The following is a 261,191-nucleotide window of genomic DNA, read 5'->3' on the forward strand; positions in this document are numbered from 1 at the left end:
CAGTTACTGATGAAGGTAACTTTTATAGATGGTGTCGCCTTTTCTAAATAGGCTATTAGGATTATTTCATTAATAGCCTGGCTATGAGAAACAAAATACCATCTAAAGGTCCCTCATAAAGGGTCAAAATTAAATTAATTAATATGAATTAATCAATAGTAAATTTAATATTCTTCTTAGTCCTCTGTATAAAGAGTGAGGCACTCCATTCAGGCACTTTGCATTCAGTTTTAACAAAGTTGAAGTTTGCCATGAATGTTGGAACAGCTGAGAACTGCACAGGTTCTTCCTGATTTCCTGGACATAGTTGTCAAAAGTAATGTTACGTAGAAAGTAAAGATAAAAATAGGTTATCATTCACCGCTGTGAACGATTGCCATAGTGATCCACTTCCAGGACTATGCCGGATTTGTTTAACGCCTCCAGTCGTCTTTTCAACACCTTCCCACTTTTGTCTCCTCTTTCTTCCCGTCACACATTCTGTTTCTGTATCTGCAGAGGAAATAACTCAAATGGAAGAATGGACCTGCCAGCTGACTTGCTCATCATTCATCACAGTCTGTTTGTGGCCACTTGTACGCAGTGGGTGAGTCAGCAGCAGCAACCTGCGTATAAGGGTGAGACTGCACCACGACTCTGAGGATGACTGAGGGGGCTTCTGCGGTCTTTGGCAAAGTGGACAGCTGTGCTGCTTTTGGCATGCTGTCAGACATCCTGCCTGCCTGCCTGCCAGCCTGCCACCTCTGACCCAGCCTGGTGTGGCTGGAATGCTAATGAGCGCCGTATACGAGCATTGTCATTGGAGTATACGCTCTGAAATGTCATTAGTGCCGAGGGCCGACCCATGCTAATCGCTAACATCTTGAAAAGGCTGCTTCTGACATTGGTGCAGGGCCTGAATGAGTTGTGATAGCTGATGATTGTTATCTGCTCACAGTGGAGACGCACCACCACCGTCACTGTGCTGCTGCACCTGTCAATTCACCGTGACAGAAAGCCCAATCTCACATCCCGCCTAAGAGGATTGATAATGCAGCCAAGGGTGAAAAAACATTGGTGGCAAGTTGGTATTTTCTCATTGAATGGTCATACAGAGTATCAGGCAAAGCCGTTTATGTGATGATTTGGTGAATAAGCGATTTGTCATAGAAAATCCTGCTGATCCAGGCAGGCTTATTCACTGAAGAGTTATATAACTTAGATAAACCCCCTTCCTGTATCTCACATTGAATTATGTTTGCAAATGCATTTTTATTCTAAACCAGACACCTGTGCAACAAACCAAATAACTTCCTGATGCTCATATTCATACACTCTCCATTTCCCCTCTCGCACTGACATACACATGCATATTGAGTAAATGTTTACCAATTAGCATTTCAAAACAAAAGCGAATATATTAGATGCTTATCCTGTGCGTGTGTCTCAGAATGGATTGTCATTTGGCTCATTCTGTTTCCAACAAACATACAGTGTACACACTGACGCGAAGCTGTTTAATTTCAGCACGGCGTAGTGTTGCGGTTACTAAATGTTTCCATCTCTGTCTCAGTGAAGCAAGGGGTTCAGTTAACTTCTCATGAGCCACCCACCAGCTTACCTACGACTGTGTACCTGGTATAATACATGAGTTTCAGTAGTTAAACCTAAACAAAACTTTTTTCTCAATGTCATAAGGTGCTTTCTGAGAGTGAGCAGTAACTGCTGCATCTGCCATCTGTTCCTTAGTTTCTTTTTCATTTTGAAACAATTAAAAGATATTTCTAAATAAAAAAGGAGAAAACAAACATCAACAAAGCATGAGAACAAAGCGGGGAACACATCTGCTGTCTTTATGTACATATTGACCTCAGCTTTAGATATAATATATCCTCATTGTTTGCAGTAAAGATCATCCATCTCTCACATTTTCGGGGAGCGGTCTCCTCCATATTCCTCAGAGAAAACATCGGTTCTTCCAGTATAAATTGAGGTGTTATGTAGCTACTAGGTCCATCTAATCTGATCTGATCTAACAGTTGCTGCATCCTCCTACTCGTCATCACGTAGCCAGATAGTGGGCTGTAGTTTAAAATAGAGGAAATGGTAAGCAATCTGACACAATTAATATTCATAGCGACAGCAAGCGCTTGCTGACCTAAAGTATCTTTACTGTGAGTTGTACAAAAACATGTTTTTCTACTAAAACTTTTTTGCATTTGACAAAAGACTAGATAGGTCAGAACGTTATTAATCCAGAAGGAAATTCTTGTGCCAGAGACTGCTCCAAAAACTTACAGTAAAAACAATAGAGACAAGAGCGTATAAACTATTACTGAAATATACAAAATATAAAGTGCTTAAGGAGTCAATGCAAAAACCAGTGCCTAACAGAATAACAATAGAAGTAAGAGAAGCTAAGTACATGAGTAAAATAAAATGAACTAATTTATAAAAAAGAAAAGTAGTTTTATCGATGACATTGAAAGTAAAATTGTCAGTGATGCTGAAAGGTAGTAAAAAATAAAAAAAGAGTATTAGTAGTTTTGGCACTGTGGGCAGGGGCCAAGTCCTGCTGGAAAAGGAAAGTAACTGTTAGTAACTGGTTTGCTGACCGTGGTATTACTCTGCTTGACTGACCAGCCAACTCCCCTGACCTGAACCCCCATAAGAATCTGTGGGGTACTGTCAAGCAGAAGATGAGAGACACAAGACCCAACAATACAGTCGAGCTGAAGGCTGCTGGGCCATGGGCTTCCATAACACCTCAGCTTGAAATGTTTCACTTTATGTGTAATGAAAATAGTAATGAGTATCTGTAATGAAAGTTTCACTTTTTTAATTAAGTTACGGAAAAAAAGTGAACTTTTCCATTATATTCTCATTTTTTTTAGATCCACCTCTGTGTACAGACACCCTGAAAACATAATAAAAATACAGGAATTTTTGCCAGATAACTTGGTTTGCTCTGTAGAGAGCTGAAGTCAAGGCCCTTCCGATGGACCATCCAGGGACTTTATTTGAGAAAAAAATATCTATGGTAGTGAGTGGAGAAAGACGAATAAGTCTTTTATCCCAATTGAATTGTGCTATGAATAACACACAATGTCAATTTAACATATTTTTTTTTCAACTTGAGAAGGCTGCAGTTTATCATAAAACTGTTACACGTGCAAAAACAGGATCCAAAGGTTGGCAAATGAAGGTGAATTCAGGCAACAGTAAAACAACAACAGAGAACAAACCATAAATCCAAGGTGAACACGGGGAGCACATGAGGTCCGGGGAAAAGACAAGGGAACGCAGTATAACAGGAGTTATGTGCGGGTGAGAACTGAACAGACGGACCAACAAAGAGTGAGGGAACAACACAGGCTTTAATACAAACAAAACCTAATGAGGGGATGAGGTGCAGGTGGAGTGAGGCCAAGAAACACAGGTGAGGGAAATGAACGGAAAAACATTAGAAACAGGGAGAAGGGGCTGATAGGCTGGAAAAGCTGGAAAACACTGGAAGGAGAAAGGCTAATGAGGGGGATGCAGTGCAGGTGTGGAAGGGAAGCAGACTGGGGAAGAACTTAGGTAACAGGGCTGAGCTAATAATCAGATTGAGGGAAAATCAGGCACAACATACACACAATGAAACCAAAATGACAGGACCATGACAAAAACATGAATTATAAGACTGTAAAAATACACAATTATAAAGACTACACAGCCAACAGTCACGTTAGAGACGTCATCTTGTTGAACTATCACCAAAACCTGTAACTTTAACATTGTAGAGCTGGTCCTGTATATTAGCAGCTCACACAACTGAAACATTACCCTTTCACATAACTGCAGTTGTCAGTATGGCCTGTTTTATTGTGATTTTTACATTTGTTAATCCTTTTTTATCGTGCCGAGTTGGCGGCCATGTTGGTGTTGGTGACGTATATGGAGCAAGACGATGTAGCTCACTGAGCAGTTTCACACGAAACTAGATGATATTTCTATCTTTACGACAGACAGCGACTTTATTGACTTGAAAAATTATCTTTTTAATTCACAAACATCACATGTCTAAATCATGGCACAAGTCAGGCAGGATCAAAAATATATTTGTCTCTCCCCACTGACTACTGAACAGATAGTAATCCTAAATAAGTTCCCATGAGGTCTATCAGAGAGAGTTTCAATCTGAGTGGCAGAAAGAGTGTCATCATTATTAACATTTATCAAGTACTGCAATCTTAACGTTCAGCTTGAATGTCCCAGAAACACAAAAAACACATCTAAAATGTGAAAGAGCTGAGTAAATTTGCCTCACTTGACATACTATAATGTGAGATATCAATGTTCATGCTGAAACTATATATTGTGCGACCCTAACATCACCTTAACCACATTTATTCGCCATAACCCCAATATTTCCCTAACCTTAACCATACCATAGTTCCCATGCCCAGATAATACGTAAAGAGATGTTTGTTGGATATAGACATTCCCTCCCACTCACTCTTGTTCAGTAACAGTGTCGGCCACGTGTGCATTTCAGTCAGTAGCAAAGCAGTACTGTGGGTGAATTCCCAGCCCTCCCTTGCAACTTTGAAAATAGTTTTAAAAGTTAAAAATTAGGGCAATCAATTCAGGAAACGATGGTGTTTGTATTCTTTAATATGCAAATGAGGAGCCGGCTGCAGCGCAGATGTAGGAGAAGTACACATGATACACTTAAACAACTCACTAGTGAAGGTCAAAGTCATTACTGTAGCTAACAATTAATGCTAAGGTGAAGAAGAGGATACTGGCAGCCCCATATCTTATTTTATGCATACCAATCAGATAGTAATGGAGGGCCTGCGGTGCCCTTTCACTCAAGCAGAACATTACTTGCGGTATTAAATTATTTCTTATACTGGTTGTGTTGATGCTCATATAAATTGACTATTTGGCTCTTTAATTGAGACAAGCAGTGCCTGCTATTTTTCTCCTGATTAGACGGGGTCTAAAAACAGTGACCTGTCCTAATGAACCCCAAAACACACAAGCATCAAACACAGCACCTTGAAACGCAGTCGCCACGATGTTCTGTCCTTATTAAATGAACTTAACCTCAGCTCCTCCTCTCGTTGACGCGACAAGTGGAATAAACCAGAATAATTAATAGGAATAAAAACACATAAAGAAATATTTTTATTGCCAGTAATGGAATATGAACTTACTTTGTTGTTGTGTAATTTCTGCCAGACAGCTACAATTACCAACATCCTCATTTACATTGATGGCCCATTATACTGCAATTACCACTACAGCATCATGCCATAACTTAAAGTAATGATCTAAATCTGGCCAGCTGCACTTACAGCTTCTTCTCTATGACTCACTGTATTCGTGACCAGATTTTAATGCTCGAACCAGACGATAAATACTGACATGTTTATATAAAACGCACTCAAAACAGGTTCCACCGATCCTCCGCTTTCTCACTGTCGTCTGTATAATCGTGCTTGCATATGACCCGGCACTCTCGGAGAAAACCACTCTCCATCTGCTGCTTTAGGAAACGAACACAAGCTGTTTTCAGCTCAGCACATCTAACTCACACACCTGTTACTGGTCGACAGACTTGCAGCTCGCAAAATATTATAAATTAGCTTCCCTCTGCCTCTTCTAAATGTAATGGGCTATATCAAGTTTACCAAGGAAAATTGCTCTACTCCTTCATGCTGCTGTGATTTTGGGTGATTGTGACCTTTACAGAAAATAACTTGTCATTTAGATTTTGTTAGCAAACTTTCTCCCATTTTCTCCTGTTGTGTTCCCGCGGACGCAAAATAAAGTGTATGGGTCTACTATCAGCATGCCAGTGAGAAGTGAGTGAACCACATGAGGACATTTTGACATTATTACCATGTACGAAAGCTATTTACACCCCCGAATCACTTTGACCTCAAATGACACTGCAGACATCAAAAAATGTGAGGCTATACACACCTCGATCAGCTTTACGTTTCTGTGGAAAATAGCCATATTGTGGCAACAGCTCTTTGAGTTCATCCCAGCTTCTGTATCACATCATTGCGAATCACATCATGTCAACAGTCAGTTTATCAACCCTCACTCAGGCTTAAAGAAGGAGGTTGCTTTGCAGTCAGATGCTGTTTAAAGGATTCAGAAAACATGATGGCTGAACACGATCTCCTCTCTATCAAGGTTCTGCCCAAAGTATTTTCCTGAATATTAAAAAAGATATTCGTGAAACTGTAGACATGACATCCCTAGTGGTAAACAAACCCAATTATTTATGTTCGTATGATAGTTTTTTTAAACTATGGTGAATATGAGTGCTTACCATCAGGACGGAGGTACAGGGGAAACAAATCCTTGTGATTTTCTGCACAGATCATTTCAAAAACCAAAGCAGGGATCTGGGGGTCCTCTTCCCCCCCAAATTGTATCCAGTTCAGACATCAATAGTAGATTGTGGAGAGATATGCTGTATATATCCACATTGTGCATGCATCAACTGTATCTTTTCAGTGATACTATGGTTTTGGATTCTGTAGGATACTAATCAACCTTAATACTGCACCCACAACAAACTTAGTTACGACATGTGTATGTTAATCAAGGTCAAGGTGTAGATGCAAACAGAAAGCATTGAGATCAGAATGTGATTGGAATCAGACCACATCAGGTTTGTATTGGGATCAGATCTCAACAAGGTGTAAATGCAAACTGTACAGTCTGATCACTTTATTAAGAATAAATCTGCCAAGCAAGATGAAAGGCCTGCACCTGATGGCTGGGTTGACTTCCCCAGTGATCCGGTTCAGGCAAACTCCAGTCAGCAAATAGGACTAGCTGCGAAGTTAGCTAGAAAGAGTACAGTGAGCAGCAGTTGTCGATATTCTGGTGATATGCCTCCCCTTATGTTTTTGTTGCTTCCTTCGGATTGTGGCCATATCTTACATGTTGCCCTTCTAAAGAGAAATAAGATTACTCAGGATTTGTTGTTCTGATTTTTTAATGGATTCCAAAAGGCGAAGTGTCTATTCAAAGGTTCTGTAAGGTCCAAACGAACATTAAATTATCAAAGTAGTAACAAATGCTTCCATGTTTGATTGCGGCAGTGGTCCCAAATGTTGTTTCATGCCCCTCTTTGGAAGTTCAATGGATGAGTTAATTGATTGAATTTTTAACAACCGCGGTCGTCTCACGTTACATTTTGTCTTAATCAGCTTCTTCATAGCCTAGATTAGATTATTTTTTGCTTATTCTATGTCCTTTTTTATTGTCTCAAGGGCAGGCTCTAGGAGACACGTTAAGCACCAACCAACTTTTGTATTATTATTATATTCTATATTGTGACAGTATTTTGAGTGATGTCTGCAATGCGACCTGATTGGTCCAGATGGGTCTACTAATTTATTTAAGCTGGTCTCCCCCATTGTTTTGTAAGATAACCTGATGAAGGTCTGAGTACCGGAACGTTGTTATTAAAATTCATTGCAAGTGAGGTGAACACTGCGTGGGAGTTTTTTTTCTCCTGATTTTAATAACCAACAACAAAAAAATATGGGGAAACTAGTAACAAGAGGAGTGCAGTGACATCTCTCATTAGTTTCTGTTGTGCAAATGAAAAATGTAAGTTAAATCTGCAAAACCCGATTTGGCGCAGCAGGAATGAAATGTGGATATGTATATGTATGTACTTACGTACTGTGCTGATCATGTTAAAGTGCAACATTAGCATTCATCTGGAGTCATAATTCTGCTCACCTGGCGAATCTAAGTCCAATATTCACTTTCTTTCAGCTCTGTTGTTGATGCTGAGCAGGTATTTTTAAGAGGGTTTATCAAAGTAGAAACAGCTGCCAGCTGTGGACAAAGACACTATGAGAGTGATGAGCATGAACCAAGCAAAACTGATAAAAGACACAAGGTCAAGAGAAAGGTAGGCTTCTTTGTGGAATGGTTAGCTTGATCAATGTCATCGCTTTTCATTTTGTTCCCTGTCAAAAGTCCGTCTTGTTATTTACATGTCATTTTGCTTTCCGAATAAATCTTGCTATAACCTGAATCTTGATAGCCCTTCTAGCATCGAGCAGCAATCTAACAGCCCCATAAATAACATTTATATAACCACAAAAAAAGCTGCTATAGTGAATTACTTAAAGCGTTATGAAATAGAAGGTGTTATGTATCTGCATTTGCTCAGTGCTCCATCAAGTCGATTTAATAATAAAAAGCGTATTTAAACCGCTGAATCACTTCAAAAAAATTCAAATTGAGGATTTTGTTCAAGGATGTTTGTTTTTTGGGTGATGACGTCATTACCTTTAATGACATACAGAGGAAGCTTGCTTCGAAAACCTTAACAGATGGTTCAAATGTGAAGAAAAAAAATGGAGCAGTTGCGATATAGTGTGTTAGACTGGAGATACAGACGGCAAGCCCTGTAGCAATGATTTAATATGTAACTGACAAAATTACAGAGAAAATGTGTCTTTTACTCAAGGATGCAGAGAAAACATGAAGACGGTGCTGACAGAGCTAATTAAGCAGTGGGTGTTGAGAGGTGCTAAATGAGGTGGCTACAGGGTCTAAATATAGGGCTGCTGTTATCTTTCTGTGTTGCCTCATACAGAACACTATGTTATTATATTTGAAGCAAACCAACAAATCAAAGTGTTTGTGTCTGTCATTTCAAGAAAGGGACAGCTCGGGGTATCATAAAGGGCAGCACACAGGACCACAGCGGGGCCTCTGGTAATTTACTCGTGACTGGCGTCCATCTCAGGTGATTTCCGTTATGTCCTGTTGGGGAAATTGGTGCCAATTAGGGGAGGTCTTTTTCAGTCAGAAGACAGATCCAAGTAACATGAGAGGAAAAAATATGTTCTGATTTGCCATTCTGAAACTTTTGCAAAGATGAAAATCATGGACGGCCATGGAAACTTTTAACTTAAAGGCAATATTGTGTGCACTTAAAATGAAAGATGTATTGACCTTGCTGAAGTCGCTGTACCCTTCAGACCGCAGAAACTGAAGGAGCACAGTTAAAGGAATAGTTTGAGAAGAGAAGTTTTTGCTGAGAAGCAAGCAGCTGGTTAGCCTAGCTTAGCGTAGATACTAGAAAATTAGGGAAACAGCACGTTCTGTCCAAGGAGAGCAAAAAACAATTATTAAAAAAAAAAAAAAAACATGCTTGAAACTACTTCTCCCTCTATACATACCTGGCTCATGAAATAGATGTGTGAAGTATTTATCTGTTTTGAACAAAAAACACCTACCAGCACCTCTTAAGCTCACTAACACATTTCTCATTTATTTAATCTATACAAAACAAAAGTGTAAAAATCACACTTCAGTGGCTGGGGGCTGTGTGCTGGACTTTTTGGCCTTGGCAACTGGTCCTAGCCAAGAAAAAGTTAGCAGCGGCCAAACTTTGAAGCTATTCTTTTAACAACAGACGCAGATAAATGACTGGACAAATTACCATATAAGGCTTGCCATGGTAGACAAACAATGGACGCTACTATTATAAACCGTAGTGTCTGCTGTAGGAATTGAACATTTTATCAAATAAATAAATAAAATTGTGAGGAAGCCTGTCAGAGAACTGTTAACTCTCAAATTTCAGTAAAGGTAACTTCCCTCACACTGCTCCGATTTAAATGCTTATAAGGATGAGGGAAAAGGAGTTGGTTACCTTGCAGAGAAGTTTAAGGTGTGCATCCTGTCCCCTGTAGCACTTCATGTCCTTTTTATTTAATTACTCTCTGCTATATGTCAAACTGATCCACTGTCATTTATTAACCAGTGTTTTTTTTTTTTTACTTACTGTGGCATCCCTATGATAAAGTCCAGACAGTTATATCATCTATATGCGGAAATTACATAACATAATACATAACATTCAGTTAAGAAAACTTTTATTGAGCTGCAGCTTCTCTTTCATTATTAAAAGGGTTCAAAGTGCCAGGTTAAAGGAAGAAAACACTGGTAAACTATCACCAAAGAGATCAGTCTGTAACGATTTTATGTGTTGATGTTGTTATCAAGTTTGACAATAACTGTGCTGCATCTCTTCAAATGTGAGGGTCTAGGCATATATAAATATCTGGCAGTGTCAACCTTAAATTTAATCTTTTCGTAATGTCATCTGGCAAACAGCACGAGAAAATAACAGCCAAATGCTTACAATGTTTATACTTATTGGCGTTGTGCCATAGGTCAAGTTTTGCAAAACTTTTGTGAAGGGATCCAACTTTTCTTACTGTCCAAAGCCTTTTGAGCAGATTCTAATATTTGTTATATTCAGCTCGCAAACCTTCACCTCATCTCTGTTGTTGTCTCATTGATGTTTAATAATCATGATTAGTTTTCCAGAGAGACACTTATCTTTTTAAAAGTCAATAGAATAAGTTTCTTTGGAGAAACCTTTTATCATCAGGCCAATTCCTCAGCTTTGATGTGAGATAAAGCAATTGAGAATCACATTAATACCAAAACATGGTTGGATAGATTTATCTCAACCAGCTAATGAGCCTGGGAATGTTTCCAGTGTGCATAATCAAATGCAGAGGAAACTACAATGCATTATTAGCATATAACAAATAAATACTAAAACAAATCTGCCACCGCAGGTACAAAGGGACAGGTAGACTGTGACAGAACTGGAAAGATTATAGAGGATTTACCTGAGCACATAAACACACGGTACACATGTGTATTTCACATCGGTATTTATCATCATTTTCTTGATAAAAGCAGAAGAAAAGAGCTTATACAGTAAGAATGGCTTGCCATTGACTTCAGTGGATACTTGTTTACAAATGTTATTTTACATAGCCCAGTTGACACGGTTCACAGGAGAAGCAAATGAGAAATCAAATGAGTCGATTTTGTCACAGCTTGGGTCTTATTTTCGTGTCTGTGGACATCATTTATATTATTTCTTCTAACAAGTTATAATAACAGTGTGCTCAATAACTTAACCGCACTTTGCTTGTTTTGCTAAAAATAAGTTAAATGGGGTAAGAAACACAGGCAGGGATGGTCAGTGGGATTGTGATGAAGTTTTAACTGTTGCATAAAAAAGTCCATTACGCAGCTATTCAGACCTGCAGAGAGGCTACTGCTACTGCTCAAGGCAATGTAAATTTTTGCCATTGCCCAAACTAGCGACACATCGATCCAACTTTCCTTTTCGCTGACATCAACTTATAACGAGTGCTGATCTGACGCTAGCGCGCTTTTTTATGTTAAATCTCATAACCTCTGTGTCAAACTGATTAAGATATGCGCAAAATAATATGAGCCTGCAACTACAGATTACCTCATAGTGTCACAATGGCAAAATGGTGAGGACCCCAATGCAGACACACACAGAGGCAGGCAGGTGGAAAACAAAAAATGAGCTTTAATGCTGATAACCGAAATCCCAAAATGCAAACAATAAAATGGCAGGCAACAAAAATGGGCCACAAAAGACAGGCAAAGTGAAATACCAGAGTAATATAAAAACTGAGAACAAAGCGGAAAACCACAAGGAACAAATCGGGAGCACACAAGGACCGAGGAACAGGCACAGGAGCACAGGAGACACAAAAGATGGAAGACTGACCTGAGGACCACCAAAGAGTGAGGGAGCAACACAGGCTTAAATACAAACTAGACCAACAAGGGGATGAGGTGCAGGTGCAGGGAGAAGGGCAGTGCTAATGAGGCTGATGTGAGACAGGTGGGGGGGGGGGGGGGGGGGGGGGGAATTCAGGCCTGGGAGGAGCACAGGAACACAGGACGGACACAGAACACTGGGAGCACAGGTGAGCAGGAAATAGAAAGTAACCACAAAATAGACACAGAAAATAACTAACCAAAACTATAACACTTAGGGCCTGTGTGCACATGTCGTATTTTCTTTTTTAAATTGTTTCCAATGAGGAGAGGGCATCTGCGGCAGCACGTGGCCTCTCGAGAAACGCTGCTCCGGGCGCTTCTTGTTGGAAATCTCTGAACTTTTCAGGAAGGCACTGAGGTCGTCATTGTTGCAACCAATCATATATGAGGTTGGGCAGGATTTGTCACCTGTCATTTTGGTAACCATGGAAATGGGGGAGAAGCTTGCTCTGGCTGTGTCTGTCTATCCTGAGCTTTGTCAGACAGAAACTATGATAACAAAAACAGTAAAGCCCATTAATGGGAGCAGAGCTTCTGTACACTGGATGTGTCTGGTGGATGTTGTGCTTTTATAACCCTAAGCATTGTAAGCTTGTTATTAGCTGTCTAGTCAGCCCTCTGTTACCAAAGCATTAGCTAATGTCAATCAATACCAACACACTTTTTACTCTCACCGCACAAGTGCTTCAACTTCCCTAGCGCACTGCCAGCACTCTTCTGCAAGAGAGAAATGTTATGTGGACACTGTCCTGTAACTTTTAGCGGAGGCATGCAACATGCTTTTTTTGGTCTGTGAAATTGACTTTACATTGTTCAAAAAGCTTTTGAAATGGTGTTAGTTAACCCTGTAGAAAAACTGGCGCTGTGAGCAGACACAGACTGTACCACATACAGAGCTGTGATCAGGGTGGAGCTGCAGTCTGTCTCCTGTGTATCCACGTGGTGAAAGCTTCTCTCACTCTGATTACATTTTTTATTTTACATATTCATCAAACCGCTTCACCAGTTCTTCACCTTCACCTTCTTCAAAATGGTGTCAGTCTGCTAAACAATGGAGCTACTCCAACTTTTTTTTTTTTTCACTTGTTAAAAGTTTGTTGTTAGTGACGTGAGTCCTCGTTTTCTGGAGAAAAAAGTTGATTGTTAAGAGCCTGCCTGCCCTCCTCACTCTCAACGTCCCTGCTTGTTTTTTGCAAATGAATTACCTTTGAACTGATTTTCTGCATTCTGCGTCCAACAGAAACCCGAACCGTAACAGTTTGCTGAAGTTAGATAGGTGCTGTGTCACTGAAATTGTGTCTATTGTGAAGCACATGCAAGCATGGTGAGGTATCGGCAGTAGCTTTATAACAGTTAGCCACTGATGATAACAGAAAACTGAATTCAATGTGGACTTCTGACATTTGGCTTCATTTTCTCTTTTTGACTAACCTGGAGGTTTGTTTAAGACCTGTATGACTGTCTGATCACTTGTGTTCCTTGACACGTACTTCTTAGAGATTACCAATTAGCTTGGTAGTGCAATAAACTGGGAGATATCCACCGAAAAGGAACCAGTACGCCCTCCATGATGAGTCTTGATTTGAGTCTCTAAGATACAAAGAGATCAATATGTTGATTACCAAAACAAGGAGACACATTAAACACGTGGCTCTAAAAGTATTTCCATGGGATTATGATAAATGAAAGAAATCCTGTGACCTTGCCCATTTATCATCGCCGCAATTAGTGCCTCACATGTGTCACGCAGTTAGTGTTTTGCAGTCACAGCATAGGCTTTAATGTGGGCCGTCAGATCACAGCTAACTGCCCGCTAAAGTGAGAAAACACTCCCAAGATATAGGAATGATTAGATGGGTAGCTGACTAAATTACAGAGAAAATGTGTCTTTCAGCAAAGCATCAAAAAAGCAGCTGTGAAAACATTCAGAATTGCAGATGATACTGACAGAGCTAATTAAGTGGTGGGTGTTGTGCGGTGCTAAATGAGCTGGCTAAAGGGTCTAAATGTAAGGCTGCTGTTATGTTACTGTCATCTTTGCACACTGTGATTATTTAAAGCCGAGTGTCGTTTGAGCCAACCTGCCACAGAATTTCACTACATAGTTCATCTTCAGCGGGAGCATGAAACCAGGATGAGTCTATTGTTAATTTCTCTCTTTTCTCTTGTTGATTAAAAAATTGGATGTGATTAATCTAAAATATTCATCCTGTGATTTATATCTCCTTGCTGCTCCACATTATTGATGCATGATTTGTATATGAAACGAGAGCAAGATTACCGATCCTTGACGGTGAAATATTAAATGATCCAGATGCAAATACACTGTATGGCTGTGGCTGCTTTTTATAATTCAATTCAAGGGCAGAAATTAGACTTGCAAAACTTCCAATACACAGGGAAATTACACCGAGATGTAGCCTTGCTGTTACTGGCAAACAACAGGGAAATGAAACATGCACCAAAAAGAAGGGACCATCAATCTAATGGGATTCTATTGCAAATTCTCTGCATTTCAGTGTTGCCAACTCTCACTGGGGGATAGTCACCAGTGGAATAGCTTTCAGACACTTTAGCTCACTCGCAGGAGGAATGCAGCTCTCTAGATCTCATGCAACAAGCATTGTTGCTCGCAAAACTGTACAATTATCTATAGAACGAATTACAGCTTGAAATAGAATATAATGGTACCCAGTAAAAAAAACAAATCAGCTTCATTAGACACGGTAATAGCCTCAGTCACAATGTCTGTAGTGAGCATTAACTCTGCTCATTAAGGAGATTTGAGCCTTGCTTTGATCAACACATGCACATTTCTATACGACACAGTAATTATTTTTTTATTCTTGACCTTAATATAGTCACGCGTCATGATGTGGCGCATCCATTTCGCTCGGGTTTGTTCCAGGGAACTAACAGTGTCACCGCAGTGAAAAAATGGAGCTTGAGAATCAAGAGCAGATTCCTGTGGGTGCATTTATTTGTGCCGGGAAAGAAAGAAAAGTGGTGGGTTGGATGACAAATTTGGAGGAGGGAACGTGATTACCGAGACACAGGCAGCATCGGTTGTCACTTCTGCAAAGCTTCAAAATGCAGACATCCTTTTCCAACCTCCCAACTTCTTACAACTAGTGCCAGAAAGAGGAGAATGAGTTAGAGCTGCTCACACATTATGACTGATAGTAATGTATGAACCATTTGACCTTCTTACCACTTCAGTAGGTGGCTCGGTGCAGTCATGTCACGTCACGCAAGATGAAAGTCCAATAGCCTTTGCATCATTCTTGCTCTCAGCTACAGAGAGACATCCTGGGAATGAGGTACCTGGGGGAAAGTGTGGACCGATGAGTGAGAAAATTCCTCCGCAACTTGTACAACAGAAACAGCTGCTGGACTTTAGGAGGCTGCAGGGCTGAATGTTTCATGCTACCAAGAGTCCAAAGTCCACTCTTAATTAATTGTTACTTGCAGGAAGTTCAGTTAACTAGTAAGCTCATATTGTAAGTGTCCATGCATAGCAACATTGCCAGAGTAAGTTGTCTTAGTTTAACTTCTGTTGGACTGAGAGCGGGCCTATGCCTGTTTGCCTACTTGTCTTTTGCTGAAGATTGTTAAGTGCACTAATTCCAGATTAAGGCTGTCCTTCATAAAAGAACCCCAAAATTCTGTTGCCTTTTAGCAGTCGTAGTATCTATTAGGGAAGTAAAAGAGAAAGTAAGGTGGGGTTTTGTCGAGGAAGATGGATGGGTAATCAAAACATTTGACTTTAACCTGGTTGGTTTCCCATATCCAATCATGAGTCATTTTTGATTTTGTTTTTTTCAAAGCAAAGCCACAATTATTCCATAACCTTAACCATGCTTAGACTGACAATGATGACAAGGTTTCCCTTACACCTTAACGTAGTTGTTGTTTGTTAACCCAAACCACGATATTTCCCCAGACCTAACCAAACTTATGTCAGAGCGTTCCGGCATGATAAAACAGATTTATTGATGAGCTCATCATGCCAATGGGGATGTCAGATCAGAAAATGCTTCTGTAACATGGACGGCATGGACACGTTACCCCATTAGCACACATACGTCTTGAAGACATTGGTGCGAGTTACATTGGAAAGACATAAATTGGGAAGATGTTGGCGTGATGTCGACCGAACATCTTCCCAGTTATTATTTCAAGACGAGTGTGCTATCTAGATATGTACGTTGTTTGAATTTGTTTCGTTTTCGGACCGACCACACACACAACACAACTCAAAGAACGTCTTTGATGAATCATCATTTGAGTCGGCCACTGTTTGGTCATCTGCATGAGCTAGTCGCTAATTCTGTCCTGAGGTAATCCCGAATAACACACTGCCAGCCAGCCATCGGTTTCTTTCCTTTCTTTCACACAAGAACACAGTACATGAAAATGAATAAAGTGCTGATTCCCAGAGATTCTCGTAACCTTGATGGAGGGTCCTCCCGGATTTGCTTTCCCAGAATGCTAACAGCTTTATTGTTGGGTTTTTTGTTCTGTTTTAGTGTAGCTGGAGAACTACTGACACACAGGCATCTCTTACAGAGATACTTGCAGAATCATTTCAGGGGAATATTATTCTAAAAGGTTTTTTTTTTATGTCCACCGTTTTGAAGGTTTTGCTGCTGCCTGTGGTCTTTTGTTGAGTTTCTGTAATGTATTTGTTCACATTTTTAGGTAAGTTGACCTTTGGTGGTGACTTTGTGTTTATTGTTAGCTAGTCTGACTTACTGGATGTAAAATGTTAGTATAAAGTATGTAATTAGGCGCCTGTTCCAGCACTTTCTTTTGCTATCTATGTGTACTGTTTTCAAAACCCCCATCGCTACATTAAACAACAACCTCCAAGTTTGCTGACAGCACATTCATAAACAAGCTAGCGTTTTTACCCCCTACACCAGAACAACAATTGGTGCAGCCAGGCCTCTCTCCAGTGCTGACACAGTGCTGTGGAGATAGCTGTGGCTATGTGAGACTAACCGTTGCTAGTAAGGATGGAATCTTTTCATATTAATGTGAAGGTAAAGTTGTCAAAATATCGAGGATTTAGATAAACTAAAGAAAGACCCGTTGCTCAGTGACTCACTACTGTGAAGACATCTGCAGCTGATAGAAGAAGCCTACAAGATCCAGTGTTGGAGCAACAAGAACAATAAAGAAGGAAAGTGATTCTGCGAGAATAATAATATGAGCCTAACACTTAGCATCCATATGCATAGACATAATGGCCATTCCAAGTCCAAGATTCTCGTATTTACTTTTGGTCAGACTCACAGATAAGTGTTTGAAATGATTCATGTAAGCCATCTTTATTTGGAAAGCTGTAGGAGGCTCGTCCTCATTTCCCCGAATCTCTGCAACGGAGGTGGCAAGTGCAAAGTTACAACGACCCATAGAGTCACAATAGCTGCATTTATGAGAAATATGGGCGAAATAAAACAGCATTTTCTTTTATAATCCTCTGTGACACAGGTGCAGTAATCTGCCAGACAACCATTTAGCTGCATTTAAAGAGGAGACTGAAACCTTCTTGTTTCATTCCTGCTTCAGGCAAATGTAGTGATTGTTTCAAGCTCCATTTATGTCAACCCCCGAGGCCGGATCATCACTAAAATAGGGCGTCAGTGTTATTTAACAATGCATATCATAATGCCTGAATGTAAGTGTTATTGCCATGACGATTCTGAGCAGACTGCCGATCTGACATGTGAAATGAATAATGAACCAGCACCACCAGCTCTAACTTTGTTAAGGTGTTTTGCCATTATTTTAATCAAACCCATCTAACAGTTATTCTCATTACTGTTTGGGCAGTTAGTCCCTTTCAGTTTTGGCTCCAGTGCTATGACTTTCTGTCAGCGTCTGAGTCCAGCTTTGAATTCACTGAAAACTGTTGAAATAATGTCACCTCCCACAGTCTCGCAGAATTAATTTGACAGCGCTGAATGGAGGGAACATAAGCTCGACTGTGGTGAAAACATTTATCGTCAGCATTCAAAACTAATGAGAAGATGTTTGGAAATAGAACAGAAGTTACTGTAAATATACCCTGTCCATCACTGTTAAGGTGCTGTTTTTTTCTTTATTTGATGGATTTGATGACTCGGGTTAAAAAAATTGAGATTTTATTTCATGTGCACAAAGTTTAACTCCATTGAACAGACGATCAAACTACTTTGCATCATGTGGGTTGGAACAAATTTTTGCCAGGTGTTATTCCAAAAGTGCTAAAGTCTGAATCGTAAGTAATTTAGTCTCGTTGCAGACAATAAAGCTTATTAGTGGAACATATCTGTTTGTTCTTTGTGCCATTTTAAAGGGTCAATAACTTGAAACAAGCAAGAATAATAAGAGAAATTTGCACTTGATTAAAATAAATAAAACGAGATGAACTGAACTGAAAACAAGTACAGCTTTTCACTTATCTGAACAAAAATGGCATTTTAAGTCTAAGCTCTAGATGGACTAACAAATTACAGTCTATCTTTTATGTCATTATAAACTTATGGAAGCAGTTGCAGCTTTACAAAACGTTAAATAAAAAAGGAGCAATAAGAGAAACAAATGAGGCAATAATCATTACAGACTGTTGCATTTACAAACAATTTGCAACTCCCAGTTTAGTATGAGGTGCTAATTGTTCTTACATGTGCATTGGAGAGGTATAATCAGTCACAAGGGATGCCATCCATAATTCATTACTTTATTTACAAATTTAGATCACAAAGAGAAAATAAATACCTTAATGAACACGGTACAATAACAGCTTGTGCATTATGCATTGTGCAAACGGAGTGTCAGTAACAAAAAGGAATACCTAAAAGATAGTTAATTGATTTGAGGGTAGTCATTTTCACAGTTTCTGATAAATATTCATTATGTTGTACATATTTGTCTATAGTGAAGCTAAGAGGACTGGTAAATCTGTTTAATTAAACTGACTTTGTGTTGTGCTTTGTTGCCTGCCTCTGAGTAAGTATGTTCTGTAACACTTCAATAATTGTTCTTCATTCTGGAAAATGACTCTAGCTTTCTGTGATACTGTATCAAGCCATATGAGGTAGTGGGTTGGAATGGCTATTTCACAAACCCTATTTGACAACACTTTATTTTAACCCAGCGTTTATAAGCAGCACATGATATTATAATGAGTTGTATATGGACATCTTGTGTTTCTTAATTGATGTGCCTATAACTTTATCTCCTCCTTAAAAATATCCATAACCTAATTTGTAAAACATAGCCAGAATTCAAAGGTAGGTCCAAAAACATTGGGAGCATAACTGACAACTGCTGCTTTTTGCTCGCTACTTTTGGCTTTACTAGCTACCCTTAGCTTATTAGCTCATGGCTCAGTTAGCCATTGAGCCAATCTTGCCAGACTAGGCCTTGGATCATGTGGGGAGTCAAGACATCCAACGCTCAACCGCGTTTAGCAACCTGAAAGTGAACACAGCTGGACTGCGAACTGGGACTGAACACAGCCTCCAATATAGAGGATACAGTATGGAGGTGATTTACAGCAACTCAGGCAAAGACGTAAGAGAGGGAATCAGTAATGGGTGAAAACGGCGTGTGGAGCCAATGCATTTTCTCATTTTACTCTGTGAAAAGAGGATTTATTTCGACCAAACCAGTGGTGATTGTGAAAAAAGTTTTATTAGATTTGTCTAGTTTAAATTTTGTTTTGCAATGAGTAAACAAGGCAATTATACTCATCTTATTTTGTTAAAGGAACTTGAATTCAGAGGCTGTAGGGTTCCATTTTTCTGTTTGGTAATGAAAATAGATGCAAAAGTTGCTTTCTTGGCATTTTGTGAGTTTATTTTGTTCATTTATTTTACTGAAAGCTAAATCAAGAATAATAAGAGAAATTTGCACTTGATTAAAATCAATAAAACTGGTCTGAAAACAAGTACAGCTTTTCACTTATCTGAACAAAAATGGCATTTTAAGTCACAAAGAGGAACAGTTTCAGTTGCACAAAGAGCAACTGAAACTCACCTCTTGAGATACACAGTATTACTAAAGCACCTGTTGATCAAGGCCACAAGGTGTAGTCAAAAACCCCAGAAGTGATTTAGTATTGGACCCTGAGAGTTGTGTGTGAATGATTTGTGTCTTTATCTTAACAATAAATATGCTTAAAACACACTAAGGATTTGTTATGTGTGTATCATATATCATTAAACATCATTACAGCGATGTGATACTGTGTAATCAATCATTTGTTAAGTGTTTATACACGCTTATGGAAGCTTAATGGGGGAAGTTATAAATGTTGGCAAGTACATCAATAAACACTAAAAAATGACAACATGATTGTGTATCATAAACAATGTATTAAGTGTCCATGGACACAATATATGTTAAATAGAGAGTGTCAAGTCTTATTCAGAATGTAATGGATACTGGAACTGTGATCGTTCTCACAGGGTGGATGGACTGTTGTTGGCAACATCACCTGAAAATATACAATCCCTGCCACCTGAGGCCGATCCCTCTGTTCATTTGTCAATATCACTTGCCACTTTTGCTTTCAAGGGCACATAAACGAAAGGTTGAGCGCAGACGTTGAACCTAATTATGCTGATGGTTGTGGGAATCTAAAAGCCGTGGGTCATTAGCTCTCATAAAGGTCTACATGCCGTCCCCTGAGTGACGTTCTGCTGAGGACGGGGAGATGCATCTGATGCATTTTTATTATAGACTCCACAGTGACTGCGGAGGGAGGTTGGTCGATAAAACAAAGGCTTGGGGAGTGTCAAGAGTGTATTGTTTTTTCAACTGTCAGGCCTGCCATCACACATTTGTATTGAATCTATGCTCTGTATGCAGGCCGGGATCATATATCTGCAGAGTAAGCCAATGTTGTTGCAGCAGTGCGGCGAAGAAATTCGATGCATGATTTCTGATACGACTAAAAAAAGCTAGATAACATTTATTTTTGTCTGCTTTCCTTGTCAGAAATATATTTCTAGTTTAGCTGAGGATTTTTCCTGAGAGTTGCTCATGTGGACAACATAGTTTAGAGAAACATGCTTCATTTATTGCTATTGAAACTGCAGCACTTTGACGTCCTTCATTTAAAATTCTTGTGCATGTTTTGAGCTGGCTGTTCTCCCACGGGACATGTATCCATCTCCTGCACACAATAAAGCTTGATTTATTTTCAGTCCTCTCTGTGCATTCGATAACGTTGTTTAATCTAATTCAAGGCAGAATCCTGGCATCCAGGTAGGGGAACGCTTCTATTTGTCTACTCTTGGATTTGGATCCATCTTTTTCTCTGGGACCTAAAACAAAGCATGTGCTGGATGTGAGCCACTACACAGACGAGTAGCTCAGAAAATGATCTTCAGCATGCATCAATCCAGCCATGATTCAGGTGGGGGAGACTGAATGGAACTCGCCTGCAAAGCTCTCATTGCAGAGCACACAAATGAAGGTGTCTGGATAGTTGCTCTACGCATAGCATTGGAAAGATACCAGCTCATAGAAGAATGGTTATAATTAAATGTACACTCTGTTTACGTATGTTGCCACTTCAGAAGTAAATAATGTTTGCATTAAGCTCCCAAATATAGATTTTAATTAGATTTCATTATTATAACCAGCCCGCCACAGAAAAACAACAGTATAAGATCTTTTAATGGCACACAAAGAAGACTCGCAAGGGTGTACTGACGGTGAAATTGATTTTTTTCCTTCCGTCTCCATGTGATATCACATCTCCTATATAAAGCAATACCAGTGTCAGTAATCTCACACTTGACTGCACGGTTTCATCATGTTATCCTTCGCCTATGTACAGTAAAACGCCTGCAGGATGCCTTGAATCCAGCTGACATATTGCACCGAAAGCATGTAAAGATTGCTTCACAGGTAACCATGTGTTTGGAGAAAAAAAGAAAGTATATTAACCCACAAGGTCCAGGCTTAAATGTCACATCCAAATAAAATCTTTGGAGACATTATAAACATCTCCATGGGAGTCAACTCAACTGTGCAAGCTGAACTGTGATTTGTTTCTGTTATTTCATTCATACTTTTTGTCATTCCAATGATATATACATCTGTGTACTTTGTATTGTCAAATCAGTTTTATTAATAAAGCCCAAATCACAATGACATTGCCTCAGTGGGATTTACAGTCTGTACAGTGAAGGACATTCTCCGTCCTAAGGACCTCGATTTGAGTAAAAGCTCCCCAGAAAAAGAAAAAAAAAGAAAAAAGAGGACTCCCGTGGAGGAGGAGGAGACCCCTCTCCCAGAACAGACAGTCATGCAATAGATTTTGCGTCTATGGCACAAACCAATTAAGTCACAGAGTATACAGATTGAGTGGTGCCCGAGCCATACAACCCTCCCTCCACTGGTGACCTCGAAGAGGACAGGCCACACATGATAATTAACAAGGAAATGTCAGAATGAATACAGATTTTGATTTAAAACAAAAAGTGCAGATATAAGAAGATTGTAAAACAGAAGACTGGCCATCAAAGCACCCCCCACTCACATATAGGGTAAAGAAAAGCAATATCAACATTAGCAGCAATACATTTAGCCTTTTTTCTAAACGGGTGAAAGCTGTCTTGAGCAGATCTCCTTTAGAAATAGATCATTATTCTCAACCGATTTGATTTGGGTAACAGGCAGTAAACTAACACCATAACAGAATGTAGTCTGTTGCATTGGAAGCTGTTTGGAAAAGGGCAAGAACTTTCAAAAAATACTTGTTTAGATGAACCATCTGTCTATCACTGGCTTATTTCAGCCAATCAGATGAACAGTAGAAGAGTGATACCAGCAGCAGAGCCAGTTGGTAAATCAAACTCTTCTGTCTTGATTCCACGGGGCACGGCTCTGAAACCTCTCGTGTGCAACGCTGTTTTGCTTCGTCCTCCACCCGGCTTTATATCCCACTGGGAGCGTTTCAGAAGCGGAGCATCTACTAATGTTGTTGACGTGCGCACATTATGTGTATTTCTTAATTTTTTCCTTGATTTTTGTGCTTCTAACATGGGTGAGCAAGCTACATAGTTATAGTGTAGATCCTGAGTCTGCACTAAGTGTTTTATTTTGACAATTGACCAGATGCACAATGCCGTTCCGCCATTCAGTTTGCAGCCTTGACGATGTAGATGTGCCCAGTGGAATCTTGGGGTCACCAAATATAGTCGTGAGAGAACAAAAAAAACACAAATCTATTGAGAAAAAGCCTTGAGTGCCATTCTTTGCTGTTCCATTAGTGAAGTTGAAGCTCTGATATAACTGATGCTACGGCAGCTTCGCTATAGCCGCCATTGTTGTTGTCAAACAGTCACTTCTCTCGCTGGTCGTCACACCTAAACCACTGCCAGTATTTGCTCAAAGAACGATGACTGGTTCAATATCTGTGTTCACCCACAAGCACATTACTTAAAGCCTGGCAAGGTAAGTTGTAATCCTACAACAAGCAATAAAATATGGAATTTACTTCATGATGCTCATGAATTGAGCTTATAATGTCCTCTGAGTAGACATTAGCCACATTTTGAATTGTCGAAACATGTTGGCTTTTTTAATGACTTGCCTTTTTAATGATTCAGCCACTATAATAATTGGATTGCCTCTGTTTCTTTTAAGTCTAAATTGTTATTGTCTGTTCACAAACAAAATTCATATGCGTGAGCCAACTGAGCTAAAGTTCAAACTTACTTCTGCAGAGTCTGTGACATTAGATCCTCAGTGTTTGTCCTACCTGTGGGTTAAATGCCCAAATCAAAGTGAATGCAGACCATAAAAAAGCGTTCAGACATTTAACAGTTTACTTTCATTTAAAACATCAGGGGCAGAAAAAGATAGATCGTTCCATTATAAGGGTAAAGAAACCTAATTCAGTCTAATAAAGTGCTGTAAGCAGTCTGACCTTGCCGCTGGGTTGTTTGTAGTGCTAAGCACTGCCAAGCATGGCTACTGCCCGGAATCCATTTTTCGTTTCTTTTAACTTGATTGGGTCAATGAAACCATGGACACAAAAGATATATTCCACTCAAGTCTGTTCCATACAAATACATAGCTTTAGTCTGTTCTGTTATATTTCTCTCTTTTTTGTCTAACTGTGCATGACAAGAATAGAGGACAGTGACACATTTCCCAACAGCAATCCTTTTGTTCATCTGCATAACTCCAATTTTCATAATTGCATTGCTCAAATGGAACTCCAGGCACCTGCCCAGCAGCACTATTTGGCACTCTCCCATATGCTGCATTCAGTCTGGCTAGTGATTTTTCACACTTGCATTGGAGATAGAGAGAGAGAAAAAAAAAAGCCAGCTAGTAAAATATTTATCCCTCAGTTTCGCATAAATTACATCTCTCATTATCAGTTATGCATACAGTTGCATACTTACACAGATATTAATGTTATAGCACTTTCATCTGTGACTGTGTAATTGACTTCAAATTCCGCACCGTAGCTTGTCTCCTGGGTGAGTTTGTGACTTTATGAAACGCCATGTCTTATTTTCTGGGAAGAACATGTAACTTGACATATTGTGTGAGTACATACCCTCAGCTAAAAATGTATGTCCTTCATCTGGTATTGATCCAGTGTCCCCATCAATTAGAATAGATTCCCATCATAAGAAGAATGATAAAGAACGTCCCATAATCTTACACGAGCACTCCACCGATTTATCGTGGTGGAATGTAACTAAGTACATTAACTCAAGTGCTGAACATAAGTACCGTTTTGAGGTAATTTAGTTGATATTTTCCATTTCATGCTACGTTACATTTCTACTCCACATTTTGGTGAAATACGGAAATACGGTGAAAATAAAGGGGATACTCCTCTTTTCACTCAATAACTGGAACATATCTGAAGAACTAAAACAAGATGATGTGTTTATTGGCTTCAAATAGGAATATAAATGAGGTATAGGCCTACATGTGTTATGGGAGGAGTAGCCTTCCAGATAAAGTAGGTTAATTAGTAAATGTAATGTGATTCATTCTCAGAGTAAGACGAGGGGTAGGATTATTTATCCCAGCAGCACTTATTTGGCAGTAAAACCGTAGCATATTTACGTCAGTAAGTACAATAGTCCTTGTACTACAGGGCATGTCTATTGAGTACATTTACATACAGCAGCAACAGAGACATACTGTACAATATTAAGTTCCACAAAGTTCAATGTACCAAAACCCCACATCTAACCTTCTACTCTGGTTATTTAATAAGCTTTAAATAAGGCTTAGTGTTCAAATAATTTCTCTTGACCTTAATACTAAGTACTCAAACCTTCCTCCAGCTTGCTACAATAGACAGCAGCCACATTAACCGCAGAACATGCTCACGCTGAGTTAAATAGGAAGAATAACAGTAACCTAGAACAGCTGCAAACCGCACAGGTTCCAGGGTCTGTAACGCTCCATCCATCTATGTCCATCCATGTCCATGGTCGAAGTAGACAAAGATGTTTGTACTGGTCCTCGCAGACAATAATGAACTTTAGTTCTGCGAGTACATGTTTTGCCATTTGACATTAAATTAATGTACACATTAATGAATCGCTAATTATAATCCAATAATGTAACATATATGATTCTGAAATGAGCCATTCTGCTTAACGAGTATTTTTACTTTTGGTATTTTAAGTATATTTACATAAATTTGTACTTTCTCCTAAGGAATGCAGGACTTTTCCTTATAACAGTGTATTTTTACACTGCAGTACTGCTGGTTTTACTTTAGTAAGAGATCTGAATACTTCTTCCACTATTAGGCTACTGTCAGTTTAGGAATGCAGACTCATTAAAATTTGCTGGGCAGTTTCAAAAGAGAGGGCACAACTCTTGTATATATATCATCATCTTTATTCTACACATTCTTCTTCCTTGTCAAATCCTGGCGGCTACTGTAGCCTCGAGCCTCTCGCCTCAAGCAGAGACGAGGTGCGGGCTACAGAGGTCTGGTTAGCTCACTACTTTCTAACTCCACACCCACAGATTTATTTTATTTTCAAACCCTCTGGAACCAGACAAGGCTTTGCACAACTTTTTTCCACATATGTATTAGTGGTCCTCAATGCCTGTAAACAGACTTTGAAAATGAGTTCCCTTGCTATGATCTTTTCTTTTAGTAGGTATGTTCTAGAAAATGTGAAGCTTTAAAAAAATTAGTTAAACTTACTACAAGGAACTTTTAACTGGTGATGAAACAGTTTCAATCTATATGACCTACATACTGTGAGCAAACAAGACCATCAGGGAGAAGACTGACTACCGGGAAACATTCAGACTTGTTGGATAAATTCAGACAGGAGGCAGTGGGGGGTCACACCGTTTTTGTCCACAGGGGCACCAGAATCAATCCAAAAGAAGCTCCTCGTAGCTTCTTTCTAAGTTGTAATTGAGCATTCAGCCGCTAATTGTGGCATTACATCATGCCCGTGCCATCGCATTCACATTACAGCACCGCTGTTGTTTGAGCCCTCTGCCCCCACAAATGGTTGCCAGTTTGTTGTAGCTAATTTTGCTAATGCTGTCTAATGTTGACGTCACTGACGGTAGCTAGCTGATGTAAGGGCAGTACGGTATGCTGGGCACATACTGTAGAAATGTATATGTCATGGTTATAAAGTTGTGCATGATAAAAAGACCAAGCTTATGGCTAAAAACTAATTCATGGCAAGATTTGATTAAAACAATATAATTCATGTTGTTCAAAGTGTAACATGATTATTAGGAATAGTGATTAAAAATGGAATAATTCATTGTTCATGTATTCTGAGCTAAAAGGGTTAAACCGTTGTTAAAAAGTAATAATAATTCATTGTTTACATGTATCCTGAGCTAAAAAGGTTAAAGTGATGATTGATCATTTGTTCTGTGTTCAACTGCTTTTGCCTCGCAGGTCCAGAAAGGACAACAGAGACAGTAACAACAGTAATAGATAAGATAGTTTATTTTATCTCAGTTTTGTTTACAATCTTTTACTTACCTTTTATGAGAATGTATTTGCATAAGTTATGTTTAAAAACTCAATTGTATTTTCTATTTTCTTCGTCAAGTCTGTGACGGATGTGCTGCACAGTGATCGATTGTTGATGCCTTGTTTTTGCGTGTTGAGAGAGAAGCATGGAGAGAAACGGGGCTGAAGATGATAATACACTGAATGGCGGCAAACGTGTGGTGTTCTTGTAGTTTTTCACCCTTTTTACTTTATCATTTTCCCCGGCAACGGGGCGTAACATTTGGAGGCACCGCTGGGATTGTGTGCAGCGTGGTTTAACATCGACAGAGGTGTCCCCAGCCGTCACACATCCTTCTTTTTTAAACAACCCGGACCATCGGAGCAAGTGAGGAGTCGGCTGCCGTGGGAACTCGACCGTCTTCGGCTACAAGTAATCTGAGGTATTGCTACATACCAGGAGAGCTAACTGCTAAGAAGATTAATCGGTACCACCTCGCCGTTAGCGCCCACATTCTGCAGGATGGCGTCGACAGAGATAGAGAAACTACAACTCGGAGTTATAAAAGAACTGTGTTTGCTGCCCAGAGAAGGTTTAGTGGAGCTGTGTGACTATTTAATCCTCGGAGGAGCGGAGTTCGAGCATGTTAGCGGCAAAGGACGCACGGCCCTCATCACGCTAATTTCAAGCTACATCCAGAGAGAAGAGCTAGAGGACCTTGAGGATCAAGGTATGGCTGACTTACTCCATCTTCAAGAAAAAATCTACGAGCTACAGGCTGTGTGCAATGCTAGTGTAACAAAACAAGCGGAGGAGCAGCAGAAAAAACAAGATGAAGAGGAGGAAAAATTATTAAAGGAAATTGAAGTGTTGCAGCTCCGGCTAGCAAGCACACAGAAAGAAAGAGACACCAAAAGCAACGGTTACAACAGACAAGTAACACAGAACACAGTCCATAACCCTCCACCTCATCACTGGCACAAAGACTTTAAAATTGCTGGACAAATTGGTGAGCCTGGTCAAAAAGACAAACTGACTTTTTCAAGTTTAGCAAGGCAAATTGAACATGGTCTAAGCAAGGGGTTTCCAGAGCTAGAGATTGTGGATTCAGTGATTAGAGCCATAGCGCCTGGTATGCAGCTTCGCAGCTATTTGGAGGGCAAAATGAACTTGACTTTACCAACATTGAGACGAATCCTCCGTTCACATTATCAAGAGAAAAGTGCAACCGATCTCTACACTCAGTTGACTTCTGAGGTGCAAGGATTTAAAGAAACCCCCCAGAACTTCCTCATCCGCACTCTCGACCTGAGACAAAAGATCTTGTTTGCCTCACAGGAATCTGAGTCGGGTCTTCAGTATGATCCTGGGCTAGTGCAAAGAATGTTTCTTCACACTGTGTTAACTGGACTTCAGAACGACAACATCAAGCGTGATCTTCAGCCTTATTTGGAGCAAGCTGACATCTCTGACGAACTGTTGCTTGAGAGAATGAACATTGCATGTGCCTATGAAACAGAGAGACAGATGAAAAAGAAAATGGCCGGGCAACAGAAACCTGTTTCTGTTCACTCAGCACAGTCAAGTGATGTTCCTGCTGAAAAGAATGAAAAACCAGCTACTCACCAAAATCCTAAAGTTTCCCCTGTCGTTCTCTCCCAGCTTGAGGAGATTAAATCGGAGATAGCTCTGTTGAAAGACCTGAAAGTGGAAGTGTCTCAAATCAGGGAGTCCATGCTACAGCCCCAGCACGCACCCAGACCACAACCACCAGCAGGGGGCGCGGATGGCACATCAGGACAGCAATTCTCAGGTGAGCAGATGCAGGATTGGTCACAGAACTACTGGTTCAATACAGGCCCCAGACACCGAGGTGGAACTGCCCAGTACCAGCAAAGATTTGCCCCACAACGCAGCTTCCCTCCACCAAATCGCGGACAAATGAGGAGATGTTTTGGCTGTCAACAGAGTGGAGCTGAGGACTATTGTACACACTGCTACAGGTGTGGCAGCAGCGAACATTTCCTTGCTGGATGTCGAGCAAGGGGACAGAGACAATTTGGAGGTGAGCCTTTAAACGGAGGAAGGTCACTCGCACGGGACAGGGAGTGACCAATCACACAGCGAGGTCCCAGCAATGTGCACACTGTGGACAGAAGGGAGAAGGGGTAATGCTGAAACAGTGTGCATCCTGTAAAAATGTGTTTTATTGTTCTAGGCCATGTCAAGTTGATAATTGGGCTGAACACAAAAAACATTGCAAACCTCTCTCATGTATGACTGCTAACGCTACCTCGAGAAGAGAAAAACAGGCTAAGAGAGCCCCATTAGTAGGAGAGAAACACATGGTCAGCTGCTTCATCCAAGGTCAAAGGGTCCAAGCTCTGTGGGACTCAGGCTCCCAAGTGACAATAATTGACGAGCTATGGAAAGAAGTGCACTTACCAGACACAAGACTGAGAGACATTTCTGACATTTTGGACGTGGCACCGGGCCTAGACATAAAAGCAGCAAATGGGGAAAGCATGCCATACACAGGTTGGGTTGAGATAGCTTTCAGGTTAGCTTCCGGGGCTGCATCCAAGACAGAAGTAATTGTTCCCACGCTTGTAATGAAGGGTGGAAAACTTGCTCAACCAATCATTGGCTCTAATGTAATTAAGATCATTATTGACAGTGAATTGAAACAATCAGACACTACTCACAGGGAACATCTGAGTAAAACAGTGAGGGCATCATTCCCAGGCTACACAGACACTTTTGTAAAACATGTAACTGCTGTTGTTGAGCAAGTCAGTGTCAAGCAAGCAAATGAGTATGTAGTCAAGACAAAAAGGGAGAGAATCAACATACCTAAACATCTGTCAGTCCAAGTTGAATGTCACGTCCACATGGACTCCCCACAGGAGGATGCAATACTCATCTTCGAGCCTGATGTGAATCCTCGCTGGACAGAGGGACTTGAACTGTGTGACATGGCAGTAGAGGTAACCAGAGGCACAAAAAAACCCTCTATTACTGTAAGTGTGCAGAACCCAACAGATCATGACATTGTGTTAGCAGGGAGAACTGTTATTGGGACTGTCCAGCATGTCCAGGCAGTCTACCCCACCTCTGTGCTGGAGAGATCTCGCCCACCACCGTCAGTCACAACAAATCACGTCACTGCTAAAGAGGGTCAAACAGATGATAATGTTTGGGACCCACCTGTAAATTTGAGTCATCTCAGCGAGCCAGAACAGGAGACAGTTCGCCAGATGTTAAGAGAGGAGTCTGCCTCCTTTTCAAGGACAGATGATGATATTGGCCGCATAGAAAGATTGCAACTTCACATATCACTGAAAGACACTGAGCCGGTAGCAAAAACATATCTCTCTGTACCTAAACCACTGTATCAGGAAATGAAGGACTACCTGAGTGACCTCATCGCTCAGGGCTGGGTAGAGAAATCTAACTCCCCTTATGCTTCACCAGTCGTGTGTGTCCGAAAAAAAGACGGCAGTCTACGACTGTGCATTGACTACCGTGAGGTGAACAGGAAGACGCTCCCTGACCGTCAGCCTATACCCAGAGTGCAAGACATAATGGATGGCCTAGGAGGCAACTCATGGTTCTCTCTCCTAGACCAAGGGAAGGCGTACCATCAGGGATTTATGACTAGGGAGAGCAGACCTCTGACCGCTTTTGTGACACCATGGGGTCTCTATGAGTGGATCAGGATTCCCTTCGGTCTTATGAATGCTCCAGCTGCCTTCCAGCGCTGCATGGAAAATTGTTTGGAAGGACTGAGAGATGACATCTGTATCCCTTATTTAGATGACACACTGGTTTTCAGCAGAACCTTTGAGGATCACGTCGAACATGTGAGGACAGTGCTACAGCGGCTACGTCAGCATGGCATAAAGTTGAAACCTAGGAAGTGTGAAGTGTTCAGACGTGAGGTCCGCTACTTGGGGCGCATCGTGTCTGCGGATGGCAGTAAAATGGACCCTGCTGATACTGTAGCAGTGAGAGCTTTAAAGGAGAAGAGGCCGCAGACTGTGGGAGAACTGAGAGCAGTCATGGGACTCCTGAGCTACTACCGGCAGTACATAAGAGACTTTTCCCGCGTCGCCGGCCCACTTTATGCTCTGACAGAATCAGATCCCAAATCCGACAAACACAAGGACAGTAACACGCGGACAAGAAAAGTGAAAGGAAAGTTTAAAGGGGCACCTTCACACAAGCCGATCACATGGACTGATGAACATCAACAAATACTGGAGAGACTGATTAACTGTTTGGTTGAGCCACCGATTCTTGGATTCCCAGACTTCAACAAATCATTCATCTTGCACACAGACGCGTCACACCAAGGGTTAGGTGCTGTGTTATATCAAGAACAGGAGAGTAAGCTACGTGTAATAGCCTACGCATCACGCACCTTGACCAAAGCAGAAAAGAACTATCATCTTCATTCAGGGAAACTTGAATTCTTAGCTTTGAAGTGGTCTGTTACCGAGCGATTCAGGGACTATTTAATTGGCTCCTCCTGTACTGTGTATACCGACAACAACCCACTGACCTATGTGTTGTCAACAGCCAAATTAAATGCAACAGGGCATAGGTGGGTTGCCGAATTAGCTGACTTTGACCTAATTATTAAGTATCGTCCAGGCAAAGAAAATTGTGATGCTGATGGTCTTTCAAGAATGCCCTGTGACATAGAGGCGATGATGCAGGAATGCACAGAGGAAATGTCATCCCCTTCAGTGCAAGCCACAGTACAAGCTGTTGAAAGTGATGTCTCACACACAGTGTGGTCCATGATGTTTTGTGAGTGTACAGAAATGGGTGGAGACACACCTACACCGTTTTCAAGAGCAGATATCTGTCAAGCTCAGAGAGATGATCCAACCATTGGTCCAGTCGTTGCCTGTAAACAATCAAAAGAAAAGCCGACAAGACAGCAGTTAAAGTCATTCAATGTACAGACCAAATGTTTGCTGCGTGACTGGGAGAAACTTACCTTTGATGGAGACGGGATACTTCAAAGAAAGACTGCAACCAGAACTCAGCTTGTTCTGCCTGAAAGATACAAAGGAACAGTGTTGAAACAGCTCCACAATGAGATGGGACATCAAGGCGTGGAACGCACAACATCGCTCATCAGGGATCGCTTCTTCTGGCCACACATGCAGCGAGAGATAGAGCACTACGTCACACAAAGTTGTACATGCCTGAAACAGAAAAAGCCCTGTAGAGAAGCCAGAGCTCCACTCGTACCGATTGTCACCACTCAGCCATTCGAGCTTGTATCCATTGACTTCCTACATCTGGATAAGTGCCGAGGTGGATATGAATACATATTGTTAATAGTAGATCATTACACGCGCTTTGCACAAGCCTACCCCACAACATCGAAATCTGCCAAGACTGTTGCTGATAAAATATTTAATGATTATGCACTGAAGTTTGGATTCCCTCTGAGAATTCACCACGACCAGGGAGGTGAATTCGAGAATCAATTGTTTGCACAGCTGAAGAAAAATTGTGGAGTGATGGGCTCTCGAACCACGCCGTATCACCCACAAGGCAACGGGCAAGTGGAACGGCTTAACAGAACACTGCTACAAATGCTAAGAACGCTCACAGAGAAACAAAAGTCAGATTGGAGAGAGTCATTGCCTAAGCTCATCTACGCATATAACAGTACCAGATGTGAAGTTACAGGTTTTTCCCCTTTTTACCTTCTGTTTGGCAGATCACCAAGGTTACCTGTTGACTTGTTATTTGGTTTGACCCCTGAGACTGGAACTGCTGATCATCGAGAGTACATGAAAAAGTGGAAACAACAGATGCAAGAGGCTTATGAGATCACAACAGCAAATGCAAAGAAATGTGCTGAAAGGAGCAAGAGGAATCATGATAACAAAGTCAGGAGTTCTGTATTGCATGAGGGCGACCGTGTTCTCATCAGGAATATGACACCTAGAGGAGGGACAGGAAAGCTCAGGAATCACTGGGAAGATTGCATCCACAAAGTAATTCGTCAGGTGGGAAAAGACATGCCCATATATGAAGTGATACCTGAGCAAGGCAAAGCGAGAGGACGTAGGATCCTGCACCGTAACCTCCTGTTGCCATGTGACCATTTACCACTAGAAATTCAGCTGAAACCAGCTAAAGTGAAAAGACAAATCACAGCTCAGACTCATCAAGGCAAAGATCAAACAGACCAAGAGACAAACGATGATGATACTGATGATGACGACTATGGGTACTATCTACTCAGACATCAGCCTGTGCCACAGCCCCAAGTCCACACAGACAGAGAGGATGCTGATGAAGGTGTCACACAGCTCGTGGAGGATGTTGAGCCTGAGCATCAGGACATGCCCCAGCTGGAGCAGGACACAAGAGATCCACTGTCAGAAGAGGACATGTCAGTTCAAGAGGAGATTTCACTGGAGGAGAGAATGCCAGCAGCAGAGTCACCTGTTCAAAGTGAAGATCACAGTGTGGATGAACAACAGTACCAGCGACCAGTAAGAGAGAGACGGCCTCCGAGAGTCTTCACATATGATCAGCTTGGCCATCCCAGTTGCTGTGGCACCGGACTCCCAGATTACATGATGCACTACTATCCTCCAGCATCCTATGGAGCCATGCAAGCAGCAAGTACATGGACAGCTCCAGTACAACACTGGAATTATCAGCCTGTTGCACCGGGCTACTGAAAGAAGAAGACTCACTTACACACACATCATACACATATCAGACACTCTTTGATGGACTGTTGGACACTGAGTGTTGATACACTTACACCTCTACATTATACGCTCTTTGATGGACTGTTGGACACTGAGTGTTGATACATTTACACCTCTACATTATACGCTCTTTGATGGACTGTTGGACACTGAGTGTTGATGCACATACACATATCATACATTCATGGATGGACTCTTTCACAAACTGAGTGTTGATGCACTTACATACACATATCATACATTCGTGGATGGACTCTTTTACAAACTGAGTGTTGATGCACTACATACACACACACTCATGGATGGACTGTTTCATGGACTGAGTGTTGACATACATGCACATATACATACCTTATACAGTCATAAATGGACTGATGGACAAGCAGAGTGCTGATACACGTGTAACACACTCCTGGTCTTTGAATAAGCCGAGTGATTGTATACAGACTGTAGAATGATTGGCCTGATGACATTATGACATAGGTAAATGCTTTAAACATTACTCACCTGTTGGTTGAGATGTCGTGGACGACATCTGTGTTGTAGGGGAGTGTGTCATGGTTATAAAGTTGTGCATGATAAAAAGACCAAGCTTATGGCTAAAAACTAATTCATGGCAAGATTTGATTAAAACAATATAATTCATGTTGTTCAAAGTGTAACATGATTATTAGGAATAGTGATTAAAAATGGAATAATTCATTGTTCATGTATTCTGAGCTAAAAGGGTTAAACCGTTGTTAAAAAGTAATAATAATTCATTGTTTACATGTATCCTGAGCTAAAAAGGTTAAAGTGATGATTGATCATTTGTTCTGTGTTCAACTGCTTTTGCCTCGCAGGTCCAGAAAGGACAACAGAGACAGTAACAACAGTAATAGATAAGATAGTTTATTTTATCTCAGTTTTGTTTACAATCTTTTACTTACCTTTTATGAGAATGTATTTGCATAAGTTATGTTTAAAAACTCAATTGTATTTTCTATTTTCTTCGTCAAGTCTGTGACGGATGTGCTGCACAGTGATCGATTGTTGATGCCTTGTTTTTGCGTGTTGAGAGAGAAGCATGGAGAGAAACGGGGCTGAAGATGATAATACACTGAATGGCGGCAAACGTGTGGTGTTCTTGTAGTTTTTCACCCTTTTTACTTTATCATTTTCCCCGGCAACGGGGCGTAACATATATACTGTAAACATATATATATATATATCTATATATATATATATATATATATATATATATATATATATATATATATATAATTTTATTTTATTAATTTTTTTTGACAAACGGGCAGCTACGAGACTCTTGATGTGGATTCACAGAGGTAAACAAAACAATCATTTTGGACCTGACGAACATTGTAAAATTATTCATTCACAATCATAATAATGTTTTTAAGCAAAAAAGATACTGTTATTCTGCACATTTCTACAAACTCTGTAGATTTATTATATTTTTTGAATGAGCTTTGAGTGGCCCTTAATGACAAAAGTTCGGATTTCTGTGTCGTTTTAAAAGACAGTCATGTCCAGGGTGACTTTGACCCAGCAAACATCAATAAGGGGTCCTATAAGTGAATACCACTCAACGAATAAAGGAAGTAAAAGGCAGACGTAATGACTTAGAACCTCTTGACATTATCAAACTTCTGACATTATCAGAGCACCTGTTTTGAGAATTTTAAAAATGAAATCCAATTGAGCTGGAAAGGGGCATAAAAAATGGAGAAAAAAAATGAATTACTTATAGCTATACAGCAATGCTTACTTGAAAGGTAGAAAGACATTTCTCCATCAGGCCGACTCTCTCCCCCTCATGGGTTTGATTTTGATTTGCCTCGGAATAATTTGTCTATAATTCACTGATGCGATCCAACATCAAGTTTGTACTTGGTGTTTTATCTTGGTAATTATGCAGGTGAGTGGAGACTCATTTAGATGATTAGTTGTGGCAAGAGGACCTTGGGATACCTGATGTTAGTGGGAGGCTGTGGTTGAACTGAAGTACATGATGCAAAGTTAAACAAGAAATCTCTGAGGATCATCACTCTTAATGTGCGCAGTTGTCAAGCAGAGCCATGAGCTTAAACACTTCTGTGGAATATCATGCTCAAATCATGTTACGGATGTGGTGTACTCCACAGAGGAGTTCTTTGCCCGTGATGCTGACAGGCTGATTTTCTTTATATCAGGACGCATTAGTCTGACAGCTTATTTTGTAGAGCACTGTGTGCCCATGTGTCCAAACATCTGCCAGCTCGAGCAGTCGCTCTGTGCCTAAAAAGATGCCAGCTAGTACCAGGAGGGAGATAAATGCGGCAACTTCTGAATTATTGAGGAAAATCGGAGGTATCTTAATTTTAATGACTGTGGACATGAGGGGAATTTGAGGATTGTCATTGCTCTTTTCAATCAGAGCAAGGACATAAAAGCATCCTCTAATTTAACAATGAGCCAACTTCTAATCTATTTTAGAAACAGTGGAGATCCCACAGCAACCGGAACCAGTTGCTTAATGGTCACACACATAACTGTGTGGTTCTGTTGGATGAGTAGCCAGAACACATTACTATTAGAAACATCATTTGGAAACAGTCAAGGTGAGAAATTACATCGTGTAAGGGCAAAATGGGACTGATCACCCAAAAAATCAAAAATATATTTTTTTCCTCTTTCCTACAGAGCTAGTTTTCCATCTAGATTGTTTTGGTGTGGGTTGCCAAGTTTGGAGATATCCACTGTAGAGATGTCCTCCTTTTCTTATACAGTAAGTCACCAAATACGTTGAATTGCTTCAGGGGAGGAAGCTGTTCAAAGACCTAGAAAACAACTGGAAAAACTGTTTTTTGCTGTCTGCACTTTACTCAACCTAGATACCTAGACTGAAAAAATGAAACTGACAGAATATCAGCAAAATATTGGACTATATCCAAAATATAAGTAACTCTGAAAAGGAGCATTAATAACAAACAGTAGACGGCAGTTATACACAGCTGCAGTGTGCCTGATCCAAAGAAGAAGAAGGAACACCTGTTGTTGTTGTTGTTGTTGTTGTCACTACGGCAGTGCTTTCATGCTGTAATATTTCCTGGTAAATGGTGCAAAATTCACATACTATTGGTTTCATCAGAGGTTTCAGACTTACTAAAAAACCTCGCATTCTGTTATAGCACGCTTAACAGCACGTGAGGCTAGGCTAGTATTAAAGCCCAGTTATCTCTAACAACAACTGATCCTGGTAGTCAATTAATTACAAAGAGATGTCTATGAAGTTGTTGGTGCCTCATTGTTCATCTAGGAGGGTTCAACTTTCCGTGAACGACCCCAGCGCTGGCTGCATGCGTGCTAAACTCTGCTGCAGCTGCCATAGGGGGCCTGGCTTTCAGGCTATCAAACACACTCTTCTGCTTTTAAATATATTTAATGTTTGACCAGGTTTTTCTTGGTCAAACATTGGTGATGTCCCTCCCTCTATCTATAACGTTACTCTCAAATTTGGCGCCAGTTGATTTAATGTGAATCCGTACTTGGTAGCACCGAGATCAGTCCCCTTGAAAGTACCGAGTTGAGTACCCAACCCTAACTAGATGGCACTTGTGGTGATCAAAATAATACATACATTTAAAACAGTGAACAGCGATGCATCTTTCCAGAAACCATGACCCAGTCACTCAAGATTCTCCACGGACAGTTGAGAGCAGTTTCACGTGGGAACTATTTTCATTCTGTATCACTGCGCACAAGGAGGCCTTTGTCTTCTAATGGACGAGAGACATGAATGGTACCCTCTTGAGCTAGGCTGTACTGTTAGCTAGCTTAGTTTGCTAGCCTCTCGTCCATGAGTAGATGCCTACTTCCTTCTGCATGCTTACTTCCCCCCGGTGCCCCCATGTTTGAAAAAATGCAGCGAAAGTGCCCTCTTGGATGCACCTATGGTAGATAAAGGTCACATTTGCACTGTCCTTTCAAGGTGGCAGTCTTGTGCTGATATTCCACCAACACATAAGAGACCTGGCTTTCAGCCTATCAAAAGTGTGAAAGTGTGAAACTTTCACACAGTACCGCCACAGCAAAGCTCAGGGATCACTTTTTATTTCACTACCAACAACTTGCTAATTTGCAAGTTGAGGATTGTTGAAAGTTATCGCTGTTTATTAAATGGTGCAAAATTGCTGGAGAAAAATTGAGAGGGAATAAGAGAATATTTTTTGAAATGCTTAAACACATGGAACATCTTCAGTTTAATAAATTCAAATGTTAATTAGGATGATGTACAGGAGTAAGGGTGATGGGCGAAAAACAATATGGTTCTAATTTAAATGGGCATTTCATCCCAAAAATCAAAAATACATGTTTCTCCTGTTACCTGTAGTTACAGAGGCGGAGAGAGGGGGGACAGTTTCGTTCTGCCTCTGATCCACCAGCGGAGGTAGAAGTGACAGAGGCGAGACAGCATCTGTGTGATGGAAAAGCCAGCAGCACGGGACAGGGGTCATATCCACACATCACATATTGTGTTGTTGTAGTTACTGTCTCTGGCAACTTGTATCGAAAAAAGACTTCAGAGAACTTTTCCTTGTGAAAAAACAGCATCCCTTCCTGTGAGTGAGAGCCACTCAACACATTAACAGCATCTATAAACAGTCTGTGGATACTTGTTTAAAATAACACGTGGAAAACATGTTAAAAAAAAAACACACCGATCCCAGCGTTATGATGTGTACCGTTATGCTTCTTTTAGTCCGCAACCTTGGCGTGCTGTATGAAATGACACACTGGAGTGGCTTTGTGCCGCCGCTGCTTGGTTTAGATAATGTGGAATCTCTGTGTGAAAAGGGCTACAGAGATGCCCCTCAAATATCCTGAGTCCACCATTGTCTTGGTGTCTCCTCTGTGTTGGTGGTACACTCGTTCGGGAGAAAGAAAATAGTTCCTGCTGTACATGAAACTGCTCACAATGAGGTCTGTGGATTCTCTTGAGTAACTGGGTCATTTTTTCTGGAAAGAGACATTGCTGTTGAGTTTTTTATTCTATTTATTCTTTTGTGGTGCTGTGAGTACCACAAGCTTAGTGCCATCCAGTTCCATTATATTGAGGGGAAGGCAGACACCTTAATGGCCGATATCTCCAAAACTCTGCGACTCATAACAATCTAGATGTATAAATAGCACTACAGGTAGCAGGAGAAATATGTATTTTTGATTTTTGGGATGAAATGCCCATTTAAATTAGAACCCTATTATTTTTCTCCCCTAACCCTAACTCTTATACATTTATACGGTATTCATCCTGGTTAGCATTTGAATTCAATGAACTGCAGATGATCCATGTGTTTAAGCTCTTCAAAAAATATTCTGTTATTCCCTCTCAATTTTTCTCCAACAATTTTGCACCATTTGATAAACAGCGATAACTTTCAACAATCCTCAACTTGCAAATTAGCAAGTTGTTGAAAGTGAAATGAAAATTGATCCCTGAGCTTTGCTGATAGCGGTACAAACTATGTGTGAAAGAAAGGAAGAAAAAAAAAACATTGATGTTTTACTTCACAAGGACACAAATGGGAGCTTTTTCCACAGATATATACTCTGGGATGATTTTTCTTCTACGTTGGAGGAAGACGGCAGTTGCCATGTGCAGAAGAGCGGTTGCTATGTGTTGAGAATACACACAAACAAACATAATAAACTCTTGTCTCCGGCCTCGATATTATAAATAAGTCACAATGGAAAAGTAGCATCATGTTTTTCTTATGTTTTGCTTGTTTTCACACAGAATACATAGTGGCCTTCTTCTCTGGAACCAGTGAAGGCAACTGCACAAACAAGGCCTCTACACACTGACATCAAGTAAATTAATGTGACTTCAATATACCATATTAAACACGCTGACACTCTGACTCTATATTCTGGATTTCCTGGCTATTAAATCATCCATCCAAGTTCTTTGCTGGGATTCGTTGCCCTTCTGTGACAAATGAATCTATTATATTCTTCGGGAGCGTCACTGATGGTCCTAGGTGGTTTGAGCAGCTGCAGTGATTAATGGCAACATGAATTTTGCAGACACCCTCTACTGGCTTCAAATAGTAACTACTACAGTCTCAAATCACTCAAGTCATAACTCTCTTTTTCTCACTTGGCTAAACTCATTTTTCCTCATGCTCACATCTCATTTATCCAGTAGTGACCACCCAAATCTAAAACTTTCCATGTTTCTCTCATTATCTCTGCATTATGATTCTCCATCCTCTAGAATTAGGTCAACTGCACCAACATATTACATCATGGTGAAGCCTCTCTGAATGTAAAAGCACGGCATTGCTTTGATGAATGAAGTAATTTGCACATATGAATCTACTGTATGATCTTGTAATGGTTTAAAAGCTGACTGTAAGAATGAGAAACAGAGTGGTTTAGGCAACACAAACAGTGCAAGAAGCACAGAATTTGGTGTTATTTGTTTTAACACTCACTGCCAGTGTAAGCTTTCACACAGGGAGGCAGATGACAAATAGAATATCATCAATAATCAAAAAATTGGATGGTAGTTGCCACTATTTCCACACTGCAGACGTTCTGATCTGCTCTTTCCTTGGTTTTGATGCACAATTGCAAAAGTTCAATTCAAACCCTAAATCCCTGAGAGAAGCCATGAGCACATTCAATATCCAAGACTTAGCTGGCTGCTGCAAAATTCACATTTTACTTTGCAATGTCTACCGATGGGCTTATCAACTGTCTTCACACCTTTCTATCAGCATGATGAATGCAATCCTGTTTGGCAACCGACTTCCCGCAGCACATGAATAGATCACACAGGCAGACTTTACAAATCAATCCATGCATTACAACACAAAGATAACATAAAACTGACAAAAAGAAAATCAGATGTAATGTTCTCTGTAATGGTTTCCTGTCATTTTATTTATAGCCAAAGAGGCATCAAAAACAGGTTAAAAAGGCTTGTCAGCCAGATCCTCAATACTTGTAATTACAGTAAATCGGCTAAGAGATACAAACAACGGTACCGTCCTTTAATCTATGTATCAAAACAAAGTCATTGCCATAGATTTGATTTTATCACGGCCAAAGTACCATTTCAGATTCTGAGCCTTTTATCGCTCCTAAAATTGGCTTCAAAAGCAACTCAGCCTCACAAAGGTTGAGTATTATTTTTACCAGCTGTGACAGGGGAGCTGGTATTGTTTGTGTGTGTGTGTGTGTGTGTGTGTGCGTGTGTAACCATGGCAAAAAATGGTCCCGGAGACACCTTTTGTAGCAGGGATGACCACAGAAGCGGCGTTGACTATTTTGCCAGGTCTTTATATGTCTGTCAGTCTGTGGACAATCATTGTCACCGTGATAGTGTCAGAACCGTGCAAAGGTGCAGTCACGAAACTTTAAAGGTGTGTAGTTGAGATCAAAATGAAGGTCGAGTTTGAAGATGGGCATGGTCAGAGCAAGGGGCCGGAAGTAGGGGGTTGCCCCCACCATGCAAAATGTCAAGAGAACGAAGACTGTGATTTAGTCTTTGTTCTCGTTTGTGATTTGTTGTTAGCTTTTAGGTTTTCAGCACCCACTGCATGGAACAATCTACAGACTGCTCTTAAACTTCAGAATATTGTACCACTGAACAATTTTAAAGCTACGGTGAAAAATAAATTGAGACCAGGTTGTCTGTGGGCAAATGTTTTCTTTATGTTTTTATTACTGTTGTGACTCCAGTCACCATATCTCCATTGTAACAGAGATCTGTGATCTCAATGGGACTAAAAAAAAAGGCGAAATAAAAATAAATAAATAAATAAATGAAAATGAGGGCATTGGAATTAGGGGGGTAGGATGTAGGGAAGGGGCCACTGGCCCTCCATTTAACACCCATGGCCCACATTCGTTTTAAGTCGTGGATCACTGTCACACAGTTTCAGTTGTTCCCTTTCGTTTTAAGACATCAAGTAAAACTAGAGACCGTCTTGTCTTGGGGTCACACCAGCCGTGACACTGAATCAATGTGAGTGGTGCAATGGAACAAATGATGAGAGAGGGTGAGTCTGGCGAAGCAGGTGAAATGTTGCATGTTAATGTTGTGTCAAACAGGGAAATATTTCAGCAAACACATCTATCAATACTTAGATTATAAATTGCGAGGGTGGTAAGGTTTGTTGAATAAATCTGTCACAGTTCACCTGTTTCACCATATTCACTCTCATGTCATCTGTTCCACCGCACCATACAAACCGATTTGGTGTCGCGGCTGGTGTGATCCCATCACAAGATCGTCTCCAGTTCCAAATGTAGTTCTCATGCAAATGTAACATAACCTGCATTATTCATATGAATTAAGTTGGCAAATGTTCATCATTAATCAAGACAGAAATACACCAGACAGGAAGATCACTGTAGTTACACCGGTCCAGTGAAATAGTGCACACATGTCACACAGATGTCTTTGAAAGTTTAATTTTGCTCTCTACCTCCCTGTTTCTTCAGTGTACACCCTGAAAACTACAACAAAACAGAAGACATGAAAATCTCACATCTCTCGCTCACTGTTAAAGTGTCCATTAATTAGCAGTCGGAAACAAGTTAGCGAAATAGAAATGAGCTGAAATAAAATAAAATGTATCACCAGTGTTAAGGGCACAGGAACAACATTGTACATGAATATGAAACAAATGAAAGACAATGACCATGTGTTCCTCTTGGACCACTTCGAGAATAATTTTATTCTGGAGTCATGTTCTTCCTCTGCAGAAACACTGTATCACAACATTTCCCACAATGCCCTAAGCTGAACCCTGGTATGGTCTGCATTAAAACAAAACCTTACATAAAAGGCAATAACATTTTTTAACCAATCATTTAAAGTACCTTTTCGCAATACACATCTCAATGAAACAGCCTCTGAGAATCACACCCACTTATTTGACATTAAAGTATTTTAAAGAGTATATTTTCAAAAGCTCTCCACAAGTTCCACAAGAACTGCTTTTTTGTTGCTAGAGGCTTATAATTGAAGCCATCCATGCAGTTTCTAGAGTGTTACCCTTTTTGAGGTTTTCCCTGTCCCTGCTGACAGAAACTTATGACACCGTCCTGAAGCATTAATGCAGAGTGGATTCAGTCCAGGAACATGACACGTTGATGTGGAGGAGTAGAGGATGGAGCAACAAAAGATAAAACTATTTGGAGAGAGTAATAATGGTAAAAATAGCTTTTGATTAAATAATGTAAGAGATTGAGAATCAAATAAATTATATATGGTCATAGCCTGAATTGCATTACATAATTGATGCACACGGTCGTACATAATGTACCAACTGTCAACATGTGAAATGTGTTTGAAAAAATAATACAAGTGTGATTCTCAAACCACTTAAGGGCAAAGAGGAGGGAGACGCCCATGGGACATGCTGGTGTCATGGCTGGACTCGGATGAATCATGCATATCTCAGTTTTTCTTTGCTTTTTCCCCCCACATTTTAACTGTCAGAGAAAGTATTAAGATGCCTTTAGGGTCTCAACTCCCAAAGGGTGAAGAAGATCAGAATGTCAGATGTCAAAGGACGCTTTACAAATGCCTCATGAAAGTACTAGAAAGTGCAAAGAAGTACTGCAGGGAGTGGAGGGGCTTTTTCAGGGCTTTTTCAAAGTCTTGGCAAGAAGCTCCGCATGATGTTTCTAAGACAGAAGAAAAATAATGGTCATGACTCAATTTACACCATGTTTCCGGTGATTGCTTTTATGTCGCTCTGCATAAAAAAGGCATGACTCTGACCAAATTAATTCAGTATCACCTGGGTGAATTTGTCAGGGCTGCATGAATGCAACTTATTGCTGTGTAATTAATTATGCTGTTCCCTTTATTTCACATGTTTTAGAGGAGCGCGCTGCACTGCATGCAGGGAGGCTAATAAGTGTTACTGTTCAGGGGAAAATTGAGATTCAACAGGGAATGAGATGCAACCACAAAATTAATCTACGACACTCATCGGATGTAGAACTCCTCATTTGCATCTTGTTTTTAATATTCTCAAGTTAAGATTCATCATGAGGAACATGTCACCCCTCTGTTTTGTTTTATTGTTTTTTGAGTGTTATTGGAATTAAAAAAAAAACACTGTGGAGTGCTTATACCCTGTTTCTATTAAGGCTTTAAGCCTGTATCATGTCACGGTTGATTTCAAAACAGCTGGGAGGCAATGTTTCACAAAACACACATAGTACGTGACAGCCTTGAGTTTGAGGAACCCTGTGGCTTATTGCTTAAATCACGGCCGCAAATGTTGCCATGGCCTTTTAATTAGAGACCGTCCATTACTCAAGTTTACAGATGGCTGTTTGTGTGTTATTTTTCAGACTTAATACATACTCTACTGTGTGGAGTCATTTGTTAAAAGAGTAGTGAAAGAGGACACTCTAAGGGGCATGCTGATGTTACTTTCATGGTTTATTAATCTCTTGCTTATTTTTCTTAATTAATCAAGCGATTGTTTGGTCTTTAAAATGCCAGAAAATAGGAAAAATGTTCATCTAGAGCCCGAGGTGAAGTCTTTAAATAGCTTGTTTTGTCCAAACAACAATCCCAAAACCAAAGATATTCAGTTTGATGTACGAAAAGCAGCAAATCCTCACAACTGAGAAGCTAGGGAATGCAGTTTCTCTTGAGAAATGACTTAAAGGAACAGTTCACTCAAAACTGAATTCAATCGTTATCTACTCCCCCATGTTACGTTGTCTACAAAACATGTCTGGATCTTCACAGTGAAACAGTTTTGCAGAATTCTCCTAAACAACTAAAGAAGGTGGGGACTTTCAAAATAAAATAAAAAAACTAAAATAACAACAAAAAACATAAAATGGCTCCACAGAGCTCATCCCACATAATCTAAGTGTCCAGAAACCCCATGATCCATATCTGATTGGAAAAAATGTTGTTTACATGCTTTTTAAGCTGAAATCTTAAAGGTAGCTGATAAAGCTAAAAGCATTAGTGTGCACACCGTGTAATGTGGGCCCGTGAGCTTAAACACACGTACATGCACCGCTAGACAAGATCAACGAGAACTTGCTATCTCTGCATACCTCTGAGTTTACCAGTTAAGCAGAAGCTGGCATCGAAAAACAAACAGAGTAAGCTCTGCTGACGTGACAGCAACAAGTGCCTCTGTCGAATCTAACATGACATTTTCGGTCTTTGATCTACGACCTAATCATAAGTCCTTTCAGTTGCGCTGATGTGTAGATGGATGGTTCAAGTGTGTTCTTTTCCTGGAAGCTTCAACGGAGAGAAGCGTGTGAGATGTGATGTGGATTCTTCATCACGGCACATATCAGTGACTTTCCGCAGTCTAACACCACATGACCTAGAAAGACTACAGCTTTGGCTAATGTCTCTGTGTCTGGATCTCAACTCCTCCGTTGAATCTCTCAGTGCAGTCAGGTTGTGCACTCAGTCCAGACAGGGTGTGTGCTATTACTTTGAGCTTAGCTGTGAAGATTTCAGCTTGAATAAGGGTATAAATAACGCCTTCACAAATCAATTTGGGATCTCTGGTCTCCCGGAGACTTGGATTACACCGGACGAGCTGTATGGAGCCATTTCATGTTTTTTATGATTTGTTTTTTATTTGTGTTTTAAAACAAGTCTCCATCTACTTCAGTTGTGTAGGAGAATGTTAACGATATTTTGCCGTGAAGCTCAAAAATGTTTTGTGGACCAAGACACTTTATCCATCTTTCTATCAGCATGGGAGTGAGTAGGCTAGAAAATGACTTAATTTTCATTTTGGGGTGAACTGGACCTTTAAAGACCCCTCCAAACATATACCAATAGTCTGCTTGAAACAATAACGTGTGTCTAATGTGTTTGTTTTTTGCATACAAAAAGTATAATTTCAAGAAGAACTAAAAGAAACTTCACCAGATAACTTGAAAAACTCTATTTGGAAAGAATAATCATTAAAGTGTCGGGGGTGACGTTGTTCGGGGAATGTATTTTATAAAACAACCCAGGTAGGAGCTGCTCTGTTTGATAAACTGATCAAGAATGATTGTGATTGGTGGTTCACTTCAAGTTTAGTCAGAGAGGTCTTACTAAATTAGTCTCTTGCAGATTAGTCATGGAAAATGAGAACCTCACAAGCTTTGCCTTTGTATCAAGCAGAAAAAAGGTTGTAGCATGTGCAGCCCTACTTTCCACAAAAGCATCCTGTCTCTTTTTTATGTTTTGAGTGTGTTGTTTTTCTTATTCTGCTTTTTAACCTGTAAAGTGTCTTTGTGTACCCTGAAAAGCACTATATAAAATAAATGTATTATTATTATTATTATTGTTCATTCTTTCTGCTTCATTGAAAGAAAGTCTTATATCAATATTAAATCTATTCTCAGCGTATGTGCAGCGGTGGATTAAAGTGTCTAACTCACACGTATGTATTAGTTGTAAATTGGACCAATTTTGAAATCAGATTTTCACACAGTGAGCACAGAAAATTTACACTTTCAGCAATTCATGTGAAAACAGCCTTCTAGTGTCAATCATTGCACATATGTCAATATGTACAGTGAAGATCAAACATTCGACTATATGAACAAGAAGAAAAAGACTAAAACAACGAAATGATCATCAAAATTGATTTAATGTTGATTGACAAATCAATTAATTGTGTCAGCTTTATATGATAGGTATTCAACAGAGCAACATCTACTCACTTACTGAATAAAAAACTAGTAAGTGAAGCTTGAGTTAAGATTATTATGTCAACATCAACTGGATCCTTACATTATATGATACTGATACATCGTTGATGTACTTTAGAACTAACATGACTCACATATTGTGATGTTTTATTGGTTTAGTACACATAAGGGTGATTGTGTTGGGTCTGCTGCAGGACAGATCTTTGGAGTGTGCACAATTCATGTAAAAGGGGCCAAGACAGAAAACAAATCTGGAAAGAGTTCAGAAACTTCTGTTCAGGTTAATTGCACTTGATCAGTCAGAAGACTGTCAGGTCTGGAGTATTGTCAGCCCACGGTAGTGTTTTGCAGCGTGTACGGAGGTAGTGCAGCCTGGAGGACCGCGCGAGGATGCCCACGAGGCTGTGGGGGCTTTGAAAAGGTAGGCATTTTGGAGAGGAAGCAGATGGCCCACATTAAAAGCAAAGGGCCCTTGTGACTATCTTCAATGGCCCTGCAGAGAACTGGGTAATTAAATGAGAAATTTAATCAGATTCCTCAAATTAAATGTCCAGCTGGATAGTTCGGCAAGAACACCACTGACTACACATTTACCTAGGGGAGTGTCACCGGTGGATGCATAATTCTCCGATCAGTACACACTCATACATGATGATATTCCTGGTGATGATTACTGCTAAAGTATTCCATTCACAGTTCTGCCAGCAGGAGGCAAAGGGACTTCACTGTGTGGCCACAGGAGGGTCATTTTAATAATGGGGCCTGGGAGGAAGCAACAAAACAGTGAGATGACAGGATGGGGCTGTGGAATCAGTGGATTTTTTTTTAGCAGGGAGACTGTTTCCTCCTCTTTGAACAAGGCTTCAATCCCACTGTGGACTCTGAAATGGCCTCAGCTAAGATGCTTTTCTAACGGCGTTTTTCATCATTTGATGCAACACGTTTGATGCAACATTTTAAAAAAAAAAAATTAAAAAAAGAAGGCAAAACGAGGCAGCAGGATCCAAGTCTGGACGTCGTGACGCGACAGTCTGACATGAGCCACTGATTTCTGGAGTCTTCCTCATGATAGCACGGTGGACGGAAAGCAAGCCTCTGGGTCCGTTCCGAGTCATTTTGCATTCAGCAAATCCAAGAACCGCCTCCCCTCTCCTCCCCCTCCCCTCCCCTCCGCTCCGCTGCTCCCGCCCCGCGCTGGCTCCCTCTCACACGCAGCCTGTCCGGTAGGATGGGACCAGCAAGCCAGATATCCATGCACGCCTGACCGCTAGTCTACTTCCTGGATGGGAGAATGGGACATTTTTTCCCAGCGCCACTTTTCTCCGCGTTGCGCGCTGCCCTTCGTCACGCTGACGCCGCGGACAATCACTTAATAACCACCACGTGTAATCAATGATATTCGACCACTTTTCCTTGTAGTTGAAGACAGCGATCGATCGCCGATTGACCTCCCCTCCACCACCTCCCCCTTCTTCTTCTTCTTCTTCTTCCACACTTCGGGAATGTCGCTGTCTGGAAGCCCCGCTACAGGCACCGCGGAGTCACAGAGATTTCCAACTGTTTTCTCACAGCTGTGGCGTGCGCAGCGTTTTATTCCTCGGAGCTGAAAGCAGCTTCCCCCCCTCCTACCACCACCACCACCACCACCACCCCCCAGCTCTGCTCGGACCGGAGGCGAGGAAATGTGTCTTTTTAAACGGCAGTGACTGTGTCGCCTGCACCGACCACCACCACCAGCAGCAGCAGCAGCAGCAGCAGCGGCGGCTGTACTTTGATGCTCTCCTGCCGTCGTGGCCGCCGTGCCAACTTCGCTCTCAGCTTCGGTCGTGTGTGTGCGATTTTCTAAAGAGGAGGAGAAACAAGAAGAAGAAGAAGGAAAGAGAAAAAAGACTGAGAAACTTTGTCACCCGTTGCCTTCTCGTTTAACTCTCGATGAGTGGTCTAACATGCGGAGAATACGGGGACCGAGTTGCTGGTGGATTTTATCCTTAATGTTTTTAACCTTGCCCAAACACAAAGACTGTCACCCCGGTGAGTACTGAACGCAACACGGGTTAGCTAAATGTGTAGCCCGCAACTCCAGAGCGTGCACGGTGTTGAATTGGTGTTTTATAACCGAGAGGGGGGAGAAAAGCGACTTTCTGCTGTCGATTTTTGTTTTTGTTTTTTTTCCTACACAGAGGCGACGTTTAGCCCGGGTTCGTCTAACGGTAACAGGGCCGAGCCGGGTTACGTTACCGCTCAGACGTTTAGCCTCCGTGATTTGTGTGCGTGTTATTGATTAGGCAGCGGGACTATGGCGCAAACTGCCCCCCCCCCCCCCCCCCCCCTCCCCTCCCCTCCCTGCTTCAACATTAGGCTGGACATTTATTTAGTCCTGCAACTCTTGTTTGACCCTGACGATGTGTAACACTCTGTAGGCTGTTCACACACACACACACACACACACAAACATACACGGTGTCTCAAAATCCATCGATCTCAGGAGATGTAGGCACCGCTCTCATATACGATCTGTGCTGTTGGTTGACTTAGTATTCACTTTGCCTCCTGAATTACCAGGGTTGTTCGTTAGACGTGTAGTTTTGCTGCTGTGCTCAGAAGTTTTAATTACAGCCTATGGGTGTGTAGTCCGGGTTTATGTGGAGGTATAATCTTTGTTTGCTTGCTGTCATGTGTGTAGGTAGAAACGAGAATGAGGGCGATAGTTAGCGCTGTTGGTCCGTGGATGGTTGTGCCTGTATGAGAGGCGTTTAATGCCACCGGTGCACAAATCCCCGATAATCGGCCACCCCGCTACCAGCGACATTTGTGACCCATGGGATTCTGCCTCCACTAGAGGTTTTTGAGGATTAAAGGAGATTGATGGGTTGATTTGGGTATTAACATGTGAAGTGTCGGTCAAGCGCAATCCAGACTGAATAGGGGTCGATCGATTTGGCTTTTTAGAGGGCCGATACTGATTTATTGGAAATGATGGGGACTGAAAACCGATATTCATTTGCAGCGAAGATGAAAATCTTTGTGTCAAAATTTCCAATCAAGCAGTGATGGAATAATCCTAAGTACAGTTTACTCAAGAACTGGTTTTAAGTACAATTTTCAGGTACTTTACTTGAGTATTTCCATTTTCTGCTACTTTACACGTCCTCTCCACTACATTTATTCGATATATTTGGTTACGTGTTACTTTGCAGATTCAGATCATTCAGGGTGGATAGGCTGTTAATAGTGACATATTACCAGGCATATATTGTTGTATTAGAACTAATGTAGCACATTTTTAAATTTGTTTATTTTACTGGCAATATGACAGATAAATCATCATCGATACCACTAATGGAAAATGCTGAATATTGGCCCCGATAATCGGACTAATGAATGTGTCATATGTGAGGGATCAGTGCAGAGATACAAGGCTCAAAATTAGCCCCAGCCCCAAATTAGCCAAATGCTGGTGACAAATGCAAAAAAGAAAAAGAAAAAACAAAGCATTACAGGCAAGGGTAAAAACATGTTTTTTTGACCTTGGGGTGAACCGTCCCCTCAACCCTAGAAATGACCTGAATATGTTATGTAGCGTTGGAGTCATTAGCTGGTCAAATTTGGCTGGTTAAAGAAAAAGCCATATGGCCCATGGACACAAAAGTTAATTTTGCATTCTGTATAAGAATATTGTCCGACGTGTCAATATCAGACTTATTTACTTCTCACAAAAAAATCCGGCATCAGTCTGCCTCTAAAATATTAGAAAAATAGATGAAATTTCAGTCAGGTTACAAAATATGGTGCCACACTGGTTTTGTGTCAAATCCTCCTGATTTTGGGTTAACATAACTGGATGGAGTAGGGGTTAAGGTTGGGTCAAGGTTAAGCATCACCAATATGACAGGTTGAGAAAGGTTTGAGGTTGGATTCAGCTCTAGGTAGGTTGGTACAAAACAATTCATTCAAACAATGGGGAAATACACTCTGGCACACTGTTGTGAAGAGTAAGGAAGTGACAAAAAGCAGGATACCGTATGTACAATAGCCTTAAGAAGGTCTAATGGCAATTAGTTTAGAGGATAAAAGGTAATGGAGAACAGGTGACTTTTTAACAGGAACTCAGAATAACGAAGTGCCTCTGTTACTGTATAGTCCAATAGTTCTCATATATTGTTTAGAAACGGCCAGCTTTTTCAGTCTTTCAGGATCTTGCATCCATCCCACGATGTATTCTTTGATGTTGACCAGATTTTTGTGTGGTATTCTGTTGAATCAATAAAATTTTCCCAGCAACTCCAAAGGTCCAGTTTTTATTGTTTTGATATACAGCCCAACCAGCACTTTGAAGTTTTTCTACCTTGAAAATTCGTATTACTTGTCAGACAACATACACGCTTAAAGATAAATCTGTGATTAATTAATATTGGCAGATAATAATTAAAGAATAATAAACAGTAGTTACATCAATGTTGTCTAATCAGCTATATGTTTAATTATGTTATGTGAGATTGTGGTGTTACATTTATAGTTTGTGTGCATCCCAAGTATGTTTTACGTTTTCACTCTGTGGCACCAGTCATCCCCCATAGTGAAGCAGCAGTGATGTAACACAGGAGAATGGTTCCTCTCTGAGTCACCCCCCTTCTGCCCCAAAAATCCCCCACTTCCATGCTCCACGTCCTTAGTTTTGCAGCTTTATTGACTAGTAGCCTTCCAAGCCCCTAACACAGCAGAGTTTTCTCACATGGCATGTCTCACCAGACCTCTGACACGCAGCGGAAAGGCAATACACTCTGACTGGTAGACCAGCAAGAAAGTGGTGAAGGACAAATCCAATTTAGCTGCTTGTACACTGTCACGTAACTGTATTAATCTACCGTTTTTTTCTGCATCATAGACAGCGTAACTTAACGGGTGCTTCAATTAATGTGAATATAAAAGATTTCAAAGGGAGGAGGATTATTTTCGGTCTGCAATCTATGCATACCAGATAAAAAGGCATAGCTGTCGATAAAATTGGTCTGATTTTCATGATAATTTAATATTTTGAAAAGCTTGCATGTTTTTTTCTCACTTGCGTAGATGTCTTTTCTGATGTTTTTCCTCAAAGTGGCACTCCCTACAATATATGGAGATAAAAAATTCTGTAAGAAGAATATCAGGAGTTGTGTTGAAAGCTGTAGTTTAGACAAATGTTTGCTTTAAACTTGTGTGGTTGGAACTGCAACTCTGAAGGCGCCGTTTGAAGCATAGCTTGTCATTAATAATAGAAATTCTCCTGATTGCATCACTTAAGTAATGAGGAAAAAATTGCACGTTGTGTGAATAGAGCTCTGGAAAAGAATAAAGGCATAAAATGTCGTGATTCAGCTGGGGAATAATTGGTAGCATTGGCAATAGGACGTCAATGATTTTGGGAAACTTGAAGAAAATTACTTTTTGACAAACATAATGGCCATTTTCGCTTGTGTGTGTTGTCCTTTTCAAATAACACCATCACTGTCCACTGCAACTAGAATATGAGTGTGCAAACATGTCATTAATGTTATTAATGAGGTCCTGATGTACTGCTGTGCCAGCAGGATGCCATCTGTCCGGACATCACTGATGTTGGCAACAGCATCATTATCATCAAGGGCCTCCTCTACCTTCTTGGGATAATTGGTTGAACATGCACACAGTACTGACAGAACATCTCAAAACTAACTTTCCCCAGGTTTTAAAAATAGCATCAGTAACATATGCTCGGTCTCGATCATGGTTGGGCTCGGCACACTGTTATCTGTTGTCTCTCCACCAGCTGCCTGTGCCACCCACTAAATGGTCCGAAGGGGAAACATTGCAACTGTAATCACTTTTCACTCGTGCAGATAATTCGCTGTTTATCCTTTTTGCTGGTGATGCTCATCCTTTTGCTTATTGCTTTCAAATCTAATGACTGGCTTATCTATTCGTCTAATTACACTGGATAAACTTTAAAACAACAATGCAATTTTGTTATCGATAAAACAGTTTGAGCTGCGATGACTGTAGGCTGGTTTATGAGAACAGTTGTTACTTAGTGTGTTGTTCATATTGCATTATGGTGGTTAAGCTGTGACCACTGTTGCTGTTTGGGAAAAGCACCCCAGCATGGGTTCTTCACACTGATCTGCTGTGTATATAATCTCTGAAAATAGGCTGTGAAATTGGCTACCTTGTTTTATTCTTTCACAGTTTCCTGCGAGACTACATTGAGGCAGTTTTCTTGATGAAAAGTAAAAAAAAAGATAATAATGATAAATGCAGGACAGTTACAGTGCGCTAAATGTTAATAGAAACAGATTTTTATTTTAAGACAGAGTGCAGTTTAGAAAAATCGACAAACTCTCACAAACACTTGAAAAATCATTTAAGTTTTGATAAGATTTCTTATAGTAGTGTGTGGATGATTTTTTCTTTTGGTTTACTATAACTGAATGTCTTTACTGATGGGAAATGCTGTTTGAGAAAATGTAAAATTTCCTTGGTGCAGCCAAGGCAAATGTAAATAAACATTTGCAACCTTGAGTTACTTTCTGAATTCACGATGCATCTAGTCACTTTTTCAAAATGCATTTTATGTCTGATTTTTGGCCCTGAAGCCATTCATGTGAAAATGTGTGGTCATGTGTTGAGCTTTTTAACAAGGGCATACTTGTTCTGGTTTTCCGCACTAGATGTAAATAGCTGTGTGCTCTGACACTGAAGAGTCATCATCAGCCCTCAGAAATCGATTTAAGAGATAGTGTATATTTTCATAATATGAAATAATGCTGGAAATGATGAAAGTGCACTGTTTTGGCAGCTACTGCATAAGAAATCAAAGTTATGAAAGAAAAGTGTCTGCCAGAGGATATGAATCAAACTCAGTTTGGATTTCAGCTACTGTCAAACTAGACAACTTCACATATCACAACAATGTTTTTTAGTGTATTGTCTTGTTTCTTTGTCTTTAGAGTAATAACACCACCTCCTCTTCTTCTGAATAACAATATGGGTCAGTAGTGCTAACCCAAACGGCATTATGAAAATCAAATGACCAGATACTGATTGTAACTGAAACTGATCTTTTATTAATATGTCTTAAGGTGTTTAAGAAATGAACAGAACTTGAAGGCAGCTCCAAAACTATAAGGGGCTGCATAACCGCCAATTGCTGTGCGCTATACTCTTTGCTGTAGCGATCTTTTGGCTGGAGCGACTAGCTGGTGTTAGCAAATAGATCAGTTAGCCGTGGAGCTATGTGGCCCTATTAGCTGAGTGGAGTCAGTCTGGACAGCGACCTCAGGCTCAGCCACCAAGTGAACACGGCTGGATAACAGAACGAGACCAAACACAGCCTCCAGAGACCAACTGGCTGCCAGTTTGAAGACATTTCAGCATCTCCGATCAGTACTATGACTGGGCGTAAGAAGACATGGCAGGTAGGGACAGTAGAGGCAGACCAAAAAAAAAAAAAAAAGGGATTGATATACACAAACAGTATGAATATAATCTTCCATCTTCCACCTACATCCTGTTTCTCCCTGCTCTTCAACTGTATTAAGTTACAAGAGAATCAATACCAATTATTTTGCTTTTTTTTAAAAGCTATAATCATCAGCCGAACAGATAAGTGACAAGGTTGACCCCTCATGTCCACTGGATGTGGCTGCATTGATTCGCAGTTGTGCCACAGCTCTGTCACGTCTCAGTCATGACTTAAATTGCATTTCAGAGGTGGTGCGTCTTAAAGCAATTTTTTCTTCAGAAACCATGCTCACTGGCACGTTTTGTTTCACAAACTTTTCAAATACATGGTAGCAGCTCATCCATGATTGATGTGATAACTTCCTTTATTTCCTGGACTACAGCATGCTGTCTTACTTTATTTCTTTGTCTTTATATCCTGAATTGTGTATAGTAGCATAAAGAAAACAATATCAGGTCTTGTTCTGCTTTACAGCTATGGGAGTCATAAAAAAGACAGGCTAGTTTTGTTGTGTGTTGGGCTGCAACTAATAATTATTTTCATTTTGATGAATCTGTCAATTGATTAGTTGTTTGGTTTATGAAATGGTAAAAAATCTCATTCGATATTTCCCAAAGCCCACAATGATATCCTCATATGTCTTATTTTGTCCACAACCCAAAGATATTCAGTTTACTGTCATATAAGAGTAAAGAAACCAGAAAATAATCACATTTAATCAGAGAATTTTGACTTTTTCTTAAAAAATGGCTCAAACTGTTTAATCAGTTATCAAAATAGTTGCTGTTTAATTTAATCCTAACTACTAATTGATTAATTGTTGCAGCTCTGTGCATAAAAATCCACTCAATAACAAACAGTTAATAAATCCTCAATAGATTTTAGATGTCATTGAGATGTACCGTTCACACATCTGGTGAACGTTGGCAGCAACCAATGTCCAGAAGCCGCAACTGAACCGGAACAACCAGTGGACATTACGGGTGAGGACGTCCAGTCTGGAGATGAGAGCATTAATATCCAAGTGTAACATTTCAGTTATGAGCTCAACATTATGAGAACAGTGCTTTATTTCATAAGATAATTATAGTAATTTGACATTAATTGTGATTAAACTGTTTATTTGTGTAACTTATGTTAATCAAGGCAATCAGTCATCACTTCATTACTCGGTGTGTATGGTTGAGTTCACTCGGTCTTTGAGCCAAGATACTCCGAGCTGGTCACAGTAGCATTTTAATCATTTAGAATGACACACAGCCACTTCACTCCAAATCATTTCATCTGTCCTAGCAACATCCAACCCAAATCACGCACACAACACACAACACACAACACACACGCACACACAAACTGGATTCGACCAGGCTAGTTGAAACAAGGGAGGAAAAACGCTGTTGGGGAAAAGAGTGCACTTATTTCCTGTGCTTCATGACAATAGTGATTAATGTCCAGGCAATAAGGCACTGTCACTGAAGGACATATACTGCTGCACTCAAGGACTTGGCCATATCAATAAATGTCCTATGTCCTTCAGTTGCTGCGTCCTCTTTCCCCTTAAACAATCTCGCCGCGATGTGATACTGTGTCAGCTGTACTTACAGCTGAATTGTCAGTCAACACAGTCCTGAGGAGGGTGGAGACAATGGAACCTTCAGGCTCCTTCTTCCTGCATTGTGTTATTGTGGGTCAACAGAGCATGTGTTTGCTTTGTGCTCATTGTTTTTTCGGTGGGCTACATTCAAGATTGTCTTTTTCCGAGGCGAGGAAAAAACAAATTCAAAAGTAGGCTATCCCATCCACGAGGCTCATTTACCCTGTCGTGAATTATGGCGACAATCACTGAAGATATAGGATTATAGGCTGTGCATGTTTTATCAAGCTCAAGGTGCTGCGCAGAATGCAAAATAAGCTTGTTGAAAAAGAGTCCGGTTGCATGTGATGAATTGAATTTTAACATTTGCATAAATTATATTCTTGTTATTTTGAGGAGCTGCCTGAGCTCCAGCATATGTAAGTGATATTGTTATTCTGTTACTATGCATTTAGGTCACTTTTAGTTCAGAATGCAGTCACCACAGTCTTTAAAAAATTGAGTCATTACCCAGCCCATCATCTACAGTGGTGTACACTGTGAATAGTAGTTCTCACTGTCAGGACAGACAACTGTTTTGTTCCAATGGAACAGCTACAGAATGCTTAAATGAAACTGAAACGATGCCAGGCAAACCTGACAGTCCTCAGATCTTTGGCATTGACTGGTTGTTTTTGCACACATTTTCCCAAAAAACACACACACAAAAAAAAAACACCCAAGGGTATTGTGTTATGCAACTGGGAGCTTTAACAGCATTGTTCCTTGTCAGTGGGCTGCTTTCAAACGTATTGATTATTCAAGCTTTGTCGTGTTATCTGACGGACATTGGATTTTTTGAGGGGGATATCAATATTTGACCTAAATATACCCACACATGAGATGATCTCATGCAAAGATTCGTACTGACTGGGGGCATTTTACAGTTTACAAAAAATACACTTGTACAAAGCCAAGCTGCTATTACATAGTGAGCTCTCACGTAACTGCAAACATGTCTCTGAATTTCCATTCTCCAATTTCTTTGTTCCCTAAGCTGACATATGTGCCAGCACCGATACATCTGTGATACGCTATTATCAGGCTTTAAGGGGAGTCCACACCAAGACCAATAACAATTCCAATAACTATAAAGATATTGGTTTATAGATCATTCTAACTGAAGTAGATGGTAGAGTCCTACTGCACAACTATAATACCAACGAAAGCGGCAAACAATATTGTTGGGATCACTTTCAGAGCGAGTTGTTGAATGATAGAAACACTGACAGCCAATCAAAATTACAGGGCTATCAATTAGCTTGATTTTGGGGACATTTTTCTCCAAGATAATGTTGTAGGAGTGCTTGAAACATTGGTGCCCAACTGTGGCCTACCTCCTTTGTATTATAAGCTAATAGATGGCATTTAGGAAAAAAATGTTTTAGATGGTCTACTATAATAACTCTTGGTTATCAAACAATTTGCTTATATGCTTATATAACATACAGTATATTAGGCTGCAAATTACACATAAAAAACATCAGTTTACCTGAGACATACTGCCTAAATGGTCTTTAGCGCTGATGGGGTCTCTGTAGTTTGTTTTGTCTTTACTAGCCAGGATAACTGGAAAGCATAGGAATGTATGAATTCAATTCAAAAGACATCAACTCTCGTAACAGAGTGTTGGATTACCTTACATCCTCTCATCTTTGAAGACGTTCGTAAAAAACAAATCCCTCTTTTTTTCCACGTTTCTCCGTGCAACATACATCAGTAACAGGTAATCAATATACATACAGCTCAAGCATGCAGTACATGATTGGCACGACCGTTAACAGAACTATATCTTTCATCAGTCTGATGCTCACATCGTTATCATCATTATAGTTAACTTTATAGTTTTCGTTCTTGGTGTGGATGGCCCTTTTAGTCTTAAAATATAAATTGGTATGAATCGAACAAATACAGAAAATATAGCAAATTCACCAACAATAGAAGACGGTTGCTGTGCTTTGAAATGCATAACTGTCCTCTTTTCATATACCATCCTGACCAAAAACATCAATGCTGTCAATTATTATTCAAAATCAGTATTCTTTATTTTTGTCAGTGTCCGTTTACGTCTGTCTGTCAGGAGAGTTGAATGCACATCAGATAAAAGTTTTTATAAGGTGCGATTTGAGCAGTCTACTTTAAAATAGTTATTCTTAAGTAAGCTGCCATTCTAATCAAAAGTGTCAGCCCTATGATTTCCAGTTTGGCTGTTTTCGATGGCTTACAGAACCAATTTAGCTCCCTTTTCAGATTAGACTGCTGAATAATCAACCTCTACCTTTTAAAAGTTTTGACTGGAGGAAGTCTGAAAGGGTCTTTTTGCTAAAGGGGAAGAAAACAGCTGTCACTACCGTTAGTCTAACACCCAAAAGATTTCTTAAAATGTTGCTGTCTTTCCAAATGGGTGTGAGACTTGGGGATAATTAAGAAGCTTCCAGTCAAATTAGAAAGACATGCACATAGTAGTAAGTAAGGTTGTTGAAGGTTGTCTGGAATGTGTATTATTGGGGAAATGTGATAAGCAGGTTGCTTTGACACATCTTATCATAGTTTGATGATGCACTGTTTATTTTGGGATATACACTTAAAAATATGACAGCCTAGAATTGTACAGTTAATAGTAAATATCAGACTTGCTAACAGCAGATCATTCATCATGAAAAGATGACATAAGTGGTAAATAAAGATTAGTCGTAATTTGACAGGCTGTGAGTTTAACACTGACTTGATATCCACTTTTCCACTCCAGTGCTAAACCCATTTCATTAATTCCTTGTCGAATGTGTTTTTTTCCCCTCCCTAAGTTAACACCCTGAGAGATCAGTCCTCAGGCTCTTTCCTTTGGGTTTAGAATGAGATTGATGTTCTGTTTGTTTCACTTCCACTGTCTCTCAGGGAGCGTTCAAGAAAAAGCTCTGAAACAACAGTGGAAATGGGGGGTCACTGCTATTTAACTAAAAAGACTGCAAAGCATTTCAGGTGGTGTTAGGCCTTTTCCAGGTGCTTAATATATTGTATCTGAAAGCCTGCTGTTGGATGTTTGAAAGGAAGCTGTGGTATTGAAAAAATGACAGAGGCAGCTAGTGTGAGAATTTGGTGTTAGTTAATTTCGGAGAATTCCAAGGGAGAAGATGTGCTGAGTTGGATAGTTTTTTTGGAGGCTGAACAGGAGTTTGGAGACTACCCTATCGATCCTGTTGACACGCTCCCCTTTGGGGAATGCAAATGTTTCTGTTCTTCAACACAAACATTCAAAACCTCCTGGTTGTGGAACCCTAATTAACAAGGGATTTGAATACCACGGCCTTTTCCTCGAGACATTTTCATATTTCAGGAAGACATTGTTTTACCCTTCCTCAAAACAGACAACTCTTGTGTTTATCAGACGGTGAAAAGAACAGTCAACAGTTGAATTTATCGAACGATTTAAGAACAAAAAAAACAACCTTCCAGTTGATTCAGGTCATTTTAAGCCTCGCTGCTGTACAGATTCCTGCTTATCTGTCTGGTGTGAGCTGAAGGTGTGACAGCTGCTGTGTGTTATTGTCGCTGCTAATCTAACCCTCACAACACAAGTGTTTACCACAGCAGAGGAGACCCATCCCCAGGTAACCAGAAATCACTCAGGGATTCCAGAGATCATCTGTCCCCACACTTAGCAGCCGGCGTGAGGCGGTGGGAGCTAGCAGCCACTCAGCAGCCTCACAGTTCTCAAGACAATCATCTGTGTTGCTGTAATGTTCAGAATTAAATGCTTTGAATGGGCTTAATGGTGCTAGTGACATTACAGAGTGCCATCTTGATAAAATGGAAGTTGTTGCTTTGAGATGGAAAAACACAGTTCATCTTGTGTTCAAGCCTATGAATATTATAATTGCCACGTCAATAGAGAGATGCAAGTATTTTATTTTTGATAAAGAGGATTCAGAGGGCAGCGATGAGGACATTCAGCTGAGCATTGGCAGGATTCACCACTTCACTCTGAACCATTATTCCTATTATGTTTAAAGATGACTGGTTGTATAACTGATTTGTGTAGTTTTTGTTTTTTTTTTAAACCAAAAAGGCAAATCCTGCTTGCAGCTTCTCAAATGTCAGGATTTGATATTTGCTCTTTGTCTTTAGGGCTGCAACTAACAGTTATTTTCATTGTTGATTTATTTGCCAATTATTTATTATTAATTGTTAAATCTATCGAAAAGAAGAAATCCAAAGACTCTTCATTTACTAGGATAAATTAGAAAGAAAATCCTTGCATCAAAGACGCTGAAACCAGCAAACGGTTGACATTTCTGATTGCAAAATGACTGAAACAATTGATAGATAAATAAGTTGGCAATTAAAGATGCGATATCTAAGAATTGGCCACCTATTAAACTCATACCCCCAACGAATAGGGGCAGTATATCACCAGAGTAGTAACCTGCTGCTAACTGTATTCTTATATTTTATATAGCGAGTCATCAGCTAATTTAAAAAAAAATATTTGCAGATGACTCTAGAATGAAAATCATTTAGTTGCAGCCCTGGACGTGGTTATAGGAAACTCTTGTCCTATTTTTAAAGGTCAGGATTTACAGACTTATTCCATCGTGTCTATCATTTGAAGAGTGTCATAATAGCCTCACAATTACTCTGTTATGATCAGTCAACTCAGTTAACCTGTAGTCAGGTCAGACCCCATGAACTGTAGTATGAAAAGAAAAAGGCACTTCACTCCTGACTGAAACCATGTAGGACTGGACACGTTTCTGTAAGTGTGTTAATGTAGGCTTTGTGTTTGATTATCTGTCTCATTTCACCAAAGTTGAAGTAATATAGGTCAAGAGATTACCTCAGGTAATTAGCACTATATTCCTTACTGTTATTGCTAATGGTAAAGCAATCTAGGCATATGCTGAAAATGTCCTTCTGATTTCAAGTAATTTGAGGGGGCAGAACGACTATCTCTCTAATCTTTGTAATATCTGATAAAACAACTCCTGTTACTAATGTTCTTTTCATACCGTGGGTTTAAATGTGAGTTCTCCTACGATAAAGAAGACACCTCTGGAATCTTACAGGCAGCTGAATATGTCTTGAATGCAGTGGATTTAAAAATAAAGGAATGCCTTGCTTTAGAGCCATAGACTGTAGAAAAACCCATGGCCATAGCATTTGTGTGTTGGTTTCTTAAGGAATAGTTGAAGACCTTGGTTTGGGGTCGGCAGAAAAGATAAAGAATTACATATGTTACAATTTTAAGTTTTTCAAATCTGTCCTGAGTTAACCCTCTTCCCAAACAAATAAATAAAGGGTCTTTAGAAAAAGAAAATAAACCCAACATCTTTCTTCTTGGAGTGACCTCTGATCGGTGTGAGTCAGTTGAGCATGCACGTAAATTAATTATCTTATAGGTCTGTCATGTAAAAAAAAATGTTCATTTCGGGCCAATGCCAAGGTTTGCTTATAAAGCACTTGAAGCCGCTTCCCAACAATGTGATGCGAAAATGCAGTGTAGACTATATTCCATCTTAGATTTTGATGTTGCCATTTCCCGGTGTTAAAGGCTGCATTGCAGTAAAATGATGTACTTTTCTGAACAAACCAGACTTTTGTACTTGTTTTAACACTTGTCAATACCAATCTACTCATTATATCTACATTACTAAACATTACTAGTTACCAGGGCCAGTAGTCATCCCTGCAATATATACGCAATATTGATATCAAGGTATTAAGTAAGAATTGTTGTAACATCTGATTTTCGTCACCCAGTCTAAGCATTCACAAAGTGCTTTTGAAGAGATTTCAAAGTATTGAGATGTACGTTGTGCATTGCAATGCCTCCTTAAATATAAAAATATTATTATAAGGCCACATCACCCATCCAAACTTCCAAAGACATCCATACGAACAACACATCATGACATTTGAATAGCATGGAATCAGATGCAATTTTGCTTGTTAAGTGTCTTAAACACTTAATTTTCCCTGTTAAATGTGGTACAAACACAGTGACGTATTTTCCAGCATGCATCGGGCCATAAGAAAACTGCAGCTAATTGCACTTGCAGGTTGCACTCAGCTGTGTTGTTGCTGCTTGATTAGAATCATTACCTTGAGTCGCAGCCAACCACTGCTCAATTGAATGCTGTTTTTTCAAGCTTTGTTTGCTCCTGCTCTTGTGTGTATTAGATCTCGTGTTTATTAGCCCTGGATTTGTTTTGCCTCACGTTTGAGGTGAATGTAGGTGAAGAAATCAGTGCACAAGGTGGCTTCAGTAAGTTTTGATGTGAAATTGTGCGGGCGTCTATTGATGGAGTTTGCTGTTTATCAACCACAAGTCAGTATGTATCTAAGCAAGGCGAAACAAGTGAGTGTGGAGGAGCTGTGGTCTGAGCAGATGTCCTCATTTGTCATGAGTTATATGTTGGCATAGATGATGGGTACTGTAATGGTCTTGTAATCCCTTTAGGCTAATTAGCGGCCATTTTACTGTGACATGCCAATAGATTTCTTGCATCACATTACCTCTAAAGTTAATCAGCGGGAGCATGGTCTTGGACTGCAGCGATGAAACTCTGTACCTATGCATCATTTTAAGTGTTACATCTCTTTCCCTCTGAGCTACTTTATATTCCGATTTGAACAGTACAAAGCCTGGATTTTTAACACTTTTTGAGGGAAAAAAATCTGAGACCCCAAAACCTAGCTTTTATTGGTAATAATAAGTTGTTTTTTTTCTTTTAACTCATCTTCGAAAATGTTTTATCATATTCACTTCAGAGCAAAATTAATCAGTTTGAACAGTCGGAAACAAATGCTGTGATTCTAGTTTAAAAAAAAACTAACAGTGGGGATGAGTGGAACGGCAGGAGACTGACAGTATCTTGGTGTGAGAGAAATTGTTTCATTTCCTTGAACTTTTGGGCCAATGTAATGACATTAAAAACAGGCAGTAGGTAATGAATTCATCATGAATACTAAGAATACTTACAGCTTCAGTGTGATTGCCCTCACGAGAAAAATATCAATTTACCGTGCATTTAAATTTAATTACAAAATAAAGGTTAGAAACAATCTGTAATTTGAGACTTCTCCAAGGGAAGCATGGAATCAGCATGCAGTAAACATACTGCTGATATCTGATTCATGCTGTAGCAGTCGCATGAAACAATGTCAGTTTTTCATTTATTGTTATTATAAGAAACTCAGCATATTTTTTTTTTTTGACCTGTTGTGTAAAATGTAAGTTGAAACGTCTAGCAGATCTGTTTAGTGTTATACTCTCTTATTACTTGAACAAAATTATATTTACATGTTGATTCTTGTTAAGTTCTTGAGAAATATTAGAGTCAACTGTATGGACACTAGTGAGGCTGCTTAAGAGGCTGTTACAGAGGTATCAAGTGCATAGCTCTCCACGGTTTTATTTATCGTTTCTAAATTCAGCCTTCAAGTATTGATTAGAGTCCAACATCAAAAAGCATTTAAAGAGGAAGGGAGGAGGGCTGAGTGTTTGTATGGCCCCGGGCAGGCATGAGGAGCTTGTTTGGGAGTGATGCATACTAAGTCCTACTGGTAGCAGTGGTATTATTTATGGATAACACTGAGTCATTTGGCCAGTGAGCTGCGGGTTAGGTATTTTTCATCAACCCCAGGCAGATGTTTTCCACAAAATCACATTTCCAAAGATATTTGACTCCACATTTTTTTTTTTTTTTTTTTTGAGTTTGCAGCTTTATTATAGTGGTATTTTACAGCTGCCATTTTGTGGATGTTTTTCTCTAAATCACCGTACTGAAGGTGCGACAATATTCATTTTCAGGCTGTTTGTCCCGAACTGCGATCAAAGCACTGGCCCGGCGGTATCAGTGTCACGCTCTACCTGTTGAGTTAGATGCACCCATTTACATTACCAGTAATCTACCATCACTATTCATGAACACCAGTAATGTGCGAGGAGTGTAATGTATCCACCAGAGGCAGTGAAATTTATTTCAGAATCAATAACTAGACAATTCATGCGTGGCTGCACACCGTGTCCTGAGGAATGACCTCATAAGCTCTTGGCACTTAAGCGATCCAATTGCCACATATTGAAAATTGAAAACCTCACTTTACACCGTAAATTTTCCTGACACTGTCAGAGCTCTTGTGTACAGTCCTGCCACTGTGTGTGGAGACACGTTTGACACAGGATTGTTTATTGTAGTCTGTGAAGGGAACAAGCTATAGCTGGTGTGGTAAGAGAGTTCACTTGCCCTGAATTTGTTTAATCTTGTTAATGGTTTTCATCAGAGCCCCTGATGCACTCAATCAGTGAGCGCGCCAGCTATTTAATGCACTTAATTCACTGTACCAGCATTACCTTAGAAGCACACTCGATAGCAGATTGACGCAATTTAGATTTACTGTATAATTTCATCATTTCTGAGGAGTAGGGTTGCAACAGTATACTGTGTTATGACAGTTGACTTTTAACATACCATGAACATCTACATCTATATCGTGATCCACAACATATATCTTGATATTTACAAATCTCCCACAAGCACTTCATAGATGCTAGAACTGGGTGACAAAATCAACTACAACTATATCTTTGACTGAAAGAGCTATTATCATTACTACGACAGTATTGTAGGATTGACTATTAGAACGTCTCAAAATATTAACACAATGAGATTTTTAATAAATAATCACCAGTAATGTGGATATAATGACTAAGTGGATAAAGGCAATAATTAGAACAAGCAGAACAGTCTGGTAATTTCAAAAAATGACATCACATTATTGTAACACAGTCTTTAGAACTGCAGCAAGACAACACCGGTGCCATATCATGATAGAATTCTATCCAAAATCTAAGATGGTATATAGTGGAATATCACAGTATCAATATAAAATGAATATGTTGCCCAGACTTCTTCTGTAGGTTCAGCCTGTATGTGAGAGGCTATGTTTATCATTGACTTCTCTACAGGAAGTCATGCCGTTTTAATTCATAAAAGAGTCAGTTTTGGTCAGACAATAGAACAATAGCTCTTTACTGGCTTCTTATGAATACAGAATAAATGCCAGGATGTGTATTTTTTCCCCTTTTCTTTATTCTTTCTATTCAAGGAAGACTGAACACACTGGAGACTTTCATCTAGACCTTTTCGCCCACATGCTCTATCAAAGTCTGACATTTGATGTACTGCGTTTCTCACTTATTCCTCGTAGTAAAAGGTTGAAGAACGGTGTAACACATGATGCATTGCACTGCTCAGGCCTCATCACCTCCCCTGACTTCTGTAATATTAGAGCACACATAATACAAATCTTCACAGAATGCCTTTTTGTGTAAGAGGCAGAAAAACTGCAGGGGTGTCTGCAGTAAGGGTGTGTTGAGAGTTGGTGACACATTTGGATTTGATTATAATGAGATGGCCGTATCCACTTTTCAGCAGATAAGTTTTGAGGAAAAAGACTGCAGAGCAAGAGTTGCATAATGAGAATGTTGAGTGTGCCTCCTTTGCCCTTCCTCCTATTCTGCGCGCTTTGTATCTCAAGTTCCCTAATGAAACACAAACAAACATGTTTTCTGTTTGGAAGGGAGGTCCAAGGCCGGATCGCACAATGCCTACAAGTGTGTGTGTGCGTGTCTGTTTGGAGTTTTGAACTTATTTAAAAGATTGAGTTTCTGTCACTTCACTTATTCTGCTTGTCTCTATAGCTCACTGTAAAGTTGTGTTTTAGGCTAGACTAAAACATTGCAACGGTGTTGAATGTGCAGTAGCACATCCTGTCAATTAACATGATGAGCACAAAGCCAGATGGGTCTTGACATGCACACAGACATGCTCATACATGCAGAAATGCCTCAAAAGGGAATTCAATTTTTATTTATTTTTTTATTTTAGTTATATAATTTTTCATTGAGTCAGTCAAGGACCAATGTTTATCTCTAGACTAATGGGCTTAATTTTGCTGTAATATGGCTACATTTCTTTGGCCGGAGGGTGCTGACGCCCTGTTTGCTGAAACAGCTTGTTTGCTTTTAGCTGTGTAGGCCTAAATATCTGCATTGGGATTTGAGTTGTTGTTTTATTATTTCTGAGCTTGATGTTTCAGGCCTGAGTCCCTCTGTGCCGAATCTTTGGCTGATCTTGGCAGTTCTCATGTTCCCAAGTCCCACGGTGTGACTTAAACACTTCCGGGGATATCTTAGCCACATCGCCCACTTCCCGAGGAATGAGAAACACATGCGCTCTCAGGATCAAGCCCCGCTTACCCACTTGCTTGTTTTACTCTTTGACTTGACCTGGAAATAAAACAAGCCCATTTGAAAGGTGTGTTTGTCATAATTACACGTGTTAGCAATTCACCATAACAGAAAGATAAGCAGATGTCCTTACGTTTGACAGTTGACTCCATGCATTGCAGATGAGATTTTCCAGACAACAGCTGTCTCGCTCAGTATACACATTTGTTGCTTGTATACATAGCAATTTTGCATCAAGAGTCTGCCCTTTTATACACTCATGATGCTGTGAAAAACGCAGCTCACTTCTGTTTAGTACGACGGGATAATGTAAGTTGTTTAGAGCGTAGTTTGTCTAATTAGTACATTTAATGATATGCCTTCGCTCTCCCTCTAATTAAAGGACAAGCTGGGAAAATGGGAGTGAATGAGTTGTGTTTCCCTCTCCTTCAATAGCTGCACATACATATAACTGTATGAACGCAAAGCAGGCAGATCCTGAAGGAGAATGTGAACGCTCACTGACTTGTTGGAAAAATATGTACTTTATTCAAACCCTAGTTTTGCCATGTTGCCTTCATTTCAGCCTTTGAAGGTAATGTGATGGAGCTTGTTAATTAAAATGCAGAATCTTAGTGTTGATGAGTTATTTTTCACTTTTTTTTTTTTTTTTTACCATCTGGTTGACTAGTGAATTAGTGTCAGGAGGAGACATAAAATATTGTTGCAAGTTTGCTAAGGTTACATTCTCTTGATGATTAAATAAACCAAACTTTTCTCAACGGTAATGCTTTTTGGCAAAAAAAAAGTAACACCAGTCCTGTTAGGCTAATTGGGATTTGAGCTGTTCTGCTTTCACAAATAGTTCCCAGTTAAATCAACATTATCAACCCCCCCCAACCCCCCCTCAGTTTCTGAGTGCAACACCACTGTCGTAAATGCAAATCCCAGGTCTGCAACAATTTGTCAGACATAATGTAGGTGCTAACTGCTCTCCCACACTAACTACACACAGAACTCATTACATCATAACAATGTTAAGTGTTGAAAACTTGAAGTAAACACATATGTAACACTGTGATCGTACCCTCTCACTGAAGTTACATAGTGCAGAAACAAGTGATGGGGGCTGGAGTGGCTGAGACAGAGACATCATTCACCCTATCACAAGACACTGTACCATGAAATTATTTTGAAGCTATTGTTTTAAGGTAGACTAGTTGCATAATGTTGCTTTAAATAGGATATAAAGGTGTGTATAAAAACACAGCAGAATACTATGAACATTCCTTTGCTCTTAAAGAATACATCTGTTGATAATCAATATTTTCCTGAGGGTCAACACATCCCATGACAACACCAAAACCAACAATGAATTGATCCACAGTCTGATATAGCTCATTCCTCTGTGCCATAAATCTCAATTTTTGTCCAAACACGTTTAAAAACAACACATCAATGAGCCACACTATTGTTCCTTTGTGACATTTCCCTTCATTACCATTAACACAGGCTTTGTAGTTTGTATTGAGTCGGTCCCACACACACACCATCCTGCTGGAGTAATTACACGCTAACGCTTGTGGCTGAAAATAGTCCAAAGCACTGTTTACTGCTGTTGTCGAGCAATGTTTGCTAAAAACAACAGTGCCCAGCTGTTTTTTTTGAAATGGAAGTGTACATTCGTGACCTGACTTTAAACATTTCTTTCTTTAGGAGTGAGAGTCTGAAAGCACTGAGAGACAGGCTAATGCGTTATTGGTTTGGTCTTTTCATGGGATTTGTTAATAACAAAATACAATATTGACATCGTTCTCCTTTCAAGCCAAATGTTGTCAGAAGATTGTTAAAGGTAATAGATTAATTGATGAGTCCTTGTTTTTGAGGGGAATTATTCTTAATTGAATTTTTTTTAGTAGTTATTGCATATAAGTGAACAAGAAACTGGGCATTATAACCATCTACTCTATTTAACCTTGAAAAAAAAAAACCCAGCTGTATTCATCTACTTTTATGTTTTATTTCTCTTGTTCTATTTTCCATTTTCAGTGTTTTATTAGACATTAGACACCTATCGGCATACAATACTTATTTTTCCTGTGCGGTGAGAGCTGTCACTTCAGTATGAATCGCATTTGTAAGTGGATTCAAATTGTTATCGCACCTGACTCTGTTTCTGTGTATTGATAATAGGCTAAGCACTGACACTATTTCAGTGTAAAGAATTTTCAGATGTTGATTTACATTGTAATGCCTGCATGGATTTTCTTTCAAAAAGTGGTACCACACAATTAAGAGAGCAATCTAAAAATATTTCTATTTATTTATTTGATATGATGTATTTTTGGTCTCATGTCATGCTTAATGAATCTGGAATCGGAGTGATTATGCAAACTGTAGAAAGATATCTCCTGTCCCTAGCAATTGTGAGCTCGAAAAACACCTTAACAACAGCACATCATGTATAATTTACATGTGTTATAGACAGGAAAATTCACCTCCTTGCACACTTCATCACTCTGCCACTCTTTGTTTACCCAAATTACATGGACAGTGCAACCCAGGATGCATGTGATAGCATAATCCATCCCTAAATAATCCTCCTTGTGACATGGATGTGCCAGGCCGGCCGTCCTTCACGTACCTGATGCTTCCACTGGCGGTGAGATTGATATTTCAACTGCGGCCCCCCGATGACTAACGCAAGTTAAACGCTCCTGTGGTTGTTGTTAGGCTGCTGTTTTTCAAGGGCTCTCAGGGGTTCTAGGCTTGTTGTTGAGTGTGATATTATGGAACAAATAGCAGGGCTTAATGGTGGTGTAGATGATTTAACTGCCCTCAGGGCAATGAAAAAAGGGAAAATGGTTTTGTATGCCCAGACATTGTACAAGGTGTTGTTCTTTCTCTAGGTGCTTTTTGAAGCCTTTTATTTCCTTTGAGCTCCCTGAAAACATACTCGGATGTGGAAAATGAGGCAACATTCCTCAATGCTTAAATGTAAAAATATATGTCTGCGTATAGAACATCTCATTCAGATAACCGGTTAACCCACATAAAGGCTATTCACTGGTGTTTTCTTGATTGAAGATTTATGAAGGTTGGAGTGTAGGCTCTCCTCAGCCTCCCCCTTCAGGCCCAGCACAGCCTGCGTTGTCTGCTCGGCTCTATCAGAGATGCTGTGGCTTTAATCCTTCTGCCCACAGGGGACGGCTGACATGGATGAGTGTAAACTGTTGACATGGTGCTGTCTCCTATGCTCTCTGATCAAAGACGGTGTAGCCCTCCTGTCTCACAACCTGCCTCCAAATATGCTCCAAGTCTCAGCCACAGAGACACCCTCTCTTTCTGTTTTCACGCTTTCTGTTAACCCGTGTTTCCCCGCAGTGAATTGATACACGTGACGATAACAGAGCAGCTATTTATTTCTGACTTCACCCGTGTAGACTCTGTGACCTCCCTCCTAGCAATGAATTTGATTTGGAAAACACTATAAGTGGCTCATACCATAGCGGAGATGAATTTTTGGAGACAGCAGTGCGCTGACTTTAAGTGCAATGAAAGACTTGGCTTGATGTAGTGCTTACTTTAATTAATCCCCGGTAATGATGCAACTATTAGTAAGAGCTGAGCTCGTCTTAAGTGGCTGGAGATGTGTGTGAGTACGTGCGTGTTTGTATTTGATGTGTGCAGATGCTGAACAAGCCGATACAACTCGCTATGTAAAGGTGGACGGCTTCAGTGAGTCCAGGGAGCTCTGCTGTTGTTACCTTTACCTCATTGGACAGCACTTGCCATGGTTGCTGTGTGTATATAATAACAGAATGTAGATTTTTAGACCTGTTAATCTTGTGGGAAAGTCCATAAACCAAACAAAATCTGTATCTATATTGGTAGATAATCCCATGTAGTAGGGCTGAGTGTGCGATTATTTTGACAGATAATGCGATTGCGGTATGAGTCATGATTTTAATGGGGATGATCATTTTTGCATTTAATTTTCACTGAAAAAAATGGAAAAATGTTGATGTGATTTTTTGCTGGGGTTTGTACCAGACAATGTTCCTTTATCGGCTGGAGTATCTGTAACAATGCTGCATTTATGAAGTATGTTGTGACACATTTGACCTTTTTGCTAGCACTAGTGTATATGAACATTATTTATTTTAAAAGAAATAAATGAGTACTACAGTTTTAACTCCCTCACACCTTCCACCTCACTTGCAATCAGAAAAACATGTCAACAACGTTTCGGTGCAAAAGACCTTCATCAGGTTATTTTAGTTTTATGTACTGCAGCCTGTAAGTGTTTTTAAGTGGTTGTGTTGTCGGTGTTCTTGTGCTAATATTGTGTCACAATGAACTCATGAACAGACTGTCCTGGTGTTTTTTTGTGCACTTTGGATGTGATAATAACTGTTTTACCAAGCTGCATGTTCTTAAGAGCAACCGTGTGAAAAGATTTAAAACGGTGAACACAGTATTAAGTACAATGTGTAACCAGTTGTACAAAAAAAACTCCAGTAAATCTAAATGGATTCAGAAACTGTATTGCAGCAAGGAGCGGTGCTTTCTGCCCTCATTCCGAGTCTGGCAGATTGTCATCTCTGCTTTTGTTTTAGTTTTTCCTGCCATTCCCTTTTACACAGAAACAATCTGCGTACCCAATTGTTTGCATCCTTCCAGCGACAGGGAACCAATATTAGCCAATACATCTCCTGGTTTTGAATGCCACAGTGGGTTTCGACTGCTTGCAGCAACACAAAACTCTCTTGTTTTTGCTCATGCACCTGATTGACAATGGCTTCAGCCAGACATTTTCTCCTCTACAGGCACAGTCTGCATCCATTATGAGGGCATATTTTCCCCAATGAGTTTGATTATTGCAAGGCTGGGACTACACATGCTTTACAGTGTGTGTGTGCTTAAGGACAATTTGTGCCTTTAGCGTTCGCTGTAATTCTGTTGACAATGTTTGATTTCTATCGGGCAATTTGCCCCAAGAAGCTAAAGAGACATTTGTGCCTAGAAGACATGGGGGCTGATTGTCTACACTCCTGCTAGGGAGACATAGGCTGTCTGCTTTTTACTAAATTAAGTTTTCACATAGGGGCTTAGCAGGAAAGCTGTTGTGGCATTGTTGTAAACACATTGACTGTCCACTCTATTTAGTTTTTTTCTTTCTCAGGCCAGCTGCTGCTGTAAAGAATTTGATTGATTGTAGCTGTGGGAGGCCTAGAAGCATCATACGGGCTGAAGGAAAAGCTCCTCTTGTTTTGAACAGATCCCTGATGGTGATGATCATTACCACCCATTAAGGCATTGTGTCAAATGATGGCACCCGGGCTGAAAGCAAGAAATTTTTTTGTTGGTACACACAGTCACCTCTGTTGCTCTGGCTTCTTTTTCCACTAAATCAGCTCAGCAAACCAAAATATTTGTCAGAATTGCCAGGATGGTAGAGATACTTGGAAAAGTTTTTCTTGTTATTTTTCAGACTTTGTCCACATGTAAACAGATATTTTAGATTGTTTTCCTCTGTGTTTGGCCTCTCCTTGACACGCAAAAGTGTTTGGGCACTCTCAAATTGCACTCTGAATTGCAGATTTTGCAAATCCCTCGATTATGTGTGGACATGAAAAACACATTTGGCAAACAATAACATCATCACCTCAATTCATGCATGCACTTTATTATTTTCTGTTATGAGCATACAGCTACGACAACAATGGCAGACTATTGGTTACATACATGGTTTGTTTATACTTTATTCACACTAATGTAAGTTCTTTGTTAGTACTGCTTGGTCTCATTACACGACAACAACTTAAATGAGTGGATTTCTGTGATTTTGGATCATTTTATTTAAATAAATAAATAAAAATTAAAGTATAAGCTCAGTTTGGTTATATTTGTCTCTGGTGTTTGAAGAATCCTTGACATGGACTTTATCGCCACTTACTGGCCTGGCATCCTTGTTTGAGCGTTTGGAAAAATGTTTGCGTTCTCATGTGTACAGACATGTTTTGCAAATGACAGTTTTGTGAATAGAATGGATGGGAAAAAGTAGGCATTTTGATAAATCTTTGTATATGTATGGGCAAGGCAATCAGTCCTCTGAGAGAGGAGCTTCAACAGCTGCAATTAGGGAAAAGATTTGAGGCAATTTGACTGAATGCTTCTATTGTAGGTACTTTAATACTTACACTATATCTGATATATATATATATATACATACACTGTGTATATTTTTTAATTATATTTATGTAAGTGTTGAATTTACAACCCATTTGCAAAACCGACTATACATCTTGAATGATTCTGAAAAAAACAGGATTCTGTTCCATGACTGTGTGTTTAAATTTTCAATGCGGTGCCTTGCTTTTATTGATTCGTGAATAATCTGCACATGACAACCATAGCAGTATTTTAACATAATCAATATACACAACAAGGCAAATTAATGTGAAAATTTTATATATATATATATATATATATATATATATATATATATATATATATATATATATATATATATATATATATATATATATATATACATATATATATATATATATACATATATATATATATATATTCACCTTTTATAAAGGAGCTCATTTTGGTAGCTGATAAAAATAATATTGAGATATTACCCAGCCTGAGGAGACATGAGATAATCCCCAGTCTGCAGAGTCAGAGTTGGACACATTAGACACCCATCCATCACTCCACTCCTTCATGCCTGACCTGCATGATGATACACTCCCTTCTTCATCTGCACTAAAAACTGTTGATAGACATGAATTCTACAAAACATAAGCTGAATCTCTAGATGACTGGACTTTGTATTTTTTAAACAAAACATTTAAAAAAAAAAAAAATCCTTTTATAAATCTCTCAGTATGTTGCCGAAATCTTGCGTACATTTTCTCAGACATTTTTAATAGACTGTTGAATAAGTTGCCATATTTGTTCATTTGTTCAGCATGTAAATGAAACTGTTCTTTCCCCCTGTGGATTTTCTCACCTCTGTCTCTGCCTCCCACAGTTGTATCGGGTGGCCAACCTCACCATGCGTTAGACGGGCACCATGGGAGCGCAGGCGTAATGAGGGAGAGGAGGGCAGCCGGTGACCCCTATTGGTCCTATTCAGGTGAGCTCTCATTTGTGCACCAGCCGGAGCTCTCAGTAGGAGGGGAAATGTATTTCTTTGACTCACTCACCCCTGCTACCTCTTGCCTATATCATTTTCCTCTTTCTGTCTACCATTTTCCCAGTAACCTCTATTCCCTCCTCACTGCAGTAGCCAGAAGGGCTGAATTAGTTTAATAGAAGAGTATACCTGCAGTGTACGTTTTCATTTTTCTTAATAACTGATGATCAGATTATGTTTTAGACAGCTGCGATTAACCACAAATGATAAGTCGACTCAATTAAAATTTATTTATTGTCAGGTTTGGTTCAGGCGTACATGCACAAGGATTGAAATTGCAAAAGCAGACTTCCATGGGTATTGAAATACACTATCAGAAATATAGTAGGCCTAGCTACTTCAGTTTTTCTGTAATTCCTGCCCCTGTTATTAATATGCATGCTTTTAATGTCAAATTAAGTGCTGCTGGGACTTCAGGCCTCTAATCTCTCAGCCATCTACCTTAACAAAACTGGAGAGATGGACGGATGTGGCAGCCCACAGTGAACTTTCAGACGCACGCTTTAATGGATGATTCATTATGTGCACTTTCATGCTTGTAAATATTCTCAGAGTAGTATGTGTTTGCATGTGTGTATTGGGACTGTACAGTCAGGGTGTGTTTTTCAAGTGAAAGTGGCAAATTGATGAGCAAACTCTGTTCACTGAAGTCGTGAAGGGGGCAGTAGCTGAGTTCTAAGCTTTTTAAAACTTGTTTTTTTGTGAAGTGTGCAAAAACAAATTTGGCAAGTCAGATTAATACATATGTCAACAGTTTGTTTTTTTTTAAACTGAGAGGCATCTTGTCTTTCGAGTTTGTACAGAAATGATAATTTTTAGATACACTTTAGTACTCTAACCAACATGTAATATTTTGCAGTATTCATGTAGTAAACTAGTTTCACTCATAAGTTAAATGTAAGAATTTAGTTTTAAACTCGTTATCAACAGAATATGAAGAAATAACGCATTTGACATTATGTCAAAGACATCTATGTACTACTATGTTTTAGAGATATCTTATGAAGTTAGCCTGTGAAACAGCTAGCCCCAGGCCCTCTTTCTCCTGGCGGCCCGAAGCTCCTGTGGTAGCAGCGTAAGCATCAAGACTCCCCTGGTAATTGGACTAGCTGCGCAACTAACTAAGCTAACAAGCTAATGGCAGCTCCAGCTAGCAGTTACTCTGGTCATATACTAGTTCCCCTACACCTTCTTACGTATTGCACCTTTAAATATTGATGATGAGAAAAACGCTCCTTCTGCGTTATTAATTCCTTTATGTTTGATACTGTGATGCTTTTTTTAAAAATGTTTGGGCAGGTGAGATGTATTATTTGGCTGAGTTCTGATAAGCACACATCAATGTTCTTTCACAGCACTGCTTCACATTCACCTATCTACACACATTCACACCCCAGTGCAAACATAGCCTTTGGTTTGCCATCGAGCAGCTCCGGTGGGAAATGGGGGTTATGTGCTCTGATGGAGGGCACCTCATTGGAAGAGCTGAGAGAGTGAGGACCAGTCAGTAAAATTATATTTACAGGTTCCAGGGTCCAAAAACATCACTGAGCAAATAACTAACGCCGCTCCTCTGCTTGGAGTAAATCGAAGCTCTGAGAATTATTTTACTGATGGAATATTTTGTCTTTGGCACTGCTGTTGTGAGAAAAAGATGTATGTATGCATATACATCAGGCTTGAATTCATTTTTTTTTTCTCACTTTCATTTTGCACAAATTTTTCAGAATGGCACATACTGTATGTCTTATTTGTGTGGGCAGGAATACTTAACAAGAGGCATGCTGCTAACTGGGAGAAGATAGGATCACTTACTGTTTAAAAAAAAAAAAAAAATTGTACAGGGCAAGTGGACAAAAAAATTAACAAACATCGGGTCAGTGAACTCGCTGATGGGTTGATTCTGGACATTGGTTTCAGTCTCATGCAGAGCACTAATTCCTACCAGTGAAGGCAGCTGGCTGATTGTACTGAGAAAAAGGGAAGCATTGAGGGAACACAGAAATGTCCATTGCTTTGGAAAGGTAATTAGTGGCTAAGGCTGTGAATGGGGGACAGACAAGCGTGCCTTAGCAGCTAAATGGTTATTAAGGGCATTTGCTCTGTGCAAGTGAGTGTAAAAGAAACGTACACAGTAGGGTTAGCCTGAAGCTAACAGGTACTGTTGAAAAATAGACTTCAGCTCCTTGAGCTAGACACATGTAGAGTACATAATATATAGGTGAGCACGTCATCCATTGTTTCACACATCCTTTCCATACTCCTCACTGTGTATCCTGCAGTCTGAAGAATGTGGAACACAGTGAGTCTGATGAAGTGGAGCAGAAGCCAATATAGTTGAGTAACAACCTCTTTAATCCTTAATTTTTTCAGTTGTAAAAGTTTAATTGTGCTGGATATGTTTTAATATCCACGGAAAAGTATAAACATTCGACACATTGATTTCTTAGTTTAGGTCATATAATAAGATTGTCACGTTACCAGAAGTGTAAACTTCGATAGAATACTGGCATTAAAAAGGATACTTGTGACCTCTTTCGATACTACAGCAGAAAGTAAAAGATTTACGAGGAACACAAAATTAGATTCTTTTTCTTTTTTAAATATTAACAACCTGCACACAGTGCTGAGACAGAAACAGTCACAGAACGCATACCAACATAACTGTAGGGCTGGGTATTGTGAAAAAATGTTTAAATTCAAGTACTGATACCTTGACTTCAATACCAGTTCCTGATGAATCAATCAAGCCTAATCCAATATCAAATAAAACATTTAAATCCACCAGATCTGGATTTTACTTAAATCCTCATAGGATTGTTCTCACTCATAGATACTAGCCACCTACATATGCCAGATTTTCCCCCTGCATTATTCCCTGAGAAATTAATACAAATAAATGAATATCAAAATTGACCAGGATTCTGTCAATATTGAATCCGCCCCTTTGTCTGGATCTGCACCAGAAGTTAATGGGGTCTTTTCTGCGCTAACACCCATCCTCCATCCAAATTTTGTGGAAATCCGTTCAGTGGTTTTTGTGTATTCCTGCTGACAAACCAACCAACCAACCAACAAACACATGCTAAAACATAACCTCCTTGGTGGAGGTAATAATGTTAATATTTGGGCAGCCTTGGGTTAAAAATCTGATTGTAGATCTGCTCTCTTTTTTTTAAATAGCTATCAAAAGCGGCTATTGTATTGTTTTAAACAGGTGTTAATGAAAAAGAATCATCAAGTACATATCAATGTCATCAGTATCAAAATATATTCCAAAGTTTTCATGATAAGAATAGTATTTTACACATTGGTCCAATGCATTGAGGAGCGAGGCACACAGTGTAATGAGAGCTCTTATCATCCCATGACACGTCACCTTCCTGTGTGCTTTGGATATGAACCTCGATGTAAGTAGCCTCGAAACCTACACCCTGAAATTTGATTAAAAGTTATTTAAGGCAAGCTCTGCGTGCGTGCATGTGTGTGTGCGTGTGTGTGTGGAGGCATTTTTCATAAGAGGGATGATATCATACTCCCTATAAGACTCCCACAGGAACAGGGCTATGCATCATTTCCCCCTTTTTATATCTCTGCAGGTTTTCACTTCTTCCCTGTTAGTTTCTCTGGTAGTTGTAATGTTTTTGGCCAATATAGGCGGTAGTTTGCTTTTGATTGCACTCTTGTTGATTTATTGTTCTAGTTTAATTACAGCACAACAGTTGGAGTACCTTAATGTGCATTTGCAGAGGCATTACGCTCGATCCCCTCGAACAGTGTGTAGATTGAGAAGAAAAAAAGAAGGAAAAACTGTGCAAAGAAATAATGGCATTAGATTTAGAGAAATATAGATTAACGCCCTCGAAGATAGTCCTCTACTCTACAGTTGATTTTTATTTTCAGAACATTATGTTTCATCAAGCCCCTGAGTTAAATCGCATGTCATTCCAGACTGACATGAAGCAATTAGGTCTAATGAAAGATTCATGTTCTTGCTGTGCTCACTGGGAGAATTTATGATTTGAGTTAGAAAAAAAGATAACTGTGCTTGGTCGGGGGAAGCTAAAAAAATGCAGTCAAGAGCACATGCTACTGTCGCCCAGATCGTTAAGAAGATGATGATGGTCTACCTCCACAAATGAATAATATAGCTATTAAGGCGCCACATCCCAGTGATTTTGCACATTTGTAACTTACTCCAAGCTCTGCACAGATCGAGCTCCTGCTGTCTGTTTTCATCCAGCAGTCATGGATGTCTGGATGGAAGCCACCCTGACGAGCTGTTGTAGCCACTGAAAGAGCCTGCGATTGTCTGATACGTGTGGATTATATTTCCCCTCAGCCTGACTGTTTTATTCCACATCGCCGGGGTTGCCGGTGATCATTAGCAATCTTTCCACTCATGTCTCACATAATGAAGTGAATGAAGTGTCATTTTCAATCAATTGCTATGTTGATCCAACTTAATTAGTACTTTAGAGGATACAAAACAAGATTAGGTAACTCACTCTTCTTGATTGCCAGGGCTGTTTGTTTTGGCTTTGAATTAACCCTGATTCTACTGCCACACACACTTGCTGTTACTTCCTCTTTTGTTTCTCCACTGCTTCAGATCTTTCACATTATTTTCTTAATTTCTGTTAAAAATAAAAAAATATGCAGCTAAGAGCAGCATTGATTATTTCCCAGCTTTTAAGATAAACACGTCAATCATGCACTCATCATGCAGTTGTTTGATTGACCGCATTAATAGAAATCTTTATTAAAGACAGGCAGTTGTTTGAGCAAATACACCACACGACGAGAGTTTTGACAACGAGAGCTTGATTTCAAAATGTGACCATGTCTCTCAGACTGGTTAGTTGGTTTTGACATGTTAAACTGTATGATTCATATAACCTGGTCGGACTACGTGCTTGTGAAGGCAGAGCACTTTGTCTCTTGCAGCTTGACACCCCCCTATAAAGGCTGGAGGTAAAAGAGCAATGCCATGTTGTCATGGTGCCCGACAGAAGGAGCTCTGCCTCCTGGAGGTAATGAATCGAGAGGAGGATTGCTCCCGGTAGACCATGTACGAGAAGCACTTGACTTTAAAGCAAAGCTCTCTGACTATAAGGCCTTACAGAGGGTATCTATGGAGGACAGAGTATGGAAAATTCTATACAGGGATCCAGGGACATTCTCCTCAGGGATGAAGATGAAAATATCAGCCCTAACGTATGTTTTCCTGGCGAGAAGGACTGAGGCAATTTTTCCAAGATGCTCCAGAGATCTCGCCAAGCTCCCACTGATGAAATCTGATTTATTGTAAATAATGATGTTTCTCCCCTGATTGTTTTGAGACAATCAAATAACAGATATTAAAGTCATTGTGGGATTTGTTTTGTATCATGAATCACGATACACAATTTTGGTTGTCCAAATGAACACTTGAAAGCAATTGTTAAAATCAAATTTCTGCCAGAATGAAATACTTGGAATGGCAGCTGGAAATCACAGTTGAATTTAATTTCCAATGATCATGCAGTTGAATGACATTACCATCATCTAAACAATATGTCCTGTTATTTTCCAAACAAAGTGACTGTAAATATTATGAATCTCAGAAGGTGGATGCAGTGTATTTCATTTAAAGTAATCTTCATATTCATTTAGGAGATCTATCATTTGATCACTGTGCACACCAACCACAATCCATTCATATAAAATCTCATCTTTTCAAGCGACCAAACCTTGCATTGATTCTTGCTTCACTACCTGATTCCAGTCCACTAGTTGGTAAAGGTCAGCCTCTGACCCCCCCCAACCTCCAAAATCTAGTAAAGCCTTTGAAGTAATATGTTGTCTCGTTCGCTAAAGGGAGTGTCACTCCAAATTACATCAATAGTCATTTTGTATAAAACAAATACATTTTTTATTAGTGGCTACAGAATGGTGTAGTGTTGCCAAAGTCGCCGCTTGGAAACAAATTACATAGGACTGCACTATTAATTGAAATATTGACAAAATCTCAGGAAGCTGCCATGGTTTGATAAAGGTAAAATGTGTGAACAGCATTATTATACATTACTGTAGTACTGCAGAGATGCCCTGGCCTGCAAATCTTGTTCTCCACATACTGGAAAACATGTATGTTTGGAAAGACTGGGGGTGTTGCAGTATACTATTACTGGCGATCATCATGGTATTTGAAAATGAAATATTGACGTGTCAATAATACTCATAAGATACTATTGAAACCTCAACATTTTGATGCATTGATAAAATGTTTTATAATGACATCGTAGCCCTCTGAATCAAAATCAAATTGCCTATCCCTAAACACAAGAGTTAATTCACAAAGCATTGCAAATACTACTTCATTAAATGTTTACTAAAGCTAAAAGAGTAGGCGGTGGCTCAGGAAGTAGAGTGGGCCATAATTTTCGTTTTAAAACCATTAAAATCACGATGAATGGACGTTTGTTGGGGTCTGTACCAAACAAACATTTGTAGGCCAGGGCACCACTGCAGCAATACATCACAACACCACTCCATTTCTTACCTCATGCGATTTTGATGATATTTCGATTAATTGTGCAGTCCTAGCCAGCACCTCGCATGGTAGCTTAGTGCCATCGGTGTGTGAACGGGTGAACGAGAGGCAAATTGGGTGACAGCGCTATATAAATGCAGCCATTTACCCTTGAGCCATTTTAAATCGACGAGTTAGAGCAACTCCTCTCCTGATTCCAGGTTTTGAAGGCAACACACAGAGAGGGAATGACAAGTGTTAAAACACCTGCATGCCTTGTTTTCCATGTAAGCCTGCATGCCGGCAGCATAGTAACAGATATCGTTGCCAGTTGACACATGGCAGCCGTCCAGAAAAGCAGCAATTTTATCATACTCAATGCCCCTGATTGGCCCAAGGCTACTGTACCCTGACTACTTCTGTCTGTATGGTGCATTAGTATGTGCCACAGGTGTCAGCTGACGCAACGCTACGTGACAGGACTTTGGTTTGTGTTGCATATGTAGGAATGTCCTCCTTTTTTCCTTCATTCTGAGAGTATGAGCAGTGTTATTTTACAGTAGAGTCCAACCCCTAGGATCTTCTGAACTTTGTTGTACTCATCCTGCAACATTCCTTTACCGCCTCCCGTTGCCACAGTGCTTTCTAGACTTGATTAATTTCCTCCTCCTGGGAGAACAGAGCGAGATTCATCTGTCTTACACTCTAGCATTTGTAGTCACAGCCATTCTCTGTGATGATGGAAGCTTAACACAACATCATCTATATTCCTCCAGTCTCGCTGATGTGTCGTATCAACCTGTAGTTGTACCTGCACTCATTTTCAGAGAAAATGAGAGGTGCAGGAACACTAATTATTAAAAATGAATTTTGCCGGGGCCCAAGCTGACTCATTATTCATCTTGGTTATTGCTAGCAGTTTGGATCAGCCTTCGTGTGCCAGAATTGGTCCATTTGTCTCTGTCAGGGGTGGGCCCTTGACAGATGTGCCAATATGGCTGCCGAAGTTCTGTGCTGGGGGAGAGGCATCTTAATTCTCCATGATGTATCACACTGGCAGCAACCAATTTAGCAGAATTGAGCTCCAAATCATCTTACTTCCCACTGCTTCTGACAATCTGTTTCCTTTCTCTAGACGAGGTAAATATATTAAGCATGGAAATAAATTAGGGATTCCCACGCCCTGGGCTAAATCAGTGAGTTTTTGTTGGAGTTGATTGTTAGTATTGTCACATTAGCATGCTCAGAGAACAGTATCCGGGCCTGTGCCGCCAGGATGCATAAAGGGAGGGCCCAGTGCACAACAACAATGATAAATACTGCCAAATTTTCTATTCCTCTGTTAAGGACAGATTGATGTATTAGACCGACAGGTTTGTTGTGCAAACCTAATTAATTTAATTTCAGGTGTCACATGGTGTTGGTGTGCCTTGTGGCAGCGTATTAGGCCTAGTTGGTGGCTCAGCTCCAACATAATGGATGTGGACATGCTCGGCCTGCTGGGATTGCAATATTGCGGAAGTGTGAGATTGCCAGCCCACAGGTTTTCTCTCTAATGTGGTTATGCTGATGAGCTGGAATGAGCTAGCTAGCAGCTCAGCAAATTTTTAAACACATAATCATGATGACTTACCTCGTAATGAGTACATATCCCCCCCAGAGGTGAGGAGCTAACTGTAGGGTGCAGGGCCGTAATAGTGGCATAATGGCAAAAATGTTGGAAGACGTGCAATGCCTCGCTTGAATTACAAAACAATGATTGATTGGCAGTTACATGTTGAAATGCCGCGAGGTACGTTCGCATAAGATTGCACTTAGAGCTGCGAGGCACGATTTATGGCTTTAAGCACTGCATCACTTCTAGATAACTGAAGTTCCCAGGCTTGTTATATTGTTTATCCCGTGCTGCTATCTCTAGTTTACTGAATTACACTGCTAACTATTGATTCCTGTCTAGATTCTAAATTATAAGAACACTGGCTGTGTAAACATGTAGCCATTGTTGTCCCTGCTTAGCTTGCAGAACAACGGCAACATATAAGAGTAATAGCTTCTGTGGGGGTGAGCTGAGCTCAGAGAGGGCAATAGCTCAGAGTGGTTCAAGCCTTTTTTTAATGTACTGTGTTATTCTCTGAGCTAATGGTGCCTGCGTGGGTGGGGGATATGGTTTGGTTTAAAACAATCTGTAATCAAAATATGCTGATTAGATTTTTCGTAATTGCATGAATATTCGGTCTATAAAATCCGGTTATTTGTCACACTTACTGCTGGATAGCTTAAAGTATGGTGAAAGTTAAAAACTCTTCACATCGCCCCCTCAATGCTGCCATAAAATCCGAAACAACCTGCACCATTATTTCTCTGCAAACCCAAAGACATTTATGTTAATTTAGGTTTTCATATTCTCAGAGTAGCAGGCAGAGGGAAGATCACTCAGCCCTGTCATTCTTTGTCTTGTTGAGTCTCATTACTCATTTAAGTGGGAGCTCATATACCTGCAAGGGGTAATAAATAATGTAGATGTATCATGAAATTATTGGGGTGGAAGCTGTTCCCTGCTTTATAAAATGCGTGATCGTCCAAACCTTTTGTGCACTAAGCAAATACCTTCTCTGATTTTCTGTCGGTATCTTCTGCTTTTAAAACTGAAAATGAGACTCTTCATTCAGCATCAGTAGGCAGGATTTATAAATGGACTGTGATTGAGTTGAGCAAATATAATCATCATGTTAGAACATTTGGTGAGTGTGCTAATGTGTCCAGTTTCAGCCATTTCCCTGTCATTTTCTGTTTCAAAATAGGTTTTTAGCCCATCACAGCAGCAGAGGGAAACTTTGAAGCTAGAGGGCAAAGGGCCACTTTGTCAGTCATCCATGTGCATACCACTGCCTCTGCTATTTCACGTCATTAGCTGCTTCAGCAGCACCACCAAGCATATATTTTCATTTCATCTACTTGCCATTTAAGTAAGCTGATTTCTCAGTGCATGTGTCTGTAGGAGGAAAGGTGCAACAAAAAGAGTCTGTGGAGGGGAAGTGGGAATTTGTACTTTTTAAGAGCAAACTTTTTATGTATTTTTATGTCCATAGCAAGTGCAGACCTGCCCACACAAACTTTAATTATAAAATAGATGTAAGTGATCTTGAACAGAATTCACCTCTCCTTTGGGATTAATGTTCTCGTCCTCTGTGTCAGCATCCTCCTCCCTTATATCCCTTAATTTCCCTCCTCATCTATCTTTCCAAACGCTGGCCACATCTCCCTTCTGAGCAGGGGTTTGCGTGTGGATGCTTTGGGGGTAGTGAGGAGGGTGAGACACAGACTGGATTAAGGCTGGATTTAAAATGGCCGCTTGCTGTGCTTAGCTCAACACTCATCTGGGGATGTGGTCATGTGCTATCTTGTGATTTGTGGCCTAATTAGCGGTTTTGGGGGTACTCACGAATAAAGAACTTGCACAGTTCCTCTGTCTCTGTTTTAATTTCTTCCTTTCTCTTGCCTCTGTGTACAGGCTGGCACATGTACCCACATATGCACACAATCTCCCACTCTCAAGCTGTAAAAAAACAAGCAAAAGATGACTGTGAAACCACAGGAATAAGTTGCAGACATAAGGGTGTAACTGTGCAGAGAGAGGCCTCTCCACAAGGCCAATTTATCATCATCTGCCGGAATAAATAAATGCTTGCTTGTTTAGTTCAGGTCAAAGTGCACAGCTGCAAAAGTTACAGATAGGAATTTGGCTGGAGATGATGCCCACCTCTGCCAAGAAGGTTATGTTAAGGTGGCCTCTGGCTGTCTGTTTCAGTCTGTTACCAACGTATCTCACACTAATGGCTGGGATTGGCTTGGACCTCGTTGTGTTCAGCTGTGATCTCTTCAGAGAGTTCATGCAACAAACAGGAAGGCACCTATTAACTGTGGAGACTCTATGACCTTTCTTATACAATAACCATCATCTAAACTTTGGCTATACGCAACCGTTGCACTGTATTATTATCTCCTCAAGAAACGGCTGCATATGAAAGTGGTGGTTAACTCGCGACATTATTAGGACTAAGACGAGGTTTTCACTCTGTTAAGTGGGTTCATGTTTGTGCCTTGCTTTGCATAAATATTTAAATGCCTCTTACTGATAAACAAATCAATCCAAACTTGTCAGTAAGTGAAAATATTGCCACTGCAGCTGCTGCAGCTACTTGTAGTAGTACTTCTAGAGAAAGCATCGTTTAATTGTTATTTTTACATCTTTCCTTTGAGAGTGAATCTCTTTCCTAGTGTGTGAGTGTGCGCATTTTTGTATTTCTGTTTCGACGAACAGAAATAGAACAGCTCATAAATCTTCAATAATTTCTATGTCAGGACTACAGTCCGTGGATCTCTGTATCATTCCCAGACAGCTTGTGTACATGTGATTCGCAGAGCTGATCTCCACTTTGGGTTGAAAGTCTTGTCTTCCTTCCCCCTGACTTCATTTGCAATCTGTATCTGATATTCTAAATAACGACCAATTTTAGATACAAGTTGTGTCCACACATTGTACAGAAGACATGCTGAATGCATTGTATGGTATATCTGTTTCTACTATGTCACATTTTAGACATTTTCAAGGGATATAAGCTTTCATATCATGAGTGTTTAGGGGAGGATTATTGAGCCATTCTGCAGTTTTGACAGTATAAAATTGGTATTGCCTAAAATAGCAGCTCTCGCAAAACAAGATGTACAAGCAGGCGAAACAAAACACCAGATAACATGTCATCTGAAGGTTCACTGTGTGGGTGGAGATATTTCACCTCTGCCTTCTGACTCTGGCTAATAGTCTGCTTAGTGGTGACCTCATGCTGTGGGGGTCATCCTGATGCCATGACAGGCAGGTAAGTGAGAGGCTTCTGTGTGTCTCAAAACCTCTGTCCCTTGGGAGACAGCAGCCTGCCTGTCTCTTCATGCCCGTCCTGGTTTTATCACTGCTGTGACCCATAGTCAAGACCCGCAGTCTCATCCTCCTGCCATCCCTTAGTCAAAGAGACAACGGCCCTCTAGCAGGCATCTACCGTCGCTCCCTCTCCCCTCCCTATCTGATGGCCAGCTGCTTTGTAGGAGACTGGTGACACAATTGGTTCAGTAATCTTTGAGATGTGTTTGGCATTTTCAGCCACGCTAGCTGTGTGGCTTCAGGCATTGCAATGTCTGACTGTCTGTCGTTCCGCCCCTTTGGTCCAGACTGAAATTTCTTTTGGATGGATTGTCATGAACCTTTTGTACAGATGTCGATGGTGCCCAGAGGATGAATCCTATCGACTTTGGTGCACCCCCGCATTTTTTACCATAAGCCGGTCAAAGTTTGAACCTAAAAAATATCCACACGTCTATTTGATGGATTGGCACAACATCTTGTACAATCACGGTTCCCAGAGGATGTATCCTAACTACTTTGATGATCCCTTGGCTTATCCTGTACTGCCATTAACAGGTCAAATATTTAACCTGTAAAGTATCTACACATCTACTGGATGGATTGGCACACAACCTTGTACAAAAATGGTTCCCAGAGGATAAATCCTATTCACTTTTGGTGATCCTTTGGTTTTCCCTGTATTATCATTAGCAGGTTAAGGTTTTCACTTGTAATATATCTAAACATCTACTTGATGGATACATCGTACAGACAATCACGCTACCTAGAGGATGTACCCTCATGACGTTTGTGATCACTTTTTACTTTTCCTCTAAAGCCCCCATGACATTCATATTTGTGGTTTTAAGGGAAATGTCTCACACCATGAGATTTGGTGTAGACATTCATGCTACCCCAAGATAAACTGTAATCTTTAAGTTTTCATCTAGCATTACCATCAGGTCAAAATTTTGACTTGCACAATATTTGGTTTATGAGCAAACACCTGCAAAACTAATACAATACACATCAGCCTCAGCTGTACTTTGTGTTTAGTGTTAATTAGCAGATGTCAATATGCAAGGCTTGCAAAGCTGTAAGACTAAAGCAGTCTAGTTCATCATTTTATATGAATATAGTTGAAGAAGGTGCCGTGAGACATAACACATATATGATGTCAGTCTTTTAAAAGTGAGTTTTGCACCATGAGGCTATTTTAGCTAGATATGCATTCTACTGTCATTAAAATGATTGATGTACCTAACTCTACTTTAACCAAATGTGTACTTAAAACTGTCACAAGACAAAGGGAACACCATATAGAGACCCTGTTTCCCTTAATACCCAATTGGACTAAAATGATTTAGACTGACGAGCCAGCATTGTCCTTGTTAAAGCTCTGCACTCCCGCCAGCGAGTAGAGAAAGTGGTAACGCTGTGCCCTTCCTAATAGTCAGGTGCGTAAGTCCTAGCTTAGTGGAAGTTCCGAGAGCCAAAGAAGAGATAATTAAACTAATGGATGAAGCTGCATAAATGGAATATAAAGGTATGACAGTTCACAAAGAGGTGATGGCTTAGAGTGAGATAAGGTACTCACTGAAAAGGAGTGTAACAATAGGAGTAGATGGAAATAGTGATGTGTCAAATTGGAGATGGATTCTGTTATATTTCGTGTGTGTGTGGGCATGTGTGGGCACGTGTGTGCATGTTGGTGCACAGTCTAAGCATGCACGGCTCTGATTTATTCCATTGAGAGAACCACATCATGTGCTGCTTCCTCTGAACAAACATTTCCAACATAAATGCATATTGTGCACATGTCCTCACACACTTCAGCCTCCGTGCTCCATCTCGATTGTAAGAGTCCTCTAATTTGAATAATGACTGAAATACTCTCTGATTATTCCTTAATATAATATTGACTTTAATTTGAATACAGTGGCCATTTCTGATATGGAAACGTCCATCACATGACCAGCTGCAGGACATTTATGAGTGCCGAGGTTAGCGTCTGTACTTCCGACAGTTAGCTGATATGAAACAGTTGCCCTTGGACAAAGCGGAGTAATGTAGCGTCACTAATCAGCGTTTCACTTTGTGGCTCTACAGAAGAGGTGTGTGTTCCGCTCCACAGAGTGCTCACCTCTCTCTACTGTTTACAATTAACAAGAGGTTTCCTTACGCTGATGCAGTATTGGATTGATGTCAATTTGCAGCGATACACAGAGAGGGTGAACCCCGAGAGAAAACATTTACTTCGCTTTATACTGTGTGGAAAAACAACTTTTAAATGCGCAACTGTGAAGTTTAAAGGAAAGGGCTTTTATTTATCTGCTTTTTTTTTTTTCTTACTTAATTTATGCAAAACCATCTCTCCTAAACGTAGTCATTAGCAGGACAAACATATGGTTTGTAAACTGAAGCTAAATGAAGCAAATTAGAGGGAAGTGTGTTTATAAAACATCTCATGCATCAAATATTTGAGCCGGACCTAAATAAAGATCTCTGTAGAGGAACAGTTTGTTAGACAGTAAAGTTTGCTGGAGAAGCTGCTACTGAAACAACCGTTACAGAATCGTGAAAATGGGTGCAGGTTACAGAAACACCTGTTTAAAACATTCGGCCATAATTTTTGTTAAGCCAACTACTTGTCAAGAATTATTTCTTACCCTTGGTGTTTTTCGCAAACAGAATTAAATTAATTCAGGAACAGCCTAGTTTTTACTAATCAAAGTTATCATGTGATGCAACAAATTTTTAATTGCATCATCCAGTGCATCATCTCCAGAAGGTATGTTATATTTAGGCTGCTTATTTTTGGCCCAGATGCAATTACTGGTCAGTTTTTTACTTCTACAGTTTGATCATTTGATTACACTAATGAATCTTTGTTTCAGCTTCTTGTGCTTTGGAGATGGTTGAGCTTGTTTGTATGGAGGTCACCATTTGACACAGTGAATGCACACAAATAATGAACAAATTTGTCTACTTAAAATACTGCCATTGTTATAACAAATGCTCAAATTATCTAGCACTCTCTATTCAAACATTGTTCGGATTTAATCCACAACTCAGAGCCCTGATGCACCGGGTCGGCTTCAGAGAATTGGCGCCAACAAAGGCTGCCTGATCAGTTTGTGTCACCTCTTGATTAAAGTTTAATTTAACTGTTTACATTGGCAGCTTTTACAACACGATGAAACTGAATTTAAATCACATTAAATAAAAACAAGTGAATAATTTGAATCATAAATCAATTTATTGTCAACACTCAACACTTGCATCATGTTACTATTCACTAAACAACCAAACAGAATAGAAAAAAACATCATAATTCTGCATTATTCAGTGAAGGACATAAACACGTGGCGCTCTTAAAGCCTGAAATATTCTCATGCAGAAAAATAAAATGGGCTGCTGATAACTGACCTTGGTTTTTATGTAAGCAAATGAGTTGAGAACACTTTAAGTCAACAGCTCAACAAGCAGAACAAGCAGATATATATATATACATATATATATATATATATATATATATATATATATATATATATATATATATATATACATATACACACAAAATATATATTTTGAGAATGAGTTAATCAGCATACTGCTATAGCTGTGCGCATAGCTGTGTTTTTTAGCTTAACAAACCATATATCAAAAGTGGAATTAACAAGATAAATGTGTTTACATTGGGCTGTCATGCACTGAGCACTCATACAGTGGACTCTAATCATTCAGGTCACACCCGTTTTTCTTTGCTTTGAAAGGTGGATATCGGAGGTAAGCTAATTATTTTGTGGACATGCGTGCAGAAAGATACCACAGTCTACAGCTGTTTGATCTGACAGAGCGGGCTGTCCACCTGCTGCTTCTTCTCCAATCACCTGCCTCGCCTGTCGCAGAACAGCAGCTGTGCTGTGAGGCAGAACAAACAGGGACATGTAGAGAGTGACGGCCCACAAACTGCACCCATCTCATTTTACTTTAGAACGATGTATACGCTATTTTTTGCAGAACCCATTCAAGAATAGAGACTTGCAAGTGATGCATTGTTAGAGTCTATGATTTTGTCTTGAAGTAGTAGTAGTAGTAGTAGTTACTACTTAATACATTTGGCAGAAATGTTACATGTATTGTATTGTGTGCTGACCATCCAGTGATCCCTTCAGAAGTGAAGCTTCAGAAACATTTGTCGGCATGTTGGCTGCTTGCCATATTGAAGAGGAAGCTGCTAAAGTTTTTGAATTGTAGGGGAAGCTCTTCCTCATGGGAGAGAATGTATTTCTGTCCCTCTTTTTCTTTACACAAGGTCCTGGAGATTATTTTTACAGACTAGGGGATGTTGTACTTAGGCAGTGGCCAACACCCAAGAACAGGAAGCCACAGTTTCTATGAAAGTCCACGAGATGGAAGCAGATAGCGCCAAGGGAAAACAATATTTTGGCTGGAGCTCATTCTGGTGGCCAATTAGACCCCAATGCTTGTATGATTTACCACTTCCTCTACCTGCTTTTATGTGTTCGGGGCTGCTGTGCGGAACACAATGAACCCTGATTAAAGATTGAGCTCAGGCTCGGAGACAGCACTGGCGCCATTCTTATCAGATGCCTACTTCTCAGAACTCAGCAAGACCACCTGAAATCAATGGATGGATGGTTTAGTACACTGACATACTCAGAGTGAGCATGTTTAGACTTTTTAAGTATCGCTAGTTTTGTAAAAAGCACTTCACTGATACCAATGATTCTGCAAATGATTTTGCTTTTGAATGCACAGTTCTCCCAAAGGCCTCATATAGGCGCCTAACCAACTACTCAATATTTGATCTCTTGGCAATGCTTGATACATAAATGTGTTTAAAATAGAAACAGTTATTGCTTGCCAGTACAGATTTGTAAAGGGCAGTCAACATATTAAATTCAAATTCGAGTGAAACAAATAGTCAACTGGGAAACGCACAGTATATCTAAGGATTTGAAGTCAGCAGGCAAATATTGTGAGCCCTTTGTCTTTTAAAGCAATCGACTGAGACACATTGTATATGCGGAGAGACAGATGGATTGTTTGTCTTTTCCTCCACCCTCTCCTGTAGACATGGGCTGGAAGTGAAGCCCGGATCTTGAATGGCTGGGTGGAGTGAAGGGTATGAGGTCACACAGTTAATTGCATAATGAAACATGTCTGGTTTAAGATAACGCCTCAAAGAAACCATTATGTAATCAGAAATCGGAACTAGCTTAAATTTGATTAAAATCTAAAGTGCAGTCAGACCGTATTAGGTCACTGATATGTTTTTCATAATTTTGGCCGTTTTCTCCAGCACATTGCTTTTAAAATCCAACAGTTACTATCCAGTGTTTGCCCTAGGACTTTTTCCAGCAACGGTGCCAAAAATGGTGAGTCTTATTTAGCGCCACCGGAAGAGATTTAGTGAGTCAGCTGGCACGAGAATGTATGATAACATGAAGTATTAAGGAATCTACTAGAATGAAATCAAATAATTTCTGCCGGGAATTTTTCAAATTTCACATATAGGAGAAAAAATGGCTGCCTCCTTGGTTTTATCACATCAAACTCAGCTTCATGACCATCATCAGCACTTCTTTTCCTTACCAACCAGTTACCAAACTCATCTGAAAATCTCATTTTAAAGTTAAATAGACAAGCTGAAATATATTTGAGTTTCTGCAAGATGTTTGATGACCATGTGCTGAAAATTTTGACATCATTGCGATTTACGTCCCTGTTTACAACACACCAAAAGCAAATGATGAGCCCGACATTCATTTTCAAAGGGAAATGAACCATCGCTTGCGTAGGAGTGAGAAGAGTTTGGGAGAGTTGTCTTCTAAACATTGAACCTCAATACTACAGTTTCAAGTTTACTGGAGCATCTGATGGGTCTATCCCAATATAACAATTATGACAGGAAAAGTCAAGCTTGGAGCAAATTAATGTCAGAAAAGGGACAAATTGACAGCGAATTGACGTTAAATAAAGATAAAGACAAGTGGCTGACCTTTGAGCTGTTCGTTTCTGTGTCTCATTTCTACATCTTTGCTGAACTTAATTGTTATAAATTGGTAGCAGAGCCTTTGTTGCTGCCAGCTGTGCTTTCAAACAATCAATAACCAATAACAAACTGCTAAACTGTTGCAAAGACTGGGAATGTTCAATTTATAATCCTCGTCCCTGACACTGACCACTTTAAGTAGAGATCGTTAGTTTAATGCATTTGGGGGGATTTTTATATAGGTTTAGAGGCGACGCTAATCATTTACCAGTGATGGATAAACTGCTGTTGAATGCTATCAGCTTTAGGCACTGACTTTTCAGCTTTGAGGGTGTTCATGTTGGAAGAACAGTGTAGGATTTGGTCATCCCTTCTATAAATAATCCACCACTCCAAAAAAAAGAAAATATTTTTCCTCTTGTTCCTACAGTTAAATGTTTAAGTTTCACTGTGTAGAATGATGCATGTGCAGATGTTGACACTAGAGGCTGTATTTAACACACATTGCTTTAAGTGTCAATTTTCTACACACAAATAAAATATAAATGCAACACGTTTGTTTTTTACTTTAAGACACGATGCCACAGATTTCCGTGTTTTGAGAGTGCATGTTGACTGCTGGAATTACCACCGGAGCTGTTGTCTGTGAATTAAGTGTTTATATCATTCCACTCTAATTTTAGAGTGACATTTAATGATGACCAGTCCGAGGCACACCCATGCACTGATCATGCTGTTTAATTAGCATCCTGATATGCCACACATGTCATGTGGATGGATTATCTTAGCAAAGGAAAAGTGCTCACTAACAAATTGATGCTTCAGCTTGTGAAAAATAGGGGCATAAACAGAAGTGTTGCGTTTATATTTTTGAGTGTAGTTGGAAGCCAATTGTGGTCCACTTTGCAGCAGAAGTGTGAGACTGGACTTTAGAGTGGAGTAGGAGGCAACTTGTGTCCAGCAGTTAAACTTGTGAAATGAAAATATTTGCATATTCATATATTCTGGAACTTTTAATGAGGGAGAAGGAATCAGTGTCAAGGATTTTAATATGGTAATTATACTTCTTTCCTCCAAAAAACATGTCCGACATATTAGAGAATTTTTTATGTATGCCTAATTCATGTGTGGAGGGGCTCTTTAAGGACAGTGGAGTAGAACAATGGTCCTAAATGAACTTACCCACAACCAGTTTTTAATAGGCAAACAGCAGAGTGCTCTTGACTGGCCGAGTCATTTGACCTCAGTCCAAATGGGCTTGCATTTCACTTGCTGATGGCAAAAAGCCACAAGTGAAGATGGCTGTAGTACAGGTCTGGCAGAGCAGCACGGAGGAGGATATCAAGTGTCTGCTAATGTCTACAGGTTGTAGATTTCTGGCAGTGATAGAAAGCAGAATCAGCAGCCAAATCTGAAAATATTATGTCTTAATTCAAGTTTATTTTATTATGTCCAATTACCTTCTGTCTCTTTACTTTCAGGTGATTATGTGAAAAATAGGCTACAATTTCCACTGATCTTATTATAATAGCATCAAACTGATAAACCTTATAGTCATTGTTACAAGTCCATTCCAAGCTTGAGCACACAAATGTGTAACTCAAATGTGTAACCAATTTACCTAGGGCCTCCCAGTTTTTGTCACAGATGTTCTTCAAAAATGAATGTTACAGTAAAACGGGACCCTCAAAAATCCTATACTATAGCTGTACTCCGAATACTGTTAAGTTATGAATTTTTGACGATTGGCCATCAGAGCTAAATTTCAGCATTTTTGTGATTCATTGTATGTGTATTTGAAACCTCAGTAACCGCTTATTTTTTACTGGATTGGGTTGAAATTTGTCCCGAAAACCCAAGAGACCCTTTAAATAGTTGTTGCTTAATCATTTTTTACCCAAACAAAGAATCTGCCATTTTCAAAAATTCATATCTGCAGTAGTTTTCACTTTCTTGCAGCCAAATTTTGGTTCTATGTTGTAATGAAATTGTAACATCTTGGAGAAATTTTTTCATACTCTTCAGTGGCTGTAATATTACATTCAGTGGTTTTATTTCATAGGTAGATATTTTTACTGTTGACTTCAAATTTTTTTTTATTCTTGTGTGATACCTATTGGGCCTGTTTTTCACTGGGTTCAGGACATTTGCAGGTATACAGAACAGGATGACATAATTTTGTATGCAATAAACCAAACCATTACAGGCTGTAATGAGAACACAATATTAATCTTTAAATAAATAACCTCAAATCTTCTTACTGAACTACTCTGATAAAGTCAGTACTTGCTTTTCAATTAGTGAGATTTATTTACCATGCCAGTAAAGTCTCTATTTGTCTCAGGTGTCGACCATATTTGAAGTCCTCTTTGCAGGCATGCTCCCGTTTTTTCATCATTTCCTTTCAGGACACTTCTGTAATTTCATCAACCCTCAAAGAAACCAAATAAAATCGACATAAACTTCTCTTTTGGTTTGACAGACAGGCGACGTCTCCAGATTAGATTGTTTAACTTGAGTCACACACCACATTATCTTCTCGCTGCAGACTGGCAACCCAGAAGCTGCTCACTTCACGGTGTAAAAAAAAATTAAAAAATAGAGAAGATATTCTGGTGTCTGGTGGTGGTTGTGTGCCCGCTGGTGCCTGTCAGTTAGTGTCAGCTCGTCTAGCATATCACAGGAACATAATGGTACTCTACAAGAAAGCAGAATACAAAGTACCTATCCCTCTGAGTTGTATCTCCTCTTTGTCATCTTTTGTTCTCTTGAAGTAATGATTTAAGTTGTCATGGAGACACATACAGCATTTCCAAGGCTTCAGCATTAATACTTTCTTCTGCATTGCTGTTTTTTGTTAATTACAATAGGAAACATGGTAGTGCACAGTATGTCAGGGTAATAATGGTGAAACCCATGTTTTTAAACCTCTGTCTCACTCCGGGAAGTGTTCTCCATGAACAGGCTTTCACTGAGCCTCTTCCCACCATAACTGCACATTATGGCCTCATCACATTCGAGGTTGTGATTATTAACTTCTCTGGAGATAAGACGTTTAACCTCCACTTCTCTCCTCAGAAAATGTGGCTCCAGTTCTGCTAATTGGTCATTAGATTGTTATGAAATGCTTGAAAGAAACAGCTAGAAGTAGAAAAGATTATTTTTGTGATTCTCGTTTGCTCTATCGCCTCTGTTGAGATGACCACTGTATCTGATCCCTTTTTGTTTCAGTCAGGGGAGCTTGTCTGAAAAGGCTATTTTGTGGAGAGAGTAAAGCTTTTGAGAAAAGTTGAGTTCAGTCCAAAACACTGTATCTAATGTAGGGGAAAGAGTGTTTGTGCTTGAAGATTGTCACCGTACAAGAAATTAATTTGGCCTACAACCTCCATGGCAGGCAGACAGCAGCATAGTACAGCTTTTGGATGAGTCTGCTAGAAGCATAGTGGTGGCTCGGGCTATAGTTGCAGGAGATAATAGATGAATGCAGATCGTCCAGAGTAATAAAGCAAGATTAATATTTCAGTGAAGTACCACTTCAGACAACCCCTAGAAGGAGTCTAAGGCCCAGATATCCGGCTCATGAGTTCAGAATCATTTAACAAAACTTGCGTCTGATCATATCAGTCATCACCCACATCTAAAGTAACTGGCTCCCTGTTATATAAAATAACCATTTGAACTTATGTAACTTGGGTCAGTAAGTGACCCGCAGCATCAGCAGAAGAGAGTGCAACTTCAAAATGATTCTTGCAGAGTTTCATTTTGATGGTTGAGATAGCGGAGGATTATTGATGATCCATTGGATCTGATGATTCATTGGATCTTGTTTGCTTTCTCTGTCATTTTGGCTTTGGCATTACATTTGGAGTGGAAGTAGTTATCTTATCTGAACCCTGTGCCAGCTATCTCTGAGAGCAGCCAGACCTTTAATCACCTGTCACAGTTGGTGGCTGCTGTAACTTAAAGGAGGCTGATACAGTAGTGGCCCTGAATGGAATGATAGAAAGTTACAATAGCAGGGCTTGTATTTATCAAATGCATCAAATGAAACGGCATTGTCTACCAGAGTCTACAAACGAGGGAGATTGATTGGACACAGATAAAAGGATAAGATCTGTAAATTAATGTGGCCTATAAATAAGCATATTAAATTTTTTTCAATGCGTCCATGATAGGCGTGAAGAATTATGTTTTTGGGTTGTCCGTCTATACGTCCCATTCTTGTGAACGTGATATGTCATAAGAATGCTTTCAGAGGATTTCTTCTTATTTGGCACAAAACTGTTCACTTGGACTGGAGGATGAACTGATTAGATTTTGGTGGTCAAAGGTCACTGTGGCCTCACAGAACACATTTTTGACCATTACTCAACAACTTGAGTTTTATACCCAAAGGGCCAAAGGTTAACTTCACTGTGACATCATAATGGTCTTCAAAAAAGCTTTTGCCATTATTCAACCCCATGCCTCAAGAACAGCAACTTAACTGCTGCATGGAGGCATGCAACTGCAAGGTGCTAATTCAAGGTTTGTTTGTTTGTTTTTTTCGAATTAAAATCTTGAATAAATTAATTAAATAAAGCTATAAAAACACGTCATCTTCAGCGAGAAAAAGTGGGAGTCGTGCATTTTGTTAAATTACTTGTTACATGTTTTGTGAATGAGAACAACTCAATAGCTGAATTTGTCCGCACCTTGAAAAACAGCCAAACTATACTTAAATCTAATCTTTTAGTAACAACATTTTTAATTTAATTACTAATAACAATTTTTAGATTAGTAGAGGGTATTTATGCTGCTATTTGTTTCATGCAAGACTTGTCATTAATAATCCTGCTTAGTCTCTTTTACTCCTGATCCCAATTAATTGTATGCAACTAATGATTATTGTCATTATTGATTAATCTGCTGATTGTGTTCCTGGTTGATTGTTTGGTAGTGAACAATACCATAATCAATAGTAATATAACACAAATTTCTTGTTTTGTCAACCAACAGTCGAAAAGTCCCCAAAACGTTTAATTGATTTAAATATTAGACTGGGAAAAGCAGACAGTTCTCACTTGTGAGAACTTGAAGCCATGAATTATTTGGTATTTTTGCTTACTCCAACATGGTTCCAACATGTAAAAGGTGATCTACATTGCCAGTATTGTCACTGACTTGCAGATTTTATGCTGAGAAAATGATCATTTTGTGGCCCTATGACTAAAATGTACTTGTTGGGGCTGAATTTTCTACTGTCACTCTCAGCTGAACCAACTTTTGTCATTTTTGAGAAGTTTCTCAGACTCTTAACTCTCTTATTTTTGTCCCAGTGTCTCTACAATAAAGATGGAATACAAAGAGATTATTTCTGGTGTGCTTACTTCTTCTATCTCTTTGTTCGTGACAGAACTGACAAGGTCAAATAAATGCACCTTTTAATTTGGTGAAGTGTAACTGAAGAGTCACTCATGCATCACCCTCTATGTCTCCCATGGTGACCCTGGATACCTTTTTTCATTCTTGCAAACTGCACTGATATATCGAGTACCTTTTCCTTTAGATCTCGCCTGAGAAGAGGATGTTGAACAATGTTGAGGAAAAACCCTTTAAAAGCACTGAAGCCGACTCTGCAATTATTTTCTCGTTTTATAATTCCTGGGCAGAAATTATTCACTGTTTTTCATTGCATATTCCCTCACTTGTCTTTGAAGCCTTCTGACGCCCACTGAGGGCATTATGGTTTTTACCTTAATGGTTCACTGATAATTGAGGCGTCTTACGCAGACCAGCCATAAAGGAATGTGACAAGAAACTCCTTTTGAAAGAACAGTTCCCTATTAATATAAAATCATACTCACACGCACACAGATAGAAGGACAATTGTTGCAAATGATGATTCACTCATATAAACCTCCTCTCATTTCCCTGAAAGCTTCCACTGTTTGTCTCAGTAAGACTTCTGTGGGTATGTTGAAACTTCTCACTAACAGTTTTTGTTCATAAAAATGCATATCACTTGTTGAACTGCGCAGTAATGATAGCGAAGAACGACCCTGTCCTTGGTTGATCTCTTGTTTAGTCACACATTTTACTCTGGTGTAGCATTTTGTAGATTTGGCAGTGTGACCTCATTTAGACTCGGGAACAGTCAGTCACCAAAATTGGCTGCCCCAATTTTGCCAGGATGATTTTCCTCACTTTGTAGTTGCATGCTGTTAAGACTGTAGACTGAGCCTCACTGTAGGTATTAGTGCATCCAAGGAGTTCTGAAACTGTGGCTTAGTGACTGAATTTGCAAATCATATCCATTCCCGGTTGCTTGTTATAATTCCTGCAGTTGTGAGACCGTATCTTTATTGTTTAAATGCTCACAGTCGGCATCGTTTAGTAGCTCTCTTCTTCTCACAGTCAATTCAGCTGTGCTCTGAGCTCTCTCCCTTTTCTTCATCACATCGCAGCCATTAGGTCACAGAGCTGCCAGGAGGCATGTAAAGAGATCTGTAGGACACAGAGACAGTGGAACGAAGTCATGCTCGAGGAAGGGACAGAGCCTGTTGGTTTGTTTTGTGCAAGCACAGCTCTGGCCTAGCAGTTTACAGTAGATAGGACTGGAATATGCTCATGTTGTGACAGAATGAAGTCCGAGCATTGTGATGCCATGGTACTGCTCTGAGTATAGGAGCCAGGCATGGTTTCCAAATGTACAATAAATGCTCCTTACAATGTGCATAATAAATATTAGATGACAGTATACCTGTTAAACATCAGCATGCATGCATTATCAATGTGAGCATGTGAGTAGGCTCAAAGCAGTAATGTACCTGAATACAGCTGCTGGCATACCTGCAAACTCTTGGTCTCCCTTCTTTTGTCATCATTGAGGTCTTTGCATTAGAGGTGTGGAAAGTTCTCGATTATAAGATGCATCATGATGCGTGAAACGTGGAAGTTTCTGCATAGGCAGAGACAGAGCATAATCGAGAGTCTGCATCTTATGTTGATTGTTGATTGTCCGGCCTCAGCTGGACAATAAAGTTCACACGATGTTGCTCCCATGCTTTAAATTGTGGGCGGGCATTAGCCTAACATTACTTATGTAGGAGGGATGTTGGAGGGAGGCAGAGATCATCTGCGAGTGATAAAAAATTTCACCGTGTATTTTTTAAAACGGACATCTAGGGGAACATGTCACATTTTATGAACTTTCTGGGAAGTACGAAGTGGATGAGACTTCTACCTCACAACAATTACTAATCATGATAGCCATTTCCACCTGAAGCTAACGTCTGCAACCATAAATAATAACTGTTACAGCAAGCCCAGCTAATCAGTCAAGATCTGAGGAGGTGCTGTCAAAATTGCCGTCCCACTCTGAGAGGTGTGTGCAGGAGAGTCAATAAATGCCTTATGTTAAAGCTGCCATGTGAAAACAATATTATTGTAGATCACAACAAACGTGTAAGGCACTGCGGATGGATAAATGTTTTTATAATATTTATGTATTGAAAAGATGCAGTGTTTATTTTGTAGACTGCTGTAGTCTGATTATTGGAAGATGATTATCTGATTATCGAGATGCATTGAGAATCATTCTGCGTTCGAATCGTTGACAGCTAAATTGCAATTGTAATCGTAAGGCCAGTGAAGATTCACACCTCTACTTTGGATTGAACCCTTTTTTTGATGCCAAAGGTCCACTGTTCTGGTTAATCTGGTTAAATGTAAACATGCAGAGTTGTGGGGGTTGGCATTCTTGCTAAAAATTTATTAATTGAAATCACAATCCATGAGATCTTTTTTCACAAATCCACCCCATGTCCATTCAAATCCATTGGCAAAAAGGTAAACACGCGGACACTATTGTATGTTCATTGTCTGAGAGCAGGGCTGACCTGCCATAAGGTATAATTTGGCTTGCCAGATGTTTCTAGAAAAATAAAAAGATTAAAAAAGAATAAATGAATAAAAAAATAAACCATCCTATCCTACGTATTTAAAGATGAAATTAAAGGATTGTGTTATTTCAGACTAATGCAATGATAAAATGTATCTTTTTCGAGGGAAATTACATGGTCATATGGTCACTGGTTAACATAGTCACCAAAGTACTTGCTGAGATCTTGAAATGCAGTGGTGTTGGTAAAAATGCAGGTGCAGGCGGTCCGGTGAGCATACAGATCATAAACAAGCCTGCGACTTTAGCAGATAACTTGGAGGTAATGTTGCTAATAATCTCTCATCGCACTGGAGGATTGAGAATGTTAACACCTACATAAGAAATATTGATGTTAAACCAGGAAGTCGGGCTGTTAGCTGTTTTTGACTATTCTGTTTTTTTTTTTATTTTCAACCTGGGTGTTGATCTGACCACTTGTATTTGTTGCCACATTGGACATTTTCACTGCTGTTGCAGTGGCCTAAGATCACAAACATTTCCTTTACTATATTTTTTAAATGTTGGAGACCATCCTCAGTGTTACTGGCTTGAATAAAAGAAAAGATCTGTCATGAGCCGATCATCAGTTGACTGATTACAGACTAAGTTGACTATTCTGGCCTGTCCCCACATTGTACAAGCCCTGAGCTCTTCAGCAGTCTAACCTGGACATTTGATACTCCCCAGTGCTGCAAAGCCTGTGTCTCCACCATCTGGAGTGTTATCAGCATATTGAAACTGACACCAGGAATGTCTTTTCAAAATGTTACCCGATGCTCCTCCATTCACTGAAAGGATTCTGCATCATACACACAGCTAGATCACGCTTACCACTTCTTCATATAGACGACTGCTGTGACCGTTCTCACGCTGTGCCTTATTTCTACTGGCCATGTTTTGTTGTCACTGCCACTCATACATATGGACTGATCAGCGTAGATTTTTTTTTGCAAGGGCTAGTGTGCCAATTCTGGGAGGTCTGCCAGGCGGCATACAGCATGGATGCTTTCTCTCCGAGGGACAAAACGGAAATGACAAGGCAATCGCCATTCTGTCAGCATTGCCATGGTAGCACAGGCACGGCTGTTTATCCCAAGGTTAATGGGATGACGCCTGGAACTGAAAGTGCCAGATTGAGAGAAACATGTGCCTGTTTTACTTAAAACAAGTAGATTGCAGAGAGCGGTGTCACATCACGCAGAAGTGAGCCAAGAACAGGTCGGATTAACAAACAAGTAGACACATTTTAAACATCACTCGTCTTACTTATAGCATAGATCATGAATTACAAAATGGAGACGTTATTGAATTTCTCAAAATCTTTATGTAAAGGTGATGTGTTGTTTTTCAAATCTTTGCTGTCTGAATGCTACTGAAACTGATAAAAGTACAATCCGTAGTTTATGTACTGATATGTTTAACTCATGACTGTATGCTTGGTGTGCTGCTTAGTATAGTACAGTAAACATGTATTGTATATACAGACTGCAAATGACACATTGTATGAATCTTTTAAGTCACCACATGGTATACATGAGCCAGGCTTCATCTGTCTCTTGCAATTGGAAGTTGTCACTTCCCACTGTAAACAACTGACCAGAATAATCAGTCTATAGTGTTTATTTTAGGCATCTATCATTTTTCTTATGCACCGTGGGCAAATGCACTTCTGATTCCCGTTGTGAAGCAAGTTAATTTATTCCAAAGTACTGTATATTTTTCAGGGATTAGAAAAAATAGCACAAACAACAAATGACAGCAATCCACTATAGGAACAAGACAAACTAAAGACTCAAATAAAAAAAATGAAGTCACCACACACCTCGCTTTCACAGTCCCACCAAATATAGAACATTTCAAGCTTCACAAAGGTAGGATTTGTTGCAGGGCTATTGTATTGTTTTGTATTACACCTTTCAAGTGTTGAAGATGACGCAAGAGGGATCATTGTATCAGCTTATATTTGTGTCATAACAGATAAAAAAAGTAAGAAAGCTAATCTTCCCACCTTCTACTTCTGGACCAGCTTTGGTTTGTTGGTTCTAATTGAGAATATGTGTTATTTTATATTTTGTTTAACACTATAGCACCTCACCATACAATCCCTTCTGCATGCTGCTGTGTACAGCTACAGTCTGCTACCAGTTGGCACTCAGCAGTACAGTTGTTGTGGAATGGGAGAAAAATGCTCTCATATTTTTCTCACCGACTGTTGGTCTTGAAATTCAAAGGAGCATATATGTAATCATGACCGTAGGTTGCTATCATACTCGCCTGATTATCGGACTACATCACCATTTTCTTTCACTTGATTAATCCTTTTCAAATCGCTGGACGAGATCTTGAAACAAACAAGATAACTCTGTCTAAGATTGTTATATTTCTGGAAGTTGAGCTGAAACATCAGTGTAACTCATCCATCTCTGTTCATATAAAACCATCAGTATACTGCATGAATTACCTCATAGCTCCTATAAAGATTTTCATTAGAATAAATGTGTCGTGCAGCCCAGTGTGCATGAGGTGTTCTCTCAGGGCCATATGCTGAATGTAGCTGCAAATGTGGCGTGTAATATTTTAGATAAATCAATCTACAACATTTTAAAACATGCACTTATTTTTAATTTGTTCACCTCAGTCTGATAGAGTGGCTGGGCTGCAGTGGGAAAGGCTTAACCACGAGGATTATAGTCATTCTGATGGATGGCAATGAGACAGATTAATCGACTGCTGTGCAACCCTCACTTATCTGATTTTAGCGCTGCTCCTCCCTTTCTCTTCTTGAAAGGCAGAGTTATCTCTCTAGCAGTAAATGGGATGTAATGTGTTTTTTTTAATGGAAAATTAGCAAAAGATTACACTTTTCACTAGTTGCACTCTGAATAAGAGACCTGTGAAACATTTCAGTGGGTTCAGTACACTTAGCTTATCATATCATGTGTTTCTGATGTGATAAACTGTTGACATGATCGTTCCTTTGATGATATTTATTCATATCTTAGCTCCATGTTTGCATATGCCAACTGACAATAAATATAGCCCCGTCTCTTGTCTAGCTTCCTTTCATGTTCTAATCTGTCTCCAAACAGCTGACCTATGGAATTTGTTGTTGTTGTGAGGCATGTCAGTCACGTTTTGCGAGGCCCTATATATCTCAGTTGCATCTCAAAAAAGGTTTTTGTAGTTTGCCACAGTTCACTCAGGAGGAGAAGGAAGAAAAACAAGAAAATGAGGGTTGAAATTGCCCACTGGAGAACCAGAATGGTTCTTAGTGTTTTTTATTGTTGGTAGCCCGCATAGCGCACTTTGTCGGTCAGGGGAATGGTAAATGTTCAAAGCAACTGGAGGCATTGTACTTCAGACAGCTCTGCCAAAGAGAATATATATTTTCTTTAAACCCAAATGGGATGGGAGTAAGTCGTAACCATTTCTTCAACTGCCTCAAGTGTGCACTACATTATCAACAGTATTTCCCCAAACTGCATAAATATACAGCTGACCCTACACAGTTTCAGTCTACGCTCCAGTGTTTGCCTAGAAACATTTAGAGACGTACTCTGAAAATTAATACAGCTGTGTAGGTGTACAAGTAAACTAACGAAGCTTGTCTCGCAAGCGTCATCAGGTTCATTAATATGCATTATAGCCCAACCGATACTGGATTTTTGAGCCCGAGGCTGATGTCGATATTTGGGAATTTAAAAAAAATTAGATGAATGTTATTAGAATGTTAATAGGTGCAGGAGCTGTGGCCGTAAGGTCTCCGGTGCCTGTCGTGGCGGCAATCCCCGAACTCGGTGGTGGACACCGACAGTAAGGGATGCTGTCAAGCTGAAGAAGGAGTCCTATCGAGCCTGGCTGGCTCGGGGGACTCCTGAGGCAGCTGACGGGTACCGGCAGGCCAAGCGTGCTGCAGCACGGGCGGTCGCGGAAGCAAAGACTCGGGCCTGGGAAAAGTTCGGGGAGGCCATGGAGAAGGACTACCGGTCGGCCTCGAGGAAATTCTGGCAAACCATCCGGCGCCTTAGGAAGGGGAAGCAGCACCCCGTCAACACTGTTTACGGTGGAGGCGGGGAGCTGTTGACCTCGACTGGGGATATCGTCGGGCGGTGGAAGGAGTACTTCGAGGATCTCCTCAATCCCACTGACACGTCTTCCATAGAGGAAGCAGAGGCTGGGGACTCGGAGGTTGATCCATTCATCACCCAAGCCGAAGTCACCGAGGTAGTCCGGAAGCTGCCCGGTGGCAAAGCACCGGGGGTGGATGAGATCCGCCCTGAGTACCTCAAGTCTTTGGATGTTGTGGGGCTGTCTTGGCTGACACGTCTCTGCAACATCGCGTGGCAGTCGGGGACAGTGCCTCTGGACTGGCAGACCGGGGTGGTGGTCCCTCTATTCAAAAAGGGGGACCGGAGGGTGTGTTCCAACTACCGGGGGATCACACTCCTCAGCCTCCCTGGTAAAGTCTATTCCAGGGTACTGGAGAGGAGAATTCGGCCGATAGTCGAACCTCGGATTCAGGAGGAACAATGCGGTTTTCGTCCTGGCCGTGGAACACTGGACCAGCTCTATACCCTCAGCAGGGTGCTGGAGGGTTCATGGGAGTTTGCCCAACCAGTCCACATGTGTTTTGTGGACTTGGAGAAGGCATTCGACCGTGTCCCTCGTGGCATTCTGTGGGGGGTGCTTCGGGAGTACGGGGTCGAGGGCCCTCTACTAAGGGCTGTACGGTCCCTGTACGACCGGAGCAGGAGCTTGGTTCGCATTGCCGGCAGTAAGTCAGACCTGTTTCCAGTACATGTTGGACTCCGGCAGGGCTGCCCTTTGTCACCGGTTCTGTTCATTATTTTTATGGACAGAATTTCTAGGCGCAGTCATGGGCCGGAGGGGATCTGGTTCGGGAGCCACCGGATTTCATCTCTGCTTTTCGCAGATGATGTTGTCTTGTTGGCTCCTTCGAGCCGGGACCTCCAGCATGTTCTGGGGCGGTTTGCAGCCGAGTGTGAAGCAGTTGGGATGAGAATCAGCACCTCCAAGTCTGAGGCCATGGTTCTCGACCGGAAAAAGGCGGCTTGTTCCCTCCAGGTTGGGGGAGAGTTCCTGCCTCAAGTGGAGGAGTTTAAGTATCTCGGGGTCTTGTTCACGAGTGAGGGAAGGATGGAGCGTGAGATTGACAGGCGGATCGGTGCGGCGGCCGCAGTAATGCGGTCGTTGTATCGGTCTGTCGTGGTGAAGAGAGAGCTGAGCCGAAAGGCGAAGCTCTCGATTTACCGGTCAGTCTACGTTCCTACCCTCACCTATGGTCATGAACTTTGGGTCATGACCGAAAGAATAAGATCCCGGATACAAGCGGCCGAAATGAGTTTCCTCCGCAGGGTGGCAGGGCGCTCCCTTAGAGATAGGGTGAGGAGCTCTGTCACGCGGGAGGAGCTCGGAGTAGAACCGCTGCTCCTCCACATCGAGAGGAGTCAGCTGAGGTGGCTCGGGCATCTGTATCGGATGCCCCCTGGACGCCTCCCTCGGGAGGTGTTCCAGGCATGCCCCACCGGGAGGAAGAGACCCCGAGGAAGACCCAGGACACGCTGGAGTGACTATGTCACCCGGCTGACCTGGGAACGCCTTGGGATCCTCCCGGAGGAGCTGGAGGAAGTGTCCGGGGAGAGGGAAGTCTGGGTATCCCTGCTCAGGCAGCTGCCCCCGCGACCCGGCCCCGGATAAGCGGAAGATAATGGATGGATGGATGGATAGGTGCAGAATTTAAAAAAATCTATTAACTCTTACAAGGCATTATTCTTGATTAAAGTATACATTAATCTTAATAAAGCAAGGAAAAAGCCTTAGTAAAGATTTAACAGTGACATAATACGTAAGTTAGTTAGACTTAATAAATGCGTTTGCGATGCCATTACAAACCATCATAAGAAATTCATGAGGCAGCGCATCTCAGGTCCACCTCCAGACTTTACAGCAAGTCGATCTGGGCCCAACACACCCTGTTGTTACGAAGGCTACAATACATTATCAAGTGTAACATTTTCTATTTTGAAATAAAGTTTCCGTCAATCAGTAAGTTGTTTATGACATTGTATACGGTGTAACTGTTGATCTCTTACAGCGATCCCGTCCACTGTGTTTTTAATGTGGCTCCTTTCCTTGTCGTTAACCTTGTTGTCATGGCGACGTTTACAGCCGGAGAGAGAGAGTGAGCATTGTGTGTTGTTGCTGCCGAGTTCAATCATTAATGATGCACTGGAGAATTAACATTCAGCTTTTCAATTGTAGATACAATATTTTAAATAATAAATATTAAAGACGTGAGATGTGAGAGATGCAATGTTAATTAATTGATTAAATGTTAGCCTATTTTGTTATCACCGATCGTTCCAGACTCCTCGCGTGAATGATAATCAGATGCAGACCTTTGAATATGAAGGTTTGAGAACCCTTGACATGAGGCTTTTATTAATATCCTATATACAGTTTATAAACTGTCAACAACTATCTTATAATCTAACAATGAACACGTGTTTTGCTATTATCGACACTAAGTAGATAAAGTATATATAGTGTAGTCTTATCAGTATTAGTTGATATTAGTAATAATCTTATCAGGACTTACAACTGCCTTTTTACCTTTTATTTATAACTACCCTTAATACAAGGGTAGTAAGGGTATTAAAGGGTAATCAAGTGTTGCCAAATTTCGTCTAAGATACACATTGAATTTACAGATTAACAATCTACTTCTCACTGCTCTCTGGTGGACATTAAGGGAAACAATGTTTATATACTACCTCAAAATTACTTCAGTATTTTTGTCCTGCAATGTCTCAACCATATATACCAATTCAGATACATCTACAATCATCTAATATACAGTCTATCTATATACACAAAGACATTGGCCAATATAATTGGCTCTGTGTCTCCAGAGTAACAATGGAAAAAACAGGTCCTGGTTTGGTCCATCTAATATTCCCTCTCTGTAGCTGACTAGATATCTGACATTTTCCTTAATCTTACCAATATTGATCGAGTTGTGGATTCTCAGTGAAATTGGTGTCAGTAGCAATATTAAAGGGAGTCATTTGCTTCAGTGATAAAATGAAAAATATTGCTTCATAAAGCTTTTTAATCAATTAAATGTTTATTGAAGCTAATTGAGCCCCAGACAATTGTTATGCGATGGCAATGTTCTGGCTAGGATGTCTGCAAGCACAACCCAATTGAAATATAAGATAATCGCTGAATATTTAGGCCTTAATAGAAAATGTCATACACAGAACACTTTTCATTTGAATACTGTACATGATTGCTACATTTATATAAATCCCTTCTTTGTATTTATGGTTTGGCAGGCAGCTTTCTCTTGCCTTATAGTAATAGTGGTGTATTCACAATGGCTTCTGTTCCAGGAAATGAAATATTGGAGTTGTACGGGTGGCTCTGCTCTAGGGTACGAAATATTGGAGTTATACTGGTACAGACATATTGGCAAGTCTAAAGCCATGACTGACAAATTTAATCCTGCTTGCTAATGCAGTCATTAATTAGAAATGCAGCTCAAATCCATTCTGACGTGTCCATGCAATCCAGACCTCACCAGTCCATAATCTTACAGGTGGTGTTCAGAAGACAATTGATTTTGTTTAAGTCACTGGACAAACTTCAGACATTTCCAAGGGCTTAACGGTGTTTATGCACTGTTTTCCTAACCCTGTGACATATTCATTGGAGAATAAGATGAAGTAAATGATTCCTGTTTATGTGTCTGCACACCCCGTGATGCATGTTTATGGTTGTTCTGTGGTTGCCGTGGTAAAACATCGGATATTTCAAATTAATCCTCAAACGTTGTGTCTTTTCGAGGGACTGGAGCACAGTGTCTTTGGCTGCAAGGTGTTTATTCACAGCAAGACGTAAACCCACCCTTGATCCAGGGTGTTTTAGTAAAGAGGAGTTCTCATATCATTTTCATGAGCCAGTAGCATAGTTGCCCTATATCTGTAGGGAATGGGATCATGAATATTGTGTTAACCCAGAAAAGTTAAAATCCATGCATGCTTCCTTGTTCCCCTGATCCCTCAGCTTTTGTTGTTGCATTGGCCCATTGTACCCGAGAAGAGATCAAGGAGACCCCTGTCGGTAGTGGATTATTCCTTTGTAGAAGCGCCACTGTAGGGGATAGAGGATTAAAAGAGCAGACAGTGGATGGGGATTCTACAGGAAGTTCGTTTGCAGCACACACTGCACATGAATTGTTAAAGTGGAGTATTTTCTATTCAATACCCTTTTGGTGTAATGTTTCTTTGTTTTGTTTTTTTTAAACATATCCGAGGCGTAGACCCACATTAAGTCTGTACCCATTCCAGGCTCAGTTTCAGTAAGTGCGGCACTGTAAGACTACGCCTCATTTGGATATTTATATCGTATATGGACAATTAACGCTGGAATAGCCTGTAGCCAGATGATGAATTTTCATTGTGTTTACATGTTTTCCCAGCTGTTGGAGGGGCTTAGAGGGCACTGCAGCTGAATGAGTATGAAAGAATCATTGTCCTCTTTCTCTCAATTTCCGTTAAGGGTATATTGAAACCTGGCTACTGCCGTAGCAGTAATATTGTCACTGTGTTTCTAATGTTGTGTGTATTATAGCCACAATTCTTAGACAAAGGAGATTTCAGGGGAGTAGCCTTCATTTTTCATAAGTGCTTGTTTCTTGTGTTTCTACAGGAAGCCATGGACCTCGAGGCTGGGCAGCCTCATACCCAGAATGTGCTGCGAAGAACCAATCACCTGTGGACATTGCAGATGAACAAGCTTTGGTTTCGGAGGAGTACCAGGAGCTGGTGCTGGAGAAGTTCAACACTGAGTCCTCCAACCAGACAACCATGAAAAATACAGGAAAGACAGGTCTGCACCACTGAATCTTTTGTGGACCACTTTTGCCCCCCCCCCCCCCCCCCCCCCCAATGTTTTTTGTTTTCTTCCATCTTGTGTTAATTTCTTTTATTTTCAGGTGCCAAACCAAGTGGGAACAAAATTTCCCAGAAGGAAACACCCCCACCCCCACAAAAAAATTTGTTTAATGAACTTTTTTTTCACCCTTTTTTTTTCTTTTCTCAAAATAATTTGAAGAACTTCGAAATATTATCCTGGCAAATTCCTTTTTCACCAGGTCTAAAGTCAGAAATGTAGGACAGAAAATGATTCAGATCAGACAAAATGTATCACCAGAAAGACACAAATTCTCACTTGTCCCTCAGGGCTTCCGAAGATTTTTCATCATTGCAAATGTTTAATCATATCAGGTGTTGAGTTGGGCAGAAATGTTCCATACTGTGTAACTTCAGATGGCTATCCCTTTTATACATTTTATTTCTGGTTTTATTAGAACACTGCAGGCAGTGTTGCAAATAATTCAGCAAGGAAGCCTTCAGGCAATATTGGATTTACAGGATTTTTACATCACGGTTATGAAGTACCTTAATTTTCAGAGAATTTAATTCATATTCCATGTGGTCATTTTATCTATGAACAGCTTTAAATTGAATTTCTAGGAGCTTTACCACTCCACAATAGATACTGACAATGTAATATAAAAACATGTGATAAAAGATGTTATCCACATCACCTACTCCTAGTGTAGAATATTGAATATAGAGAGGTACTAAATTGCAAATCTTGAAACTATATTTCTGTATGTTCCCACATACAGTGGATATTTTCTGCGGACTGACTCTTTAGATTTTATGTATGTCTAATGGCAAATTTTAAAACCAAGCTCTAATGGTTAAGTGTATCAGATTACAATCACACATAATAGTATCAGTTTATGTCTCCCCATCGCCTTTGTATCAGCCTGCATGGCTTTTTACAGAAACATTTTGAAGCTCACTTGATTAACTGCTACTTCAAACCATTGCCACTTTTGTTTTTCAATCAGCTAATCCGTGGACCATTGGTGTGAAAACCCTGACCTTAATTGATCCCCTCTGCTTCTGGCACTGTTTCTCTCACAGAGTAGTTTCATCTTTTGCGTTTGATCATAATGAGAGTTGTTAGCCTCCATGACAACCAAGGCCACTGGGACAGCCGAGCGATGCTGCGGGCTGCTTATTTACAAAGATGGAAATAACACGGCCGGCTGTAATTTTGGGCACAAACGGTACAGAGGGAATTTTAGATGGCTAAGCACTGTGAAAATCAGGAAAATGGAACAATATTACCGTAGAATATTATTGCGCAAACACTATTTAGAAGAGGTTAATTTAATATTGTGCAAATTCACCTTACAATATTGTGAAATTGATTTAAAACTGGGGGGATAAAACTATGTTTTTTCATTACTTATACCCCTTTTAAATTACCTTGGCAGATAGATTTAACAGTCATTCACACAAACAATTTGTGATTGAATAGTAAATTAAATATTATATGAGATGAAAGATGAAATGCACTTTAGAATTTAACCTATTAACCTGAATTTTAAAATATTTAACTTCAAACAGCATTTAAAGATGATAAATATCTGGACAATTTAACGATGGATTGTGTTGAGGCTTATTATCTCTTGAGAATAAATAAAGCAGTTGGCAAACTTTCCTCAACTTCCACCTCCACCTTTTATTCTCAGAGCTGCATTTGACTGGCTTTATCATTGTAGAAATGTAGATGAATGTGTTCATGGACTACATTTTCAAGACGTTGTTCGTTATTGATTCTAACAGAAATTCATTCTTTATTTTCTTAGGAAAACAATTTCAGCGGTTTGAATATAATGCATTATTCGCCAAATGAATCTTTGGCCTTCGGAGTCGTTTTTGTTTTCCACATCACGACTTGCTGCATCCTTGATATTATTATGAGTTTGCCAAGTCCAAAGTCTTTTCAATGCGCCCCCTTGTCAATCTTTTATTGTTGAATCGTACATAAGTTGTTCAGGATGATGTCAAACGGCCTTGTTTCATCTACATGGTAAGGTTCAGCTCCACTCAGCTCTTCAGCGTGACACACACTAATAAGAACAATGGAGGGGATCCAACTATTCCATGGACACATGCCAATACATGATTGCGTTCAAGCCTACTGTTGTCATTGTGTGGTTGTGACAGTGCTATGGTCCTCAGGAGCCGAGGAGAGATCCATATCATTACACTTTGTATTATGAGAACTAAATTAATCATAAATCATATTTCTTTGTCCATCATTTACATGTTATTGTCATGAGACTAGGACTATTTCTTCTGGGTTTCTCAAAAATTAATTTGTAAAGTGATGTAAAGAAAGGTTTTTAGTCTGAAATGTTTAGTCTCTTTCAGTTAAAGGTGCACCAGTACGACAGATATACAAGTACTGTATAAGTCAGTAAAATGTGTCCAGTGCCAGTTAAAATTGCGGATACAGGTACGATAAAGCTAGCTATATCAGCATCATTTTATTTCGTCACTGTAGCTTTAAACCTGCTATTGTTGATTTTTATTTTATTCATATATGCATATGCAAGATGTGGATATAACTGATTTGCTAATTTACTGTACAAATCCTGTGGTTGAAGAGCAACATTACCATTTATTAGGAGCCTGTCCAATATTCACTCTCTTTCCTGAGGGAAATATCTGGCTCTTTTTGCAGCTAAATGATCCACTATGTTGACCAGCTAGTCACCAACTGTGTCTGTCTGCTGTTTGGTGCAGAGCAGGTAGTATCCATTGGGTTTTTAGAAGTTTTTGATGAAAATAACTCCCTGTTGGGGGTCGAAAATGCTGCTATGAGAGCTGTGAAAGTAAATCAAACCAGTAGAGGCGGTGGCTGGGTAGCTAAAAAATGAGCTGAAACTCGCACAGGATTTGAAGACACGAAATTTTGACGGATTGGATGCTTATTTAAGCATTTTCCTTAATTGAATGGTGCAAATTTTTTGATGCTGCCACAAGGGGGTGCTGAAGTCCAGCTGTCTAAATCCTGCTTAGGGGGGCTTTAACATCCTTCATACTATTTAAAAGTCAGTGTTGTAATTAAGAAACCGAGTGAATAGATCTTAAAAGTTCATCGAGATTGATTTCCCAATGCTCCCTTGTGCCTTGATCCACTTTGAGATCGAGCTGATTGGACGCCATTCAAGCAGTGTTCTTCAACAAAACATTTCTCAGTGAAATTTCAAACAACTCTCGACCAAATTCATGAGGAATCGGAAGACCCCAGAGACGTTCACATTGATCAAGGATTTACTTTCACACACACTCGGCTTCTTTCACTGGCTGTGATTCAAGGTCTTTTTGGCTTAGCTTCTAATTCCTGCTCTACTGTTGGAGGGTTCAAACACACCCAGGGCAGCATTTCTAATGAAACTCCCAGGGCCAGCGAGCATCCCCTTTCCTTGACTTTCCTTCTGTTACAGACGGGATTACACTACTTCAAGCAGTAACAGAGTTTATTACCATTCCTGTAAATATGCATGTGTTTCCAAATGAGTGGAACCAATGCGAGATCATGTGATGGGTGGTTTTTTTCTATGCAGACTGATGTTCACTTTGACCCGGCGCTTTCAGTCTTAGAAATCTCCTGCATCTAAGACCTTTTCCATCATACTGTGGGCCATCAGCTTAAAGCAGCACTGGCACGTTAATACTGCTGGCAGATTCTTTCTTCCCTCACGACAGGCACTGAGCTCATCCCTCATCACACAAGGTTCTCCTCTCTTCGGATCTCTTTGTCTCTTAACTCGTTTTCTCTTGATCTCGCACTCGTTTCTGTACCTTCCATCGTAATGGTGATACATTTTACTAACCATGATTTTCATCCACTCTCTGCCCAGCTGGTTCAACATGTCATCTGTGTTTACTGACAGTCTTTGTTTGCTTGTCCACATGCTCATCCTCTTGGTTTGCTGATTAAAAGTGGGCTGTCTTTATCCAGAGAGGGTGACTAAATCCCCCTGTAACGGGAGGGATCAGCCGACAGAGCGGTGGCTCTAATCTGGCTAATGATGTCAAACGTAGACGCGGTGAATGGTTATACATTAACATGTAGCCTTAGCCAGGACAGCAGAAGGATGATAATCTGCCTTGTCATGAGAACTGGATAACTCGCCCTTACATGATACTGCTGAGTACATTTACAAATGTTTGCTTCCACGAAAGCAGACAGGGTGAACCTTTTGAGGTGAATCCAAACGGCTGATATTTCGTAAGAACCTCTTAAAAGCAGTAATGTCTGTGGAGGAGGAGGATTACACAGTCCACTATATATTGTAGAACATTTTATGGCCCTCAAAAAACCCTCTCAGATGGCACTGCAGGATTTCAATAGTGATAGTTTTCTCCACTGAAATTAGACTTTTAGGAGAAAACTGGACCTTTCTTGGCAGATTGCAACAACAAGCAAAGCTGTGGTGTTTGATTTGGTCAACTTACTTCAAGCCAAAGACATCATTTTTGAGGGCTTTGAGGTTAATTTGTGGCTTGTGGCTGCAGAGTTTAATTTTGCAGAAATATTTCTCACACTCTCAAATGATTTATACTGCTTCGCTTCCAATCTCAGGCTTCCTGTGTAGGAGAGTATTGGATAAAAAGATATGGATTGTATACCCCTGGGAACTTTTGCTACATCCTACTGAATAACCCAAAAGAAGTAGTGAGCTCACAAGTAAAAATGACCATTTTATAGAACAAGAGAAGGCTTTTTATAATTCTCAATAGCTTAAGGTTTCACAGATTGGTTTAGTTTAGATTTGAGACCAAATATGTGACTGTCGATATTTAGAGGAATTGCACACAAAATGAAAATCATTGACAGTCAAAAGTGCCTGACTGGTTGTGCATTTCTTATTTTCATCTTTTTTTCATTATTGGTTGAGGCTGAATTAATACTGCCAAATGTAAAATATCACATAGAAATATATTATGCATACAGTACTCATGACTGAGAAGCATATACTACTCACAATGGAGGGTTGGGCGCTAGCACGTCTTTTTTCATTAGCATTAGAATTGTATTAGGGGCCCCCTTTGGCCTCCCCTTGGGGCACCACTGCTCACCATCAGCCTGCCTATCTGAGACATTTCCATGACTGGTATCTCTATCAAAACAACCACAGTCATAAAACACATCTGACAATAAAATCTACAAGTTGAACCGAATAATGTGAAATTAACTTCACAGCCTATTTGGGATGTCACAAGCCTGAAAATGGGAGAAAACATGCATTGACCCCAAAAAATGCCACAAAACCCTTCAAGCTAAATTTCAAGATTGTCTGGACAAAAATGTTATTGAAGAAACCTTCAGAGAAAGTTTTAAATCGGCCTGATATTCTCCGACAGAAGCATGAAGCAAGCAGGTGGAAGAACATAACTTTCACTTATCCCTCTTTGTATCAAGTGATGAAATGATTCCCCACGTAGAGAGTCTTAAAGAACACACCATATCAGCCTGTGGGTTGCCAGGTAGAAAAATGTTCCTCTTGCTGCCCTTAAGTCCCCCTGAGTCGAGATCATTTGAGATTTAACAGCTTCTTATCCCTTTTAAATAGCCTCTAATGAAAGGATAAAAGCACCTTGATAAGTTGTAATCACAATATCTATTTGCTGTGTGATTATTTCAGAGTAAAACCTGATCTGTGTTCATTGCAGCTTAGGTAACATCCAGTTTCACCAATAAAAGTAAATGTAGAAAGGAAAAGTTTGCACAGTTACTATAGTATCTTAGACATGAAAACAAATCCATTTTTTTTCTCCTACTGGAGCTCCTCAAGAGTCTCTCCTCGGTTTTAGTTCATATTGACATATGTCACAGGAAGAGACAATGAATTACTCGGTTTTTGAAGCAGGTCGAAATTGCATTGTGCCATTTTATTTAGAATTCAGTCAGATTATTTTTGATATTTTGGATAACAAAGTGCATCATCTCAGATTTAGAAGCGTATAGAAGAAACACCACAGCATTTAATTGTACTTTGAGATCATGAGATAATTGAGTTGCCATTACCAAAAAACAGATGAGAATTTGGATAAGATAAGATCAGAGAAGAGATGTAAAATTAAAAAAAAAAAAAAATGATTGGCATCGACCGCCGCTGTGAGCTTCGGTACAATCAGTGCTTTGACTAATAATCTCCTTTTAGCTGCCTTTGTTCCAGAATAATAATAATTTTCCTTCTTTGTTTGATTCCATCTCTTTTTCTCCAGTTGCTGTTCTCCTGAAGGATGACTACTTTGTAAGGGGTGCTGGACTGCCAGGGCGCTTTAAGGCTGAGAAGATGGAGTTTCATTGGGGCCAGAGTAATGGATCAGCAGGCTCGGAACACAGCATAAATGGCAGAAGGTTCCCTGTAGAGGTAAAGCATCCTGTCACTACAATATGCTTTGATAAATTCACAGTAAGAGGCCTTGAGGGTCAACACTGAATGTTGTAGCTTGGCAAGTTACTGTTGTGTTTAGAAATATGAGGTTTTTAGAGAGAACGAAAAACTTCTTCCTAACTGTTTGTGAATGCCATTATTGATAAGATGCACTTCTGCTTGTTGATCAGGCTTAATTCTTTGTGGCATGGATTCAATAGTTATTGAAACATGCTGCAGGGATCTCAAGCTTCAATAGTAGCACGGAGTTGGTGAGTACTGATGCATCTAAACCTCATCTCCAAGAGGCACCACCGAGGACTGAGGATTGTTCAGGCCTTGGGAGAAAATTAATTTCACTGGGGTCAAAAAATACTTTTAGGTAATCTCTGGATTTCACAGGATGGCAAAATGTACCCACTTAAAAGTCGATGAAAACCACAATACAGTCAAAAGTTGCATTGCTTCTACTTGCATGAGTTCTAAACTTAGATGCTAACAGGCTGGCTACGTTGAACACTTAATGGGTGACTCCACCAATTTTACACAATAAAGTGTGTTTACAGGTCGAGGGGAGTTCTACTGTATATGTGAAAAAGTAGTTTAAATCCTTTTATGGCTGCATGTTATCAATAAACTGCCTTCGGTGATGTCACTCAGCGGCTAAGCTGCATTGTGGGTAATGTAGGCAGCGGATTTTGAAAAGCAGTCTGCTGGTCTAGGGTTGCACTCTAATAAAACTGATGGACTCATGATGGACAGTTTAAAAACAAATGATCAGAATCAATACAGCAGAACCAGATATCACTTTTTTCATTCCATGCATTTCTTTTTCCTTTTAAAAACCCGGCGCCATTAAAAAGGGTGGAGGCACCCTTTAACGTAAGCAGACCATTTGCATAGCGGCTGCTGCAACACTGTGCTTCCACTATAATCAATGAAACCAGCTACACCAGGCGTGAGAGCAGTGTGTGCCACTGAGATCTGCTCTACAAGCGTAAAAATAGAGCAGTCTTCTATTTATATTTTTTATGCGGGGTGGGTGCAGCCCTTTTATACAGAAATGTGTCATACAGTGTCAATATTCTGTATACAGGAAATGACTCTAGCTGGCTTCTTCATTGGGGTCCTGGTCACCCCATCAGCATTTAACCAGCAGCTCTTGGTTTGCTTAGTAACTGATGTTAAATTAGACATATTATAAAAACTCAGTGAAAAGTTGAAGTTTCATAGTGCTGTGCAAAACTGAAGACACAATCCCTATAAAGAAAGCTTTGACTCAAAAAAAACCCCCTGCGGCATACAGTATGTGCGCTGCAGGTGTAGCCAGCAAAAAAAACTACTCCACTGCACATCACCTCCACCAACAGTCTGCAGTTGTTACATGTTCAATATAGCCAGAGCGTTACTCACAGTTATGAAGGGAAGCTCTACAGCTTTTGCACACAAAATCAGTTTGATAGAAAATACCCTGATTATGTCATCAAGGGTTATTTCAGTTTATGCAAATGTATGACAAAGTCTGTGTTAGAAACTGGGGGTGTGGAGTTTGAAAGATGTGGGCATGTGCCAGGCAGAGAGGGTCTCACAAAAAGGAACTTTCATGTTGCATTATAGGAAGTGTAGCACTCAACATTATTAAAGCTTAACCCTTACTACTCTAGGGACTAATAGTGAGGATATCTCAACCTCTGCCGCCTCAATTCTGACTTTGTTAGGAACAATGAAATGATTAGGTAACACTTAACATGTTGCTTGTTTGCGTGCATATTAGTGCATATTGACGTCTTAGCCATTATACAGTAAAGCACTTATTAAAGCCTTATTCTGCATGAGCATATTCTACAACTACTAGGTCGTAAGAGTTGTCCCTCAATAACCTCCTAATTTCTGCTTATTGATAGTAAGTAAGGGAGTTGTTGCACATGAATTGTAATCTTAATATGCTTCACTCAGTATGGGTCATATAAGATGGTGGTACCACAACAATAGTCTTTTTACAATAACATTTAAATGTGCACTATGTAGTTTTGGGGAAGAAATTTTTATCAGAAGATGTAAGATCTTCATTGACTGATTTAAAAAAACAAAAACTGAACTGACTGAATAAACAAACTGACCTTGAAGCACAACACATTTTCATATTGTTTTACTTTGTTTATATGCGGCAGACCCTGCCACCTTTCTATTTTCAAGCAGTGTTCTGGGGACCTTATTTTCCTCTGAGAACAACTTGTTTGTTCAGTTATGGAAAAAATAAGGATTTACCTAATTAATATTGTAAATATTCAAATTCTGAGTTTGAATTTCTTCTCTAAAACTACATAGTGCCCCTTTTAATAAATATGGTCTTTTCTTGTGTAACAAAACACAAAACTACCAGTGTTAATGAGGTCCGGTAACACTAGATTATGTCTTTCTAACGCAGAATATGTTTAACATTCTTAATGTGAGGTTGTGCCGATAACTAATTCACTAGTCGAACAGGTGTGGGTACAATATAAAATACACAATAAAATATATTCAAAGTCTTTTGATATGGTGTCAAGGATATTACGTCAGTGAAAGTAAAGTGAGAAGGCGTAGGAGAAAAATAAAGTTTTCTTGTGGACTTTTAAATGAAATGAGCATTGAAGCAGAGGTTCAACTTGCTCCTCAGATGAATTTTGTACAAGGTCATAACCGATTTCTTAATGCCATTAATGCCAAAAGACTAAGAACAGACAAAAGAAACAAAGAGAGAACAGACTGCAAGTAATAAAGGAAAGCAGAAAAAAAAAAAAAATCACCAAGTCTTGTCGGCAGATATAAAGGGTATTAAGTCTGAAACCTTTTGGTATTATTTATTCTGGCTCCTGGATTAAAGCAGAAATCCCACTCTTTTTGTATGGTGTGGAGAATGAGTTATTAGTGCCTTTCAAATTTTTTATCATTTACAATGCCATTTCTTTTCATTATCTAAAATGAATTTGCAAATGTGTCATACTCTTAAATTTTGTGGGGTTTTATAAAAAAAAAATCCCACCCTCTCTATTGTCAAATGGTTAATAATTAGTGTAAATATAGCTGTGTGTGAAAACAGGAAATTGCTGTTAGTGTGCCTCTCTGTCCTATCTCCAAACACGCAGCTAGAGTCCCCCTGTGTTTGTTTCTTAGCCCTGTTCTTTGGAGCCCTCTCTGCAGGCACGGCTTTTGATGCTGTACGGCTGAGTAATTAGATTTATTTTTGCCACATCATTTTCCGTGCAGCGTAGTGTTAAAGGGCACCGGATTATATACAACCATTATAAAGCTGTTGTGCATATGGCTCCTTTGATGGTGCGCTTCTAAATAAGACGATGGAATTCACTTTAACGACCAATTTGAGCAGCTGTTAGGGAAAAAAGCTGAGCAAGAACAAGAAAATTATGCCCTCCAGATACATCATTTATAGATGTGAAATATAGATTTGTAGCTTTGCATGTCTTTGTGTGTAGACCGAGGTTTTTGCATCGACCTCTCTGTCAGAGAACATGTATTCAAGAGCTAATGTGTTTGAAATGTAAAAGGATGATGCTCTTCTAAAAAAAACACAAGGAACATAATTATACACGCCTACCAGGGGGTACATGGAAATAGTAGTAGCATAAATAGGCTTACAAATGGATTAGATGCTCATCTTCCGTATTTTTATTGTTATAACTACGCCTGAAACAACCTGAGTCAGCTGTAACACCTGAAGACCAGGTGCTGCAATTGGGAGTGCTTTGCCAAAGCCTGTTTGCAAGTGAGTAGAAAAACTGAAATATATAAAAGTTAGGACCAAACTCTTCTATTGCGGTGTGTGTATATATGTATCTGTATATTACAGTAACAGTATTAATCGTGATACAGTAATTCATCTGTTCAGTTATTTCATCTCTTCAGTTATTTGTCATTCTTCAACACAGGGCACAATGAAATGCAAGTTTTGTCCCTTTATGCTACACAAGAAAACTGCCTTAGTTGAAGTGTTATGGATGAGTAAAGGAGTCTCACAGCTTGAGGAATGAAGCTACTTTGTAGTCTGGTGGTACGGCAGTGGATCCTTCTGTATCTCTCTCCAGATGGCAGCAGGGTGATCAAACTGTGGCTGGGGTGGGTGTCATCTTTTAGTATCCTTTGGCCTCTGTGCAGACATCTCACTTCACCGATATCAATGATGCTCTCTAGATGGGTACCAGTGATGTTCTAGCCAGTTTTAAACTCTAGGGCTCTACAGTTTTCATCTGTATCAGCAGGCCTCTTATGTTGGCCTGCTGATACTGGCCAACATAAGAGAAACTCTGTATTTACAATTTCAGCACACCAAATCTGCCTGATCCACAGTTGCATCGAATATACCAAGGCTAAATACTGACAGTTACAGGATGATTTGTGTCCTGTAAACATGAAAATACCTTTCGCATTTATGATTTAATGGGCTTCAGTAGCCTTCATCTTAGAATGTATTTAAAAGAACATATTAAGGAAAAGGAAAGGGAAAAGGAAAGGTGAGTCATTGCGTCGACAAAGTGCTTCATCAAACTAAAAAGATCACTTTAGAGCACTTGTGAAACTGAATGCACAGCAGCAATCATGAATGGCACTCTGCCATTTACATTCAAAGGAAGGTCTGGTATATATATATATATTTTTATAATTCAAAGGATTGGTGACCCTCCTCTTGTACCGTTTATTCTGTTAAATGTGCGTGTCAAGAACATGCAGCCCAGATAGAATTGACTTGACATACAGTATGATGGGGATTGAGTTTAAATGACACCGTGGAGAAATGTTCAAAGAAATGACCACATCAGAGAGAATAGGGCCAAGAAAAGAACAGCTGCTCATTGCAACCTAAAAGTGATGGAATGACCTTGATTACAGGAAGTACAAAAAAAGACTATTCCATCCACAGTTCCACAAAAGATATTTCCTATTAAATACTGTATGTACAGGATATATGCAAAAACAGCATAGAGTGGGAGGTCTTTTTATCAATACGTCAGCCTACATGGATCAAACATGATGTATTTATTCATACCCGGGAACCAGTAGGTGAAAGAGTGAAATCAAATGATGAATAGTTGAAGGGGAATATATTTATGCAGGATCTACCCCCCTAGCCATTTAACCGCTTCATCCTGTGAGATGTGGCATTTTCATATTTCATATTCGCACCTTGACAGAATTTGATGTATTTGATATTATATTACATCTGACGCCACATGTGCACCAGAACTCTAGCTCATATAAATGTTTGTGTTCGATAAACCCAGTGATCTTTTATAGCAGAGGTTGGCTTTTGTTTTGTTGCGTATATGTTTTCTTGTTCTTGGAGAGTTGAAGCAGCATGACCTTGGAGGTTGAGCTGCAGGGCTTATTTGTCTCTGCTAAACAGAGAGAATGTTTTCCAATCTGCTGTCTAATTATCTCTCCACTCCAAATGAGTCACATTCTGCCCTGAGTCTCTGGTAACACACTGCATAAAGTATTTACAGTGTGAAGAAAAACCTGAAAAGTGTTTATTCCACCTGCCCGGAAGCTTGAAAACATACACAAATATGGTTCACACGTAAGTACAGGGCCTTATTCAAAGAGCTGTATTATGGAGTTACTCTGCTTTTTATAACATGGTCATGTAAAAGGAGAAAGAAAGAACCTATGGGCTGCTCGGCCTGTGACTCCTGAGCTTGACATTAATCTAACCACGGCCTTTTTCGTGGGAGTGAAGTGGGGAAATCGATAGATGGACCACCTGTTCGCTCAAACAGCACAATGAAAAATGAAACAGTGGATTTTTTTTCTGCCTCGGGGTACCATAGAGAGATCTTTTCTAATAATATATTAGGGTGTCAAGAGGTTAGATTAATTATACATGGATTACAAATCACACCTTGGGAAGGGTATGTGTTTGCACACATTACTGCGGATGTATCAAGTGTATGGGTTGGTTCACAGCAGATACATCTCAGAGATAGAAACAGAATGTGCGAAAGAATATACAGCAAGAGTCTCAGTTAAGTCAAAAGTTATGGGGATGGATAAAGTGCACCTTAGAGCTCAGCTGAAAATTAAGTCATGCAAACAGCAGAATACATGCGCTACATTAAAACAAAGAACACAACAAAAGGCACTATTTTAACAACACATATGAAGCTGCCGTAAATACAAAAATGCAACCAAATAAACTGTAGATGAATGCAGTGTAACTACATTTAGAAAACATAACTACAGAAAAAAAATCACCAAACATTTTAACGCAGTGGAATACCAATGAACACATCTGAATGAGCATGTTGTTGCATTTGTGGTGCATGGAAGCCAACAAAACATCAGTGGTTTCGGAAACTGAGTATGCAATGAATTGGATGGCTAGGAAGGCTAACATTAGTCTTTTACTGTAGCAAACATTAGGCTGTGTTGTTGTCATTTTAATTGTACATGGATCATAAATACATTATATCTGTATACGGACATAGGGTTAGGGTTAGTAATCCACTCATCCTCTTGTCTTGTACAGAACAGATGTTTTCTGTCAGTAATCTTTAATGTGAAACACTGAATTTCATGTAATTGTTTCACAACAGGTTCAGTACAAATTTCGACACTTTATTCTTCTTGAAAATTAGTTCTCTATCACTTTGTAGGTGCCTTAGTGAAAAGATAACGTAGATAGTTAAGTGTGATTGGAGTGAGAATCATGCTGATATAAAAAAAAAAGACACATTTACCTGTTAACAACAAAAAGCTGCAGTAACACAGTTGTTGTCAAAAAAAGGAAGGAAAGAAGGAACGAAGTCGTGCTGTGGTGATAAATCTGAGATCTCTCTGTGCACAAACTCATTTATTGAAGTTTTCTTCTCTTGCCTCAATATCTCGCTGTCTTGGGAAATCATGCCAAACATCACCTGTTTGTGCTTAAATGGCACTTGGGAATGCAGAGCAGCTTTCAGCATTTGTTTTTGCACTGATCTTGTGCAGGGAAACAAAGAAATCCAGGGCTATAGAATGAATTTGGACTAAAGAAAGGAGATGGCATGACCAGTCTGCTCTCCAGAGAAATCTGGAGGTAAATTATAAAGCTCAAATAATGTTTTGTTGTCCTCCAGTTTCCTCTTGATAGTTCTGGTACCCTGCTCACCATTTTCAGATTTGTCTTAGCATATTTCTCTCTACAGCAGTCTGGTAAATTTTGTTCTGACAAAAACAAACATGTACGAGTGTGTCTGGATGTTTTAAGAGAGCTTAAAGATTGGTCAGACCACCTGTCTGTCCTGCTTAAAGTCAACAACTTTCAGTGATATCTGCGGATGTGAACGAAGTATTCAAACGTGTCAGAGCTCACAAACACAGTGAAACGAAGCGTGCAATCAAGCGATTCAAATCGCATTTGACAACATTTGTTTTTATTGGCTGCTATGAAAGTGTTTGATAATTGAATATCACGTTTTCCAGTGTGCTGTTAACAAGAGCAGGTCACGTGATCTAATGTCAGTGAGTAAATGAAGCCTAAGGGGGCCGGCTTAATTGGGTGATGTAGTTAATAACATCTGAAGGGTGATGAATGGCAAGAGCTCCTTCTTGCTGAGTTCCCAGACAACAAATTAGTTCAATTAAAGGCCGCAGTTAAAGGAACTCCGAAGAAAACTGATCACTTAAATTCACTTAAATTATCTGGATTGAGTCAGTTTGTACCTGGTTTATGCCTGCGGCACGCATTAATGGATTTACCCGCATTCATACTGAATTTATTTTTTAAGATTTGCATCTGCTGTCAGCACTGTCAATTTTCTTCTGCAGGTTTCTCCTAATTTTCCTTGGAAAGAGGAAAAAGGCGAGCATACCCTTTAATTAAATCAACATCCAGGACCTCTTTCTTATTGCCAATTAACTTGGTGCAGTGGTATGAAAGGGTTTTTCATTTTAAAGAGGCTGGAGACAGTGAGATGATGGACAGCTCCAATTGCTACTTTTAGAATCATTTGATGATTTTGATCAGCACTACCGTAATACGTCTGCTTTGAAATGAAAGGAATGAGAATCTTTTCTTTAAAGGGAACCAGAGCCATGACAGGTACGTGATGTATCCTGTGTATGATGGTTTTCACATTATATGTCACACAGTTTGAGCCATGTTGTGGAATCAGAAGCGATGTTGTTGGTGATTTAAGGTAATTGGGAGGAATGATTAAAAGCCTACCATTCTGTCAGATCTTACAGCAGGAAAAAAAGAGCACAATCCTCCAGTTCTTCCTCTCTGCTCGTGACTGTCTCTGTGAGGGTAGTCGCCCTGAGGAATGGGATGCTGTATTTCTCGAGCATCCTCCAGGAGTGGCAGAACACAAAAAGGAATGACACAGATTATGGGAGATTTATGAGAGTGATAAATACACCCTCTTTTATGCCCCTCAAAACAGCTTTTCATCAGCTCCTCAGCAGTGTGTCCAAGTGATTGATGGCAGGACTGTTCGTTCTCCTTGTCCACTCCTCAAGCTGTTTATGCTCTGTTTCCCATCCCAGATGCAGATCTACCTTTACAATTCAGACGACTTTGACAGCCTCAGTGCGGCCATCAAGGAAAGACGCATCGTTTCCGCCATGGCCGTCTTCTTTGAGGTAAAGTATCACACAGGGCTGAAGGTCAAGACAAATGTAATCTGAGGAAAACCAAGACTACACAAATGCCCAACGTAGACATTTCTATCCATGCTAGCGTGAGTCCCTGCACTTTAGTCCAGACTGAAATATCTCAACAGTTATTGGATGGATGGATTACCTTGAGAATTGGTGCAGACAGTCATATCCCCCTCAGGATGAGTTGTAATCACTTTGATGATCCCCTGACATTTCGTGTAGGGAGCGAAACAAGTAAAAATATTTCTATTTGCAGGTTTTTGTTCAGAACATATTGAACAAAGCAAACAGGGTTTCTTTGTCTTGGAAGTTTGAAAAATGCTTCATATGAACAGATATGTTTTCAAGGTTAGGACAATACTTGACTTTGAATATTCTCTTTGAAAACATTGATTTGCAACAAAATCTGGCGTTTATTCTACAAAGTCACTCACGTACACCAAAGATTATTTGAAATAAAACAATCGCTATCAGTATAAAGGAATTCTGTGAATTACAGCAATTTAGGTGTGATGATTAATGCTGTTCAAACCCTGAAATAACATTACCATCAGCCTCAGCTGTCCTTGTTGTTTAGAACAAATGTTGGCATGCTAATATGCTAAACTAAGATGTTGACCATTTAAACATTATGCCTGCTTAATATCAGAATGTTAGCACTGTCACTGTGATCATGTTGGCATGCTGATGTTAGGCAGTAAAGTGTTAGACTCTTAAACTCTTAAACAACTCATGCTTAAAGGTGCTATATACAACATTCAGCGACATGAAGCGATTCCCACATTTGCAAAACAAATTCATATCTATAACAGCTAATTAGCTATCATGCCTACTCTAGCGAGAAGAGGAGAGGAAAAACCAGCTGCGAGTCAAGTTCGAGCAACATGCACATGCGGGCAGCCCAGCCACCAAAACAAACAACAGAGAAGCACACACATATACAGGAAGTGAGACTTTATTCTCTGGTCAGGATGCCATTACCCCACTATATCTTTATACAGCAAATAGTTGTTTGCTGCTATATTATTTATCAAAATCTCATTTATAGAAACTTTAAAGTTGAATCCTTCATATCCAGAATTAAGTTTTCTCTAAAGAGTTATAGGTAGTAGGCGGTAGTGGCAGTATTGCCTAGATGAAAAATATCTGTTTTCATAATATAAAAAAAAATATTTTTGTTCATAAATGTTGCTTACTTAAACCTTTATGAAATTCTTTTACAAAATCAAGGACATTGAACAAACATAACAACGGTGGAAAAATGAACTGGATGGACAAAAGAGCAGACTCAAGGACTTAAGGGGACTAGGCTCCTATTATGAAAATTGTGATGATGTAAATACCTTTTTGAGGTCAGTAAGTGAGGGATATTTCTCAGAGATCTCTGGCACCTTTGTTGTGATAGAATAGTTTCTTTTCACCATGCAGCTAATTGTTTTTTCTGTTCTGTGGCACACTGCAGATTGCTTACTGAGATACTCCAAATTGTCCCCTGAAGGTCTGCGCACATAAGCTCTTAATGGACAAGAATGGTCCTAATTTCTGTTAACTGTAAAAACACCTCAGAGATTTATGAACCGTGAAAATGCACACACCAGCACGACTGCAGGGCCCCTGTCCATGTCACAGTCTTAATTTCTATTAGCAGAATGTTGGCGATTGATGGCGGGTGATCAATGAGGGCTAACGTTCAGCTTAATAGTATGTAGGGAAGGGTCAGCTCTCAGGAAGAGGGAGGCTGGAATGGGGACACAGGTGTTCGTAATGTAGGTCTACACTCAGACAGTGATAAAACCATGTGTGTACGAGGACCTAAATGCCTCCGCTGGGTCCTGACAGCCCTATTGCTTACTGCAATTAGCACCACCAAACACAATCCGCTGAACAGCAGTTTACAGTGTGAAGGTTTTTTTAAGCGGGCACACACACATTGGCTCAGATTTACCATTTCTAATCAATGACGAGAGTTCCTCCTGTGCTCCCCGAAGGCCTATTAATGGCCTCTAAGGTGTGCACATTATCCGCATTCAGCATTCAGTTCCACACGATTATTCTCCACGACTGACCTGAATTAATGTTATGCAAGGGTAGATTGGTCCCCGCATCCCAATACTGTTTTGTCCAGTCTCGTCTCCTAAGTAGGACATTGGGAATATCGTGGAATGTCTGCCAGTCTTCAGTCACTGCAAAGAATTAAAAGTAGACCTAATGGATAAAGAGGGAATCAACACCAATGTTAGACTGCTGGAGACACAAACGGAACGATACATTCATAAAAGTTTAGTGTTAATTTATGGTGTTGTGCTGTTGGATACCAAATCTAAAAGGTATCTGAATGTTTGAAGTTGATTTTTGTCTAAAGTTGAAAAATAAATTAGGTAATATCACATGTCATTAGAATTTTCCTCTAGCAAACAAGTGCTACTAATCAAAGATTTTGGTAGAGTAATTGTCATTGACTTTTTTTGAGTTTGTATAAATTGTTGGGACAAATCTACAGATTACAACATAGTTATCAAGTATCATCAAAAATGACCACAGAACTGAGTCTCACCTACAAAACTCCTCAAAAAATTGAACATCAGAAACTTGGTAACAGATGGTATTAGATGCTGCTAGATTATATTGTACTGAGAGTAGTTGCCCTGTGTTCACCCCCCTGTGTTTTATATTGATCGTCTTTAGTCATTACGTTAGATTATTATTCTGGTCTTGTAATCCTTTTTGTAATCCTTTGTCTCTGGACATTTCCTGCAGCTGGGGCAAAAAGACAATCCTGCGGTGGAGCCCATCATCCAGGGATTGAAAGGAGTGGTGCATCATGGTAAGTGATGGGAAAGTAACCTCAATAGCAAACTCTGCTTAATATAGAACAATCTTATTATGTATGTGGCAGGGCTGTGCTGAAGAGTTTAGGGCTTCATTTATAATGTTGACTTTCAACGTCTAAATTTTTTTCTAACAAAACATCCTGCTTCAATCCACGTTTGTTGCCTTTTAGCCTTTCGAAAACATGTGCATGCATCTACAGATTGTATGTAAGTACATGTGTAGGGGAAGTTGATTAAATAAAAAAGACTTGCTCATTTAATCCGATGAATTGCTTTCTTCAAATTGAGGACAAAAATAATGACATTCAGCACAGCCCTACTATGGGATGAGTCCTTTGTTGAAAATCTCCTCCACATGAAACAATATTGTGGGAATTAAGTTCACGCAGGAAATCCAAAGAGCAATTATCCCTTACAAAATTGCTGTTTTTCATGTTTTGCTTGATCCTAGAGGTAAATTCCTCACCGTGCTCCTCCCAACCTCCATAGAACAAAGATTGATGCTCTCTATTTCAGCTGCTTAAACAGTGGGCCTCTTAAACCCCAAATTAGACTCTAAACACAAGATATGAGCAGAGTTTAACTTCAAAAGGAGGCAAAATTTGCAAGACACCGCCTCCCCCTTGCTAGAGTAGCTCCACAGTGGGAGACCTCCAAGGAGCTTCACTCGCAGAGAAAGAACTATTAATTACATCTGAGCCTCAATTAGACAACACTCCTGTTCTGTTCTGACTCAGACGTACATATATAGACTTGTGCGGACCGTGGCTCAGTGCAAAGGTTCGTATGCACCTTTATACTGTTCATGTCCTGTGTTGTATGCCGTGGCACGTTCCTTCATAGCATATTGTCTTAAATGAATGCTGATGTGCTGGCTTAACTGCATGCATGACTTATGCAGACCATAGGCAGATGTCTTAGCATGACTGTATAATCCTTTACTGCATCTGGGGACGCAGCAGCTCTGTTTACACGGACACGTATGACTTGTTTTACAACCTGCCGCTGATGGTCTTTATGTGAGCATAAGCGCACACACTGACAAGGACATGTAAATGGATGAGGACGTATAGAAGCGTGGGGAATTGCTCTGTACCCACACTGGTTTCACAAGACTGGTGCCGGGCTTCATTGAGTCGTTTCTAATTATAATTTCACTCCCTGTACTTTCTGGAGATGGATGTTTGATGTCGTGCAATGTGTGCGCAGGCGAGGTTACGACTTTTTGTGTGGAGCTTTGGGGGGGTGACAGAGAAAATCTTCCACAACTTTCTGAATGAGCAGTGCAAGACACAGAAAGACATGTTAGGGGGGGAAAAGAAAGCTCCCTTAGAGGCCACTAGAGATTCTTCAAAAAACATACGAATCGACGTCCGAATCAGAAAATGGGTCACGTTGTTGGGTGAAATTTCTGCAATTTAAATTTAATTGATGCAATTGCAAAGAAGAAAAGAGATTTTTTTTTTTGTTCTGATTGGTCTTCAGCTGAGAGGCCATTTCAAACGCGGTTCTTATTTCACAGAGATATTTACGCTCCTCTTTTCTTTTGTTACATAACCTCGATCGGCGGCGCGTTGCCAACAAAACGTCTGGTTACACTAGATTATTTTACGGATCGCCATCAATCTCCAGAAGTGCCTGAACTCTGTGTACTGTGCAGCTCCACAGATGTTCGTGCTAACACCACAGTATCTCTCATCTCCCCCCGCTGAAAGAGAGCTCTGTGTGGGTGTGGTGGTTTCTGGACTCTCTTCCTGCTGGCTGCTAAATGCTTCTCGCCTCCTCCCCGGTTAGGGTGGTTGGTTTTCCACAAGCTCGTTATCCCACAGTCATCCATCCATCAGCATCTCGGCGGCCCATGAGCGATAGGGCACGTACGCTGTCTGAAGACTGAGAGAAGAAAGGCTGTGAATACTGAATTTCACTCTGAGTACATATGAGGCATGGGGGTGCAGCTTCCAGTGCCTCAGTAGTCCTATCAGTCCTCCCCCCCCCCCCCCCCCCCCCAAACCTCTTTTTTTTTTCTGCTTTTCGATAAGGTCATGAGCTGTGAGAGATTGGATATGACGCAAATTCAGCTTTATTTTGTTTTTTTTCACGTCATAATTCAAGGAAAAAAACAAGCCCTCTTGCAAAGCCCACACGGCGTATTTGCAAGAGATAAAGGGATCTTCCTCTGATTCCTGCACAGCTTTACCTGGTTCTGATCATGGAGGATAGGACATATGTGGTAATCATTTGGATCTGTCTTAATCCCCGTGGCCCATGCCAAAGTTGTTACGCGGAACAGAGCAGACTACCACCTAGCCACAGATCAGCTGTCAGAGCAGGCCATTTTATCTGACTCCTCTCCCTTTGGTCCTCTCTCAGCCCATCTGAGTACAGAGATGAGGCCAGAGTGATAACAAGTGCTGAGGCTTTTAACTGCTGTCACCATCATTCCACTCGTGGAGGTTTCAGGAATGCAGTAAAAATGCCACAGGGACCGTCAAACGAAACAACCTTGTAAACGCTGGTGTAAATGCGACTCGGGATATGCAGAGTTTTTTTCGCTAAGCACTGAAGGGCAAAAGATCTGGTATGTTTGCATCGTTACAGAAGGCTGCTGCTTTTCATGCCTGCGTATTGACGAGTATTGATCCCTTGCTTTATCCAGAAAAGGAGACCAACCTCAGGTCGTTCATCCTGAGGGATCTGCTGCCGTCGTCAGTGGACGGTTATTACCGATACACCGGCTCTCTGACCACGCCGCCCTGCAGTAAGGTGGTGGAGTGGATCATCTTCTCCAGGCCTGTGTATCTGTCCCACTCACAGGTGCGTTAAGTTCACACTCTCTCTCTCTCTCTCTCACACACACACACACACAACCAGACAGGTATATTCTCCACGCACAGTCAGATCCCATTTGCACACAGTCAGTGGATCACTTGCTTCCCCACAGTGTCGATGCACAAGCAATTTTTCCCCTCATCTCCCTCTCCTCTCCCTGCCTCTTTTGCCTCGTTCCTCCCCAACTCCTCTGTATATGAAACCATAACTTCCTATATATAGTGGATGATTAAGCAGGAAGGGGAAGCCAATTACTGGCATTTGAATGACCGCATGAGAGGGCTCTTATGCATTTATCACGACGTTTGTCTGAGACAGTGGATACACGGTCTAAAATAGAATACTGCTGCACATGGAGGCTGGTTATCAAATCTCGTTCAAGAATTGATATTGATTTCGTATTCATTAATATAAATTACTGTCGTAAAAGTTTAACATTATGTTTCATGAAAATAGTAGCATTTTAAAGCACTCACCTATGTGCTTCATAACAACTCATGTCCAACTGTTTGTGCTGTTTGTGATTTTGAGAGATAATATATGCCAAATCATGCCCCGTGCTTTTTGCTGATCCCATACACAGCCCTTTTGCAGCATCTTTTATACATACAATTCTCGGTTTACCCAGCTGCATATCCTCCAGAGCGTTCTGTGCTGTAGAATTTTGCAGGGCTCAGTGGAATTTCTATCAACTTTCAGGAGCACAAATCTTTTGTTCAGAAATGACTTCTGCTGCAGGAATATTGACCACGGCCACAATGTTTGTGACGCTCACAGATAGTCTTTTATGAACCTGTAATTCATTTCTCCAAGCACGCATAGGACACATTGATTCCACAGTATCTGTAATGTGTAGTCATTACAGCACGCGGCAGGAGATCATTCATGGCAATCAATGGCCACAAATTTGCCCCATTGAGAAGTTACAGCCCGGTAGGTAGCCAGAAATGATGATTGAGGTCCGCGCCTGCTGGTACCTGTGCTGTGAACGTTTTTTGCAAACACTGTGCTCCATTTGTGAGCAGTCAGCTGCTGGCAAGTGGCTACAAATGCAGTCCTGCGTGATATATTCAACTCACATATAGTAATAAACGCTCTTAAATTTGCTTCGGTAGCCATTTTCTCCTTCTTTCCTTCTAGCTGGGGGCCTTCTACAACATCTTAACAACAGAGCAACAGGACCACGTCAAGTCCGTCGAGTACCTGACGAACAACTTCCGGCCCCTGCAGGACCTCAACAACAGGAAAATCTTTAAGTCGGCTGTAAAAGATGCATGGCAGAAAGATTTAACTGAACTGGTGGGAAGCCCTCATAGCACTGAGGCTTCAAGAGGTAAACATTTTTACTGTATTGTGTCAAATTCTCTGTATTGTTTACGTTATAGCACTCCTGCTTTAACCCAGCGACAGAGAGACGCCATGCTAAACTATGATTTCCGTAACTGTTCAGGGGAAGGGGTTTTGTGCTCCACACTGGCCCCCATAGTGAGGTGGCCAAACTGTTGTAAATATTGGTCAATGATGCCCTCCATACTAACTTATTAATGCATTAAAATAACATGTTATTAAACTTAAATTTAAATGGGATTACTATTATCGCAGGAACCCCAAGTGTCCTAAAATACTGTTTAAGTCCTAATCGAGGTTCCAGGATCCTCTTGTGATTTGTCGGAGATGTTATTCATGGTCTCAGTCTCATGTGAATCTGCGATGTGCATACATACTATCTCCATACTATTCTTTTTTGTCCACAAAGACTTTTCAGGTTTTCAGCGCTTTTTTTCTTTCCGGTCAAAAATATTGGGACTGCAATGAATAATTCAATGAAATCTTTTATAGTATTTGAGGACCAAATTCAGGAAACTCATCTAGCAGCTCTGCCTGGAGACCCATTCGTAGGGACCCAGCTTAAATCAGTGGGTCAGGAAATATAATGGGACCGCAGAAGGTAATCTTTTTTTTCTTTTTTAGTGGGGTAAAAATTACTGACGGAGCACAATCTGAATAATAGGTAGTGATTAAAATTTCAGGAGATTTTTGGATAAAGCTTATAGTGCACATGTCATTTTCCCATTTTTATAACTCATTCTTATATCAAAGAACATATTAATACAAAGCACAGACCTCATGCAGGCCTTTGATTAGAGTATTTTTGTTCCTCTTTCTCTTTTATGTGTGCATCTTGCGCCACTTGCTTTAACAGAACCGTACAGGAACTATGGAGACTAATGAGAAAGGCTGCTGCGCCTTAAAGTGGTGTTGTTGGTGTCTGGCGGGGAGAATTGATTGGGAATGCTTGTGATGAAGTTGGAGCACTCTAACAAGGCCGATCAGCAATCATCATTAATATGTGGCACAGCTAAAATAGACCCATACAAATTAAGTTGTGAAATTGCTTTTGTGGCATGTCAGTAGGCAGAATGAATGTGGACCAGTGTTTTTTTTCACCGCTTCCCCTCGCTCTTGCTCGTTTTCCCTTTGTGCCTCTTGCATTTCTATTTCACTGTGTTAAAATGTAAGAATACATACTTAGTGGGAGGCGCTGGGAGTGTCAGTCTTATCGTCAGCGCTGACATCTGTCAAGGTTGTGTGAGGGGGATATTTAATCTGTGCGCAGTAAATGACGGCTTTCCTTGTAAATGTTGTGAGGGCCAGGGCCACACCTTGGCTGAATATTCCATTAGTGTGGCCATGAAAGTTGTTCGTCCATTAAGGATGCATAGCTAACCTTTACAGATGCAAAGCGCAGGTTGCAGATCCATGTGTGTGGTGCAGAGTTATTGCTGGTCCAGAAATGATGCCAAGATATATATAGGGCAATATTTATTTTATTGTTTGTGTCTGCTTTAAAACTTAACATCTGCATGAGTTCAAATTATAAAGCTCTATCTCTCTGTGTGTGCAGGCCTTTCTCTGAAGTTGAGACCAGATTTAGCTCAGCTCTATTTAGAATTTGGTTAGTTAATGGTGGTATTGTCCATGAGGCTGCAACAAAACAGGGAGCAGCATGGACTCACTGGAGAAATCGCTAACTGCTGCCAACTGTAGCTGCCTTAGCTAGTTAGCTCAGTCAGACGCGCAGCTAGTGGTTCAGACTGGGAACTCAGGGACCAGGGGGGTTTTTGGTGTTTACACCACTAGCACAGAAGCGTTGGACTGGAACGGGCTATCGTAGCATGCTAACTACAGAGGATATCTCTGCAACACTATTCACAGACATCATAATGTCAAAACTGCTATTTATTCACATTCTGTTGATAATTGTCGTTAATTTTTTTGAACGTTTTCAACTAAAATTCATACATATTGCCCCTTTTTAAGTATTTCTTGATTAGTGGATTAATTGTTTTGTCTATTAAATCAGTAAATATAAAATATCAAAGATGGTGAAAAATGCATGTATTGTCCACCTTAACAGTACAAATCTAAAATCTATTCCATGTCCAATTTAATGAAAGGGAGAAAAGCAGAAAATCCTCACAATGCAGAACCTGGAACCAATGACTGTTTGGCATTTTTGCTCAAATGACTCAAACAACAATCAGTCATCTGACCACTTGCCGCTTTATTTTCTCTCTGTCAACTAATCAATAATCCAGACGTCATTCTTAACACAGTCTGATATCGCAAGTGCGGTGGTTACCATCCTAATATTTAGCCCTCAGATTACATTCATAACTTTCCCACCAATTATTTATATTCAGATCCGTCAATCTTTGTGTTTTCAATTAAACTGTTGTTTTTCCCATCATTCTGATGCCTGCACACAGCCCCCTTTAAAACGTAATGTACAGCCTTGAGAGGAGAGAAGCAGTGAAACTTGACAACAGTCAATTCATTCTCTTTATGGTAGAAGCTGCCAGGAGAAAGATTCATGTTCTGCTCTGAGTGGTATTGCAGGCTGAGGTAAAACCACTATGAGGCTTATTTTGGAAGGTTACAGTGTGTGTATTCACAGAAAAATAATAGGATTTTCCAGAGAGTCAGTAGCATGTTAAGTAATTCTACCAGTGATGAAACATTAGGGTGCTATTCACCATTTTATTCATACTGTGTCACAGCTGACGATTTTGTTTTTACCCAAACCTGTGATGGAGTAACAAAATTCCATTTGCATCCAAATTTGAAATGGATAGTAGAGCTGCAAGGATTAATCCATCGACAGAAAATTAAATTTTAAAGGTTTAGTCATTTTTTTAAATGTCAGGATTTGCTGCTTTTCTTTGTCATTTATGATAGCAAACAAAGACTCTTTGGCTTTTGGGCTGTTGGTTGGAGTAAAAGAAGCTTTGTGCTCTGGGTGTTTAGATAATAATAATAATAAAACTTTATTTACTGTGTTTTGTCTCTTCTTTTAGCCAATAAAGTACCCTCAAAATACGAGTGTAGGGCGATGGAGAGTCTGTAACCATAACTGCAAAAAAAAAAGTGTAAGAAAAGAACAATTTCTATCAACTACTCAGTTATTAGTGAAAAGGCAACCAAACTAACTCATAAACAAAAGATGCACAAGGCCGAATATCTTCGTTGGATTATTCAGACGACATTATCATACATGTATTATAAACACAATAACAATATTTCATCTTTCACTTTCATGGTCATCGTGATTATTGTGTTATGTTTTTTTGAAAAGATTTTCATAAAACAAACATCTGCCTTCGAGCGATGAAGTTTGTAATTAGTACAGAGAAAATAAGAATTATAACCCTGTTATATTTCAAGGTGCAGGGCATGTGTTGATAAGAGGGTGTATCTTGTTGATCTGCAGCTGCTGTTGATTTCAGTGTTGATGGTGAAAAAGGTGTTGACTTTCATGACAGTAATGATTCAGGCAGTGAAATCACGGTGATGTCTTCAGCTGCTGTTGAGCTACTGAGGTTGACAACGGACATCCAACGGGTTATAATACATTTCACACCTGTCACACCTCATCAACACTCTGAGATATTTCTGCTATTGTTTTTTCTCCCATGTGCCCCTCTGACTGATTTCCTTCCACCTTGTCTGCCTTTCACATATGGTGCATAATTTGCACCATAGCTTCACTGTGTAAATGGAGAAAGCTGTGGTGACAATTTCAATTTAACAGAAACCCTGCATGCACGTAATCAGATGACACTGGTTCCTGATTGCTGTTGCCCCGATGTGTTGAGAAGCATGTCTATATTGTCCCTTACTCATACTGACAGATCCCTGTGTAAATACCCATGCTGCAGCCTACACTGCCACCTTGAGGCCGACACGCAGCTTTTGTTTCATCCTCCCCATGCATCCTGTTTAATGTTGCACAGGCGGGAACTTGCAATATAGGCAGGAAGTTGCAGTATTATCTGTACCACATGTGGCGTGGAGAAGACACAACTGTCCAGATTGACAATCTCCACCGACATCCTGACCCCAGTCAGGCCTCCAGGAGCGTTATTGTTATTGAGTTACTGTATTATCTTGCACCTTTAGAGGTCTCTCAAGAGTAGAGATGACTTTGAGTCAAGTCAGCAGCGGACAGTAATAATAGGCTTGTTAAAAGGCAAGCTGCATTCTGCCCACACACATCAACAGAGACAAATACATGTGGTCAAACAGTCCTCCCAACCACAGCCTTTCATTTTCACCCAGTTGCATTCAGATAGTGAAACACTGTTTTTTTATTAGTCATTTTTCTTCTCATGCTGGTCCTTTATCTGTCTTCTTTCTGGTATTTCAGTGTGCAGCAGTGCCCCAGTGAGCATGAAAATCCAGCCGCTGAACCAAACAGCGTTGATGGTGAGCTGGGAACGCCCTCTGACCGTCTACCACCCACCCATCACCAGTTACATGGTCTCCTACAGCTGGGTGAAACGTGATGTCGCTGATGAGAAGACCTTCACCAAGACGGGAGACCAGAGCATGGTGAGTGTGGCTATCAGCTGCACTAACAGCTGATCAATACCAGGCCAAAGTGGTTTGCCAGAACTGTCTACATTATTTTTCTTTTATCAAGATGGATGTGGTCCACACAGCTCTGATTGGTCTGTCTCAGATGTATCTGTTCGGATCAGAGGGTGGCTGCATTACTGACAGTGTGCAGAGGAGGTGACAGGTTGTGATGAACCCTGCGTGTGTGTGGCTGTTGGATGATATGAGGGCCTAGACGCGCTCATGTCACTCACCTGTCTAAGAATAGACAATTGGGACTCTCACATTGACGCATCTAACTGTAATGTATTGACAGACGCACCTTTGGGCTTTTCTGTTAATTTATTCAGTATATTATAGGCTCAAAGATTCAGCAGCTCGTAGCAAAAAGTAATTCAGAAAAAGAGCCAAATAAATCAAATAATATGCTTTGAAAAGTAATTTAAAAAAATCCCGTCTATATTCCGGCAGTGGAGGCAGCTCTTTGAACAAAAACTGTCTTCTTTCAGTAACCAGTGCAGGCAGCTGTGCAAGTGTAGTCTTTTAGATCTCAGTGAAGTTTCTGACATCAGTGATCATACATTTCTGCTCGTGTGCCTTAAGCATCAAGTTACCACTTCAGTTCTCGCTGTGTCTCTCCAACAGAGCATTCAATGTCTCTACAGAAATATATCCTCCCCCTGCAGGAGGCTACACCCTACAGGGCTGTTCTTTTTTCACACTATATATTCTTCTCCCCAGTCACATATCTTTCCATTTGTGGGAACCCAACACCCAGCTGTGCATCTCCTTAAAGCCCACTGACCCCCAGCTGTCTTGGTAGTGTGCATGACTGCCTCTGTAGACATAAACAGTTCAGGGGCAAAAACACATTCACCAACCAGATCTGAGACCCGGGATCAGTTCCCCGATGGCAATACTGCCTCCAGCCTGGTCATGTGTTCCAGTAAACACAGTTGTCATCGTCATGGGTGGGAAGCTGGTGAGGGATCATGCGTTGTTGCTGCGTAAGTGACTTCTACTGGTTGACTGGAGCAACTGCACAGGAAATTATATAAACCTTTACACATATTACATCACCCCTTCCTTCTAATGCTTAGAAACGAGTTAATGCATTAGCTAATGACCCCCCAGTAATGTGTTTAACCCTCACTGTGCTGAGTGATGTATGTGCAGAGTTTGACACTAAAAGCTGTTGGCTCATTCATCTTTTCAGATCCTACAAGATGAATTTGTGACATTAGACAAGAGCGATGTAAAAGCTTTCAGTGAATGAGGAGACAACTTAAAGTCTCCATGAAACAACTAAGAGAATGCTAGTTGCTTCGGCATAGTTACGTGTTTCCAATAAAACCAACGGCACCAATAACCTGGAACGTATGAAAAACACCTACGAGAAGATGGAGGCTTGTGTGTAAAAGGGAATACCATACTGAGGTTGATTGGAACCTACCAGGAAACTCCATTAATTACCTCGGCCTCGGGCCCCGTTTCAGAGGGGTTCATTGAGAAGCTACTGGTTATTATCAGTTTGTTAGCAGTTGCTTCAGTAACAAGTAAAGCTATCTGTCAAGAGCAGCCTGAGGCCAGCAGACAACCAGACAACCAGAAAATATTTTCTAAAATATTTTCTCCATAAAACATGACCCAGTGTCACCCAAATCAGTGAATAAAGTGGTGTTTTTGTAAAGTAGTCCGGGACATCTGCTCACTAGCAACACACTGCTCTGGCGACGTTCTTTATATATATATATATATATATATATATATATATATATATATATATATATATATATATATATATATATATATATATACATATATACACATATATATACATATATATATATATATATATATATATATATATATATATATATATACATCCATGGCAGCGTTATAAAATAGAGAAAGTGTTTATTGGACAAAAAATGAACATACGCCCCCTAGTGCAGGATGAGTCATCATCAAATTTTTTTATGATTTTCCCAGAAGTTACAAATACTAAGATACCATTTAAAAATACCTTTAAAATGGCTTTTTTTTTGCCACTGCTAAACGGTCACTGGTGTTAAGGTGATAAAAACACTTAAACAGTGATTTTGACTTCATGGGAACTTTAAGCTTAGCTTGCTAACTGCTGGCAGATGCAGGCGCCGTTGTGACCAGCAAGAGAAGCGACTGTTTGAAAAGAAAGATGGCAGCTTCTCAAGAGGTTAGATGCTCTTGTGACATCTTTTATATCAGAACTGGTGAGAATTTTCAGTGAGGAAGAGCAAAGAACGGCACTGGAGGCTTTGCTCCATGGAAAAGATGTTTTTGCTCTTCCCTCAACTGGCTTTGACAAGAGTTTGATTAACCAACAGGCTCAGCTGGTGGCATCAATCTACTACTGTTGATGTGATTGGTGGAAGTTAGCCCGTGATACGGTGATAGACAGATGGTTCGTCCAGTCACCAGCCAAGTATTTTCTTAAAGTTGCTTGCCCTTCTCCAAACTGTTTCTGGTGACGCCTTTCCAGATGGTTCTGTGTCAAAAACCATCTGGCTCGTCAGGTTTGTGTTAAGCAGTTGAACTTCGTTGAACAATATCTGAGAGTAGATTTAATTAATGATTGACGTATCTTGTGGGGGAAAAAAAAAACATATCAGACACCTTGTTATTCCATGAATCTTATTGTTGTGTCTTAAAAGCAGCCTGGGGGCATCTTTAACTTACAAACTAGTTGGTGAAGGTCAAAGACTTGACAAGCAGGTTGAAATGAATATGCAATCAGGCCTTCTGCCGTCAAGAACTGCCTCACAAATGAAACTATCCTCAGATAAGTATATATATTAACATCTATATGCTCTCCTTTAGACTATTGTAGCTCCGTATCTCACATGCAGCATGTTCGGAAACCAGCCACAACACTTCTGTCTGATGTTAAACATAGAAACCATCTCGCTGCAATTTCAGTCTCCCTGTGCTGGTTACCTGCTACTTTCCGCATCCCCCCAGCTACATTTACTGACCTTTTAACTCCCCATCAGCCAGACTGCTCCCTGAGGTCCTCTGGCAGAGCCGTCATATCTCTACAGCCCAGTCTTCATTTTCTATCCTCTCTGGTCTTGACATGAGGCACAAGAAGGTAGAGCATTTGCTGTTATCCGCCATACTGTTGTATAACGTGCTTGAGAGGCGTCAAATCTGAAATAGAATAATTTCTAAAAAACCTGTATTTGAACTTTGAAGCCTTGCAAGCTGAAAGACCCAGAAGTTGACTGGTGAGACTTGATTTGGAGGCGTCTGTCTTAATTGTGTTTTAATATGAATTCTTTTGTTGATGTTTTAATGTAATATCTTTATGTTCTGTTAAAATGCGCAAGTTCATACATTTGTTGCAAATGGCTGACTGGAAGAGCAATGAATGTGTCCATGAGGTGCTCTATGTAGTTACACTCCATTAACACAGTCCATCAGTCGCTTTACTGACGGAAACAGTATTCTCTGCACTCCTCTCTCTGCTGTCAGTCTTTCTTATTTTGCCCACTTCATTTCCATTTCAATTTTCACTTTCTATCTCTGGACACCTTTTTATCAGAATTATTTTAGAAAAATACTAGCTCTCCAATACCGGAGGCAATCACCCATCCGCTCTGAGGGCCATTTTAATATAAGTACAGCCATCTGCAAACTGCACAACACAATTAAATTAGACAGGAATGGAGGTTTTTAAACCGCGTTGAACTTGTGGGTCATAGACTGTTGACAGAACAGCGGCTAAGCGTGGTTTATTTTCATTTTACCATGAATGAGTGGCATGGAGAGTTTTAAATGTCTTTTCATCTACCCATGCAGACTTTTTGTATGATGTGTTTGCAAGTAAGTGTGTATGTATGTGCATCTCTTTTCTCTTGCAGAAAGCAGTCATCACTAATGTCTCCCCTGATGTGCTGTACCTGTTCCGAGTGCAGGCGGTGTGTCAGCATGACCTGCGCAGTGATTTTAGTCAAACGCTGTTGTTCAGAGGTACCTGAATCATTTTTTCTTTCAGTCGTTTTGCCTGTCAGACTCCGGAAATGCATTTGTAAATGCTTCCTCGCTTTTCTGTTTTTCAGCAAATACAACAAGAATATTTGAAGGGTCTCGTATTGTGAAAACCGGGATGGTGAGTTGACCAGAAGATGGCAGTGCAAATGTATTTTTTGTCTCAGTTACGTTCAGGGTTTGATAATCACATTTTCTTTCCTCGTCAGCCCACGATATCTCCAGCGTCCTCGGCAGACATGGCTCCCATCAGTTCTGGTTCCTCCACTTGGACGTCCTCTGGCATCCACTTCTCCATTGTCTCCATGGCAACGGGGATGGGCCCCTCCTCGAGCGGCAGCCAGGCCACAGTGGCGTCAGTGGTGACGAGCACTTTGCTGGCAGGCCTGGGCGTAGGCGGCGGGGTCATCTCCTCTTTGCCAAGTTCTGTTTGGCCCACACAGGCGCCCCAAGCCACGCAGAACCCCACCCGTCAGTCCGTCCCGACCGCAAAGCCGAGCACTGAGCAGGCGGCGTCCCAGGGCCCCGACTCAGATGCCCCGTCCGAGGAGAAACAGGCTGCAAGTGAGGGCGAGGATGAGGAGGAAAAGGAGGGGGAGAGAGAGGGAGAGCAGGAGGAGGAAGAGGAGGAGAAGAAGAGAAAGAACAAGACTGTACCTGATAATGAGGAAAGGCAAGCGAACAGCACCGTGGCCAAAGAGCCTCTAATCCCCACCCCCGCATCCACAGCCAAAGAGAAAGGAGAAGGAAAGCCGACAGTCAAAGGCACCACGATACCTGCAAGCACTGGCGACGATCAGCTGGTCAACGTAGACAAGAATCACACAGACGTAAATGCAGTCTCCACTCAGGAGCCTCGGAATGACAGTGCAGAGATGCAGATTCCCCAGAGCTCCACACTGGCTCCGAAGATCAGCAGCCTCTGGCCTTTTTCCGTCCACACTGGTGAGTGGTCGTCTCTCTCCCACACAGATATGACACAATAGGGTTTCCCTTTGTCTTCCAGCGTTAACATCCTTCCCAAACAGAAACATCCCATTTGCTATCTCAGCTATCATCCAAGACAAGGCTTCGCTCCAAAGCATAATTCTGTCAACACTACCAACAGTTAAGGAGCCCATATTAGGAGAACAAATAATTTGATTTAAGACAGTAACTACACTGGTTACCATCAAAGTCAAAGATAAAGCTCCGGGCTTTTGTGTCGCTACAACACAGAGGCCTGAAGGCAGAAGTGAGATATCTGCCATGGGGCTTCTGCCTCAAGGAATTCCTTTGAGTTTGTTTCAGGAGAGAGAGCGTTTATGATCCTTTTTCTACCATTATTTTATTGCCATTTTGCATGACTCAAGTTATGTATATAAGATTAATATTTCTGTTTTATCATGACAGACCTATAGGTTTATTATTATTGTAGCTACATATTTATCTCTTAACAGGCTCATGTTGGACTAGCATGGGTTCTGGTCTGCCAAGCCTTGACATTTTTCACATTGACAAGCTTTTTTTTTTTGAGACATTTTTATGAGTAAATGTGGAGAAAGGTATGACATTAGAAATATGACAGTGTAGGTTAAAGCCCCTATGTGTAGAATTGGGACATTTCCAACTTTGGTGACTCCCAGTGGTAGCATAAAAAAAGTATATTATGGCAGGCCACACTGCATACTAATAGACATTGTTTTGTGATTTTGTTTGAAGCTAGAAATGTAGGTACTTGGAAGGATCCTGCAAATATAAACACAGTGAAACAGGTCGGAAATTGTATTGTTTCTTCCCCAAAACTACATAGTGCACCTTTAAAGTTGGCAAATGAGTTAGTGTAGGCGAGTAGAATAATTTTAATGATGTATTTATTATGTATATATATATTCATTTATTTATTTATTTATTTATCATGTTACAGATAGGACCGTCTTGTCCAACGTGACCCGAACCCCTCACCCCGGGATGGGCAGGATGGTGTGGATCGTCCCCTTGGTGGTGGTGTCGGCTCTCACTCTGCTCTGCCTCATAATGCTGCTGATTGTGATGGTCTACTGGAGGTAAGTTCAACACACCTACCTTCATCAGAAGGGACATTTACTCCTTGTGCTTCATCTTAATAAGAGTGTCACTGATACCTCCCTCAGAGGTATGAAAAACGACTCCCCTCTGACCCACTCTGACCCCATCCATTCATGGATTCACACCCACATTTTGAATTAAGTGACACCTCTTCGTGCATGTCTGGATTTTTCCAGTCAGTCTGCTCTACGTTCAGACCCATCTAATTTGGATGTGTCTGTTTTATGTGTATGTATGCCTCAGTGTGCATCACTCCCAAACAGCCTGGTAGCAAGACTCGCCTGCACGTCGTACATCAGGCCCATCACCCACTGGGGTGAGGGTAAGGAGACCTGAAGGCCCTGCAGTGCCAGCAGGGGTCCCAGCTGTGTCTTCATCTGCTGGGCTAATTTCCAGCCACGCTATTGGAGCCCCAGTAATTACACGGGCCAGGCCACTGGCACATGTGGGATGGTTAATGAGTTACAAATAGCACTATGGACCATTTCCTCAGCTGGTCCCATGCATATTTATTGTCTGTAAAGAGTCTGTTTCTGGCCCACTGGCATTTTGTTTATTTTTACAGTCTGAGATTTTTTGGTAAATACTGAAAATGTGTTAAATGTATTTTATAAATTCTTTTCTAGGATATTTTGTAGGTGTGAGATCAGTTAATGCAAATGTTTATTGGCCAACAACACCTTACTCTGGCATTCTGTGGTGTCAGATGATAAAAGAGCGCTGTATAAATAACAGTCTGGTTATCAGCTCCATAGAGGTGTTTAAAAAACAGACAGTTGAAAACAAGATGACTGGAGCGGATTCAGTCGGTGGATAAATTACTGAGAGTTGAGGTATTTGAGTAGAAGAGCAGGGGGAGCTTTGAGATTAGAAATGGCCATCACAGCTGTTGTTGTGACAACTCTGACAGTTCACCGACAATGGCTGCTTCCCCCGGGGAAAAGACCATGATGGAAGATGAAATCGACCCAATCACACTCTCTTTACTCCTCGTGCTCTGCTTAGTCTCTCTGGGTGACAGCGGAGCTATTAAAGGCAGTGAGTTTCTGTGCTCACAGATGTTTTGGTCATTAACAACTTAATATCACAATTCATTTGATTCATAAGTGTTTATTTAAAACGTGATCAGTGGACCATCTTTTGAAGTGTAATACCCTCATTTTAAGCTTGTTCATCACTGTTAATGTTAGATTATTATGAGTGAGTCTACAGTGGAATTAATTGCTGGCGTTACACTACACATCTGGAAGCTTCTGAGGCTCGAGGTGTTTGTTTAAAACTCACAGATGTTCAACTGAGTAAAAAAAAAAAAAACAACTAATTTTCTGTTTGTGACTGCTTATGTGGCTTTTAAATGGGAAGCCTCTCTCTTTTATTCATTTATTCATTTATTTATTTATTATTTATCTTTTTAACAACTGACATCCATTCAGAAAGCCTATTTAATCCCTGTTTTCATTCCCCCAAAGCCAACTATTCTTCTGAGACCATGGTAGAGAATCAGGGAGGAGGTGTCAACTGTGCTGGTTAGTTAGCTGCACCACATCTGCACCCACAGGGAGCCATTAGATTGGGAGGCTGTGACGCAAAGCAAGGGGGGGATCTCTCCTCCCTTTTTTGTTTTTACCCTTCCCTCTCTCTCTCTCTCTCTCTCTCTCTCTCTCTCTCTCTCTCTCTCCCTCTCTGTCTCTCTCTGTCTCTGTCTCTCTTTCTATATAATTTAGATGCAGTGAAGCATTTTTTTTTTACATTTATTTTGCTCCGTCTCTCTTAAAGAATGACAAGCATCTGCTCCCTCCTCTGCATCAAGTACAGGTAGGATTTAAACCTGGGAAATGCTGGCACTGGGGTTAAACATGGGTCTTATATGCATTCATTAGTATACATTGTGTGTGTGTGAGGAGGGGGTGGAGGCTGGAGAGGATTTGCAAGGTGTTCAGGAACTCAGGATTCCTCTCTTACTCAAAAAGTAAGGAATTTAAATTTTCTGTTTAGAATCAGATTTTTTTTTAGCCTATAACAACTATACAATTCATCTTATTTACAAAGCTGTAACCTCTGAAATAATTCTCTAAAGATCATGACTTGAATACATCCCTGAGCTGTGGACCTTGGACTGTTTAAAATTTGGGTGGGATGGTCCAACAGAGGGTGCATAACGTGTGGCTAACGAAACAGGAGCAATTACCTATGGATTACTAATGACGGTCAAAAGTTTCTGGTTCCAACTTTGTCAATATGTTTGTGCACTGGGCTGTTTTGTCTCGCCACTGTTGCCAAGTGCTTGGTCATGGGGGAGCAAGCACTTGGCAACAGTGTTGGGTCTCCAAATTAAAGGATTATGCTCTAAATGAAATGTATCATGAGATAAATTTTGTTGTGAATTGGCGCTTCATAAACGAAATTGACTTTTTCTTCCGAAAATGCACCTTTTAAGTTGATTTTGTTGTCGTCAAAGTGGAGTGGGACCTCTTGAAAGTGGCCCTGAAGAGAGTCTGTGTTTGGATTAGTTGTCTTCACTTTGAGTAAAGAGCTAAATTTGGCTCTGCGCTGTGTGTCGCTATGAGTTGTTTACCTGTTCCCTGTAGTCGGCTCAGACTGTGTTTCCAGGAGCCGCTGGCTTTGTGTGCGATCAGCTGTGTCTCAACTACTCTGGGGTTTTCATTAGCAGTTTTCTGCCATTACCATGTCATTCTATTCGGTTTTTAGATGCTGATGTTGACAGACCGGATCTGAGAACAATGGGATAACGACTCCCTAATAGACTTTACTGTGGCAGCTCAATGTGCATCTCTCTGTGTCCCTGTAGGAGATTTTTCCAGACAGCTCACTTCTATGTGGAGGAGAGCAGCTCTCCACGAGTGGTGGCCAATGAGAATATACCAGTCATCCCTATACCAGGTAAGCTGTATTTCCTTCATTGTATTAGAATATACAAATTGATGTTCAAATATCTATATCTATCAGTGATTTCCCAACCAAGTGCACTTGCGTTATACTTCATGGTACCTGTGTGACTTGGGGGGTATTCTGCAGTTGTTTTGTTGTACATGGAAGGATTGTGGGGCAGCTCAAGAAATTGGAAAAGAAAAATAGAAATTATGATTGGAATTTTTAAAAAAAAATGTTTATTTTTATCTTAAGTCAGAACACAATGTTTTAAGAGTGTGTGAAAACTTAGTTAGTCAAAAGAAATAAACAGTTAAAATGGCTAGCAAAAAGTAATAAAATAGTTAGCTAAAAGTAATAAACAGGTCAAATAGTTTGCTAAAAGTGATAAATAGTTAAAATAGTTTGCTAAAAGTGATACACAGTTAAAATAGTTTGCTGAAATTAATAAACAGTTAAAATAGTGAGCTAAAAGTGATAAACAGTTAAAATATTGAGTAAAACTTATGGATAATTGTGAAGTAGCTCAATGTAATGGATAAACATTTGATATAGTTAGCTTAAAGCAATGAATAAACCGTTAAAATGGTTAACTCAACGTAATGGATTAAAATATGTAACATTAATGAATAAATGGTAAGCTTAAAGTATTGGATATATGGTGAGATAAACGAATAAACATTTCAAGTAGTTTGCTTAGAGTAATGGATACATGGTTGAAATAAGTAATGGTGTTGAGGAAGGGGTAATTGAGTTCATTTAGCAGGACTGTAGGGGCATATTGTCAAAAAATACCATTTTAACCTTGAAAAATATGGTTTTAAGACCAGCATTGAGAACCAGAAATCTTGACTGACTTGAAGTGACCTGTTTTTGACCGATACTGGATACATCCACAGGCCACCATTAACTGTTCTCAAATGGTTTTCTCCGTCACCTTAATGTTTGCATTTGCACAGTTTCAGTTGATTTACATGTGAAGTGACTCCAGGAGCTGTAGGAGCAGTGTGACTGGAGTTTTGTGGCCTTTTTTGCCCCTGGCAGCAGAGAAGTGTCAGCTAGTCAATACTAGACTTTACTTTCAGTACAGTCGCTTAATGCTCAGGGACATTTCAAGGCTGTGATATCATAGTTAAAGAGTACAGCTGATGCTGGTATCGACTACACATTCATTAGGTTTTTATTGCCTGTCCTTTCCCTTTCCCTTTTATTCTTTTCTTCCTGCTCTTTTCTTTTTCTTTTACTCTCATTGAAACTCTGGCAGTTTCCTTACAGCACATATATTTTGAATGACTGAACATGTACTTGATTTAAGTTGACAATATGTAAGAAAATGAAATCAATAGAGCAGTGACTTTATGGGCTCAGAATTTGTGTTACTTATCTCCATATATTCTTAAAGGCAAAATGTTTAAAGTGGAAATTGGCAGAATTAGATTGCTGTTTAAAGTATTTACCTTGCCTATAGTGCTGTGGGACATGGAAGCATACATGTGAAGTATACTGTTTTATATCCTTTTCAGAATAATTGGGCCTAATCAGCCATACTTCATTTCAGTTTCTAGCTCCTAGAGCGACCTCACCCAGAACCGTTCTGATGAACTGATTAGACTGATACGTCTCTCACGAATACAGGGTAGGAAAGACATTTTGATAAATGGACACATTAAAAAACAAAATTCACCACCAACGCTGGAACCACTGAGGCAAGTAAGAGCCCTAAAGGCCCCAGCTGTTCGGGCGCATAAGTAAAAACATTGGCCAGTATCAGAAGAGATGACAGCTGGGTCCCCTGCACTATTGTCCCAGCGTGATTGTGACCGGCCTTATCTAAGATCCCTCATGTGTGATTTGGAGCAGCTTTGACTCAGATGAGACAGATGCTCCCTCGTATAAATGCTCAAAATACCAAATCTACCAAAAAATACTCAGAATACCTACATTTGTGATGGAGGTTTGTCTGTTAAAACAGCACAGGTTTTTTCTTTTCTATCTTTCCTTTTTTTTTCTTTTCGTTATTAGGAAATAGTATCAGATTGACTGAATTTGCTGCACAAATTGCTTTGGTTTCCATGTGTTTTTTGCCAAACACCCACAAATGTACACACATTATCCGTGAAACACACCCTGCTGTTGCACTAATGGACACTTTGCTACTTCTTCTGTGTTTTCTCCTGCAGATGACATGGAGGCCATACCCGTTAAGCACTTTGTTAAACACATCATGGAGCTCTATAAGAACAACCTTCAAGGTTTCTCTGAGGAGTTTGAGGTACGCTACCCAACACTTTAATGATGGTTTGTTTTTGATTTGTCAACTATGACAAAGGGGAGTTTTACAGCAGAGCTGTGTTGAGTTCGTTTGCACCATTAACTGGATAAAATATGGAAGGAGCTTCGGCGTCTGAAAAGTGAAGCCAAAGCAAAATTAATTTAATTCTGCATTCTTTCTGATAGCTAACATAGTCAGAAACCTCCACTGGTTTCAAAAAGAAGTCAGATTGTATGTAACCTTATGAGAAAGTTATCCTACTTCTCACTCGATTTATCCACTCAGTAAACTATATCCAAATGTATTATGGTCTCAATCCCTAGTTTCAAATCTTCTTCAATATGTCATGATGTTCATTTAGTTTGAATTAAATTATGGTCCCATGTAGATTGAAATAGGCAATAAAGTGAGGTTTGCTTTAGGGCATAGCTACCTTGTGATAGACATATCACTATCACGTCATGTCCTCGGGTTCTCGGTCAGATCCAATCAGGATATCTTGGCAAAACAATGGCAATGACAGACTTGAGGCTTCAACACAGTCGTTCCAGTGAGTGACATCACGGTGGGTTCACACTTGGTGCGCACAAAGGGAAAAAAAAAAATATATTGCTGCTTTTTTGTTCGACTCAACTTCATGTTCACATTGATTCATTACAAACTAATCAAAAGGAGAAAACATGAAGTCATACAACACATGACTGTTTATTAATGTTGAGCAAATAAAGAGATGATTGATAATTAAATGGTGACTGGATAGGTAGAATAATAGGAATACGGGAATAAAGAAGGCTTTTTATCATAATACTATTACGGGGGGGTTGGGGTTTCGAGATTGAATATCTTATGGGCATTCCAACACTGTCCATAGGAATTTGGTTTAGAGAACTTGCACAAATCATAAACAACAAGAATCCTACTTCATGTACAGTGACCACCACAGGACATAAAAGTAAATTATGAAATCAGTAAAAATAATTTAGTCACTGTGTGGTTGCTACATTTCACTCACTTTTTATGGTGCAGATCTGAATACTAAGTGAGACTACTTATCAAATTAGTAGACAAATTAGAGACAAATTACCTTGCTAATATCATAAAATCCAGTGTCCTCACCACAGTCTGATCGGAGGTGAACCCAGACTCCTTCTTATTAACACAGTCTTGGCCTGGTTGTCTGGTCAACACCACGACGTTCCAATTACAGCTTTCACACCAGTCTAAAAGAACCAAACCAAACAGCACATGCACCAACATTTGTTTGACCTGAACTAAAAAAAAGCTAGGTGTGAAAGACCCTAAGACTGCAGAACACACAAAAGCACATTTGTTTTCTTTTCTCTGGTATTAACTTAGTACTGATAGCCTGTTCAGCAAAGTTCATCTCCCCTTCTACTGTGCACATGTTGTCTCCAAATATGCCCAGGTCTGAGCAGTGGTTAAAGATTATTTTATGCGTGTGTTTGTGTGCAGCGTTGCTAATTTTGAGCAGATGGTTGAGAGAAAGACGGAGAGAAAGATCAAGAGAGACAGAGGTTAATTAGAGAGGGTCTGTCTGTTGGTTGACTGGACGGGAACACATTGTCTGAGTAAGCAGGTTAAGAAATGAGGCAAAAGCTTCACCCCCAGAGGATTCCTTCTAATTGGGGTCATTTGATGTGAAGCTTGTGTGCATAATTTTCAAATGCAGCACAATGAAGCTGTGTTGAAAATGATTGTTGTATTTTAGAGGTGAGCGGGTGCATTGTGGTATGGTGAAGAAAATGAGAAGAAGAAGACCATCCTACTGGAGGCCAGAGATCGAGCCCCAGTGGCAGAAAGCATCTGCTATACTGAAGTGTCCTTGACCAAAATGCTGAATTTATGCTGGAGGTTCTGCTTTGCAGTCCATCCTGAACTCTGTGCTCCTGCTGCAGGGGGCGAGTTGGGAGAAAGACCAATAGTATCATAAAAACTTAAATCTACGAAATCACTAAAACATTTTAAGTAAATATCACTCTCTTAGAGAGGATAAATCCATTGTGTCTTCTATTAAATAAAAATCGATCTGTCTATTTTCTTTCCCTCTCCAGGAGGTCCAACGCTCCACAGCCGACCTGAAAATCACAGCAGAACATTCAAATCATCCTGACAACAAGCACAAAAACAGATACATCAACATCGTGGCCTGTGAGTCAGCTGTAAAATCTGATTAGGATGTTTGCTGCTGCGGGATCCAATAATGTTTTTATAACATGTTTTCATCCTGTTAATAATTCACACAAACATGTCAACGCTCTCCCTAGATGACCACAGCAGGGTGAAATTACGAGCGCTGGCGGGGAAGGATGCCAAACACTCGGATTACATCAATGCCAACTATGTGGATGTAAGTTTTACCAGCCACTTGACATGTTCGGCTTTTTTTCTTTCAGATTGTGGTTTGTTTTGGGGTTTTTTTGTTTTTGAAATGTTGTGAAATTCACATGAATGTTTGAATGAAACAAAAGAGATGCCTTGCTGACATCGTTGTTGAACATATTAAGTGAGGAATCAGCAACATACGGGGCAAAAAATGGGGATCTAGTTTCAAAAATATTGATTAATATATAATTATTTACAGTTTCTGTCAGCTGAAGGAGTGGATTTCATGACCAACCAATGTCTTGCATCAGTAAACCATCATGTCAGCTATATCAGGGGTGGTGGGAAATTTATACAGTATTGATTGCATCTTACCAGCAAATATATTCCACCACTCTCCTGTTTCAGGGCTACAATCGGCCCAGAGCTTATATAGCTGCCCAGGGGCCTCTCAAGTCCACATTTGAGGACTTTTGGAGGATGATTTGGGAGCAGAACACCGGAATCATCATCATGATCACCAACCTGGTGGAAAAAGGCCGAGTAGGTTTACTGGAATCATTCGCAGACATACAAATAGAAAACAAATCCCTCACGGAGATGATTGTGTTTCAGATGTTGTCAATCATTCCTTGTGTCTGTTGTGTCCTTACAGAGGAAATGTGACCAGTACTGGCCAATGGAGAACAGCGAGCAGTATGGAAACATTGTGGTGACGCTGAAAGGCACCAAAGTGCACGCCTGCTACACACTGCGGCGTTTTCTTATAAGGAACACTAAAGTTAAAAAGGTAACTAAAGGGTATGGTGGATATTCGAGTATAGTAGGCTATTTGAGATTGTACATCGACGGACCTGATGTTACATTGTCTATATTTAGAAAGACACAAACTGACATTGATATTACAGTCAATGAAATGGAAAGACAAATATGGCTGCTGACAGTGTTTTTTTAATAAAAACAGCATTATCCAGGAGGATTCTGTGAAGAGTGTTCATGTTTACCTCGCCTTGTTCATAGCAAGGAACCCATAAAACCTTTTAAAGGTTCCCTGGTTCATAGTATTTTCTGCAACTAATCAATCAGCCACAGAGTATACAACCTGCTTCCTGTTTACAACCGCACGCTCCTGCCCAGTGCACATGAATAGTAATGTGATGTGCATTTTCAGGTGTGTTGTATAGATGAAGAATATTTCTGAAACTGTGCTAAAATGCTTGTCTGGCTGGAGATTGTTTCTGTTTTAAAAAATACCGTTGTACATGTGGACTAGGCCTAAACTATACTCAATCTCTACTTAAAACAACAGATGCAGCCGGTCCATGATAGCTGCCTTCATGTACAGTAAATGAGGAGTCTGCATTGTGTTCTCACCAGGCTCACACGTCTGTCTGCTCTCATGTTTAGGGTCAGAAGGGGAACCCTAAAGGGAAGCTAAATGAGCGCATCATAGTCCAGTATCACTACACTCAGTGGCCTGACATGGGAGTACCAGAGTACACCCTCCCTGTCCTCACCTTCATCAACCGCTCGTCAGCAGCCCGCACCGCAGACATGGGCCCTGTCCTGGTGCACTGCAGGTACAGCTCTTATTACCGAGCCCCTGGCTCGAATCAATGTTGCTTATGACTGCTCGACTCTCATATTTGCTTAACAGCTCCCTCTGTGGGCCTGCCATTATGCTCATATTGCTTTGTGCTCTGCTCCTCAGTGCAGGGGTTGGCCGCACAGGAACATACATCGTCATCGACAGCATGCTTCAACAGATCAAGGACAAAAGCACAGTCAGCGTCCTGGATTTTCTCAAACATATCCGCACACAACGCAACTACCTGGTTCAGACTGAGGTAAGATTTTGCGTAAATCATCCCTGGCTGGAGTATTTAGAGTATATCAATAAAACAATGTAAATGTTTAAATTGAGGCTTTGTGTGTCTTTCTACAAATATCTCCCCCAATATCTTTTTCCCCCACTTTCTTTCTCTGAGCCATGTCTTTTTCTGTATTTCTCTTATGGAGATCCAGGGTGTCAAAATGGAACAAAGACAAAGATATTCATAAAAACACAACATATGAACATGTGCAGACAAAATACTGTAATAATTAAGTTATGAAATAACCAATCAAATTGCTTAAACTTAAATTATATTATTATAGAAAATTATGATTAGGACATTTTAGTTTATCAGGCTTCTATTCACAATAAGTGTCACACACAGTGATTGAAAGTATGTAAACGTATGATTACTCAAGTACTGTACTTAAGGTGAAGCTTTAAGGGAATTGTACTTGACTCGAATGCTTGTTATGCAGACACAAATTAATAAAAAATCTCTCTTCGTTTTCGCAACTGAATAAACAGAATAAACAAACTGACCTTAAAGGACAACACTGTTTCATACTGTTGTACTTTGTTTTATATTTGGCGGACCTTGCCACTTTTCAAGCTTCAGCGTTCTGGGGACCTTATTTTCCTCTGAGAACAGCTTGTTTATTCAGTTGTGGAAAAAATTAATATTTCTGAGTTTGTATTATTTCCTCCTGAACTACATATTGCCCCTTTTAAACAAAGTGATGTACACATCAATGCATTCATAGTTAAAATCCAGTGGTTACTCATTATAAAATGACCACTTACTTTTGGTACTTTGACTATATTTTGATGCTAAAACGTGATGTACGTGATGTGTGAGTAAAATTAAGTATTTAGTATTTCTACACCGTGCTATTGCTAAATTGACTTCTAAATATTCCTCACGCCCTGATTGCAGGCCATTTTAATTTCAGTGTCTTATTTCACTTATTTCACAAAGCCTCTTTTCCAGTCATCATTTTATTTCATAATGCTACTTGTCACCACAGTCTTTGTGTGTCAGTCAAAGACAAACAGGCTGACAGGTTGTGATTGACTTTTGTTTCCCTCTGAATAAATTAACATCCAATCACATAACTGCCTCTGCTGGGATTAAATGAAAATGACCCACAATAAGAAGCTGGATGGAATGAAATGTCATAAAAGCAAGCTGAGTTAAAACAAAAAATGTTATTTCACAATCTTGGGGTTACATTATTCACCTGTAATATATATATATATTCCTTTTTTCCCCCTCAGGAGCAGTATGTTTTCATCCATGACGCTCTAATGGAGAACATCCTGAGCAGAGAGACGGAGGTCCCTGCCTGGCAGCTGCACAGCTACGTCAACAGCATCCTCACGCCCAACTCGACCGGCCGCACGCAGCTGGAGAAGCAGTTCAGGGTGAGTAAATACTTTGGGAGATGGACTATCCAACACCGTTTGAAGTTTGCATCATCGGCTGAAATCGTGGCAGTCTTTGGATCTTGTTAGCAACGTGCACAGCGACTTTCAGGTTCCAGACGGGAATAGATTGGGAGTCTCTGATGTTGGCTGTAATAAAGTCATGTCTGTCACCCCTGCTGCCTCTTGCAAAGCTCGATGAATGTTTCATCAAGCTCCTGCTCTCTCAACATCAGGAGAGAGAAACTAATTGCTTGCACATAATGTCACTTCCTCCTGAGCGTCACACACTATTTATTAATGTGAAACACTTGCTGTGGTGGTAAACAACACTATATATTTATTTTTACATGCTTTATTTTAATCAGATTTTCTTCTCCTCTGGTCTTTTTGCCCTCTCTTTCTCTCTCACCAGCTCCTGACTCAGTGCAACACGCGCTTTCTGGAGTGCTTCAGCGCTCACAAAGACAGCAACAAGGAGAAGAACCGCAATTCCTCAGTGGTTCCCTGTGAGTATCTTATCTGCTTTACCAGAGCGCACTCGCAGACGAGCTGAGGTTTTGGAGAATCAAGGTCATGTCGAACATGTATAGCCACTGCATTCAGTGGTGTCAGGAGAAATGGTTAGAGTGGGTTTATATTGAAAGTAATAGGGGTGGCGGCCTGTAGATGAGTCACACAGCAACCGTATGTTTATATTTGTAGGATAAAAGAACATTTGGACACTGTAAAGAAGTATTTTCTTCTCTCGGTTGGTTATTTTTCCGTTTTGACATCGAAAAAATGTGAGTGAGACTCAGCATTTTAGTTGTATTCTACGTTTGCTGTTTTTCAGTCACGACATTATTAGAGACAATTCATTTTTCCAAAATTAGAATCTATTTCCATAATCCTGTAAATTAATCTTTCTATGCGTTCTCTGCACCCTGATGGGGGGGACGGGACTTGTTGCTATAGCAACAGTGAAGACTGGTAATGAATGTGTGCATTATCAGCCAGTGTGAAATTTAAGAGGCCTCGGTTTGAGATTTTAATGTGTGTGTGTGTGTGTGTGTGTGTGTGTGTGTGTGTGTGTGTGTGTGTGTGTGTCTTTGCCTCTCCACAGCGGAGCGAGCAAGGGTCGGACTCACCACTCTGCCAGGAATGAAAGGAACAGATTACATTAATGCATCCTACATAATGGTACAGTGTGATATTCTGGCTCGTTGTGTAATTCTGAAGAACTTTATTGACAGGTCTGACACTTCCTGGTGACAGTTTCCTGGAAAATGATCAGTAGTCTGTCAGCTTTCATAATCATCCATCAGTATGAGTGGTGTGATCTTCAGGGAGGCTAACTGCTCCGCTTTTGTCACCTCAGGGTTACTTCAGGAGTAATGAGTTCATCATTACCCAGCACCCTTTGCCCCACACCACCACAGACTTCTGGAGGATGATTTGGGACCATAACGCTCAGATTATCGTCATGCTGCCCGACAACCTGGGCCTGGTAAGTGACCCTGAAGTAAAAATGTTTTTGTCTGATATTTTTTTAGGTTTTATTCGACCTCTAGATCAATGTTTCTCAAACTTTTTACACTGTTTAAATATTAGACTCTCCAAGTACCGCAGCTATAACTGATGTTAAAATACAGCAGCACTGTATTCCCTGTATTTCTGTATCCAAAAGTGACTTGCGGTTGTTTTTCTGCAGGCTGAGGATGAATTTGTTTACTGGCCGAGTCGGGAAGAGGCCATGAACTGCATCGCCTTCACTGTCACGCTCATCAGTAAGGACAGACTGTGCCTCTCCAATGAGGAGCAGATCATCATCCACGACTTCATCCTAGAGGCCACACAGGTACTCTCTTTTGTCACGCGTAGCCATACTGAAAACAACTAAATGTACCTTCCTGGAGAAAGACAGCTGATTGTTGAGTCTCATCTGCAGACGCTTTGGCTTTGCAGCTCGGATCGAACGCCAACCCAACGCGTCAGTATTTTTCGACCTGGGGATGAGACTCACCAACTAGCCATCTTTCATTTTGCTGCTTTAATGTTTGGTTATTGTCGCATCACAAGTCAGGAGTCTTTGCCATTCTCGTTGTTTGATTACTGCGTTACTATCCCAAAGCAAAACATTATTTATGTTGTGTCATGTATGTACATGTATTGCTAGAAGTGACTCCTCTTCTGTGTGCGACAGGATGACTACGTTCTGGAGGTGAGACATTTTCAGTGCCCTAAATGGCCCAACCCTGATGCTCCTCTCAGCAGCGCCTTCGAGCTCATCAGTGTGATCAAGGAGGAGGCCATGACTCGAGACGGCCCCACCATCGTGCACGATGAGTACGTCACTCTTACCTCTATGTTGTTGATTTTCAGTTGAAGCTCATAAAGAAACATCTTGATGTCATTACAGCTGCAGCGATTAGTAGATTAATTGATTTGTTGATTGAAGGAAAAGTAATTGAAAACTATTTTGGTAATTTTTCAATCGTTTCAGTCATTTCTCAAACAAAAATGTCAAAAATTAAATAGTTCCAATGAAGAGTCTTAAGGTTTTGGACTGCCGTTTGGACAAACAAACAATGTACAGATGTCACTTTGGGGCTCGGAAAATTTTTGATGAGCATTTCTTTTTACAATTTTTTGACATTTTATCAACTAAAGGATTAGTTGTGAGAATAATCTGCAGATTAACGACAATGAAAATGATTAGTAGCAGCCCTCATCGTCATGTCTTCAGTTATTCTCCTGATATAGTCATAAACAAGTCGAGGACATTACATTTTGTCACGGATCTGGGTTTTAAGGGTTCCAAAGTGTCCTCACATGTTTAATTACCCTGGATTTGTTCTTTGCTGTAGTGTTTGCAGTTGCACGGATAGGAAATGAGCCTTTAAATGTGGACAGCTTTCCACGGCTTGATGTTTGAAAGTGCTTTTGTGCATGCCAGCACTGAGAATCTCCAGGCAGCTACTGCCACAAAACTAAGTACCACTCTGAAGTCTCTTAGTAACCAGGCAACCATAACAACTTCCACAGCTTTTCCAGTTGTTCCTACAGACCTCTGAGCTGACAGCATCTCAGCTGCTGTTAGTTGTCAGCTTATTGATTAGCCTTCATCACTGAAGGTCCTAACACTTAAAGGTGCATTATGTAGTTTGGGGGTAGAAGTTTTAATCAGAAAAGGGAGAGAGATCCATTGACTGAATTCTCTTTATGCCCAAACAAACTAAATAAACAAACTGACTTTGAAGGACAAAACATTTCCTGCTGTTTTATTTTGTTTATATGTGGCGGACCCTGCCATCTTTCTAGCTTCAAAAAGTGTTCTGGGGACCTTCTGAGAACAGCTTGTTTATTTAGTTATGAAAAAAATATATTTCTGAGTTTGTGTTATTAAAACTACATAGTGGACTAAATAACAAGCCGTCACACCAGCCTCTGATGCTAACAACCAGAATCTGCATTGAAGTAAAGCTGTTGTATCCTTGCATTTGCTGTAGTGTATTTATTTTGAGGAGTGCACGTATGTTCATAACTTTGAAGACTGCCTTTAGTCAGGGGGATGATGTAGCACTAAATCCAGAAACAGGCCTACTCTTTGTCTTTGTGAACACCTGAACAGGAAATTTAGACAGACAGCTGATGTTGAACATCTCCTCACAGGTATGGAGCTGTGTCAGCTGGCATGCTCTGTGCCCTCACCACACTGTCCCAGCAGCTGGAGAATGAGGGTGTGGTCGACATCTACCAGGTGGCTAAGATGATCAATCTGATGAGGCCGGGAGTCTTCACCGATATTGTAAGTTTGTGTTTATGTCGCATGGAAACAAGGTCAAACAAGCTGGTTTTCATGCCAGCCGCTCTATGTTTAGTTCACTGTCACTGCTCTTATATACATCATTTCCTTCTTGTGAGCAATTTTATTGAGTGACATGTTAGTAAAACGGTCAGAGGGAAGTCTCCCCTGATAGGCAGTTACGCAATGTATACAGTCCAGACCTTTTATTGTGAAGGTACAAAACCAGAGAGTCTGTCTGTGTGTGCTGCAGGTTTGAGCAGAATAAAAGTTTCACGACTTGGTTCAGACTGTGGAGCCTCATATTATTATTTAATTATCTCCTCATGAATTGTGAAGCCCAACTTATAACCCTCTCTGCAACATTTATGAACATGAAACTGTAGCTTTTGGACTCCTCTGACCAAATCGTCCTTCGAACCCTGTGCAAACTGTATTTGGAAGTTCAGCCTCCAACTACATACATACATCGAATATACATCAAACATGTATGTGATCAATGCCCTGTACACTGCCTGCCCAGCAGACAGACACAGTTATTGACAGACTGGTAAAGATGGTGGAGCGTTGAGCAGCTAAAGAGCCAGATATTTCCCTCAGGAGACGGTGGAGACCAAAACAGAGCTTAAACAAGAGTGAATATTGTACTTGGATAGGTTAGGTGGACACAAACAAACAAATGTTAATATTGCTGAAAATAAGCAATTGTTTGCTAGTACGGGGTACTAGCACAGGTAACGTCCTGTTTGGGTGACCCCAAGTGGACAGTATCAACGTTCACGGCCGCATTAATCAATGTTTTGTCATTAGGGGGTGGAAAAAACATTGAAACCAGGTGACAGAGATTCATGGCAACCACCATCACTAGTTTACATCGGTATGTGTTACATCTATTGTTAGCAGTTCCTGAGTAGAATATCTGTGGCTTTAGCAACTAAATGCTCCACTGTGTTATTTGGTCAATTAGTAATTTTGTCTGCCGTTTAGTGCCGGACATGTAGCATTTTTTTCTGAGTTTTTTTTTTTTTTCTAATAGAGGTCAGTGAGATTTGTTCTGAATAAACCTTACAGTAATTGTGTTGGGCATGAAACCGAACCAATGAGCTATAAAGCTGCAGAGAGCTGTAGTGTTAAATTAATGCAGTTTTTAAAGCAATATCATGATCTGTGTGGGTTTCGGATCAGATGAAAGGATGTGATCTGTATCGTAATGTACTGCATGTTTGTGTTTGTGTGCACAGGAGCAGTACCAGTACCTTTACAAAGCCATGCTCAGCCTGGTGAGTAACAGAGAGTGCAGCCTGAGCCCCATGCACATGGACACTAATGGGGTGGTGGTGATTGCAGACGAGTCGGACCCTGCCGAGAGCATGGAGTCGCTCGTCTGAGGACATTCCTCCAGGCACTTAATTTGTAAAAACTCAAGAACTTTTCTGAGGCCTTTTTTGCCAGACTATTGATTAAATGAATAACCTTATTACTTTTTATACTGATAAAAGTTTTTTCATATTTATGTTTTTGTCCTTTATTTCTTAAACGTTATCCTGCTGAGCGTTTGCACCTGTTTAAGTTGACGTGAGGAAAAAGCAGCTCTGTCCAGTTTGCACTATACTATCAGTGTTACTGCCTAAATCCAATGAAGTGAGTGGAAAAAGAAAAAAAAAAAAAAAAGTTTCACAGTGAAACCCTGGCATCATGACACAACTAGGACCTTGGGACCGCATTGAGACGAACCTGAAGCATGAAGACCAGGACGAGCGACGGCGATCCACTTCTGATAAAGTCTCAAAACAAAACATCACATCACGACGTAGCCCAGCATGCATTATGTCACTTTGCCACATCAAACAAACTAACTGTTTTGAGGCTCCGCTCCACACGGGTGAAGCTCTTTATCACACGTTAAGAGACAATTACCTGCCTAATCTTCACATATTGTCCAAATATCTCACTGCTGTCTTGTATAATGAACTTATGGCTTATTTTGTTCAAATGTGTTAGAACATCTTATGTGAACGTTTATTGCTTTTTACAGGGATTTATATTGTTATATTGTTTTGTTATATATATATATATAAATATATATATTTATATATATTTATATATATATATATATGTATATATATATATGTGTATATATATATATATATATATATATATATATATATATTATATTCTTACTAGCCAACCAATGTTTTCTTTTTCTTTAAAAGTACTTTTACCTTTTTGTTTACTTGCCTTGATGTAGATTCATTTTGTTTTCAGATTCTATAGCTTGTCATAAATACTCAACAAAGCTTAATTTTTTTTTCATCACTTTTTTTTTTCTCCAGCTTTTCTAACCTCAACTGTCAAAGCTCAACAGTTAACAAGTGTAATGGGTATCTGTGTTTGACGCAGTACAGTGTCTACAAAAAGTATTCACCCCAGTCACACTCGCTTGTTTTAATGTTTTACTAAATGAAGTCACAGTGGATGTAATCATGATTTAGATTTGACGCTGAGAGGAAACGAATGCCAACAAATTGATTTAGTGGCAACCGCCCCCCGCCACCACCCCCACCTCCACCCCCCCACCCCCCACACACCCCGTGACCGTGTGCCCATTGGCAGACAAAATGATATATATATAGCGAGGTTTATAGGGAATCAGTGTAAACGCCGATGGTTTCATTATTCAACATCCATGACATTGTGCAAATTCATTTACATCATTATGATACGTTGAAGCAGAAAACCCAAAGTTGAACGCACAGGTATTCACTACCTTCAGTATTTATTAATAACACCTTTGGCAACATTTACATTGAATCTATGTGGATAGCTTTGTACATCCGGACACGTTTGTGGTTTATAACGTTGTCAAACTCTGTTGAGTTGAATGTGGACTTTGTAGTGCTGGGCTTCCCAAGTGCTACACTGGGCCCCAAAATCAATATCATCGTTTTTAATTTTTTCTTACCAAATACCTCAATTTCAATATTGTGGTAATAATGTAGGGATGACTATTGGTGCCTTGACAAAACATGATGAGATTTTTGATGAACTACCATCAGGAATGTGGGTAAAGGCAAATATTGAGATTAGAAAATATTAATTATGGTAAATAAGTGATCAATACAATTTTTTAAAAATAACAGTTTTGACTTTGAGGTTTATGTAATGTGTCGCAGAGATATCTACTGAAGTTTGTATGCTAACCAGCTAGCCCCGTCCCGGTCCAAAGCTCTTGTGCTAGCAGTACAAACACCAAGGGCCAAGCTCCTAGTCCTAACTACTAACTGAGCTAACTCGCTAGCGGCAGCTACAGTTAGCATTTACTCTGATGATATTATTATTGATGATAATGATGATAGAATTATTATTCTTACATATTGCCATTTAACTGTAATGCTGCCTTTAAAACCAGGAACAGACAACATTTATACATGATATCCAAAATTTAAGACAACATCACGATAATGATATAATATAAATACATTTCCAGTCATCAGACTGTGAGTGAGCCAAATTTTCATGTCCTGCCACTAACTGGTCTGGACTAAGTCTAGACTCCGACTCAGCCTCTCCCAGACATTAACATTGTTCTTGTGAAGACGGTGCTGTGTAGCCTTGGCTTTATATTTCATCATTGGTGTGATAAAAAAATAAAGAATCTTGCAGTTCTCTCACACAAATCCTCCAGGATTTTCTTTATCTTTTACCCGTCTGCCTGCTGCCTCAGCAGGCCTCATGATAAGGATGGTGCGTTTCTGCAGACGTACAGTGTTTGGCTTACACTCCACGTAACATTTAGGATCACCAGCTCTTAAAACCTTCAGCTTTGTCGCAAAGTCTCACACATGCTTTCATGTGAGGTCTTTGCAGCTTTTCCATAAAGCTGCGGCTGGTTTAACACCTGGACGATTTCTCCTATCTCAGTTATGAAACCCCGCAGCTTCTTCAGAGCTCCCTTGGCCTCTTTCTTCTCAAAACAATCACAATCTGCTCCGGGCAGATTAAAAAGCCGTGCCAAACTCTTTTAATTTTTATCATCATTTTAGGGATATCCAGTGCCTTGGTAATGTTCTCGTGTCCTTCCCCTGATTAGTACTTTTCAGTAAACATGCCACCGAGTTGTTTGGAGTATTCATTTGTTTTCATTAAGCAGTTTTCGTGGGGAAATTCACAAAATAGCCGTTAATAGCTTGATTACACACAGCTCCATTCAACTTCAACAACTGACAATTTAGATATCACAGTAAAGGGTCGGACACATGCGCAATCAGTGGTTTTATAATAGCTCTAGACTTTTATTTCTTTATATTTTGATCAGTGTAATAAATCCTCTAACTACATCCACTCTGATTCAAAGTTGTAAATGAATGAAACAAACAAAAAAAATCCAAAGGAGGTGAACACTTTCTGTAGGCACTGTAGTTTCTTTTTGGGGGGTTGATGCTTTATTTGTAACCAAAGATGTGGTTCCAGTTTTGCAACATGTAAGTGGTTTTGTCCTGAGATCTATTTAATCAACTAGAATTTAAAAATTGTTAAATCTTGCAGTACAGATTACCAGTGTCAGCGGTGTGAATTTAACATTTAACAGTTCAGCGTGTTTGTGTCCTCAGGATTACAGACGCTAATCGGAGTACATGAAGCTTTCCTCACAGTAGATAGATACATAGATAGATTTAAAGTTGGGACTGTAAAATGTGTTTCGTTTGGGCTGATATTCTGTCTCCGCACTATTTTGTGGCTGTTAATTACAAGCCCTTTTCAACCCCGAACACCCCTCTCTCTCTCTTGATTGATTAATGTGTATCCTCCTATTCTATCATGTGCTCTATTATGATGGGAACCTTTCTTTCCTTTGAACACCTGACTTCTCTGACAAAAGGGGAGTGAAAACTCTCCAACATTTGGAGAAAAGTCCAGATTTCTGATCACTTTGCTCTGCAACACAAACTTTATTTGCAGCGACGTATTTCCTTCTTTTTCTTTTGAGTGAATGCCAACGTGTCCTCTCTGTTTGATATTTCTATGCTCATTGAAAACACGAGTGCTGTGGTGGCTGAACACTTCAAAAACAAATGTCTTTGACTTAAATGTAATCTTTGTGACCATAGAAGTTTATATTTTCATACGAATATTTGGTTTGTATAGTGGCCCTGTAACAGATTGTACTTTTGTGGGAAATGTATTATCCAATTCTCCACAGCAGAACCCCCACCTGCCCCTCTGAGGTCCATGCTGATATTTAACCCAGACTTTCCTGACATTTGCTCTACGGTCCAGGGATCCAGTATGTTAGCCTCAGTGCATTTCAGCCAGGTTGGTCGTTCAGTCTATTTTGTAACTTAAAATAAATAATAAAATGGTTTTGTCCATCATATCACATGTTTATATGATAGTATCATAGCCATATATCTCTATGATGCTGTCATATACCATATTATAGTGTACTAGTGTTATTTAATAGGTAAACTGTATTGCTATACATTAAATAAAGTTTGGGTTTGGGTGCACAGCATCCTTGTGTCACATGAAACTACTGATGGAGGAGTGTTGACTTTAAGCATGCCATGAAAAGCAAATAAGCCTGTCGCCCCCTGCCGTCAGTCTGTCACCAAACAACACAGGTGGAAGAAATATTCAGATCCTTTACTAAAGTAAAAGTAGCAACACCACACTGGCAAGACTCAATATATGTAAACATGTATGTAGGCAAGTTCTGGAGTTATGAGGAGCATCATTTTCTATGATTTCCAAGCAGCTTTATCGACCTCTTTTGTTATGTAATTTATGTTATTTTATATTTGTGTGATCACATATTTTTTTATGTTAAATTTTCAGCTGTAGAATAATGAGTAACTTTAATGTAGTGGAGTAGAAAAGTACATTTTTCTCTGATATGTAGTGGACAAGAAGAGGTGGGACAGGTGAGTTAGCTATGGCCCACAACTTGAGCTGCGTTTAAAAGAAAAAAATCTTATATTTATTTGGATTTTGGCGAATTAGTAAAATTAAAAGTATGCCGAATTGGCTGTTAGCAGTTCTCATTTGCAATGTACCCATGAATGTGCTGATGACTACCAGTGGATTACTTTGATACTGAAGGAGACTAAAATGTGATAATTCTCAGGCATCTTCTGGAGTTATAGGGAGCTTCATTTTCTATGATTTCATGGCGTCTTTATAGACCATTCCCTGATGTAATGGTACCCACAGAATCTGTAGGTCACATTGGATCTAAAAATATATGTAAATCATGTCAAATTTCCAATGTTCAAACCGAGGAAGCAGCTTTCTGTAGGGCGTAAGTATCTCAAAGTATCTAAAATGCAGTACAGTGATTAAGTGAATGTAATTAGCTACTTTCCACCAATGACAATCCAACACTATAGATATTTCATTGTGTCTCTAAACATGCAGCAAGTAAACATGACAGAGGATGCACATGTACAGTAATTTTTATTTAGAGGCCACAGCTCTTGCATATTACAACTGTTGGCTTTCATAAGGCAAAAGCAAGAATGAATCCACCAGCTAATTCACACAGAAAACAGAAAGCGTTTGGGGAGGGTGGGAACCCACAGGCATGCAGCGATGGCTCAGAATGCAATGTACAGCATTTTATATTTATATATATATTTATATAATATATACAAAACAACAGTGAGACCCAAACAAATGCCAGACATCTCATTCTACACAATTACAGAACAAAGACAGACCAACTTTTTTTTTTTTTAATAAAAAAAATTATTTTTGCTCTTTTCTCTGTAAAAGTGCAACTCAATTAAAATAGAACCTGTTTCAAGGCCTTTTAATGTTGAAATAAAAATAGAATCTCCCAAGTTATCAAAATGGAGCTATGAGAATATTGCATCTCTAGAATACCCACTCGTTGATTCCTGTTGAATCGTGTCTAATTAGTAATTGAGATAAGATCACATAGCATCGACACATGATAAAAATGCAGGTCTAGACTTACTGTTGATGTTAATAACAGTGAGTAGACGACAGTGTATCTGTAACAGCCGTAAACAAATACAGAGGTTTATTTTCAGTTTGAAGCAGTTGGCATTCACTTAAAAACAGACAAGACAAAGAAAAGGGTCCACACACTCATCATCACGACAATGTACCATTAATGAATGTAGAATACGACAAAGAAGCGCCATATAGGTTTGCATTGGACAGGGACACACCTATTAATCTCACTCAACATTGTCAAACAAATGGTTCTCCATATTGCTTAGTAACACATAGAAATGAATTTAGAAATGAATGAATCAAAGATAGGTGCTATCTTTATCATGACACAGCTAAACTGCCAATCATTTATTTTTTAACATTTTTATTTTGATTTTCCTCAGTATAAGTACTATTTTTATAGTTAATAGTTCCTTCATAGGCATTTTCGAGCTGACAAAGAGGTCCTAGAGTGGCTATCTGAGTTGGTACATGCATCGGTAACCAGGCTAAAGTCAAAAGTGTGAAAGGGGGTCGGGGTGAGGGGGGTGAGGGGGAGGGAAGGAGGGAGGGTTGGAGTGTCGGTGTTCGGGCTCTAGTCGTCCTCTTCGTCCTCCTCATCGCTGTCCTTCATGGAGATGCCCTGCATGCCTCCTTCCCTCACGGAGGCAGTGGCCTCCTCCAAGGTCAGCCTGTTGCGCACAGTGTCGTACATCTTACTGTTGAGGGTGGAGTCGAGGACGCCCTGCAGGCGGAAGTCCCGGTACTTTTTCTGCAAGGAGGAGGGAGAAACATCAGTACAGTGTGTGGACACAAACAACCCGACAGGTCTGCCCTACAAAGGCAAACCGCTGTAATGCTATGCTAAACCTGTGTCCGTTTGTTGGTTTGTCAGCATGATTACACAAAAACTACTGAACCATTTCCCACAAAACTTGGATGGATGATGGGTCTCGGCCCAGAATAGACCCCATTAACTTTTGGTGCAGATCCGGCTTAAGGGATGGATCCAGGAATTTTTTCTCAGTTTCTTTAATATTGAAAGATAGAGCGCTTTTTGACTTTTTTCATTTCTTTCTCAGGGAATAATACATGGATCTTGATGAAAAATTCTATGAGTACAATTTAATGCAGATTTGAACACGTTTTATTTGATACTGGATTAGGCTCGCTTAAAAATAAAGGACCTGTTTGGCCTTGGTAGAGGTATGTGCTCTTCTGGTTGCCATTTTAGTAAAATATGTAGTAATTAGTAGTAATTTTCTTGGTTTAAAAATCATGGCTAATTCTTAGACCTATTTCCCCAAAAATGCAGATACTCCACTATTGATTTTTGTATCACCTTAAATAGGTTAAAACATTTTTATTTTTTTTTAAAATAGGTCACAACTCAAGTTTGACCGGTTACTGCAGTTTGGCACTGTTGGGCAGCAGTGTTTTCTGTCCTAACCTTTGTAATCCTGATGAGGATTTTTAACTGGTAGACGTGGAGCTGCTGATCCATGCGTTCAGTGAGCCAGGTCCCCAGCAGGTTCATGGTGGCAGTGTACCATTGCTGAAACACATAAACACAACGCTCTCCAGCAAAACACACACTCACACACATACTCAAGACCTCATGACATAAAACTAACCTTTAAGACACACGAGAACAACTAACATACAGTGTATGAAAGTAATATTAACGTTCAAGCTCCCCCATGTGTGTATTCAAGCATCACTTCAATAAAACCTCCGAGCTGCTTAAACACATGTGAGGCTACACTTCATTTGACCCACGTGTACTGCACATACACACCAGTTAGCGAGGATTAATGAGTCTCTATCCTAATTCACAAGACAAACATTCTTGCATTTCATGAATTCAGATTTCAGAATCGGGAATCAATGCAAGTTATCGGGCTGAATTAAGAATGAAGTCATGATCAAATAAATCTTATCGCCTACAAAGAATTACAAGCTACTGTGTTGATTGCTTGTTTCAACTGTTTCTCGTTATCATGCATTTCTATTATAAGGAAATGAAAATACCTATTCCGTCTTCATCTAGTGCTTTAAAAGCCCCTGAAAACTTTGTCTCAAATATGACTGAATAAAATCAAGAGTTAAAGTTTGTGTGAAACCACATCCTCTGGTATATTTAACGATGAATTTAACGCTCAAAATCTGAGCTAAGCCGCTTCATCAGGACTGTGTGGCTGTGGTTTAATCGGGAAACATAAGCTACAACCCCACAACGGTCATCGCAGAAATAGTCCAACACATAACTCCCATAAAAAGCTGAACTATTGTTTTTGTACAAATTGAAGACATAAGATATGACATGTACAGCCCGTCCTTATCAGAAAAACAAACATATAGGTCGACTGTTAAATCAGCTAATTACGCCCCATATTTGCATTTGTTAGACAGAGACCTCTGGTGGCTGTAGTTATTATTATTAAAAAGGAATGTAGTACGAGTTATTTAAAGCCAAACCATGATGTTTTCCTCCTCCTAACCAAGTAGTTCCAGTACCTTAACCTGACCAAACTGCAACCTTGGGCTGAAGGTCCAGTGCACCTGTCGCAGGTACGCTGCAACGATCATGTTGTTTTGGGAACAGTGATTCAGTGTATGTTGTCTTTGGGAGTCACTGGCAATCAACCTATTGAGTCGTACAGGTATGAAGATGTGTTGTACATGTAAATTACTGAGTTTTAAACATGCTGTTTGGTGGATTTTGTTACCACTGGACAGAGCCAGGCTCAATGCTAAGCTATCCATCTCCTGGTCAAGGCTCCATATTGAGTAGGCGGACATGAGAGTGACATCATCTAACTCTTGAAAAGACAGCAAATAAGTGAAAAACTGTTTCTTTAATGTGGCTCCACATCAGTCATAGTAAGACCCTTATTGAGAAAACAAGTTTTCAGGGCCCTTAAAGGCTCACCTACCTACCTAAACTCATGCATGACTTACTCACGGAGATATTTAAGAATTAACATGAAAACTGGTCCTATTACAATTTCACCATAAAGACAAATTTACTCTCATTAAATCTTATTAATTAACATCGACTAAAATACTTTGCGACTATCTTGAATTTGGGCCTGACTGTTTGTTCAGTAAATGCTCCCAACACACACACAGGCAAACCACAAGTTTGACATCCGCACACAAGCTCTATTTATACTGTAGCACTCTGAAGAGCTGTAAGGAGCAATTTTAGAGGAAATGCTCACAGCACTGGTGCTACTGCTACTTGAGGAAAATGATAAAGCAGAGGGAAGTCATAGAGCGTTGACAGATTTATCTTTCTTGAACTGTAATTACCCTTTGAAATCCAAAAGAAAATGTTCTCCGAGTCAATATTTTGTAAAAGCTGCATGGCCCATCAATTATTGAAGGCAATTACTTAGCCTTTATTTATAATTTATTCAAGTAGAAATGCAGGGCTGCATTTAAATCCCCTACACTGAATAGAGAAAACGACTACTGTATGGGGAATTGAAATTATAGTTTTGACACGAGTTCATTAGCAAAAGAAAAATAGAATGAAAGTGAGTAAATGGTTAGCAGGCAGGGAGCAGCGGTGCTATTTTCTTGTACCTTTTCTCCACTTTGCATTGGCTGGTCGTTTCCCAGACTGTGTACATTTTAAAGTTACAAGAGAACAGCACCCAAGTCTAATAGAAACAGTCGTCATACCTCCAATCCCAAGAAAAGAAGTCAACTTTAAACATGTGAGTAGGCAGGAACGCAGAGAAGCTTTCTTAGGCCTTTGAAGTGGATTTTTAATTTGTATGTTTGTTGAGGTTTCTTTTTCTTTATTTAAATCAAGATTGGGTGAATGGTTGAAAGGTTTGAACTTGAGGCCTGGATATGCAGATGCCTGTCCACTTCACAGTCGAGTTGAGCGTGCAGTGCATGCAGACCTCGCAGGTGGGTGGGTGGCAGAGTACGTGCTAAGGAAGACTGCTTGTATGTGCAAATGAGGCAGAACTTTGAGGAGGAGGGTCATGCTAGAAGATGTACACAGGAAGATTATTTGACTCTAAAATCATGCCAACCAACATAATGTGATAAAACAACGCAACGCAACACTAGAGATAAGTGCCACTTTTTGAATAGAGGAGGCAGCAGGAATGGTGTTAATCAGAAAAAGAGGAGATAAAAAGGATTGAAATTAATTAGTGAAAGAAAGAGAGATAAAGTAGAGCCTATGCAACATCTAGGAACGTTTTTTTTTTTGTTTTGTTTTTTTTTCCCACATGCATGCAGATGGAAAGATGGATGGAGATGCATTCAAATGAAAGAGAAAAACATTGACATCCTTGAAGTAAAGAATAGTTTAAAACGCTAAAACTGAAACATTCACAGCTTGAGAAATCTTCAGAAGATTTTAACACGACAGTGCTGAGTAGGATTTCGGTGCACTTTGGGGCCACACAGAGGACACGAGGGGGAAAACTGCACAGTAGAAAAAACTGACAACACAGGAGGAGACAGGGGGAGCCAGTGTGGACCGCAAAGACAAAAGCAGACCCACACTTCACAACAGCATCACTCCTCACTCCAAAACAAACAAAAATAAAGAAATCATATTTATCTGGCACAAGACTCCCGCGTCTACGGCCAACACAAAAATATGAAACCAAAGGGGCTACTTCTGAGTATCCCTCAGACATAAAAACTCACCGCCTCACACAACTGAGAATCTGTCACACACACAAAGCCGTCACACACCTGTAGAGACACAGGTCTGTACAAATAGTTTCTGAATGACATGAAGCACACACATCACAGCATTATGTGTCGTTCAAATCACACATGGAGGACACATCGCTGTCAATGTATCCCGTTTAGGATTATGTTTTTGTAAGACAGTGCTCTCTTCACCCTCTAACACACTGGTTCCCAACCTGACTTTGCCTCGTGACCTTTTAATATCACGCCTTCTTATAACCCCTCGACAAAGGACGTATATTTCTATTAACCGTGACACTTCGAGTGATGCTTCCTTCTCAAATTGCTGCAGTCTTGCAGGCTGTTGCACCAGGTGTGAATAACTTCAGCAAAGTTTGAATGTAGTGGAGGAGCAGTAGAAACTAGTTGCATCGTACAAGTGAGTTACATAACGAGTTGCTAGATAGACCTGCCACTGACAATTTTCTGTTAACTAATCTGCCAATTATTACATCCCCCAAGGAGGATTGTTTGTTTGCTGTTTGTTTGTTGTCAGCAGGACTACACAAAAACTACTAAACAGATAGTTAGAAGACGGGTCTCAGCTCAGAATAGACCCCTTCAACTCTTGGTGAAGATCCAGACAGATCCAGGATTTTTTTTTCTCTATTTCTTTAACGTACAAGATAGGGATGACAAAAAATCAGGTGTATTAATGTGGCTGCTATCTATGAGTGAGTACAGCTTGATTATGGTTAAGTAGTTATGAGTGGTTTATTAGAGGTACAGGGCTGTGGAGTTTGATATTGAATATTTTATACCCTTTGTTTGTCCAAAAGTTGTGGTTCCTCATTCAGTAACCCGTGTTTGCTGCTTCTCTTTGTCTTTTATGATGGTAAAATAAGTATTTTTGGGCTTTGGACTGAACAAAAGAAGCAATTTGAAGATATTGCTTTGGGCTCTGGGAAATTCTGATGAGAATTACTTTTCATACAGTTTTGACTTTTAGAGATGACACAATCTCACGATTTATCAAATAATTGTGTAAATAACCAGGAGGTTAATCACTTTTTAAAATAATCATTAGTTGCAACCCTACATGCCATGACTCCACTTTAACAAGTTGATATAGCGTCATTCCAAATTGTTTTTCTTGCTTTACTCAAAACTTCTTTCCTCAGTCTTTCTCCTGACTGCTAACACAGTCATTCAGTATACAAAACATTTTAAAAAAAAAAACCTTTCACACAACAATTGATCATTAATTCAAATAGCTGCCAATTAGTTTTCTGTCAATCAGCTAATTGGTTCACCTCTAAAGATAGAATGTTGAGAAAAATTACACTTCTCTCGAGCGGGTATAGATCACTCCTTATTATCTGGAGACACTAATTATAGAAGAGTCAGAGAAAATGTTTTTTTTCCTTGGAAGAGATTTCTGTTTTCCTTGAAGTTCAACAGAAGCAATCAATAGATGTTTGTTGTGTTATTCACGACAAATACGTGTTGTATCATACATTATTCTACTTTATGTATCATAACAGTCTGTTGTCGCTTAATTTCTGTCTTTCTCTCTAATTTTATCAGAATGATTCACAAGGTAACACATAACCCCCTGCTTTTATGTTTTCACTGCGGTTGATTTAGTTAATGACTTGAGTATAATGCTACCTACTCACAACGTAGCAGTTAGCGTTTGTTTTACACACAAACTGGTGCAACAGGCTGCAGAAAGTAACAAAGAAAAGTCTGATTATTTTGTGTAGTAGTAATGTCTTTCCTCTTTTTAATTAGTCATCCCGTGATATTTATCTTGTGACATCTTAGTGCGGTCTTGACCCCAGGTTGGGAACCACTGCTTTAACAGACCAAGGGTATACGACATGTCAGCCTCCGACTGTGACATCATTATGTCACCCTGGCCCATCCAGCAGCATCCTTCACCCAGCGTGTGGGTGCTCCACTGTGGACTGAAGCCAAGAAGGTTGAGTGTCATTTATTCAGGAGGCTGACATGCTTCATGTGGAAAGTGTCTGAAAGCACAGAGTACAGTGGTGAGCTCGAAAAAATATAAGTTGGTGTGCTGGCATGTGATTACTATGGAGAGTTCTGTTCTTTCCAGAGAGCACTGCTTCAGATAATCCTGTTTTTGAGGATGCTTTTATGGACTCTTTGTAAAATAAAAGTTTCCTTTTTTTTTAATACACAAAGGCCCAAAAGCACTGTGGCAATGCACACCAGAATGCAGAGGGCAGCAGCTGAGGTTCAGAGAGAAGAGAGACAGAAAGAGAGAAGTGAAGAGGGGTAGAGGATCAGAAAAGCCTCTTCTGCCAGGTTGAAATACATTTCCTGGTTTCAAAATGGGACTTATCCCTCTCTGCCCTGTTGTTTTGCCACATTTTGGAAGGCCCCTCCCTTCTTGTAAGGAGGAGACGGCATCTTACTTACATCAAATAACCTTTCTATATACACCTCCTCATTGACCTTATCACGAAGCATATCCTGAGAGTGGCGCACAAAGGTCACATAGCCATCGGCCACGTCCATTCCAGGTTTCTGTAAAGCGGAAACACAGCAGGGTCAGGTGGGGAAGAAGCAAACACCGGACAATTACTGTAACTAAAAAAGGCAGCGAAGAAACATAGTTGATGGTTACAACAAGAAACATGAAGTATTTTGTTCAACTGTAAATGGAAAACACACATAAACTCATAAGCACACGGAGAGGTGGGGTGTTATTGCACTTACAGGTACATCCACATATTTAGAGGCAGCTTTCACCTGAAATCAAAACAAAATGTTTTTTAGAGGAAAATTTAAATCTATCTTTTCTTTCTATCTTCTAAAATCCAAGACTTAAATTTTACTCTGACAAATATAAACATGTTTTTTTTATTTTCAAAAATCAGACCGGAACAGATCAAATCCAATCTGACCAAAGAATAAGTAAATAACAGTAAGGATCATTTCATCTGAGGAGGCATTTTATGCCATCTTTAGTTGCTACAGTACTCTACCAACTCATTTTGGTGCGATACAAAGAGTATCGATTTACGATAATGAGGCCCCCTAATATTACTGAACAATTCCATTTCGAGCCCATTAAGGAAAATGAGGCAGTGAGGGACTGAATAAAGAGAAGCTTCATCTCACCGTGAATGAAAGGAATGAGGAGAAGAGAGTTCCTTCATCATATCTGGAAATCTTGGCCAACACTCCGTCCAGAATGGCAACAAACTGAGAAACGAGGGAAAAAAACAGGAAATAATCAACTATTTATTTTGCAGATAAGTGGGATAATACTGTGAATTGCAATTATGTTGGCCAGGATACTTGTACAATATCTTCATATTGTCCGATGCCTAATCAAAGGATCACCCATGTCATAAGATTCACCATCTGGAAACAATGAACGTCTGTACAAAATGTAACGCCAGTCCATCAAATAGTTGAGATATTTCAGTCTGAACAGAAGTAGTGGACTGTCCCACAGACAGAGCGACATGCCACTTGCATGGCTCACAATCATGACTCGTAATAAGGAGTATTGCATTTCTTTTCACAGCTGATTTACAGTCGCACCTTTGCAACCAGAAGCTGGATCATGTCTTTCACACTCTCCTCAATCAGCTCGTCTATTTGGGTGTGGAACTGTTTCTGCAAAAAGAGGAGAAAACATGAATTTAATATATTGTTTTCTTCTTGCAAATATACAACTAATATATAGTCTATTATTATCGTCTAAATACGCAACTAATAAATTGACTTTTTGTAACACTGTCCCAGGTGAAGTTTTTACCTCTTGGCCCATCTCCATTGCGCACAGTTTAGCTGACTGGTCCTTGGCATCCACCATCACGTTGAACATGGTGCATAATGTTGGAGAAATGCGGAAATCTGTGGACTTGCTGCTTTTTGTCAGTTTGGACTCGAAAGCCATCCTAGTGCTGCAACGCAAGTCAAATATTTATAAGCACTGTAATATAAAATTTTCATTAAGGTGTTCTCAGCATTCAGTGCCTCTAAGTATTTCTGTTTTTGAAAGTTCTCCTCGTGCAAACACACATGCACAAAAACACACCGTTTGACGCAGTTCTCGATCATGTTGCTTGACATGAGCTGTATGCGACTCTCGAGGTGTTTGGCAAACTCATCCTCTGGCCAGTGCAGGTCCCTGATGAAGGTCTGGAGGGCATCCAGCTTCCAGAAGAGGTCCTCCGACGTCCCGGAGCCGTTACTGCCATCGACACACACACACACATACACACAAACACAGGTCAGAAGACAAAGGTCACCCTGATGACGAGAGGGGGGGTGGGAGGGGTGTGTTTTGGGGGAGGGGTGTGTTGTGGTAGGTGTGGAGGAGGAGGATGCTGTTCCTCCACACCTGGACACAGTCAAATTTTACTCCGACCATACACTGACTGCTACGTCCAAATGTCTGTCTCATTTCCAGTTTGTTCGGATGCTTCTGGACAGTCAGTGTATGGGTGCAAAGGAGTAGGCAGGGTTTTAGTGTAACAAATCAATAACCATGCTGCAGAGTATGATTATTGACTGGGAGGTGAAGTGGCCACATGCAGGTAAAGTCACTGCAGATACAGCAGCTAATCACACTGTGTCAAGACAAAGGAGTGGGGGGAATGGAGAAGTGAGGGAGGGCGTGTTAAAAAAAAAAAAAAAAGAGCATTTATGGTCCACAGAAAAAAATAAAAATAAAAAAAAACTCCAAATTGATTTCCCTTCATCACAGGCCCTCTCTCAACATCCATGTCCCCAGGCTGGTGGGGCCCCTGGAAGAATTACCAGACAAACCATGCAGACCATTTGGGCCAGCCTGAGTAGAGCTTATTGGGAAAGCGCTGTAGGAAAGAGTCGGGAGGAGAGGTGATAAAACAGAGAGGTATGAACGCCATCTGCCCAGTCTCTCCGTGCCATCACCTCCAGTCCCACCCATTTCAACCTTTCCAATCAGACTACTAGCAGGTGCTCAAGGTCAGAGATGAACCTACGGCCATGACTGATCTACAGTTCGCTAGAAAAAGCAAATGTCTGTGGACAACAACTCTTTGGAGATACATATTTTTTTTTGTAGAACTTGAAAATGTTTTCAAATGCGGACAATATATGGTATCAATGTATATTTTTGTTTTTTGGCCTGTATCTCCGCACTTCAGCTCAACAGCATGCATGTTGAGACAAATGAGAGCGTTTCAGCCTCTCATTTTAGAAAGCAGAACCCCATCTACTCTAACACCTCTCAGAGAGCTCTTGGCATGAACATGGACATAATTATAGAGTATTCACACAAGAGAAAACAAACTAAATGTTTGCGCAATGTGATTTTTAGATTTTGTTCAGTTGGATCCATACAGAAGCATTTTACTGTAATTTTACTGTAAAATGTGTTATTTTCTTACTATCTTTGGCTGAGAGCATCTTCATACCAAGGCAGTCTCTGCTGGCTTAATATTTCTAAAGTAAACTTGTTGAATACACACTCAGAGTCATATATAGCAGCCATCCATGACGGGGTAGAAAAGCTAGGCATTTGTGGAAGGTTAACTGATAGTCCTGCTACTGGCACTGGCAGATTTGGTACTTTGGGAATTTGGAGGTTCACATTTGGTAGATTCACATTGGGCAGATTACTTGTTAAACTCCTGCAGAAAAGACAGACAAAAAGAAAAAAGGATCCATAACAGTGGTGTGGGAGCTGCAGAAAGCCATGTAACACTCATCATTAAAGTAAAATCAGAAATTAGGTGAAGACAGGAACGTACAGTAACACACATTAGACACACATTATACGAAGAGCTACAGAGTAAAGAGAGCTGGACTTAGGACGCACACATATATTGTATAAAATGCAGCAAGAACAAGAAGCAAAGTAACACTGAAACGAATAAATGGAAATAAAGAGCAAGAAAAAACCTTTTACCTTAATAAATCTTAACTAGAATATCTAAAAAATGCAAAAGCAAAATGTGAAAGCAACAACAAATGAACTATAAACAGCAACATAACAGACTGGAGGCCTTTTGTTTCTGGCAACATGTCAAAGCACACATTATGAAGGTTAGTTCACAAAACAAAACAACAGAAATATTAGGTGTTGCCCTGACCCCAATGTGTCGGAGAGAAATTACTTAGACACATACATTAGTCAAAGAATATTTTCAGAATAAATAACCTATTTCTTGCAGAGGAAAAAATAGGTTATTCAGCCCACTCTTGGCTCCTTCTTTAAAAGTGAACCTACAGGAAGCCTGGGTGAACAATAAAGCTGCTCTCCCAGATATCTCAGCCTCCGCGCAATCAGTCTGTCATCTGAATATAAAAGCACTGCTTCTCCCACCATCCTACAGCCTAGCTATAAAGACGGAGGCTCCTTACTTTACAGGCTCCCAGGACTCTCGATCAAAGCCCTTGTGAATTGACTGAGCAATGGAGGACTCCATCAGATCCACATATCTAACCACCAGAGGAGCATACAGATCCTGAAGGTGTTTGTGGAACTTTCCATTGCACAGGTGATCTATGCGAAAAAGGGGCAGTGACAGAAAGATGTTAGTGTCTTTGTATTAGCATGAAACACCTGAAGTGGCTAGAAAAGAAAATGTGTGGACAGGAGCTCACAGTCTGTCCGGAGGAAGTCGTTGAGCAGCTGGAAGAGGGGGAAGCTGTCCCAGCTCTCAGGGGACTGGATCTCCAGAGCGGCATCCATGTCGATGGCATAAAGGGCCAGGAAGTTCTCTGCGTGCTCCACCATGAGGTCTGTCCACCATGCAAACGCCTAGAGACACAGCATGCGGAAAAGCAAACAGGTGAACCAGGGTTCCAGTTAAGAGATGAGATGACACAAGGAAGAAAGACAAGGAAGGAAGGAGGGAATAATACACACAACTGGAGCTCATCAGGTCTTGGAAGGACTAGATTTGTGTATGCTCTATGTGTGTTAATGTCTGGCAAAGGAATAGTTCAACATTTAGGGAAATATTCAAATGCTCTAATTGCTGATAGTTAAATGAGAAGATTGAAAGTATGGGAGGCTGATTGGGTAGAAAAGACTGAAATATGTGCAGATACACGCAAAAAACATGCACATACACACTGAAAACTGTGCATGCTTGGGGGGCGACCCCCATTCCGAAGGACCGCCATTCCGACCGGGTTAGGGTTAGGGTTAGGGTTAGGGTTAGGGTTAGGGTTTCAGGTTCGGAATGGCGCCCTTCTTTCAAAAATAATTAAGGGCCAGCATTCCGAAACACAAAAGTGAACGTTCGGAATGGCGGCCCTTCGGAATGCCGCCCTGGAACCTGCATGCTCAGTATGTACGTACATTAATGTTTTCAGCGTGTGTGTGCAATGTAAATGTTTATCAGCACATATTTCAGTGTTTTCACCCTCATCAGCCTCCTATATGACACCACTCTCACATCCATCCGCTAAATATGAAGCTAGAACCAGCAGCTGGTTAGCTTAGCTTAGCATTAAGGCTGAAGAAGAAGAAGTAGCCAGGATCTGTCCAAAGGTGAAAAAAAGCTCACTACTTAACACATTATATCTTTTTTTGTTTAACCTGCATGTAACCAAAGGGGGGTTATGGAGGGTTAACTATTATTTGTCCAGGCACAGAAACTTCCTGGAGCCACCAGGATGTCCAGGAAGTCACTGCGCCCAGCCAATAAATACGTAACTGTTATACAAAAAGGATATAACTTCTTAATTAATGAGCGTTACAAGTAATTCTTTTTACCTTTGGACAAAGCCAGGCTAGCAGTTAACACTTGCTTCAAGTCTTTTTTCTAAGCTAAGCTAACCGATTGCTGGCCATAGCTTCATATTTAACTGACATCTAACTCTCAGCAAGCATTTCCAAAATGTAAAACTCGTCTTTTAGGTATGCATTAAAGGGTAACCCCACCAATTTTACGAATTAAAGTGTGTTTACAGGTCTTGGGGAGGACTTCTCTAGTAAGTAGTATAAAGCCTTTTATGGCTCCAGAGGAAGATGCATGTAATGTGATAAATTGCCTCCAGTAATGTCACTCAGTTGCATTGTGGGTTATGTAGGTGCCAGGCTTTGAAAAGAAGAAGAATGTGTGGAATAAAAATGGTGATATCTCTGGTTCTGATTTGTTTTTAAACTGTCCATAATGCGTCCAACAGTGTTATAGCAGAGCAGCACTAGACCAGTGGACTGCTTTTCAAAACCTGGCACCCACATTACCCACAATGCAATTTAGCCATTGAGTGACATCACTGGAGGCTATTGAAACAGTTTCCTCTGGAGCCACAAAAGGTGTTACACTACCTTTTTTCACATATTGCAGTGGTGCCCTCCAAAACAAGTAACACATGTCTTTGGTGGAGTTACCCTTTAAATGCCCCACTGTCAGTATTCATGTTCATCTCATGCTGTATGTAGATCGCTGGCTTTATTCTTTCAAACATAGTTTTCACAGAAAGGAAAGGACACACCGTCATACCTGTCTGCTGTTGCTTGTGTATTGTGCGTGGCGTGTGAGTGTGTGTGGTGTGTGTTTTCCGTTGCATACTCAGAAACTGAATCCACTGCTCTCATTGACCAGGACATAAAGGTGGGATTAACTGGAAGTCAAGTTTATACGACGCACAAGAATCACACAGTAGGGTTGCATGTTCGTGCCTTGTTATATTCATCACAGCATCTATATAAAGGTTTAAAGGGAAAGGTGCTTTTCTCATGCAAATGTGGAGCTCCCTGCATGCTTTTCTCTCAAGCTAGGAGATGAGGGGGTCCACCATTCACATCACCGACAAACCCATAGCCCGCTAGATGCGAATGTGACTCATGCACATCTTCGAGTAGGCACACCAAAGACTGCAGCACACAGCATCTCTAGTGTCGGAGTGCGTCTGTTCCAATTAGTTAAGTAAGTCTGTGGGATTCAGCCGACCGTTTTTCCAGCACAGTCAGGACTTCCTCGCCCTTTGACAGCAGACGTACGGTATTTGCTTTGCTGGCAGTCTTGGCTTGGCTTATTTGCTTATCATTCAGACTAACATGTTGCCAAGTTCAATAAATTAAGCTTGATCTTTTCCAAATTACGCTGCATGCGCTTATTTTTTACAGTCTTTCAGCTACTTTCCTATTTGGCCCAACCACCACATTGGCAGTCAAAACCTTACTTACCTGTCTACTTACCTGCCCGCTCCTAATATTTAAAAAGCTTGACAGTTCTAGTGTTAGAGAAACAGGCAGCAAACAAAGCTCTTCTCCATCACATTCAAGGAGAGATACTTTTATTGTAATGGGTTAAAGGGGAGGACTGTAAAAGCTTCCAACGAGTGAGGGAGGGGGGGAAACACTCAAAGGTCGGCAGGCTGAGTGGCCTCCAACCTTTGATGGAGGTTAAGGGACACATACAGGACCCTGAGAGCTCTGGGGCAGACCCAGTGTTCAGCCAGATAGGACTATAGTGCTGTAACTATGCAGCCGTATCAATCACCAATCCTGAGGGAGTGAACTGATGCTGAGAGGGGAGGGGCACGGCTACTGGACATGCACAGAGCATTATAGGAGTTTCTCATTCAACTTCACTACATACCTCTTTTCCCTGCTTGGACAGTCATCAATCATATGACAGTGAGGACACAGGAAGATGTACAGAACAATAATGTATTTTTGAGGCATTTCTCTTAAAGGGTTTTGAAACTAAGAATAGACAGCAGAGAGGGATGGAAGAGGAGAAGCTGGGGGAGTAATGCTTGAACAAGTGCGGACTGTGAAATTAATCGCTGGATGGAGGGGAAACAAATGTTTATGGTGGATCAAACTTCAAAAGGTTCACATGGAGCATACTTTGGGAAATTTACTGTTCAGCATGCTTGGAGAAAAAGGAAACCTCTTTATGGCCCGATGAACATGCTTTATGATCACAATTATGTTGTGCAAGCTAAAAGTGCCTTTCAATTTTTAAACAAGTTTGCTCTCACTTCTATGGCCTACAAACCCACCCATTGCTACAGTATCTATGAGCTCATTGTGTCTAGAAAAGTGCCTGTTGCCAGAGTGGCGCACATGCCATACAGGGGGGTCGTGATGGGGACTGAAGAGGAGAAAGAAATAAAAATACTGTACCGATTGATCTCCAGAACTTGTGACTGCCGCCTGTCAAGCATATTCAGAGAGATAGAATAAATCTGCTTTATCTGTATATTCTAAGATCACATTGGATCACCTTCAGGTCTACACAACTGCACATTCTCATCATGCTTTTCTATCAGCTCAATGTTTATAGCAGCAAGCAGGGTGCAATAATGGGATTATTTCAGTGGTGGAAAGAAACATTTATTCAAGTAATGTACTTGAGTACAGTTTTAACCTGGGTATTTCCATTTTGTGCTATACTTCAACTCCACTATACATTTCCCACAAACACTTTTACTACACTTCATTTATAGTTAATGGTTTTCAGATTAAGATTTTACATTCAAGAATCAAAAATTGAGATTATAAAATACAATTAATTGTCATCAATTCAACCAGAGCTTTCTAATGTTTTTGCTTTTAAACCCTTTTAAAATGTTTGAGACGTGATTGAGTAATTTCCCCTCTAAACTTCTTATGTGGTTTCATTTGAATAACCATAAGGAGGCGGTGAAAACACAATTATCCAATTTTTGCACAAAAAAGGAAAGAGATTGGAAATAATACAAAAATACAAAATACAAAACCTTAGTTTTTTCTTCTTTAGGACCCCATTATTCATCTCAAGTTATCATCTTTCTCATTGATTCATCAATATTAAAGGTCCCATATTGTAGAAAATTAGATTTCCATGTCTTTTGTAATGCCACAGGTGTAGGTGCTGCATAGTACTGTGAAAGTATCAAAACACTGAGTTCATATAGAAATGCACTCAGCCCGTATTCACAAACTTTTAACGAGCCGTTGGAACTTTTGTAAGGTTGTGATGTCACAGTTTTACAGTCAATGCCCCCAGCCATGGCTCAGGCCTGTGAGAGCTGACCAATCAGAGCAAGAGGGGAGCCTTTAAGAGACAGGCACTAAAATGCAGCGTTCAGAGGGTGAACAGAGGTGCTGCAGCAATGTGTGACACCTTGAATTAAAGTATGAACCTGAAAATTAGCATAATATGAGACCTTTATTCTGATAATGTACTGTAGTCTTTTAATATATCACTCATAGGGTCGAACAAGCCTTTTGAAGCTTCAGCATATTTAGTTGATAATACTTCTCCAGGATTTCAAATGCACACTTCTAATAGTTTATTTCTATATTGTTGTTTTGGTACTTTTACTTGAGTAAAAGATCTGAGTACTTCTTCCACCACTGGCTATTTTTGTCTTCCAACTGTACCAAGGGCAACTTTTTCAAAACATTTTTAAAACGATAATTTTATGAACCTTTTGAACCATTATATGTAAGGAGGACGCAGAAGGTGTGAGTAATGTTTGTCAGCCTGTTTTACTGTTTACTCTCTTCCCTTCTGTTTAGTCTGGATTACCTTGAATAAAATATTAACCATTTTTCAGCAGGTTATCTAACACTGCAACACTGAGCTGTGAACTGTGATTAGAGGAAAGAACTACACACATTATATCATTTTCTGTCTAATTTACAGTCTCTGCTCAAACATAACGCTCTAAATCCATGCAGCCATGGTCTGTCGAACACCAATTAGAGCTTTCCTAAATTAAATTCATCTCTGGAAGTTTTTTTTTTTTTTTTTTTTCCGTTACCCATAGATGAAAGCAGCTTTATTTATAGAATGACTGATAATAAGACTAACTCCCTGTTGTGGGGCGGAGTGAGATAAGAGTGAGAGTATAGAGGGAAAGTGTTTTGAGGAGGAGAGGAGGAGAGGGTTCTCACTCACCTCCGCGTGGTGTTCCTGGTTCTGCTGGAGGACCTCTATGACTAACTCCGCCAGGCGAATTGTTTCCTCCAGCTTTTTGGCAGGCGTGACTAAGCGGCCTACGTTCTCTGAGACAAAAGGATGAGGGTGAGGGATGAGTGGTTAGTCAAGCACAGAGAAGGATTCCAGGGGGATTTTTTTTTCTTTTTGACTATTCAGAAGATTTTTTCTGTCTATATTTTTGACTGTTTAATAAAATTATAAACACAGCACCTACACTGTGATGTTTACCTACCATAACCCCTTTAACAAGTAAAGCGTGTTTCTCATTTATATGCATTTTAGGGTTGCATGACATAAAGCAACAGAGCTGATGTGGTTGTAGGATAATCAGACTTATGTTGGAAGAGTATCAGGCACAGGAATAGTGGCGTCGAGATGGAGGTGCAAGTGGCATCAGAAACATGCATATTATGAAGCGGTACTGAATAAGCCATCTGTATAAGGAGCTGTTGCATGGCATAGTAGGAAAAACACTCATGAGCAGACACTGCAAAAATATTTCATTAATTCTGTTTAAAGTTTTCCATTACGTTTTCAATGAATGTCTATTTTACGTTGTTTTGCTTACTATTTATGTTGCTATATAATGAGGACTGAAAGTGCCAAAATCAAAAATAAAGAAAGAAATCAACAAATGGCTAAATTAATAAATTATGTTCCAATAATTTGCACTAAAAATACTATCAAAAATAAGGCATTTGTATGTAGGCATTGATTAATTTATAAAATGTGACATAAATTGATATTTCTGTCTTTATTTTACTTTGTATTTATTGAACTTTATATATTCCACGACTTTAACATTTAATTTAAATTAATTTAATACAGAATTTCATCTTTTTATATAACTCCAGATTATGTGCATTATGTGTTTGGTTGATTAGATGTTTTACGCATGTTATTCCGTATAAATCAGCTGTTATCTCAGAAACTTGTTCTCAATCATTTGAACAAATTGCTTCACATGTGTTTTAATGAATATTTTTACAGTGCCATTGACTAAAGTTTTGCACACTAAAAGCAGACGTTGGCCTTCTTATCATTTATCAACTTTGGTCTATAATTTGCAAAAGCTCCAGATCACTTGCTTGTACCTTTGCTGACAGAATGATCTCATAATAAGACAGTTACATGTTATGAAATGGGATTTTTTCAAACAGTACGATTGTGTGATATGATATGCGAATAATTTGAACATGGAACTGAATGGCTACACAAATCTGAAATCAAAAGCACATGTATACGTAACTCTACATAAAACACTTTTGATTATAATTCTGACTGGGGGTCTTTTGTCACTTCCACTATTATCTAACTGAGTAGCAGCATTTTCTCAAATATTTAATATATTAGGCATTTCTACTCCAGCCAAACAGAAATATGTATCCATTTTGGGGTCCTGTTTGTAAAATAGAAACCCTGATTTTGGTTACGCTTTCAATCTTCATGTTGAGTTCATCATTGGGGGAAATCTGAGACATCTAACAAGCTGAGATAATGCTAGAGTCATTGTCCTCAGGGACATCTAATCGACACTAATGGATGGATCACATGGATTTGTATTACAGTAACTATATATTCTGTGGTCATAATGCCCTTCGAAGGGAAGATCTGATGTTTATACGGTTTGGTCTAGAAAAAAAGCATAGGGGGCCTTTGTGGCTTCATAAGAACCATTAATGCATTATCATCAGATGATATAGAACATCTACATTATGTCTATTATGGCATTTAAAATGATCAGGGTCTAACACAGAACACCAATATCCAATGTGTCTGACTACTGTAGAGTAATAAAGGGACAGTTCACCAAAATTACAAGAAACATAAGACAAACAAGCTACAAAATGTTTTAAACTCTGGTGGTATTTAGCCATGTGAATAGTTTCAGCTGGTGGATAGTTTGTTGGATATAGACAGATGTATTCTAGGTTTTATTTTTTGCTGCCACTTGATGTCAAGTGTTTTAAATGGGCATGTGTTATGGGTTTCTAGCTTCTATCTGTCAAAGTTTTTACCTCCACCAAGGAGGTTATGTTTTCGCCCGTGTCCGTTTGGCCTGTTTGGTTGGTTTGTCAGCAGAATTACACCAACAGACCCCATTAACTTGTGGTACGGATCCGTATAAGGGGACGGATCCAGGATTTTTTCAACATTTGACTTAATTTCTTAGGGAATACTGCATGGATCTGTAAGAAAAAATAAGGCCTGTTTAGGTGACTGGTATATACGAGTGAGTACAAATTGATGCAGATCCGAATAAAAATCTTGATCAAGGGGATTTAAATAAGTTTTAATTTATGTTGGATTAGGCCTGATTGAATTAAAGGGGACTCTTGGGCCTTGGATGCGCTCTACTGAGTTCCATTATAGTTATTAGATGTTTTGCACAATTTTTCATCTCTTGGGGACAGTAAAGTTAAGGAGCAATCAAAGTGTTAATTACAATAAAACCATAACTATCTGCATGACTACATACCACAAAGTAGGAAGAGTTTTTTGTTTACTTATGTTCTGGAATATGGTTAAACTGACCCTTTAAGTGTCTCAAACGGTGGATAAATTTGATTTAAATGTACGATCATATAATGAAATATAATACATTAAGAAAACTCATGTACATACACAATCCCATCGTCATAAAGATGATCCTTAGTTGAAATGTATGCCAATATGTGTTCCATTTGATGATGAGTGTTACATTAAAAATGTTGCTTATGTCTCTTTTATTTTTTACTTTAACATGTAGGCAAATATGTGACTTATTCTTTCGTAAGAGATTGTATTACTCTACACTACTTATGCAAAGATGTTGCTTTAATATATTTTTCAGACACATACAGCCATGTTATGCACAGGACATTGCACTGAAGCTGAACTAAATGGAAATAAAACTTCAAGAACAAACTAAACAGCCTTGAACCACAACTGGAATGATATAAAGTAATACAATCTCTGCGTATTTACTTTATAAAAAGGGATGCTTAAAACATGCCAAGACATTTGAGAACTTCAATGTATATTACATGTGTGTATAATATACTGTAAGGAATATGTGTAACAAGTCAATTCTGTACATGCATCTATTCACAAAATACATGTGTGTGAGGGGATCAGGTCTGTGTGTGTGTGTACATGTTTGTGTGCACTGTGGCTAAACCACAAGCTAAGTTCACCTGGATCCTTTTGATCCTTTTGACCTTTCTCAACTTCAGCGAGAAAAAGAGAGAGAAAAGATAAAGAGGAGATGTTTAGAATAAGCACTGTTCTGGGGTTATTATCACTTTACAGGGGGGGAGGGGGGTTGGAGCTCAGAGTTGTCATTCATCACCATGTGACCCTTTTCAAAGAATCTGCTGGGACGATCTCAGCTCCAGGGAGTGAGGTTTCTCTAGGCAACAGACAAAACGTCACAGACACACAATAAAAAAAACTGAAACTCTGAAATACTGGCCTGTGGAAAACTGGAAAATTAAAATAGTGATAAGATGTTTGTTAACAAACAGACAAAGCTCAGACTATTGTAAACAGGTAAGACACACAAACAGCTGCCAAATCATCGACAGGACACACTGAGTGACTTGAGTTGATTTGAATCCATTTAACACGCAAACAGGAGCTGTGAAGTCCATACACCCTACCCTCTCCTGTCCTCCCCATACAATAGCTCTGTCGACAGATGCTCCTTCACTATCTCTGGTGTCACGGTGGGAAAAAAAGCCTACCTGTTCAGCACAGCACACCACTGACACATGATCAGACCAAATGACTGGAGGAGATAACAATGTAAGCAATGTAAAAATGCATTCAAGTCAAAGGAACGGGCATCCAACCAAAAGAAAGAAGCTTACAGACCAGACTGCTCATTCATGTCCATCACAAACAGATGGTTCTAAAAAAAAAAAAAGAAAAAGAAAAAAGGACCCCCGACTGATTTAGTGTGGTAGTGCTCAGATCTCTCAACTGGCGCGCTCCCCACTCACACTCACAGACAAAAGGCACAGATAAAAAACAAGCATGGCAGCAGCAACATCTCTGAGGAGAGAGCAGAGGTAGAAGGGGGGGATGGAGGTGAAAGAGCGCTTGAAAAGAAGGAGGAGAAGGAGGAGAGAGCGAGTGGGTGGGTAGGGAGAGGATGATGAAGGTACTCACGGATGGTTAAATCCATCACTTGAGACGCCAAGCAGAAGACAGGGTGCTCATACATTTCCCTCCTTTTCCCTATAAAAAAGGATCGGGGCATGCAAGAGGCTGGGGTCAGAGGTGGGAAGGCTAGAGGTCAGAGGCTGATGGGAAGAGGGCTGTCCAGGTGAAAACGACATTCTGTGGGGCAGAAGGCCCGGTAGCAAAGCCAAATGTTTGGTTTATTTTTTAACCAGGCGCCTCAAGAGGACAGAAATTCACACAGCATGGCAAGATAGTAAGGGTTAGATCCTTAGTATCTTTAGCACCCTGAGGGATTTCTTTCAAGGCATAAAAAACATCAATTTTTCCATGTAAATATGCACAGCAAGAGAGAATAAGACATTATACAATGTCTTGCCATTGATGTAATTTTTGATATGTAATCCATGCCAATAAAGAAAGGCCATGTTGTTATGTCTCAAGCACATGCAGGTGGCCGATGCTGGTTTGCAGGTGTTCAATCCCAGCATTCTTTTGATTAAAAGCCACTTATCACATCGCAAGTCAAGAGGTCAAACAAAGAGATAACTTGGGCAAAGCCCACAACTGTAGGACAGGAAGAGAAAAAAAAGCAGCGCAGACAGCGAGGGAACGGAAGATAGAGGTCATAAGACAGAGGTGACAGGAGAGCTGCTGGCATTTCAAGGCCGGGGTGTAAAGGGGGGACGGGCAGAGTCAGCTGGAGGAATCAGAGAGGTAACAGCTACAGTAAAATAATGGGAGCGGTGGAGGGGAGTGTTGTGCATCGACTGGGAGCTGGAAGTCAAAGGGAACATTCAGCTGAACTCACAGTCCAATCATCAAAATGTTAGAGGCCGAGATACTACACAGCTTGAATAGTCAAGGCACAATGAGAGATCAGCACATCGACAGATTTTCAGGGCTTTGGATTTGAATGCATTTTTACTCACACACCTCTACACAAAAGCCAACTTGACCTACAGAACAGCACAGAGCTAAAGCAGGCCTGAAACAAAGGAGAGAGTTATTGCACTAAGAGACAGAAAAGTGACCGAAAAAAGTGTCACAAATAATTTTGGGATGCCACAAAATCATTTGGAATATGGACACAAATATACCATATACCAAGAGAGTTCACCTTGTGTAAAAAAAATGATAAATAACAGTGACAAGTACAATCACAAACTGGAGTAACAAATAATAGGAAGACTAGAAGAATTATCTGTAGTCCTTTATTCCCGTTTTACTCCACACTCAACCGCTGACTGAGCATTTCAATCTGAAACCATTCAAAATGAAATTTTAATGACCAGTTTGATTGTATATTGGATGTTGTTATCATGACATCATTAACACACTCACTCCAGCAGTCATTGTGTGATGTTGGGTTGTGTGTTTCTGGTTACCTTCAATTTTAGCATACTCTTTAATCCGCTCGTAGTTGAGCTGAGCTGCCTGCTCCAAACATTTACGGATCACTCCTTTAACCTCTTCTGGTGGAACCGGGGTCACGATGTCCTTCATCAGGACCTGCAGGCCACATTATAGAGGAATTATGTAACGTGGTTCTCATTATATCACAGTTGTTGTTCCACAGGGAAAGAAAAGACAATTTTTTAAAGAAAAAAATCTTTACGAACCCTCTCCAGCAAAGACAAAGTGGCCTTCAGTGCTCCCTCTGGACGACCGAAGGGGAAACAATATCTACAGGGGGAGATGTAGACATTAAATGTAATAACAGCGGAATAACAGCATTAGGTGTAATATTTTGTGACTCGAGGTAATGCGCTGTTGTTGCCAGTTACCTGAAATTTACAATATGGTTTTCCAATATGACACGCAACCGCTCCTTGATGTCTTCAAAGCGCTCCTTCTCGTCCACTTTCACTGTGCTCAGCCCGTCTGGCCTATGAGGATCACACCCACATACTTTAACCCAGCTGAAACCCTGCAGAGGTTCAAGTTATGCAACCTCTCGTCTGAGTCTGACGGGAGCAAAATAAATAAATAAATAGACACTGGCTGAAAGCTTCGAGCCCCCCAAGGAACTGTATGCAAATTGTGTGCGATTTGTTTCTTGAGTTTAGTTTGTGTTACACATACAAATACATCACAATGTCTCACCTTTTTGGCCCTGGAAAGAGTGGCTTTTTGGAATCCTTTCTCTTTCTAAACTTGAATATTCGTGCTTGTTTAGAGGCAGTGCGTAGATCTGGGCTTTGGGAGCTCTTTGGGGACATTAGGGCCTCATAGCCCAGGGGCCCCCAGTAATTGCTGCCCTCTCTGACTTTAACAGACGCATGGGAGGATGAATAATATGGACAGTAAGAGACTATGGCAACAAAAGGACAGAGAGAAAAGATAACAAAGAAAAATGGTAGAAAACAAGGAAATGTGTAGAGATGTGCAAGTGATTAACGACAACACATGTCAGACAAAAAGCAAAACTTTGACATAAAAAACATAAATAAACATAAGCATGGCAAAATTATATAGATGGGAGACAAAAAAATGCCTAGGATGCTTCTGACGAGGCTGACTTTTCTATTCTGCTCGTGTCCTGTGTTTATGGTGTCCACCTACTCAGTCTGCCTAAAGCAATACAATTTATTTTTGTTTCAAATGAGTTGTGATCCTAATGTGCTTTCAAATCCTGTTCAAATGCTGAACAGGATTAGTGATAAATGATTAATCGTTTAATCATGAAAATAGTTGGCAGATTAATTGCCAATGGAAATAATTGTTGGATGCAGCCCTATCAGCAATTTCACTTACAAACATATTTAAGAAATGGGATTAGGGCACACCTGTTCCCATGGACATGGGAGGCACAAAAAGCGAAGCTGTAGTGAAGAAGAGTGGGGTCAATTATAGCCCCACTTTCTGCTCTTTCCAGTAGATCACGCAGGTAACACAGATGTCTGTGACAACCTCGAACTCCGTTCCTGGCACAGTACTCATCCAAGACAAACACCTGGCCTGGGCTAAACCATCCCTGCACAACGCAAACACAAATGTGGATTACATTACCGCATGTTTCAGCCCACTGCCATAAATGTATCAGAGAGTCACTCACCAGGCAGCAGAAGGTGTCATTGAGCCTGTGGTCCAACGTGAGTCGCTGCACCATCTCAAAAAGCGAGGCGTGGTCAAAGCTACAGGGGTTAGCGGAGATAAACTCATCCATGCCATGTTTCTGAGCTCTGTCAGCGTCTATCCGGCCAACGGCACAGGGGAAAGAACACGGTTCAGAGGAGAGGACATCAGTGAGGCGGAGGCAAACAGCAAGTCTTCGTCACAACACAGAAACACCAGGGAGTTCTGTTTTGCTACTTCTAAGGGCAAATTATAAACACTTACAGCTTACATTGTCAACTTGCATTGTGTCAGACAGCGTAAAGAGATTTGATGTATTGGTGGATGAGATTCTATCGATCTTCTATTGTATGTGCATGCATGCATCTTCGTATGTCACATTCCCTGATGTTTTGCAGGGGAAATAAATCTTTGAATATCCCAAGCGTGCTTGAAAAAGTGCTGGTTAAATAGAATTAGATGCATTCTTCTTAATGTATTCAATAGATTCTGCCATTCGCAATTGTTGAATGTCACTCAGGTCCTGACAAATATTGGGACGTGTGCTAATAAAAAAGACAGAAAGATGGCAAAAGAATAATTATCTGAACACACTATAAAGTGCTAATTCAAGAAAAAAGCTAAGTGATTAAAAAAGTTGTTATTAATCCTAGAAAACCATACTCAGATTTTTTTTACTGTTTGTCTTGCTTCATAACTTTTGCCATTAACCTTCTCTGTATCAAGAAGACTTTCAGACTTAAAAAAACTAAACCTGCTTTGCGAAATCCATTGAAGAAAGAATATTAGTAACATCAACTTGCGTAAAGTAAAAATAAAAAAAGGAAAGTAATGAAACTATAATGAAACTCAATAAATATGGGGGATGAAAACATTGATGGAATAATCAATTTTTTGTACTTCTCTGAACGAACATCTACTAACTGAACTGACTGTAATGTCTTGCGCTGGATAAATAACACAGCTGTCAGAGACGTCATGATGGGAACGAGGATGACTCAAAATAGATAAGAGATGCAGTTTCTATGAGTGACAGGTGTCATGTCCATGAGACACTGACATGAGTGATGATGATTTGGGAGTGGGGGTGGGAGGGGTGGGGTCAGGAGCTGGAGGCCTGATCTTCGCTGGACAGGGCCAGTGAATCCGAATAGAGAAAAACTGACATCCGTCAACCTCCAGGTCAGTGAGAGGGAAGGGGAAAGGAGTGTAATACTGGTGCTAAACATTCACTGATATTTTCTAAAAAAAAAAGATAGGAACCTACAGAGGGTTAAACCTCAGGAAATGAGCTTTTATTTACTCCAATCTGAGAAGGAAAACCTGCGAGACAACAAGTAAAATGTGGTAGATCGATATAAGAGATTGTTCGAGGAAGAGGGACGAGACAGGTACAGGAAGTCGTGATGGAAAAGAGAAGGAGAGTTAACACGTCAGATCTAGAAACACAGAGAGAAGATGATGGCAAGAGTGCTGGATGAGAAGACAGTGACAGGATGAAAAGAGGATTCCGATGGGTGAGACAACCTTTTAATGGGGCAGTAAGACAAGAGATGACCACAAGAGGCAGAATCACTCAAGTTACAAAGGAGTGATGTTGTTGGATCAGTGTTGAGAAAGTGAGAAACCATCCATAGAGTGAAGAGAAGGTGCCTGGGGTTGGGCTATGACACATAGTGAGTGGGCTACATCTCCTTTGGTTGGATTAAATGAGGAAATGGAGTTTAAGTCCAGAATACACTCAATACTACAGGAACATTATCACTTACAGTAATGACTTCAACCATGAATAAAATTACCAGATTCCCAAAGTGAATAGGCGAGTACTTTTGCATACATATATAAATTATCACATGCTGGAAAACAGTGTGACTTTTTCAATGAGTTTTTTAAATGTCATGCACATCTGCAGACCCATTTTCAAATTTGCATTTTTTATTATTATTTTTTTTGGCATTCCCTTTTTTTTTTTTTCTCTACGCATTTGCAAGTTGACAATACTTGAATATGTTGCAGTGTATTCATGATCTCTACAGAGCACACTAACAGGCATACCACTACCGGAGAACTCTAATAAGGGTAGCAATACAATTTGGTGCAAGTACATGGGTAGATAGCATGAAGCCGACAGAGGCAAAACTGTATCATTCTCTGGGAGACGGGGGGGAAATGAATGAAAACTCCTGTATTTGTACAAAAGTATGGACACATGACACAGGTGTTCTCCTATTCAGGCAAACAAAGGGCAGTCAAAAGAAATCAAAATGAGATCTCTCCTTGCTGGAGGTGTAACACCGGTCTAGCCTCTATCTACAGGCCCATCTACTGTAAGAGGAAGGGGGAGGGGGGGATCCGGAGTATTTTATCGTAAGAAGGGGCGGCATTAGCTACTCCTTGTCTTTTTTCTTTTTTTTTTTTTTGCATTCAGAATACTCCGCGTACATATTTGCCAACTCTCATCAAGAAAAGTTCAAAGGAAAAGAACTAAAAATGTTTGAGCCCTCTCAAGTAAAGCATGATCAACACTTAGGAAGTGTCAAAACAAATTTCACTCATGCACGGAATATATATTTTGAAAAATAACTCCATCACAGCCATCATTCACACTTTATACACACTTTCATCATTTAATACTTTTATATAAACATCAGATATGTTTCTAAGTGTCACTGCTCACTGCTTTGAAATTTATGTTTCTATTAAATCTTTCTCATAGCATCAGAAATTTGCACTTGCGCTTTTCTAATTACATTTTATCATCATATTGCTTTACTCTGAGGGATCCGGTCACCAATATGAGTAAAGAGAGAAGGCAATTATGCAGTTACAACTATAATATCAACTTTAACCATTACTGAGTCAAATAATAAGTTCTTAGAATAAAATACATGCATCCTATGCTGGCACGAATGGATGCTTATACTTAGATCCTCGAGTTGAGGTCGTCGAAAAAAACAAAAAGTTATCAACTAATATCTAAGACATGAGGCGAGACGTGAAAAAGGAGAAGAGGGAGAGAAGAAGAGAAAGAACGTTGCATTTGTCAGATAATCAGCGGGGATTATCTGAGCTGTGCCGGCTACAGGGAAGCACTTACCCTTGAGTCCAGCTAGAAGACAGCAGGGTAAGAAGGGACAAACCAGAATAACATAAAGACTAGCAACAAGGCTGGAGGAGAGCAATCACGAGAGACCCTGACCTAGCAGCTGCATTACTGAAGAAGGGTACAGGCAAAGCATGAAGAAGAAAACACAACTCAAAAAACAACAACCTATACCAACATGAGAGTTTGTGGGCGGTGGTGTGTGAGTACATGTGAGGATATGTGAACTTGACAACAGATGTTGAGGCATATTAGAGAGAAGAAGAGCGAGACAGAGGGAGAGAGACAGAGAGAGACAGAGAGAGAGACAGAGAGAGACAGAGAGACAGAGAGAGAGAGAGACAGAGGGAGGAAGAGAGATTTTACGATCCTCATCACTCCACTGCAGTTTATTCATTCTGGATTCTGGACAAGTACTTAAGGAGTCAAGAGCTACACGTTAAGTACTGTCACTCGGTGTGACTGCAGATCAAACAGAAGGGTTACTTTTTAAAAGGGATATTGGCAAACACATACACCTACCCGATGAAGTAAACCCCCGAGTCAGTTTGATGTGTAGAAGATGCCTGTGTCTTTTATTTTTTAAAAAGTAAGAGACTATGAAGGTCCTGGAGAAGTTGAAATAAATCAAGTGATGACACGGTGAAAGTAAATCATTTTTGCAGTAAAATTTAAACGTGATTTAAAGGAGCACTCCACTGACTTTATAAGATCAGTCTCCTAGACACGGTAAGCGCTTCTGAAAGTTGTTGTCGTTTGGTGGTTCTGGGGGAGGGTTGTCAAGTCTTAAGCCTCATTCGCACTGGATTTATGTCTCCGGGGGAGGTGGAGTGATTTTAACATCACCTGCATTCGTCTGTGATTTTAATTCCATCTGGAGAGACGATGTGGCGCCAGGAATAATAACAGCTGCAACTACCTACTGTTTTTAAGCAAAATCGTAGTCGTTCTTGCACTTCCTGCCTGGAGTGACAACCTCGCAAGTGGATCTGTAAGTTTTCTTCATGTGAAGAGCTGCATGTCCTTCTACTTTCTTTCCCTTTTTATTAATCCAAATTATGTCTGAAAACTAAGCAAGTCAAAAGAAAGTTTTTTCTTATCTAATAAAAACATGCTAACATCAACATAAAGGCCTATTTGGGAACCAATAGGACAGTAAGGTGTCCCCCTTTTAAGTCTACATTTATTAATATTCAAGCTAATTGGAACCATTTAAAGGTGCAATATGTAAAAATTGGTCGAGTTTTCATACTCAAAACAAATTGGGGGAAGCATATGCTAAATGCTGCTGACTGTAGCTTACGTTAAACTCAGTTAACAATGCAGCTAGTGGTCATACTAGCTTCCTCTGCCCTGACTGGGAGCTCAGGATGCTATCCAGTTGCATTATGGGAAACATAGGATCCAGTGATTTTTGGCTTGATCCAAACTAAAAGTCAGGATATCTTACCCTTTTTAGTCCCATAACTTTAGTTCACTGGAGTACTCCTTTAAGCCATCTTTTAGAGATTTTGAACAGCATGACATGGATTTTTTTTTTTTTTTTAACAAGCTAAGCTACATTTTTTAACTAACACTTTCGTATGTGATGTGCACTAAACCACTGAATAAGTAGAATGAAACCGGTTGACTGGGTGAAGAGGAAAACTATTTCTGTTGGTGCAGATTGCTCAGAACCTTCATAGGACTCTTGTTCAGTCCACTGCAGCAGAGTCAGGAGGGCTTGTGTATGTTATGGTCCCAGTGCCATTCAAGACCACCAGGGGGTGAAACATGTACGCGTGGTGTGCCACAATGTTTCAGGGAGAGGGGGTAGGAGGTCTGTGCCACTGTGAGGAGGCTTTGAATGGCAACAGCTGGCATCAGAGGAGTCAACTAACCACAAGAACGATCACATACTGGACAAAGAAACCAATGGAGAAACAACATAGAATTTATGTGATAGGATTCTGAGTAACTGATCCAATTCATGTCTTTATAGTTCTACTCCAATGATTAACAGAGAGTGAAATAAACTTGGGGCCTTTTTAAATTATTATTATTACTACTAGAACCCTAGGTGTCCATTTTTAGCGGAAGTAAATAATGCCAATTATTTTCTCTACAATTCATCTAAGAAAAAAAATACGACTTTTTTTTTCACTAGTGAAGAAATTATTAAACTATGGAGTCAAAAGATGCACACAAAAAGTTTTTTCTGAATAGCAGGATCTATTATTGTGGATTGGTAAAAAGTATGTGACGTTAAGTTCAGTTGGTCAGAGAGGTCTATGTTAGTGTTGTTATGGGCAAAGAGGCACTAATTTCTCTGAAATAAGAAAATGACTGACAGCACTGGTCAAAACCAACTTGAGTAGATTCAGATTGTGTGAAGAAAAATGTTGCTGGCAAATTATACAGTCATACTTACAAAAATAATAGAATTTTTCCCTTCTTTAATGAGGGGGGACACAAGAGACGATTACAACAGAAGTTGGTGCAGATGCCACACTATTGTAGACAGTCTTACCTTCACTTTGCTACCTGACCTGTGGGCTGCTTAGAGGTGCAAGTACAGCGACAGATTGGTTAAAACTTTATAGACAAGTTGTCTGGCTTGGCCGTTCAGTGTCAAGGGAACCATCTGAGAAACTGTCTCAGAACTGCGGGTGCCTCCACGGCTGCCCTCTAGAGCTATAACTGGATTAAAACAGGCCTAACGGTTAGGACGAGAGCAGCACACCTTGGCACTGTCTGTCTGAATTCAACCCCAGCAGGCTTGAATGTTCAAATCTTATGTGTGGTGACCTATTTAGTTTTTATGCAAAGTTTGCACGACGTATCCTGCTGCTGTATGATAGTCTTTTTGGGTTGGTTGTTCCTTGTGAACACACTGATGCTGTTCCATCAGTCTGTTCCTCAATGTGAACAGACTGATGGAATAGCATGAAGTTGCACCTTTAAACACTGTGGGAGTGGTGACAATGAGTGGAAGTCCATCAGATGCTGGAGGGATCTGTGAGAGATCAAGGCATGTGTGTGCGTGCTTGTGTGTTAGTTCTACCAGCACGTTTTTGTGACTGCAGTGTGGAGCGCATGGCGTGAGACATTTATGGGTTAGAGCTTTCGCTGCTTTGTGGATGAAAAAAAACTGCTTTCTGCTCAAGTGACCGTGTTGTGTTTCGAGCTACTTACAGAACTGAGAAATGGGAGCATCCATTTGGGCCGAGGCACCCCCTTTGGAGTTAAGTTTCTGGACCTGAGTGGGTGGGACAGGCTTGTGGGACTGGCCAGTGGCGCGATACATGGCCTGGACCCACAGGATGCGGTCCTGCTCGTCGTCGCTGGCAAACATCACAGTGTCGCCTTCCTTCACTGCATTGAAGAAAGCCCTGCCACCATCCAAGCCTGAGACATCAGGATGGTAAAGAACAAGTAGTCAGTGTTTTACAATGTGTGTGGACCTGTAGTTTTAGGTGCTAGGCGATATGGCCTTAAAATAATATTGTCAAAATATTTTTAGGCTATATCATGATAAACAATATATATCTCAATATTTCTAAATCTCCTTAAGACTTCATTTTGGATATATTGCAACCATATTGTAGGGATGACTTTTAGTACTTTCATAATATATTACCAGGAAGAGATTTTTGATAAATAATCATCAGTAATGTGGATATATTGACTATGTGCATAAGTATTAAAACAAGTAGAACAGTCTGGTCAGTTCAGAAAATCACATCTCTTTACTGTAATGCAGCCTGTAAAACCAGGAAAAGACAACACTTATGACATATCATGATATAATGATATCCAAAGTCTTTTGTGAGGGTAATTTAATTTGACCGACTATAAATGCTGAAGATGCAGAATGCATTTTATTCAGTTTGAAAATGTTTTGAGATGTTTAAAGAGAAAAAAAGAATACTTGTGGAACTTAAATTTCTGTGGCTGTGTCCATTTATGTATAAAGGTACAATATTTTAAATGTTTGATTTTACAGTAATCCAAAAAACGATCCAAAAGTATTCAGATTAAATGGCATTTTTTGTAACTGAAAAGATGAACTGTTTTCAGTAGCTGACTACATTTCAAAGTTATATGACCTAACACTTTGTGAAGGTGTGTTCTCTCACCTGGCTGGGGGTCACTGTAGTCCACAGTATACCCGTCCAACTGGAGAAGCTCCTGCGGTTCTGACTTTTTCTCTCTGTAGCTGCACATGGCGAACGTATACTGACTCACCTACAACACAAAGGATCAGCGATGACTTAACCATCAACAACTAGCAACCGGAAAAGCACACTTATTGAATTCTGTAATTGATATTTGAAAAAATAGTTATTCTAATGACAAAAAATGCCCTGTTTTCCTGCACATCGGTGTGATAAAAACGACACAAATACTAGCAGATATTATCTTTGTCTTGGAGAAGCACTCAATATTGTGACTCAGCGGGTTCAAAGGAATCTTTAAAACTCACTAATGGCCTCAGCAGAAGCAACCTCGCCTAAGAAGGTCACTGCTGCTTCAATTTGGGTTGAACACTTTAACACTTTTTTACGATGACCCACCTGCACAAGGACAAAGAATCGCTTCTTCCAGCGCTTCCAAACATTCTTCCCAAAAGCCCACAGATACCTGTCAAAACATCGTCCACACACAAGGAGACAAAACCCAGTCCACATGTCATAACAGAAACAAGCACTGATTGATGCCTACTGCAAACAGTTCATTATGTTTGATGAAAGAAAAGTGTTTCAACGAAAAGCATCACTGTTATATAAATGAAACATGATTTATGCTGCCTTCAATATTTTGAGTTTTTTGGCACCTTCTAATTAAAAAAAAAAAATCTAAACTACACTTTATCATCCACCAGGGGGAGTAGTGCACTTCACAGTATTTTTCCATGGTACGTGACTAGAAATGAGGCCAAGGAGCTGAAAGGAGCTGGAGTTCTATAAGAAACACATGGAAAATGAAAGGCACACAGGAGCATCACCACATCATGCTTGGCAGCGCATCTCTCACCCGCAGTGTTTCATGTTCTGTGGTTTGTCCATACGTATGGCCAGCTTGATCTTCAGATCTTGGTCGGGGCATGCCTTGGTCACAGTCATCTTGTGGAGTTCTGACTGCTTGGGGCTGTTAGGAGTCGGGTGGAGGACAACCTGCACTCAAAAGAAAAAAGACAGCAAATAGCAAGACTCCATAAATTATCAGCGCTCATATCCAGGAGGTGAATCTTTGATCTCATCCTGTGCAACATTCAGCAACACCAATCTGTGTGTTTGCAAGGGGCTGGTGATTATGTGTGTTTGTGTTGTTTTTTTTCAAAGTGAAAGACTAAAGTGAGTCAGGGTGGAGAAAAAAACAGAACAGTGCTTTGCTCTGCCTCCCTGAAGAGGAGGCCTAATCTCTCTTTGCTGAGTTAAAGAGCTTTGAGGAAGCTTGCCTTCCTGCCAACGCTGCTGCAGTGGGAGATCAAAGAGCCTTGTCACAAGCCAAGGTCACTGCCACTACAGGGACGTCTGAGGCGCCGCTGCCCCAACGCAAACCCGCCAACACCACCTTCCTTAACCGTCTATCACAGTAACCTTACACCTCAGGAGAGGGCAGGGTGGAGAACTGATAAAGGTTTCTGCTCTCTCTACATTTAAGTCAGAGGAGCTCAACATTTAAATAATGTTCAAAGATTGGGGGAAAAAAAGAACACGTTCTGCGATTATGGAAGAGTCATGCTGGGTCTTCATTTGAGATGGCTGAGAGAGCTGGGTGAGATCGCAGGAAGGGGGGTTAGGGTTGAGACATTTAGAGGGTCTGAGTGAGGGTGAAGGTGTGGAGTGAATACTGCAACAACGGTAGCTGTAAATATGTTTACTAATTTTGTATACACTTCTATTTTGTTCTCTTTGTTTGGGCTATTGTTTTCTAACACAAGCTTTTTAGCTACCTCGCCAACTGCAGTGTATAAAATCTGCCAGATAAGTACAATTGTACCTTCTTCTTCACTGCTGTAATGTTCTTATTGTTGTTGTTGAGTGCAAAATGGGAAAAAAAAAAAGATTGCTTTTATTCACCAATGTGGACTGTACCTGACAATAACCAGCATTAAAATGAGAAAAAAGATTGGAAATCTGTTGTTTAAGATGGGAAACGTTTTGTCGCCTACTTCTGTGTGATAACAGAGAGTGGAGCAGTATAATTCAGTTGGTGTTGGTCTAACACAAGTTTTATGTGAAAGTATCAAAATGAGAAGTGTTTCCTGGGAGCGCACACAAAATGTGTTGTTCCCTCTTGCAGTACTTGCAAAAATGCTCAAATAAAAATTCAGTGGGAAGAGAGAAAGATTTTCTCATTTTGATAACTTCTATATTGTGTTTAAGTTGCAAATGAAAGGTTGTCTGAATCATATTCAAGTCAGGGCACATTAGGGATTAAAATCAGGATGTTACACAGTATCTGTGTTTATTTTGTCATCTTAAGAATTTGTTTGAAATACAAGTTTGGTCTTCCTCTATGTGACATGTGAGTCTTGATCACAGTATTCTCATGGCTGTGTTGAGATCATTTCTGTTATGGTAAGAATGAAGCAAACAGCATTACCCTGCCCAGTTCTTTGTCCTCCAGCGCCAGCACCCCAGTGCTCTCTGTAAACAGTTTCACCTTGACAGCAGGCAGAGGGTGTGTGGTGGTGAAGTCCCCCTGGGTCCCCCAGCTGAAAGACACAACAAAAGTCACTCCAGAGGTTAGCTTCCATGACAGCACGATGGCACACTGTTTCCACACAATGACTTCATCTCCAGCAATCACTGAATCGCTTTTCACTTGTCAATAAAAGTTGAAGTCTGGAAGAGAGATTTCAACGTTTTCCAACTGAGACAAAAGTCAGAAATCAATGTCAGACAAATTATTCAGCAATCAGGTAAAAAATAAAATCCATGTTTTGTGAGAGTTTACATTCTCACTTCAACACAGTCTGGAAATAACTAACTGGCAGAGCTTGCAGTATAAACAGAGCGGGGACAACACACACATGCACACACATGCACACACACACATACACACACACACACACACCATAGTGTATCTTTATATCACAGAAGAAAGATGATGGGGGGCTGACTGGAAGTCTTTAATAAGAGAAATACTGCAGAGTCACAGAGATGTCAAAGCCAGGATTAAACCACAGAAAACACACACACATAATGACACACTCGATTCCTCTGCCTCACTTGTTCTAAATGCATTTCTGCTATTTATATACCAACCAGACATCTTTAAAGCTGTACTTGGCAAGAGTTTTATATAACCAAACACCCGTCTTATTAGCCAGAATTATTCTGTTACAGGGAGCAGCCGAGAGATGCTACAGACTGGCTAAAATTAACTTCTACTGTCGAGTGTATTATATCTGTTCAAACCTTGTCACAGGCATGTCTCAAAAGCAAGACAATTTATATGCATAGCATCTTTTAAACAGAGGTAAGTCAGAGTTATTTGGCATAAAGACACATTAAAAATTAGAAAATAAACTATATTGCTTTGTAAATCTACTACAATAACATGCAAATACAGACAAAAACCCAAATAAATAAAAACTATCGTTTAATTACACACACCACACTACATCGAAGTCTCCACTACACCTGACCTGCATGTCTAAGCTCAAAGATTAAATCCTCACAAACATGACAGAGAGGAAGAGACAGTAGTTTAGACAGAGTCAAAACTTAAAGGATATTTTTTTAAGTCTGATTTAACTTTTATGCCTTATGTCCAAGTGATTTGAATGTAAGTGATGGGGGACAGAATCCAAAGTCCTCGTTTAGCGTAAAAATTATTTCTAAAGTTCGGCCAAAACTAATATGAAGCTTCAGGCTCTCACTAAAAAGCCTCTAACTTTGCAAGATAACTGCTTGATATGTCTAACTCAAAGAGCACAGAAATTGGACAGATTTTATCCCCATATCTTCAACGGAAATAGCTATAAATGCACAATATGTAATTTCTACTGCGTGGGGTCTCTCTATCAAAAACAAAACAAAAGACATTTGCCGAGTGTTGTGTAGGGAGGAGAGAATCAGGTGCAGAGTTAGACCTTCTGGAGGAAAAAACACATCAGATTCTGCTCTGATTGGGAGCCATTTACTGACAGGAGAGCTCAGAGATGACTTTTTAACATTTGGGATAAAAAGGTAGATTTAGCTTCACCTCTGTTAATCAACTGTAGCAGCGATCTGCAAAAGGTGACCTTCATTGTCGGGTGTTTATGTTCTGTAATGTTGACTGCTGAGTGCTGACTAAATCTGAAGGGGGAATGTGCTTTCTTAAGTTCACGAACTTAACGTTAAAGAGAGGAGAGGGAAGAAGAAAAGAAGAAGAAGAAGAAGAAGAAGAAGAAGAAGAAGAAGAAGAAGAGAGAACCACAGTCTCTTGGTGAGTGCTGAAATTTAGTGAGAAACACCCTCAGCGTGTCCTGTTGCTTGCTAGCTTTCAGCTAATGTATAGTATACTAATCTGTTCTGGAGTGAATAAACGCACATAAACACAAATGATCCCATAGTCAAACTTGCTTAACTGGTGGTGAATCTGACCTGACTCAGGCACAAATATATATATGTATATATATATATATATATATATATATATATATATATATATATATATATATATATATATATATATATATATATATATATAAAAATAGATAACAAAGGTCTTTAAATGCAGAATTCTTACATATTATATCTTTAAGAAAGGATCACTTTGTGGCCAGTATGTACAGGAGGAAGGATTAAAACAGCTCCAGAAAATGTAAACATAACGTAATAATGACTAAACCTCATCACCAGCTTCACCTCCACGAGCCTGACGGATTAAATGAAACCAATAACACAGGACAAATGCAGTTAACTGTAATCATGTTACACAACCTATATGAGCTTTTGTTACTTCTGCTGCCATCTGGGGCGGCCAACATGTTCTGCTGCCTGGTGCGACACAAAATGAATGCCTGAATTCTCTCTCCGTAATGAGGTATGCAGGACAGGGTGTCGATTTCCAGCCTTGAAAAGCTGTTTTTCTTTTAAGCTTTTCTAAAAATCATACCTAATTTGCACAAAGATGCTGCAGCTCCAACACAACAGAGCAGAGAGAAGCTGCTGACTGACGGTGACGAGCGAGTGTGTTGATTTCAGAGGGAAGCATTGTGCTGGCACGAAGGTGACCTTGTGGATCAATGTGAGGTCTATTAATGGATGTGACAGGGCTGAGCACCGACAGCTCCTTCTGCAAAATATATGAAACCCTGCGTGCGCTCGAGTGGCTCAAATGACCAAACAAACAGCAGAAGTACGGGACAATAACAGAAAACAATTCTCATGGCAGTGTTAACTATTTCAACCTCTTAATCCACTTAATCAAAGTAAAATCACAACAGTTATCCAAATACAAGTAATTACTGTATGCAAATAACCTACAGTCATATTAATACATGTATCTCGTGTGTTTTTGTGTGATTTCTTCTGTGTATCTACCCACCCACCCTTCCACACATACACACACACACACATTACCCTCTCCTTGTTCCCCTCTAATCCCTTCTCTCATTCATGTTCCTCCATCTCTCTCATACTCTCTTCATAAAATGGCTCTTGAATTAAGGAGATCAGAGGAAGACATTTGGGCCTTAAAATAGCTCCTATTTGCATGAATGTTTCATGGACATTTTCTCTTGCATCTTGTGCTGTGCAATACTGGTTAATGAGGCGAAAAAAGGAAGACATATTTAGTAGAAGATAAGAAGATATATTTGCTTTTAGAAGGACACCATTGTTGTTATGAATCTGGTCTATAGCATAACATGAAGCAAGGTAGGAAAGTATTTTAGGATACATGCAAACCGTTGGGACTCTTAAAGGAAGGAAGGACATTTTACAAACTGTGTCGTTTCATTTTATACTTGACACACAGTGGGATTACACCATGAATCTTCACACCTTGACTGGCTGAGTCATACATCACCAGGTCAAAAAGGTTTTCGGTGAATCATGAATGACTCAAGCAGCTTTAGTTGAGGGGGTAATTATTCTGAATACGAGAGCTGCTGCCCTGGAACAATAGATGAAAAAAATAAGCAAATTGAAGTTTTGCTCAACTGAAAACACAAGCAAGAGCACTGGAAATGTCTTCCAACAATGAAGAACCCACTGGGATGCAGGGGAGTTTACTGGATTGTCATGCAAGTGGATTTCACTCAGGGCATCTGCAGCAATTCACAGGAGGCACCAAAGATCAATAAAAGAATGGGGCAAAATCTCAACAGCACAAGTTTCAAATGAACAGTGTTAAAGTGTTGGAAAATGTAATTAAAGTGACTGAAATGACATTTTCCCTCTGGATGAAACAGATAATTGAAAACCCTTCTTCGTCCAGAACTTGCACGTTACTGCCTGTAGTGGAATCACTTGACTGTGCATGAAATGAATGTAAGGAATGTAAGAAAATGTCTTATATATATATATTCTGCTACACTCAAGGTCAAGTCTACCTTGACTGCACACAGAAGAAAGGCATCAGCCAAGACCTGTGTACTATTTTGCATGACAAAAAAATAAAGATTCACTAGTGTGACCTACTGAAGGCCTTTTTCACTCTGAGTGCAAACCAATTTACATTCATTTCAAATCTCTCTGAATACCTCACACCTGACACTAGATGCTAAGCAGAAGTGGGATGGCTAATGATACCCATTAATAATGCTTTAAAAGTCACATTTTTATCATGAACAGAATTTAAGTCTGAACAGCAGAACTGAGGGTATTTTCTTTATTCTGACCTCAACAGAGTGCTGCAGGAATGAGTCCTAAAATACATTGCATTCTTCACTTCTGGTTTGCTCATCTCAAAGTTAATTGGTTTGTTGAATGGGTTTTTGGTTAGATGTCTGAAATAAGGTTCGCCGTTAACACAATCTTATTAGAGTTTGGAGTGCTAACGTGTCCTTAAAAAGGTGTTTATTACAAGTGGCTAAATGTGACTACAGAAGTACTTGAGGACATTTAACATCCTAACACTGGACACAGAGACTCAGCTACTAACTAGTTCGTCTTTACAGGTGGACTTAAAGGGACATGGGGCAGGATTTGTGAAAAAATAAACATGCATTTTAAGTTTTTTAATGCTAATGGGTGATGAAGCGTTCAAAACCAAAAAGAATGAGCCCACCCACGTATCTCTCCACTGCCTTGAACAGGCTGTGTGCCGCATAATGTACTGCAATTTGTGGTCTGAATTTCCCGCACAGTCCTGCGAACGTGACGTCAGATGACGCTGAATGCGTATCCTCGGCGGCTTTCGACTCGGATACGGGAAGAAGACAAGCGCGGTGGACCCAAACTAGTGTTTGGGTAGTAATGGATTCTGCTACGGCCAGCAAACGACCCACCACCACACAAAGTCACCTAAAAAGTCATACTCAAAACAAAGGTTTTATCAGCGGCATGTTGTGAGTCGAAACGAAATTACGACCAAAGCCGGGCTGGCACCCGAATAAACATTGGATATGCGTTCGACTCATGAAGGCAGCTTCAACTTGAATTGGGACTGAAAACAGATGCTGACATGGCTCATTTCCTACTTCTCGCGATTGCATTTACGCTTCAGAAATCATAGAAATAGTGTTCGTTATCTTGCTGAAGATTATCGTGCTGAACAAAATGTTTTAGAATCATAAACTTGTTTTTGTCACATTGCTTATTTTTCTGCAATAATCTAAAATCCAATTGAAAAGTTCTACAGGCTTTTTGTCACATGAATCAAGGCGATGCTAACTTCTGGGTTTGCCTACAAAAATACGTCACCCATGCAGCACTCAGAATTGGCTAAATGAGTTCATTTATGAGTTTTATGAGTTCATTTATTTATGTGGCTCGGGACCATAAACACAGGATATGGAGCACAAACAGAACATGCAATAATAACAAAGGAAGGACATTCTTCAAAAAAGCACCTAATTTACAAATAACTTTTGACTTATCTAACTGTAACAAAACTAACTTAAACATAGATGGGCAGTTTACATAATACTTAGCTAGGTACCTTTTTCTATAATGCATTATACTTTAAATAAGATATATAGTACCTGTCTCCAAAACCTCATTACAAAAGTTGCAAAAAATCTTCCAGTGACCTTAAGAAATAGGAATTCAATTTAAAATGACAGATTACTATTTTCTTTATCTATTTGTTGGATTTGTTCTGGATCGAGGCACCTAAGAATTCTCCTTACGCTGCCCTATGTACGGTTGTCTGTGTGACAATAACAACTTGATTTCACAATACCAGAAACAGTTACTGGCTTATCTGTAGGAAACAGCAGCAATCAGCAATCAATTGTCTGGAAGCTGGATTAAGGGTAAACAGTGGTAGAATGCAAATTCTACTAACAATGGGGTGTGAACAATATTTTAAGCTTATATAAGTATGTGAAAAATAAATGTGCGTGAATGCCCTTACGTTGGCTTGGATGCTTCTGCTTGGTCGGTCTGGAGTTTCTCGCCTCCCTCCACCTCCATGGTGCAGTAGACAATCCTGTTAGGAGCCAGAGACTTCAGCCCCTGCACTTCCATGATCACCACCTAGGAAGCACAGACAACTCAGTGAGTTGTTGTAGACGAGGAGTGATTCATCTCTTGAAAGAGGTCATAGAGCAAAAAGTCGAGAGCAGACGCGCAGGCGGCAAATTCTTACAGTTTGATAGATATTTTAGAAATCCCAGCCACATTTACTATTTACACCTTCAGCCGGTGCCTTAATATCACTAAATTTTAGCAGATTTTCTAGTAGAACTGCTCATAAGAATTGCAGCCATCCTTACTATAAAGTACAACTCTCTATCATCAAAACTGCTTGTACTGTGGGCGTAATCTACCTCACCAAATCTTTCACGAGGTCTCTAATCGCTCAATGAATACAATATAGTACTAACACTGCCAGGGGTAACTATTAGATTGTAGCTGTAAATTCCTAGTAGGACAACCAAAGGCAGAAATATGTGCTGTCGGATAATGGACCCACTTTGATTGAAAGCATCCACCAGATCCACTGATGTCTTCATGGTGCCAATATATTTTATTTGACTGTTTATATATCATTATATCAGTCGATGCTTAAATATAAAAAAAAAACATTGCATAAATATGACTTTTGAAAGAATGAGATTTAAACATGTTTCAGTCATAAAAAAAAGTCATACTGCAATTATTTTGCAATTGCGATATGAGTCATCAATTTAGTGGGAATGGTAATTTTTATATTCAATTTCACTGAAAAAATATAAAAACGACGTAGTGATTTTAAATCATTAAAAAATCGCAGCTCCTGCTGTTTGGATATTGCACTTGGCCATATTGCTATTTGACAATATTTGTTCAGCCCAGCTACAGACTACAAAAAGAATCACAGGCCCTGTAAGTATCATCACCTCACATCATCCCCATAATAACATTTGAAAGTTGTCATCCACAGTGATCAAACAATGCAAAAGTACTTGTTCTATATTACAGCTGATTCCAACTGATTCTCCAAAGATTTGCCTGGTTTGTTGCTGAGGGATTTCTGGCAGCTGCTGCAGCCAACCACTTGGAAAGTAAACAGACTTGAAAAATGAGGCTTTACCAAAGCACGGTGGAATTACCACCTCACACAAATAGCTAATTGTTGCTATTGTGCAAATAAATTCAGCATTCATAACGGTGTGCCCACTTCTGTGTGAAGAAACAGAAAACACTGTCATATTCGTCGCACATTTTGTACTTCCCGACTCTGAAATAGCAGCGCATCATAAGGAATGAGGTGCGATTGCGCCCTGTTCTGTGGTGATAGCTCATCTCAGACAAGCTGATAACAGGATGAGTCACGTTCTCCCCGTTAAGGAGCAGGTAAATGGGTTTAATGTGTGTGTGTCAGCCTGTTCTTCACATAGCGTCTGTTCAACCCACTGAGCAGGTCTGCTGTCTCCTTCTATACTTAGTCTCTAGCAGACAAGTAGACGACAGCTCTGATTTATAGGTTCTGGTTTAGGCAAATGTACTTTTGCATTGAGTTTGGATATTCTAATGTTCATGTCCATCTGTCAAAATGATCAAAACCTTGTTAACATATATTTGATTACACACCTAACTAGTCTCATTATTTTAACACTGTACCTCCAAAGTGAAGGACAGAACCACATCAGACTTGGACAGCGTGTTCTCGTCCTCCTGGCCCATGTCGATGATGGAGGTGTTGTGTCCCCGTTTCAGCTTCTGGAGTTTGAACTCGCCTCCCTTGGAGACAGGCATGCTCTCCAGATTAGCCATCAGCTGATTCACTGAGGACTTGAGCTCCTCGATGTACATGGCCTCCATCTCTTTAGACACAAATTTGGGGAACTTGCCACCCTGTTTGCAAAACAGGAAACACTCAGCGAACAATTGCAGTCTTAACAACAAAAGACATTCCAAGATACTAAAAACAGAAAAGGAAGATTAGTGTGGGTGCCTCTTGGATACCTAATTTAGTGTAGAAGAAATATAGCCAAATTTACAAACATAAATTCTTTGAAATAGTAAAATCTTTTCAGCTGTGGGTGGGAGCTCTACGATGTTTACACGAGTTACACCATATTAGTAACATATTAACTATATAACAAAGCAGATTAAAAACAACCTCAGTCCCCCGCAGTGTCTGACTCACCCTGGCAATCTGGTCCGCCATCTGAAGACGACCATCAAGCTCTCTTCTGATCTGCGCAGCCTGCTCATCCAGGTTGTCCAGCTATTGATAAAAAGAGAGGAGCAGGTCAATGAGGTCAAATTAAGAGCCCCGCAATATTTCAATACGGCCAGGGGTCAGTGTCAAGGGTCACCAACATCTCTCAGGATCATTTATTTCATGGTGAAAGATGAGAAATCCCCAAAAATCTTTTAATACGATACATGAATGGCATTGTTGATGACAATACTTTTTGATTTTTATTCATATGTATTTTCAATAACTTATTTAACATGTTAAATAAATATATTTCTTATTACAGTGTCCTCATTATTCCACACAGATCTGATGTTTTCATCTCTTGTGGAGATGTTTAAGTCGTTTCGTCCACTTAGGTCATGATTCATTTGCGAAGTCTGTGTCTAGGTTGTGTATTGCTGTATTGTATTGTTTTGCTTTTCTGATACACCAACATTCCCACCTAAGCAAAACACAAAAACTTTCCTGCAATTTTTCAGGAATCTTCTAAATTCTTATTGTTTCTGCTCTAGATGTTTAAAGGGCAAATTGAGAACACTCATAAAAACAAGTGGATGGAAACCCCCCTATTGTTGTCATGAACGAGTCCCCATTTCTTGGGTTCGATGGCAAGACGTAGAAAGAGTTAATGATGGACAGAAACCATTTTGTTGCATTCATTCACCCTGTGGAGTGTGTTTAACCCCCTAATAGCACGTTTAAGAAAATGGGTACCTATTGTGTTTCACGTGTACGAAGATTGCGAGCATGCAGATACACCACACACATCCTGCTGTCAGCATCACACTATAGAAGTGTAACAGTGCAACTATTAAGACAGAGTGGTGGAAGAATGTAAGCTAGCAAACATGTATATGAACACTGAATGATTTATAGTACTTAAAAATAGACATTGCAGATGATTTATGGAGAAGAAAATGCATTTGACACATTTAGTAGACTTCAAGGACAGAGGAAAAAATTATTTAATCAATTCGAAGCATCTTTTTTATCCCATGCATTCTTTGTCTTTGTCTAAACTTGGTGCCTACATCAACCATTAGCAGTTCTGAGATTCGGGGGTGCCTGGCAAGTAGTTGCAAACACGGCTAATGTGGCTTCTAACCACAAGCCTCAAGCAGAGACTAGGACCAAGCTACAGATGTCTGAAAAGTGTAATTACTTCAAACTCTAAACATCTAGTTTATTTTCCTTTTCAAACTAATTTCAGCCTCAAGTGACATCGCTTGAGGTAATTTATCAGATTTTGCAAAGCTCCATCTGGAAGCATGAAAGGCTTTAACTTGTTATCACATGTGCATGTGTACTCCCCCAATACCTGTAAACAGAGTTTGATGTTTGAAAGCCGTGGAGTTAAGGTATAGCAGGATTTAAATAGCAGATATTTAAGGTAGACAACATTAAAAAGCGACTTGAGGCAAATGTGACTATACACTCCAGAGGTGCTCATGCAGATTAGTAATGATGACGAACGGTGCAGCAGGGTGTGAAAAGGCTAATTAGAGCCGCAGTTTGTGCTAACAGGCTGCAATCATAGCAGCATCATTTGGCTGCGCACACGGATAGATCAAAATCAAAAAGAAGTTCATCAATAGCTCATAGGACCCATGCTGCCATCACCATAGAGACCGAGAATGGCCCACAGTTTGTGGAGAGCTCTTTGTTGAAGGGTGTTTGGGATTTTTCTTGTTGATTTCAATCAGCAGAAATAAAATGCAACTCTGAAGCAAACTGAAATTAACATCGTATCAGTAAATAACAACAGCAAACTTTGACATAAAGGAGCCATTCCACAACTGTTTGGCACACTGAGAGAAAAACAAGTGGAAAGGCATTTTCTTTAAAATGTTTGAAAAATGCCTGCATAGGACAATATCAGCTTCAGGGCAGAGATACCTGACATCTGTTAGCCTAGTTTTTGCCCTGGAGAAATGAAAAGCAGAGAAATTCATGGCTCGCTCGCATCAATAATGAATGAGAGTTTTATATTAGCTGACACAAGGAAATAGAGGAGAGAGCTGATGTCTCTTTCTCGCTGTCTGCTTCACCTCTTCAGTTATTCTCTCAGCCAAAACGGCTCATTCTTGTCAAATGTGATGTTGTGACTCACCAGTCACCACCATTTCCTCTATAAGGACAGAAGCCTAATTGAGACGTATCTGAAGCACAGTTGTAGCTGGGGAGTCACAAAGCTTCCTATACAGCCGTGTACGAGTCTTCAGTGAAAAGTTAAATATATCCTTTCTAACCCGGGTGTTGTTATGTCACGAAATCCTTTAGTTTTACACCCAAGTGCTGTTTTTTTAAAAGTGGGAGGAAAACAATGCTGTAGTTTCATGGAGCACATATTTCAGTTTGTTCCAAAGGAGCATATGTTTGGTGAATGTGTTTGGTACTGTGCATCTGTTGTTGAGTTTTATGCATTTCAAAGGCCCATTTAGGGACAAATTATCTTTGGCTTTAAATGTTGTGTTGTGTGGTGCTGGTTTCATAGATATATCTGCGTATATGTTGCTCGATATGGACTGAGATGAAAATTATTTCTCTTTTCAGAGATTATAATGCAGAAAAAGATGTTTGGGATAATTCAGAATAATTCAATTCCCAGTAAGTTTTAGTTTTTCAGTGCAATAATGTCATTTTAGACAATACAGTTTATTGTTTAACACATAAAATATCCAGCCTCCTTTACGTACATATCCTTGTCATAAGTGTTTGATAATCACATTTAAGGTATCATTGCGACAAATGTGCGTTTATGTATATATTCTGTGTATTAAAGAATATCAGCCGATATATTGATATCGGAACTTTTTCACTCCCTAATATCGAAATTGGACATACCCAAAAATCCAGTATCTCTTGGGCCTAGTATCTAGTGAGTCAACTGCTCAGCTGACTGGATGCAAGGAAACAACCTAATATATCACACTACTAAAGGCAAAAAAAAGTTAAATAAAGCATAACATGTTTAAATTTAGATTTTTATCACTAACATCTCTGCACAGCTGCCTTGTCTCTCCCACTGAGCACCAGGATCTATTTGTGATACAGTGCTCTAAACTCCTCCAGTCTCCTGCTTCTGGGACGCATGCCAGAGCTGACCTCTCTTTACCTTATGGTATTTCACCCACTCCCATTACATTAACAGGCCTTGTCTTTCAGGCTTTACCATATTGATTCCCTGCCCCTTCCAGCAATCCTTTTTAAGAGCGAATGAGCTGAAGTCATGGTGCGGCTGTTAACAGGAGGGGAGGGGGGCACAAATAAGAGGCGCTGCACAGCTCCGACTGGAATCAGAAAACAAAAAGTGGATGAGGGAAATGAGCGACACAGATCTGATCTGACAATGAAACAAACACACTTAAAAGCAGTATCTTTATGAGCATCTGGATCAGTAGAAAATCATTCCTTAAACCTACATATTTTGCTGATATGGATTTTTTTTTATGTCATTACCGATCTCTGTAATTCTGTTCACTGATGTGCACATTATGAAATGATGTAAGCCAGATGGCATCTTAAAAGGAGTGGGTCTTGTGTATTACCAGTGCTGGCCACTAAACAGCCACCCTCCTACATAACCCTAGTTCCTGTTTAGTAGAGCACATAATCATACTTTGCCACCAGCTGCAGCAGAATGTCTGCACTTACAGCACAGCAGTACTCAGTAGTACTGTGCTGCCACACAGTGACAGTGAAACAGTGGGGAGCGTCCTGTGGTAGGAAGTCTCATGAGCAGGATATTGTCATGTCCAATAGTAGAAAACCAGATTCATCCACGACCAGAACTGTGACTGATACTGATTGCGTTCCTGCCTGGACTGTGCTTCAACAGCTTCTCTCCCCCTGCTGCTGGCGATCCTGTGCCGCCTGTCAAAACCACTCACTCTGGGCACTATAGGACTGCGGTGCCAGCGACATCTGACTCGTGCAATCCCAAAAGAACTGTCACTGCCATGCCTGGAAATCCAGCGTCTTGACCTGCCGGTGTCTGACACTGCATTTTTTTACTGTCTCATCTGTGTGCCTCCCCCTCCCACAAAACACAGCAGACCCAAATCCACATGCTCAGGCAAATTCTCGAGACTGCAAAATCCTCATTTCATAAAAAGCAGCAGCAGCAGCAGATAATACTGGTAAATGTGACTATGCGCAGATTGCAGCTCAACGGCAAAATGGCTAACATGAGAGGAGTGACTCTGGAGCATGTAATGTGAAGGGGGATGGGGCCGGTTCCTTCTATTACTCCCGTCTCTTTCTTGACAGCAGTGAAAAGCAAAGGCGGTCCTGGCTGTGGGAGGAAGTAGCGCTAGAGGTCAGTGTCTGTATGAACTAACAGCCACCCCCTACTGAGCCTCACAGCACCCCAATCTTATCCGGCCTACAACCACCAAAAGGTCACGGTTGTCACTGGTCCACATGCACGATATAGGTGGACAGGCAATCTCATATAAAATACGCCCGGCTTAAAGGTAAGTTTCACCCCGCGTTACTGAAGCTGACAGCAGCACTGCAGGTAAATAAACGTGACGTTGTGTCAATGTTAGCCAAGCTGACAGCAGGTTAAAGGTGATCGAGCAGAAGCAGGCAGGTAGTTAACAGCACAGCTGATGACAGATGCGCAGGTGGATGCTGGGACATTAGCAGCAGACAGCACAGCCGGCCAGAGGCAGCTTCTTGTAGAGAACAAAGACTGGGCGGGTTGGGCTAGATTGGAGCTGAACAGGACGTGGAGGAGTCGAAGCAGCTGATCTATATTTAGAGTTTCTGGGTGTGATTATGTGTCTGTAATGTGTTTGATTTGTGTGTGTTAAAAAGTGAGTGGTGAAAGGAAAAGTCTCTCTTGTGTGAGTGTAGAGACATGCGAGGCATGCTAATTAGGAAATGTGCTCATGAGTGTGCGTGGTAAAAAAAAAAAAAACTCCATCTCAACATCGAACATCTTAATAAACTTACAGTTTAATTAAGTCTAGTGTGCAGATTTGGTTTATTCTGTCTTTTGATCTTGTTTAAAGCTGCACTTAGTTATTTTATATGGGGTTACAATGTGAAAGGGTCACTTTGTCAAAATTGTCATCCGACTCTACAGTTTCCTTCAGCTCTACAGAGCATTTACAGATATTATATGCAACATTTTCACCCTAAAATGTCTAAAAATACACACAAACACATAAAAAGACACTTTTTGTTGAGATTTGAACATACATTAACATTATTCTTCATGGTAACAGTGTGCTTTATTCGGTTGCCTGTTGATTTAACTTCCAGGTAATTACCAAACATTCACATAAGATTGATTGTTATCAGCAATGGTGGTCGTTTTGATTGAGAAACCCCTACTGGTAAAATATATATATATATATATATAAATACTGTGTTTATGTGCCTTCAGCTCATTATTTTGGTTTAACAGCTCCATAACTTTAATGTTATTTCTCACTCTCACCAGCCTCATTTTCAGACACAGCTGGTAAAGCTCTAATAAAGCCACTGTATGTCACATGCAGAGTAACATGGCAGAAAGACAAATTGAGACACTAGCTGGTGAAGATATTGAAGCGTTTGGTTGCAAAAGAGCTAAATACTTCCTTCAGGAGCTGGTAGAAACCAAAACAGAGCTATTGTTTGGTAACTTTGTAGAAATTATGTTTAGTTTTCAGCTTGTTGCACTGCCCCAAGCTAAGCCAAAAATAATTTATTACTGGTTTAATGAAAGATTGTTAATGTAGTAGTGTTAATAGAGACAGGTTCAGAATAATCACTGGGAGTTTTTCTCATGAGAAAATAAGGTTTTACAGAATCATAGGGACTGAGAACGATGGAGATTTTTTGACACTATTTTTAATTAAATTTGTATTTGAAAAGTACATTAATAAAAATGCATATGAATGTAAAAGCACAAGAGTTAGAGGAAAGACTAGTTTTCAGCTGTTTTTGAGATAGGACATCTTTATCAAGGACAAACTTGCCCTTTTTATTTTTTATATCTTATAATAAACATTGTCCTGGCTCCAAACCACACTGGTGCAGTCAAGCTTCACCCTACGTTTCAGCACCACTGATTTTTCAGCTTAGAGGTGGCTGGGCAGGCATAGCAAATGCTTTCATCCTCTCCCAATCCTGTGTGCAGTCAAGAGGCTCCATTACGCAATTATATCAGCTACAGGCTAAAACCAGGAAGAGCTCAGGCCTCATTTCCCAACTAACAGTTGCTGACAAGACAAATTATAGAAGAGAAGGAAGGGTCCAACGCCTGTAAGAGGGAAAGCAGATTTAAGTATGGTTTGTCAGTCTGGATGGGGGGCTGGGCCACAGGCCACGATTTACAGCTCTGTGGGGGGACAGTCAGATGTGCTTCTGCCTTACTTTGACTCCAGCCAGGCTTAGTTAATTTAATCAGCCACTTGAGATGAGGGAATAATTTTTGTTAGTGAGAGCCCACTGGTGTGAATAATATCAATGGTTAAAACACATCAGCATGAGAATCTGTAAGCAGTGTTAGCTCATAATGCAGAAATCAAAGAGAAATGGCACCATACATCTACAGCTCTATCCATTTGTTGAACTTCTTTTAGTTAAATGATTTGGTTTTACTTACTGGTTTTGACTGAGCCGCTCTCAACTACCTCCTAGGGGCACCAAACAAACTAGGATTAGCAACTAGCTAGCTAGCTTCTTTCTTTCTTTTGTCCTGGCTAGCTAGCTGCTGAACTGAAGTTGCTTGGTTACACGGTCACACAACGATCCCAAAGCACAAGGAAAAACATTAAAACGTTATATTAGTACCTGTTAACAGCAGCTTGCTAGTTAAGCCAGTCTTAAAATAGTTTTCTCGAAGTTGTTGCTAACAAGCTTGTTTGGCGCTTTACTGCCCCTAGTGGCCAAACAGTGAATAACGCAGCATTGAGGGTACAGCAAAGATGTACACACCAAAGATGCTGATAATCAGGTGTTTTTGTGAAGCATGTGATAAATGACATAAGAGTATTAACACTTCAGATTCTGTAAATCAATGCTAACTCCCTTACTGTAAAATAGACTTTAGTAAAACAAGAAAATGATCGGAAGCACGCACTGTACCAGTGAGATGCGTTACAAAATAATTTTTTTTTGTGTGTGTTTCATTCCTTCCAGAACACACAACGGCGTAGACACTGTTGTCATAATAAGGATCATAAATCCTTTGACAAAGTTTAACAAGAACTTGTTAAATGTCATGCAGTGTTTGATGTGCGCTGTTCAAAATGTGCTGTACCTTCAGAAAAATCGTGTGTGTGGGAAAGGCATTCTGGTTAGAGGATTTGAGAGGCACAGGATATCTTTTCACTCTCTGCGGTGAGCGATGTGTGATTTCTGCAAAAGCTGTTTTACTTGAACTGAAAATAAAATCTGAACCAGAGCACAGCCAGGTGCTCTAATCTTTACTAATTAAATGTTACTATATGTAACATAAAAAAAAATCTATTAGTGTAGATAAGAAACCTGCTTTGCAAAGTAGACACAGAACACATTTTCTTGCAGTTGTTTGGTCATGCTTGGTGTCACCACAGCTAAATAACTGTGCAGCCATCAGGGAGTCTGGCTGTAGCAGCCGCTGGACGTACCAGTCTAATCAGTCTGCTAGTCATTTCCAGGGGCTGCTCTTACTTCTGCATGAAATGAAAATAGACCAGTGCTTCCTTTCTACTGTTTGGATGTAACTGCAAAAAAATGAAAATCCCTAGCGATGACAGCTAAAAAATGATGGCGTCTGAAGCCCAGCCAATCCATGAAAACCTTTCATCAAATCCCAGCAGCTCTGAGCCATGCTGACTGGATTGCTGCATGTCCTTTATAGTGAGGATTTTATCATTTAGTAGAGGGCAGTATGTGTGGCTGCCGGTTGCTTACTGAGGAGATGCTCAAAGTCAATATAAATGCGGGCTGATACATTCATTAGAACAGCAAGGGAAAGGGGAGCGAAAGAGAGAGTGAGGACTCCAAGAACAGCCGGAAAAGTGCGAACGAAAACAGAAATTGTAATTCTCCTATGCAAATTTTGTACTATCCGCTCACTGTGAATTACCATTCAAAATAAATTGGTCTCTTTCCACAACTATGACCCGAATCCACAAGCCATGAAACAAACAAACACAAACAATAATTGTCAAAAATCAGTATTACACCGTAGTATGAAGCTGTACACACACATTGTGGCAGCATACACGGCTTTATGATGGTGCATTGTGCATTGAGTGTTCTTCTATAGCTCTGTAGTGCTCAGAGTGGGATCAGTTCAGGGAAATGATATTGTGTTCTGCATGTGGATTCCTGACCCTATACTAACAGCTCTGCTGCCAGCACATGAAAAAACTAGGTTAAGCATCTTCAAAGGCTTGGGAGGAAAAATGCACAGTGGATTTGGAGGCTATGGCGAAGTATTGCACCTCAGCATTAGAAGCATCTAACAAATGAACACTCTGCAGAACACAGCCCGTCCTGATCACTGCCAACAGAGACATTTATACAATACTGAACAATCTCATTTGTTTAACAGCACCTCCTGCCATCTGTGCAGATTTATATGATAGCAACTGTTGAAAGACGGCTGACACCTGGGTCCAAAGAAAATTCAGCATTTTCAAACTCATTGGCTTCCAAAGGGGTCTGTCCATTAGATCTAAATGAAATGAAGAGGCATGTTTTTCATGCATTAAACGATGAGTCGATGTAAATGTGTTGGAACCCTCATGTCGTGATAAGACTTTTAATCAGGCTCGTGAAGAAAGAATACATTAGTGCTGCTTTCAGCATTCCCATAGAGAGCAGTAAAGCCGTAAAGACAGCAAGGAAGAAGAGTTATGTCTGACACAAGCAGCACCCCAGTGTCCACTATTATCCACCTGCAATCTCAACACACCTCCCCTACAATGAAGTATGGCTGCCCTGGTGTCAGGAGATTTATCTTGAGAGGAGATATTTACTTAAAATATGTCTATTCATTGCCACAGATAAAAATGACCTGTTGTCATTCATTTGATTAAATGATTTTAAAAAGGTGATTCTTTTGGAGCATTTGTCTGATTAAACATCAGATTTCATGGATTATTTCGACACATTATCCTAATGTCAGATAGACTAGAACAGTGGTTTCCTAATGGTGTGGCATGGGAAATTGTTACAACCATAGATTATTATTTAAAAATACAAGTAATGAATGATTTTCTAATTTACTATATCCTTTGTTGTACACTTCCCAACACAGAAGCAAAATCTATACCCTAAAAAAACCTTTAAAAGCCCTTCAAAAGAACGTGTACAAAGTTATTAGACAACATGTGTTATAGAGGCTATGCTGCATGGATACAAATGCAGGTATGCCTTGAGATTTTGGCTTGCCCTTTGCTGTGCCTTGGACACAAACGTTTGAAAACCACTGGACTAGAATATAGTGTTTTCACACTTAGGACAAAGGGTCTCTTTCAGTCCAGCGCAAGCTTTTTTTTGCAAGAATCTAGTGCATTTGGTGAATTGTGAAAGATGCTGTCAAATCTTGAAGTGGTCAGAAAAGAAATTTCAGGTCCACCTCAAAAGCTGGTCTTGCCTATAGTTGCAAAAAATGCCAATCACAAGGTTTGAAAACCTACTGTGACACCTTCAAATGTCTCCAAAACTCAGAAATATTCATGACATTGATATAAAAAAGAGAAAAGCACTTGTAGAAAGTGAGATTTCCATGTCTGTTTTTGATCGTGCAGCAGGTCTAAGAACTATATAGATACTGTGAAAATGTAACTATTGAAATGTACGCGGCCTGTATTCAGAAACTGTGCCTTTAAATGAGCCATTGGGACTTCCGTAAAGTTGTGATGTCACAATGATACAGTCACCGCCCTCAGCCACGGCCCCCAGCACGGCCGTGGTTGCAAAGACTTGAAGAGCTGATGCGGAAACACGTTAGGCGATGCTTGCTCGGGCCTGTGAGAGATGACCAATCAGAGCAGACTGAGCCTTTTGGGGAGGGGGTCTTAACGAGACAGGCGCTAAAATAGAGCGTTCTGACAGAGGGTGAATAGAGGTGCTGCAGCAGAAAGATTACATGTTTTTTGAACAATAATGCATGACAAGCAATTATTTTCTAATAGACAACCTTAATAAAACTGTGCATTTGGAATTGAGCATAATATCGGAACTTTCAATGGAGCTGGCACCACCAAGTATTTAATATTTTTGTGTGAGGAGAAAATCAAAACACAATCTTACTATATTAAAATAATGATTGGAAAGTTTTTAGTATTCACAGTATTTAGAAAATTAGAAATTCATTATGTTTACTGTAATTGATTTATAGTTTAGACCAATCTTATTTTTGAAAGTAAGCTTATATTGGTGCCTCAAACATTATGAAAGCTGCAAAATACAGTTCCAGCACTCATGTATTTGGATCAAGTGTGAAAACCTTTTGATACGTATCACCTGTAGGCTTGAGATCCTTACCTGGCAGGCTTGATAAAGCAGCTGGTGCTCAAACTTTTTGATGCCGAGGATGTTCTGGAACATCTCGTACAGCTGGTCCTTGCTCAGGATCAGCTCGGAGGCCGCACTGGCAGTCATGCGCTGCTGTGCCTTGCGTGGATCCTCGTCACCACGGTAAATGGTGTCAAACTTGGCCATCCAGGAGCTGAGCACCGTCTCCTTGCTCAGGCCATCGATCTCTGGAAGGCTGCGCACACGCTTCTCGATGTGCCTCTTGAACACTTCCCTGAAATCATTGGCCGAGAAGCCGCCGCTCTGGACCATTTTAGCCACACGGTCACTCTTCAGGAACACCTACATAGTGAGAGACCAATGTCATCTATTGCATAAAAAGAAGTCCTTCTTTTAAATTATTAGCAGCACTTATTTATAGCAGGGTACAGAATGAAAAGATTTTCTGTCACATTCAGTAAATCATTGCCTTCATCTGCAAAAGGAAACCATTAAACCATTTACTTTGGATTTTAACTTTGAAGTGAAAAATCAGAGGCATATATGTACGACCGTGACTCAACATGGCTGCATTCTGTCTCCTGCGATGACAGACTAACAGGGACAGAGACAGGCGTCGGCTATACTGTCACATCATCAAGCAAAGTAACCATCAGAGCTGACTGCTTTGTCGCTCTAACAGTCACATTTTGTTCCTAGCATCCATTATGGTTAAAAATCAGCGACTCCTGTACTGAAACATTGCAGTGCAGTGGTACATAAGCCCTGTCATTTTGTGTACACTCAGTGGATAACAAAGCTCTGCAGGCTGAAATTAATAAGATGTTAAGTCAATCTTTGGTTTCCCATTTGGAGAACTGCAGACCGCAGCATTTAGAGAGATTTTCACAAAAGACAGAACACAAAGCAACCTGTGATTGTCCATAATTTAGCTAATAACAGTGTCCCTCAATGCTATTAGAAAAAAGAAAATTAGCATCATTTTTTCATTATTTAATCATTTTACTTTGAGACGGAGTGAATAAAGATCCACACACTGCAGACAAGGTGCTAAATAACCCAAGAGAAATTATATTATATTGTACTCACACATGAAATTTACATAGTGCAAAAGAGGTGGAAGTTAAAGAGTGACCAGAAAAATGGTTTCTATCAAACCGCAATCATCTTACCACAGTCAAACAAAGAGAGGAAGACATATTGATCGGAAGTATTTCCAATTAGGTTTACCTCAGAACATTTTCCAGGATGCTGTAGTGTTCTGGTATCATACTCAACCTCTTAGCCACACAAACACTATAAAGATATATTATTACAACACTAAATCAAGATGTACTTATCTTGAGAGCAACATATGACGACCAAAAAGAAAGTGAGAATACATCCAGTAGCACATCTTTAAAAAAATCTTGTGCTTTACTACCATATTTATTGCTATATTTATTATATTTCTGCTTACTTCACCACAACATACTACTTATTTTCTTAATTATACCGTCAATTTTTCATCTTTTTATCTTTTATTCCTTTTACTGTTTGTAATCAGTTTTTCTGTTTTTCTTATGTGATGTTTTTTTCTTATTGCCTTTACTGCTTTTATTTGTTTATTGTTAATTCATTTATTATATTATATTCTTTTTACTGTTCCTAATCTATTTATCTGTCTGTCTTCTTTTTATTCTTTTATTTATGTCTTTATCTGCTTTGCTCTTTTCTGTGATTTTTCCTGTTTCGTCACTTTTATTACTTTAACTTGTAAATCGTCATACTGACATTTTGTGTTTTGCCTTCTTGGTATTTGTACTTCGTTGATAGAAAGTGACAAACCATTTGCATGAGAGAAAGGAAAGAAAAATGTCTCCTCAGATGTCATGTTTACATGTTAGAAGCCAACGTCATTTTATGATAATGTGTTTTAAAGTGTTGAGACACTGATGATGGTTGGATGAGACTTTTGTCTTTGCAGTATGTGAGCGAACATTTTACAAGACTGCAGTCCAACTACAGTTAATTTCCCAGCTCTCAATTATAGTACATTTCACATTAACATTACATATCACATAATAAACTAACTTTCTGATTAGCTGTCACATACTGCAGAGGGCATCCTGTAATTAACCTCTGTGACAGTCTAGATACGTGTTTCCTAATGGTTACTTCGGTTTTTCATAATGGCTATGCTTGTTTTTCCATCATGGATTTGGCCTTTAATGTATCCCCAGTCTACCCTGCTTATACTATATGCATGGTAATAATGACTTTTTTCATCTGCGGATTGAATAGTGAGGTTTGAAAAGATGGCTGTGTCAGCCACATGCTCTGACTCATAATCTGCACAGTGAAAAGCTTCAGCCACCATTTTACCACTCAGCCGTCTGAATACAAGCATTTTGACAGGGAATAGCAAGAGGACTGTGTCGAGCTTTTTTTTGACTGAGAGCTGGTCGTTTCTGGTTTTTAATCTGCAACTAAAGCGTTCCAGAGAATACGGTTCACTCATTTTCTGACATGAATATTCAGCTGCATTTTTACATTCATGATATGGATGATTTATATACAGATAGCTCAACACATTCAGGGATCCATTTGAAAGCATTTGCACTTGGATAACAAAATGGTCCTGGCTGTGATTGTGCTGCTACAGTTATGGTGTGTCAGTACCTCGTTGTAGCTCTGCACAGCATTGATGAAAGCCTCATCAGCCACAATTTGTGTGTCTCCGTTGAGGAAGGCCTGGAAACGATCCTTGGTCTGCTGAAGCTGCTGCTTGGTTATCTGTGGAAGTGAGGGCAAACAGAGGACACCTCAGTGTTAAAGCCATGAAGAAAAATGTGTCAAAGCAAGCAGACTTTACTTCAAACAACAATTTCAACCCATTTTTAAACAACTTGTGGTCACAAGGTGAACCCAAACATCCTTTTCCCCAGGAGCTTCCTAACGATCCTCCTGGGGGAGCACGCCGAGGCCGGTTGGAAGATGTAATCCCTGGAGTGTTTACTGAGTCTACCTTTGCCTCCCCTTTTAGACAGTGATGCTCTGAACACCTTTAGAGGTAGGCAGCCAGGAGGCATTCTTACAGAGTGCCCAAACCACATAAATGTGAGGTAGCATCAGCTCAATAACAAGGTCCTGCCAAATCACTCACATGGAATGAAACCAGGAACCTCATCCCACAAACTCATTCTTTCAGTTACAACCCAGAGGTTGTGACTGCAGGATCTACTGAGAGCTTTACTTTATAGCTCAGCTCTGTCTTTACTACTTAAAGCCTGATACAAAGCCAGCATTACTGCAACCAGTGCCCCTAAACGGCGGTCAATCTTACAATCCTTTTTTTACCATCGCTTATGAATAAAACCCAAAGGAACCTGAATTCTTTCTACTCGGATGCTCCCGCCCTCCTAACCTGAGCCGAGCAATCCACCATCCAGCCTGCATCACGCTCAGCTGCAAACAGTTCCAGTGGACATTGTAGGTCACTGCCCGATGAAGCCAAAAGAACAACATCATCCACAAATAGAAAAGATGCCACCCTAATATAAGCCAACTGGACAAACTCCAGGCCTCAGCTGTGCTGTGATATCCTGTCCGCGAGGGGATGTGACGGGTCACAACCTTGTCAGACATCAATGTAAAAAAAAAGATCATTGGCATCATGTTATACTTTGAGTGTACAGATAAGACAAGCATTAAAAGAACTATAATACAAACTACATAAAATACTGTGTGTATATATGTCTAACATCACAGTTCTTTGTAGACATTGTAGTGGCTCCAGGAATGGCAATTATGATTTGTTGTTTCATCTGTCGGGTCACTCCTGAATTTATGTAACAACTACTGGAAGGACTGACATTTTGAATTTTGTTGAGTTATTCTTGGTCCACAGAGGATGAATCCTAATTACTTTGGTGACCCCATGATATTTCCTGAAGCACCACCAGCTGCTTAAAGTTTTCATATTTCCAGTGACGTAGCTCAACATCTAGGCTACTCAGTGGATTGGCCAAGTTTCAGACAAACATTCATGGTCCCTGGAGGATGTACGAGAATATGAATGCAACTCCCTTTCCCATGCACTGGATGGCTTGCCATAAAATATTGTACATTCATGCCTCTCTCAGGACAAACTGTATGACTTTGGTGACGTCTACCTTTACATATAGCACCATTATCAGGTAAAGAAACAAATGCCTACAATATAAATGACGTTCACATAGGCCCCAGCTATGTTTTGTGTTTAGTGCATGCCAACAAACATGCTTACATGCTAAGCTAAGATGTTATTAAATCTGCTGAACATCAGCATGTTAGCATTAAACATTGTGAGTGTGTTAGTATGCTCATGGTAGCATCAGAATTAAATAGAACGGGATAGATAGACTTTACATATTGTCACAGTTTTTTAAACCGCTTTTCTCGGCTCAAGGAAAATTGTACAAATATTTAAACCTCCATGGATCAAAATTTAATAATAAAACGAGTCATAATAGACCTTGTTTGCAGTTTGAGGTGTCCTGTTAACAGTTTTACATATGTCTCTTTTATAATGGTGCTCTATAGGGAAAATGCTTCTGGGCAGCAGGGGAATTTTTTGCTGCAAGTGCAGCAGTGGCCACTTTGCAAAATTGGAAGCAAGGTTTAGCGGCGCAAAGACTTTTAAAGGCAGACATACAGTATTGGTGTACAATAAAGCAAAACGACTCTGATGTACTCTAAATGTATGGAGTAGCTCCTCTGGTTTAACTTCCTGAAAAGGATTTGAAAACGTGTCAAAATCCGTGTTATATTTTCAATTAGCACTCAACAATCAACAATCCAGGAGATGTTTTGCACATGTGTGATGTTTCCCTGTCAATCCTTTCTCACTCAGGTCTACATGTCCGAGGATTGATTTCACACATGTTTACAGAGTCAGTGACCTAACCATCAATAGACTGACAAGCTCCTTCTGACGCCTGCTTTAAATCTACAGTTCAAGCTGTTGTGTGTATCAAACAAGCACAAGGACCTGCTGGGAACGTGTGTGTATATGTGTGTCTGCACGCATTCAGCTGCACATTGCAAGTGACAGACTTTGGTGTAGGAGTGAGATGGAAAAGTACCACATATCATGTGCCTTTGAGGCAATCTCAACACCATCTGCGTGTCCATCGTACAACTCCAACCCCCCTTCGGTAGGATCATGTAAGTGCCAGATTTTGGTATAATAAGAAAGATAAACGAAGGTGAGGTGGCTTACAAAGGTTTACAAAGGTCCAAACCAAGTCTCACAAAATATTCCACTCCTGCTACATCCAATTTATGGCTGTTGCGGAAGAGTGAATCTCAGGATGTAAAACCACCTAATGTCCGAACATAAAAGATCCACTTACAACATAACAGCACATCAACAACATCAGAGATCAATACTCGTGTTTCTTCTTCAAGGTTTCAGGTTCATTCATCTTTGAAACAGCTAGATGTGAGATTAAAGAGAAAGTGTGGACCATCCCTGATATGTTTTAATCGACCATGGTGTTCAAGGAACATCCTGAGGCAAGGAATGTTAATATTAACACCAGTATGCAAATCAGCCCAGTCTACGGAGACACACAGAGGCTTAAGTCGACATGCTTGTCCTTGGATTGTTGTCCATTTCTGAAAGTGAGAGGGTAAGGATAAATACATCAGACAGTTTTCACTTTGTGTCTTCTATCCTCAACATTATAAAAAAGTAATGTACAGGCAAACGTTAATTTACGCGACTTTCATTCCTTTCTCTCATGAGAACACATTGCTTATTAAATTCTGAATGTGCTGTTTCCTAAGCAGGAGTCTTATTTAGAGTTAACATTTTAATTAGAATTAATAAATGAAAAAAAAAAGTAGTGCGGGCATACTGAATGATAAGCTACAATCAATTCAGCAACGGGCAGAGTGAAACCAAGAAAGCAGTGTATGAATAATGTACCGAGGTAGAATATGGGCTGAGATGCTTTCTGTTGAAAGGCTGCTGGGCTTTTGAGAAAAGGCACAAAAACAAACTTGAACCAAGCTGACTGAAATGTTTCAGGGCAGAGACAGCACTTACACCACAAGACCTGAGGTCGCACATACTGCAGCTTTCTTCAAAACAACATAACACTGGCACATAGCAACGGCTTTACCACTGAAGGTGTCTGATATGGTTGATAAAATAGATCTCTGATCATTGTTATTGTATCATAATGTTCGGAGCTGTAATTAGAAAATGGAACAATGAGTTGACTAATCAACTGACAGCAGAAACAAATAATACTTGATCAGTTGTTTCAGTAATTTTTCAAAAAGCTTCTCGCCTCTCGAATGTCAGGATTATATGGATAAGGCTAATTATGTGTAGGTGTTGATGAATAAAACAAACATTTGGACAACATTGTCATGAGATCTGGGAAATTGGGAATTCTTTCACTGTTTATTGGCACGAACGGACAAAACAGTTCATCAAGAAAATAACTGGCAGATTAATCGACAATTAAAATAACAGCCAGGATAAAATGTTGGCAGTTATCGTTTCTGCAAAACCATATGACATGCTAAGATTTGCATATTGGCATTTTGATGAAACGCGTGATATAATGTTCACATTACATGTTAATGACCTGACTGTTATATCGGCGGGTTGAGGGGGTGGTTGTGGGTGGTCGTTTTTGTGCCTAAACCTAACCAGAGCATAAGCACAGCATTGTTGCAACATAAAAAAGAAAGCTGGCCCTAAAGAAACGGTATCCAAGTTGACACATCCAGTGCTTTTCAGAAACATACACTTCTTACATTCATACTGACGATTGTGTTGAGAACAATTATAATAGCTGCAGCTCTGGCTGTATATGTGTAGCCAAGGACAGAGTGATCTCTTTTAACCTTACACATAAACTTTGTATTCACATATAGCTGCAGAAGAGTCACTGATATTACAATAAACTCGAGGCGAGTGGGTATTGGCGCTCATCCAAACACTGGCAGAACACATTTATGTTTTACCTGAAGATTTCACCATGAAAGGTCAATGCTAATAATAGTTTTGCTTCAGCTGACAGTTTCTCTCGGCCGATCTGACTTTATGTGACAACGCAGAAAGCTGCTAACTCCGTGACCGCCTGCATGTTTATTCGGAGAGCTGACACTTGAGTACACGGCAGTGAACCAGCTGGAAAACAGAAAGAAAAAGAATAGTTCTGCTGCATAAAGTATTTATGACTTTCAGTTCTGCATGCTCTTTATTTCGTTGCTGATTGGAGAACTGTGCTGATTAGTAAGCCACGTTGATGGATGAGAGAAAATGCCTCCAATTTCATCAGTATTGCCAGACTCCCAAGACATACTTTCCTGCGTTGCTCTTATTGATTCTCTCTCTGTGGCTCTTATCAAGATTGCAGTGTTACACGGTGATTCATTGGCTTCCAATGAAGTGGGCAGTGACATTAATCACCCTTCACATATCAATAGAGGGGATATGCACATTGCATTGGCCTTATTTACAGTAACTTCATTACAGTTCAAAATGACTATGGATTTGAGTGTACTTGACTGTGTGGCTGATACAATATTTCAGTCACTGTGAAACATTTAATGAGCAATACATCTTTAATTAAAAACTGACTTCAAGAATTGAAGAATTATAAATATATAAATAAATATTTTTGTAGTTTAGGCCCCTTTACTTTATGTAACTTCTGGAAATTGTCGTTTTCCTTATGTTGCTATTTAATAAATAGCATAGATAAGATGATATACCCTGGGGGATAAGTCTGTCAGCTTTTACTTAACATCATTTCAAAGTATACTCTGCATCTCGAAGCCTTTTGAGGCCCGAACACAGGTTCATGATTTTATCCCCCTTCAGGCACATGTCTTGTGAAATGAGAGCTGCCTTTAGTTATTCTTCAGTGAACCGAAAAAGATTATTTTTACATTCTGCTTTGTCAATATGTGTTTGGTCCATTTTGCCACCATTTTCCTTCGTCTGAGTGGAGTGTAGGACAAACTCTATAGATTTGAGATGAAAGAAGTATGAATATCTTTTTTATAAAACATTTTTGTACAGTGTAAACTGTGCAAATCAAATGTATGGCATCAAAATGGGGAGATTACTAATTTTAAAGGTCCAGTGTTTGGGATTTATGGGCAGAAATGGAATTAATATTTCATAAATATATTTTTGTTTGTGTATAATCACCTGAAACTAAGAATAGTTTTATTTCTGTTGCATTAGACTGAGCCTTTTATTTCTAAAGGGAGCGTGGGTCTGTCACAACATTATCTGAGTGGCTAATCATAACCCATCACAAACAATATTAAGAACTGCAGTAACGCTGGAAAGTTTGTTAAATTAGCTTATGATTACATTTACTAATTATTATTTTTGGACGGCAGTGAATGGACAGCCACTCACATCGGGTAGTGACAGGTTCCTCTTCCATGGAGTCGGCCATGTTTCTACAGTAGCCCAGAAGGAACAAACCAAACACTGGCTTTAGAGGAGGCCTTTCACATTTTTAGCGGCCACTAATATGGGGAAGGCGAGACAAGGGGTTGTCAGTTGGTTGCAATCTACAAACTCACCACTAGATGCCACTTTATCCTCCACACTGGCCCTTTAAAGAATGTTAAATTGTTCAGAGCTGTCAATCACCACCTCCGATGTAATGAGGGGATTGTTACATAAAGGATCTCTAGATTATAGAGACTATTCAAGGCTGAAGTAAGGATTTTTTAATAATACTGAGGCCATGAGTCATACATAAAGGTTCCTTCAAAGTCTTCCCCACACTGTCAAGTACAAAACACCTGTGGGGAAATATCGATTCCTTTATTTATTTATTCATTGGCTGGCCTTAAATATATCATGGTCTGACAAATACTGCAGTTCTTGCACACCAGGGAGTCTTAGAGACGGTGTGTTGGATCAAAAACTCAAAAGCTAAGGCCTGATTGAATTGTGCGTAACCACTGTGGCATAGAGTTTCTCACAATATGAGTTATATTATAAGTGTTTTATCTTCTCATCAGTTGGTCATTCATCTTTGTCCACTCATCTTTATCTCTTTTCAATAAAGCAGAGAGCCACATATGAGTGGAGGTCATATTCAGATAAAGTGATTAAGGTTCTTTAGAGGAGCAGTTCCTCTTGCTGTATCCCTCTGTGCATTTAATAAGAAAAAGACTAAACCAGAATAACAGCCGGTTACATAACACCTGTGATACACACTAATTATATACAATGATAACCATTCTACTTGTATTTATTATACAATCTCTTTGACGTTTTTAATCAACATGGCTTGTGAGGTATACAACACATCAGCTGTCCTTGCAGTGCTGTGATGAGTGAAGTAATTAGCTAATTGAATGCAGTATATGGTGTAGCTATTCAGCAGCGCAATAAAGCCTCTGCTGTGCTGACTCACTCCTAAGCTTCCTCTGGAAGTTACATAACGTTGGGAAGTTAAATTAGGGTGTTTCCAAAATCAGATGGCTGCAAAACACAGTACAGTAGATGTGCAGTTTTCAGTGGTGCTGAATACACTAGTGAAACTAGACCAAAGTTGTAATCAGCAATGCTAAATCTAGAAATGAGGCCAAAACAACTGACCATCAACATTGTTCTGGATGAACATTGTTATTCTAAAAAGGAGGATGAGCTTTCATGAGATCAAATATGCAAAGTGATGATGACAAGGATATCATGCAAACTAAATGTTCCTCTTGTGTATAAATCTGTTTGCCCAGGAAAGAGCTGCCCATCAGTGCTGCTGTTGGTCTTCAGCAAACACAGTATCATTGAATCCTCTGGCCAGACAAAGCATATTTCAGTCATGTTGCAGATGACACCACCGACCCACATCTGAGTAAACAGCAAACACGAGTACGAAAGCAAGCGCTGCGGGACAGCTGCACAAAATCCACCAGCAACAGGCCTCATCAAACACGAAGCACCAGCCTCGTGTAGTGATTGTGGTCACAAAACTACAATTATACAAAGACAGATGCACAAGCTATTATCCCAAAACCAGACCTGCTCACATAGATTTGTTCTGGAGGCACACACTCGCACGCACAGAGCGTTGTGTGAGTAAATACCACTCCACTGGGTTAGTAAACAGCCAGGTGTATACTCTGCAGACAGAGCCTGACACACGGCAAACATGGATAAAACAGGGAGCTCCGGCTCTGTATAACCAGACTGTTGTCATATTCAGGAGCTGTGGCAGTGCTGGTATATACAGCAGAACACTGTGTTCCCATCTTGCCCCTTCTTGTAACAGTCATCCATTATCACACCACCAACTCACTGGCAGCAGCCATACAGCTCGGCTGGTTCCTCATTATGCTCATTCAGTTACTGAGCAGAAAATAAGCCTTTAACCTGATATAACCAAAATGGTATGGGCATGTGAGTTTCTGTAGTACAGAGAGGATCAAATCAATGGGACCATTTGCATAATTTGGTCCAAACCAGTCAAATCAATGCTGCTTATTCCATTGTGCTGCAAGAATCAAATGGTTTTATTCATTTGATGACTTATCATGAAATGCATTCATGTTTACCATAACAATGTCCTGTGTGTTAATGTTCCAGATGAATAGTTTGTTAAATTAACATGCACCCGACCCAACCCGTCCTCCTGAGAGAATCCACCACATACTGTAGGACGATGATGAAGGAAGCTTTTAACTACACTGTCAAATCTGACAGTGACTTTACTTCAAAAAATCAGGGAAAACGATTACCTCAAATTAGTGAAGTAGACTAATAATTTAATTTGCTTTATAGCTCATACAAATTAAATTTAATAGTCTACTATTTACTTAATTACATAATTCTGAGGTAAGCTGTTTCCTGACCAGAGAACTTTCACTAATGTTATATCATGAAAACCTTGTATCTTGCTGCCTTTCCATGTTATATCTTTGTGTTTTGTACTGTTGGTTGGACAAAACTTCACCTCGACTGAAACTAAATAATTCATTAATTCAAATAATTAAACATGATTCTTATCAGTCTTCTATATCCTGCTGTCTCGCAAAACAGAATGGTTTTCAGCACAGCTCTTTGATATGCAAGTCCAGCCAATCACTGAGTGGTCTTAGTTAAATTTGGTCCTTGTACTGTTTAAAGGTTAAGGCTGCAACATTTAAAAAGTTCAAACAGCTAAAAAGGCCAAGCTTGAAATAGCTCCATTACAAGCTGATTTTTTAAACAGAAAAGAAAAAAATGTTCCTCTTACAACTTATTCATTTATTTTTGTTGCATTCATCTTCTTTGTCCAGTGTTTCTAAGCTGTGGTTCAAGATCAACCCGAAAATGAGCATACTATGTGACCTGCTACAGCGCTGCAATGCTATTCTTAATGGTACGGCACACAGATGACTGTGGGCTGGTATCTCTGTCTGAAGCTGGTGCATTAATCTCATCAAGAATCTAAGACACATCCTTTTCTTTCCATCCTCCCATCACAAATCACTTACTGTCTATTCCCCTCTTTTCTCCGCCTAGTAAATCTCTCTCTCTCTCTCTCTCTCTCTGCCTTTAAAGGTGATTAGCTTAGACATTTCTTTCTCTGTGCCAATCTGTTCATCTTGTCAGATGCTCAGTATGGTTTGCATTATGTGCATTAATCAGTATGAAATGCTTTAAGATGTAATGAAAATGATCACACAGATAACATTAATATGACTTTTGAAACAGGATCTTTACTTAAATGTCTATTTGGAAGATTGTAGACTAAAAGGAAAAGATTCTAGCGCGGCGCCAATTTAGCATTGCACTCCTATAACATTGTCAGATTCATGACAGACAGGGTGAAAAAAAGCTGTATATAATAAATATAGCTGACTGATCACAGATTTGGATGAGGGATACTAGTAGCGGCTAATAGCCTGAAGCTACTAGCAGCTAGCAGGGATGACGCTGCATTCAAGTGCTTCTCGGATGGTCCCACTTCCCAATTTCGGAAGTTTTTCTTCCGACTTCCGTGTTGATGTGGTGTACCAAAATTTTCTCTGACTTTCCAAGTTGTTGCTCCGAACTGAGGGGCAGTCGGAAATACGTTTTTCCAATTATTCCGACACTACATGAACGCACTATGAGTCCAGTATGCTCACTTCTTTCTAACGCCACACTCAATTTTTTTCCTTTTCAGATTTGTATCTTTCTGTCATATCCTGACTCAAGTGACATCACTTTAAGCAAAGGCAAAAAGCCTTTATGCTCTTTTTTCACACATGCATGCTCCCCGATAAGTAAACAGCAGACCTATCAGCATGGATCTAGTGTGATTATTTATGTTGTCTTACTGCATTGGTGTATAGCTGATAATGTTTCTCCTGTTCTTTGACATCGATGAGAGCGATCAAAGCAATGATTTTAAACACAAACAGAAGCCTCTGAACCAGATTGTGTTTGACAGAAAGGGAGTGGTGCACTGACTCTTTCAGGAGGTGACACAGGAACATGTGACACCCATAATAACACAGAGGAAACTTAGAGTGTCTACCTGTCAAACAGTATCATGGCTGCCGTTTGTGTTGTTTATGCATCGGTGGGAGTCATCAGACAAAGAGGGAGACAGAGGACTGCAGTAATGATCCTGCTTCGGCTCTTACCTCTGTCTTCTTTCTTTAATGTGGAAAATCACCACTGCTAATCTCTGTCTCCGCCTCTCTCCTCTTTGTCTTATTCCGGTCTATCTCATATATTGGTGTTGTTCCTGGAACATCATAATTAATGATGTTCCAGGACCGTCCAGCGTCCACCTTTTGAGGACGCTATCGTGTCTGAAAGGACTTTTACCCATGTTCAGAACATATTATTCTACTCTTCACTTATTATTTTAATTAAATCAACTTATTTTTCTCTCACAGTTGGTTAGGTTTAGGAAAACATGGTTTGAAGGGCTATCTTCTCCCAGGTGCATTTTTCCGATCTTTCTCCCTGAGTCACAATATGAAATAACAAGAACATGATTGATCAGTTGCAATGATAGTCCTGCAGCAATGTATTATTATCACATCCGATCATGCGTCTTAGTCCAGTCATGCCCTAATGATTGTCCCTTTGCAGCAATGTTTCACAGGGTTCAGTGTAACTGCACGAACATATTCTCGTGTCCTAATCGACCACCGACAGCGGCCTGCCGTCATTTCATGAGTTTCTATAAGTGTGATGATGTACATTGTGTTCTTCAAAGAAAAGTTTTCTCGAACAGTGATTACAACTTCCATACCTCATAATTATGACCTAGAATCTCATAATTACGAGAAAACTATCTTGTAATTATGAGAAAAGAATTACAACAATTACAGTGTAGGAAAAAAAGTATGTGATTATAACAGTTTGAGTAGACAGAAACGTGATGACATGGGCTGATTTAATTTTGATTTGCTTTAGTTTAACTGCTTGGATTGACGCACGAAGAGGCATTGAAATGGTTGAGTAATTATGATTACCATGTTAAGACTGCACAGGCATCTTTAATTGCTGGAACCGTTTGAGCACGAACGCACAAAACACTCACTGTTTACAAATTTGAGGTTGTTCTTGAGGTCCACCAATTTCAGCAACTAATCTGACGTTTCAAACCTTAACATTTATATTGTTGCAGTGTCATTGCGAATACAATTCCAATGACATCATCTGTAATTAGCAGCAGCTTTTAGATTCTGAAACATTTAGTCAATTGATCAATTAGGTGATTGACAGAAAAGTAATTGGCAACAGTTTCCTTAAACCTCGCAGCTGCTAGTTGTAATTGTTTTAAATAACTTTTTTTTGTACCAATCATGTTAATTTAGTTGTTGCCATTTAACATGACTGTCTTTTTGTTCTACTTCCAATTATTTAATTTTATCTAATCAGTTCTTCTGGCATTGCTGCAAGGTTTTAGTGGTTTTAAGTGAATGTTAGCAATTTTTCCCCCTTTTGTTGACGTTTTATAAATCAAAATGATTGAGAATCACTAGAATATTGCAAATGAAAATAATGCATCCATAGTTTCAGAATCTTTTTATTTTCTATGATCATAATAATAGTGAAAACAAATGTAAGTTCCTGCTGTTTTCAGAATAGGTCATAAATAAAGCTTATGATTTAGTGATAAAGTCATCAGGAAGTGATAAAATTGTGTTTTTGTACAGTAATAAGTGAAACACACTGGTCCCGCTGTCTTTCTTACACGAAATCTCAGCTCTGAGCCACTCACTCACTGCTTAAAGTTGAAGATTGATTGACGGGTGGATGACACGATATTATTGGTTGAAATTGGTGAGTACAAGCTGATGTAAGCACAAATGACATTGACTTTCACTTTCAATTTTGAAACAAATATACGTTTTTTGACATATATTGTTAAATAGGTGCACAGTGTGACTGCTGATTTGATCTAAAATGGTTAAAAAAGCATTTTTCATTTCAGCTCAGCTTTAAGAAAGACTCTACGTAAGATGTAAACGCATAATCTGGTCTGTTGCCAACTACAGCTGCTAATGTCTGATGTCCATTTTCAACAAACAGGCTTTAATTTTCCACATTTTTCTGGCTCATGTGCAGTATGGGGAGTAGGGATTCAATCTTGTACGATAATAAAAAAAAAGACTGACAGGAGCTCTGCAGATTAATCCGTCTCAATCCATGCATACATCACGAGGACACAGTAACTGTCCTCAACCACAAAATTCTGCCTCGTGTCTAAGGATTGTGTCCCTCAGGAAAACTCAAATTTCTGCATTGTTCCAGCAGGATTAAGGTTGAGCAAATGATAACTGTAGATGTAGAACATTTGTATACAAAATGAGATGCAGCTTTGGTCGACAGGCTGCATAGGCTCCTCGATGATACATAGGTTCTCCTTTAATTAACAGGTACACACTGCATCCTGAGAGAGAGCAGTTGAAGGAGAGAAACATCACTAAATGATGTGTTGCTTTCAAGCCAGAGCAGTTACATCTCTGCCTCTTGTGAGGAATAATCCCTCACCACTTTGAAACATAAAATATTTTGCATTCACATGCGAACACTCGACACTATAACATTTGCATTTCTGCAGCTATTTTTGTCAGTACATGATTCCCCTGCTTACACATGCCAGGTCACAGGAATGGCTTATTTAAATGCACAAGGCAAATATGAGTCAATTTGATCCTGACTATGATTGCTGCCTTCAAAGTAGTCAAACCTTCGGGAAAAGACAGTGTTTTCATTCCACCGGGTAAGATCTTAGCCTCCCCTCCCGGTTATACGCAGACATGGGCGATGTTTAATTTCGCTCCGTGCGGCTGCACAGATTGTAGGTGTGGGGGTGTTTCACCTGCTGCTTTTCAGCTGTCATCCCTTAAGAATCCACTTTCATATCCAAACCATTGATGAACACCTTTATTCTTCAATACAAGTGTTGCTAAAACATGCTAAAACGTCTGCTACTTAATGGGAGAGTGTATCATTCCACAGCAGCAGCCTTCAAATGCTGACTGACACGTTTTATTGTTAACTCAAAGCTTGACTTTCACACCGGCTGCAAAGCTCCTTTCATTGATGAAGGATGTCTTTTTTCCAGGCCGAACACCATTTAACGATCTTACATAATAATGCAAATTATTTCAATGTCATAGTACTTGCGCTCTCTCCATTTACAGCCGCTGCTCTTCTGTGTGTTTCATGACCATAATGAGCTCAGGCTGTTTCACCTCAGCTAACTGTGTGTCTGCGTGTGTGTAGCTCACATGTAATCTCTGATTTCATCAAAGGAAGACAAGAGAAATAAGAAGCAATGACATTAAACACTGATTTCTAAATTTAAAGCCATGCAGTGCATAGAAATGGCCACTGTTAATGACAGTCCTGACTGCATACACCAGTTAGAGTGTATTCCTATAAATGTTTTAATGTTGCTAATTTTACTCATGTCTCTTCCGATGATTTTCTTCTTCCTCTCCCCTTCAGCTCCTTCTTCTAGTTTCTCTCCTCATATCACTGTATAATCCTTTAACCAGTGGTGGAAAGAGTGCTGAAAATCTATACTCCAGTGTGAGTAAAGTTACATTACTGAAGTAAAACTACTGCTATCAAAATTACAAAAAGTCAAAGTAAAGTAAAAGTATTCTTCTAAAACACTACTCCGAGTATTAGTTACTTTTTAACCATTGATGTTTAATGCATTATTAATAGCAGGCCTTCAATCAAAGGGGTTTTTGTTTCTCCAAATCTTCAGTCTAAATTTCTCCCAGCTCCGGCTCTGTTCTGCTCAGTGGTCATGGTCACCTCTCCAAACCTGCAGAGCCTGCTGCAGAGTTTGGTTGTTTTTTGGTCCATATGTCAGGGTTTTCACTGGTTCGTTTGTGATAGGATAGCCAGAAGAAAGGTTTAGATATTAATTCAAATTGTACTAAATGTTCTTAAATTGTGTTTTATTCTCATGTTTCTGTGAAGCTTATTTTAACCCGTATTTTACGTGAAGCACTTTGTAACCTTGTTTAGATTAGTGTTATATAGATAAATCTAAATTTTAAATATTATCAATTTTGATTTTAAAAGTAATTTAGTAGATTACATGGTGAAATGAATACTTAAGTAGACCTACAAATAAAACTACAAACTTGAGAAATACCCAAAAAAATGACTTAATTACTGTATTTTGAGTAGTTGTAATTAGTTACTTCCACCCCTACCTTTAACCAGCTCAATTGCTGGTCATGAAAGGTTAAATTATTATCTCCAAGTTTGACTACTGGGCCCCACTGTGATTCCCCATGCAAACACACAGCTCAGCTCTGCCAAACAGCCTTTTAAACACATCTTATCTCTTCCTCCACAGGCGACGATAGCTTCACAATTATTTTTATTCATATTTAAATGTATATTTTCACTGCATGCCACTCTAACCACCATGGTAAGACATTCTCCCTGCTTTTCCCAACACAAATGGCAAATAAGCATTTTTGATACTTATGCCACCACAAACTAGGGTTGCAGCGATAGAGCAGTTTTAAGGTACAACGTCATTGACTGTTATCGAACCTTATACATTTGATTATCTGAGGTATTGGATTCGACTTTATTAATGTTATTAAAATATTATTTATTTCAACTTCAACATCAAGTCTGTCAGGAAATAAAAAAGATTGAAATCACAATAAAGCATCTGTTCAAACAAAAAAACTCCTGTTTTCATTTCATTAAAGGAGCACTATGTAGTTTTGCTAAAGACATTTTAAGAAGAAGAGAAAAATCTTCATTGACTGATTTTTTTTTATGCCTGAACAAACTCAATAAACAAACTGACCTTAAAGGACAACACAGTTTCATACTGTTTTACATTTTTTACTGTTCATATTTGGCGGACTCTGCCACCAAAAGTGGTGTTTTCTGAATTTGTTATCATACAGTAAAAATGTCATACTGTTGCAACCCTACCACAAACACTATCCAGATACAGTAAGTCATCATTAAGAACCGCAGCTTTTGCATTCATTACAAGCCAATTATTATGAATTAAAAATGTAAAAGCATACAATTAAACCCAGTCCATGTGACACCAGTTCACAATAGGACACCCAAGATCCTTTGCCAGGCTCAGCACTAAACATCAAAGTAGCAATCTTCATTCAAGAACCACTGATTTGCATTTTCAGTCTACTTCACATTCACATCACAAAGCCTGCTACACAATTCACAGCTCCTCTCCCTCCGAGTATCAGCGGACGGCACACTGTATCGTATTAGGACACTGAGCCGAGACGCTCTCCATTAAGTTAGCCTGCTGGCAGACGAGTTGATTGGGTCAGATTATCGTCGGGGCATCGTACTTTCTAATTGAAAAAATACTGAACCCAGGAGATTATTCTGTTCTGAAATACACACTCATTGTGATCTATAAAAAGCATTTGGGTTTGATCAAGCAGGTTTAATTTGCAGCAGTTTGACTCATGTTTGATGATGTTTGACTGTGTGAGAGCTTCCATTCTTGATTCAAATCTGCAATAAATAAGTGTATTGGGGCTTTTAGGCCATCTGTATCTACAGTAGACTGTCTCGTGATATAATTAAAGCAACATTGTGTAAATTTTTTATCTTAAAATAACAGCTTCAAAATCATGTTGATAGTACAGTGTCTTGTTTTTGGAACTCGTACACTGAAATTAGCAAAATAAACCAAATATAGCCACAGTGGACTTCATGTGTCTGTACAGACACACAGCCGTGCTTTGAGCTGATGTTGACGTGAGCATGCTAACACGCTATACTAATATGGTGAAGATGATTAACTTTACACCTGCTGACTATCAGCTTGTTAGCACTTTTACTAAGAGCACGTTAGCATGTCGATGTCAACATTAGCTCAAAGCAAAAGTACAACATAAAGTCCACTGTGTCTGTAAACTTTTAGTCTAACATGCTCTGATTATAAAATGCTAACAAGCTGATAGTTAGCGGGTGTGAAGTTCACCATTTTCACCATATTAGTTTAGCATGTAAGCATGCCAATGTCAACATTAGCTCAAAGCACAACTGTGCCTTAATACAGCCACACAAAGTCAACTGTGGCTGTAGACTCTTAGTCTTAAGGGTCAGACATTTGAACAAAAAGAATAAAAAGCTTCAACATACTTATTTATTGCAGATTTGAATGATGATTGGGAGTTCTCACACAGTCAAACAACATCAAACATGAGTCAAACTGCTAAAAATTCAACGTGGTTATTGAAACCCAGATGCTTTTCATAGATGAATGAATTTTTGCGGGTATTTGTTCATAAACCAAACCACTGGACAAACCTTTCAACCTGATGATGGTGTTAGATGAAAAGTCAGAGATTTTAAAAGCGATTACAATCCATCCTGAAGGAGAAATAAATGTCTGCACCTTAATTTCACGGCAGGCCATCCAACAGTTGCTGAGAGAAATACCACAAATGTGAACCTCATAATAGCACTAGAGGGAAAATCAGAGGATCCCCAAAGTCATTAGGATTCATCCGGGAACCATGAATGTCTGTGCTAAGATTTGTGCCAACTCATCTGCTGGATGCTGAGATATTCCACTGTACTGTAAGTGAAGTGAAAACATTGAACTGCCGGTGGCACTATATGAAGCCAGAGGTTGAACAAAGTCAGTAGACTTCATCCTCTGGAGATCATGAATGCTTGTACAACATTTTGTGGCAATCCATCAAATAACTCTTGTGCGTTGAGATATTTCAACATCGCCATCAAAAGAAAATGAACCGTCTTTCTAAATTGCTAAACTCATTATTACATAACACATAAAAACAATAACAAAACTCTGTTATTTCAGCTGCAGTTACCCTCTAAAATGTCCTTTATGGTTAATTCCTCTGTGCACACAGTTTATGCAGCTTATGGCGATCACATGAAGGAGGATTTCGCCCTCCAGGACCATCCACAACATCCAGAACATACTTCCATAAATTACCCCAATACAATCTATATTTGTCAATAATTAACTGACAACACATTTAGGGAAAAGGACAAGATAATTAGCCTTGCATGCAAACACACGTGCCACCAGTTAAATATGCACTTACACTCAACCAACAAATGAACAGCAGCAGCCTCCAAACGGCTGCTTGTGAGGACATCTTTCAGACCGAATGAGAAAATATCTCCCTCGCCCTTCAAAAAATGAAGCAACTGCCTGTTACTGCCCTATTGTGTTACCCTTTCACAAGGTTACAGCAATACATTTTCAAGAAGCAGCAGTGGAGCTCGCACACTCTGCAGGCTGGCCTGTTTCTCTGTGATAGCCCATCGCTGCTGTTTGTGTGCCAGAGCTTCTAATAACGGATTATCATGGAGCTGCTCCACATGTTTCGCTGAGGCCTTTAAGTCTTTTTCATTACAGAAATTGCTTCATCATATTTCTGTGACTAATCTATAATGGCCAAAATTGTAATAGGCTACATATTTGATTGTGATTGTTTATGGATGTCTGAGGAGACCACGTTCAAAGGAGGATCATGGTGGAGAGTACAGAGAAAATACTGGACCTGTGTTGAATATTCTGTGTACTTGGTCACAAATAATTTCTGCATAGCCACACGGGACAGAAATATAATTAAATGGCTGTGAAATGCCATGACACTACAAAATGCACATAGCTGCCAGAAAGTAATCAACTTGCATCTAAGTGCTCCGTGTTGTTGAATGTTTCTGTGTGATTAATTATCCTCTTTCAGTGCCATTCACATCAAACCAATTAAACATGCTCAAAAAAGACGATGTTGTTGTTATTCAGTTTCACACAGGGTGTTGTTTTTAAGCCAAAGGATGCAAATATGGAGCAAATCAAAGTCTAGCAGCAGACTGTAGGCAGACAGACACACTTTGATTTCCTGTTCTGACAGCAAAGCACAGGACTGTTTGTCCAGATATTCACTCACCCACAGAGGAGGCTTGTGGCTGCCTGAGCGACCAGATATGAAAGTGCATTAGTAAGCATGCAAAAGACTATCCGTAACCTACGCTGAACGGGACCACAAACAAACAAATAGATGCAAACACGGTGGTTTTATGCCACCCACATGCACTTGTCCATGAGTCAGCAGAAAATTCAGACCATATGGCTTAAACTGTGTCCAGTGGAATTGTCTCCAGGTTAAACAAAAACAACACTCGCAAGAGCAATTCCCATGTTGTTCACAGCGTTCCCTCGCATGAGTGACACATGATCGGCCTGAGATTAACTGAGCTGAATGAATCTCCAGCAGGTACACACTGGGTGCAATCTCTGCCTTGTGAGGAGAGCCAAGAGAAGCTGCTGTGGTCTCTCGTTGAAGCATGTGATGATCAGTGTTTTCACACATGCATCTACAGTCTAATTGCATTTGTTCCTAAATTTACCAATGGCAGGAAATTGCCTTTACAGCCTTGGAGTACAAAGAGCAGATGGTCTATTTCTGGTGTGGCAGACAAATGCACAAATGACTGGCTCCAACAATCAATTCAACCTTCCTTTAGTACAGTACAGTAGCGCCTGTGCACGGTGACTTTGACAGTAAGGACACCATGACCCAAAACTGGCTTCAACATCAATGAAGCACCACAGCAGCAATGTGAAACCAGGATGAGGGCCTTGTCCCCTTACAGTACCTCACGTAAATCTCATAATCTGGAGCCCATGTAACAAAAAAACCCATCAAATATAGTGCTTGGATGTAGAAAAATTGCCCTGCAATTAATTAACTCTAACCCGTCGAGAGGAGCCAAGCTCATCTGCAGAGGAGAAAGGCTATTAAGCAACCCTCCTCAAGAGGTCTGTGCCTAAAAGTCACCTTGGGAGGCCAAATTGACGGAATAAGTGATGGCGCAAACGGGTTGGAATTGGGTATCCGCCAAGAAGGCAGCTGCATATGTAATGGAAATGCATGATTTTGGGGTGACATATAGCCGAAAAAGGAGAATGACACCATCCTGCTTTTGTTTGGTTTTTTTGCTTTTTGTTTTTTTGTTATAGGCGCCATCCACCATCTCTTGAACGCCCTTTCAATTAATGGGCTTGATGTCACTTGTGAGCGTGTGTACGGAGGAGCTGCACTCAGCCTGCAGCTCTGCAGTGCCATGTGTCCTCTCCTCTCACTATCCCGGAGCTTCAAACGCTTTTATGCTTCTCTGTGCTGCTGTCATGCTCCGAGGATTTCAGCATTTTGCGTCAAGGACCAAACAAACAGTGGCCTCACCGGGACTGTGCTGGAGCCTCTCCGTGCGCTATCGGATAGGCCTAGTGGCCAAACCACCACCGCCCCCCCCCCCCCCCCCCCCCCTCTCTGTACTCTACCTTATGTAGGTCATCAATGACAACATCTGCGATATGAAAGGAGGCATTTCGTCAGCATGTGGTTATAAATGATGCCTTTGCAACCGATGGGCCCTTACCTTCTGCTGTCGCCTTGCCATATCGGTGGGCTGTTTTGCATTGAAGGGGTACGCGACGCATCGCATCACAAAAACATACAGCTGCAGCTTCTTCTTGCGCTCCTCCTCGTCCCTCTGCAGCTTCTCCAGGTCCTCTTTCTCCTCGCTGGCGGCGGACGGGCTCGGGCTGGTCGGACGGGCGCTGCTGCGGCTGCTGCTGGGCGCCAGTCCTCCGGAGCTCTCGCTGGTCCTGCTCGGAGAGATGCGGGATCCGGCCTGAGGTGCCATCGCCTCTTTGCTCTCCTCCTCCACTATCCCATCAGATTCCTCCTCGCTGGACGACGGGTCTAACATCTTGCTCTAGAGGTGATAGCCTAACCTAGACTTTTTCTTTTTTTCTTTTTTCTTTTTGCGAAATCCCCCCAATGATGCCTGCGTCTTATCCGCGCCTGGATTTCATGCAGAGTATGCCCGATGTCAGGACGGGGATAGGCCCTGGTTTGGAGCTCGCTCGCTGGGAGATGTGAGCAGGACGAGTGGAGCTGGAGGAGGAGGTTTTTAGTCTGCTGCTTCACGCTGAGCTTTCTCCGCCTGCGCCGACCGCTCGTCGATGCTTACGTATTTTCTGTATTTTATTGGCCAGTCACCGCTGCGGATGTGAGAGGGGGAGGTGAGAAGAGAAGCGGAGGGGAGGGGCAGGGGGAGTGTAGTGTACAGATGAGAGGAAGGAGAGCGGCTTCTTCTTCTTCTGTGTGTGTGGTTTTCTGTTTTTTTTTTTTTTTTTTTTTCTATGAAAGCGGGCGATGGCCTCTCCCTGCCTGCCAGGCGGGGGACGAGGCGCGGGGAGCTGTCCGTGGTCCTGAAGGGAGAGTAAGAGGAGGGAGTGAAGGATGCGCGCCTTCTCTCGTCCTCTGTCTCATCCTGACGGTCTGCAGTGCTACACCTAAGATGGCTGCCACAGGATTCGTCTGATATTGTCACCGAAATGGGGAACATTACTCAGTTTATGGGCTGTGGGTGTTGAGAATGGCTCCTGAGCCGAGTCTTGATGGTGAAGGGTGGGGTAGCCATAAAGACCCAACCTCTATCTCTCTGCTCTCTCTCTCTCTCTGCCTGCTGGCTGCTGGTCGACAAATTGATTGTTGCAGCATGTGCTGGTATCTGCTGTCAGGACGGTGCATAGCGCTGCAGTCACGCAATAGAGATTTATTAATGATGCTGGACGGAAATATTCATTTCATTCAGTAATATTGAGCAGTTTCTGCCTAAATGCAAATGTCCAACATGTCCAAGTGTTGCAAAGCAAACACTGCCTTGATTAATTGTATATTACATAATGATTAGGGATGCACGATATATAAAGGACAGATTCATTATCAGCCCGATAATGGAAAATGTATCGGTTATCGGCAGATAAAGAAATAATAGCCGTTGAATCTAGTGCAGCATCTACAAGTAGCGGTATGCACCTTTAAAGTTGTTTTGTGAGCAGCCAATAAATCGGTTATCGTATCGGCTGAAGAAAATCCATTCCAACAGTGATTACTGTTGGAATACAGAGTTATTTGACACTTATTTTAATAAGAAACCATCACAATTTCTACATAAACATAATATGTTTGCCAAGTGTTTACTAATGGTTATTCTGTGTCCTGTAATAAATCACATATCTAGTTATTTAATTTATGAGCACTGACTCAACATGATAGAAAAACTTAGCATTAAGTTGAGTTTTGAGTGTACAAGTGAGAACGGGCCACATAGGCTCATTTTGTGAGGACAATAATTACAACTTGCAACAACATTATTTGCTCTACTTCTATCAGATTACAGAATCAAAAACAGATTAAATATTCTGGATTACACCAGTATTTTTTGTGTTGGCCCTATCATGATATAAGATAAATACATGGGTATTATAAACAGGTAGTTATTGGCCAACATGAAAATGCAGTGTAAAATGTAATATTACTTTGATTTTGACTGGTTGAGTCAAAGACAGCAGCTCTTAAAAACAATGCAACAATATGACAGCCCTTTCTGGCCCTAACCAGGGGATCTATTAACCTGTTTAAACGGATAAAGATGAATAAGGAGAGACACTTCTGGCTTAGAAGACGTGATCGAGGAAGATGTATTATTATTGTTGTTATTTTTACAACATGTAAGCCGCGGGGACACATTTTAGAAAATCCCACCACAGCTATCTAACAACCCCCCACTCGCTGTATTACCTTTAAAGCCCAGCGGCTCGTAATAATGACAGTCTATGAAAAAGGATGCAGATTTAACCACAGTTGATCTGATAATAATATCTCCCCTGCTGATGAGTGTGAGCTTGTGAAGCTGTTCTGACCACCTGCTCATGACTGGATTTATCTTAACTCTGTTATGTCTGTTATCTATTGTTGTTTTAAACCTTTTTGACTTATGACATGTCAGAATAAAGCCATGTCTGCTTGTGACTCTCAGACTTCTCACAGGTTGTCTGTGAGTTTGTAGCTGATCAACCAAAAGGTGATTTTCTTTTCATCATATTGTTACGTTTGATAAGGTTTAAGGTGAAACCAGCCAGTAATTCAGAAATTAAAAAAAACATAATTTGTATTTTAGAAATATGCTTTTAAATTATTTTCTGTCTTGTTTATTATCTTGTGAACCACTGCTCTATCGTCACTTTTAGATTTTAGATTAGTCACTCACTGGCAGTCATCCGTCTCAACATGGCAACAAACAACAGTTTCATGTAGGAACTATTTCCTTTCAACGGAACTACACCCATCAACCATATCATAGCACAGAAGGAATCAAGTTAATCAATCAATGTAAAAACTCTCCTCAGCTGTGCGGTAATGTTAGCTAGCTTAGTTAGCTAGCCTCTAACTTATATGGCGCGCGTTCATAAATAGTCAGTAAGAGCAACCGGAATGCATTTCTAAAATGTATTTTCCGAGGCATATTGTTACAGTAGTACATCTCATCATCCTTTACATTATATTTTCCTCACTGTTGATCTGCTCTTGCACAAGTGGAGCAACATTTTGTTTTATATTGATAAGAAAGTTTTTCCTCTCTGGCCATTTTTTCGAGGCGTCCATTAATTCATAGAGAAAGAGCAGATTCTACTACTTTGAATAGCCACGCTCTCATTTCAGTCCCAGGATTGGATTTACAAAGACACCCCTCGAGTAAAGGGCTCGTGATTTCTGAAAAGAGACACTGCTGTTGAGTTTTCCTGAGATTCCATTATATTTTCAAGAGAAGGAAGACATCTCTACGGCCAATATCTCCAAAATTCTTTTGTCTTGGGGGTGAACTGGCCCTTTAATGTAGGAATATGTGCTATAAGAGTTAAACTACAATAATGAATGTATTAAAACCAAATCTTGACACAAGGCCAATCAGTAAATACATCAAACCTTTAAAAATGTCTTTCTTTTCATCTTCTCCGATCCTTTCACTTTCAGGTTTGAGTCAAGGCTTAGGGGTTATTTCTTCCCCTCCAAACTGATGTTACCCTCCTGACCCTGCATTGTGCTCACCTCCCCCACCATCACAGTACTTACAGTACCAGCACACCCATAACAGCATTTATACTGTGAGCACAGCATGCACAGAGGATAAGCAGCCCTGCCTACTTCACCTCAGAGATTAAATCGACTCTGACAGCTGGACTGACTGGCTGCTGCTCCAGATGTTCCATTCGCATCTGACCAGCAAATTCCCTGCAGGTAACCATGCTTTCAAGGACTCCTCATCTCCACTTTTACTATAGTGGATCTCCTGTTGCCCTGACTTGGCATTTAATAGTGCTTCTGTAGTTGTGACTCACACTGTGTTCCCTTGTGTAGTCGCAGCCTGTGTTCCCAATAGTCATCAGCTCGTTAGGTTTTCAACAGGCCACTGCCAGCTCCTAATGCATGAGGCAGTTAGTAGAATGACACCCTTCAGTTTTCTGCGACTGCACACTCCCGAGGTGCCCTGGTCCAGCACTAACCTCAGCAGTAGAACTCTCCAAACCTTTTAAACATTAATAATTGACTGGTGTTCTCTGCCCCGCTCCTCTACTTCAGCCAGAGTGTGTACACATTAAATGTTGATGTTCTTCAGGGTAGTGCAACACAAAGGCCAGTGGGAAAAAATCACAAGTTTTGTCATGCAACAAGAGCTGTAATTGTGTTTGTTTTTGTTTTGAGAGGAACATTTATGACTTTATGATTTATGATTTTGTTGACTAATGTTCATGAAGTTTAGGAGGAAAAAAGGGTAACACCTGCACACTTGCTCCATGCCACAGAAGGTAAATAAAGACAAAGTTTCGATCCCACTTTGATCTTCATCAGCTGAGACTGTCTGAAAAATGGAAAAATCACAGCCATATTTATGCATCATGCACACCATCAGGCTCACGAGCTCTATGATGGCAGGTGTGGTTAATCATCCAACATGTCCAAGGTAATAAATATCCAAAACAATTAGATAATCAGTAAAAAGGTACATGAGAAACAGGAGCTGGTTTTACCATTTTTCAGTTTGACCAAGTGGGACCAAAACGTCCTTCTGTACTTAATGATCACTAGCCTGACAACGGAAATGTACCACAAAATGAAGTTATAAATGTTCTTCTCTTTATCAAAATGGCACTATGTAGTTTTGGAGAATACATTTAAACTCAGATTTTTTATATTAACCATATTTATGAGGTAATAATACAAACTCAGAAATATTCATTTGTTCCATAACTGAATAAACAAGCTATTCTCAGAGGAAAATAAGGTCCCCAGAACACCATTTGAAGCTAGTTCACTAGAAAGTGAACCAAATAATAAAGTCACTGGTTGGAAAACCGAAACAATGAGTTAAAAGACACTAAAGTGCTCCATAGAGCTGCAGAGTGGGGCGACAATTCTCTCTGGGTTTGTGTTTACATCATTTCACAGAGCTGCCTGTGCACTGCATCATTGTCTTGCTGCTGGAGATATCCAGACGTCTTGTTGAAAATACCTATCTTTCCACCACAAACACGGCAGGAAAACTTCCCAACGTCTAGTTAGAAATATCTAGTGGTTTCACGCTTACAAATGTTCCAACATAGTCTTGAACAGTGGTCACTGGCTTCGCAGACTTCTCACCTAGGTGTAACGGCATCATCATCCCCTCCACCTACTGAAATGAACATAAACATGTAATGTGAATGTGATAAGACATGTTGCTCCCACAGGAAGCAACACATGACACTGACACAGAATCCTCCAGTGAATTAGAGTGTTTGTTAAACGCTTTGCCTTGATACTGGACCAGACAAACTGATGATGTAAAATATTGTATACAGTATATAGCTGCTTTAAAGTGCATCAACATCTAACAGGGCAAAATCCATCTGCTGATGAAGATCATTCGGTGCAGCATAATTGAATGTTCAGGAACTACTACTAAGTGGTGAGATTTTTATCTGAGCTGCTGTTTTCTGAGATGAGTTTTAGTGTTGACAGTGTCAAAATGTCGTGGAATATTTGATCACATGACCAGCTGAAGGCAACTTCTTAACTTCATATTCACAAAAAATCAACATATCTGTCAGATAAATACCAACTCAAGCACAGGAGAGATGCAAGAAATCTCCTGTTGAATCGGTTCAACCTGCAGAAAATAATGAATTCTGGAGATACAGCACACTAGGTGTTCAACTATGATGAGCGGATATGAGATGAATCATTTGAACTCCTTTTGACCTGCTGTAGAAATTCATTATTAATTGTAGTCATACTCTACAGGGAGCCATCTCATTTTATCGTCACACCTGCTGCCAGTCTGAGCACCGTTTTAAGAGCTTCTTTTTTTTCCATTAATTCTGTCTCGAAGTGGTTAAGACCTGTGAAGAATACAAGGGTCAACAGTAAAATGTGAAATAATAAAACCGCACAAATGGAACCAATAAAACCGCACTGGAGTCGTGTTCTGTGCTTTAATGTCGTGAATGTCTCTTTTTGCACGCTGTCGTGTGTGTGTGTATGTGCGTGTCTCCGGAGAGTTGACACAGACAGCATACAGTATGTAAAGCACACAGTGACGCACCAGACAGTGCAACACAGCTGAAACACCACAGAAGAACTGCATGATAATATATTCATGACTTCCCTGCCTCACTTCTCCTCATTTATATAGTGTCCCTGACATTCCATGCATATACAAAACATGTTTATTTTATTCAGTATATGTTGTTAAAGAGTGAGTGGGGAGAGAGCTGTGAGGAATGTGATCACATATGCAGAAACAGATTCATCCTGTGCACTTCAGTCTGTATCATTCAGATCTGTGTTGCTCTTTTTAGACTTGAGCTTATACTGTTAAGTCACCAGTCATAAGCTCTAAGTTCAGCTGCATTTTAAAAAGTAAAAAAAAAGGATTGTCGGAGTGAAAGTGACACACACACACACACACACTGAGGCTCAGAGCGTCTCTGGAGTTAGCTGAGGAGCTCTTTGAAATATTTAAATGCTGTGAGCGTTTTTAATGTGAGATTGATGGAATAGGGTCAGTGTCAGCGCTGCAGCTACTATAGCCATTTCAGAGAGAGGGCTTCACACCCAGCAAATACCATAAGATGATGCTCAGTATTTTCACCAAGAACATGTTTACATCCTGGGATAACTGGAATTTGAAGATAGGTGCTGCAGCATATGATTTTTAAAAAAAATTTTTTATGTGAAATGGACTGGATATATGGATTGCAGAGGAGTGAAATGCTTAGCGGAGATGGGTGGTAATTGGCTTTTAAGGAGAAGCCCGTTTAGAAGAAATTAACAATCTGTACAAATCCTTTTACGTAACACAGTCGCTCATGTTTTTTTTTGGGTTTTTTTCCCAAACACAAAAATAGAAAATGGAGTTCTGATATTTTCATGTTCCCTCTGTGAGGTGGGATCTCAGCACGTCTCCAAGAACCCATTCAGTCTTTTGTTTTATTTTTTTCACATCCTTTTGTGTAGAAATGTGCTGTTTCTTGTTTACCTACATATTATTTTCCATTTTCTTTATTTAACGGCCAAAAAAGATGGACACAGTAAATAAAATGAGCTGTGTTCCCCTTTGTAGATTTTTTGCACAGTTGAGCTTTCAGGCAACGTTGAAATGCAATTTTTTTTAAACAAACATATTTTGCATACACTCAACCTTAATCATGGGGCTTGTATCTTTACATAGTCTTTTTTGCCCCAGGCCAAAGGCAGTCCTCTTTGAGACAAGAAACACTAAATCAACAAAATGGATAGGTAATTTCTTTAGTGGAGGCCTCATGAAAATTACCAGATTTATGCTTGTCTCTTCCTCCCACAGTTTTCAGGGTAGAGAGGGGAGATGATGCCAGAAAAAGAGTCATTAATAATGCAGCGAGAGGCTGGAGCTTCACCACTTTCACATGATGGAGAAAAAAGAAAAGAAAAATATAGCTGTTAGACCGGCATAATCTTCTCATCCATTGGAATATATGATCTTTCAAATCGGGGCACACAACAGTAGAGGAGTTAAGGTATATTTAGCTTATTGCACATACAGGAGACACAACCTTCAACTGGATTTGGGAGAAAAGAGAGAGATCAAATGCAGTGAGAAAGTAAGAAGAGCCCATCACTGCAGCTTCACAGATTTTCCTCTCCAACAGCATAGCTAAGTACTGCCCTCTGTTGGCTGAATAATCACAGAGCCGTTGAAGTGAACCGTTGTGTTTAAATAACCAAGACAACAAATAACGTGAATATTTGACGACATCACTTAAAGATTATAGTCTCAGTTGGAAGCAGATGAGGAGAGAAAGGCAGCAAATGTGTGGTTTTAAGATGAAAAATCACAAGTTTTGATATTTATATTACAAATCAGTATTTTTTGATAATCATTATGCGTTAGGGTAGTCAATTCTAAGAAATTAATAATAATAATAAGTCTGAACATGTGATTATATGAACAAGGACTAGAAGACTAGAAGAATACACATTATATTACCAGGTAGGAAAGTAGGGTCATTAATGTCCTATCTTCAAAAATCATTGTATTTCTAGATATAGGACAAGAATGGGAAATAAATGTAATGGTATTGAATAAAAGAAGAAAAAAGATGAGATACTGCAAACAAGAGTAAGACCAGAAGAAAACTGTGTTCTTTAAGATAAAGCCCAACTGTCAGTTTAGTTACATTGTCCCTCAAGAAGAAAAAGAAAAACATCAGTGTCAAAACAGTATAAAAGGAGACATATTCTGCTCATTTTCAGGTTCATAATTTTATTTTGGGTTACGACTAGAATAGCTTTACATGTATTAATGCTCAAAACACATCAGTTTTCTCGTACTGTCCAGTGCTGCAGCTCTCAAATTCCAAGACCTTTTACATGAACCAGTATAAACACACTCAGTGGAGCGTAACTGAGGAACATACCTAATAAAAATAACCCAAAGAAGATGCAATATGCTAAGTTTACCATAATAAAGCTCTTCAAACTAGATTTTGACACAGGGCTATTCTTGAAATTCCTGGCCACAAATGATCTAATAATGCAAGACCTGTCTCAGATGATATTGGATTTTAGTGATGCCAATTTCCTTGTCAGGCACTCAAGTCATCCAATTACCAACCCTAAGTGACATAATGAAGGAGCCATATTGATTATACATAATAGAGTTGAGTTTTTATCTTATTTTCTGTGGAAATTAAAAACCTGACTGGAGATGAAAGGATGTTACACAAAAAATACCTGTCCCAACCTGACATGGATCTCTGCCCTTTCTTTGTAGAGCAAGAAACTAATGAAAGTTCAACATGCAGGCATCTCCACAGCTCCAGAAACCTCAGCCAAAGTAAGACATTTGATTTGGAATTTGAAAGTAACTCGAGGTTTGGTTACAGGTGCAAAATGAGCAGATATAGTCCTGCTTCTTTCAGCTTTGGCTAACAAAAACAATCTATTCTTATCTTTGACCAAATTGGACGGAAGAGTTTACATCTGCTATTTTGACTGAATCAACCTCTATTTTTACCCAGTTTAATGTTCCTGTCAGCCTCTACAGCATTACGTTTCTCACTTCTAAAAGTCCTGAATGCTTTCAAATCCTTTCACCTCATAAGAACCAAAAAGCAGCCAGTGAGCTCTTGTGCTTGTTTTTCACTGCAGACTGAAATGTGATCAGTCATTTTTCCATTCAAAAGCGTGCCTGTGCCTGAGGGAATTAGTCACACACTTCCAATGACTTTTTACACTGATTGTTATTCATGTTTTTAATCTTAAGTTGGCTGCTTCGAGTTTCCAGTGACCCAATTACTTCTATATATATCCCACCGATTCGAAAAGTATATGTTCTAACTTAGCAGCCAGATATTAAACTCGTATGTCGTATCCAGGTGGATAAATAATATTTTAAGGTTGTTGAGTGAAGATTTATTTTTACCTTTTAACAGAGAGGATATCACACATGAAATAGAGCAATAAAAAGTTGAAATCCAGCCGTTATTGTAGTGAACAGCCAAATTAGCTCAGTAAAAGAGTGTTGCAGACATTTATTTATGTTATATGAAAGTCTCCTTTTCTACCCCTTTTTGTTTACTTCATGTTATAACTTAGATTTTATCCTGGTTTGTTTTACTTTATATTGTTGTTGTTGTTTTTTAGTCTTTCAGTTTCTCCTGTTATTTTATTGTAAATCCATTTTTTAAATTAGTCTTTATTCCATATCACTGCCTCCATTATGTCTTTGAGGGACTTATTTCTGTAGTGCATAAAATCAGACCAGTATGAGCTAACACTTATTATATAACTAAAATTCCAGTGCAGTAAATTATTAATTAACTGAGTAATGTGCAAATTCATCCTGGCTTAAAAATAAATCTGTAATACATATTTGTCACCAAAAGAGGTCAGCAAATTCCTTTTTATAACGATGCCAACAACCGAATCGTCAGAGGATCATTAGAAAGTAAAATACAGTTTAAGTATCTGCAGTTATCAAAATGCAGACGCACATTGAGCATTGATTAACTATTTCAATATCAAATGTTGTTTTGAGAGGAGAAATATTAGATTTGTTATTTGAAATAAGAACTTATGGGACCTTAACCAATATTTGCCTGATCCCAAAACCACATCCTGGATAATTGAATATCCAAACATAAGCTGTGCAAAGTCTGAAACTCTTTAAACTTTAGTCTCATTATTCAGTCAACACTAGTATGATTAAATACAGCTTCAAGCATGATTTATTCTCTGTTGTTAGCGATGCAGCTGATGGATTGGAGCAGGTCAACCAGATCGTTTTAAGTTTTCATTATTTCACCTTTTAGTCTCACATGTTGAATCGTGTTAAATTAGGTTTTTAGAAACACAAACTTAAAGGTGCTATGGAAGGTCGAAACTGTCAAAAAAAAAAAACATTGTGTGGGATACATTTTTGTCACCACTGCCACACAGATTTATATTCAAATAAATCCAATTACAAAATTGTACATGAATTCAGAAAGAAAGACAAACTCATATCATCAAATCTGAAGCTGTAACACAAAGTCAAAAGACTTCATGAAGCTGCTACCGAACTTTAAGGTGAGGAAAATAGTTAATATGCTTAAATTGTTTGCATCTAGTGAAGCTACATTTCTCCAAAATATCAGGTAAACAGGCCTGATCCAATTGGATTTTTAAATAAGTTTATCTCTCTTAAAGCAACATTATGTAGAAATACGTAGTTTGTACAATATGGCTCCCCCCACAGTTTGAGTGCAACACCACTGTTGTAAATACAAATCCCAGGTCTGTAACACTTGATGACAGAAAGACATAATGTAGGTGCTGACTACAAACAAAACTCATTATTTCATAACAATGTTATGTGTTGAAAACTTGTATGTTGAAGTAAACATGTTTATAACGCTGTGATCCTACCCTCTCAATGAAGTTACATAGTGCAGAAATAAGTGACAGAGACACCATTCACCCTATTACAACATGGAGGTAAAAAATGTACATAATGTTGCTTTAAGAAGATTAAGAAATGTCCTCGTCCCAGCAAAGGAGCACCTAAACCTTCAGTTTATCTAGGTAAGGCAAAATCACTAAATTTAGAGTTTTTATTATAATGAAAACTCCTAATTTAGTGATCTGGACTTCTCTACTAATCCATTTTCTTCATCTGTTTTTTGACAGACTACACACTTGCATCTAGAATCAAGTTAAAATGTAATGCATGTGTTAAAGGTATTTGCTATGATGGCAAATCGTTGATGCTTTTCTAGTCTTGACCATTCAAAGCGCATTACAACACTTGTAACAATCACCCATTCACACACACATTCATACACTGATGGCAGAGTCTGCTTTGCAATGTCATGTTCTGATATCTGTTATAGACCAAAACTTGGTGACGAGCCTCCACATATTTCAGTGCCAAATGAAGGTGCAAAATGTTCTGGTTGATATCTAGGCTACTGGGAGACATAGAAGAAGAATGAAAGCATCATCCACATCATGCATAGACACCCTATGGATTATGTGGATGATGCTGAAAAGTTTTATATAGGCCACGGCCATTTCATCAATTAGGTCTTTCCGACTTTTTGAATTTTTTGGTAGACATACTTTTGACCCTTATTTCATCCAGTTTCACCAAACTTTGATATGTAACATGTTTGGATGAGCCCCGAACTCTGCCACTATGTCTGATTTGAGATACCATATATTGTTTTTCAGTGACTGGCTGCAATAACTGCCAATAACTGAATGCTTCGTCCACTTTCAATCACATTTGCTGAAGTGTGCTCAATGAGACCATGATTAAGATGTCTCAGTCTCATGTGTTTCAGTGCTTTAGTTAAAGAAACAAAAAACTATAATTGCCTCATACAAACATACTGCTGTGAGCAAGTAGCCTTGCAGGAGCTGCAGCAGTTGAAAGCTTCAGAAACTGGAAGTTCAGCAATCAAACTGCATTTTCTTTAATAAGAGCAGAATGTAGTTGTCTTTGATTTATGTCTCTGAGCCTTTTTTTTTTTTTTTTTAGAAAAAAGGCATTTTGAGAGCAACATCCTTATGGCTTTACAATAACAGTAAACAACTTCTTCACACGCATTCTCTCTAATATAGTGTTTACGTTTTATTGCAGTGTTTGTGAACAAATGAAGAGGTACAGAGAATCTCAGACTCCTCCCTGGGGAAGATATCTGCTGTCAGCCCTCCCCTCCCTGGAAAGAGTCGCTCTCTTGTTCCTGTCTTCATCAGTGGCATCTCAAACTGATGACAAAAGCTGTCGACACTGCGCGGAGTTGGAGTTGAGATCTGTGATTTTTAAATGTGTATGGTTATATTTGCTCCGGTAAGTCTCATTTATCCCGGCTTGTCATTTCTTCATTTATCTAGCCATTTTGGTTGTATTGATTTCTGCTTTCTATCCACTTCTAATGCACACTGCTCTGTATGAATTACAATATCAAGTGAGATCTCGGTGCTTTTGATCCATGTTTTGATTTGCTGATTGAAAAGATGACTTCATGAAATGTCTGCCTGGTTCAGCATCAGTGCAGTTTGTGCCATTTATTTAATAGAAAAGAGAAATCTATGCAAAGTTGGTAACACAGAGTAAAATTGTGAATATTCTTCATTAGAGCTACAAAGATAAAATGGGTAGCAGACTTCAGACCTGTGTGTTACATCCTCACACTGAGTCTCACTGTGCTGCTGTGGCCACCCTCCAGCTCACAGTGAGCAGCTCTGTTAGTTGTCTTCCGACCTTTGAATTATTCAGGTTTTGTTTTCAAACCAATTATAAATCTTGATAATCATTCAGGCTGTGATTAATATATGAGTCTACATTCTGCAGTATTATCATCCTTTTATGACTATTTATTGTTTGGTTGTTTTTATTTTTGTAGATTTTTGCCATCTGTGCTTTTGCAACATGTGGAGGATACTATGGTCATCTCCAGGTTAAAGTGGACTGTGCAGACAGGAGGCAGGGTAACCTCAGCATCAACATTGATTTTGGCTACCCCTTCAGGTAAAGCAATTGTTTGTGCCTTATTTTACATACGTCCACCTAATCACTCTATTTATCATATTTATTTCCCATACTGTTTTAACTGTCGGTTTTTTAAATTTTAATGCATGACTACATGAATGCATAAAGAACAAATATTGAATGTCGTGTAATTTCATTTTTGTGACATTAAATCACGTTTTTGACATGTAACTGGCACATAACCTATTTACATGCTTCGATTTAGGTCACTTTTAAAATGTGAATTCACAGACTAACTGACAAGAGGGAAGAAGCTTTCAGAATAAGGAGACATATCCTTGTTGATCATCTCTAGGGTTAAATGAAGAATTTAATGAATGAATTAAATGAAGTGCTGTAAGCACACTGAAGTTTTTGGGGCTACCTTATAAGCAAATTTAAAAAATTAGGCAAACAAACAAAATTACTTAAATGCTAAATGATTAATATTACAGGCATTCCCGTTAATTTAGTTATATTTCAGTATTCATGCGCAATTGGTTGTGCTGTAAAAGTATAGCTAACGTTGTGTGGGTTTCAAAAATGAATAAATACATTTATAAACATTGACATAAAGTACATAAAGAGTCATTTTAGAGTCACTTTTCTAAATATTTTAAAATGTATGTTAAACATTATTTCAAGTAGGCAGTTCCTTCCTCCTCATTCTGGGCCCCCTGGTGGCAATGAAGCCCTTGGCATGTGCTTTTTAATGCTTATGCCTCGATCCTGCCCAGATCATTTATTATTCTTATTTCAGGAAACTGGTCAGACTCAAGAAAAGAGATTTAAAAGCTGCACAGCTCTACTCCATCATGTCAGGCTCAGTAGAGAGGAGCTGTTCTCGTTCAATCTAAGAACAAGAAGCTGAAAATCTGAGTAGAAAGCCGGGCCAATTTCAGATCCCTGAGTCTATGATGTTTCACTGCATCATTAGACAGTAATGTACCTGGAGTGCTGTCAGAGTTAATGCGGGTGGTCCCCTGTGATGATATAGCACTTTATAGCTATATCTTTCATTGCAGCAGGCAGCTTGATGTTCCTGATGAAACGATAATGAGTGACAGAAAAAGGTAATATTCTTTCATTGTGACTCCTGTGGACCTCTATGTGCGCAGGACTATCTGGGGCTTTGTACTGTTTAAACACCACAGAGATGTTTGTAGGATTAGAGAAGAGTGACTCTATTTGTCAGCTGTGTTGCTATTTTGAGTGAATAAAGTACTCATCTACATGATAATAAATCATCGTTAAGTTTCAGGGTGGATGCTATGATGGATTATAATACACCGCCTTTCAATTCTACAGATGTGAAACTACACAGCTGCCTCTTTTAAAAAAAACAATGAATGGTGTGTATGTGTGGGTTTTTTTGTTAACTCTCACTGAAGTGAGGTCGACCACCCACAAACCCCTACACATGCTTCAGAGTGAGTGTCAGTGATGGCCAAGTGTCTAATTAACACTTCAGCAGACTTGACACGTGTGTCTGTGTGTTAGTTCAGAGGGACGCACTCTGGTCATGTATAAATAGCACATTAACCCAAATTTAACAGAACAGGATTTAAGTGTTTTTTAGTTCTTTTGAAACATTATATCAGTTTTAATGTAATAAACGAGACATTACAAAAGGAGCTTTCATGTTTTGAGTCCAAACATTTCGATTCCAGCTTCATGGACAAGAAAGATGTGTGTGTGGTTGTGTGTGTGTGTGTGTGTGTGTGTGTGTGTGTGTGTGTTTTGCACATTGATTGATAACAAAATAGACAATGACTAATGACTGAAATATTTTTAGACACAGCTAAATATATATCTTGCAGTTTCCTTATTTTATAACAATGATAAATGCAGCATAGTCAAAATATTTGCTTTAAGGTCCAGTGTGCAGGATTTAGGGGAATCTATCAGCAGAAATGTTATGTATTCATCTTGAATACATAACATAAATGTTTTCATTAGCATATGATCAATCACCTGAATTTAATAATTACTTTGTTTCGTTACCTTAGAATGAGCCTTTTATATATCTACAGAGGGAGTGGTGCACTACCTGATGTGAGTGTCTGGGTGATCTGAGTGACATTTAGGTACGACAACGCCACTTGGACAAGCTCACACAGAACTTCAGTAAAATCAGATGTTTGTAAAATTAGTTTATTATGATTCCATTTGTTAGTAATTATTTTGGACGGTGATGCCCAGTGGACAAGCATAGCCTATTTTTTCCAGTTTAATTCAATTCATTTTCGATTCAAAGTGTCTTTATTGACATAGAAATAATGAGAACTTTTTTCTTGACAAGCCCTTTTGTTTATGGTTTTTTTGTTTGTTTTTTTGGTTCTTTTTGCACATTTCTCTCTTAGGTTATTGCTTTTTACTTTCTAGTCATTATGTACTGTTTGTATTCCTTTCTTTTCACTGAACCATTATGTCTTTTTTCATGTGCGATGGAAAAAATGCAACAAACAACCATGCACGTTTGTCTGAAATAATCATCAGCAACTGTAATCCTATTCATACAGTAACCTCTTCTACAGAGCCCACCATGTACCACCCCCATGTTCCTACAGTAGCCCAGAACAGACAAACCAAACGCTGACTCTAGAGAAGGCCTCTCACCTTTAGTGGCCACCATAGGAGAGGGTGAGACGAGGGCCACTGAATCCTACACACGGCACCTTTAACTTACAGTGAAAGAATGTCTTTTGCCACAATCTGCTCAATAGCTGCTGATTTGCCCCAATACTGTATTGTTTCTCTTGTGGTCAGTAACCTAACCCTTTACCCACAGTTGTGTTAATATTGTCACAGTTACACAGTAATTAAACAGTGGTGATATTTTCTGGTTCTGCCAACATTGTTGTGCACTGCCACACCAGAGGATTGCTTTTTCGAAACCTGGTGCCAAGATTACCCACAGTGCAACTTAGCCACTGAGTGACATCACTAGAGCCACAAAAGGCAGTAGTACTCACGTACCCAAGACCTATGACACACTTTAATGTGTAGATTTGGTGAAGTTACCCTTTAATTTGTGTGTGTGTAGGCAAAATTGAACTTTGTCCCCTCATGGTAATATTTTCTCTCTTTGCTACTGTCTGAATTTGTAAACTGTTTCCCTTCCTGTTGTCACACAGACAACCCAAGTTGCTTGTGTCTTCTCTGCTTCCTCATGAATCTCATTACGTGTCCCTTTTTGTCTCACACCTTTTTTTTAGCCAGCTAATGAAATTGCTCTCTGAGCTAAAGTGACATGTTTTCTTACATATAACAACTTTTTCTTTTCTTTTCCTCTTTCGGTCTCGCAGATTGAAAGAAGTGCATTTCAAGGCTCCCCTGTGTGACGCAAAGAGAGATGAGATTCTTTTCTTGGATGGTGACTTTTCCTCATCGGCTCAGTTTTTCCTGACTGTGGGTGTTTTTGCTTTCCTGTACTCTCTGCTGGCAACCATTGTCTATGTCTTCTACCAGAACAAGTACCTGAAGAACAACAGAGGCCCACTTGTGGTCAGTCAACAAAAACTCTTCTAATGTCCCAGCTTGAATTACAGTTGTGTGACATGAAACACATTAATTTTACTTTTTTTGTTCTCGTTTGTGACTTCCTTCCTTCATGTTTCTACTCTTTTGTCCTGAGCAGGATTTTCTTGTCACCCTCATCTTCTCCTTCATGTGGCTGGTCAGCAGTTGCTGTTGGGCCAAAGCTCTTTCGGATATCAAGACGGCCACAAACCCGACACAGGTGCTTCTGCTCTTCTCAGCCTGCAGAGCTCAGGAGAACAAATGCACAGTTACCCAGGAGCCTCGCTGGTCACGTCTCAATTCATCCGCGGTAAGTATTCAGTCTACAAATAAAGCACTGAAACACACAACTGGATAAAACAAGCCATTTACACCCATCACTTCTTCTATCTCTAGGTATTTGGTTTTGTAAACGTCGTCCTCTGGGTTGGAAATATCTGGTTTGTCTTCAAAGAGACAGGTTGGTACAAGACAGGTCAGAGATATCCGACCAGGAGTGCTTCTGGGAAACGTGCCAGTGAAATGCGACAGCGGCTCTACAGCGAGAGCAGCTTTGAGCAGTCGGAGGAGAGTTTCGCTCCACAGCCGTCCAGACAAGACAGTTTCAAGCAGTCAAAGGTGGAGTTAACAGGTGGAGGTCAACATGTACACAGACAAAGTAGCTTCAACCAGCCCCAAGTAAGCTTAAGCTTACCACACGCATATCTCGGTAAACAGGTTGTTTATGACAGGGAGAACAAAGAGGTTTCTAAGGGCCCGATGATATTTGTCAATGAGATGTGATTTTGTTTTTTGGTGTCATGCTGTGAATACATCACAATTAACTTGAATTAAAATGAAAACACTGATAGTGTTAATTATGTACACCAGTTATACCTTGAAAAAAAAACCCACTGAAGTCATGACTTAAATCTCCCAAAGCACTAATCTGCAATGTTTCTTGTCTGTTTGTTTTCATTTGTTTGAAAACTGAATTTTGCCAATAGGCAGGTGTTGCTGTGTTGTTCTGCGAGTCTCAGAGAATACTTACTAAAAAAAACTAATAATATATTTGTGGCCACCTTTCTGCCCTTTGGAGCACCTTGTAAGTTTGTGCACAGCTTTGCCTTCCTAGCCATTGCACTACATCGAGGAGTCACAGATTTGCAAAATGTATGCGTATAGCGGCTAGTTTGGCACCTAAGAATTGATTCAGCACAGCTGCTCTGTCGTTGTTAGCTGTGCTGGCTCAGGCATGTGTGAGCTGACCAATCAGAGCAGACGTGGCATTCGGCAGGGGGCGGCCTTAAAGAGACAGGAGCTAAAACGGAGCGTTTCATACGGAGGGCGATCACAGTGCTGCAGCACTGGACAGTATGAGAAAAGCAATTTGTTTTTGAGCATTAAAGCATGTAAACCTATTCTAGTGGAAACACAAAATAAAATTATGAACCTGAAAATGAGCATAATATAAGAACGATTTAATCGTCATTAAACAACTAGAACAACAACCACACAGTGGCTCTGACCCATGACTACTCAGTAGACATTATTACATTTATTACATGATCACACCTGTAAAGTTACCTGGCTGCATTAAAACAAATGTGGGCCAGGTGGCGTAAAGTACGAAGGGGCCACCCGCCTAATTTCGGCTCCCTAGCTCGGACCACATCCATCTTCAAACTTGGCCTTCATGTCGATCTCAGTTATGTACCAGTGAAGTTTCATGACTGCATCTTGCACAGTTGTGATGACAAAATATGTCCACAGAAAGACAGACAGACATTTAAACACCTGCTGAAATACACAGATATCAGAATCACTCCTGTGTTAGTTTCCGCTACAAAAGGTGTCTCCAGGACCACATTTTACCGTGATGACACACTCACAGACTCACAAGCTAAAAACATTACCAGCCAACACTTTGGCAGCTGTTAACAAATTACATCAAGTTGGACAGACCTGATCTTCATGCAGTGCACCTTTAACACAGACTGTAATGTAACTGCTAACTTTAGCTTAGACAGCTTTTTCCTTGCATAGATTTAGAAATTACATTTTCAGAGATTACATTGCATTTCATTACTTCATATATGGTGGGAAGTATTTACAAGTACTACATAGATGATGTTGATAGTTTGACAATCGAGGTGAGCTCAGATGTTGTGTTTTTGAGAATTTGGGGTGCTATGGAATTGGCCTGTCTGTGTGTGTGCTTCATTTTTATTGTAACCATTTTTTTTGTTTTTGTTTTTGAAGGTTTCAACCATCTGATTCTCTTTGAATTCTTTAAAATAAAATGTGAAAAAAATACACAACCAGTGATCTAGTTGCTTTAGCGTAGTGTCAGGACTTTCTATCTGTTGTTGATATTGAACTGATTTCTCCTGATTTATTATACATGTTTTTATGTTAGCTGTCAGAACAAAATAATTTTTGAGGAAGCCAGTTACTCAAATGTACAGTATACATTACAGGACACATCTTGTCCTATAGAGTGTGTCTGATAGAAAACTTGTGCCGTATGAGTTCAGAAATATATGTAACCAATGTGCTCTCAATAAATATTGAATGTTTGATTGTCATTTATTCCCTTTACTGATGGATTTCCTGATGTTATAATCAGTTTGGTGCTCCAGTGTCTTGGTTTGTTCTTTCATTTATTTTTTTTATTTTTGATGTTTAATGGATAATGAATGTTATGTTTCTTAAAATTATTTTGTGTGTAAATACATGTATATTCACATTTCATTACAGCTGTGTCAAAGCTGAATTATTCTCTTTTATATGTTGCATATATGGACGCATCATTTGGAATGTGTAAAAGTGCTCATGTTACATTTATGATCCATCTCACTATTATACCTTTACTGGCTTGAGTTGATTTATTGACTTTAGTTACAGTGAGGAAAATGATAGTGATATAACTCACAAAACACAACTCAAATTTGTGTACAGTAACTTGAATGTGTGCTTTCGATGATATTGAGTTCATATCAGGTATTTAATTAAGTGTTGCTGCAGACGTCTTCGGTGTCTTCACTTAAATCAAAGTGAGTGTATCCACTGTGGGGCTGTTGTTACCATGGTTTTTTACTTATGGTGAGAGCTGTCAGCCTCTCCATTTCCATGGAAAAGGGAACAGAGCAGAGGAGACAGAAAGTGAGGAAATACTGAGAAAGAAACATGTGAAAACAATACAGGGAATCAGTAATGAATATTGACTCTCACGGAGATGCCAGCGCAGACATTAAAGCTTGTTTCACACTGTGTTTCAGGATTATCTTGACTGCAAAGGCCAAAGGGATAATCCCTCACGGTGTCTGTATCATCCAGTCTCAGACAGTTAACATACTGTAAGACTAACTAATACCCAAAGCTTCTCACTCACACTGCAACCATCATACAACCTGTAGAGTGTGAACAGACAATTTGAGTTTACTTAGATGTGGATAAATTAGTGCTGTTAATCTAATCAACAAATTATAGAAGTATTGCTGTTAAATTCAATGATTAATTACTACCTGCACAAAACACCAAGGTCCAAGTACCACAGGCAAAGCACATTTTCATCATCATTACCCTTAATGATAAAAATGATCAATAAACCCCACTGCCCAGCTTTGATTTAAGGAGCATTCCACCAGTTTTACAGATGAAGTTCAGTTTACTGGTCATTGTGAGAATTGCACAGAAAGCAAGTTATTTATTAAGATATCCATATTTCCCTCCAACACCCCCCTCTGATTTTTTTGGTTTTGTTTTGTTGTTTTGGCTTCTTTCTCTGTTTTTCTGTCTGTCTTTCCTATTTATTTATTTACCTAATTTAATATTTTCATCTAGTAACCCTCTTGGCGTCCAGTTCTCCCTTTCCCCCTTTTTGTTGTGGATGCACACACATACCCACGCACTCTTACTACCCATGCACTTACATACAAACACACACAACACGCTTGCCCCAGCTTTATTGTCATTTTTGTACCACTATTACAGTGTTATTATTATTTCTTGTCTTGTCGTTGTTTTGTCTGTTGTTCATTTTATGTTTATTTTCAATCTAGGATTTTGTCAAGTATTGTCTAGTATTTGTAATGTACTATAATGTCCCTGTTTTGTGTTCAAGCACTAATAAAAATGTAAAAAAAAAAAAAAGAAAAAGAAAGACAGAAAAGAAAAGAAAAGAAAAGAAAAGAAAAGAAAAGAAAAGAAAAGAAAAGAAAAGAAAGAATGGTGCATAGCCTTTCAAATGAACCTGATGATGTAATCTGTGTGATGTCATCTAAGTGTGGTAGCTAAGTATCAAGTAATTATATATATAACCAAAACAATATTGACAATAATAATGTGAAAATGTCATCAAGCTCGCACACTCTCTCATCAATAAACCATATCGAAGTTTATCCTTTGCTGGCCTCAGCTAGCAGAGCTTGTGTCTTCTTCCAGGCCTCCTCACAGTCAACATTAGCCTGGAAATATATCCAGTTCATCCCCAAGTTTGTTATTAAGACCTCTGTATGCAGCTCCTCCCATCTGATCCGAGCAATTAGAACAAAGAGAGGCGACATGTGTGTCTGCCGGCCCCCTGACAGAGACACTAAGCACATGCAGGTGTCCAGAGGAGGCTCTTTGAAGAAAATTACAGCGTGTGTGCCCACAGCATGACAATTAGGGTCAGGTTATCCGCAGGAAATAAAGGGCTACATCATGAGATAGACGGCCTATCGGGTATGGGAGAAGGGTGTATTTATATGTAATTAATCCCCTGTGAGCTGTTGCATGTTATACACTCGTGTGTAACATTTAACGACCAGAGGAGCATAAAGCAGTCGTGACTTTTATTTACAAGTAGAGCACAATGTGGAAGATGCTGTACAATGTAATGGTGCAAAGACATTTGTCAATTCTTTGTAGTCACCTGCAGGTGGCATCATCTGCCTGTCTTATCACCTAGGAGCTCACCAGCAGAGGGTTCAGCTTGTTTATAATGATTAAACAATCTAATTCCGTTCAGCTTTTTTGCTCTTTACTTTATTCATATGCCACAGTTTATTCCACAAGAGCAGAAGTTAAACTTTCAAAAAGGCTATGTACATGTATGCATTGTTTAAAACCACAGTGTGACATGCTGCACTGGAGATAAGGCACTGTTAGTGCTAATGTAATGACACCGGCCTCAAGAGGGTGGTAGAGCATCACACCAGAGATACAGCAGGCATGATCTTGTCTGCGGCCACGTGACTTTCCCTGCCTCACTTGCTCTCTTTAGCTGTAACTGTTAGATGAGAAAGGACATAAGAGGAGTTTTTAAAGAATTTATGTGGCTCTACAGGCAGAAATGGAATATGGAAATGGAGATTCACAATTATGCTTTCATTAGTGTATAATCACCTGAAACTAAGAATGTATTTTTATTTCCTTAGAATGAGCCCTCATATCTATAGACTGGACGAGCTCATCAACAAAGCCAGCTATTTTTGTAGCCACCACAGGGCAGGGTGAGTGGCTACAATCTGCTACCATTAAATCCTACACACCGGGCCTTTAAACTTAAATATCAACTGCAAGGTGGCTGACTGTGGGATTTTTTATTTTACATTTTAGTAATACATTCTCAAAAATATGTGGTCTGTGAAGGCATGTTTATTACTAATTCTTATGAAACAGCCAATTACTTTCAGAATTTGTTTCCACAATGTTGACAACACTGGTGATGACATAAACTTTGCTATTTTTCAACATGGACACTATTTGTCACTATAATGTTTTTTAATCATTTTATTATTTGTTATTATAGTATTGAGCGAGACCACTGCAGCCAGCAGCTGGGAAGCAAAAGAGTCGGGAGAGGAGCATGAGGGACGGTAAAAGACATTTTTCACGATAAAATTACTGTTTCTGCAAATGGAGTCTGGTTTTAGTGAGCAGATGTATTGATTAAACAGAAAAAAACCTTATTCTTTATCAGGTCTATCTCTGTAGGGATCCTTTCCATATTGCTGTCAGGCACTTAGAATGACAATCTGAGTCTGTAAGTAGCAAAAACAAGCATTTTAAGGAGATATACTTTGATGGTGTGCAATTGCCTCAGTCTCGCTGTTCAGCCTTGCTCGGTACTGGTCCAGGTTCAAAAAAATGTTGTCCCTGTTAGCAGCATGGACACAAAAACATTGGAAAATAGGGTCCAGGTTGAAAAATACTTAAGTTACCCTTTGAAATGTTGCTTTTGTGAATTAAAAAGAAGCGATGTGCTGTATTTCCATGATGCTCTTACCCTGTCAGACATTTTCAAACAAATTCAAACAAAGTTAAATATCTTCAGTCATATTGTCTGAACCTGTAAATGCATAAACCATACCTTTACCCAAAGATATCAAGCTATTTGTAGACCTGCGACGTAAACTGATTTATTTCACTCAAACAGACAATTCAGTTTCTGATGACTGTGGGGGCAAATTACGGTGAGATGAATTTGCAGACTCTCACGATATAAGAAATCCATCACCGTCTATTACATACATTTGTTTTTTCCAGTTCACTTCACTTCAAGTGTTCAAATACAACACTTACACATTCTGATTGCCATCTGTCTTGCCCATTTTCATACTTCAGTTATTCTCTGTGGTTTTCAACTTCTGTTCATGTTGCACAAAGTCATAATCACTGTGAAGTAATTACTGCAAATCTAACATGACTAATTAGCTGAGCAGCAGTGCCTAGAATACTATCCCTTATGGACGTTTTAAAGGATTCACACAGGATTACAATGAGGGATTACAATAGGAGTCATACCCATGTCAGCTCAAATCGAGGGTCTAAGGACAGAGGATGTCGTTCACTGTACAGATTGTAAAGTCCACTGAGGCAATGTATTTGTGATTATGGACTATATAAATAAAATTGAATTGAAATTGATTTGAATATGCAACATTTTAATTCAAACGACAATATGACATCAGCAGAGGAAAAGGGATCCACCCTCTCTAGCTTCACTTTAGGTTTTTTCCTTTTATTCCCTGTCAAATGTTTTTGTTCTTAGTCTTTTCTTATCAAATTCAAAAAGAGAATGTTGGTATGGTTTTCTGTAAATTTATACTTAAATTCAGAATTAAATGAACACACCAGTACTTCTCTTTTCATGCATGGATTTATTTTCTCCTCCATAATATATATGTTTTTCTTTTTCATTAAATACCTGAAAATGGTAACACTGCACTGAAAAAATGTTATGTTGAATTTACTCCTTAAATCCCTGCACTGGCTCCCTGTGAGCCAAAGGATAGAGTTTAAAATCCTGTTACTGGTCTACAAATCACTAAATGGTCTTGGACCTAAATACATGTCAGAGCTGCTGGTGGGATATGAAGCATCCAGAGCCCTCAGGTCATCAGGGACAGGTCTACTCAGTGTCCCCAGGGTCAGAACCAAGCAGGGTGAAGCTGCATTTAGCTTCCATGGTCCTCACCAGTGGAACAAACTCCCTGAACGCCTGAGGTGTGCACAAACTGTCAGCTCATTTAAATCAGGGCTGAAAACATTACTGTTTACTGCAGCTTTCATATAGTGTAAGACCTTTCTGTTTGCCACTGCCTTTCACTGCAGCAATTTTAAGGCTTTGAACTGCACTGTAACTTTTATTTTCTCTGTGACTTTTGTTTTCTATTAGTGTGAATAGTCATTTTTGCTGGATTTCTGTTGATCATTGTGATAGTTGGGCGACCCGGACCAATTCAGGGCAGAGTAATACCGGGTTCTGGGAACGCCGGAGCTAATAGGAAGAAAAGTTGTTTTTTTTCCTATTAAGCTGTTTTACCGCTGGATTGGGGGCCAACTCAGGGCCGAGTGGAACCAAGTGGAGACAAGGGGTCTCTTAAGGTTATCACCGCTGGTTGGCTGCTTTTTCAGAATTTGTAGCGTAAACAAACTGAATTCACAGTGACGACCGGTCTTAAGGATAAATATAAAGTGCACTGGGACGAGTGACAAGTAGAACAATGGGAGGTAAATCCAGCAAAAACCAGGAAGCTGGCGTAGGAAACCTATTCTATTTTAGCCTACTTTCCTATTTCTTAACTTGTTTTAATGTTTTGTTTTAATGTATTTTATTTGCTTTTAAGGTTTTGAACTGCACTGTAACTTTTATTTTATTTTAGCCTACTTTCCTATTTCTTAACTTGTTTTAATGTTTTGTTTTAATGTATTTCAAATGCTTTTACTGTAATTGTATGCGCCTGTAAAGCACTTTGAGTTGCCTTGTGTCTGAATTGTGCTATACAAATAAACTTGCCTTGCCTTGCCTTGTCTTACTTAATTTTATCATATCAAGTGGTTGTACGAAATACATTTATCTAAAACTAGATATGCTGTATTAATCAAGTTGAATGTTTTTTAAGTTGAGTGCACTTATTCTAGGTTGATTATATGTGTACTTTCAGTTCAACTATTTTGAGTAGAAGTTGCAAATTTCTTTTAAATGTTAAATAAACTAAAATTAATAGTGTATATTCAGATCAATTCAGTGGTGTCATTTGAAACCATTAAAAAAAATAGCTAGTTGTCTGCTTAAGCTGATAATTGCCTACTAGGTTTGGTCCAAAGATAAAACCACATCCATTCTCTGTGAGTACTCAGTTTCCTTTCCTTTACTTTAAAAAGTTAGGTAATGAGTTAATTCAGAGTTTTCAAGCTACAGTGAGTAAACTATGATTTAAAACTTGTACAAGATAACTGGTTTTGACAGTTAAAATTATTGCCAATTTCACTTGTTATTCTCCAGATAAAAAATGTCATGACTTTTATCAGTGTTAGCAACTTTTCCACTTTCACAACATACATTGTAGTCGTTGTGTACAAGTGTGAGCAGAGCAGACATTGAAGTCAATACTAACCTTTATCATGGTTTGTAATGTTTTTCATTATTGTAAAAACAAACAACCAAGCCTTACCTCGAAATATATTAAAGACAAACAGCAAGTTCCCAACATATATGTTTTCTTAAAACCATGACAAAGAAAAGTTTCAGGAGAGTTTAACTGTCAAACAATGCATGCTGGGAAGTAATAAGCAGCCAATGCAGCAGCATGCAGTTACGAAACTAAAAAAGGGAGCAAAGACATCAAATTCAGAAACTAGAATATAGTCCAGCGTTGACTCAAGAAGGAAAAGCAAATAGGAAGCATATTAAACAACCACTTTGTCAAACACACATAGATAACAGGATAACACAGAGTTGAGCTCATCAGTGCCCATCAGTGCTGTGAAGGAAGCCCCCTTGTTCATGAAGATCCAAGCAACATAAGTGACATATGGAAGGCCAGGAAGGTCACTAACTTGGGTGAAGCCCTGTCAAAGTCTATGAAAACAATTACCGTTACTATGGTAGTACTGCCAAGAATACACCCATGTTGTTATGTAGCCTTTGAAGGACTCACAAAGG

The 261,191-nt window shown here is 39.8% G+C and overlaps 3 protein-coding genes across 15 annotated transcripts; 2 read left to right on the top strand and 1 right to left on the bottom strand.

The window, feature by feature from the left end:
- Positions 1-47,392: 47,392 nt before the first annotated feature.
- On the top strand, positions 47,393-156,219 carry ca16b (carbonic anhydrase XVI b). Its single transcript, XM_073468820.1, has 29 exons — positions 47,393-48,124; positions 72,486-72,590; positions 106,741-106,920; positions 113,196-113,344; positions 121,871-121,966; positions 124,742-124,808; positions 127,472-127,629; positions 128,785-128,977; positions 133,352-133,536; positions 137,445-137,553; positions 137,643-137,692; positions 137,781-138,516; positions 139,478-139,616; positions 142,448-142,539; positions 144,708-144,799; positions 146,872-146,968; positions 147,085-147,167; positions 147,551-147,685; positions 147,798-147,932; positions 148,550-148,722; positions 148,854-148,989; positions 150,255-150,401; positions 150,817-150,910; positions 151,507-151,583; positions 151,762-151,890; positions 152,095-152,241; positions 152,587-152,729; positions 154,056-154,191; positions 155,430-156,219. Exons 1-29 carry the CDS (start codon positions 48,040-48,042, stop codon positions 155,574-155,576), a joined length of 4,215 nt encoding a protein of 1,404 aa, XP_073324921.1. The 5' UTR covers positions 47,393-48,039; the 3' UTR covers positions 155,577-156,219.
- Positions 156,220-161,740: 5,521 nt separating this feature from the next.
- cadpsb (Ca2+-dependent activator protein for secretion b) lies at positions 161,741-235,582 on the bottom strand. Of its 13 annotated transcripts, none has more exons than XM_073468555.1 (29): positions 235,250-235,582; positions 216,001-216,114; positions 213,349-213,681; positions 202,813-202,893; positions 202,284-202,517; positions 200,593-200,714; positions 194,680-194,791; positions 193,105-193,244; positions 192,645-192,711; positions 192,207-192,315; positions 191,263-191,475; positions 184,966-185,102; positions 184,697-184,884; positions 183,695-183,796; positions 183,530-183,593; positions 183,296-183,419; positions 177,702-177,808; positions 175,407-175,415; positions 172,453-172,609; positions 172,210-172,351; positions 171,315-171,476; positions 169,895-170,050; positions 169,613-169,760; positions 169,396-169,470; positions 168,967-169,050; positions 168,562-168,594; positions 168,262-168,369; positions 162,596-162,700; positions 161,741-161,917 (listed from the first exon to the last, which is right to left on the bottom strand). In XM_073468555.1, exons 1-29 carry the CDS (start codon positions 235,580-235,582, stop codon positions 161,741-161,743), a joined length of 3,936 nt encoding a protein of 1,311 aa, XP_073324656.1. The 13 variants fall into 13 exon arrangements, with proteins under 13 accessions (XP_073324656.1, XP_073324654.1, XP_073324652.1 ...); XM_073468553.1 differs by having other exon boundaries at positions 177,702-177,790; positions 183,248-183,419; XM_073468551.1 differs by having other exon boundaries at positions 169,396-169,464; positions 169,580-169,760; positions 177,702-177,790; positions 183,248-183,419.
- An 11,967-nt stretch (positions 235,583-247,549) lies between these two features.
- synprb (synaptoporin b) lies at positions 247,550-252,559 on the top strand. The gene is made up of 5 exons (XM_073469014.1): positions 247,550-247,573; positions 248,130-248,254; positions 251,563-251,761; positions 251,895-252,086; positions 252,173-252,559. The coding sequence occupies exons 1-5, from the start codon at positions 247,550-247,552 to the stop codon at positions 252,557-252,559; spliced, it is 927 nt and encodes a 308-aa protein (XP_073325115.1).
- Positions 252,560-261,191: the final 8,632 nt, after the last annotated feature.

Source organism: Pagrus major, chromosome 6 (assembly GCF_040436345.1).
Source record: "Pagrus major chromosome 6, Pma_NU_1.0".
In the NCBI taxonomy this organism is placed as follows: Eukaryota; Metazoa; Chordata; class Actinopteri; order Spariformes; family Sparidae; genus Pagrus; species Pagrus major.

What these genes read in the sequence shown, in the direction of transcription:
- ca16b (XM_073468820.1), top strand. Translation starts at nt 48,040, where the DNA reads ATGCGGAGAATACGGGGACCGAGTTGCTGGTGGATTTTATCCTTAATG. An exon ending in AGACGGGAGACCAGAGCATG is followed by an intron (nt 133,537 to 137,444) that starts GTGAGTGTGGCT and finishes TTTCTCTTGCAG; the next exon opens with AAAGCAGTCATCACTAATGT. An exon ending in ACTACCTGGTTCAGACTGAG is followed by an intron (nt 148,990 to 150,254) that starts GTAAGATTTTGC and finishes TTTCCCCCTCAG; the next exon opens with GAGCAGTATGTTTTCATCCA.
- cadpsb (XM_073468551.1), bottom strand. Translation starts at nt 235,582, where the DNA reads ATGTTAGACCCGTCGTCCAGCGAGGAGGAATCTGATGGGATAGTGGAG. An exon ending in ATGACACCTTCTGCTGCCTG is followed by an intron (nt 184,885 to 184,965) that starts GTGAGTGACTCT and finishes TGCGTTGTGCAG; the next exon opens with GGATGGTTTAGCCCAGGCCA. An exon ending in TCCTCATCAGGATTACAAAG is followed by an intron (nt 161,918 to 162,595) that starts GTTAGGACAGAA and finishes TCCTCCTTGCAG; the next exon opens with AAAAAGTACCGGGACTTCCG.
- synprb (XM_073469014.1), top strand. Translation starts at nt 247,550, where the DNA reads ATGTGTATGGTTATATTTGCTCCG. An exon ending in ACAACAGAGGCCCACTTGTG is followed by an intron (nt 251,762 to 251,894) that starts GTCAGTCAACAA and finishes TGTCCTGAGCAG; the next exon opens with GATTTTCTTGTCACCCTCAT. An exon ending in CACGTCTCAATTCATCCGCG is followed by an intron (nt 252,087 to 252,172) that starts GTAAGTATTCAG and finishes TTCTATCTCTAG; the next exon opens with GTATTTGGTTTTGTAAACGT.